Source organism: Polyodon spathula, chromosome 7, assembly GCF_017654505.1.
Source record: "Polyodon spathula isolate WHYD16114869_AA chromosome 7, ASM1765450v1, whole genome shotgun sequence".
Taxonomy (NCBI): domain Eukaryota; kingdom Metazoa; phylum Chordata; class Actinopteri; order Acipenseriformes; family Polyodontidae; genus Polyodon; species Polyodon spathula.
The window spans coordinates 9,305,446-9,530,445 of NC_054540.1; the positions used below are offsets into that span (position 1 = coordinate 9,305,446).

The 225,000-nt window shown below is 37.2% G+C and overlaps 5 protein-coding genes and 1 long non-coding RNA gene across 11 annotated transcripts in view; 4 read left to right on the plus strand and 2 right to left on the minus strand.

The window, feature by feature from the left end:
• The first annotated feature begins 17,766 nt into the window (after window positions 1–17,766).
• On the plus strand, window positions 17,767–18,833 carry LOC121319054 (homeobox protein DBX2-like). Its single transcript, XM_041256277.1, has 2 exons — window positions 17,767–17,921; window positions 18,482–18,833. The coding sequence occupies exons 1-2, from the start codon at window positions 17,802–17,804 to the stop codon at window positions 18,713–18,715; spliced, it is 354 nt and encodes a 117-aa protein (XP_041112211.1). The 5' UTR covers window positions 17,767–17,801; the 3' UTR covers window positions 18,716–18,833.
• Window positions 18,834–36,021: 17,188 nt separating this feature from the next.
• On the plus strand, window positions 36,022–126,130 carry LOC121318121 (protein NEL-like). Of its 3 annotated transcripts, none has more exons than XM_041254437.1 (20): window positions 36,022–36,442; window positions 36,708–36,836; window positions 44,177–44,327; window positions 48,098–48,271; window positions 48,355–48,451; window positions 52,162–52,234; window positions 52,342–52,424; window positions 52,952–53,080; window positions 54,272–54,374; window positions 55,575–55,666; window positions 57,672–57,774; window positions 59,205–59,333; window positions 73,591–73,716; window positions 82,273–82,395; window positions 88,666–88,761; window positions 102,982–103,122; window positions 104,531–104,724; window positions 106,483–106,659; window positions 111,860–112,084; window positions 126,046–126,130. In XM_041254437.1, the coding sequence occupies exons 1-20, from the start codon at window positions 36,391–36,393 to the stop codon at window positions 126,082–126,084; spliced, it is 2,436 nt and encodes an 811-aa protein (XP_041110371.1). In that variant the 5' UTR covers window positions 36,022–36,390; the 3' UTR covers window positions 126,085–126,130. The 3 variants fall into 3 exon arrangements, with proteins under 3 accessions (XP_041110371.1, XP_041110369.1, XP_041110372.1); XM_041254435.1 differs by lacking the exon at window positions 126,046–126,130 and adding an exon at window positions 113,412–114,007 and having other exon boundaries at window positions 36,023–36,442; XM_041254438.1 differs by lacking the exons at window positions 102,982–103,122; window positions 126,046–126,130 and adding an exon at window positions 113,412–114,007 and having other exon boundaries at window positions 36,023–36,442.
• Window positions 124,986–204,024, minus strand: LOC121318122 (transmembrane protein 117-like). Of its 2 annotated transcripts, XM_041254439.1 has the most exons (9): window positions 203,799–204,024; window positions 202,535–202,643; window positions 199,599–199,905; window positions 160,935–161,067; window positions 148,454–148,553; window positions 143,828–143,925; window positions 135,009–135,168; window positions 129,578–129,707; window positions 124,986–126,436 (listed from the first exon to the last, which is right to left on the minus strand). In XM_041254439.1, the coding sequence occupies exons 3-9, from the start codon at window positions 199,876–199,878 to the stop codon at window positions 125,781–125,783; spliced, it is 1,557 nt and encodes a 518-aa protein (XP_041110373.1). In that variant the 5' UTR covers window positions 199,879–199,905; window positions 202,535–202,643; window positions 203,799–204,024; the 3' UTR covers window positions 124,986–125,780. The 2 variants fall into 2 exon arrangements, with proteins under 2 accessions (XP_041110373.1, XP_041110374.1); XM_041254440.1 differs by lacking the exon at window positions 202,535–202,643.
• Window positions 204,025–204,059: 35 nt separating this feature from the next.
• LOC121318123 (twinfilin-1-like) lies at window positions 204,060–212,973 on the plus strand. Of its 2 annotated transcripts, XM_041254441.1 has the most exons (9): window positions 204,061–204,166; window positions 204,885–204,962; window positions 205,585–205,763; window positions 207,021–207,116; window positions 207,590–207,694; window positions 209,054–209,179; window positions 210,132–210,282; window positions 210,573–210,694; window positions 211,861–212,968. In XM_041254441.1, exons 1-9 carry the CDS (start codon window positions 204,142–204,144, stop codon window positions 212,029–212,031), a joined length of 1,053 nt encoding a protein of 350 aa, XP_041110375.1. In that variant the 5' UTR covers window positions 204,061–204,141; the 3' UTR covers window positions 212,032–212,968. The 2 variants fall into 2 exon arrangements, with proteins under 2 accessions (XP_041110376.1, XP_041110375.1); XM_041254442.1 differs by lacking the exon at window positions 209,054–209,179 and having other exon boundaries at window positions 204,060–204,166; window positions 211,861–212,973.
• A 731-nt stretch (window positions 212,974–213,704) lies between these two features.
• On the minus strand, window positions 213,705–222,014 carry LOC121318124. 2 transcript variants are annotated; one of them, XR_005950579.1, is made up of 7 exons: window positions 221,872–222,014; window positions 220,673–220,833; window positions 216,667–216,777; window positions 216,118–216,227; window positions 215,456–215,518; window positions 214,310–214,466; window positions 213,705–213,788 (listed from the first exon to the last, which is right to left on the minus strand). It is a non-coding gene; the product is annotated as an uncharacterized LOC121318124 (long non-coding RNA). The 2 variants fall into 2 exon arrangements; XR_005950580.1 differs by having other exon boundaries at window positions 216,667–216,793.
• Window positions 222,015–223,368: 1,354 nt separating this feature from the next.
• Window positions 223,369–225,000, plus strand: part of LOC121319004 (pseudouridylate synthase 7 homolog-like protein) — a 7,526-nt gene continuing 5,894 nt past the window's right edge. Inside the window, exons 1-2 of the mRNA XM_041256237.1 lie at window positions 223,369–223,395; window positions 223,881–224,005. Of these exons, the coding sequence (XP_041112171.1) occupies window positions 223,369–223,395; window positions 223,881–224,005 (152 nt within the window). The remainder of the gene's footprint in view (window positions 223,396–223,880; window positions 224,006–225,000) is intronic.

A 225,000-nucleotide genomic window follows, 5' to 3' on the forward strand; every position in this document is an offset into this window, starting at 1 on the left:
GGTCGGTGGATGTCTAGCTCATATAACTGGAGCCTCTCCAGCCAGCGGGATACTTGTCCTTCCGGTTCCTTGAAGCGCAGCAACCACTGCAGTGCGGCGTGGTCACCAGCAGGTCATCCAGGTATACAGCACACTCCCGTCGGGGGATGCCGTCCAGTACCCTCTCCATCAGCCACTCAAAAGTAGCTGGGGTGTTGCACAACCCGAACAGCATCCCAGTAAACTGCCAGAGGCCCCGTCCTGTACAGAAAGTAGTCTTTGCCTTGATGTCGGGGGTAAGCTCCTCTTGCCAATAGCCACTTCTTAGGTCCAGAGAGCTAAACCACCAGGATAAGATCCAAGGACTCATCGATGCCGGGAAGCAGGTACGAATCCTTTCTGGTGACCACGTTCAGCGAAGTCTACGCAGAAGTGCAGACCCCTGTCTTTCTTTCCACTAAGACGACAGGTGCAGCCCAGGGGCTGTTGTACGTCTCGATCACTCCCGCCTCCCACATTTGTTGTAGGATCTTCCTGGCCACCTCGCGTCTGAACAGGGGTAGTTGGTATGGTGGTTCTCAACTGGGCGGGGAGTGCCCGGTGTCAATCCAATGTTGGACCAGGCTGGTCCGTCCCCCGTCTTCGGGCTGGACTACAAACAGATGAACGAACTCCTGTAAGCGCGCATGGAGTTGGTTGCACTGTTGCGCATTGAGTCCTTCTTGGCTGTGTTGGTACACCCCCTCCATAGCCTCAATAAGGTAGCTCTCTGCCCTGGGTGCATGCTGTTTGCAGGAGCCCTTAAAAGAGCTGACACTTCCTGGGATCTGGGGGGTGGTGCTGATGCCTGTCGCCGCTCTCTCGCTCCGCTCACATCTTTTGCAGGAGTTCTTGAAAGGGCTGACGCTTGCTGGGATCCGAGGGGTGATGCTGGTGCCTGTCGCTGTTCTCTCGCTCTGCTCATGTCTTTTGCAGGAGTTCTTGAAAAGGCTGACGCTTCCTGGGATTTGGGGGGTGATGCCTGGCGGCTGTCGATGCCCTGGTGCTCTGCTGTGGACCTGCTTTGGGCTTGCGCCGTTTGCAGGAGCCCTTAAAAGGACTGGTGCTTGCTGGGATTCGGGGCGGAGGTACAGGTGGCTGTCACTGCTCTTGTGCTCACTTGATGCTTTGCTTTTAGCGCATGCCGTTGGCAGGAGCACTTAAAAGGACTGCTGGTTGCTGGAACTTTGGAGGGGTAAGGGAGACTGGCTACGATGGCAGCGGCCGCTGCTCTGGCTTTCCGCCGGTGTTTCAACCCTGGCCGACAGCGTTTGCAGGAGCCCTTGAAAGGGCTGGCAGGTATCAGGGAAGACTGTTGCGCTGGTTGGGGTGGCTGGTTCATCTAATAGGAGCGGTGGGCCTGCTCCAAAGATCACCGTCCCTTTAGCCAGATCTAGCCTCCCTCTCTCCTGTTTAAGGAAGTCTAGCCCCTGGATGCACTGGTCCTGAATGTCAGCAACCCAGACCTCCTGGTTGAAGGCAGTCTCCCCCAGGCGCAGCAGCAGTATCCCTCTCCCTTGCATTGGGTAGTTGCACCACCATGGTTGCCACTTTAGCCCTGCTGGACTGGCCAGCCTGCTGAAGAATGTTGGGTCTGACCAGGGTGACGGTGGATCCAGTGTCTATTAGTGCGGTGCAGTGTATGCCCTCCACCTTGCAGTTCAGATGGAGATATGCCCCGATACTGGTTCTGCCCATGATGACTGGTGCACTGGTGTTGGTTTGGGGTTGAAGACCTGCGCTGAGGTTTCGCTCTTGGGTGGCAGCGTCCACGTGTGCCTGCCAGGCTTCCCTCTCCAGGTCTGTGGCTAATCGAGCCAGAGACTCTCCTGCTGTTTGTGCACGCCTGGGGAACATGGCTCGCAGCAGCTCTGGTTCCCCTGTACTGAAGAACTGTCATTGGAGGGTGGCCACCAGGTTGTGGTAGTTGCCCATCTCCTCTTTGGTAGGGTTTAGCAGCACCATCTGAGTCTCCCCTCTCAGCGCTGCCATCAGCTGTTGTGCCTTGTGATTTTCACTCCACTTGCACAGCTTCCCCAGCACAGACAGCTGCACATGGAAGGCCTCCCAGCTCGTGGTGCCATCAAAACTGGGCAGCTTCGCACCTCACTGTCCTGCAGCACTGCCATCACCATCTGGTTGATCAGCCTGTTGTCTTGCTTGGCTCTGGGCCCCCAGCGCGGCGCTCTGTGGAGCCCAGCCGGGCCCCCTGTGCCCTGCCGCCGATGATCACTGTTCTTCTGAGCAAATCCAGACACACCACTCTTTGCTCCGGGTATTCAACACGGCACTCTACGGAACCCAGCCAGGCCCCATGCTCTCTGCTCCCGGTGACCGCCGTCCCTCAGCATGGCTCTTGGCCTGTTCCATCTCCCGTGCAAGCTCTGTGTCTAGTTACCGGAGTTGCTGGGACAGTCATTCCATCTTGCTGCTCGTCTCTCCTTCTGCAAGCCACTCATGCTTGATGCTCAGGTTCCATTCTGTATCCCACTCTGACGCCAGTGTAGCATTTTTCAGGCACTAGAAAGGAAGGAGACAACACACTTGATTCAAGTTCAATTGCTTTAATTACTCAGAGACCACTGCTCTGTCTGCTTCACTGCAATCCTGGACCAGCTTTGAAAACACACACACAATTAGCGCTGCAGCGTCCAGTTATAACGTAGCTGCGCCCTTTTATTTTAATTGAGTACTGGAGCTTTCACACATTCCATTATTCCTGGTCCACCAGGACCAATGGGCACAGACAAACAACAGCCAATAACGGGGACACTGAAAGCACCACATGTGCAGGCTACATTTACACATAGACACAGACAGTCGACCAGCAACTGTAGAGAATACAGAGGGGGAAAGGAACACAATACAATGGGAATTACAATACAGTACACGAGACATAATTACGCTACACTATCAACTAACCCAACAGCAATAAAACAAAACAAAAATAAATAAACAAACAAATAAACTATTAAGCATAAACACACTGGTCAAAATTTGTAAAGATTTGTACTATAGAATGTCATTAGAACAATTGTTATAATAGTTATAAAATAAATAAAGACTAAATAGACCATATTGCACGGCATACATTTAAAGCAAATTGAACAAAACCAGTACACCATTGTCAGTAGATACATTAGCAGCTAAATCACAGTAATACATTCCAAGAAGGAGATTATATTTTAGAAATAGAGCAGTTGTAAAGTATTGGTTACACTACAAAATAATGGCTATTCATTGAAATATTCCTAAGGTGTGCCACTTGAATGTACTGAATATGTGGTTATTATCAGTAGAACTAGAAAACATATATTATTCAGATGCTATTGATATGCATTCTTATAACATTCTGTTGGAATGTATTGGATTGTTACTAATATGATCAATAGTTATTATTCTCTGTAATAATTATTCAATTTTGATATGTGTATATTTTTATTCAAAGTTATATGTACAACTAAAAGTATGGTAAACAGTAATTCAGCATTCGTCAAATTGTATTTGTAACACGGCAGGGAGGGGGTTAATATCCTCCCTGCCAAAAACATGTTTGAATGCACATTTGTGTGTTTGTTTGTTAATTGAATTAGATTAGTGTTAATTGTTTTATTGTTAATTATCCCCTGCACCTGGCTATCACTGTAAATTAGAGCCAGGTGCAGGGTATTAAAGAAAGCAGCCAGTGGGCTCAGGGCTGCTGCTGTGTGGAAGGCCTGGTTGATGGTGCTTTCAGCTGTTAGAAAAAAAAAAAAAAAAAAAAAAGGGGGTACTGTGCGAAAACCTTTTTTGTGTGGTTTATTAGTTTTTAAAACAGGTAAACAGCCTAGCTGTCCTGTTGTATAGTTTAAGTTCCTGTTTGTTCAGTTAGTGCTCTAGTAAGAGCTAGATGTTTTGTGTTATTAAAAGTGCGCTCAAGCGCTAAAACTGCGACTCTTGTGCCTGGGTCTGTTTTTAAATGTGCAATGAATTGCAGAGAGGAAGCCCGGTTTACATTTGGTGGCAGCATGTGTGGGTGTACCCTAAAGACCCAGAGAATGAATGGAGAGCATAAAACAGTTTATCACCAGGAACACTGCTGCTCAGTTAGAGCAGAATGAGAGAGCACGGGGGTTGGCCCTGTTGCAAACAAGGGAGCGGGAGCCAACAGAGCTGGAGCTGCTGCTCCAAAAGTGGGAGCAGGCAAGAGAGGAACCACTGTCTGCAGCCCAGGTGAGAGAAACCCTGCGGTCTCCTGCACCAGAGGACGTGGTGCTGTGTCCTGAGCGGGAGGAGTCCTTCCCGGAGCCAGAAGAAGGGCACAGGAGGGAGCAAGAGGTACCGCTGACTACAGACAAGGGGAAGGAGATGAGAAGCCCACCTCCACCACCCCAGCGATCCAGTCCGCCTTTGCCAGTTACGGTCCCTTGCCCCTTGATCCTGGACATCCTGCCGGTCTGCCTAGATCTGGAGACCCGAAGTCTGCACCACTGGCGACAGCTCTGCTCTCCCCGAGCACCCAGATGTTGCTAAGCTGCTGCCAGACGTTGCTTGTGCTCCCCCTGTTGGTTGTCTTGCTCCCCCTGGGTGATAGGACATCGCTATGCCGGTTAAGAAAAGCTTCCTTTCCTTCATCTATGCAACTCAGTTCCAATCGATGACAAAGTCCTGCATTGAGTGACTCGAAGCCCGTTTGGATGCAAATTTTATTTTCACCCAAGGCTCTGAAAGTATTACTGCTGCAAACACACAACACAAATCTCCAAATATCTTTCCTTAGTCCTATCTTAAGAGCTAATGGTGTTGTAAACGGCAAGATGTATTTGTTTGTCGAGTTTTAGAAGAGGTTAGCAGATTAAATCTTGCCCAAGACTACAAACCAACCCACATTCACTGCAGAGGTTTGCTCACATTGGGAGATTGACATGGTTATATGGAAGCAAGCAGTTAGAATTGCATATCAAATTTGAGTGGTTTTAGTTGATTTTATTCCATTGTAATTATCAGCCAACAACTTACAATATGTTAAATGGGAATTACAGCAGTCGGACGGACGTATAAAGAGATCATCCATAAATCCCCACAAATTGATACTCCTAATACCTAGTGTAAAATAATAAATACCAAGTTTTTAATACTTAAAAACGTCAGATACCCCCACGTATACCCAGAAACCAATGCTCTCAATAACTTACAATAAATAACGTTATACACAATTGGAGAAACAGCATTCCAGATAGATGGAGCTATAGGAGGATCACAGAGATTATTACAGAATTCACAATTCTGCGCAGACATTTGCAGAAATTCACTTCAGGACTGCTCTGTCTCTTATTGCCTTCTGTGACCTCCTCAAGACCCACCTGTTTAGACTGCTTGTAGATCTCTTGATCTACCCCTCCTTAGAGTCCTGCATCGGGTCGGGCACCCGTGGGGAGGGATTACCGCTTTTAATTAGTATACACATGAACCGCCACTCACAACTGACCAATGACATGCTTGCTGTCTGCCAAGGGCGCATTTCAAATTTCTGTTTGTGATTGGGCTATTTACAGTCATTCGTGAGAGGTTCAACCTTGAACATTTCTAATTGGACATTGCACACAGGTTTAACACTTTACAGTACAAACGGAGGCGCAACGTGACATAACTCTGAGTGAGAGATGTGAAGTATGGCCTGATAGCTGTAAGGGAAAGGAAAACATCATTTAAAAATTAGCTGTTTGTTGTGGTCGACCAAATTTGTCTAAACGGCAGAAAACTGTTGATGAACCGTCTGAAGACAACAAGCTAGCAGCTACCACCAGCAGTCAAACGGTAATTAAATTAGTCAGGATTTGTGAGATTAAATAAAATGGTTTGCTTGCTTTTGAACACAAAATGTTAGTTAACAAAAATGAACAAACATAAGTACAAATGAAATTATATAGTCTATAGTTATTTTTATTTATTAGCATAAAGCCACTGCTCCAACACTAAAAGGAGGCGGTTAGGGAAGCGTCAGCTGACTAAGCATTGTTGTTATCACTTGTTTGATACATAGTAAGATCTTTTTGTCAAGTCTGCATGGTGCTATTAAAAATGTCTGTGGACGTGGTGACACAAGATAGCGCAGGGTTTATATCATATGATCGATAATAGTTTGAGAGGTAGATCAGAAGTGTGGAATTATGTTTGGAATGATAGCGAACGAAAATAATGAACATGTGACTGGATTCGTTGCTTGCAAAACCTGTCCACCCCCCCCCTCAAAATGACAAAACTCTGCGAAAGCACAGGTGTAGCTTCCTTTCAATTGGTGGCACTAACGGGATAGATACAATGTTAGAATATGTCCAGACTACTAGAAAAAGCTACCACGCTGCATAATAGACTATTGTACAAACTCAACCCTTGTAGCCTATTGTATAAACTCAATCACAGCTGTACAACTGTGTTAAATTGTATCACTTTCACCATCTGATACTTTGCATTATAGTGTACTACTGTGCATTCCTATTTGTTTTCTTTGGATTGTTCCCTGTCTCTTGCTGATTTATTATTTTTCAGATATTACCATTTTTAGGACTGTCGATGTATTAAAATATTCAATTACTTCTTATTTAAGGAGAATGTTTTTAGTTTATTCATTGTTAACCTCTAGATTACTAACATGTTAACAAACATTGTGCATTTTTGTTAATGATTACTTTAGTTATGGTAACGTATTTATAAAGTAATACAATGGACACTAAAACTGTTCAGTAAATGTCAGATCCCTACCGTGGCTTTATAACTTTGAAACTGTTCAATTTGTTTAACAATCTTACTCTACTAATGTTTAGAACATTTTTTTAATTATATATTTTAAAATTAGTTTATAAAGAGTTTATTATACTTCAGCTAACTTAAAAAAAATCAAAGTGAACAACATTTCTTAACGTGTTAATAAACAGGGATAATAAACCAAAACAAGTGCCCCTTAGAACTATTACTGGTTTTTTTTTTTTTTTTGTGAATGGTTGTTTAGATTTTTTTTTTTAGAATCTATTATTTTCATTATAATTGTTGTTGTTGTTGTTTTTTTTCTACTTTGCTTTTCAGCAGTGTTTACTATCATGTTAATATGGTGTCCCTCCCTTTAAGTGACTCCCATGCTCCATTACACATTGTTGAGAGCTGGCTGTGCATAAAGTTCAGGCACTGGAACATAGTGTGAATAGCCAAAGGTATTCAGTCCCATCATGGGAGCTCATTCACACTCTATAGAAACACAATAACTACCCACAGATCAGCAGATCATGCACTACAGCAGTGTCCTCACATAAACAGCCTGTAGCGGGTAGAGGTGGTCCTGGTTTGTATTCTAAGTTTGGCTAAGTTAGCTCATCTGAGCGTGTAGAGTATCTTAAATCATTTGAGTTTGAATTAATAGCATTGCAGTGTTAAATCTATTATTTAGCATGCTATCCCATATACATAAAATACCTGTTGTCATGACTGCCAATAACTCAATTTTTTTGTTGATTTTAGTAGAAGCCTTTTTGTTATATACCTGTGCTCAAAATAAACATTAAACAAATACATGTGAAAGGATTTGAAAGCCAGTTCTTGCTTGCGCCAGTCTACAGTTGGTCAATTTCAACTAAAATCATAAATTCACAGTCAAAGTACCTTTATTTTGTTACCATATTGAATTATGTACTGGTTTGTAGTTTCCATATAACGAAAAAATTACAAATAATAATAAAAAAAAATCTGGAAATCTAACGTCAAATACTGTACTACTATTATGGTTTCTGGTAGACTTTTGCGATATCATTTTGTAGTTTCTCTGATAACATGGTGTTAAATAATACATCTACATTATGTTCATATATGTTCAAAAAGCTGTCTCAATCCTAAAATTCTAGGTGATGCAAAACTTTTGGCCATAGCTGTATACTGTGTGTGTGTGTGTGTGTGTGTGTGTGTATATATATATATATATATATATATATATATATATATATATATATATATATATATATATATATATATATATTATATTATATATATATATTTGGGTTTGGATACAGGATACATTTCTAGGTCATGTCAGCCACAGTTAGTTAGTCTTTTGTTAATTCAAAACAAAACTGACACTAACAATGACGCGCAGTTACCATCCAGAAGCTAAACTTTTTTAAAAATATAAAAGCTACTGACTGTAAAGGTTAGTTGTTTGACAATTGATTAAATAGTTGAAGCTAAGGTTTTAAAATACTTTTTATTTTATCTTTGAAATAAAAAAAAATAAAAACAAAGTTAAATACAAAACATACTTAAAAAAAAAAATGATAAAAAGCAATATTTTGTGGCATTGCTTGTGTTTCAAACATCTGCAACATTCAAGACAAATGTGCACTTCTCACTTTTGGTTTTGTGCTTTTGAAAATAATCAAAACAAAGCTCTTCAAGTGCCTTCTGAGGGGTAATTTGTTAGAAATAAATGGCATTAAAAATACACTAAGAGAAAACGAGGGAAGAGCAAAGGAACTAATCTTCACACGAGGACAGGGAAACATTTCTTTACTAGCACCAGAAACTCAAATTTGATTACAAGCAACCTTTGCCTTTTTATCACCCAAACAATGGGCAGTGCTGTCTAGGGCAATTTTCATGCACAGCATGTGGGTCCCATTTTTTCATTCCTGGGCAAGGGGGTTTGCTGCTCACAAATGTTGTTGCATTTCAATCAACTTAATTCAGCTGTTCCATTATTAATCACTGAGTTGTTAGTTGTAGCATTTACAGAGCCACAAAGTATTAGCAAGCAGCAGTTTGCATTCTGAGTTATACAGCCTCGCAGGCATTATTTTATTGGGGGCAGACAATAGTATAGTTAAGGAACCACAAACAAGGGGTTGTTAACAGCACTGTCTGTGCTCTCCAAGTCAAAAGGGTTAAGAAAAACCCAGATACCTGCTTTCTGATCACTGCAAGGGCTTATTGTATTAGGTAACCTTTATAAATAATTTACAAATTAATTTAAACCAGAATACATTTGTGACCACAGTGAAATATAGTAATGGATCTCAGATTTATAGTGGGGGAAATTACTTTTCAAAATAAATCCTTTGGTTACAAGCTACTTGAACACAAGTGTAACTAGTTATTGTAACGTATTACTTTAAAAATGTAACTAGTTACAGTTACTTCTCAGGCACAGTTTGTATTTTACAGAGATATTTTATTTCGGTTTTTCCAGGCTGCAGCTCGGAATATTCTGTAAAAATCCAGCTATTGAACCCACTCATTCCCTTCTCTGATGCCTTTTTCTAACAAGATTATATAAAAAGCAAGTTCTTGTGACATGTAAGGTTTGACTTTAACTGTTGAAGCATGATGCTTGAGTTGTGGTCCTTGTTTTAAAATGTATCTACATTTTTTCACATACATTGTACTGCGTTACTACATCTAATGACCTGTCTGAAAAAGGAAACATTACAGTTACAAGTTACTAGAAACTGTAATAAAATGACAGTAATGTGCTTTGTGTAATGCGTTACTCCCTAACACTCCCTGTCAGTTATGTTATGTAACCAGAATATTGGACAAGCATGGCAGCGTGTTGAACTTGTCCAATGTAAATACAGTTATATCATTTGCCAAATTAAGAAATGCTCTTCCTTTTAGCTTGTACACTTCTATTCCACTTTGCCACAATTGAGAGGACATTTTCAAATCTATTATGCAATCTTTGTTGTCCAGTGTTGGGGTTGGAAACAAACTGATTTTTTGATGCATTGTTTTGAGCTGTCCGACCCACTTTTTGCTGAAACATCATGGATGAAATACGTGCCGTCTAGGGCAATTTCCATGCACAGCATGTGGGTCCCATTTTTTCATTCCTGGGCAAGGGGGTTTGCTACTCGCAAATGTTGTTGCATTTCATTCAACTTAATTCAGATGTTCCATTATTAATCACTGCGTTGTTAGCTGTAGCATTTACAGAGCCACAAAGTATTAGCAAGCAGCAGTTTGCATTCTGAGTTATACAGCCTCGCAGGCATTATTTTATTGGGGGCAGACAATAGTATAGTTAAGGAACCACAAACAAGGGGCTGTTAACAGCACTGTCTGTGCTCTCCAAGTCAAAAGGGTTAAGAAAAACCCAGATACCTGCTTTCTGATCACTGCAAGGGCTTATTGTATTAGGTAACCTTTATAAATAATTTACAAATTAATTTAAACCAGAATACATTTGTGACCACAGTGAAATATAGTAATGGATCTCAGATTTATAGTGGGGGAAATTACTTTTCAAAATAAATCCTTTGGTTACAAGCTACTTGAACACAAGTGTAACTAGTTATTGTAACGTATTACTTTAAAAATGTAACTAGTTACAGTTACTTCTCAGGCACAGTTTATATTTTACAGAGATATTTTTTTTCAGTTTTGCCAGGCTGCAGCTCGGAATATTCTGTAAAAATCCAGCTATCGAACCCACTCATTCCCTTCTCTGATGCCCTTTTCTAACAAGATTATATAAAAAGCAAGTTCTTGTGACATGTAAGGTTTGACTTTAACTGTTGAAGCATGATGCTTGAGTTGTGGTCCTTGTTTTAAAATGTATCTAAATTTTTTCACATACATTGTACTGCGTTACCACATCTAATGACCTGTCTGAAAAAGGAAACATTACAGTTACAAGTTACTAGAAACTGTGATAAAATGACAGTAATGTGCTTTGTGTAATGCATTACTCCCTAACACTCCCTGTCAGTTATGTTATGTAACCAGAATATTGGACAAGCATGGCAGCGTGTTGAACTTGTCCAATGTAAATACAGTTATATCATTTGCCAAATTAAGAAATGCTCTTCCTTTTAGCTTGTACACTTCTATTCCACTTTGCCACAATTGAGAGGACATTTTCAAATCTATTATGCAATCTTTGTTGTCCAATGTTGGGGTTGGAAGCAAACTGATTTTTTGATGCATTGTTTTGAGCTGCCCGACCCACTTTTTGCTGAAACATCATGGATGAAATACATGTTTCCTGTCGCTTAGGAAATCTCCCAGTCCTAAAATGAAATCGTTATTGTTGATCATTTGAACAAAGATGAAATAATCTTTACTAGAAAACAAAATGTCACACTATTCTTTTGGGGTAAACCTTAATATGTATAATACCTTCGGAAACGTGCACAAGAGTTCCAGCATACCTAAATGATTTGTTTAATTTTCACTTTGTGTCAGTAATTCAAACAAACTGTCTGGAAGAGAGATAAATGCACTGTCTCAAGTGAAACATGCCTTTGTGCTTAGTGATAGGCAGTAACACAAACTGTTATTTCGTATGTCATCAGTATTCACCAGTGGAACAAATTATGTTATTACTTTAAAAAAAAAACAAAAAAAACAAAAAAAACACATTGCTGTTGTTGGTATACCGAACGAGTGGAGGCATTTAAAATGACGATTATTTTAATATACATGTTTTTTACAAAATGAAGTAACTTCACAATGTCCTTTTGTCCCTTGCTTTACTTTTGCGTGGTGTATAGCAATACAGACCAGTCCCCTATAGAGAGGAACCCCCCCATAATTACAATGGTACTGAGTGACGTTATACAAAATATGTTTTCCACAACCAGTCTGTAATAATCGTCATTTTTTAAAGTGTGCTGTAAGCTGTCACCTTTTAATGTTGCTTTGCAGAAGCCTTTGTGCCATATTCGTAATGTTAATTCTTTGCGACAATTTATCCCACAGTGAAGAATAAGATATCAAGTGCTTTTAAGCTGTCTCATTCATTCCCCTCTGGGGAATAACAGAAACATCCTTATTTGGACCGTCACTCCATCTTGCCACATTTTAAACACCTCAAAAGAGTTCAGGAATAAATAAAACTTCATACAATATAAATCATGTGGTTTGATGGGGTCACAGCAATCTGGCAGTTCACTTTTTTTTTTAACTAGTCCTTGAAAAGCCTTAATATAATATACATAAACAAATACATTATATATTCAAATACATTAAAAACTGCTGTCTACAGTGTGCATTATTCATAGTGAATATTGTTTATATATATATATATATATATATATATATATATATATATATATAGTATATATACTGAAAAAGTATTTGCCCCTGTCTGATTTTCTGCATTTTTGCATATTTTTGACAATGAATGTTAACAGATCTTCAAACAAAATCTAATATTAGATAAAAGGGTAAACGGCTTAGCCATCCTGCAAGATAGTTAGGTTCCTGTTTATGTTTTTAGTTAGTGCTTGAAAAAGAGCTAGGTGTTTGTTTTGTTTATTTTTATTTTGTGTTGTGTTTTTTTTAAAAATAGCGTGTAAGTGCTTCAAAACATCAAGTTTATGCGTCCTGGGTCTATTTTGAAAGGGGCAACGTGAGTGCCAGCTCGGTTACCAAATTTATATTAAATAAGAAATCTATATTGACTTTCAATGTTGCCACCTCGGTTTTATTGTATATATACATTATATTTATTTATATATCTATATATCATATATATATACATCATATATATATATATATTATATATAATCCTATATATATATTTATATCTATCATTATATATACACCTTATAGTTTTAAATCGAGTCTCAGCTATCGAGTAGGCTTCTCTTTATGTGTATTATCATATATCAATGAGATCGCTGTCCCTAATTTCTATCCACGATGTAGAGGTGGTCTTAGTATGGGCACATCACATTTAATGTCTTAATATAGTTTGCACCACACAGTTGGCTAAGTCGTAAATGCGGGATGTTTACTGGGAAGAGTAACTTCTATTTCAGAGAACTACTACATCAGTGTTCAAATCGCGTCGCAGTCGTTTCGATATATTGTACATTTGTGATCAATGGAGCCTGTGTTTGAATCAAAACATTGGAGGTATTTATAGGTGTTTGACGGCATGACAACTACTTGTTATTGTTTATATTCAAATCCATGATTTATTCTTACATGATGTAATGGTGTTCTATATGTGACATCACTTTTACTTATATCTTTAAATCTATATTAATTCTAATTAACATTATTTTATATAAACTTATATTTATATTATCATGCAATGCTGGCTCTGAGGATCAGCCTTGATATGGTCTCCCCAGCGCATCAGCATGCACAACTTTTGAATTAATTTTGTTTATTTAATTATTTTTAACTTTTATATATTTATTGGAATTAATTAGTTCATTCTTTTCTGTTGAGTCCCGCTGGCATAATTGTGTTCAGTCTATTTATCCATTTACTTTCTTTTATTCTTCTATATGTCGCATTGTCTAATTTTAGCTGTTCTAACACTACAAACTTTACACCATTTATGTCATGTCCTTGACTGGTGAAGTGCTGTACTATTGGTTCATTCATTTTTTTTATTTCTAATTAATGAAAGGTGGTTCTGAATTATTTTATATAAAGTTGTTCCAGTTTCTCCAACATATTTTATTTCATCACATTTTTCACAGGCTATTCCATAAACAACATTGCTATTTTTACAGTAGGTATTAGTTTTTAGTGGATATGTGGTGTTCTTATGTTTAATTATATTTCTACTTTTGTCCATGTATTTACAAACTTTAGATGTACTAGTGCAAGTATTTGTAGAACCTATTCTGTCAATTATTCTTTTATGTTTAATTAGAATATATCTATAATAATATTCTTTTTACATTAATGCTAGATATATATCTACACATATCACACATTATATGACCATATCTCCCTATATATACCCTGCCATCTATATTATATATATATATATATATATGATATATATATATAGCTTATATATATATATAATAATCGTAAAAGCGTTTTGAAAATTTTTTTTTTCGGATTACTGATACCATTGTGGAAAGTTACTTATCAGAATATGTGTGTAGTTTAAATGTAAAACTTTCTTTTTTTTTTTAAAGTTCCCTTTTTAAATAAAATAATAATCTTAAACAGTTAAATAAGAATTTATTTACTGCCAAAAAATGTCAGTTTGGTCCAGAAGATAAACTTTGACCAGCAGTTCATTGTCTCTGATGTCTATCATTTTATAGTCAATGAGTTGGACACACCTTCTGTCCATCAGAACAGCACTCTCCTTATCTGAATTGAAAATCACATTAAGACCTCGGAGCCAATCAGAGAACACCCAGAACCTCAGAAACCCTCCAAAAAAAACCCACATCTTTGGATTTTATCAAGACGTTTGCTAATTTCCCTTGGAGGAGAGAACTGCTCTGTGCTGCAGATGCAAGTTCAGTTAACAACAACCACAGCAACAGAAGGGAAACCTTGATTTCTTACCCTCCCTTGAAGCAGGGTGTCTGACACAATGGTCCCCAGTTCTCTTCCAGCCCAGAATATTTACTGGGAGATGGCAGGCTCCTATCCATTTCTACACGCTGCTAAACTTCCAGGATTCAGAAATTCGGGGAAGAGTTTTCTTATTGACAATCTGTTGAAGGCTGGGGATTCGCAGGACTCTTCAACCCCCTGGGTCCATGCGAGTCCCGTGCCAGTTAAACTGTGTTCAACTGCGGAACAAATCGGCCCCTCAGGAGGTCCATATAGTACAAGGTGGGGTTTTCAACTTGCTAACCCCTCAGACAAACAGCGTGCCCTGTCTCCAAACAGGGAACTGCTTCTGCAGCCTCAACCAGGTAAGACAACCGTCTTTCTTTCTTACTATGTATGCATGGTCACGTTGACTTATGTTCCCAATTTTAAAATAAATAAATAAATAAATAAGGCATGCTGTTTTACATGCATTTACATGTTTTTTGTTTTTAACAAATTCAAAGATGTGGTACTAAACTGTAGTACGTCTCATCCAATTAAGTAGTTAATGTAGAAGTTTAGCTGTGAGATTATATATATATATATATATATATATATATATATATATTATATATATATATATATATATACACACACACACACACACACACACACACACACACACATACAGCTCTGGAAAAAATTAAGAGACCACTTCAAAATTCTAAGTTTCTCTGGTTTTACTATTTATAGGTATGTGTTTGGGTAAAATGAACATTTTTGTTTTATTCTATAAACTACTGACAACATTTCTCCCAAATTCCAAATAAAAATATTGTCATTTGGAGCATTTATTTGCAGAAAATGACAACTGGTCAAAATAACAAAAAAGATGCAGTGTTGTCAGACCTTGAATAATGCAAAGAAAATAAGTTCATATTCATTTTTAAACAACACAATACTAATGTTTTAACTTAGGAAGAGTTCAGAAATCAATATTTGGTGGAATAACCCTGGTTTTCAAGCACAGCTTTCATGCGTCTTGGCATGCTCGCCACCACACATCTTTCACATTGATGTTGGGTGACTTTATGACTTTATGTTGGGTGACTTGACTTTATTTTTTTAAGGCATATTTAGTTCTTAAAAAGGTGTTTTACAAAGTGGGGACATCCCCACAACGTTGTTTCTTTAGGAGTTACTATCTTTCTGGGGACATTTTCTCAAATTTTGTCCCCACATTGATGGTAATTGATTGATTATAATACAAATAAATAATCTACAAACTAATATTGGAAACGTCTACCGCACGTCATAATAACAGTAGATTGTTTCATGTTAGATTTCAAAATGTCACATTCTTCAATTTTTGTCAGTTTTTTGTAAGCATATAGAAAACTACAAAGCAGTATGTAATTCAGTGCCAATGTAACATTATTTAGCAGGTTTCATTTGACTTTATGAAGCAAAACGGGTGAATCAAAACTTTTGGCCATTGCTTTATGTACTGAATTAACATTGTAGCATTTATTTGTTAACAAAACACAAGATTGTTCTCAGAGTAGAAAATGTTATTCTGGAAGAATCCATGGCATTATTGAACTGTACACTTTGTAAAATTGCTTGAATATTAAGGAATAGCTAATATTTGCTAAGGTATAAGATCTGGGTTTCTTTTATGCTAGCCATCCCTTCATTACATTATCAATATATCAGACAAAACACTGTTGACACTGAGATCAGTAAAAAGAGAGAGCAGCCTTTGTGTTTATTAACTATTAAAGTCTAGCTTAAAATTTTGAAAGAAAATTGCTCATGGTTATATAATTTATTTTTTATTTTTTTAATAAAGGTACAATAATATAAAACAGATCTTACAGTTACGTCTTTAAAAACACGTTTCAAAGATCTGGTCAACTTTATAACTGGCCCTTTATAAGTTATTAAATTACGTAAATGAAAAGCGTATTCAGAAATTCAATTGAATTGAATCAAAGGGCTTTTAAGCATACAGTTGTGGTTTAGAATTGTATAATATTAACAGGTGTTAACACCTAGCATTAAGCTTTGACAATAACCCCACACATTTTGTATTTTCTTGTCACATTATTCATACTGGAATTAACTTTTTTTCTATAGATAGCACTGGGTCTCAGAAACTGCAATACTGTAGAAATGCTATACATGACAGAATCTATCTTCTTAAATGGTGCATAGTCATTTAAAAATAATTTTGTTTAGAACTGTAATTGGTGTTTCTTCCTTACAGAAAAAAATTAGAATCAAGCAATGTATGTACTGTATTTAAAATTATAGAGTAAATACATTAACTTACAAACACAGCAGAGTATGTACTGGGAAATATGTTTCTGGTCTATAAATAATGAAAAGAGAACATGTATTAAAATCAGTTACAAAACAAAGTTTGTCTACAGCTTATTTCACACAGGTACTTCCAAACGTATATTTTTTACTTTATTTCCTTGTTTGTTAGTCTACGGTGCTTCGAATAGACCACTACAGGTCAAAAAAGTGAGAGCAAAGTTGTGCAAAGAGGTAACTGGCAGATGAGATTCCCTGAATAATTGAAACCCTTTTCACTGTTTTCTTGAAGAATGTCTTTCCAAGGTCTCCCACGTATCTTGTGGCCTGCTGTGGTGGGTCCTGTCCTCTCCCTGCCCCCCCTACTGCTTTTTCAAGTAAGTTGTTATGTTTCATCTGCAATGCTTGACTTCATCTGTAAACCGGAGCAGCAGGATTTAATGTGGTCTGAAAAACTAATTACAGATGCAATGACATCGAGCTGCCTCTCAAATAAACCCTCAGTGGTGCTATTCATAAGATTCACAGTGATGGGTGCTTCTATTACCATGAAAGTTGTTTTCTTCCAAGAAGAATGCAACAATACCACAAAGGATACATGTTTATACCGTTCATTATATCTTTTCTATAATTAGTAAAGACTTTTTAAAGGACACAGTACAAAGTGCAAATGTCCATCACAGTCAGTGAAATACAACTTTGTTTTAGCAACTTTGAAAATATCATTGGGAGGGAGGCAGCTGACAATCATTTAGTTAAATGCCCATCTGGGAATTACATGTTTACTACTATAAACTGTTGATAACCACCTTACGTGCTCCTTCCAGGTGGTCTGCATACCAGCAAAATACAGATTTGTCCTCCAGATTAATTAGGCATACATCATTGTGAATTGGAATTTGTTTATATAATATGCACTTCAAACACTTCAAAATAAATTTGTGTTTTTATTTTAAAACACTAAAAAACATAATTGCATGAACCATCTAAAAGCACAATTTTGAGATTTAAAATATATAAGCATTACAATAGGACTATGACTACTGCTACTAATAATAATAATAATAACAACAACAATAATAATTGATCAAAAATACCAGTTTAAGAAACATATATTTATACATTTCTATTTGTTTTTGGATGGATTCCTAATAGGATAACATCAATAATATGAATTGGGTAACCTCAACGATGCAATGGGGAATAAGCGTGCCGAAGCAAGAAACGATTGCATGCAATTACTTGTGGGTGCTCAATACATCAGCAAAACGGATAGAAACAAGCTTGCAGAACACCTTGGACTGAAGGAGTCACAGGTACCGGACATTGTTTTATGTATTTATATAAATAGATTTATAGAAGTATACACCATGAAAATGGGTTGTCTATGACCTTCCTCCTAAGTGAAATAAACAGAAACAACAATAGGGAGTCACAGAGAGTAAGATATTAAACAGGTAAGCAATTCAATATTAGATAAAAAAATGATATTGTTAAGGTGGTATATAGGGACAACATCCCATGTGTAACAGAAAGACTGGGTGTCTTAACCAGTATGCAAAAGAGCTTGGACAGAGCGCATTCTAGAGCTTTGATCCTCGTCTCACCGACAGGAGTTAGAATCCTATTCTGTAAGATTTTGGCACCAATGTACCCATTCAGAGGCTGGGCTGGAACAGCAACCATGCACACAGCAAGCCAGGGTCTTATCCTCTATGCTAAACAGTAGCCTACAGACTTGGTTACAAAGTTTTTAACCTCATCTCACCAAACAAGGTCAGAAGTCTGCATCACACAACTCTTGCCATTACACTAACTCTGCATTTGAAATGCAGTATGCATTTTGTGCTGGTGTCATCCACGACTCTTTCAACAGGTGAAGATCTGGTTCCAGAACCGAAGGATGAAGAGGAGAAACTCTAAAGAGAAAGAGACCTTCTGCCATAAATCTTGTGAAGAAGAAGATGATAATTCGCTGGAGAGTGAATTACTCAATGAATACACTATTTGTGCAGCAGCAGCCGCGGAAGTTGGATTCACAAATCACAGTCCATTGCACCAAAGGGAACTCGTTTGCATTCCAGCAAAGGAACAGTGCGGTAATTCATAATGACGTTAGCTTCTTTTTTATTCTTTGAAATGTAAAGCTTTGCGTATAGTTCTTTACTGACCTCTGCTGGCACAGACCTGAAAAAAAAAAAAAAAAAAAAAAAACTATTGTAAAGGTTTTTGTTGTGAGCATGGCCCTGAGACCACAGTGTGTGTGTGTGTCTATATATATATATATATATATATATATATATATATATATATATATATATATATATATTATTTATATATATATAAACACAATTGTGCACGAACTTGTAGGTAAGTCATTGTGCAATAAAAAAATAAAGCAATAACAATATAATAAGAGGTGTCAGTTCTGTTCAATTTTACATACATTTCAACAAATCAGTTAATTACATTTGATTTTCATGGGCCCTTTCTTTTTGTTTAACTGTTCTAGCTTACAAGTTACCAGATGTTGGTTGTATATAGTACCATATTTATAAACAGATATAAAAATATATTAATATCAAACCTGTACAGTAACATCTTTTGAAAGTTTTTTTCTGAAACTTGGAGTTAAATTCCCAAGAAGAGGAGATTTGCTGTTTGCTGTTTTAATCGGTTACTTACTATATATTAACATTTATATTAACATTTGTTTATATGTTAGCTGGCGAGTTGTTAACAGTTAATAAAGTCCAATTAGTTCTTCAAAGAAACCCCATGACTGAATTTTTTTTTATTTTCAGGTCAGTCACACAAACAGAAACAGTGTGTTTTTCACTGCATGCTTCTTTAACGTGCATCCCATTTTCTGAGACCCGCCACTGATTAAATCAATAAAATAGACCCTCTGAAGCACTCTGTTTCTCACTTCTATAACATTAACATTACATTTTCTCCTTTCAATTAAAAACTGGAGTATGTCTTTGAAAATATTCCCCAATATTAGTGCCATTATTGTTAGTTCCACCGTGTGTGTGTGTGTGTGTGTGTGTGTGTGTGTGTGTATATGGTATATATATATATATATAGATATATATATCTATATATATAGTATTGCTTTTAATCTATCTGTAAATAACTTGAAAATTGGACGTACATTATTATCTGTATTAAGTAAACAATAAATTTATAAATACAACGATCTTAGTGTCCTTCATTGCACCACAAACAAATGAATAAATAAATAAACATGCATATGTACATTTAGTGCTTTTCCAGATATAAAGTGTGTAAAACTATAGTGTGACACAGGGACGACACAGTGCCTACATATGCCCTGAGATTCTGATAGCCTGATACATTTTTACTAAAGTTTCATCCTATTTGGAAGAGGTTCGCTAGATATATGCCAACGTTTATTTTTGGCATACAGGCAGACAGACAGCCTCCAATAAAACCAGATTATCGTACACATAATAATTAATCTGAAAGTATTAAAGTATGTCCTTAGCAGGTTTCATCCCAACTGGGGTAGTGGTTTTCTAGATATAGGATTTGTGACACACATGTGCGCATCAGCTCCCTCCATGATAACCTTGTCACTGTGGATAGAAAGTGTGTAGGTTGGCTGTCGGTTTGAAGGTGTTAATAAAACTACATGCTCAATACAAATTAAAAGCAATATTGCATTGTGGTTGAAATTAAACTCTGCTAGGACGTTAGCCGCCTGGCTCACCTCTGTTTGAACTACTGTCCTCTGCTCCTAGGCACTAGCCAGGTAGCTTCTGTGATGTGTCTACACAAGGCAGGATGCACAACAGATTTTGATTCATTTCAAATATACACCCTTGGAGAATGGTGTGTGTGTGTGTGTGTGTGTGTGTATATATATATATATATATATATATATATATATATATATATACACATTGTGTCCAAGTTCATCATGGGCTAGTTTTAGAACAGGCATACCAACCAATGTTCAGCACGAAACAACTGTACCACAAAATCCTGCCAAAGCCATTTGCAAACCTAAAATGGTCATTTTCAAACTTTAAAAGTAATGTAGCTATGGCCAGTAGCATCATAGTTTTCATTTGAGCAATCACATTTTAGATTTCTGAATGACAGAAGTGAGTTCAGCAATTGCATCAGCTGTACATAGCCATGGTATTTCCAGAATTAGTGCAGCACTATCCTGTCCTGGTAACTAATCTGATTGTGGCATTTTGTGGAGTGTTATTCAAAATATGCACAAAAAAGCATCAGTCATCTTTATTGCAGCTGTTTGTTGTGCTATTAGGTGCTTTTTAAAATGACCAGTGATAATGCTGTGTAACTTTAATATTGTTGAGTACTTTTAAACAAATGCAAACAGATTTGAATGAAATACATTTCTTTTTTTTAAATTGGAAAATGCTAGCTTGCAATCACATACTACATTTCTTGTTAAACAATATGACATCTTTATTGTGTTATTATCTTGATTTACCAGAGGCATTTATAAACCTTGAAAAAATACCTTAAAACAAATGACCAAATCTACGAAACCTTAAACCACCAGTGGTAAATTAGGTCCTGACTTCAAATGTGGTCTCACTTCACAATCCTAGCACCCATGTTCAGGAACAATTCTGCACTTGATAATTTTCAGGTAGTTTTGAACTTTATTGGAATCACTCTGGAAGCAATGAAGCAATTCATAGTCTCTCACATGCCTTGCTTCATTGCTGGCAGATGAAGATAAACTTGCTTCAGCAGGAAACAGTGCATGTAAGGAATTGCTGATTATTCTCAGCAACTGCATCTGAAAGACAAAGAACACATTGTAAGACTGAAAAAGGAAAAATACGATAAAGCCAAAACAGTTGCATACAGTACTGTTGTGTGAAATTTAATTACTTTAAATTTAAAAGGAAGTTGATGTGGAAGTAAAAAAGACAATTACTTCACAGAGTAATTTTAAAAGGTCCTTTATTATTTCACACACACACACACGCAGTTACATACACAGATGCTATACTGCGAATAACGATATCCCTAACGGGACACAACCCAACAAAGTTACATACAAAGATTATATTAATCACAGATCAATACGATCCATGAGACGCAACTGAACTAATTCTTACCCTTCAAAGCTGGATCGGGTCACGCTGAGCTGGAATAACTACACCAAAACCCGAACCCAAGATAACTTCACCTGCAATGGTAATACAAAGTGTTCATTCGCCAACGTCACTGGGACACTGTGGTGCTGTAAAAATTGCAATGTCGACAATCGCCCGGCGTGTGTGGTGACGGCAGGTACCTGTGTGAATGTATCAAGTCACGTTTCCCTCTGTGTGGCAAATCGTACCTCACTTACATGCTTACAAAACATTACTGATCAAATATGTCCTAATAAGACGATATGGATAATGAACGCTACCAAGATAACTAATCGCACCACATATTTGTATGACATCTGGGTTATGCCTGATCGACCAAAGAATATGAATGCTCATGTAATACCCCTCATACATACATGTACTCGTATGGCACATCCTCTAGTCTCAACTCATGTGCACTTTACGATTAAGTTTCCTTCACTTCCTGAATGTACCTGGCGTACTAAACGTGCCTGGTATGATACCCTACTGGGGGGAACAGGGACTGGACTAGGACTCATGAACACAATTGACGGACAAGTAACGGCACATAAATTGCAAAATGTGGGCTATAATACTCGGATGGCCCTGGATAAAATTGTACAGTGGATGCCCGACGGTGCGCTCATGCATGTGTATCAAGCGTACTGGGACCGAGTAGCATCCGAGCTGGTCATGGACATAACTAACGTAACTCTACAACAGTGGCAGAACATTACCAAGTGGATGAACTGGACAGAATGTACATTACAAATGTTATATGCATCTCATCAACGTACCAAAGTACAATCATTGATTCTACGACAAAGTAATCATGAATATAAAAAATTTTGGAATATTTCAGAGTTATGGGTGAATGTGGTAAAAGAGTCTACTATGTGTAACAAAACTATGTGTATAGGGAGATATGTTACGCATAATGTAACGAGAGTGACGCCTGTATGTAAGTACTATGTGCATCCTATAATTGCTGGGGGAGCTCACTGGTATCTTCAGGTTACAGGCATGTGGTTGGATACACATACTAATCAGACATATGATTTACTAGATTGTGACAAGACAGACCAAGGCATGGTTTGCTTATTAAGGACAGGATATACTAACCCGTGTTTTACAGACGGACAGGGGTTGTGTGAATGGAGACGTGAGCCGTTGAGGGAAATTTTGCACGAAGTTGGCCCTCATAAATTATGTGTAAGTACGGTGCATGCCCATCCACAACTTACTTATGTGCCTTATTCTGGGTGTTTATCAGACATATATCTTTGGCATTGGGGAAATGATACTTATTTGTTAACCAATCATTCTCAGCAAGAGCTTCTCACCAGGATCCAGTGGGAAGTTCTGCATTCAGGAATTCACATTTCCCTGCAAAAACATCAAGTATTGCTGAATCGATCGTCTGAATTAGTTGACTTAGCAAAACAACATCAACACAATGCTACTGTATTAAAAATTAGAACGATAATGGCACAAAATACCATCTTAGGGTTAGGGAAAGTTATTGAACGTAATGCACAAGATGCATGGTGGTCCATATTTGAGGGATGGTCACCAAAGGCTAAAGGAACATTAACTATATTAATCCATCCCATCTTAATATTATTGGGAATTGTATTTCTTCTGTGTGTATGGCAAATATGTTTATGTATCTATCTTCGTAGAATTACACAGCGAACAATGTATTTGGCAGTGCACAGATGAATCTCGACCGAAGGACCGAATGTAATAAAAAAAAAAGTGTGTTCTAGAAAGTTCTAGAAATGCGTTCGAGTTCATCTTTGCCCTTGCCCTATAATAACCCCGTATCTTATATAACTTGTTTTTGTCACGTTTATATAACTTGTTTTTGTTAGAATGTTCTAGGGAAAGGAATGGTTTATTCAGAGGGCCGAGCCTTGAGGGAGTGATCTGGCCAATTACTCTCTCGCATGCAAAAGCCTAACTTGGTAAGTTATAAAGGACGGGGTTCTCCTCTGCTCTGATGAGAGTTAGCCGTGAGGATTAGCGCGCAGTCCTGCTCGGTAATTTCTTGGAGACAGCTGCTTTCTCTTACCAGGGTCGAAGGACTCTCCCGATCCGCTTGGAAGGGTAAGAATTAGTTCAGTTGCGTCTCATGGATTGTATTGATCTGTGATTAAAATAATCTTTGTATGTAACTTTGTTGGGTTGTGTCCCGTTAGGGATAGCGTTATTCGCAGTATAGCATCTGTGTATGTAACTGTGTGTGTGTGTGTGTGTGAAATAATAAAGGACCTTTTAAAATTACTCTGTGAAGTAATTGTCTTATTTACTTCCACATCAACTTCCTTTTAAATTTAAAGTAATTAAATTTCACACAACAAGTACACATTCCAAGCTCCAAAGAGTAATTTGCATGTTTTTTCATTGATACTGAGCTCACTGGTTCTCATTAAGCATCAGTCCCTCTGCCAAGGGGAGTCAAAACTATGTTTACACATTACACACAAAAAAAAACAAAGCTTTTCCAAATAACTTGCAGAGCTTTGTTTTTAGTGGAATTCATTAGTTGGCATTCCATTTATGTTGCTTCTCACTGGATGTGCCTTCGGTTTTGGTACAAACTAATGTTCCAGTTTTACCTCCAGTGACCTGAATACCCAGACCTCGAGGCCCGCAGACGGTAATATGTGGAGCAGAAAGTTATGTCTTTCCTGTTTCCTGTTTCCTGTTAAGACTATTGAAAATGTCACCATTCAACAAATGTATAAGACGCATATGACTAGACCTGTCAGTCAACAGTCAATAATCATTTAAAACTCTTATTCTAAATAAGATTTTCTTGTCTATATTTAATTTAGTTGGTCTATAAATACATTAAATAACATAACACATTTCAAAGTACAGTGTAACCACAGTATCACTGATATACCTGTAATGTTAAGTGTATCTAATAGGAATTATACAAAATAAAGAGATTTTTGATTGACTATCAAGTATAGTAGTATTTCTGTAAGACTGGCATTAATATAAGAACTTGACATTAATAAGGAATGAAATTCATGCAAAGAGCATTTTTTGTAAAGAATATTTTAGGGAACAATTTATAGCAACTGGAAAATCATTTTGAATAATTGAAGATAAAGATGAACATGAAACAACAATAATTTCATAATAATGTGTTCATAGTAAACAATGGTGTTGTTAAAATAATGTCATTGCCTTTACCAAACTATCAGAATAATAAAAGCAGGAATTCTGCACTGTTGTACATGTTGTTTATGTAAATATTAATCGTATAGACTGTATTGCCCTTTCACTCTTGACTACTGTAGAGGCTGTATGAGTAAGTTAAATTATATCTAATAAAATCAATCTTTTCTATTATCAAGAAATTCCTTCTGCTAGTTTATAGAAGCTATAAACCCATGTCTCCTGATAATGATAGAGATGTGTTTGAGTCAAGGTTAGGGAGGTAAATTAGAGATGTGTTTGAGTCAAGGTTAGGGAGGTAGAACAGAGATGTGTTTGAGTCAATGTTAGGGAGGTAGATTAGCGATGTGTTTGAGTCAAAGTTAGGGAGGCAGATTAGAGATGTGTTTGAGTCAATGTTAGGGAGGTAGAACCTTATGGCTATTTTATGATTTTCTTAGAATGGGGGGTATTCTCAGCCAGATCACCTGACATCCCACTTTGTATTGCTTGATATAAATCAGTGGTAGACTGTACTAGTTTGTGCACTTCTCTTTACTTTTTTTTTTTTGTTGCTAATTTGATTGTTTGGGAGTACTTCCAGAAACCAAAAAAAAAAAAAAAGTATCATAGTCCAGATTTTCTAAATATTCTTTATTAGTTTCAGTATGTTTTCATAAATACATGCAGACATTATGGACTATTAAAAAAAAAATTACCCCCAGTACTAAGTTTATACCAGTTGTTTGTTTTTCTAAGTCAAACTATTTATGTTAAAAAGCTTTGTTTAAATAACTTAGGAGGTTACACATTACCACAGACTGCCTTGGAACTGAAGTGCAATCCCGCAACATGTTCAGTATGCAGGATTGCCAATTCTTTGCACACAGAAGTATTGAGACACTTTATAAACACTTTATGCCAGACACTTTATAAATAACACAATATTTGATATATTGATGGAATGTGCAGGTCTCCCCATAACAGAACACAAACACCAAAGGGTTAAAAAAAAAAAAAAAAAAAAAAAAAGAGCGAGGACTTGACCACTTGCTGCCAGCAGATGATGCTGAAGAACAGAGATGAAAACAAAAGCAAATCAAGTCAGTAATTGAAGCATGGAGTCTCTTTGGATGTCTATTTGATGAGGAGCACTTTGACAATGATTGACATTTAAGTCAACCACGCATAAAATATCAGGCAAATAATATATTCCAAGGGAATCAGATTATTGTACTTACGATATGGAAAGAAAATATTGTATATTGTACGAAAGCAAAATGACCAAGCAGTGCCTGTTTCAAGATAGTTAATAGCCAGTATAGTATACTTTAAAAGGTCAGCGAGCTAGTCAGTTTAAAGTTGATACAGATACAGGCTCTATTTTATGACTGTTTTACAACAGTGGAGAAGGTGGCAAAATCCATTGGTGAATGTATCACTCTGTATGATTTGTACATCATAAAAACATGGACACCCTGATGTTTCCATTGGTGTTGTAGGCAATGGTGTTTTGTCTTTATTGATGGCTATTAGCAGAAGTATACAGTGGATACCATTTTGTTCTGCCTTGTTATAGTTCAGCTACATACAGAATACAAGTAGATTTCTACAAGGAACCAATCATTTTACTTCACTGTTTGTAATCAGAGGCCATCTTGTTATAAAGTGTTTTAAATTGAAAGGAATGCTGTTGTTATAGTATCCAGTAAAGCTACACATTCTCACATATCCATTTTACATAAACTTGTTAACCTCACATTACAATGATAGAAGCCACATTGCTGAAAAATATAACAACGGGAAAAGTTAAACTGGAATAAACTGGTCCATGAAATCTAGTTTTTCATAAATTGTTAATATAGCCTTATATTTCCATCCGTACAATTGTCAGAAACATCTCTCACGATATCAATGTTTATTTTGGACAACTTTCTGTTTGTCATTCATTCTCTTTTTGAAATTGATTTCAATAGGCATCTCTCAAGCCAAGAAGTGTTCCTCGCCATTCTTCCCATTAGATTTATATCTTTATATACTACACTTCCACTGTAGTTTATTTTTAGCTAACGCCTCCTCTTACTGTAAGTGCTTGTTTCTCTGTCCGTCTCAGTTATTTCTGTATTGCATATCACCCAGAGTTGGAGCTTGGAAGACCTTGTCAGAGATTGTGTCACCTAACAAGCAACTTAAAAGCTGCATTTAAAAAATGTGATTAACTATTCAACAGCTTAATAAAGCTAGAAAACATAGTTTTTCTTGAATAACCAGCTAAAAGGATTGTGTTGCAAAGATACAAGGGCATAGGTAGGATGCTGATTCACAATTCTCAGACCCATAGTATTTATTATCCTATTATGTGTGTTATTAATCATCATTTATTACTGTTTCAACACATGGTAGAACGTAAAGACATACACATGGGGCTAAAGGAGGCTGGATGGTTGAACATGTGTTTTTTTTCCTTTTAATGCTGGATTCCAAGGGGAATTTATTCCAACCTTGCATTTTGTGCAGCTTCAATATCAGTATGGAATCAATGTAGGGTTTGCGGTAAACTGAAAATGTATTCCTCAGGCAATGGTTTAAATTCCCCATTTGTCTGACCAGGACTCTAAGTCATGACATTGGCAGAGTGAGTGAGTAATATTGTTTAGATTACATTCAGAATCACATTACATGTGTTGCCTGGTGTGCATTCAAGTTATTTTATTTTCCTCATGGCACTTAAAAATAATATAATATAATGACATTTTCTAAGTCCCTATCCAGATGAAGCACTATTAATAATGTATTGACTGTCAGAGAAGCTTCCAGAATGTGACACAATGCATTGCCAGGGAATTATATTTTGTATTTCATTTTTATTTAATCTTGGTATTTTCTTTATTGTAATGTGTGTTTTGAACTATAAACACCACAAATCTAGGTTCTGAACAGTGAGATTTAGAAACAATACTTCAGTGTAACAGTCTATCATGGGCTTTTTTTTTTGGATATGTTCTTTTCATTCTAAACAAACTGCACCCTTGCCTTGAACAGCAAGTGTTGCCTCATTAGATTGACATCTATGAGAAATTTGTTTCGTTTCAGGCTATTTATGAGTATGACCTAGTCACAAAATAGTCTGGAAAACACATTTGAAATGTTTACAGGGCAACAAAGGCTCTAATCAATTTAAGATGACACTAGAATTATGGTGGTGGGTCTTGTTAGGTTAGCCACACAATTGACTCTATTCATCTTATTGTACACCTGTCTTGATGAAATGGCACAAAGACCAAAAGCATTTGAAGTTTAACGTTTTTAATGAGTGTGGCTGCACTGCAGAAAAGCTGTGTTTTTTTTTTTTTTTTGTTTATTTTTCGTTTTGTGTTTGTTTTCTGTAAATAGTATCATGTAAATATTGTTCTAAATAATTATAAGACCACAATCAATTGATTAAGATGGCCCATGCTACCCGGACAACAAATATATAAAAAAAAAAAAAATCTGAATTTGTCAATCACTGTGTGTGTAACTGGGATCGGAACCCCAGAGGAAAGAAACTAAACACTCGGTCCACCGTGTGTGTAACAGGAGTAGTTTAATTTGTGTTGGAACAATGGTTCTTTTCGGATTGAGATCCCACAAGTATAGATGTGTAAATGGGGCCTCCTTTATATCAAAGTAGCGCTAGCCGCATATTGTATGTCTGCCATGAACAACCATTGCTGGTAGTGTCACGTGAGTCTATATTTGTGTAAATAAATCATGCGTGTCAACATCACTTCCTGTGTATCTCCTGTCTCATCCCACAAAGAGCAGAAAGAAGAACTAATGCTCAAAAGAGCTTCACCACTGCTCTCCAAGGAGCGAAACAAAGTGAAAAAGATTCACCCCCCCCCCCCCCCCCCCCCCCCCCCCCCATGTTAACCTTTTCATTCTCTACATTGCTCTTTGGCAATATCATAGCTTAATGATCTTTAAAATAAACGTTATTACAAATTCCATTTATAACTCTCCATCCATTAATTTTGTATGGTCTTTAAAATTATTCAGAATTAATCGTGTTTCTCTTTTACTCAGTCTAAAAAGGTGGCCTGTTGCTAAGGTAACAGCGGCCTGTGTGATTTAGCCATGTTTTATTTTATTTTCCTGAACTATTTATAAAAGCACAAACACTTTGGTTTGAAAATAATATGATAATGTTACCTTTTAATTAATTTCAGTTAACAATGATCACAAAATCAGACTCCTGGCATGCTAGTAACACAATACGATGGTGTCCTCCTCTCCTGTAGTTCCTCCTCAGTGATATGGGAAGAACCTGGTAGAACTAGAATTGTATTCAGCTTGATTAGAGTCAACATCTCAAATACCACTGCGGATAACTTAAAATGTTACTTTAATTCTCGTGAAGACGGTTACCATTTTCAAGAGATCATTGTTTGGTTAAAGAGAATAGAGATTCAGTTTACTGTCTGTGTGCCAAAGACAAATGTCTCTGAGCTACTGTAACTGCTGCCGTACTCTTCCATTTGTTCTACCTATGATTCCAGATGGCCTTCGTGCTCAAGCAGGAGAAAACTGCCAATGTTACAAAAAAAATTGTGACAAGCAATAGTAGGCCATGGATAATAATGGCCATGCAATGGAACAAAGCACCAGCCTGAGTACTCTGCAGTTTATTGGAATTAGCTGCATAAGATTTATGGAAATTACTAGCACAGCAGAGTGTTATTCTGGGACTTTAATATATATTTATTGGACCCATATAAAATGTAATATTCTAAAATAATAATAATAATAATAATAATAATAATAATAATAATAATAATAATAATAATAATAATAAATACATATATAAACTATTGTTCTGGTTACAATAGGAGCTGCTGTTGATTCTATATTTAATTCTGAGAAGATCCTAACAAATCACAAATCATGTATTGAAGAAAACAGCAGTAACTGATGCAAAATCATGACTTTCTGACATGAACCTAGATCTTATCAATTGCGTTTACTTATCCGCAAACTAGAAAAGCACATATACAGGACAACATTGATAAACAGGTACATCGTTTCGAGAAAACAGTTTAATATTGGCCTTTCATATATGTTCGAGTTCAGACTCGTTAAACAACAGATGTGTAAACATATGTCAAGCAAGTGCTGAGAAGCACAGACAGGAAATCCTGCTGGAATGATTGGCATAAGCTTTTGACCATGTGTGGCATTCTGATTTGTTGCCATGCAAGTTGCTGACTTGCTGGTGGTGACAGTGCTTGGGTTGAACATGTTTGCACCTTTCCCCTGCTCAGATATCTTGCTTGTTAAAAATCTTGCTATCCTTTCAGATATGCAAATCATACAAATTTTGTAACCCAAAAAATGTATCCATTTACAAGGAATGATAAACAGCTGGGATAGACATTTTTTTACCTGAATTAATCCTACAATACCTATTACCTATTACTGGGAAACCTTGGTATCCCTGAATAGATAATTACCCACAAAAGTAGCGACACCCCAAATGTTATCCATGTACTACTGTACCTACACAGAATGACAGAGTAGGATATTAGTTCTTCATTTCAACTCAAAAAAATGGTTTCTGCAACAGCAACCGACAAGATATCAAATTGAATGTTGTACCAATAATTTGATTAGGAAAGAAAATACTGCATTGCTTATTGAATTGAAGCATTGTTTGGACATTCATTGACCATTATACCAGGGACGTGGTAACCTCTGCACACTTATGAATGCATTAGCTGCTAAGTTTGCCTACTTGACCTACTTTCTATTAGTTTTACCTTAGAATTCATAATTGAGTGTTCAAAGAGATGGATAAACTTATGATAAAGGTAAAACAAATATATAGCTAGTCCAAAGGTAACCTGACGATTGAGAGAAACAGATGTGCATATTTTTAAATTGAAATCCATTTGCTGCTGAGTTTTATATTACTTTGATTATAATTGTTGTTACACTACAGATATTTAAAAACTATTTCCAGCTCATTTATATTAACCCTTTAAATTAATTTAAATGAACCACTATGATTCCATCTTTCCAGGCTGAGCAGCCATATGAGAGCCACGACATGCAACCCCCCCCCCCCCCCCCCCCCCCCCCCCCCCCCCCCCCCCCCCAGGTGAAACCAGCATAGGCTATATGTTGTATCAGTTCTTGAAGGGTTGAAGGAAATCAAAATGTAATTTATTTTTCACTAGAGTACGCAATGACCCACGGAATAAATAAGTGCCACTGACTACAGGACACTGTTTTACCACTGAAAATAAATAGTGACAAAGGCCGTCATGACCCAGGAGAATATGAAAATGGCAGAGAAAAATTGTGTGGCTGTGATGTTGTCAAAGGTCATTTCAAATCCAATATGTGATGCCCTGACAAGGTTGACCTTGTTGTCATCTACAAAATGTTAACATATCATCTCAGGACTCGAGTCATCTCTTCAGTTTCAGATCTTATCATTCCCAGGGATATGTTGGGTGATTAATACACAGAGTTATATTTTATGCTATTACAAGGTAACACATAATTTCTCTACTATATCTAATCTCTATGCATACTGCAAACCCCTTAATGACCTCAACCTCTTTTTTTAAATAAAATGGTGATGGCAAAATTAGATTAAATTAAGTGTAAGCTACTAAATGTGGAAGTGGACTAGGATTCTTTCAAATTAGTTGTGTGAATAATTCGCTCCCATTTGATTCAGTAACTATTTTTCATTAGGACTAGAAATAGGCGCCATTTGTATAAGCAAGCTACTGTACTTATAGCCAAGGTTGTACCATCCTTACAATGGCCCTCATAGCTGCACCAATTTTAAAAGAAAAATCTAATTAAACACAAGTACATTCAAGTGTCAATAGCTTTAAATGTAATCATAATCCCCTGTGTACATTGCCATTATTATTGTATGTGTTTGCAATCATTGCGAGTGGGTTCTGCTGCTCCAACACTGACTTATTATCATGTTTCACTGTGTTAGTCTTTACCGGGCTGTAAGCTGCTTTGAGCTAGTCTCCTCATTATTTGATAGATGAACTAACAGCAGTGTTGTTAATGTTCCGTCCTCACAATAACATCATTATGTGCTAAGTGCAAGTAGTAAATACTAGCAAATGGTAAGTACAGTGTAACTACATGAAGTTAAATTACCTGTATTTTGGATTGTATCTGAACATAATAATAATAAAAAATAAAAATAAAAAAAAAACATCTGTCAGTTACTGTAAACATTTTGTAATTTAGAACGGTAAATTGACTGTCTATATATATATATATATATATATATATTATATATAATATATATATATATATATATATATATATATATATACAGAATACAATACAATACATTGTAATTTCATGAGAAAGTATCTGTACGTGGGAGTAAAGCACTGAAACAAATGAATAAAAACCCTGTTAAAATAAGGCGGTTTTAATTTGAGATGTACTGTAAACTGGATGCTGAAAAGTGTCTTTAAGAGCATACAAACCCTAATCTCTGCCACCCTAATCTCTTCATTGGCATCCAATGAACGGAAGAATAACAGAAGAATAAGAGTACAACCAGCAGTATAATACGGATTATCAGAATTAAAAGCCTTTCAAAAAAATGATCTGCTTAACTGGCAGTCAATGTAATGAAGTTGAAATGGTTGAAATATCCAGCATTAAAATAACTGCAAACAATCAAATACATCAGCAAATAACAATTCTGAACATGAATACAGTGATAATTTACACTTTTCTCGAAAACCCCATAGTCCCAACGCCCTTTATGCCTATTTCCATACCCCTGCCTCTACCACCCGGCTCTCCTCTGGGAGCAGTGTCTCACAGCTGCCGACAGCGGGCAACAAGTCCAAGTCAACTGTGTTTGCTACAATATATTTTCAATTCAATCCTGGTCAATATATTTGAAAATTATAATTTAAAGACACTTAAATCTCCTTTCAAATATACACAGGCTTAAATTTGATTCTACATCCTATGGACCATTATAGGAAAATATGGTGGATTATATATTTTTGAAGCAATCGATAAAGAAATAATGTATAACGGTGCTCCATATATAAACATGAGATAACAACTGATCTCCCCAATTGTCATAAAATGCAAGATACCAAAAGCAGGTCCATCTCATGTGGTTTTAAACCAAGTTTTCCCACACTGAAGCAGTCAGACAAGCTACATTGCGGGATCTGACATCCTTTGCATCATTCATTTGGATGGCGTGGATAAACAGATTCAATTAATCTCGATCTAGATATGTAGAAAGATGTGTTGTAACTAGATAGGTCTAATGCTTCTGTTGTGCTAATGCACTTATGTCTAGATAACAATGGAATTAATCACATGTCATATGCCAATCATTTTCATTATAGTATACTTTACGTGTGAGTAGCCTGGAAGTGCACAAAATAATAACATGAGAGACAAAAATGGAGATGTAAATAAATAAAAGCCATTAGCTTCACTCTTTTGGAGATGTGCTCACTTGACCCGTCTCAAATTAGACTATATCCAATGGGCAATGGTTCATGTAAACATTTAATTTGTCTAGAAAATACATTGTGATTTTCTAAAACTGGGCTAGTTTTGCAAGGGTTCAATCAAATGATGATAGATATGAAATGAGCTAGACCTCCCCACCCACTGAGCTCTTCGTCACCACGGTAATGTTCGAAACCCCATGAGGTCAGGGTGGGGGAAAGAGTGGGGTGGGGTATATGGCACATACACTGTCAATGACAGTTATAGGGCCAACAGTGAAATACAGATACTTTACTTTAAGATTTATACCATGTTGCCAAAATGAATGCTTTTTTCTTTCTTGAACACTCATCAGCAAGTAACAGCTGTTGCTTTAATATGATAAATAAATTGTGTTGAACTCCACAAAGTGCGATATTATAAATGTACATTTGAATGCTAACAGAGACTTAAAGTGGCACTGGGGTACATACTTGTACCCTTTGGGTTGGCTCTTTCTTTTTCCTCCTTCTTTGACAGCCTCCACCAAACAAAAAAATAATAATATCTGACCATTCTTCCCTTCTTTTTAAAATTTCGAGCTGTTATGTTAGGTATGAGTCCAAGAATAGTTTTCAAGTACTACCTATATAATTAGATTCATATTTGTTTAATATTTTCTGGAACAATTCAGTTTTAATAGAGAGTAAATAGGAAAAAAAAAAAAAAAAACTCCTATTTAATTGTGTTATTACACATATAACCAACAACGTATCAACTATGCAGCCACAGGTCAAATTCTCAAAACTTGACTCCAAGTCGTCATTAGCTCAATTCTCTTATCAAAGGACTTATGACTTAGGAAACTCATTGATAATGATGATTTCAAGTCCAGAGCTTCAATACCCCTAAACTGTAATTATGTAAGAAATAACTCACAACAGGGTGTGTGGTAAGACAATTTTTACCGCACGCCCTGGGTCCGGTGTGAGGCATGAGGCTGCAGGCTGAGTGCCTTCAACTACCCAGGAAGTGCGGTAAGAATTGTCTTACCGCACACCTTGTCGTGGGTTATTTCACTTAGGAAATCTCTACATTTTTTTTTAACAATTACACAAACTAGCTTTTTAAGGAAAACTATTTGCAAGATATTATGTATCCTCCCACTGAAAAAAAAGGCCCTGAACACATATATTTTGTACTTTATTTGCCATAAACATTATATTGAAGATTTCCAATTATTGTAAAAAAAATAACTAAAATGGCATTTGGGAATTGAAAGCAGACTGATTTCCCACATCTGAAGGAGGATTCATGGCACAGCTAAATACTTAACATCAAGGGAGGAGCTTCGAGTGGTTTTCTTTTTTTTTGTGTAGGAAATGATCCCACTTAGGTTTTGCAGTCTTCAAGAGAAGCTGACCAATAATTTCAGAGGCTGTTTTCACATTGATGGCCGGTAACCGGTATAATTTCACTAGATTGTAAACCAGCATTAGATGATATGTGGACTAAACGACATCTGTGTCAGTTTGCATAGTGCCACAGTGCTTCCTGTCCACGCACTATGTTTCTGAAATCTGAAATCTGTTGTGTCTAATTTAAACATAGAATACTCACTAGTCAGTTTTATAAGGCGATAATTAGTTTAATAAGTAGATGCCACTGCTGCATATATATTACATACTGAGTGAGACTTGCGTGCTAATTTCTCAGATGGCTCTTAAAAAAAGTGTTTTTACCTACAGAAACACTGTTTAGATAATTGTTACTATTAAGGCCTAGTAATATTAATAGATCAGGTAAGTAAGTTGGTCTACTCAGAAATGTCTTCATCTAGACAATGTGGGGAAGCTATAAAAAAAAGGCTAACAAGATGCTCGGACACATTGTGAAAAGTGTTGAATTTAAATCAAGGGAAATAATGTTAAAACTGTACAATGCACTAGTAAGACCTCATTTTGAATATTGTGTGCAGTTCTGGTCACCTCGCTATAAAAAAGATATTGCTGCTCTAGAAAGAGTGCAAAGAAGAGCGACCAGAATTATTCTGGGCTTAGAAGGCATGTCATATGCAGACAGGCTAAAAGAATTGAATCTTTTCAGTCTTGAACAAAGAAGACTACCTGGCGACCTAATTCAAGCATTCAAAATTCTAAAAGGTATTGACAGTGTCGACCCAAGGGACATTTTCAGCCTGAAAAAAGAAACAAGGACCAGGGGTCACAAATGGAGTTTAGACAAAGGGGCATTCAGAACAGAAAATAGGAGGCACTTTTTTACACAGAGAATTGTGAGGGTCTGGAATCAACTCCCCAGTAATGTTGTTGAAGCTGACACCCTGGGATCCTTCAAGAAGCTGCTTGATGAGATTTTGGGATTAATAAGCTACTAATAACCAAACGAGCAAGATGGGCCGAATGGCCTCCTCTCGTTTGTAAACTTTCTTATGTTCTTATGTTCTTAGTTAATTTCTTTGTTTATATATGCGGGTTCCTATATAATTTAACACGCTACGTGCAAAACAAGTAAACAGCAACTGTTTATAAATGTACTGACTGAACGAGGCGTCTGCTCCGCAAGAGCCACAAGGGGGCTGCGGCTGGTGTCGATTCACTCTCTCACTCACTTGCTCAGTCATTGTAGTGTATCTCTTGGTCGGGCTGCTGAAAGCGAAGCCTCAATAAATCTCTAGAGGTTCGTTTTCTTTCCCATTATCCCGATGCTATCTTTACCATCTGACAACAGATTCGTTTTCTATTTGTGGCTCGGACAACATATTCTCGCATTTTAATGGAAGAGTCTTTATTTATTTTTTTTCAATTGCTGTTTGAACTTCTGCAGATGGTGATGCCTACCTACATTTGGAGATTAAACTAAACGGTTCCTTATTTTATCACCTCCTCCGCGCCTATGTGAATCTTGCTAGAGTGTATTCTGAATTTACAAAGACTTGGCCAGAAAAACATGGACTAAATTTTCTTTCATAATGGGATTAATAAAATTTAGCATCGCGCTGTGTATTGCATGCATCTGTTCAGGTAAGAGTTTCTGAAGATTTCAAAAATACTTAAAAAGACATACAATCAAATCAGCATACCTTGTTATATTCATGTGGGAATTTGATACTAGAAAAGTTATTTTTTTTAATATAAAGCGCTGTCACGCATTAAACCGAAGGGCATGAATTGCAATGGCTTTAGTCATACTCTGCACCTATGAATATGTATCGAAGTAATAAATTACATACACACCTAATTATGACATAATCCACTAACCTTTTTTTTTCTTCCGCGTGTTTTTCAGTTTTAGGTTTCGGGGTCGATCCAGCTTTGCAGATCAATTTTTTCAGTGAATTTCAGCTCGATGAATCTTTAGATGGAGTTTCGCAGGTCCACGGATTTCACAATGGGAGCAAAGCATTCCTCTTTCGAGGTAGGGGGTGCCAAGGGTGTCAATTCGGTACTAATAAACATGGACAGCGAGAAAGGGGTTTCTTTCTTTTATTTGCATTGTTTTGTAGTGAAACCCAACTGATGTTAAAAAAAATATATACCTACACTAGTGATCGTTTAAATACAACAGAGTAAAATGTATAATGTGTGAAGCAATGTGCGTATTCAATTAGCATGGATACTTCCATAATAAGATACATATTAAAACAATTAAATAATTTTTAAAAAAAAAAAAAAAAAAACAACAACAAAAAAAAAAAAAAACTACTGATCATTGGAAAGTTGAGAGAATCCTTCGTTTTGGGGAACCGGATTTTAATAAAAGCTTGAAATAGTAACAGTGCTTTTCTTTAACAGTGCAAAATACGTTTACAGTACACACTTACACTTTTGACACATGCGATACATTTGGAATGAACTCACTATACTGGATTGTACAGTATAGTTTTAATACTGTATTTGGGTGGCTGGCATTAGTGCATTTGTGCAACGGTAATAAGGAGGGGGAGTTGAACATGTTCCTGTTAGCTGTCATATATCCAGGAATATCTTGTCAAAAGATTTATGCCCAAAGCCCCCTTTACAAGTTCAGAACACACCTGATTAAAATTCTCCTCCTCTGCATCGCTTAATGGCAAAAAGCTATGTGCAAAACTGTATTATGTAATGTGTGAAGGGAAGGAGTAGCCCAAATAAATTATGTTAGGAGGTATGTTTAGGAATATAATGAAGAATGACGAGAACTAAGGTACAGGTGCTTATAAGCAGGTCTGGGTGGACATCAAAGCTAGGGGTTTACTGTGAACATTGCTCAGACATGCCAGATCTACTAGCAGTGCAGTGTTCAGGCAGGCAGTGGTTATATTTATACAGCAGTATGTTTTTTTTTATTTTTATTTTGGTACTATACAGGTGGAAGATTGTGACACATCCACTGACAACTGTATGATTCTGTATATGGGTGGGCATTTCAAATAAAACATCAAAGCACGCATTTTGAGTTTCTAAATGCTAGTCCAGTTTTGTGGTTTATTAATTTTGTAATTATTGTGGCATAGTAACAGGGCTGCAATAAACAATACTACTTAAATCGTGTACCGAAGGCAAGCAATAACAAAAGGCAAAGCCAGTGTGGGTAGCGAGGGGCAGTAATTGGAATGCTCAGATCATTTGTGTGGAACCACGCCCCCTCCCCCAAAGAAGAACACATCCGTAAGTGTTTCTTAGTCGGAGTCAGAACATCTTGGCAGTTTCTTTACTGATTAATTCAAGTGCTAAAGTAATGTATTCAAGATTTTTTTGTTTTGTTTTTGGATAATGCATATTTATCGAAGTACACAAATACTGGTACTCGATTATTCAAGCACTCTAACTCACCCTTAAGTCTGTCTTCTTGTGGAGATTCCACAGACTTCACCAATTTGAGTGTCTTTGTTTGTGACTTGGGTGTCAAGGCTTTAGGGTTTTGACCACTTCTGAGTTACAGTGGTGTATGGAAATGAAAGACGATTGTTAAAGTGTCTGGTTTGGAGTACTATAAGTGAAAATATGTTATTAAAATAGATATTTTGTTTTGAAGTATGTAGTTTAACATATTAAAAAAAAAAAAAAAAAAAAAACACTAAGAAATTGCTTTTAAAAAATCTATTAAATTAGGATATCAAAAGCAATGTACTATATTGTATAAAAAATAAAATAAAATAAAATAAAAACACATAAAGGCGTGACTCACATATTGGAAAAATCTCAGTTGATGTCATCAGATAATCTCTGAAAGCAAAAGGACTCACCCAGGATCTTATCATACATTCTGGATTTAAAGTGCAGTCAAGGTGACAGCAGAGATGAACACAGAGTATGGTTAAATTTGTACCAGAAGAATGGCTCCTGAGAAGAAATGGCCGATGCCCACAGACCCACTTAACACCCAGTTAGTGTAGGAATGGTCTGGAGGGAGAAATACTGGGGAATATTTTTAAATGACTCTGTATATGTATATGACTCTTGCCCTATTTTAATCAGAAAACGAGCATGCAGTACCACCATGTTTTAACTTCTGCCTGTGTTAATTTTAAAAAGCAAAAAAAAAAAGCATATATTTGCTGTCAAAGTTTTACTAAAATCAGTATACAACTTGCTTCATAGTTGAATGAATTGAATAGTGTTACGTTAACATATTGAATTGCGTACCGCTTTGTAGTTTTCCATATACTTAATGAAAAATTGAAACAAAAAAAATGATATTTCAAAATATAACATGAAATACTGCACTACTGTTTTGGCTTCCGGTAGATTTCTGCATTATCATTTTGTAGTTTATTTGAATACATGATGTTATATAAAATATGTAAATTATGTTCATATATAGAGATTTTTTTTTACAATTCTAGGTGATTCAAAACTTTAAGGAGGTGCTGCTGACTCTCAGCAATCAATATTCTTTTTTAGGTTTAAAAAACAATCTTTCTCAGCAGTTTGATTCTTCTCCATAATTTCTAAACACAAGTATGTCGGGTATGACTGCATTTTGTACTAAGGTTTGTTAAACAGTAGAGATTTCCAAATTAATATTTAAGCACTAGACCCCTAATTAGAGGGGATTACCATCTAGTATCTGTGCCACCAGGGTACCACTGTACATACAAGTTAACTACCAAGATAAAAATCATGGTTTTATTGCAATGTGACAGTGCCACAGTAACCAGGAGGTACCCAGGTCAAATCCTGACTCATTGACTCATTGTGTGACCCCGAGCAAGTCGCTTAACCTCCTTGTGCCCCGTCTTTCGGGTGAGACGTTGTTGTAAGTGACTATCTTGTAAAGTGCTTTGTGATGGTGGTCTACTATGAAAGGTGCTATATAAAAATAAAGATTATTACATTGAATTTTAGTTTAACATTTTAATAATTTGCTTTCGTTCCGCTTCGTTTTTGATGTTACGTGATCATCTGTTGTGTGGTAGTGTCCTGCAGTGGAGCTTCCTGATTGGTGGATGAATGTTATGAGGATTCTTCTGTTTGGTAGTATGGGTAGGCACAGTTTGGATGTCTTGCTTCCCAGTGGTTTACGTTACTGGCAGGTGAATATATGATACGTTTTTTTTTTTGTTTGTTTGTTTGTTTTGTTTTTGTTTACATTTGTTCCGCAAGCATGTACAGTTGGTTTTAATCATTTTTATGGATATTATTGTAATCTGTGCTAAATCCACTAGTCTGCTGAAATCCCATTCTCTTTGGAGATGCTGCAGTGCACTGCCGTGTTAACGTGGGACTGTGCAGCAGACTGGTGGTGCAGAGCGCTGTCGAGATAAAAGGATTCCACCAGCTGCAGCTCACAACAGTTTTCTGTTCAAGCCGATTGAGCTGCATGATGGCTTGACAGTCCGTGCTTTGCTGCTCCAGCTCAGTGCTGTGCCTCTCCAGAATAAAGTGATCAGAAATCCCATGCTGCTGCCAGCGTGCCTTCAGCTCAGCTCAGCTCAGCCCAGCAAAGAGAGCCTGTGTGAGCAGAGTAGAAAGAACAGAAGACTAATACAATCTGGCAGATGTAAAATTAATGAACTCACAGAAAAGCTGCTTTCAGTTCATCATGCTGAGGACTTTTATATATATATATATATATATATATATATATATATATATATATATATATATATATATATATATATATATATATATATATATATATATATCAAAGAGCCAGAGCTGCCCAACGTTTCGATATGTTGTACATATCTTTCTCATAGGCATGTGTTTGAATCAAAACATAGGATGATATTATGTATAAAACACAATAATAGGCTTGTAACGATCACAATAATAATCAAATTATCTATCGATTGGGATCCCACGATAACAAATATATAATATTTTAATGAAATCGAATATTCCATGACATTAAAAACATGTCTTGTCTGTATTAACTTAGTCAAGAACGTAATCTGTGTTGTTGCTTCTAAAGGTTAATGAGAATATGCGCCTGAGAACAAATACAGGATGATGATGCAGAGATCAAGAGGAACCAGGTTTATTAATTTATTTTTTACATATTATTTTGTTTTAAATCAGTCCTAACTGTAGCCGTCTGTCTAAAGTGAAACTAATAATATTTAACATTACTACGTTGTCACGTAGTAGAGATTGATGTTTACATTCAAAAATGTTTTTTTATGTATACATTTTGAATGTAACCATAAATCTTTCTTTCCTACATTCACCTGAAGATGAGAGGTCTCGAAAGTTTGTGATTAATTATTATTTAGTTAGTCCAATACAAAATATCACATCTCCTTCTCTTTGTGTAACGTGACAGCGAAGAATTAATTTCACGGTCCGTTTCACGTTTTTCACGGCCATGAAATAGGTAGGGCTTGGTAATGTATGTAAGCGAGCACAGGAAGGCGAAACGTTGCGACGTGGTAAATCAATTAATAATAAATCCACATACTTGAACGAAAGAGATATGTTACATATTCAAGTATGGAAAATAAAATGATAAGCCGGAGAATGAGTCGCTGTGGAAAGTTCATTTGCAGGAAGGGGTAGGCTGCCTCTAATGTACTGTTTAGAAAAATGGCGATATAGTTGTTTTTACTGAAGATAATGCAAATCTAAGTATAAGCGGCTATGCAAAGTCATGTACAGTTTTGATTAAAATATGACCGCAAAAAGTGAAATTCATCTCTACAGCCGCAGCACTGGCAGGGCCTGCTGCATTCGCTAGAAGCTGGGCTACGGAATTCTTGTAACCCCAACAGCAAATTAAAAAAAAAAACAAAAAACAAATAAACAAACAAAAACAAAAACAAAAAAAAAAAACATGTAATTATTTCCATGTGAATAAGACATAGTGTTAACGTAGTTTTCAAACCTTGTTTTTTTTCCTCCTTTGGACAGTGGGGTTGATTTTTATTTTACTTTTTTGTTTTTTAGCGTTATGTTTACAGTAGAAATTGGTCAGATTTTACACTTTTTTTAAAAGCATTTAACTTGGCAGTGATCGATCATCGTTAGAATTTTCACGATAATCGATGTCGACCACACACACGCACACGCACACGCACACGCACACACACACACACACACACACACACACACACACACACACACACACACACACACACACACACACACACACACACACACGATCTCCCTGCCTCTCGACCTATCATCACTGAGAGAGAGCTCTCAATTCCTCTAGGCAGTCTCGTTCTCTGTGCAACTCAAACAAATGACTTTCTTCCTTGCTGGCGCTTCCGGAGTGACTCCAGTGGGGAAGGGGGTTGTAGGAGAGGGATCAGCTGTGACACGTCACCGAGCGACGTCACCCCCTACACACACACACACACACACACACACACACACTCACCCTTGATTACCTAACCTAACCGTGGCATAGACCTGTCCCAAACAGTACATGCACCTGTATCAGACAAACAACATAAAGTGTCCCTTCAGGGCACAGCGCCGTTAGCATTTTTTTTTTTTTTAAATGATATTATTTTAAATGTTTCCTGTTTCCTGTTAGAAAACACTAAATTAAATGCCATAAGCTTGTATGGTTAATTGCTCAAGCAGCCAACATATAGAGTAATTAATTATTTTTTCAATTTGACAGGAATACTACTACTATGACTAGTACACCGCTACTACAACTATAAGTCAATGCATTGCGTGCAGTGTGTCTCCTGTTGTGTAAGAGATTCCACAGTTTGAGCAGCCATCACACTGTGTATTAACTTGTTATAAATCATGAAAACAAAGATTGTACTAGGAACAACTATTAAACATAAAAAGTGGTGTTGTCTTTGATAACTTTAGAATGTTGTATGCATGAGATGACATTGTACACTGGATAAGATTTGAGAACGCTTTAACAGTAATGGGGTGATTTCTCAGGTACAGTACGTGATAACCAGCGTTTGGTTGGGCTGCTCTACATCACCAAGAGTTCATTATTACAGTATATATCAATATTCTTAACCAATGAGCAGAGTCCTTTTTGTATAGAAACTAAAATTATTTCCTGTTTTAATACGTGTATTACATGTTAAAATGCGAGTGAGTATGATTAAATCTTACCCAGTCCTCTCCCGTCTCCGTGTTCATGTGTGGAAATGAAGCCTTGTTGTACCCATTTCTTAAAACTCTTAACCCAAGAACCTCCATACATATTGCATGTTGAGGACTGAGTTTTAACAAAAAAGTGGTCATTATAATAATGTTTCAAATTGAATTCAAGCGAACATGTTTTCCAGTGTTAGAGATGTCAGCAGTTAAGAAGGAAGGGTGTAAAACTGGACTGTCAGCAATGTTTTGACAGGGAAAGAAGAAAACTGTGTCTCTGTTCCAAGAGGAGCAAATCAGATCAGACAGAAATAGGCCCTGATCCTTTTCAGGAAATGTAGCTTCAGAGCTTCTGTAATACTCAGTACTGCATCTTCCTGGCTTTTGTTTCAGGCTTTTATTTATAGATAACAGAAAAGGGCATGTTTTATTGTGTCAATTCTATTTTTCCTGCTGCTGGGATTGAAATGTTAATACCAGTGCAATATGATCTTGCCTACTGCTTAAATATAAAGCTGTGTCATGTCATTGTGCATGCATCACATATCTAAAAATGAACACTTTTGATGTGATTGCTTTTGAGAAGCTTCATCATTTATTGATAGTTCATTTTAAAATACCAGAGATGAATGCATCGAGGCTAAGAACTGGTGGGAAAATAGAAGATAAAACAATGAACATCTCCTATCTAGAGCCCAGTATTTGGATTGTAATAGTGCAATATAAATGAATGCAGTAAAAAGCTACACTGCTTCATCTAATTTAAGTGGTTCAAATTGAGATGAACACATTTACATATTTGGCATTCATAATTGTCCAATTTAAAGTAAAACATTTTAATCTCAGTAGTTTTCAAAGAAACACAGTATGTCTTTATTGGCATCTTCATGTTATAACACATTGTGATATATATATATATATAATATGATATAATATATATATATATATAATTGTGTGTGTGTGTGTGTGTGTGTGTGTGTGTGTGTGTGTATATATATATATATATATATATATATATATATATATATATATATATATATATATTTAAAGGTTATTTTGAATATTTAAGTCACATTTGCAGTTCATGAAAGCTTTTCTCAATAACGTGAGAGAGGGTTTGAAGTTTATTTTGTTCATTTGATGTAAGATATTTTGTATAGACACACTTTTAAATAACAGTCCTTAAAATAACAGTCTTATTAAGGATAAACTATTATTCTGAAAGTAATGATGCCTTTATTTATGTATTTTCAGATACCTCAAGAAGCATTAAAGCATCTCCAGATGTAGCTGAGCGCATTTTACAGAAATTAAGGAACAAACAGGAGTTTACAATTCTAGTAACACTGAAGCAAGAGAGGCTCAATTCAGGGGTTATTTTATCCATCCATCATGCAGATCAAAGGTAAGCAAGTGGCAGTTACAGTGTTATCTTTGTGTTACAAAACCCCCTGCTGTGAAAGGGGTAGATTGGAGCTGATGAATCCCCCCCCTCCCCCCTACTGCTCACAGACAGCCTTTCTAAGTGTTTGTTCTGCATGACTGAGAATGATGCCCATCTCCTGCCCTCCCTTCCCCCAACCCACTCACAAGCACACCTGTTCTGATCCCAGCATTCCATGTTGCACTAAACCGTTCCACCAAGGCCACCAATATAAGACGATTTGTTATATAAAATGCAGTGGGTCAAAGGTTATGTTCCCAGTGCGTAGGTTAAGCAAAGAATGATTCTAGGATTGAGTGTGCTCTTTTCTATCAGTTTTACATGATTTGCCTATGTTCTACATATATCTAGAGAGGATGAAGCATGGTTATGGAAATTGTTGGCACATTTTATTAAGGGTATTGCAGTCTAGGGTCTGGAGGTGCCTGATCCTCTATATGTGCATATGTCACAGATTTTACCACAGATGTAAAGATATGGCTTTCAGTTCAGTAATTGTACTGTATCTAGTTTTTTTGTAGTCATGATGGTTCTAATTTTTGTATTTACAGGCACAGTAATGGTTTACTAAGTAGATTGGGAGAAAGGGGTATTTTCCCTCTATTGCAATCCCCTTTTGTCATTTCTTATTCCTTGCTGAAGTAACAGAAGCATTTGGAAAGTGTCAGGCAATTAAAATGCAAAAAAAGAAAAAGCATAATGAGAGGGTATCATTCAATGCACAGCTCAGGACTGCACAAACGTGGGTAGGCATTAGCATAAGATGTACTCTATATGTTGGTAAGGAGAACAGGAACATGCAGTTTACATTGCCTTTGACGACAGCTGTGTGAATAATTATTATCATTCTGTTTCCTGAGATATTACTCAATTAGAATGTCCTGTTGAAGCATGCAGTTTTAATCATGCACCTGTGTTTTCTTAAAGCAGTCGGGGGACCTGACCTAAACTCATTACTACATTGCAAGTGTTGCTGTCTGGCAGCACCCTTCCCCTCCTTGAAGACTTTATTTTAGGTTTAAAGGGCCAGTGTTTACTAAAATCAACCAAAATGCACGTTGAAAATCAGAAGAAAGGTACATTTTGTAACAAACACATTTGTATTTGGATTCACACCCAACCTAAGTAACGTAAGATTGATTTTTGGTAATGACATATGAATGCTAATTGGTAGAACTGTTTTTCTTTCTATGAGAGACGATCAATCTTGCTGTTTCATGGACTTTAGGTATTTTAGCTCATTTAGTCTGATAGGTGAGATTTGCATATTCAAAGTATGATAAAAAAAACCAAAAAAACAAACAAACAAAAAAAAAACATGACGTCTTCACCAGTTATTTTGTGTCAGAAATTACAGATAGTAATATTAGTATTAGTAAGAATCTATGATCACACACATACCCCAAACCCCTTCACCAATCAAACGAATGCTACAGAATAAATTGCTGAGGTCCATGAGCTAGCTGTAGCGTTTTCAGATACTTTACTTAAGCTTTCCACCTTCAGGTGAAAATGGACAACTTTATTTGACATACCCGCTGAGCCAAGGCAAATTGGTGTTTTTTTTTGTTTTTTTGTTAAATAAATGGTAAACTGGCTTAGTGATAATTACTCGATAATATTGACAGTGGCTCTAGAACATCACCAACAGTCAATTCATGGAATCGTTTAGATCTAGATCTAAGAACCCTACCATGATACAAAGCGTAAATACTATTTAACATGAATGCGTAAGTTTTGTTTCAATTAAGTTTACATAAATCAATTCATCCCAGACCCTGTAGCTTTCAAAATTGCTTCTTACTGAACATAAAAGTGAGGTTGATCTTTAGGAATTGTTGAGAAAACACAGAAGAAAGCAGAAACATTTTCTTTAGCATGCTTCAGTTGATTTAAAGGAGAACTACCAGCATATTGTAAATCCAGAAGGTGTTAAGTGCACCTTGTCAGCTTTTTGTCAGGTTTGTGCAGGTGCAATATGGGACTCATTTTGGCTACATCCCCATCTTTTTCACAACCTCTTGCTAAATTACAACAATTCACTTATTTGCATTTTTTTTGTTTTAGGAAAATACATCAAGTGAGAGAACAGTGGCTTTTACTTCAGCATCCAAAATAATAATCATGTAGAGAGTAAAATCTGAACGGAATTTTACAATATCATTATAGCTTGCTTTGAAAGAAATGCCGTCCTACTCTTTTGCGTAAGAGAAGTGGAAATTACTACAGGGGGTACCATTATCAACAGGGTTCTTTATCTTAATTGCACTGTGAATCAGTCAGTACTCAGTGAGTTCTTGTGATCTTCACAGTAGTCATATCATTTGTGTTAAGATCAACTGCACTACATGTTGTTATGCCTGGCTTGGAGCCAGCTTTGCAGTTAAGTACAGTAGAGAAAGGAGTATTCACAGACTCACTGTTTGTGCATCTGATTACCTTCTTCAACAACAGCATAATTCCATTCCTGATTTTCTTTTGTTCTTCTACTTAAAGTGGAGCCATATGTAGAGATACAATTTATCACTGCACCATTTTTTCACTGATTTCATTACCTCTTATCTTTGGTAGTATGCTGTTTACTGAGTACCGGTAATTTGCATGTATTGGCAAAAATCCAGTGAGTTCAGTGAACATGTCTGTCACACAGTCTTCTGGAATTCCATCTGCATGCTACTGTACACACAGTACTGCAAAAGGGACTTTGAGTATTCTGCATGCTGCTGGCATAAACACTTCAAAATAAAGGGCGCGTTGGCCAAACAAACAGACAAACAAAACAGATTTCGATGAACCGTACAAGTATCATGTGAGTCCTCTCGCACGAGGAGCATTTGTTATATTTGTTTATCTTTTCAAACTCTCCTAACTCCACACGTTCTCCACTCACGAACACACAACCCTGTATGAGTGAAAATATGCCCCTTTTATGCAGCAGTACCGAGACTCGATTGCTAATCAGTCATTCAATTGGAATCTTGTTACATCTGCATGTGAACTAATTTGTGCCGTTCCCTGTGCTCACATACAAACACCCTTTTAATTTGCATGTGAAGTGATTTGTGCCATCCTCGTGTCTAACTACAAATTACCCTTTATATCACCTGTGCTCATAACCCACATTATAATCCGTGCACTTTATACATAAACAGCAACATTTCCACACTACATACAACATAAAACACAAAAATACACACAGGAACGGGGCGCATTGCCACAGTTGGCTATACAGATCCACAATTTGAAAGCTGCTATACAGGATTCTTCTGCATTAATAACAAAATGACTCTGTTGTTCAGTATTCAGTACATAGGAATGCATTGGCATTTGCCTTCACTTTAATGGAGCAATACTAAACCACATGAGCTGCATACTTATTTGCTAAAAAGAGGCATGGTTATATAAAACAGTGCCGGCATTAGATTAAGCTAGTGGACTCGCACATAAAGATAAGCATTCTTTAAAACAAGTGTGCTGAACATGATGGATAGATACTGTTTGCTTGAAGTATTCTTAATACTGGAACTCAATCTGGTAATGTCTTCATGTACTATATATTTTATTTACTTTAAGTTTTTTTCCCACTTTTTGACCATGCACCTCTCCCAGTAAGTCCATGCACAAATTGAGATGTTTGGTTTTGACAGTCGCTTGTGCCATTTGATTCTCTGTTGGCTGTTTCTTCCATACTAACAACTTAAAAAAAAAGTATGTTTTCCTGTGTTTCATAGGTTTCTGGAGTTGGAAAGCAGTGGCCATCGGAATGAAATCAGATTGCATTACCATACGAAGAGCCAGCAGGCTCACACACAGGTGTTTCCCTACATTTTGGCTGATAATCAGTGGCATAAAGTGTCTATAGCTGTCAGTGCATCTCATGCGGTATTACATGTAGACTGCAGCAGGTAAGGAAACCAAGAAACAATTTGGAGACTATTTAATTTTTCTGCCATGTATACATTTCTACAACATTAACGATTTATTTTAGGATATATGAAAGGGTTGTGGAAACCCCCTCAATGAATCTGCCTGGTGACACAACTGTTTGGCTTGGGCAAAGGAATAATGCACATGGCTCTTTCAAGGTAAGAATATGAAAAAACGAATGTTTGTTTTTTTTCTGTTTTAGTGTTGTGAAATGTATGCTTAAAATCGAGTATAATGTGTGTGTGTGTGTGTGTGTGTGTGTGTGTGCGTGTGTGTTTAAAGAGCAAGTAGGTGTAAGTACCATTGCTCAAATATTCTGTTGTATTAATTAATTTATTTATTTTTCAGTATAGCCTGGAAAAGAGCTCCTTTTCAAAGTTGCCGGAACTAGTTTCTCTTGCACTGCCTCATGTATAATGCTGTCGCTATTGCAACCAGTGATGCTGCTCCAAAACACCTAACTAATCAGATTCTTTCAGTTTAATGTATCCAATTCAACAAGCATAATGCAGAGTGGACACCAAACTAGATTTTCTAAACATAGGGGGACGACTACTCATTTTTTAAAAAAAGGAGGGGTGAAACTAAAGGGACATTACTGGTAGCCTATAGAAACAGAAGTTCTAGCAACTTAGAAAGGTGGCAAGGCTTTTTAAAACAGATAACATGTAATTTGAACCGACTTGCTCTTTAAATGTGTTAGTTGCTTCAAAAAAATGAGTGTAGTTGCTAAATTTGCTGAGCATTTTTCAGGGCTTCTGTTATACAGCCTGAAGCGTTATCTTCTAGACTCAGGTACTCCCCTGAATCATATAACCCTGCTATACTGCATGTGTGCTGGCAACAGAACAGCGAATGTGCCGTCTCCCAGCAACCTTAATATTCACAACAAATAATATAAAGCTTGCAAGGTTTTCCGGCAGGAAATCTATAGTATCATTAATGCAATTCCTAGTTCCCAGTACATCACATTTATAAATTGGTCAATCTACAAGCCAATTACCTGTTAGGGTTATAAACTTTGCAAATGTAGTCCTGTTGTGCTTCAAATTACCACCTCCTCCCCAACCACCACCACCTCACTCCCCATCCACCACCACCTCACTCCCCAACCACCACCACCTCACTCCCCATCTACCACCACCTCACTCCGCATCCACCACCACCTCACTCCCCATCCACCACCACCTCACTCCCCAACCACCACCACCTCACTCCCCAACCACCACCACCTCACTCCCCAACCACCACCACCTCACTCCCCAACCACCACCACCTCACTCCCCAACCACCACCACCTCACTCCCCATCCACCACCACCTCACTCCCCATCCACCACCACCTCACTCCCCATCCACCACCACCTCACTCCCCAACCACCACCACCTCACTCCCCAACCACCACCACCTCACTCCCCAACCACCACCACCTCACTCCCCAACCACCACCACCTCACTCCCCAACCACCACCACCTCACTCCCCAACCACCACCACCTCACTCCCCAACCACCACCACCTCACTCCCCATCCACCACCACCTCACTCCCCAACTATTTTAATTATACTTTTTGATTTTTCTTCAACCATTCTTTGGGTTCAGTGTTTTTGGAAATCTGTAAGATTTTGTATTATAATAAAGGTAGTTATTTAACGCAAGATTGTTCTAACTGAATACATGGAACATGAGATGCAGTTTTATTTTGAAAACTCATTGAAGAAATAGACTGCACAAGGAACGTACATACAGTACTGTACTGCATTTATAATACATACAAGTCATTGCACTACCTTTCTGTGGCTACGACTACGACAACTGATAGTAGCAATAATAATAATAATAATAATAATAATAATAATAATAATAATAGCCCTTAAGAATTGCATGTAAAACATGAACTAAATGCCTAGATGCCCTTTCATGTTGCTAATTTCATTTTTAGGATGAGACTTTGAACAGCCTAATTGTGGCACTTATCAAAAGTCACACACTGGATTCTCAGTAGATATGCTGTGATTCGCAGCAGGAAGACTATAATAAGCAACAGTACTGCCAGGGAAGGCAGCTATAAAGCAATCTCCTCTGTTATTAATGGTGACTTCTGACAGCTTTTTCAGTTCAAAACCTCGTCTAGTGTACTGCAGTAAAGACTATGGAGAGGGTTTGCTTCTCGTCTTTGTAATAGTATAGAAGTATATATTTAATCTATTACAGGTTTCATCTATTCTGATGGCCATACCTTAATATGCATTGCTACCATTACTCCTGTATCTTTGTTAGCACCATAAGAAGCCTATTAGCAGTGGCATCATTAACTTTACTGATGTGATTTTTAGTGCAATTCATTAATGGGAAGGTAAAGGAAAAAGAAAATAACATATTAATGGTCTCTGGTTTATAAGTCTAGTTTTTTGAACTAATTAAACTGCAGTTGCTACTGTTTTAGTAGCTGAAATAGGACACTAGTAGAAAACAAACACAGACAAGCACAAAAACAACGGAACTAAACAATTTGAATTATGTAAAGAATAGTGAGAGCTTTCGATTGATGAAGGAGTCCCAATAAAAAAAGTTTGTAACAGTTTTATATCCCCTTCATGCCCTGGGGTTCCACATGAGTTCATGTCACACATGGGTTTTCTCAACATAGGGAAAACAATCTGAACTGAAGGTGCCAAACATAACTGCCAATCAAAACTATTTACCTATAAATTGAGATTAGCTGTTTGTACTGTTGACATAAAGCTTTGAGAATCTGGCACAAAAATCTACATTAAATGACACAAAGGATACTCTTGTCGAAGGGTACCAAGCAGTAAAACTTGTAAAAACTTGTTTAATATTCATATTCAGTGGATGATTGAATTTAATGTTTTTCAGTGTTTTATCTGTGGAACAGATTGCAGTGGATAATGACCACATGAAAGCAGTTAGTCAAACAGCTGGGAGTCTAACATTTGTTTCCAGTGCATTTCAAGACTTTCTAATTCTAAAAATTCCAGGATGCTTTCCAAATGTATTGTTCTGTTGCATACAGTCGTTGTTTTTCAGAAATAGTGCTGGTATATTACTGTTGCTTTTTAAAAATGCACGCTTGCATAGAGTCCAGTAGAGTTGAAAAGCAAGCGCCATATTTTTAAAGCATTTACTCTTTAATTGACTTTTTTAAAAGATGAAAATTCAACAGTAATGTAGAAAACTGAGAAACAACAAAGCAGGGGAGTGCCTAAGATACCTCCAGTTACTTTACTTTGTTTAATATCAGTTTTTTTTACAGTCAACATGTGTTTTTTCTCCTTTAAAAAAAATAGGAGTTAATTGCAATTGTGGCCCAAAGAAGCTTCTAATGACAGTTTGCTTTTTTCCTTTACTTTCTGTAACTTTTATAAGATTTGCTCACCTTCTGAGTGCCTTTGCTCAAATATTCAGTTTTTCATACAGCCTGGGAAAGTGCTTTGAGCGGTTTTGAAAAGCCTATCATCTTATCAAACTTGCAGCAACTTCTAATGTTTCTTACACTTTCCAGTAGTGAATTTTCCATGGCCGCTAGTAACATCTTTTGGCCCCTCAGTGGTCAAATTAAAGCAACACTACTTGTTGCCATAGCCAGAGTGAGGAATTGAAAGACTGAATAGTGTAGAAATTCGGTAAGTTGCTATGGTTTTCAAAACATTTCAAAGCTCCAACCCAGCGCCGATGAAAAGAAATCACTACTCAAGCAAAATTGTTAAAATGTCATTAAAAACTTCTTGTTCTTTAAAGAACACTAGATAAATAAATAAATAAATAAATAAATAATAATAATAATAATAATAATAATAATAATAATAAGATACAAATTCCCATGACTGATTCTCTTTGTTCGCAGGGTATAATGCAAGACGTTCAGTTGCTTGTGATGCCACAAGGATTTATTGCTCAGTGTCCAGATCTTAACCGCAGTAAGTTTTCACATGTATCATTGCACAGAATACTATATTGTACAGCCTGCTATAGTATGTCAGATATTTACAATGGTTTTAATATATGACATTTTGATTGTGTTTAGCTTGCCCCACCTGCAATGATTTTCATGGCCTCGTACAGAAAATAATGGAACTACAAGATATATTGGCTAAAACATCAGCAAAGGTAACGCATCAGCAAAGTATCCATCTCTTCATTGATTTACTATCATCAAAATACATATATATTTTCATTCACAATTATATTCTCAACATGTGTGGATTGCATTCTTTTTAGGTCATGTTTGCAGTCTCATTGATGTTGTCTACAGGTGTAATAAAGTCCAGTAATTAGGATCTGTTGATTGGAAAAGATACATTTGTGGGTAGCTTAAATGTTTTTTTTTTATGTAGAACTAACATAAAAATGCATTTTTTATATAATAAATGAACTTAGTTTGGAATACAAAAATTTTATAGGTTAACACAGATTATTTGGTTGAAATGAGTTGTAAATAAAACATGCAGGGATTAAAACTGTGCCTAACTGGTTTTATCGGTTGATTTGCACAAGCATCATCTATAGAAAACCTCTTCACCTGCAGGGCACTGAAGTCGTGTGCTTTAGATATTGTCCCTAATATGATTATTCATTAAGATAAGGCAAACATTCAGAAGTATAAAAGCCCCCTTCTTTATAAAATGTACACACAGCTGTCCCGAGCGGAGGCGAAGATGAATAGCTTGGATCAGTGCTATTGTGAGAGGACCTGCAATGCAAAGGGCAATGTCTACAGAGCGTTTGAATCATGGACAGATGGCTGTAAGAACTGCACTTGCATGGTATGTGCCTCCTCTGTGTAGATTTGACTTAAATTCCCTCTTTGTGTAAATGTTTAATTGAATGGCACAATGCAGCACCACAGATTCATTAAGTATTTCCTTAGGGGAACAAAATGAATAATGCAGAACCCCTTTCGATCACATTCACACATTATGCCTAGATTAGGGGATACAATTAGCAAGCTCCTGCACCTGTGCTTTTGATGGGCTATGTCTTTATACACATGGCCATATGGAATGAACATCTCAACTCCATCTTACCACAATGTGTGCTGTATTGTAAGTGTTAAGATAAATGGTCCCTGATACCTCAAGAGACCTTCCAAAGTGTTGTAGACTCCATGACTACATATAGCCGGTGCCTGTCTGAACTGTTGTACAGAACTGGAGTTGGCACAATTCACTAACGGTGACGACCACATAAGGGAAGTCATATTTCTGTCATGTTTGGAATTTGAAATCTACTGACAAAAGAAAATGTTAAAAGTTGCAAGTTTTCTCGCCCAGGTTCAAACAAAGATTACTATTATTGCATTCAAATCCTTGTTTTGGGATTTCACATAACTTCCCTGATCAACATATCACGTAAAATAATATTGAAAATACACAAGAACATTCAATAAACCGTATTTCAATTAACCGTATTTCAAAAAAAGTAGTCTTTGGAAAACCTGTGAAACAGTTGAAGGGATAAATAAAATGTGCTGCATTGCAAGGTTATTGGGAACAAAATAATTCTGATAAAGTATTTTCTTTTAACAACATTACAAGCTGGTTTCACAGATTCTGGTCAGCCTGATGAGTGTCAGTATAACCCATACTCAGATATACTGCTTTACTCGTAACATACTGTATATGTCACAAAATCCGGCTATATATTTCTTTCTTTCAAAAAAGGGAGAAAAGGTTGATGAAGAGAGATTTAGATTTTTCTATTGACTTTATGGTTGAATTCCAGATTCCTCAGGTAGGATTTTACAGCAGGTGCTGTAAACTGTGCCAATATTGAGAATAACGCATGGTAGATGCTACTCTAATTGATTGAAAGATCCTCTGCAGTATGTTATACCCTATTAATGTCCAGGATCCTAACCCGAGTCTGTGGAACCAGCCTCTACGGTGTGAAGCGTTAATGAATGGCCTCTCTACATGTGCTACTGTAGGTAACTAAGTTTATGTGTTTTCTCTTAGAATGGTACTGTTCAATGTGAGACTCTAATCTGTCCACCTTTAAAATGTGCTCCTGATTCTGCGCCGGCTTATATAAAGGGAGCATGCTGCAAGCAATGTCAGCGTAAGTACATCAATCCATTAAAAGAAAAAAGAAAAATCTCTTCAACAGATTGGAAGCAGGTGTTTTTTTTTATATAACTGTCCAACATACAGCACCATCTAGTGCATCCGTCAGTCAGGGAAAACAGCTGTTTTGAATAATGATGTTTGTCAGTAATCTGTACTATTTTTATATATGATGCATCCATTCCTGGCTCAGATTATTTGTAGTTGTTTGATTTTGCTGGTAAGGTCAAAGTCTTTACTCAATACAAGCTTACATTGTACTTATGATCTGCTTCTTATGGTTCTATAAAAAGCCGACTTTCTTTTGTTTAATCTGAAGAAATTTGTATATTTAAGCAATGAGCAAATGTGTAGATCTGTGCAGCTTTAAAATGTAAAAAAAAAATGTCATCACAGTCATTGTGTTATAACTGTTATTAATTGTTGTTATACTCTCACATATTTGTACAGTCGTGGGTTATTATACATATCAGTCAAGAGAGACCCATCAAAACTTCTGGTATTGTTAGAAATAGAGGATACTCTGTCAGCCCACTGGGAGCTTGATGGTTATTCGGCTATCCTTGTGAGTGAAATAAACACAGAACTCCATAAACCCGTATTCGAGTTGGGATTCGCCCAGTCATTCTGTCATTGGGTTTGAATGAATGTACAGCTATGATTAATAGTTTTGCATCACTCTGTAGAATGAAACCTGCTGAATAATGTTATATCAACATATTAAATTACATACAGCTTTGTAGTTTTCCATGTAGTTAACATTCAGTTGTAGCCAAGTCAATCACAGGATATAAATCTGATCAGTGATGTTAGATACTAGATGGATGTCAACCTTCGAGAATGCTTGCATGTCCCAGCAATGACCGAGCCCTCAAATGCCTCTGGAGAAGATTGCCTCTCTCTTTCAGGTGTCATCCAGCTGTGTCCATGTTTTACTTAACGTTCGATCTGCAGATATTAACAAGTACGAGAGGTGTAGCCTTCGTTGCTGTTTCAGTAGAATGAACATATCACATGTCTATGTTCTAGGTGTCAATTAACTCCCAGCATGCCTCTGTACTTGGTATTGCCATAACGGGTTGTTTGAACATGTCAAACAGTTCACTTTGTGATCCCTCTGGTACAAGATATATGTCTCATATCTGTTATTTGCAGTGGTGTTTATTTAGCGGTTTCTTTTCTGTTCTGTTACCAGCGATATGCATATTCAGTGGCAGGGTTTATCTAGATGAAGAAAGACAGGCAATGTTCACATCCTCTGGAGTCTGCCTTCTCCATGAATGCAGGGTAAGTATTTCTTATTAAATGCAAGTGATTTTCCTTTCACTGGAATCTTTTCTATATACGCATTCTTTACTTAGGAGAAGAATCTTTCTTGGGGAATGATGTTTTCAAATGTAAAAAATGTTGCCAGGCATAAATCTGGTCACAGTCTTGAAGTTAATATGCATATTTTTATTTAAATGAAAACAGTATTTTTTTTCCTGAGATGAAGAGCCCAAAGTCAGCAAGAAACCACTTACATGCAGAACAATTCTGGAAGGTAGCTGAATTTATAGCATGTCGATTATTTTTCTTATTTTTTTAAAAAAAATTTCTCTAGAAGTTTAAGTCATAGGATATGTTGTTGAATTGATTGAGTATACTTGCACATGCAAAGACTGCCACAAAAAAAATATATATATAAACGGTGCAGGCTATTTGCAAAACCACATTTTCAGCTATTTCCATATTATCTGTGAAAAAAAGAAAGGACATTAATCTGTGTACTGTCCTTGACTTCATTTGACCCTCTGGTGTATATGAAATTAACAATAAATGTGTGACTTTGATATTATTTACACTGCAGTATAGTATGGGTCCACAAGTGGTATTAAATGTGTACTGAGTGGTCATATGAGCTGCTTTGCCTTTGACATATTTTTGAACCATTTAGATATAGCGGGGATACTCCCTAAAGAATAAAAGTAATATACGATCATTAAGAACAAATATTATTGTATAATTCAACAGAGGAATACATCAAAAAGGGTAGAAAGTATTTATTTAACTGTGGAACTGTCATTCACCATGTTATGAAATGACAAGATAGAAACCGACTCAGATTAGCTACAGCTTTTATTAAATCCCAGGCAGAAAAGCGCTGGCTAAACTAAAACTGGAATTAAAGTTAACATTTCAAAGCTGCTTGCAAACATGATTTTCAAAGCGCCAGTCAATTTTAATATATATATATATATATAATATATATATATATATATATATATATATATATATTATATAATATATATATATATATTATGTGAAACAACACTTGTGATTGATTTTAAATGTGTCTCTTTTGGGAGTCTTGCTGTGTCTCCCTGTACCTTGTTCGCTGCCTGGAACTTTCTTGTGAAATCAAATTCAGTTATTTTTAATTTATCAACATTGTTTTCAATAAGGTTTGCACGTTTACTGAAATGCCAGTTTATCATAATGAAACATTAGAAGAAGAAAAATAACACCTAAAACTGCATTGTCTTATAAACAAAATCCTAAATTGTCTTTTTAAATAGCGAAGGTAGTAGTTTGGTCTTGAAAGCATGTACTTCATGTTGGTCCAATAAAATGTATGAATTTCAGCATTGTTTCTTTGTTTTGGACCAATAGGGCGAACATAATAATTGTTTCACTAAATACGTGAGAACATGAGAAAGTATTGTATGTCAGACAGACCTACATATATAAAAGAAATCTTACAAAAAGACAAAAAAAAAACAATTGTGGCTCTCTAGATAAAATCATGTTTAGAAACCATGTTGTGTAATGAGAAATCAGATACTGCTTGAAGCTACAAGATCAGCAATGTTGTACCCTGAACGACCGTGTTGGGATTTGATTATGACAACATTATTTATCTCTGTGGGAATTCATAATTACAAACACCTGTGTGTGCAGTGACTGCAAAAATGAAAACTATGAGACCAACAAAGGATTTTGATTATTGTGATTTGTATAAAATACTGCAACTAATTCATTGTTATACAGTAGCTGCCATTTATGTAACTTTTTCCAATTTCAAAATAATATTTGCAAGGTTGTTATTATTATTATTATTATTATTATTATTATTATTATTATTATTATTATTATTATTATTATTTTTAATTTGTCATTGGCAGAAATAAAAAAGGCTGTTTTGTAATTTTATCCTAAGAAGTGTAAGGAAACTAATTTGTCAATGATCTTTTTTAGTTTTTTTTTTTCATTAATCATATAACAATATAAGAAATTTTATTTCATTTTACAGGATAGGACCATGCGTCGTATAACATATCCAAGTTGTCCAGAACTTAACTGCGCACCATCTCAGCAAATTACACTTGGCAACAGCTGCTGCAAGGTTTGCAAAGGTAGGACATACTGAAGCCTCTGACATAAAATTGAATTGGTAGACCTATAAAATAGTGACTTGGAGAATCATTCAATACTGTTATTTCAGCAAATATATGTCTTGGCAGATAGTATATATTCTACCGAAGCTTTATGTATAGTTGACAACCATATCCTTTAATTCTTTTTTTTTTTTTTTTTTTTTATATCTGTTGAAAACTGCGCTGCAAGTGATTTTGTTTGGATATTAAAGGATAAATGTCTTTAGATCCAAAATGCTAAGCATAACTTTTTCTGGTAACAGTCTATTACATTGACAATTAAACATGATTACTATGTAAAGTGTTTAATAGGTGTGTGCAGAGTTGTCTGATGGTACGAGTATTCATTACAATCAAGATCCTTTTTTAATAGTTGCAATATTACAAAGGTAAAAAGCTTTAATGCATGTTTCTTGTATCACACTATTTTTCTGAAAAAAAAAATCCTAAAAGAGAATATTGGACACATGCACTCACAAAATCACAACAGTATATTCCCTTTTTTATAATCAGCCTCAGCTACATATTTTTTTAAAAGTAGCCTGACACTAAGTTAAACAAGTTTAGTTCTTCACCTGTCAAAATATTGTTTATTACGATGCAGATAGTAACTTCTCCACGGTGCCCAATGGATTGATTTAACCTTCCTCCCGGCATCGCCATGCTAATTTAAGCAATCCACTTGCCATACTACTGTATTTTAGTCTTGGCCTCTACTTGTAAAAGAGTGACAGTCTGAACTGTTGCTAATTAGGATCTATGCACTGTACCCTTTTTTTTGTCTGGTCAAGAGGCTTCATTACTAATTCTGGATGAGGAGTAAAAACATTACTTGATTACCGACTCAGAACTGCTTTTTAGCATTACACATGATTAATCAGGCTATTTGTGGTTCTTGAGAATATACTATAATGGAGAAAATAAAGATGCTTCTTCCAGTTTATTAGCTGTGTATAACCATTTATTGTAAATAATTACAAGCTCCTCCAAGGAGGAAGCATCAATGCTAAGGATTTCTGAAAAATCCCTCTCTTATATTGGTTTCATTATCCTCACCGACACACAGTAGACAAAGCTATTTCTTGAAATCTGCTAGCCCTCATTTGAAAACGAGTTGGATGGTGTTAGTCATCAATGTAAAGGACAGCATTTGCAGTTCTTCTCAAAAAGAGAAGCCAGCAATCGGCTGGGCATGGAGACTGAAGCTTTTCCTTGCCCTCTCGAGGGTGTTCCCAGTGAAATGTAGGAAAGCTCACATTGAAACCCCCATGCTAAGCCAAAACATCCTCCCACACTCGTCTTTATATTATTAGATCACATCCATGTTTCCCACAAACACCTTGATTGTATTTCAGTCTGGTTAATTAGGTTCTTAAAAGCTATGCCTACACCCCTCCCCCCATTCAAAGGGTATGACTATTGCGCCGATGGACACAGCTGTATGGATCACTCTGAGTGCATGAACTTGGAGGCTGGGGCCTGCTGCAGCTGCAAAGATGGATTCCGGGCTCTTCGTGAAGACAATGCCTACTGTGAAGGTAAGCCAATTTGAAATCTTAATGAGAGCCATGGGACACCTTTAGAAATGACATGGCAAGTCATGGGCCAGACATATTGCCACAAATAGATGTTTTTGATAAACTAAGTAATTAGTATGCATTGGCTTGCAACCCATTTGGATGTTATTCAACATATCTGTGTATAACATATTGTACTATTTATTGGTGGGTGCAGGGCCCCTAACAAGGTTTTTGTGACCACAGGGTGCATAATACTGTATAGTGCCAATATGTGAATTTGGATGCTCTCTATAATAAAATAGAGTGGGTTAAATATATATGTCTGTTTCACAGGTTCAGTACATATGTGAGTGAACTAGGGATGAGTGAACATGTTGGGAATGCCATCCTGAGCCCTCCATTGAGTGCTGTTTTCATTATATACTACAACAATGTGCATTTGGAAAACACTTGAATAAATAACCTTGTATTGTCCACATTCAACTGTGTAAACACTACAGTTGACCTCTATGTATGATATGTATATCTTTCACAATAGTTGAAAATTTAGGAACAAAAATTGGAAAAAATTAAAATGTTCAATCTTTAAACTATTACCATCTCTAATGTACACAGTAACAAAAAACGAGAAAACGAATAGTCCTGTGATTTATTGTGACATGTTTAATACAGGCATGTATATAAGGATTAGAACAGTCCACAATCATGTTCTGAATATTATATTATGATTATACAAGCACAAATCTCTCTTTTTCTCATGTGCCCAAAACCCTGAAAGAATGTCAGAAGCCATCGTTTTGCCATTGTAATTCATTTTACAGTCATAACCCGTACAATATTGTAGTGACTTGCATAGGATAAATTGAACACCTGATTGTGAGCATATATTTTTTCCAGCCTCTGCCTGACAGTTATTTCTGATCTTTTCCTGCACAGCTAGACCTCATTCCCCCAGGAAGCTTATTCACATGTACTGTATTTAATATGAATCTTAAAAAGGATGTTATATAAGGAAAAACAATATTTCCTTTCTTCTTTTACTATACTATTCAGTATACTTTTACTTACTATACATGTAAAGTATGCACTTAAATGTCATTGCGTACATTACAAATACAATACATAAGTATACAATTAATTAATATCTATGTTGGCTGTTTAAACATATACACTATTTGACAATGTGTGTAAGTTGAATCATAGTATTTCCTATCAAAACTTTGCCTTGTACTTGCACGACCTTCACTTTCTATAAAATCTCGTCTCACACCTTGCGTGACTATCTTCCACTGGACAATACCTGCCTTTGCCAATCAAAACGTCGATGTCTTGTGGCAATGGGGTTTGCCCATTGAGCCGTCTTTCCCCATAACGGTAGACCTATACTTTCCATGTCAGAATGGGAACCAACCAAGCAACATGATTGAACCTGAAGTGTTAAATGGCTGCTGTTACTAGTTTTGTAGATCATTCAGGACAGTGATATTGAAGACACTTGACATCTGCCTTTCTATCCAAATTGAATATGCCATCCTTGAACCCCAAGGGGTCATACCTGGTGAGTGGCTATGTAAAGCAGTATATACGGAAACAAGACTGCAGTGTATAACATACTGTAACCATGTTTTACTTTGTTAGATAGATTTTAGAATTGGACTGTTATACATCAATGCTCGTGACCCAGTGGTACCATACCATAACCATATAAGCCAGTTCCCGTCTGTTCCATATTCTGCAATATTTTGATCCCCCCGCCCCTACACTGCTTTCTACAATTTGGCCCTTGTTTGTTACATTTTTAAAGTTTGTCACAGTATTAATTTTACACATATATTTACATTTGTATTTAATTATTTCCCCAGTGGCTCACCTAATAAAGGCATTGCTGCTTTGAGTGCTGGGTTAATCATACGAGTATGGGCCTGTGTATGGTTCTGAGTTCTCTTACTCCAATACTAAGTTGCCATGATTATATTTCAGTATCGCAATGTCTTACTCTTAAATATATGGGGTAAAATATGTGTGGCAGCCTTATGTTTATGCTAAAAGTTGGAAGGACTAAAATATCTGAGGGGCGCTACAGGGATGAAAGAACTTTTATACATTAACAATATGCTGAAACATTTTTTTTTTTTTTTTTTTTTTTTTTTAACATCAGTGATCTCATAAAAACTCAATGACAGCTCAAATGATCTCGATTCTTTTGGATTACAGCAAATCCAGCACTGAAGGCCATTCAATTAACCTTCATATCTTTAGTTTCTTACTTTCAGAATAGAGTTCCAAAGGCTGAGAAGCTGCCAGTTTTTTTTTGCTGTCATTAAAGATGCCCCACTAAAAACTCTGCAGTTGTCCTTGAGCAGGGGCACGGGTAACATGAAAGACTGTTTATCTTAAACACAGGGAGTTTTTAACATGCCTTGTGTCAACACTTGCCCCAGGCAATTATAGAGCTATAGAACATCGGTTTAATTAAAGATGCTATCATTCCCTGTGCTTGCATTGATAGGGTACCTTGTCCAGTGCTTTTATTATCAAGACTAAGCAACTATCAAATGGCACAAATCCATTGTACTAGATTTTGACCTTGACCAGCAATGTATGTCACCTTTACATATACTATGTGGTCAGAAATGTATATTTTTTAGTGGCGACAGTGCATTACTTTCGGATACCCGCTACGGTATTATATAATAGAACTATATATATATATATATATTTATATATATATATATATATATATATATATATATATATATATATGCAACCGCTATGGGGTCCACACCCTATAATATCACTCTCTGAACTGTGTATATTACCCATCAAATAGGCACAAACAAGAGTAGACAGGATAAGCTAAATGTGTTCTTAATATAATGCTTCAAAAAGCACATTCATGTAGATTTACACAACATAATCCCTTTCTGCAGAGAATGAGTTAATGCTACATAAAAACTGCATCAACCACTATGAATATAAACTAACCAGTCTGTTGAAACAACAACAGCACCAGCAATAACCAAGAAAGAAAGAAAAAAAAAAAAAAATATATATATATATATATATATATATATATATATATATATATATATATATATATATATATATATATATATATATATATACACACACACACACACACACACACACACACACACACACACAGCTCTGGAAAAAATTTATTCTATAAACTACTGACAACATTTCTTCCAAATTCCAATTAAAAATATTGTCATTTAGCGCATTTATTTGCAGAAAATGACAACTGGTCAAAATAACAAAAAATATGCAGTGTTGTCAGACCTCGAATAATGCAAAGAAAATAAATTCATATTCATCTTTAAACAACACAATACTAATGTTTTAACTTAGGAAGAGTTCAGAAATCAATATTTGGTGGAATAACCCTGATTTTCAATCACAGCTTTCATGCATCTTGGCGTGCTCTCCACCAGTCTTTCACATTGATGTTCGGTGACTTTATGCCACTCCTGGCGCAAAAATTCAAGCAGCTCCGCTTTGTTTGATGGCTTGTGACCATCCATCTTCCTCTTGATCACATTCCAGAGGTTTTCAATGTGGTTCAGGTCTGGAGATTCGGCTGGCCATGACAGGGTCTTGATCTGGTGGTCCTCCATCCACACCTTGATTGACCTGGCTGTGTGGCATGGGGCATTGTCCTGCCGGAAAAAACAATCCTCAGAGTTGGGGAACATTGTCAGAGCAGAAGGAAGCAAGTTTTCTTCCAAGACAACCTTGTACTTGGCTTGATTCATGCGTCCTTCACAAAGACAAATCTGACCGATTCCAGCCTTGCTGAAGCACCCCCAGATCATCACCGATCCTCCACCACATTTCACTGTGAGTGCGAGACACTGTGGCTTGTAGGCCTCTCCAGGTCTCCGTCTCACCATTAGACAACCAGGTGTTGGGCAAAGCTGAAAATTGGACTCATCAGAGAAGATGACCTTACTCCAGTCCTCTACGGTCCAATCCTTATGGTCTTTTGCAAACCTCAGCCTGGCTCTTCTTTGCTTCTCATTGATGAAGGGCTTTTTTCTAGTTTTGCACGACTTCAGCCCTGCCCCTAGGAGCCTGTTTCAAACCGTCCTCGCCGTGCACTTCACCTCAGCTGCCGTTTGCCATTCTTTTTGTAGGTCACTTGATGTCATCCTACGGTTGCTGAGTGACATTCAAATGAGTTGGCGGTCATCCCGGTCAGTGGAGAGTCATTTTCGCCCTCTGCCGGTCTGTAGCTTTGTTGTCCCCAATGTGTGCTGCTTGACCTTGTTCTTATGAACTGCCATCTTTGAAATTTTAAGGATGGAAGCAACCCAACGCTCACTGTATCCCTCTGCCAGTAAAGCCAGAATTGAACCCTTCTTTTCCTCACTCAAAACTTTCCTTTTCAACTCTTTGGGCATGGTCAATAGTTATTTTTTGATTCCAAGTACTTTTGAGGTACTACTAGTACTGTTTTGCCATCCAGCTGGTCCTATTGCAAGAGGATAGTGATGACCATAGGAGTGGTTTTTATACTTTTCCTCGTTAAATAAGATTTGGTTCAGGTGATCCCCTAATCAGTACCTCATTCAGTAGAATGAGGTGTGCCTGTGTTGGAATTCAACAGACACTGGAATGGAATGGCTGTAGAGATGCTGATTTAAGAAAAATTTGCAGTGGTCTCTTAATTTTTTCCAGAAAAAATTATGTATCATATATATATGATACAAGCTTCGCATCTAGCTGCTTATCCCTGTCCATTTGTTTTGGCCTCTTTTGTTTAAAACTGTTAATTCAAGTTAAATACTACCCTGAAATCCTACCCAGAAGAGTAGTAGAAACCTAGTTATACAATTAGATAACAGTTTTGACAGGAAGTCGTTGCCAATGTTGATTGTGCCTGTAAAGAAATACACTGTAAAGAAATACAGACACACTCTTGGCGAGATATTAAATGGGCCAATGTTGTGTGTTAAGAAATAAAACTGCCACAATGTGGGTACACTGCAGAGCAGGATTTGTTCAGGATGCTGCTTCAATGTACTGCTTTAAAACTGCAGCTGCGGTATGTTTTCTTAGTAAATTAACTTCATATCAAAGTGATGCTGAACAAACATATGAGACAACACCTGCCTTCGAAGCTGGTGGTTTAATTGTTTAGTCATTATTTATTTTTTACAGGAAAGAAGTGCACCAAAAATAAACACTGTCAATATTTACCTCGAAGTGGTATTTCAAATGACCTTGTATCTTGGTTTTGAAAGAATTAATAAGAATGTTATTGTATAAATATATACATCAAATCCCTGCAGGAAGTATAAAAACAGAACCAGCTTATAGCCAGGTAGAAATGACATCCCAACATTTCTGATATTAACTGAAAAAAATAATAAACAAACACCTAAGGCATATGCACTGGATAGAGGAATTAAAACCAGGGACATTCTTAAAAGCTTATGATATATACATATATTTTTTAAAAGCACAAGTACTCTCAGACCTAAATATAGAAAATGAAATCATCTTTGTTCAATTTTTTATGAAAGCAATGGAAGACATGAGGCTTTGGGGAACACTGTACTTCTTTTGCAGTAAATCAGAGCCTGCTTGAGAGAATAAAACAAATCTCACTGTTCTTCCAAACTTTTTATTATTAGTATTCCTAACATGATCACAGTGCAACATCCACCTTCCACTAAACCATTTCTTGCATTACTGTTCATTTTCTGCTTGGCCTTGATTGTGTTATTAGTTACTGTTTTGTGATTGATTAAGCAGTAAAAGCACTTGCAATTAAAATAGGAATAAAAATAGACAAACACAATCAGCATCCTTAAATTATCTGACCGTGCATGTTTTCTTTTCTGCTTACTGACCTTTACTTGCTAGTGTATTTATTTGCCATTTCCCAATGTAATATGTTCAGCTTTTCACTTTGTCCCTCCTGTGTTGCTTTGTTGACCTTATTTTAGAGATGTGGACTAGATTTGCCATTTTATCTCTCTAGAATAGCAGTTCTGCCCCTCGATGTGTTGGTTTTCCAACAATAGATTTTCTATAGTAGGAAACGGATAAATCCCAAGTAGACCAGAAATACCTGATGCAAACACTAATCCTTTCAGGGCCCAAGCAATCATAGATGAAGCTGAATGAAACTGACAGAATATGATTGAGCTTTAGTCACCTATCTGATCAAAGTTATTGATTGATCACTTATACTTAGTTAAAGTGTATTTCAGTGTAATACTGTAGGACTATTACTTTAGGTATGGACTTTGGTCCATGTTAGAAGACGACAAACAGCACTCCCTTCATATCAGGATTCTGCTTGCGTGTCTGCCATTTAAATAAATAAATAAATAAATAAATAAATAGGTATGTTTTTTTTAAAAGATGGGAAGTGAATGCTGGTCTTCTTGTAACTTAATATTTCTCTTTGATCAAAGCACCCGAAGTGAATGTTGTGATCTGAGATTCCAAGTGTTCTTGGAGCTGAGCGGGCCATTTGATCATTTAATGGGCTTTGGTCCAACCCCAAGGACCAATGGTTGTCACAGTTCCCAGTGTAGTTATGCACCATTTCAGGAGTGTGGTATTAAGGCGTCCCACTGCTCCACAAAGGGAGTCTGACTTCAAGCATGGGAAATGCATAAGTTTAACCCAATGTTTGACAGGTCAGACCCATTCCTAGCTTAGCGTAGCTGTGAAGTGTAAAACTTCCTGAATACTGGTAAAAAGGCTTTTGCTTTTGTCTTGGTTTAAAAAGCATGTTAGTTGTGAAAATAAAGGCTGCCCATTATCTCACCTACTACTGTTTTTTGTTTACTGTTAAGAACATAAAAACATAAGAAAGTTTACAAATGAGAGGAGGCCATTCAGCCCATCTTGCTCATTTGGTTGTTAGTAGCTTATTGATCCCAGAATGTCATCAAGCAGCTTCTTGAAGGATCCCAGGGTGTCAGTTTCAACAACATTACTGGGGAGTTGGTTCCAGACCCTCAAGATTCTCTGTGTAAAAAAGTGCCTCCTATTTTCTGTTTTGAATTCCCCTTTGTCTCATCTCCATTTGTGACCCTTGTCCTTGTTTCTTTTTTTCAGGTTGAAAAAGTCCCTCGGGTCGACATTGTCAATACCTTTTAGAATTTTGAATGCATGAGTCAGGTCGCCACGTAGTCTTCTTTGTTCAAGACTGAATAGATTCAATTCTTTTAGCCTGTCTGCATATGACATGCCTTTTAAATGCGGAATCATTTTGGTAGCTCTTCTTTGCACTCTTTCTATAGCAGCGATATCCTTTTTGTATCGAGGTGACCAGAACTGAACACAATATTCAAGCTGAGGTCTTACTAATGCATTGTACAGTTTTAACATTACTTCCCTTGATTTAAATTCAACACTTTTCACAATGTATCCAAGCATCGTGTTGGCCTTTTTTATAGCTTCCCCACATTGTCTAGATGAAGACGTTTCTGAGTCAACAAAAACTCCTAGGCCATAGAGTCCTTCTTCAATTTCAGTATCTCCCATATGATATTTATAATGCACGTTTTTATTTCCTGTGTGCAGTACTTTACACTTTTCCCTATTAAATGCCATTTGCCCTGTGTCTGCCCAGTTCTGAATCTTGTCTAGATCATTTTGAATGACATTTGCTGCTGCAACAGTGTTTGCCACTCCTCCTATTTTTGTGTCGTCTGCGAATTTAACAAATTTGCTTACTATACCAGAATCTAAATCATTAATGTAGATTAGGAATAGCAGAGGACCTAATACTGATCCCTGTGGTACTCCACTGGTTACCACACTCCATTCTGAGGTTTTCCCTCTAATTAGTACTTTCTGTTTTCTACATGTTAACCACTCCCTAATCCATGTACATGTGTTTCCTTGAATCCCAACTGCGTTCATTTTGAGAATTAATCTTTTATGCGGAACTTTGTCAAAAGCTTTCTGGAAATCTAAATAAACCATGTCATATGCTTTGCAATTATCCATTATCCTCAAAAGAATCAAGCAGGTTAGTTAGACATGATCTCCCTTTCCTAAAACCATGTTGACTGTCGCCGTGGCAGAGCAAATGATTTGGGATCATAGGATTTGGGATTCGGGATGTGGGATTCTTTTTTTTTTGCAATTCTCCCATTTTGACACTAAAATTTATCGCAGAAACTTCTGCTTTGCAAACTTGATGTGAGCTTGGATGTTGATGATATATGCCAAGTGTCAGATCAATCGCTTCACCGATTCCCAAGAAGATGATTTCAAAAGGTTTCTAAAAAATGCGTCAAATGGCCATTTTTGTTTCCTGTCAACACAATTTTTTAAAAGTTAGTTGTATTGATACAATTTCAGGGAAGATGCTTGTGAAGTTTGGAGTTAGTCAAGTAAATCGTTTGTCAACTGACGGAGGTTTAAATTTCAAATGTAAATGTATAAGTGGCGGCCATCTTGTTTTATAAAACATTACCATTTTCACATATTTGTATCCTATTGTTACTGGGACGATAACTACCAAGTTTGGAGTTTGTTGTACAAACGGTTTTCAAACAGCAACAGTTTGTTTTTAGGGGCGCGTTTCGATAAGATTTGTGGCAGTCATTTTGACATTAAAATTTATCACAGCAACTTCTGCTTCGCAAACTTGATGCAGGTTTAGATGCTGATAATGTTTGCCAAGTTTCAGATCAATCGCTTCACCGGTTCCCAAGAAGAAGATTTCGAAATTTTTTCAAAAAAAATGCGTCACAGAGCCAATTGCAAGGACACAGCAGCAAATTTTTTTCACCGTCTGACAGCCAATGTATCCATCTTGTTACCTGCCAAGTCAGAACCTGATCAGTCACACAGCCTCGAAGCAGCAGCAGAAGTTTAAAGTTTTGGGAATAAAAAAAAAACTTTAACAATAACGATAGGCTTCCCATCCTTTGGCTTGGAAGCCTAATAATAATAATCGTTCTGTTCATTAATTATTAACATATAATAAATGAATAAATTATCTGTATGATATTTCAGTGATTCATATAGAGGCTAAGAATATAAAGTCTGTCTTTTAAAAATGTTGAGAGGGCTGTACATAATTCCAGGTACATACATTGAAAACAGTCTCTGGTGACGACTTATCCTTGTCAAAGTATTACGTTGTTTCTCCTTGAAAAATCTATCCATTATTGTCATAAAGAATACAACATTATATTCCCTGTTTGTTATGTCCTTGTTTTATGAGTCATGTGTTAATAACAATCCTGCAGAGTGCCAGGAAGGCACATGAAAGCAGTGGTATATTATCCGTGTTGCAACAGTGGATATGTGCTCCATACACTTTAGTTAAACTGCGCTTTGAGACCTTTTGGGATGCTTGAACATTTCTTCAGTCAGCGGAGGACTCGGAGGATTAAGCAGACATAACAGAATAACAGTGCATTTTTGAAAGAGCACTTTTTAGTTCTACAAGCACACATTGTCAATTTAGACTCAACATAATTAAAGTAATAAGCAATGCTTCATCCCATTACTTAAGGACCACCATTTTGTGAATTGGTCATTGAACTACAATGAACGGAATGCTTCAGATGGCTGCTGGCATCATTACATTTTATAAATATGTAACTGGCCTTTAAGGAAAAGGAAAGAGGTAATTAGTATTCAAGAAGCTAAAAGCCTGCACTACACATCAATGGCATAATGGTCACAATTGTCCCTCATAACCAGTAGATAATGTGTTAATTACATTGCCAGGCAAGCATTAAACAGCAGAATGCTTTACCACACCTCGCTACTCTTTATAATACTCACCTAGGCTTTACCATGCACTTTGCTTTATTGCACTATGCAATCCTTTTACCATAGTAAATTTATAAGGGCGTATACACAAAGACATTTGTCAGCCATTCTTTCTGTTAATTAGGATTGTGTTTTTTCTTTTTCCCACAGCAACACAAACAGTCAATTTCTAATCACCCATTTTCCCACAGCAGAAACACTGCAGTGCCAGTGATTGTTATGGATTTTTGTGTACCTTCCAGCTGTCTTTCATTGTAAGGTCCGTCATAGGGCTTCTAAGCGAGGATTTTATCCATCAGCTTAGTCCTAATGTAAGGACAGTACCCTGCAGATTTCAGCTGCACATTCATATTCTCCAAACTGTACCCTGCTGATTCATAGAGTCAGACCTGCTGAGATGTATAGTCTTGTGTGCAAGAGACATAGCTGAAAAAGATGTACAGTACCAAACTTAGTTATTACCTTTCACCAGCATTGGTATACCTGCAGTATTTCAATTCTGTTTGTTGAGGAAACAGATTCAGTAGTTAAAAGAAACAGAACCGCTTTTTATATGGCAGATGTAACCAAACTGAATGTTGGATGTTGATCTTTTTCCTGCAGCAAATACAGACAGTTCTACCTCATACAGTAATGCACTTTCATACATGATTAATATAAACTTAAAAGTCAGTTCAACTATATGAAAGAACACTTTCAACGTTCATGATTTGATATTAACATGTTTGTATTATTAGTAGTAGGCATTGGTAATACCCTGCCACTTCTGTAAATAATACACGTATTTTAGCCTTGCCTGGCTTGTCCGTTCAGTCATTTCAGTAAAGTCAGTAAATCAACTGTTTGAATGGGAAATCCTGTCTTGTACAGTGCTGTATCTTCTTCGATCTTTATAATGATACCTTTAAGATGTATTAACAATAGTGGCTCAGGTTGTACTCTGTAAAACAAGGTGTCTTCTTTGAATTGACTATTAAATATGTGAATTTCGAATAAATAAGTACATCAGTAAATTACGATTGTGTTGAGTGGTGTCCATTGGGTAGGTAGGACCCAATATGCTCAAGTCTTTTTAATTTGCTTTATATAAGGCTTGAAAAGTTTTTTTTATTATTTGAAGATTAAAGCAGGCATTATTTTTTTTTTCTTTTGTGGTGCTTTATCATGTGCTGCTATGTGACAGAGCAATCACCCAAATGCAGTCCGTTTAATGGAGATGAAAATCACCTCTCCATCATTACAAGCCATTTAAATTCAGAAGCCTGTAATCCAAATAATGACACGTTATAATGTATAGCCTCAACTAAATGTCATTGGTACTTGGAGTTAATAGATTCTAAATCAACTCACCAGTACCAGTCAGTGTGAATTTCAGATCAGTGTAATATTAATACAATAGCATCCTTCGGAGCTTGCCTTTCAACTTTGTCCTATTTGTGTAAAGAATGTTAAGCATATTATATATATATATCTATATATAATATAATATATATATATATATATATATATATATATATATATATATATAGATATATATGTCATGTAGAACCCGACCTTTATGGAAATAATCAGACTAGACACTTTTATTAAGAATAAAATAAAGGAAATATTAAAGGTGCAACAACTAAACTACGATAATACAGAAAGGAAGAGTGAATTAAACTAAACAGTACAGAAAAGAAAGTTCAAACTCCCGCTGGTTTATTAACGATTCAACACAATCTAAGGGAGATTCCCTTAAAGTTGCAACTGCATTCCTGACAGCTGTTTAAGACGAAGGTTAGTCTTAACAGGGGTATCGTTAGTAATACAAATATTAAAGGTTTCAACTAATATTTGATAATCAAAAGCATCGTTAAATCAGTCATAACAGGGGTATCGTTTGGTAACAGAAGGCAATTCTCATTTACTTTCTTTGCTTAATATTTATCAAGAATTTGGATTCTAGCTTCTAATGCAGAAAGACAATTGCCTTATAAAACCCACATCCATTTGTATAAATCAAATACAAACAAATACCATAGTGTTCATTAACTCAGAGTATGAATTGAAAGCAATAATACTTTTCTTACATTCCACATAAAACAAAACATTAATTTTACTTTAAGGTCTGCTTATTCTCGAGTTCATAAGAGGATTAAAACACTACTCATTGAATACTTAATGGACTTGCGCTGCCTCCTCCAGCTGTTTCATGTCTTCAACGATACAGGCGCTCGAAGGCTCTCCTGCTGGCAGGGACAGGTCCAGGTTCTGGGGTCTGCCTTCCTCGCATTTTGTCTCCGCTTCAGGGTACGAAAGAAATGTCTTTGCAAAGAACTAAAGTCATTAACTATTTAGGGATTTCACTGAATTTGCATTTCCTCCACCAATATATGCACGCTTCGTCTGGTTATGTCTTGGATATCCCATAGCAAACTCCGGCACTGCTAGCTCAATAAATTGAATATACTTGAATTTATGTCGACTTCAGATTTTCATCCAGCTCTTTCTCTGGTGATCAATCGGGGCTAAATTAGTGATTTGATTACAAGTACTTTAGGATTTTAGACGTCTCACGCAGTGGACTCCCACACCAAGCCAAACACTAGAATAGTTATCTCGTATTAGAGTGTTTGAAAACGGTATCTACCCTGCGACTCAGCTGGTCGCAGGGTAGATCTCCAGCTTGTCACAATTCAAAGACTGGTTTGTGTATAGGAACCTTGGATTTTGTGTCGGGAGCCCTGTTTGAGTGTCGCACTCATGCTTTTGTAATGTTCTCTTTACCCCTGTGATTGGATAGTTGGGTTAATTTGGGCAGTGCCTGAGCCCACATGAAGTGTTTTTCATTGGTTGTTCTCGTACCGACGCAGCCCCTTGATTTATGTGATGGACTGGTTCCTGTCTAAGGTGTCAAAGCACCCAGAACTGTCTGGGTTGCGTTGCCGAAACAGTCATTCAGCTATCTTGAAGTTAAGCCATGTGTCCAGTATTTAGTTTGCGACTCTTTTTAAAAGCATTCTTTGTCATTGGGGGATTTGTTGACCAGGAACCATGAAGACATAGAGAATGGTTTAAGATCCCCCCCCCCCCCTATATATTTCAGTTGTGTTGCTTTCACACACAGAATCATATTATGACCCAATATGACGCTATATACACTGTATATATATGTTAGGGCTGTCACTCGCTAAAAAAATTGGATCAGTTCATTTATGGGCATTAGTTGATCAACTAGTAGATTAATCCATGCACATTTTTAATAAAGCTAACGATCTTATAGCAGCTATCCTGCATAGTAATACAGTACTTAAATCAATAGAATAATACAAAAAAATAAGCCCAATGGGAATTTGGTCTTTTTAAAACAATTTTTGTTATTATTTTTATGTTAGTAAATGTAGCAAATGTTACCTTTCTGTCCTATTATCCTAATAAAAAGATTTAGGCACCTGATAACTCAGTCACACAAGCCCCAGGGTACAGAGCAGCACAGTTATAAGCATACTGTTTAACCACTCTGGGGTAACCCATTAAAACAGCAAAATTATTAACAATGCACAAACACAGAAACGAAAAAACACTCAGAGGTTTATAACTAAACCAGCAGTTTATTATGTTGGTCAGGATAAATGCGCCAAGCTGGATTTTACCACAGTGTTCACCACAGCGCTGGTTACAAAAAAATGTATCTGCGATCAAAAAATTTTAAAAGTATACTTCCATTTTACATTATTTACTTGCAATGAAAATTAGGATAATTTGCATCTAGCTGTCGCTTAAACCTATGGATGTCACAATGTCAAGGCTGGCTAAAATGAATCAAACACGACATGGTACATACTTCATATACATAAATATGCTGTTTTCTAAGGTAGCTAATCAGGTAAACCTGGAGCATTAATCTAGTTCTCAGTCTAGTGCACTACACTTCAGTTAGCCACAGGGGAAGACCTACTATAGCTACTTGTGGGATTGAGCTATAAAATAGCTCAACATGAAAAAGAAATACAAAAACAGGCAGGTCCTGTTATTTTTTTTAAACATTCCTCCATTCTGTAAACATGCAGCTGATATTTATAACATTAATTGATGTTCCTATGATGCAACCATCTACTTTCACTGTGAAGCAGTCAGTGTTTGAAAAGTATAGCCTTCCTGGGCATGCTGACCTAGTTTCACAACTGTGAAAGATGACACACAGCAAATGTTGGGTGTGCAGTCAGCTGTTATCTGTTCTACACAGAGAGCTCGCTCCCAGTCCCACCACAAATACGCCAAGTACAGCATCTTCCCTTAATCTGGTTATCACTGATTTGGGAAAAAGAAAATATATAAGAACAACATAAATGGAACAGTCAATAGTAATGTGATTCACACTTTTGTTCCTTAAAAGTATGAAACCGTTTTGACATTAAACATTTCATTATCCTAACTTAACTGTATCATTTTGTGTTGAGAGACAATCAGGATTGTCAAACCATGATGTATGTGTTTCCTTTACTTGCAGACATAGATGAGTGTGCAGAAGGGCATCATTATTGTCGTGAAAACACCATGTGTGTGAATACACCTGGATCTTTTTTATGCATCTGCAACACTGGATACATTCGAATTGATGACTACTCATGCACAGGTAAGCAGTGACAGGTGTAGTATGTCATGATTCTGCCTGTGAACAATAACTCTAAATCCTCCATAAAACTGTAAAATCGTAAAAAATGCATTAGTGCCTCCTTTTTGTTAAACCCTTTGTGTTAAACCCTTACCACTGCCTGCATAATACTGTTTTATCTCACTGGTAAAGATGACCTATCAACTCACAATTAAGTTACAACTGGTCACCATGACAAATTCAGTAAAAGAACATTTTTTGGATGCTTATGAATAAAAGTAGCTAGGATGGAATTTCTTTTTTACCCATGGTGACTATGGTAGAACGTACTTGCAATCTTGATAGGAAAGCAGTTTTCAAGTCTTCGAAGCATTTGTTTGCAGGATATAAGACCTAAACAACTTTTCTTCTATGTTTGGACATTTGAACTCAACAGCAAGTACTGCTTTCAAAATGAGTACAATACAAGGATGTGTCCAATACAAGGGCTGTTGGTTGCTGTGAATAAATGCTCACGTAAGTGACAGTATGACACAATATTGCTGAGTCATACTAGGCTGGAATTATCCGTATGGAAAACATTAGAAACATTTGAAAAAACTTTTTTTTTCTTCTGGGGTTGAACTATTTTGGCACACAGAACCGAGGCAAAGCAGGGAGATAAAAACAAATACGGTCTAGCCAGGGCAACGATGGCCTCTATTTTCTATTGTATTGTAATGAAAAGGCATGACTTCTTTGAGTAAAACCAAAAAGTAACACCAATGATAATTGTAGTTACTCCTGTTTGATTTTTGTCCTTTTTCTCTTAAATTGCATTATTGCCTGGTGTTTTAAACTGAGATATTTACTGAAATCCTTAGTAATTTAAACACAAGGAAATAAAAAAAGTAAAGCCTTTTTATTATATGAGCAGTAATGGTAATATTTAGTAATGGTGCTTTATCTTTTGAAGCCAATTCAGATTGCATTTTATAGGCCATGAGCATTCTTGGTTCCTTTTTTGTTAACTGCTTCAGTCTCAAGGGATATATAAACTGGTCTGATCAAGCAGCTTCTCATCCAGTAACAGACACTGAACTTGTTACACATGTACATATATCCATTTACATCTGGTTATATCTATCAGTAAACCAGTCATTTTTTTTTTTTTTTTTGTAGGCATACTTGACATTTTACTTCATTATTTTGTACTGATTATCCTTGGAATTCATTTATCTTTTATGTTCCACTTCAGCCCTCTTTTATCCTTTAATTATGTAGTAATTTCCTTTCCCAATTAATTTATTCTTCATCTGTAGGCATCACTTGAATTAGTTATTAGATTGATTAGCTGGTATTTTTAAATAGTGGCTGCATCTCTGACTTTGGAACACACTGATGGACTGAGATCTGCTTTTTGAGAAATACTCACTGGTTTCCCATGGAAATAGTTTATGAGTGGTATAAAAAAAAGTAGATTTTGTGTCAGCAATTTGATGTCTTGGGGAAGTTTACTTGCTGTTCTTTTAGAATTGTTTTGGTTCCTTATCTGAACACATGGAAACAAAATACATCTGTGGATGTTTAAACTGGGTTTTGATTCAAGCTCAGTCTTTTTTTCTTAAAGCTGAAACTTGCAAGGATAAGAATCAAGAGGCCTACTCTTCCGGAACTATTGCAAAATATGAGAAATTAGACCATTTTGATGTTGACTGTCCAAAAATAAAACACGAGAATAACAAATGTGAAGGTGTGTGAAGGTTTCTTATGTAATTTGATTGACCATAGAAGTAAAATATATGTACAAGCAGCCCCAATATTGTTTGGAAACTTGATTGATTCATAATTGTATTTACGTGTACTTGATTAAACTGTATATGCCTCAGCATGATCACCAGTCTTGAAACGTAATCCTTAGTCAAAAAAAAAAAAAAAAACTGTGGCAAAAGCTACATGTTTTATTAGCTCTACTGTCTTGTTTGCACACAATCCAGAGCTCTAAATTGGTGTTTTGAAGCTGAGTGAGGCTTGCCCATCCAAGCAATGTGAAAGAAGTTTGAGACAAGTGTGAGTAGTTGATTAGCAGTTAATGCAATGCTAAGACTTCTTTAACAGGAGATGTGTGACAGAATGGATTGACAGAGGAAACCAAATTTTGTGCCTTTTTTCTATTTTTTTTTTTTTTTTTTTTTTTTTTAAAGGACTCTTGTAGAATTTATTATTGCCTTTTAACATTTTTTTTTTTATTTTTTTTTATTTTTTTTTCATAACTGATGGGTAACAGAAGTCAAGAATCATGTTTTTATTTTATATTTAACATATACAAGTTTCTCTGTACACCCCTGACATTTTTCATAAGGGTCCAGCCAGATACTCATTTGTATAATTTATAGTACCCAGTGTGAAGATGTCAAAAGTGGAGAGGATAAAGCTGAAGCAGGTATAAAGCCAAAAGTACATTTTCAGAGAGGAATACAATACTTTTAATGGTATGTGCTTCTGTACAGTATGCAAGGTAAGGCTTGGATAAAAGACTATTTTAGAAAGTTCACATCTTAGCCTCGATTTCATGCATTTCTACTCATCTTCAATCATGGATATGCTTATATGCCGTCCAGGGTTTTTCAACATGGAGGAGTTTCATACTGTGCCATTCATTGAATGACAGATTGTGTTAATATAGTTTAACTGGTGGAAAATGAGACGTAACAAAAGAAGGATTCATACAATCGTTAAATAGATCCACTCCAAACTGCGTTTTGTGAAATTATTTGACATTTTTTATTTTTTTGTAATAGTCACAATGACCAGCAGTAAGTTTAATGGCTCAGAGACCAATTGGATGTCGATTAATTAATGAAGACATGAACTAGGAACAAAAAGTCATGTCAATAATTGAATCTGTTGCAAAATGTGTTCTCCCAGATGTCTGGAGACCACGCCTCCAATTGTGATGAAACTTTGGAAGGGAATTTGTAACAGAGACAGCACACTGTCACTGGCTTCTCGGGCACTCTTGTCTGCAGGAAAGAGATAGATGCTCTGTTTGAGACGCGCTGCCAGCTGTGTTTACAGAGAATGGCAGCCAGGGATTGGTCGGCTGCAGATCCATCAGTGGCAGGTAGGCATGTCCCTATGGAGCGTCTCACTATAAAAGGGAGCTGTTGACACACCTCAGGGCTGATGAGCCAGAGAATGATGGTCTATGTGAAAAAAAAACTACAAACCATTGTGAGTACTGGCCACTGTGTGCATAACCAGAGTCAGTGAATAGTAGTTTTAGTTTAGGGGATTTAGGGTTCTCCTTTTTTAGAGGGAGCAGCGCAACTTATAGGCAACTTTAGTTCTTAACACTTTTAGAAGTCTTGGGCACCTATGCAGCATTGTAACGTCACTTCTTGTGCACCTCTTTTTTGCTTTTCTACTTTGTGAGGATGAAACAGTTTTATTTCCCAGTGAAGATTTGGAACACATATCCTGTTAGTAGAATAGATTAAAGAGCTACACATAACTTAAAGGCAATGTGACACCTGCTTAGTTTATCTCATAATCTTTCGGAATTGCCCATTCCCAAAGGCTTATTAGGGTGATACAGACTTGATCAATTATTATAGTACCACTAGCCATAATATTACTATCTGATATAGTCAGCCTCTGTCTAAGGGCTACCAATGTGTGAAATGACATTTAAAAGCTCCAGGTTTAGTTGACTGAAAGGGAAAATGCTGATTTAACCTTCTACTTGCAATACTAAATAGAAAGCAACCTCTCCTATGCTGAGCCATGGTCAAAATGACAACTTTACATTATTCTGTTAAAATCTTTGTTTAAGCAGTCACAATACTGGGTCTACAGTCACATAATATTCCATTATGTATGTAATCTAAGGGAAAGCACTTTGGTGCGATGATCAGATATAGAGGCTAGGATAAACTGCATATGCAATGGCTGACTGATGCAGTTTCATCAGAGAAAGTAGAGGATGTCATCAGCATGTCTGATTTTTCCCTCTTCCAGAATATCAGGCTTTATTTTCCTGTTTTAAAATGCGCCTTTGGAGCTTGCAGCCTGCTGGGATTACTGTCTCTAAAAAAATCCATTAAAATGGCTTTATTCGAATGGTTTGCTTCAGAATACTGGGTGGTGCAGTGTTGTAATCCTTTGATAAGAACACTTGTCTTTCACTGTTGGAGGCAAGTTTACGTCTTGACTGGGGCTAGATCATTGAGAGTAGGGTTCCTTTTCAGCTCCGGTGGTCTCCATGGCCAGTAGTTTACAGGTCCTAGTCACAAAGCTTAAAGTTATTAAAAGAACAGAACACAAGGACATGTAAGGTCTGATATTCTTTTGTGAAGGTGCAAGGGTTGGCTTTGACTGCACAGCAATTATCGGTACTAACATTTTAGCTCCTTCCGAACTATTAATAGTCCAACATTGTTTCTGGTTTCATATAACAAACATGTGGCGCATAAGCCTTAGCCTAACAAAGCTTGTTGTGTTTTACCTACTCTGTCCTTACTGTATCCCAGTTCTCACTCTCTCACACTGAACTGTAGCAGCCAGCCCAGAGCAATTTAAAGGGACTTACAAAGTGACATTAAATAAAGGAATCAGGATGGAAAGTTCCTGAAACAACATCTTCATACATAATTTTATCAGACAGAAATGAGTGCTTATTGTTTTACATTGTGCCAATGTATATAGTCAAACCATATATCTAGCGAATGTCTTATTGTGAATAATCTTGGTAAGGGCATTCTTTATCGTAATCGCAGCGTATATGAAGACTGCCTGTCTGCCACTGACTTTCTCCTCATTTCTGTAAGGACTGTTCATTAAATTATAATTAACCAAATCCCAAAGAGAAAAAGTATTTGCTGTTTAAAATGTTGCAATGTTTTTTGTTTTTTTTTTATTGAGGAAGGATTTGCTGATGAGTGCCAGAGAAGTTTTCATTCTAAAAGAATGCTAATGGTTTTCACAGCTGTTAAAATTGGGTTATGGAACAAATCACTAGCTGAAATTGCGTTCAAATGTTCACAAACGAAAGAATTTAATTTTTATCTTTGACATGATGTTCAATTATTGTCTGTTTTGTTTTCTAAAAATAGTGTAGCAGAGGTGCGAGTTTTTATAACATTGCTGCCAACAACCAAAGGGAAGAGCCAAGTTACTTCCGTGTTTGATCAATTATTTGAGATAATTAAAACTCTAAGAACTTATTCTAACATTTTGGACCAATCGCGGTATCAGACAGTAGGTCAAGGGCACTCAGAACCAGTGCTGGTTGTTCTACTTTTTAGGTTTCAAATCAGTGCAATGAATAGTCCCAGTGATACATCGATGACCTATATATCAACCATCAGTCATATAGATTGAACAGCTCTTTTCTTAATACAGTTCTTTATTGGTTGTTCCTATTTTTGCTCCCTTGTTTCTGAGAGCCTAATAAGTGGCTATTTATTGAACTGGTCCAGGTAGGTTGCTAATTTTGTAAGGACGTTCAAATGTCATGGAAGGCTGTAGATTGTTAATTTAAAAAAAACTTCTATTTTATCAAGATTGTATTTCTGCTCAATATTGTTGTGCCATCAGAGTGAAAACAAATTAAGTATAATATTGAACAAAATATTGATAAGGAACAGTGAAGAAGCTATTGAAGCTAATTAAGGGTAGCGCGTTGATTTCAAAATCCTAATACCAAAAAACATTAAAGGTCCCTGATGGCCACCAGGAAACTAAGACCTTTTTGATAAACCCCACTGTAAAAGTAGATTCCACATGGCTCAATAACTTCTTTCTGCCAAAAGAAAAGAGCAAAAACTGTTTCTGCAAGCGATACTGTTTCTGCAAGAGATACTGTTTATGCAAGCGATAAGGGTTTTATTACAAGGCAACCTAGCACCGTTTTTATTCAGCATCTGCCAAAGCTATGCAATATCAATTGCTTCCCTGTGTTCTTCTACTTCTTAGATCATCAGAAGAAAAAGAATAAAAACACCTACACATGATAGCAGCTAAACAGAAAAAACAAACCCAAAACAGCGACAAACAGATGACATTGTCTGCCCACACATGAAGTATCTGTGATTTATCCAGTTCTGGTTGGTTGTGTATGAAGATCTTTAGTCAGTTGCTGGTTCAGAGCTATAAGAGCTACAGATCCCATGCATCTTAACATAACACAATGTGAGGCTCATCCTCCTGCCACAGGGTTCTCTTTAGTGTTGGGGTCTATTTCTTATCTGTCAAGAAACAAGCTAATGTAATCAATGAAGGGAGACAACATGGATCCCAAGATGGTGGCACAGCTGACAGAACAAGCATCTGGAAAACCCATGAGCTGTTCACAAGGGACGATATCCTGTCAGAAGCATTAATTACAGCAGGTAATTGGTGTCATTTACCCCGTCACAGCCTGGTGACTGTGATGGACGCAGGACACACTGCCTGTCACATATTGTTAGTTTTGAAGTACCACGGCTCACAGAAACAAAAGAGGTTTCCAGCATGTGACATGATAACAGAAAAGATACAATTAAAAAGTGAATAGAGGTTCTGAAATGTTATAATCTGCATAAACGAGAAGCTGTCTGGTCAGCAGGATGCACGTGAGGGATGGGTTTAATTAAGTATGTTCTTCTGTTGACAGAAGATGAGTTGTATTTTTAATGTCCAAGGCAATTGGATTGTAAAGCATGATTCATGATTCATGGGTGTCTCAATTCTCGAATGGTGATTGCTTGCTGGTTTACAATCAAAAGAGACAAGGTAGAATCAGAAAATTTAAAACATAGACTGTTATTTATTTTGCAATAACATATGCAGACCTTATTCAGAATATACTTTAAAAAAGATATTTAAATAAAACTTGAGTTTGATGTTAAGAACATGGTGATGTGGGAACACTACAATGATTATCTGGAATTCATTTTATTTATATCTGTACACTTTTAGAGAAATACTACAATTTACCACAACCTTAAAAATAACCAATCATGTCACAAACATTGATTACAAAGTGCTGTTCAGAAAATGTACATGTATCATTGTTCTGTCAACCATTTGCTTTTGTCAATAGCTGGGTGCCTCCTTTTCTTTAGGTCCTTGCTAGATAGCCATAATGTCTGTATAACCGTGATTGCGTTGTGTTAAAAGACTCCTCTATGAGATTGTCAACCATTCTGTAATGTTAATGAAGTCATTTGCTGCCTTGAGTTTCATTACATGAAGACAATTAAATCCCTAGCCTCCAGGTAGGACAGCTTTATAAAGTCCAGAGGGAGTTCCTTAATTGGTATTTAGCCAATGGAACTGTGAGCTTGATTTAAAAGACAGCAAAGAGGTTGTTTTTAAGTCAGTGATTGCCACTCGCAACAGCACTCATGACTAGATAGCTTCTGTATAGATGGAACCTGGAGTATAAACGTTTTAGCTTTTATTTTAGCAAGGAAAATGGCATCTACTGAACAGCCGGTATCACTATCGGATTCTTTTTTTTTTTACACGAGTCATTCACAGAGGTTTGACGCAACACTACATACTACAGTTTTTAGGTTGCCCCATATTACTTGTGAAGCCATATATTTAAAAAAAATATATATACAATATACTGTCTTGATAATCTAAAATAAATTGACTGTAGGCTATTCGGCTCAAAATTCAAACAGCAATATTGATGAAAGCATGTGCACAGCTCCAACCAAGCTTGATTGATGTTACCTCCCTTGTGGGATTAGGATCCCGCTTTGAAATCAAGGTTATTTGGAGGCCATTCACAAATTGCAAGTTAAACTTTTCAGATATCAGACTCCAGTAGAAAATGTGTAGGAGGTTAAAGGGAATCCAAAAAAGCGCTGCACTGCCAAAGAAGTTAGCAGCTTCGCTCTTTGACCTGGATCAGGATGCTTAGTACTTGTGTTTGGATAATCTTGCACTACAGCAACGTTACTTGACTGCTGTTCTGTTATACTGGGGTTATTGCAGACGCTGGCTAAGTGCTTCCCTGATCTCTGACAATGGCGCTGGAGCCTTTCAAAAAGTCAGGGGGTGAGGGTGTAACCGGAGTGGGGGAGGTTGCACTTTTATTTTGTACAAACATCTCACAAAGTAGAAGTATATACAGCAACTAAACATTAGGTGCTATACATACCTTTTCCCACTGTGCACATGTTTCTATCTGTGGCTGACCATTAAGTATGGGAAGGAGTTATATGTCAAATCATTATATGGAAGTGAGGTCACAAATTAAATTTAGCATTACATTATTCAGCATTATAAACTCTTGCAGATGGTCTCAGCTTGATAGACTGTTGTACACGTCACAAACCACTCATACAATAGGATAAGGCACTGGGCTGCTTTTCAGGTAGTTTCAGAAAGATATACCAGTGATTGGACATGCTTGGAGAACAAACTGCTCACTGGAAAGGTGGTTCCTCCAGGGCAAGTTTGTGGGGAGACTCAGGGCCATATGTGGTAGTTGTGGTTTTTGTGGTTGTGGTGGTGGGGGGCAAATCTTCTAGAGTCTGGTTAATTCAAAACCATGGTTCATGCATGATTAAAGATGCTATTTTTCTTTTCTTTTCCCTGCAGAGCATGATGAATGTGTGACAGGACAGCACAGCTGTGATGAGAATGCTCTGTGTTTTAATACAGTGGGAGGGCATAACTGTATGTGTAAACCTGGATACACAGGGAATGGCACATTTTGTAAAGGTAAGATTACTGAATTGTAATTCAGGTATCCACTTACATTGTAACAGTTTGCAGTTCATCAAATACAATTAGTTTTGTATCACTTTTTGTGTGTGTGTGTGTGTGTGTGTGTGTGTATATATATATATATATATATATATATATATATATATATATATATATATATATATATATATATATATATATATATATATATACCTGACTGACAAAGCAAGGTACATTTGATCCCTGTTTTATGAAGCCTAGGACCACAAAATACTTCGGAATGACTGGTAATTGGTTTTCTCAGTAATAAATATAGGAACTTTATCATATCTCTGGAAAGTAGTAGAGACCCTATACTATTAAATAATAATATATATTATTACCAATGGTATGACGATTATAATAGGGTTTTATATATATATATAAGTGTAAGCGTCTGTAACAGATTCTACTGACGATTAACATGTGATTGTTGTACGATTTTATTGATATATTGTTATCTAATTAATTTTATTAAGTATAAAAAACATTTGGAATTCCTGTAACACCCGAGTGGGAGAGTGTATTAACTGGAATGACAGTAATTTATGTGTACAGAAATAAAATAATTTATTTTTATTTTCTATACACAACAAAATGATTAAATAACAAAAGAAAACAAAATGGTGTGAGGGAAGGAGTGCAGGGGTGGAATCCAAAACAAACTGTGATGACTCGTCTTTAATTTGTCTTCGTGGTGACCATACATAAACAAAAAAAAGACAAAAGAAATGTTAGTGTTTCAAAAATCCCGCTGCACAAAACCAGACTCTCCCTCCACCCGTTACTCCTCCTACTTTACTTTCGGACCAACCCCGAACACAGTAGTACGTTCCCTTTAGTATGTAATGTCCCGCCTCTGTAGTCAGTGGAACACCAATCCCCAACCGACACGTGTCCTTATCCTTCACTTGACTCCAGTGGCTGGAATTTACATACTCGTACTTCCGCCCCTCACCAAGGTGCCGCCCCTCAAAAAGATGACTTTTGCCATGGTCACGAGATCTTGGTAAGGGAAGTCCCGAGTTGGTTTGATGCCATCTACTGTCGGGAGGCTGAATCACAGACCGAAATCCCTTTGACTCATCACATATCCCACCCCTCAGAGTGGAGCCGAAGGAACACTCGGAAACCTCTAACCCTTCCCTTTTACCTCCCTCCCGGGAAAAAAAATCAGCATTTTGATGTAACTTACCCGCACGATACCTTATTTGAAAGGCGAAGGGTTGGAGCGCCAGGTACCACCGCGTAATCCTAGCGTTTGAATCCTTCATCGTGTCTAACCACTTTAAAGAAGCGTGATCTGTGATGAGTACAAAAGGTCGTCCCAGAAGATAGTATTTTAAAGATTCCACTGCCCATTTCACTGCCAGGCATTCTTTCTCCACTACCGAATACCTCTGTTCTCTGGGCAGTAACTTCCGACTGATGTATAGTATCGGGTGTTCTACACCATCTCTCTCCTGGGACAGAACCGCCCCCAGACCAGTCTGCGATGCATCTGTCTGCAGGACGAACTCTCGGCTGAAATCCGGGCTTATTAATGCTGGGGCCTGACTCAAATTAGTTTTAATAGATTCAAAGGCTGTCTGACACTCTGCACTCCACTTAATTTTATTTGGAGCGTTCTTTTTAGTGAGATCAGTGAGAGGGGCGGCTATAGTGGAAAAGTGTGGAATAAAGCGGCGGTAATAACCAGCCAACCCTAACAGTGATCTCACCTGGGTTTTCGTGGTAGGTACCGGTGAATCCAACAAAGCCTGGACTTTTGAAACCAACGGTTTCACTCTACCCTTACCCATTATGAAACCTAAATATTTAGTTTCTTCTTTTCCAATAGCGCACTTTGCCATGTTCGCTGTGAGCCCCGCCCTCCTCAGAGACTGTAAGACGGCTTCTAATCTAGTCAAATGTTCTCTCCAGGAAGAACTATAAATGACTACATCATCGATATACGCAGCTGCATACTCTCGATGAGGTTGTAAAACCCTGTCCATTAGTCTCTGAAAAGTAGCAGGCGCTCCATGAAGTCCGAACGGCATAGTACAAAATTGAAAAAGACCCTCTGGGGTTGAAAATGCCGTTTTCTCACGAGAGGCTTTCGTTAATGGAATTTGCCAATATCCTTTCGTCAGATCCAGAGTTGAAATAAACCGAGCTTGCCCCAGTTTGTCTAAGAGTTCATCTACTCGAGGCATGGGATATGCATCAAACTTGGAGATAGCATTCACCCTCCTAAAATCGATACATAATCGTAGTGACCCATCTGGCTTGTCTATTGGTACTATTGGGCTACACCACTCACTTCGGGAAGGTTCAATTACCCCAAGTTTCAACATACACTCCACCTCCCTTCGAACAGAATCTCTCCGACTCTCTGGAATGCGATACGGTCTCTGTCTAACTCTTAGACCTGGCGGAGTGATAATAGCATGTTCGATCAAATGCGTTCTTCCAGGCACGTTAGAAAACACATCACTGAACATTTTAATTAGATTGCTTACCTCTTCACGCTGATCAGGAGTTAATTGTTCCCCCATCGGGACCTCAATTGCTGACTCTGACTCAATTGAGGGTCCAAAATCCTCTCCCTCCTGTACAGGAGATATAAAATGGACTTCCCGTTCTTTCCACGGTTTCAGGAGATTAACATGATAAATTTGACTTTCTTTCCGACGCCCAGGCTGTCGGATCTCATAATTGACTTTACCAATTGCTCGAATAACCTGAAAAGGACCCTGCCATTTAGCAAACAACTTAGATTCCGATGAGGGCAACAATAACAACACTTTGTCTCCAGGTCGAAAGTTCCGAATTCTTGCATTTTTATTGTAGCTTTGTTGCTGCTTCTGCTGTGCCGCTTTGAGATTGTCATGTGCCAATCGACCGACTAATTCTAAGCGATCGCGTAACTGCAACACGTATTTTACTACATTTTTAGACTCCTTTGACTGTTCTTCCCAGCCTTCTCTTATGAGATCCAAGATACCCCGCGGCTGCCGACCGTACAAGAGCTCAAACGGGGAAAACCCCGTTGAGGATTGTGGTACCTCGCGAACTGCAAAGAGCAAGTAGGGAAGCAGTTTAGCCCAATTGCGTTTTTCTTGATCTACAAAGCGGCGCAACATATTTTTCAAAGTCTGATTAAATCGTTCAACAAGCCCATCCGTTTGTGGATGAAAAACTGAGGTTCTAATTGAACGAATTTTCAATAATTTATATAATTGCTGAATACAGTCTGACATAAAATTAGTGCCCTGATCAGTGAGAATTTCTTTCGGGATTCCCACCCTAGAGAATATTTTTACCAATTCATTCGCTACAGCTATTGCATTCATAGAGCGTAAGGGAACAGCTTCTGGATATCTCGTTGCGTAGTCCACTACTACTAAAATATACCGATATCCTGACTCTGTTCCCTCCAGAGGGCCTACTAAATCTACACCAATCCTTTCAAACGGTACCCCAATAATTGGAAGTGGAACCAGAGGTGCGGGGCGAACTGACTTAGGGGCAGCTAATTGACATTCAGGACACTCCGATACATACTTCCGCACCAGACCATAAACCCCAGGCCAAAAAAACCGGGCCAGAATTCGTTCCTGAGTCTTTTCAGTTCCCAAATGACCTGAAAATGGAATGTCATGCGCCAATCTCATGACTTCTGACTGAAAAGGCCTAGGAACCAATAACTGTTTTACGAGCTGTCCCGTCCCGGGAGCCCGGGTTATTCTATATAATAAGTGCCCAGATACAGAAAAATGCGGAAATACCACCGGTTGTCCTTCCTGCATATCCTTCCCCTCGATATATCTAACCTGTTTCCAAGCATACTGTAACGTGGGATCATTTTGTTGTTCATATCCCAAGTCAATATCTCGGTCCCAATGGTTAGGTACACAGAGAGGAGTGTCTTTTATTACATGACCTTCCACCTCAGTAACCTCGCAGCCCCGGTTACACTGAATACCTACTCCCTTTCCTTGCCGTTTCAGCGATTGGTTTACTTTTGTGTCAGACCCCTCCCCTTGTCGTCTCAGAGTTCCCTCATATTTTTCCACCCGACGCTCTCTTTTTGTTTTTCTTGGGCGGATTTTAGGGTTAAACAGGTCGGATTGCAACGGAAAAATCTCGCCAATTGTTTTCTCCTGTTGCTTTAATTGTCCCCTGGTAGAAACTAAGACCATTTCCCGACCTAAAATACGATCAAAAAACGGCCAGTCTCTTCCCAGGAGAACAGGGTATGGTAAACATTGCGCTACAGCCACTTTAACGCAAGCTGAATAATCACCTACAATAAGTCTAACTTTAGTGGTGGGATAAACCCGAGTTTCTCCATGAATACAGGAGATAGCCACTTTACCCTGTGGCTCCCAGGCTACCCCATCCAAGAGAGCTTGCCGAATCAATGTTTGTGCACACCCAGAGTCCGCAAATGCGTAAGTACTCTTTCCCCCGACCTGTACTCTTAACTGATAAGGGCCCTCCCGACATTCCCCAGTGTTCCTACCTGTTACTGCTGACCAGGATCTTGTCGCCAGGTCCACCTTTATTACTGGACAATTCCTGGCAATGTGTCCAGGCTCATTACATTGGTAGCACACTTGGTTAGGAGGCATCAACGGAGTTAATCTGTCCTGCGAGTCCGCGACCGGCAGGTTAGGGGGATTCTCTCTCGCCCAGGATGGGGCTAACCTCGACCTCCATGGTCTGAAGGTCCGGTTACCCCCTCTGGGCTTCATTGGTTGGTTGGTCCGAGTTAGTTTAGGGGCAGGAGTGGGGTCTGACCCGGCACCTTCGTTTGCGTCTTCGTAGGCCTCCGCCAGGAGGAGGGCATCCTCGAGAGTGGTAGGTCTATTCCTCTTAATCCACTCTCGATTCCCTGGCGGTAGTATAGACGCAAACTGTTCTATAACTATTTTCTGCACCAGTTCTTGGGGTGTATGTTCTTCTGGCCGCAGCCACCGGGTGCACTGATCTAAAAGATATTGTCCCGCAACCCGGGGCCGCATCCCCTTGGACAGCTGGTATTCCCGAAAACGGCGCCGGTATGTTTCCTCCGTGATCCCGAGGCGTGAGAGAATGGCTTCTTTAACTTTGACATAGTCCCCTGCATTCGTGGCCGTCAGGGCTCGATACGCTGCCTGAGCTTCCCCTGTCAGGCAGGGTGCCAATTTCATGGCCCAGTGTTCCCTAGGCCACTCTGCAGCCTCTGCCACTCTCTCAAACGTAATCAAGAAAGCCTCGGGATCATCTTCCGAGGTCATCTTCTGAAGATTAGGCTGAGCTGCAAACATCCGGGCAACCGCTCTCTCTGATGTTGATATTGATAGTTTTTCTACCAGCTGTCCCAAGAACTGGGCGAGCTGTTCCAGGTGCCGTGTCTCTCTCTCCTCTCGCTTCTCCTCCTGCTCCCTAAACATTGTCAAAACTGTAGCTGGATCCATTTTCACTTCTGACACCACGTGTGAGGCGAGAGTGTATTAAATGGAATGTCCAGACAGTAATTTATGTGTACAGAAATAAAATAATTTATTTTTATTTTCTATACACAACAAAAGGATTAAATAACAAAAGAAAAACAAAATGGTGTGAGGGAAGGAGTGCAGGGGTGGAATCCAAAACAAACTGTGATGACTCGTCTTTAATTTGTCTTCGTGGTGACCATACATAAACAAAAAAAAGACAAAAGAAATGTTAGTGTTTCAAAAATCCCGCTGCACAAAACCAGACTCTCCCTCCACCCGTTACTCCTCCTACTTTACTTTCGGACCAACCCCGAACACAGTAGTACGTTCCCTTTAGTATGTAATGTCCCGCCTCTGTAGTCAGTGGAACACCAATCCCCAACCGACACGTGTCCTTATCCTTCACTTGACTCCAGTGGCTGGAATTTACATACTCGTACTTCCGCCCCTCACCAAGGTGCCGCCCCTCAAAAAGATGACTTTTGCCATGGTCACGAGATCTTGGTAAGGGAAGTCCCGAGTTGGTTTGATGCCATCTACTGTCGGGAGGCTGAATCACAGACCGAAATCCCTTTGACTCATCACACACACATATTTGATGTTCTTGGTGGTTAGTGGGAGTCATTGAAGAAAACAGTTGCATTCAATATTTGTAATATTTAATATTATAGCTCTTAAACTGATTATCAGAATTGTTCTACTCCTGTGTATATTTGGTGTGCTTGTATAGATAATACCATTGTTTTTTATTTTTTGTTGTTTTTTATGAAACCCTCAGCATTTTGTGAAGACGGTTGTCAAAATGGAGGTACTTGTCTCACGCCAAGCATCTGTTTGTGTCCTCAAGGTTTTACTGGCCCTGGATGTGAAACAGGTAAGAATAGTGCTGAGATGAACACAGCAACTGTACAGCATGTTAAACTAGAAAAATATCCCGGGAGTAAAGAGTATGTTGATTTTATTTATTCCTGAAATAAATAGTAGTTTCCACTGCATTTTATTTATTTATTTGTTTTTTTTTCATTTCGTGCCATTGCTGTTTCTCCACAGTATGACCGTAGGCACATTTTCATAAAGTAGTAACATGAAGTTTACTTGTGACTGAAATTTAACTTTAAACACTTCAAATAAAACGTTGTAAAATGAAGGGGGGAAAAACACTGTTTTGGTTCTTGTTTATTACATTCCACGTAACAAAGAAACTATAAAATATGCATTATATAAAAATCACACTGGTAACATAAATAAGTGCAAGGTATTTTTATAAGCGAATACGAACATCTGATTTTTATATCCGAATACATGTAAAAAAATATTTGTTCGAATATTTGTCCCAGCACTAGGTAAGAATATACAATTATTTTTATATAATTCCTTCTTATTCATAAACAAATACATAAACAAGTAAAATAACATAATTTTAAATGATGGCTTCTTATAGTTATTTACTGGCATGCAAATGTAAACAATTGTTATTTAAAAGAAGCAGGATTTTGGGTTTGTAGCGTTTCTAAGGGGAAAGAAAAATTCCAAGCACACTGAAAGAGGTGCTCAGTAGAGCATTAGAATGCCTGAACCTTCTGCCAGCTCAGCGTGGCTGAGCTAAGAGCCTGAAATGCTATTAAATGACCATAAGGATATCTTCCTCCTTTTTATGGTGCGCAAGGAACGTCACTTAATTGAAATGCATTAACCTTGGAGGACAAATGAAGGATTATGCAGGGGCTAAGGCTGTAAGAACAGAGTCGTAGAAGGACAAATACTGCAAGACCCATAGTCTATTTAGCACAATGTGTGTGTGTGTGTGTGTATATATATATATATATATATATATATATATATATATATATATATATATATATATATATATATATATATATATATATATCATATCTGTATTTCTTATAACTGTCTGGTGTAAGTCATTGAAATGCCGTTAGCCTAGCCCATATTTTTTGTGATATCTCTGTGCCTGTATGTTTCAGTGCAGTTTCATTAAAAATGCCTTTGCACCAAGTTGCCAATCTTGACCAGGGACACACAAAGTCCCCTGCTGGGATTAGAGGAAAAACAGATAGGGATGAAAGCAGTTAGAGTGGAAAATCGGCAAAGAGATCGTCTCATCACACTACAGCAAACTGTTGAGACACCTAAATAGTCTTCCAGACTGTGCCCTTACTTTCATGCTCAGTGCAGTAGCTTGGTAACATCTGTTACTAAGGTTTGCCAGATGAAATGAGTCGATTAGTTTGACCGCTGGAGACCAGAAGCCACAGGTCTTCAGTCCTCTTGATTGGCCAGTGGGTTGCAGCAGTGAAACGACATTCAAATTGGATAGAGAATTATGGGGTACAATTGATCAAAAAAATTATCCAAGAAAATAATAAAACAGAACTGTTCTCCATTTTATATCAATGCACATTCCTCTCAATTCCCATTAATCACTAGAGCACATTCCCACACGGTGACAGACTAACGCAGGCAGCTTTACTCCTACATTTTTTCAACTTCAAACCACCTTAATAACAAAACAGTGAGCTCGTCAATAGTTATTGGTGAAATGCTGGGATTTACTTTAAAGCAGACTGAACAGCCCTTCATTTCTTGGATTTAAAAGCATTGTTTTCGCAAGGTGAAACAAAGTTAAAGATGTTGATTTACTGCCAGGAATTGTTTTGTTGCACATTACAGCTACAGTGGGTGCAGTCCAAAAATGGTTCCCAGAGGCTTATGTTTACTGAGTCTCCTTAAAAAAAAAAAATAAATAAAAAAAAAAAAAAAAAAACTAGCAGCTGCAATCACTTCATCAGACTCTTACATTCTGTGTTCAAATTAAACATAATTGAGAGGCTCTGTGCATCCCTAGCAAGAGACTTTCTGAATAAAGTGATGCAGTATAGTCTCCTTATTCAACTGTGCCATTCTGACTTTCAGAGTTATTGATTATGAATGTCCTGTTTAACAGGTTTGTCCGCCATTTATTGCTTCTATCAACAGAATTTTACACGCTTTACTTTTACTTACGCCATATTACTCCCTGATGAAGATGGTATCACTTTATTTTGTCAAAGCCAGGCTACATCTTCCATCTATCTTTTGCTATTAGATTTTAAGAGAGCTGCAATGTTTTAGTAGCCATTAGATCATCCACTCCAACATATGTTTTCTGCTTGCTTAGCTTTCAATCTAAAATTTATCCACAAGCTTACATCTTGTATATCTGTGAAGAGGGAACCCACTTTGATTTTATTTTGCTTTGCTGCTGCCTGTTTTTAAATCCAAGGCTAAACCAGATGGTGGAGTAAATCCTTTCAAGTACAACTGACATATGCGTCCTACAAATAAAAGGATGCTAACTTTCTTATGTTTGCAATGAGGTGCGAGAAACAGGGTTTAAAATATACTGACAGGTTGGATCTGGTCATCTAAATAATCAGTTTCCTTGTGACAACACTGGTAATGGAACAATAGTAAATAATATAAAATCTAAGAATATATCTGTGTACTCAAAGAAAATGTATTTTAAGAAGAAACCGCTTTACCTCAATATGCCAGCCATATTTGGTCAGACATCAAAGTAAATGGTGCCGTTGGATTGAAGAGCTTATCAAGAAGACCTGACCTAGATCCATTCTACACGTATTGTGTATTTAATAAAGGATGAAATACTACCTCTACTGCTAACATGCTAATATGCCGATACATTTAGGGAATCATTTTAAAGTAAGGCCCGGATATAAATAAGGAAGGTTAATGCTGATTGTGATATTCAGATCAATTTTGTTAATTTTTCTTATAAATAAGATAACTCTGGATAATAATTCCCTTGTATGGCTTCCACCATACCCTATTGGTAACTGCCACAAACCCTGGTTCAACACATTGATAAAGCAGACAATTTAAATTATGGTATTAAATCCCACACTCTTTAAGTCAATCAGTAATGCACATCGATCAGAGTCAACAATTTATCAGTATTGTGAGTTGGGTTAATATCCATATAAAAGCTTGATTAACCTTGTCTGTAATAGATGTCTTAATTGGCACCATGGGATCTTTAATACTGTGGAAGGGTGGTGGGTAATTCACTGACACAGGAGACAGACAGGTGAATTTGGCAACACCGCACAGGTGCCCAGTTTTATTTCAGGGTGCTGTTTTTTCTTTAATCCCGCAGATGGCGGTGTGGGTCCGTAGTCTGATTTACCAACGATGGTAAACAGAACCACGGGCATACCAAGCGATGGTACACAATACCGGCGCCCTTGGAGGTGCTTCGAAACAATAATTCAAAACAGAAGGCACAAAGAAACGGGGAAAATAAAACAGTAACAAAAACTACAAAGAAAAGGTGCTGCACTTTGCAGCGCTATCCCGGTCGCCGCTGCCTGTGTGACCCGGATAACTGTCCTACGCTGCCGGCTCACTATCCTGCTCTGATATACTAATCAGGGGTCTGCCCAAGGGTTCCCCAACCTCAATGTCTCTCTCTGAACCTCTGTTTCTTTCTCTCCCACTGGTTCTCGGTCGTTGACCAGCGCTTCCGCACTCTCGGCGCGTTTAACAGGGCAGACCTGAGGAAACAACAGAGCGTTATTTTATAGGGCTAACAATCTCCCAAGCCATTCAGAGAGGGGGAAAGTCCACACACCCACTCTGCCACCTGCCATGACTCACAGGCGGTTGTTGGACGACTGCCGCCCTCTTCCTGCAGCCCTGTGGACGCGCCAGCAGAGTCAACACAGATCTCTCCCTGTTACAAATACCCACAAAGGAAGCTGGACCCCTTGAACTGTGCTGGGTAACAGGATCCCTGAACCTGGTTTACTTGCATCCAAGTAGTGATCTAACCCGTTTTTAGTAGCATTATACAGTATGTGTTGGAAGGCTACCTCTATCCACAAATAAAGTTATGTCTTGCATATTCTCTCCCGAAAGGATTTCTACCAGAGCTATTGTAAGTTGTGCAGTAAAGTATACATGACTAGAGATATCAGATTAATGTAAAGGCATTAATACCAGCTCCTGTTGCCTTACTGATCTAACAGGCTCAGTTCAGTTCATTAATTGAAAGGTTTTCAAAGCCGTGGGGATAGTCTTTTTATGGTGCAAGTAGACTTCTTAGTTTGTAGTATTAAGGCTGAAGGAGGACCTCTTTTTTTATTTAGTTACCATGTTTTTTATTATTATTATTATTATTATTATTATTATTATTATTATTAGGATGTTAAATGACCCAAATCCGTAACACCAATGCATACACTCCTTTAACTTTTAATCTAAAAGAAAATCAAGCATTGGGTCTGGGTCGAGGCTCCAGTGTGCGACTTCTATGCAATGTACTCAGGCTCTTCTGTGGTTATACAGCCTTTAACCTCATCTCACAGACAGGAATCAGAATCCGTAACTGCAGTGCATCACACAACACCGCCTGTCGTATTTGACTATTAATAGTTAAGGTTTACATTGGCCACTATAAACTGGGACTGTTGGATTGAAATGTGTATTGCCTCGGTCTATCTATCTTGACCTCAAAACCTTGTGCCATTCAGTCCTGGGCCTCTCCAAAGCCAATTTGTCCATTGAGGACTATTTTTTTTAAACCATCTGTATCTTGGTTTTTGAACAGGTAGTTTTCCTACACTTACTTTATTTCCTACAGTGTAATATACAGTATGATTCACTAAACACTAAAAGAACAGCAGAGTTATCATCATCGTGTTTTACTTGTGATTTTTAACTGCAGTTTCTAAACAAACTTGAAACTTGGGTCACAATGAAAATATAATCAACCAGTAGAGAAAGCACTACATAGTTTATTTATTCAGATAGAGAGAACTTGTACTTAAAGTGGCAATCCATTAAATAAGCAATCCATTAAACAAGCAATCCATCATTTTGTAAATGTACAAAAGACAGTTTGTAATATTACCCAGGATGTATGGTTGCCTACTCTTGTGTGTCTTGATGCTGTATTTTAATTTCTACTGAACATGCATGGTAGCTTTGAAAAGTCATACCCCTTGGCTCAGCTGGTAAAAGCACAGCCATGCAGTGTGCAGGGTGAGTCATACAACCAGGGGAGCGCAGGTTCGCGTCCTGGCTGTGCAAAGTCAGTGGTCTTCGCTGGGGCCCTGGCGCTCCTGTGGGAATGGGAGGAAAAACTGGCAGGGACTGCAGTGAGAACAACCTTCAGTTCTCCTTAGCTGTGGGGAATTGCTGCAGTGAAGGAATATATAAGTCATCAAGTTTCAGGCTTAGTGTGCCTACAAAACAATCAGCAAAGGGTGATTAAGAGTTACATACCTAATGAGCTAACTAAAGTCAAACGCATTACTGAGCATTATGTCCTTTTGGAAAAAAAAAATTAATAAAATGGTTTGAGACCTTATATCGTATAAAGTGTTGTCCCTGACAGCCTGGTTTTAAAAATGTATCTAAACATTGTGCTGTGACAGTGCCTCAAGCAAACTCAATAAATGAGGCCCTTCAGCAGTGAAAAAAAAAGCATACTTCAGTTAATCATTTGTCCTGTTGCTGAACATGGTTTATATAAGGTACCTAGTTATGTTCAATTGCAAACATAGAAAGGCACAAACAAGTTCTGTATAATTAGGGTGTCTGTTTTTCACATTTTCATGTTTTTTTTCAGAAATTTTCAGGCTTTTTGTAGCTCGTCAGAAATAGGTGTTTGTCAGGCTTTTATTTTGTATACTGCCAGAAAGTTAATTGACCTGCTCTTTCTGGTATCGCCCAAAAGTAATCTGAAGTATACACATTTAAGCAATATTGGCTTAATTTGTAGTGAAAGCAGCAATGGCTTTATGTTGGTGCAGGTCCTATTTTAGTTTCTGAACACAGAAAAGCTTTCACTTATAATGGATCCACTCTTTGATAAAGTGGCAGAGTGACGAATGCCGCAGTGCATGCATGCAAGTTTTTTTTTTATTTGTATTTTGCCACAGCCACTGGGAATTCACTAAAAGATTGGAAGGCAGCTGGTGACAGTTAGAAAACTAAGTGAAGCCTCAGAAAGGCATTGAAAATCTACAGATCTACACCCTATTGCAACTGGAGCAGATGGCACTCAAGGTTCTTGTCCGATGATGTCATCTACTCATTGTGCACATGTGCATATATCCTGTATAGACTGTGCACGATTGTATCATTGATTCAGAAAATCATTTCTCGCTACAAAAGCATTGGGGAAAGCAGTTGCAAAATACCGGATTATATGAACACGAAGTTCATTTGGGGAAAAAGGAAAGAATATTAGTTTGTTGCATTTTCCAATGATTAGTACAGGATTTACATGAAATTAAAGTATGCAATTATGTCATTAAGTCATTTTTTTGTTTGTTTTAATAAGGTAGTACCTCCACTCGTAACTACTGTATAGTAATACATTCCTACAACAAATGTGAAGTAATAAATTGCTTTATACATTTTTGGGCGGTCGTAGTAAGTTTTTATGAGTATCATTTAAATTATTTTCTTTTCCCAGTTTGATATTTTCAAATTACTTTCTTCTAGTTATTGAAGACAGACCAAATTAAAAGAAAAGAAGAAAAAACTCCATGCTGGTGTAGTAAATCCGTTAGCAACAGCACTAGCTATTACACTGGTGTTATCTCTGCTAGCAAGCCTTCCACCCAGGCCACAATGCATGAAGCAAAACGAAGACCAGTTTTTAGGAAACTCTCTTTGGATGGTGGAAAATTGTTGGTTTTTGGGTGCAGTGATCTGTTCAAAGTACAAAAGTGTAGTCATATTAGGCAGTCTACAGTAATGTTAAAAGAAGTAGTGGTTTTATAAAATCCAAAACACATAAAGGTTTGTCCAGAAATTCCTTATATTGTAAACTGTCAAATAGTCTTATTCAGATCAGTTGAGCTGATATCAAATCAACATACAGATCATGTTCCATACAGACTGTTGCCATGTTGAACTTTCTGCACTCAATTTAACTCCCAGTTATATATGTGACATTTTTCAGTTGACTTTAAATCTATGACCAAACCCACATCTAATTTACCAAAAAAGGTCTCAATGTATTTCACTTGCGACCTGCAGCTACATCTAATTTGAGCTCCTTTTTAAAATTAACTCATTAAAGGACCAAAGAATATTCCCAAGTAAATCTTTGGACCTTTCTTTTACCTTATTATTAGCAGCTTCAAGTTTTGCAGCAGTGTACTATTAAAAGTAGGATAGGGTTTTAATAGTATATAATAATATTTGATAATCAAAGAGTTTGATTATGAAAAACGCTGGTACGAGGCAAACAGTTATTGGAATTGTTATATTTATAACATAGAAGCTACCAGAGAGCCAGTATGGAATAGTGTTTTTAAACACAAGCTCAGCCATTGGATTACTATATGACCCCAGGTGAGCTCTTGGTTCAGTTGTTTGTGCTCCATGTCATACTGGTGATAAACACCTTCCCACTGGAGATAGCAGTTGACATGTCACCTGGGTTATCCTGTGTTACTGATGTTATTAGGCTATGGCCGGGAAGCCTATTGTTTTTAAGAAGCCGATTATTCTTCTTACTATTTTTCTTTCTGCCACAGTTGTTCGAATACTCACCAGATTCGGTAGGTTGGTTATGCTTATGGGAAGATGGAAACTGCTAAAGAACTTATGTCATAAGTCACATGGTTTGGCCGCCATATTGGATTGAAAACCTTTTTTTTGCCTAAATGTATAAATTCGTCTTTCGAAAACAAGTGATCTGGTGTTCGTAAGAAGCTAATAGGTTGTGTGGTACGGCGGCCATGCTGCATAACGTCAAAATCCAACAGTACAGATGACATAATCACAAACTACAAAGATCTTCTTCTCCCAAACCAATGATCCGATTGAAACAAACCCAATGGCACACATGATCGTAGTGTGGTTTTCTTTAAAGGGTGCTAAAGGGAAGTTGCTGCAATGATAACCATGGCAGCCATGTTGGAAAAAACTGGCTAATAACTCCTTATAGAGTGCAGACAGGGCATGGTTACTATGGAACACATATAGTAAACCATGTATTCTCTATCAACAAATGTCATTGGCCATGACCTTTGACCTCTCCTAAAGGTCAAATGTAAAATTGCCTTATAACTCATAATAGAGTGCACATAAGGTCATGGTTACTATGTAAAAATGTCATTCTGCACTATTTCCTGTAGTGTTTAGTACTGGTACTGGCATTCTGCACTATTTCCTGTAGTGTTTAGTACTGGTACTGGCACTCTGCACTATTTGTTAAAGTGTTTGATACTAGTACTGATCCTGGAAGCTGTAAAGTTGCTGGGACTCTAGTTATTATTATTATTATTATTATTATTATTATTATTATTATTATTATTATTATTATTATTATTATTATATTATTATTATTATTATTATTATTATTATACTTGATGACTTTTTTCTTTCTTTAAAAATCAGCAATAAGGCTTTTTACCATTTTAGTCTTAGATATTAAATGAAAAACACAAGGCTACCTTATGTAGGTCACCATTGAACATGCCACTAAAACAAATGGCCTTCAAATTTAACAACTTTTAACCAACCATTAACCAGAGAAATGAATGATACATTGTCAGACCCAAGTGTATAAGACGGTAAATCTGGTTCAGGCTTTTTGTGACATTAATGGATTTAAAGCCATTTGGGTGTACCGTCTATGGCTACCATATTGAGGCCATTTTTAACTACGAAATTAACTATTTCACTGCCATATTGTTTTAACCTCTGGCCATATACTAGTGATACAGCTATTTATTCATATCCATTTTATATCAGGATTACATCAGAGATCACAGTATGCTCCTGGGGCTTCTTTGTTTTTGTTCACAACCTTAGTTATAGAACACATCAGAGGAAACTATTATTCATGATTATTAATCTAGCCTTAAGGTTTTTTCATATTTGAATCAGTAGTTTTTTTGTGTTTTTTTTTAATTTTTTTTTTACTGCCAAGTCTTGAATGCAATTCATCATACTTAATTAGCTGTTGCTGAATTATCACCTTTGATTGTTGGAGCAGCCATTGGCTCCAGTGGTAAGGGATGCATAATGAGAAACTGTTTCATAATAAGGAACTAGTGTCTCTGTGATGGCTGAAATCCGTGACAACAATGAATTGTCATTAGGAATGTCAGCAAGGTCAATGAAAATTCACTTCCAAGCTCCCTTTATCTAAGCAGCGGCTCAGTCACGCATGCACTCCCTGCACTGTTGAGGTTCCTTCATCTGCCAGTTAACAGTTCCATCGGGGGTACATGTAAAAACCAACAAGCAACTCGCAGCTTTGGAAAATTGCATCATTGGAGACATCAGCAGCTATAATTCCACATTAACAAATCTTATTAGCTTTTAATTTAGCTCCAGCTCTGTAAAACATCTGTGTATAGTGTTTTATATTATTGCCACCTACTTTTTAATATTGTATAGATCAAAAGCATTACCTCAGTACCAATTTTTAACAGAATAATACAATCATTAATGATACCTTTTATGTTGAAACAAGCTCTGATATGCATTTATTATAAAACCTGACAAGGGTGCTAGCAGCCTTGCTCTAAATGCATATTCTACACTACCCTTCAAGGGGCATATTCAAATGTTTTATATACTGTATATACTGTATATGAAGACAAGTCAATAATTTATCCAGACATACAGAGATATTTTTAGGAAGGGATCATTCATTTGCCACAGTGCTTATTAGTGTAGTGTATATTTTACAGGTCAAAATCAAATATAAATTAATCTGAATCAGTCTCTGAAATGTATCTTAAAACATCCCAGATTTAATGAGGAGAGTCTAGGGGAAAAGAAGGCTAACGCATTTTGATGAAAGGACATCTATGTAAGGCGCCTACATACACTAATTAGTTTAGCAGCTGATTTTTTTAACCTGTATCACAGACTAATAGTGTACAGCACAGGTAATAATTAGGTAAAGTGTTACTTATGAATCTGACTATGGGATATTGTAACATGTTCATTTTAGATCACAGAGGAATGGACGATGTGTCTGATCTTATTATTTTAAATCAACAATCAAGATAATGAGTTCAGCCAGCTCTTTGATACCGCAAAAGGTGGTGTCTTGTTAGGGAGCTCTGTCTATCATCTTCGTCTTCAAAGCACTTTGCTAAAAAATCTATAAGAAGCTGTATTTCAGAACCACAGATGTGCAAAATAGTGGTCTGAATGTGACCCAACATTTTTATTTATTTGTTTTTATGCCTATGACCTTTGAAGACAGGAACATCGGCATGGATGAGTGGAATATTTATGACACAACAAAGACATTTATGACATCAAAAGGATTGCACTGAATTGCAATAGGCCTTGTGGAGTTCACAGGTTCCTGGGTGTACATTCTTCAATTACTGTCGTGTATTGTAGGTGTATTCGATAATTTAGAGGGTTGTGTTTGGCAATATTAGCTAGTACTTCAGTACCTGCAGACAATGTTTTATTTTATTTATTTATGAGGGTTTAACATCCACGCTCTATATGCAATGATCCTTGAAGAGCAGATCACTTTGAATACCATTTTAATACGTTTGAAGTTTTTTCCTTCTAGTCAAGACCTTTGTTTTCAGTTTGAACGAATTTCACCAAAATATTCACATAGTTTTTGGCCTGTTTCATGCCTGTCAACTTTTGAAAATCAGGAGTTGGGGGGGGGGGGTGGAATCCGTGGTGCCTTTTTTCCCCTGTAGAGCGACGGCCTGCCAAAGGGCTCCCCTGGGTCTTAAACCCTGCTAAGTGCACACAGGGATTGCAGTAACCACACAACAGCCATGACTTTTGCAGACATTAAAGGTTTGTTGACATAAGGGGGTTTAACAGTAGAGTTTTTAGCAAAATACAGGGAAAAAAATCTGTCCCAGGAGATGTCCAGGAGTAGGGTTCAAAATACTGGAGTCTCTCGGTGAATACGGGAGAGTTGACAGGTCTGTTATTTTTAAGCTGATGTAAGCTCCCCCTTGTCTGTTAATTACAGTAAAACATTTGTTTTAAGGTCATCTGAACTAAGTGGCTGCCTTCCCTTGCCAGTTGGTTTACCTAAGAAAGTTTGGCTCCCTCTAATGTACACAGTTTTGATGTTCAACAATGAACATTATTTAAATGTTTTATATATATATATATATATATATATATATATATATATATATATATATATATATATATATATATATATATATATATATACACACAGACACACACACACATCTTTCATATATTTTTGGCCTCCCCCTTAAAATGCTTTAACACAGCAAGTGTGCAGCCATTTTGCAGTTATGTTAAAATGTGCATGCTTTTATACACATTAACCATGGCTTGACTTTTTTTTTTTTTTTAATATGCCTTATCAATTCTCTCTGAGCTTTACAATGCTTACCTATGATTTACCATGCTTTCATCGTGCTCTATCACACTTTGCTAAGCTTTTACTATGTAAACTTTTATAACTTATAAATTATCAAGCTCAGGTGTTTGATGGTTGAACTATAATGTTATACTAATAGCTTTTATATAACGTCAATCTACTCTGTCAACAACACTGCAGCCTAACAGCTGCTGAGTAATACCAGATTCAACCTGCTGTAGTCGGAATGCTGTGACCTATACAGCTATCAGCAGCATTCAGTTCCACTGTAGATCTCTTCATCTAAGGTACTGTAATGTTTCAACAGAAGAATTTTCTTGTCTTTGGATCAGTATGGTGTTCAAACATTAAACAAAGGATCGATGGAAAACATTTGACCAGATAGGGCTTCATTTTAAAATGTATTGCTAAGTCCTATTTTTGAACCTGAAATAATGCTTTTATGAAATAAATGAGGAAGGTCAATTGAATGTTATTAAACAAAATGTGGGAAAACTTGGCCTACGGGATGACATAAATGATTAAAAGCTGCCATGTACCACAGTCTTGTTAATTTTTCAAATTGAAATATTCTGTTTACTAGACGCAGTCTGAGTTTAGCCTTCTCTGCATTCTTTTCCATGCCTTGTTGTTTTAAGTTTGCTTACGTCTCCTAGCGTTTTTTTTTTATTTTTTATTATTGCAGGCACAAATTTCCTCATGCCTTGATTTACTACACTATCTTACTATTATGTTTTTACAACAGGAGGCGGTTATAAATGCCACTTGAAAGTGGCTCAGGGAAGGAATACAAAAACTGTGCTTTAGAATGATATTAATAGTGGTCATATTTATAATATACCTCTTGTATAACTGTTGCAGATAATCTGTTTTAAGTTTGCTTGCCTCAGTAAGATCAAAATTGGTATATAAAACAGATGAAAACATACAGAATATTGTTGCCCATCCCTTCTGCACAGCGCACCAGGTGCACAGTCAGAAATCTAAAATGTTTAAATTGCAAAGTATAGCTTGATTCTGGAAATGAATGCCTGAGCATTCAGACAGCTTAGAACTCTGGAGTGAATGCCTGGATCTGGTCTCATTTTTAGTAGTTATTTTTAAATCAAACCCAAATTCACTGACCAGAAGATATAATTGTCTCAGCTCTGTCCCTTGTGACTGGTTTAGCTAGTGTCTGAGAAGTCAAATAAGATTAGACGGCATTGTTTTGTTTTCAGAATAGTACGTTCTTTGACCGATGTAGCACAGAAATGAAGAGTACAACTAATTGCAAAGCCTGTAGCAAGACAGAATGACTTTTCTTCTTTTCTAACTGAAGATTATCCATTGGCATTTTTTGGTACTACACCCAGAGAAAAGAATGTTTTGCATGTTAAGAATCGTTCTTGACTTGACAAGCAGCAGATTTTTACTGTGGCTATGTGACAAAAACATTAACTCTTTCTTAAACCAGCCTCTGGTAGTTTGTGTTCAATGGTCAGGAAACATTAGAGTGTATTTATTTTCTTTTAGCAGCTCTGGAAGAATTAAATTAAATTAATATGCAAATTAAGTCATGGATATGATTTTATTTTTGAGTGTTCAGCTAATTTCCCTTTATTTACTTGACACCCCGTGACACAAAGCAGACTTATCCTTTATAACCTACAATATAATGTGGTTTAAATTATTTGTAAAGTGTATTTATTTGGTGCTTGAAAGGGTTAATCTCTCATTGTTTCCAGAAAAGCCAGAAAAGCTTGATTATTACAGTATTACAGTTAATTTCAAATGTGATGCAGTAAAGGGCTGCAATAAAGGTTGTAGGTCACTTTTCATCATTAAGCTTGCAACTTGAGTTACCAAGAAATCACAAGCTATAATGAGCCGATGGAGCAGGAATCTGCCACAGATAGACAATAGCATGTAATGAATATAAATGTATGATTTTGCGAAAAACATGTTGCAGAATAAGGTGAGCTGCAGGGTTCCTGTTGTGGGTGATTTTTCTGTGATATTATTGCAGTCTGTAATTTATGGTCCTCGGTACTTTCTTTTTTATAGCTAGTGGTTTATTATTTAAAACAACTGCAAGTATGTATAGATCTGAACAATGTGAATTTTACTGAGGGTCAGAATATCACAATGTGAAATCCTGCTCGGGGCACAATTATCACCTTCTAATCCCTTTCTATCCAGCTGCTAGTAGCAGCTTAAATCCCATTAGCAACTAGTGTAAATTCAGTTAAAGAGTGACTGAAATTAGGGAGTAAGATACAGTCCCAGTTGCTGTGGATATACAGCTAATCACATGTGTTGTACCTTAAACAATGGTCCTATAGGGGACAAACTTGTAAAGAACATCCACACTTATGTGGCCTATATAATAATATTGTCTGTAATACAGTAACTGTGGTGCCATGCTTTGCTAATCTATCCTATAGCTGCCAGTGGAGAGTAGATACAAATGTATATGTATAATCACTTAGCAAAGGGCATTATTATTTCAAAATGTTAGCATATTTTTTTCTTTTTTAAAAAGAGAAGTGTTCCTCACAGCTACAAAACTTAAATACAGTCAGTTTTTGAAAATGCCGCCGAGGTAGTAGGGCTGCAGCAGCGTTTCAGCAATCTATTTTCCTTAAGAACATGCAGTCCTTTCCACTGACAGCATTTCATTATGTTTTCCTTTTTTGGCTGATAAAAAAGACATTGACGAATGCTCGGATGGCTTTGTTGAGTGTGACAGCCACGCTAATTGCATCAACTTGCCTGGATGGTACCACTGTGAGTGCAGGGACGGCTACCACGACAATGGGATGCTTTCACCAAATGGGGAGTCATGTGAAGGTCGCTTTTCAGTCTTTTTATGTACTCTCTCTCTCTCTCTCTCTCTCTCTCTCTCTCTCTCTCTCTCTCTCACTTTCTCTGTCTCTGTGCAATCAAAGTAGCCAAAGACATTAAATACAGGAAACGCACTTCTGGGGCCATGATAGTGTCAGTGAATCAGCTCAGCTAGTGTCATTTTTAAATGAAACTTTAAATGTTCAGTTTAACAGATACAGTTTGTGAATGTTTTGCTTAATTGTATTTTCAAATACATTGGCAGGCATTCAAAAAATAATTTTGTGTTCATTCTAGCTTGATTCAGAGATTTTGTGGTTGTAGGTATGATGACAGTTTTTTCAAAACTACGTATATTTTGTATTTTCGGTGATTTGAGTTTTAGAAAATGTGCTGTAAAACTAATAATAATAATAAAAATGCTTTTAAAATAATTTGTTTTACAAAATATATTGTTTTGTATAAAATGTTTAAAAAAAAACAAAAAAACAGAACAGTACATGTTTGTCACAGTACTATAATCTTCAGTATCACAAGCAGTCAAATCTCAACAATGAAATAAACGTTTACTTTCATCGATCTATTATGGAACAAATTGCTACTTTCAATCTTGCTACTGTATCCATTATTACATTAGTCGCTTCATTATGCTATAACAATGGCACCTCATGTTCCCAGTTTGCTAAAACAAATATATATATATATATATATATATATATATATATATATATATATATATATATATATATATATATATATATATATATATTTATATATATATATATCGAGTTTCTCTCTCCTCTAACTTTATTTCAGGTTTTACCATGTTTTGCCAGAGATTAAAAAGTTTATATTTTATATTATTTAGTTTCTTTTCCTTATCTTATCCTTATTAATTTTCACCCTTGTGTCAAAATGTTTAGGTTAATCAACAGGGGTAGACCTAGTAAAGGCAGTGTCGTGTTCCAATCTAGGATCCTGTAGGGGGTTCTGCATTGGCCTTTAAACTCATGCAGAATGGGGAGTGAAAAATCTCCTGGGGTTGGTTAACTTTATCGCGACACAGCGACCCCTGCTGGTCAGGCGCCAGGCGAGGCAAGACGGAGACCAGTCAAGCTCAACTTTCACCTCCTTGCTTTAGAAGCTGAGAAACATCTGCTACTTTAGTTTCTGTGTACAACTGGGGAGAAAAATTGGTTAAATTACATGATTCAGCATTCTGAATGAAGTGGTTCTCTAAAAAAGCCATTTACCTGAAATCCTGTAAAGGGCTAACAAGGTTAACTGGTGAAGACAGATATTTATTTTAGTGCTTTAGGTTTTTATGAAGAGAATAATTTATACCAACTAGGGAGAGTATTTTATTAATTAAATGTGCTGTTAAAGTTTTATTTAGTACTTTTTCTTTCTACAGACATTGATGAATGCACGACTGGGAGGCACAGTTGTGCCAATGACACTGTTTGCTTCAACTTGGATGGCGGATATGACTGCAGGTGCCCTCATGGAAAAAACTGTACTGGGGACTGTATCCATGAAAGCAAAATAAAGCATAATCGACAGATCTGGGTATTGGAGAATGACAGGTGCACTGTCTGTTCATGTCAGGTGAGTGTTAAAACAGTAAATATTGTAAATGTTTTAGACAGCTTTGAAGTCAGACTTTTTGTCGCAGCTCATTGCCAAGACTGTGCCAGGGACTTTTGGTAAGAACTTCCTTAAACACAGTCTTGACTGAATGATTTTTACAAGAACTTTTTTAAAAATAGTTTGTGTGTGAACTTAAAATAGACACAATAGACATTGACAAAGACAAGTGATCTACATAATTGAGTTTGAAAATGTAGTAAGTGAATTATCAAGTCGATTATATCATTAAAACAGGGGGTTGCATTTGTTTAAAGACACTTGAAGTTATTTTAGTAGTTTTTAAATGTTAAACATTATCTAGCAAGGATGGACTCTAGCATATTAACAGGCTAGCATATTAACTAACTATTTATACAAAGTGAAAAAGATATCTTAACATGTTTGTAAACTACTTTGTACACTGACAAAAAAAAAGTGCTCCTTAAAAATAAAGCATGACCATTTAATTTTCGGCATTTCTACATACCTTATGACAGAGGGTTTAATGTTGAGGGAACCAATTTTTGAATGTTCTCTTTCAGAATGGAAAAAGTGGAACTAGGCAAAGCAATTTTAAATTTTCTATGCTGTCATCCTTGTATTGTTTGTAGTATGGAATCTTTTTTTTTCATTATGAAATGGAACCTTTCTCAGAAGCATTAATTTAAGTTTACAAAGAGTATTAGTAATTTGATCACTGTGAACTGTCTGTCCATTTCCACGGATAGTCGACACATATACCAGGCAGAAAGCTAATCCGTTTTTTTTGTTTACCCTCAATGTAGGCAAGTCTAGATGAGAAATCTATAACTCAAGTAGTATATTTGTATAGTAAAGTATTGCTTTTATAGTCAAATTAAATAACACACATGTCTTTGGGTTGTGTTGGAAGGGTGATACAGTTATAAATATTATCTTTCAGTAAAGTACATATTATAAATACAAGTTAGAATCATTAGAAGTTGATAGATGAAATGGTAGCCATAATAGTCTAGATATGATAGAGAAAGAGAAGGAGATGCGACACCTTTTATTGGACTAACTAAATAATAATTATTCACAAGCTTTCAAGACCTCAAAGGTCTCATTTTCAAGTGAAAGTAGGAAAGAACCCATTTTGAATTACTACAATTCTAATATAAGAAATATTCTGTAAATGCTGATTCATTTTGAGGACTTAATTTGTCACACCCTAATAACTGAGCTATTGAAGGTTGTATTTATTTGTAGCCGCATGCATGAATTGGATCAACATGCATAGGAACTTCTTGTATGTAATTTTACATGTAGGTCATGTTGCTGACATTAAGTTGTGTTGAAATATACTTAATTTAAGCTAAATATCCCAGTTTAAAGGGCCTGACAGACCCACATTCTCAATTGCAACACAACGCTGATTCTGAAGAGCTATTGTTCCATTGTGAGAATGTGTTCCGGGATGTAATGTCGGTAGAGGAGTTATTCCTGGGAGGAAGAACAGCCCAAAACCATGTGCAGATTGCAGTACTAATAGATATGCCACGGTGATTTATGGGGCCGGCACTTGCAGTGACACAGTCGTGGTGTATTGTATCAGTGGTCCCCTGAGATAATGACAGTGATTTGTTTACCCCTAGCTTCTTTTGTCAGCAGATGCATGGCTGGAAATTAAAAATTCACTTGGACACCCTTTCATGCTCTGCTGTCGTTGCGCAGGATACTGTACTGAGTTTCAGTCCTGGTCTCTGTTTGTTTCAGAGTGGGTTGGTGATGTGCCGGAGGATGGTGTGTGACTGTGAGAATCCAACCGTTGACCTGTTCTGTTGCCCTGAGTGCGACCCGCGGCTGAGCAGTCAGTGTCTTCATCAAAGTGGACAGATGTCATATAGCAATGGAGACACTTGGGTGCTGAACTGTCAACAGTGTCAATGCTTGGTAAGACACACACAACCACATTAGTCGAGGGGCATTAGAAATGTGGATTTACAGCGATTCATTGATTAATCAATTATTGATTGCCATGGCTATTTTTTTTGCAAGCATCAACTCAATATCCCGTCCTGGAGTCTTCCTTAGCTAGCTGACCATAAAAACATGTTTTGCAAGACTACATATTTGTATTTGTTTTGTGATGAGAAATAGTAGAATCTAATGACAAATAAATTACCATACTTTGTAATAAAGTTTCCTCAATGCATCTATTACTGCACTGGATGAATTTTACACATTTTTAGATGCAGTAATTCCAACTCAGGAAGTAATTATAATGGGAGATATAAATATAGATTGGAATTCTTATATCAGGAACAAATTAAGAGATCTCATTAGGCAATATAATTTAACTCCGTTAATAAATGGATTCACTCGTCATACTAGGAATAATTAGTCAGCTACCACATTTGATCTTTTTTTTAGTCAAAAATCTCTCTTGCTATGTCTTCGAAAGGGTAATTGCAAATTTGCTGAGTGATCATTGTATTGCTTTTATTATTAGGAATGCATCTAGAGTAAAACTGCCTCCAAGGACTATAAGATACAGCTCCTTTAAGAGTGTTCATATTCAGACATTCCTAGCTGGCCTTCTTCAGGTTGATCTGGATCAGATTCCTACAGTTGATGATATGAGGTCCGTTTTTGTACATCATTTTAATGCTGTCTGTGACATCAATGCTCCTCTGAAATCTTTATTGCAATCTTTATTGCATAACTGAAACAGAACGGTATATAGTTGGGTTACTTAAGTATACCAGTTTTATACAGCTTGGTACATAAAGTGTGGATTGTGCCCTAAATCTGCTTGCTCTGCATTTGATCTGTTTGATTTTTAATGAGATTGCTCCATGGGAAATAAAAGAAAATCCTTTAGAAAAAAAATCAGTAAAAGGTTTTAAAAAGGCATTACAGTAGTGGTTATAAATGGGGAGAGGCTAAAACAGTCTGAGATAATATTGTTTGTGGAAAACAACATACGCAATTCATTTCTCAAAGGAATGCAGTCTTATACATTAGACGATTCTAAAACTGCCAGATGCTGCAAATAATGGAATCTACACTTGAGAAAGTACTTGAGAAGGAACTATTATCCTTACTGAAGGTTTTCTAAGAGCAAGCTACATTATTCTGGGGAAAGCTGATGAGAGGGATGACTAGGAGCCTCTCTAGTGCCTCTCATTGCTATTAAACAGATGAGATTGGAGTGTATTCACATTCATTTAGATCACTTGTTTTTTTCCAAGGTGAATGTAAATAAATAAAACAAGCATTGGGAATATCAAATTGGATAGCACAAAGTTGTTTACGTGAGACACAGTTGGGTGGGGGAAGGGGGTGATGCAGGTAGGAAGAGATGTACTGTAGAGAAATTATTATTATTATTATTATTATTATTATTATTATTATTATTATTATTATTATTATTATTATACACAAAGAAATTATGCAGTAGCGTATTGTAATATTCTTTGTTAATGTACTATGAATTATATTTTTGATGAAAACAAAGCACAGTACAGTCATTTTTAGAGTATAATGCACACCTCATTGATAGTGCGCACATGCATTATACACATGGCTGAACCATTTCATGTAACATCTCTTGTGTAAGGTGCACCCCTTAATAATGTGCACAGGGGCAACACAAACAATAATACTTAGCACAATCAATCCTACTTTAAACTGTGTATATGTTACGAGCAAAGCTCGAAATAAAAATTAAAATAACTGCCTGGGTAAACCACAATCAGTCCACTGCTCTCTCCCTCTGTTCTGAGTGACAGGCTGACCTTCGGAACAAGGAACATCAGAACAAAAATGAACATGAGAAATCCCATTGCGTATAAAAAGGACAGTATTATTAATTACGTAATGACAACCAATAATAATGAGTTGTATTGAACTGTCCAATCAGAGAGATGGATGCAGTTACTGCGTGGAACTTGAATGATGATTCACGTGTGACAGTGTTTATTACAAGCGATCGAAAGAGTTGGACAGCGTACTCAGCAGAGTGACTGAGAGCGTATGTAATACATACCTAGATTTTAATAATTTGTTTAAAATAAATTAGTCGTATATAGCTCATTAAATATTTTATAATTTTTAAATACATTTTTAAATATATGCCTGTTTTCTGAAATCGGAGTCCCTGTGTAGTTTTTATGAATGAGGTGAGCTCTGTCTCTGTCTCCTGAAAACATAAAATGAAAGATCTTTGAGAATCATTTCAGACTTAGACCAGGCATCGTGGGCACCACTAGATCTCCCCGGGTAAAACACGTCAGGAAAGATCTTTGTGATTTATTTCGGACATTGCTCGGGCAATCTGCGAATTGCCCAGTTTCGGGGTTTGCCCATAACATATACCCAATATGTTAACAATGTATCATAACTGGGGCTTCTTTTTTTTTTTTTTTTTTTTTTTTTATTCATTTAATTTTTCACTGCTTATTTTTAGCTACATTCAAGTTTTATGTTAATCTTTTTTTCCGGGGCTTTCACTTTTTATATACTGTATGAAATTATTGTTTTTGGTTACTTTCCAAAATCTTGGGTGTTTTTTTCTGTCACAATATAGTAACTTGACAGAACTTGCACACTTAAGTAGTACCGTCTTTCCTTTGTTGTCTTCCACCACAAAGTCCTTATGGAAATGGATACATTCTTCTGGGGGTTTTGTGTGTCTAGGCATTTTTTTTTTACATTTCACCAAAATTTGCAATTCTGTTTCAAATTTTGCCTATCTAACTGAATATAGCTTTAACTCCTGTGAACAAGCCTTCTCATTGTAATCTCATTATAAATCTTGCAAGCGCAGTCTCTAATGGAAATGTAGGAATTTGCTGCCACTCAGTAGTTGGGGCGGGTTTAAAGTATTCAGAATGAATCAATGATAGATACAAGTCAGAAAGGAGGGACATTGCCCAACTGCACTGGGAAAAATAGTTTGTTAATGTTTTTTTGTAGTAGATTTTTGTTTTTTTAAATGGGAAAGGGGTGAAGTCAGCCTTAATTGAGTAAACATTTCCAGTGTTTATTGGCTTTTTGTGTCAGGTGTTTCATGGGTTTTTATCGGTTAAAACTAAAAATCAGAAGCTCTAATCATATTAAACTTAAACTGTACACTTGTTATAAATGTCTTTTTTTTCTGTAATATAAAAAAAGGCTTGACATGTGAACTCAAGTATACCTCACATCTTGTACATAACGTGTATCCTGGATACAGAACAGAGATGCTTCTAAAATGTGTGAAAGGGTGTACTTTTATATTGTGAGCATTACGGTATTATCAATGCATTGATGCATTATCACGTCTTCATTTTGAATACTATATTAGTTTATGATAACCCACTTATTCAACCTCATTTCTAATTACATCATATCAGAACTGGGGGAAGCAACATTTCACTAACAAAACCTATACACGTCTTCCTCAAAAGACAATTGTTCCATTAGGACTGTGAAAATACCAAAGTTATGACAACAAAGTCACAGAGATAAATGTCATCCAAAACAAACTTTATAAAGATTGGGTGAAAACAAAAGAGCAAACCAAACTTTGTTAGATAGGATTATTTTATTTTTTACATTTCTTGTTGGACATTGCACAATGATACTGGTGGCATAAAATAATGATTTCATTCAGAACTATGCTCACTATTTAATGTTATACTACAGAAAATACTGTGAACTGTTCAAAGTAAATTAATTTCACCGTTTCAACATCTAGATATGATAGAATTTAGGGCAACTCTCATGAAATGTTTGTAAGTAACATTCACTTTCTGAAGGTTAATGAGATTTGAAAGCTTTATAATGACGTATGTAAAGTCCAAAAGACAATGAAGTAATTAACTGATACAATGCAACACTCAAATGTGTTCTTCAGTCTGATTGACTGAAGACTTGGCCTAATAGCAGTATTGTTTGAAAAGTAATCAACATGTTTGTCATACTCCAGATGGTTATCCAAATGAGTTTAATGTATTTGACCTGAATAAGTTTGTCAACTCCTGCATAACACAGACATGATTAATTGGTGGTCTATGTAAGACTTTCGAGGGATACAAATGACACTGACTTTTATGATAATTTCTTCTTTCTCAGACACTGTTAATTAAAAGTTCTTATAATCCATCGCATATCCAACTGCGGTGGGACCAGAGTAAGGGCAGATTTGTAAAAAGGCGGATGAATGAATCCTGTTTTAAATACCATTATACACAGCTGTAACAATTACTATATTCAAACAAGAATTGTTTATATTGAGATTCAGATTTTATTAGGGCGCTCCCCTAAATCCCTTGTTCAGAAAGATATAGGGTATTAATGATTGTGACACAGTAGCCATCTGCCTTGTGGGTGCATGCATTCTCTGCTGAGTGACAGGCAGGAGTTTGAGACGTTGGTTGAAGTTGATACACCCCGCAGGCAAACAGGATTTATTTACATATCAACACACTAATCCGCTCACCTGACACTGCCAGCAATGGGAGCGCATACAACACAGTGTACGAAAACTTTGGTAGGGTCTACAATCGCTGAACTAATCTCTGTTCAATAATAAACTAACATTGCTGAAGAGCTTGATCATGGTGGATACTGGGTTAAGGCGGATTACCAATTACTGTACAACCAAATTAGTATTGTAAATATATAACCTGAAGATTATTAACACAAATATATGTTCAAGTTAAATCCTGATTTGGATTTGTAATGGTGCATTTCTTATTTAGAAAAGCTGTTCCCTGTATCTGTAACACGCAGCCTAAACCACACTGAGACAGGCGCATTAACAGCAAGAGATGAAAATGTTAGCAAAAGTAGGTCATGGTCAACTAACTCAAAAGCCTAGTGAAGAGCTATAAAAGTGTTCCAAAATATATGGCCCTTACCTTCAGAAGTGAAATCCAGTAAGGCAATCACATCAGAATGTGTGTGTGTTTGTGTGTGTGTGTGTTGAGATTAACATGGAGCAAAGAAATAATATGAAAATAATTCAGGGGTCTAGAAAACAGCAATGTAAATTAAGCAAGTAATAAAGCTAAAATTGAGATGGGAGTACACCCATTCATACGTCGAGTTTAAAAAGACAGTGCTATTGGCTATTCTCTGATTAAATCTGTTGTTTGCTTTCCAGCAAGGAGAAGTAGATTGCTGGCCCCTATCTTGCCCTAAAATTGAATGTGAGTTCACTGTGATCCCCGAAGGAGAGTGCTGCCCGCGGTGTGTCAGTGACCCCTGTCAGGCAGACACAGTGCGCAATGACATCACCAAGACTTGCACCGATGAGCACAACATGGTTCGCTTCACGGGGTCCTCGTGGATCAAACATGGCACAGAGTGCACCCTCTGTCAGTGCAAGGTAAGGGGAAAGCCTGTATTCAACTTCCTATATATTTTTGGGGCAGCTGTGACAAAACAGAATGTATAGTTCCTTTAAAGATATAGGCCAGTGCAGTCATACCTTTTTGACTAAAATTGATAACCAGGGAAGAAACACAAACAGCAAAAAAAAGACTGACTTTCTTCAACCAAAAACAACAAATTGTCCAGCCTTAAACTCTAAATCAAAAGAGCCATATTGTGGAGTTTAATGAGGCTCAAGTGCCATTTGTTGGACAGCCCTGATACTGTATAGGCCATTTCCCAGATACGTTTTTTATTCAGTTGCTTCCAGATGTTTCCTTATTTCATTTCACATCTGGGCCTTGGCTTTGAGCAGTGAATAGTTTGCTGAGCTACGACTGTGTTCTATTGTGTCTTTCAAGAATGATGAATATTAATGGTATTTACAGGACAAGCAAACCACAGAGTAATTCATGCAAGACTTTCGATGCACACAAATGCACTGTTTTGTTCTGAAATTGTCAGGCAATGCGTTTATGTACCACATGCTAAGCTGCTAAGCACATTACTCCTGACCTCATCCAGCTACATTGGCATTCAATGAAGTTCTGCAATACTTAAGCCTGCTAGTTCCTTATATTCCTAGTCATCGACTGAGGTCATCTGATGCTGAACTTTCATGTAATTACTCACAGATTTGTACAATAAGCAAAGGTAGTTTGTATTCATTATGGGACATCAATCATAGTACAGCTATAAATATAGATGGATCGATATCTCTAAAACGACGCATCCATGTGCTTTCTTTATATACATGTTATTGTTTCCATCAAGACATAAGGAATACACTGTAGTTATATCAGTGATATTTATATCTACCTAGCTATAGATTTGCTGCGTAGTACAGATCTTCACGGGTCCAAATTAATCAACCTGACCCGACCCAACCCTATCAAAAATTCTTGTTATTATACCCGGATCTGACTCGGCCCGAAAAAACAGTGGAACGCTTTTTTTTTCCCCAGCTTAGTATATGCACTGACTAGATACAGGATTAAAGCCGTGTTTATTTCCAGTCAACCTGGAAATCTGGCTGAACTACAGACAGTGTTTATTCCATCGTGAACTTACTCAGAGGACTGTACAATTAAATAATATAATGTGTTTGTGCACCCGAAAACCCGTTCGCTACTGGTCAGGTCTCGGGTCCTCGGATCCGGGTAGACCCTTGAAGACCTCAGCTCTTTAGTACTAATAAAGGTCATCTCTCTCTCTCTCTCTCTCTCTCTCTCTCTCTCTCTCTCTCTCTCTCTCTCTCTCTCTCTCTCTCTCTCTCTTTTTAGAATGGCCATGTCTGCTGCTTAGTGGATCCCATGTGCCTTTAGAAACTGTTAGCTCTGTAAAGGTATTTGTACAGAGAGCTCTGCAAGAACTACATTTTCCTTTCCAGAAACAACTTTATACCAAATACAAATGTGTATTATACCAAACAGAACATGGACTGTCTGAGAAACCCCTAAATATTTGTAAAAGTTCAACAGATTATTGTGTGCATTAAGGACAGCAAATGGGTTTTAAACATTAATGCTGTAAAACGTAAATAGACTGGCATGACTGTAATCAGTGTTATCATTAACTTTACTTTTATTCATTTCAATGCTAAATTATCATGTTATTGTGAAAGGGCAAGAAACTTGTGTTTTACATTTCCAGAAAAAAAAAAGTCTTCTATATTTGGTTGTTTGGTAGCACTAACATAATTTCTGGATTTCTAATATGTTACTTAATGGCTTGTTATTGTGCAACTGTGAAATAAACCTTTTCATTCACATTGCCAGTTGTTTGCGTTCATTCAGACCAGTAATCTTTGAGTGGCCTCAGTCTTCCAGTCTTCACACCTAAGAAAGATACTTACTATTGACAGGCTCTGTTGGCTTTTATTCTGTGGTGTCATTGTATATCTTTATCAGTCAGTGTGTGTGTGTGTGTGTGTGTGTGTGTGTGTGTCTCTCTCTCTCTCTCTCTCTCTCTCTCTCTCTCTCTCTCTCTCTCTCTATATATATATATATATATATATATATATATATATATATATATATATATATATAGTTGCCCTTGCCCATAAGATAAATGAAATGGCAGCACTTTAGCTTACATGGATAGATAAACATGCTCATGTAATTATACAGTACTTACTGTATGAGAGCAGAATTGCGGTTGATAACCCTGTAGTTACAATGTAATTACATGATTATTCAAGCACTGTAATCTACAGTGCTATTGAACAAACCATTCTGTAAAGTAACAACGTTTTGTGATGTGTGGCCAGATCTATATGTACAATTTGCAAATTTTAATACATTGTTAGGAATATTGGTTAAGCTTTACAGGAAGTTCAACAGTATTACATGTAATATAAGTACTAAGGTATTATTTGGATTTCATAGAAAGTAAACAATAATTAATGGTGCATACTACACCATTCAACATAAACCCCAGAGATAACGTTAATGATTCATGAACAGCGACATTAAAAATAGGTTGGGATTAAATTTGAACTCATAATCTGAGGTATGAGGCACACACACACACACACACACACACACACACACACACACACACACACACACACACACACACACACACACATGTGTGTGTGTAGATATCTAATCATGAATGCATATGTGCACATCGAAGCTTTTTTTAATAAAAAATGGTGCTGACCAATATAATGCACTTTGTACACAAAAGAATATCTCCACAAAGTTAAAAAGTAAGTCATTCTATTGTAAAGTAACCATCCATGCATATGTCACTTAATTGTTGATATTTGTAGAGTCGCGACTGGTTCTTCTTCTGTATTCTTCTATATTCTTTGACATGACCACGGATGACCACAGTGATGATCACGTCTTTAAAACTATAGAAGAGTTTATTTAAGTATGTGTGTGTGTTTATATATTAGCTTTTTTTTTTTTTTAAACAAGGCTACTGAGGCAAATTGAACTCAAGTAATTGAATGCACTAGTTCCCTTGTGGTAGACGATGTGTGTGTTCATATTGTATATTTGAAACCCTTTTTTTGATCTACTGCTTTGACATTTTAACTGCTGTGACTATTGCTCATGTAATGTTTTGCTGTGTCTACTCTGATGTTCATTCTAATAAAACCCATTCATTTTCCCATTTGTACCATAAACACTCCTGTTGCCCAATTATATTGACTTTAAATGTGAGTGGTCATGGAAACACAAAGACTGAAGATTCAACAGCATGCAACTCAATTATTCATCTGCAGAAACAAAGATTTTGTCTGCCACTAGCACCAGATTTTCTCATTATGCTGCACCATATGTCCAAAATAAAAAATTACTCCTGAGTAACTCAATGCGAATGGAGCTAAGATCTTTATGAAAAAAAAGCAGATCTTGTCTTTCTGCAACATGAACATGTAACACGTAATCAGCATGTAGGAACATGATTTTCCTACTGCCACCTGTGTCTGTCCATGATTCAATGATTCATATTATTCTTGATCTTGAATACCAGAGGCGGCTTTTCAGTTCAGTCACATTTTGCAAATACACTTAACCCTGATTATCAAATTATATAGGCATTTGTTATTCTGCTCAATATGCAATATTTTCAAATCTGAAACATGCCTAAACGTCAATCAAGAAACTCATCTAGTTCATGCCCACACTGCACACGTAGTCAATATATTGTGCACAGATACAAACGTTTGCCTTTTCTACCAGTTGCACCACTCTAATAACTCTTATAAGTTTACTATTGTAATTTTGCAATGCTTTTTCCATGGCTATACTAAGCATGTAACATAGCTTACCATCTTTTGCCATGTTTTAATATGCTTTACTTTAACTCTGTGGGCTTTACCATGCTTTATTACTTTTTGCTATGCTTTGACTACAGTACATTATTTTATAAGTGAAATTAAACTAATGTTAAATGCATTTCTGTCTTCAAGATTTTAATTTTTTATTAGACAAACCGCCCTTTCTAGTTTGTGTCAATCAGAACATAATAAATGCATATTTAATAATAAGCGCCAAACCTATAGAGAACGTCCTTGATTCTTAACACAAAGGGTTTAAAGTAGCAGAAGCAAAATAGAAGCAGCATTACTACTGCCCCTTGTCCTTCACTCTAGACATGTAATTATGTCTTGCTTTAGAGCTTTATGTCACACACTTCAATAGGTGCCATCAAGCCAGAATGCCTGCTGACCAGCATCTTCCAGTGAATGGATCCAGAGCATTAGGTATGACGTCATTTATTGCAAGTAGCAGAATCCAATGAAAATAAAGTGTTGGCATGAACAGATCTGGCATTACACTTCCTTTCTTCCAGCACACGTAGCACCCTAAACCAGATCCAGCGTTTTTTTGAAAATTAACAGTTGTTTTGATTGGTTGCATTTCTGCATCTCCATTTCATGCATTTGCTAATTTTTTTAGGGTTATTCCTGGGCCTTCGGTGCATTCAGAACTCAATTTGGGAGTTGGGACTAGGTATTAAAACAAAAAGTTAAATTATGTCCCAATCCTAAAATTCTGGGTGATGCAAATCTTTTGGCCAAAGCTGTATTACTTTGTACAAGGCAATACGGAGTGGGTAATCTTCCAACAGATGAGCTGGATATTGAGAAGTGCCTTCTTCATTCTCGCTGCATTTTATTAATATCATTGTTTTGTAAATGGTCTTGCTTGTTTTTAATGATACACAGTATGCTAAGTAACAGAATGTATTTGTGGTGCAGTATGTCACACAAAAACCCTTTTTTTTTCTCATGGAGATGTATTCATGTTGCATGTATCAGGTTTACAGTAAACTCTTGAAGGTTTTTCAGCTGTGTCAACAGGCTGCAACAGAAAACACATATCAACATAATTTGTATTTCATAATGCTCAGAAGACATGTTTGAGAAACAGTGATTCACATCCTTCGGCTCAGCAAAGCGGAGTCATATAATGACAATATGTGGATAAGTTACTTATCCTCCAGGCTTATATACTGAAATTCCACTTCACTACTGTTCTTTCCAGCAGCTGAAGGCTGTGTAGCTTCAGCTGCAAATTAAATCCTGTTGATGGAGTCCAACAGTCCGGTATAGTATTTTCTACATTTAAAAAAATAATGACCTGACATTTAAACAAACATTCCAGTTGTACCTTGTTTTCTTTATCTTACAAGCATATCACAAACTGGTCTCATGGTTTACAAGCTTGGGCTACTTTTTATATTGACGACTTTTATAAGCAGATTTTTTAAATGTATTTTTCTTGACAATCTTCAGAACAAATCTAGGTTGCTGGTCCCTGTAATGTGGGTCTCCGATGTACTGACAACCCACAAGTCCTTATTATATGCACAACATGTTAAGTGGTGCAAATCAGTGCTCAAACAGAGCAACACTTACCGACAGATTAGCAGATCTAGGTTTGGGTTAACACTGAAGAAACTTCCAGCTGTTTGGCTCTATATTTTGATTTCTAAGTACTGCTGCACACATTCTGATTTCATTTACATTTTATAGCCATGAATCAAGTTCCTAAGCAGGTATTTACCATTTCTTTTGGCTGGTCTCCTTCTGACCTGGTGCATGACCTATAGGGATCGATGTGGTGCGATGAGACGAACCAACCCTTGCCAATTTTCCAGGATTTGAGCTTGCAAGCTTGTGATCGCATGACTCATCCTTCATTTTCATTTGCTTTGGTCAGTAAGACAATTAAATCAAATCAATTAAAACCTCTAATTCTTATAAACTCTGCTGTTGTCAGGTAAACAGCCCTCAGGGCAGCAGTTAATAAAATGTCTTCATAAAATGCCCTTGTGCAATACATGAACGATAAAACACATTAACAGCCAAGGAGACTTTACAAAATGGCTTGGAAAAAATGAAATCGAAATGCTGTTTTCACATGACTAGCTACTTTTAACTAAGTGGCTTTCACAAAGTTCTGAACTGATTGTCTACTTTTTTTTTTAAGAGTCACTTTATCATCAATGAATAATGTTGCAACGATGCCAGCATTTCTGAAAACTAGCACTTTTTGAGATACAGTACTTACTGTACATGTTAGGTATCTTCAATGAGATTCAGAGCTTTATTAACCCTTTCATTGTGCAATCTGAAATAATTGGCCTGTCAGATGACAGTTGTGTCTAATTGCTGAATAATCTGCAAATACTATGATAAAAAAACCATAGTCTTTAAAATGTATGTAACATTGTATCACACAGGTACCTCGTGCAGTCCATGTATTTTGATTATACACAGTAGTTTGATAATTTGGTTTTATCTGAAGTTTTTTTGTGTTGTAAATCTCTTCCCAGTGGCTGATGAGTTAATAATACTGATATCAGCATAAGACACATACTTACCTCTCAACTCCAGAGCTTGTGTATTATTTGAATGGTTAGAAGGTTAGTGATTCAAATCTAGCCCTTGCCTTTCCATTCAATTTAGTGTGCTGAGGTGGTGATTCACAGTGGTGCCATATGGGAAAGAATCTTGACCCTGTGATTGAACAAGTAATTGAATTACTTTGTTCTTTGTATAGCTATAGCAAGCCTGTCATTGAAACCCCTAGAGTCTACATGGACAAGCTTTGATTAAGCACAGGGATAATGTAATGGATCTACTTCTAGTAGTTCATGAGTTGATAATACTGACATTAGTATATGACATGTACTTACCTCTCGGCTACAGAGCTTGCTCTTTAGTTGAATGGTTAGACATTTGTCTTTAAACAGTATGGTTTGGGGTTAGCATCCAGCCTTTGTCTTTCTGTTCAATTCATTTTACAAGATAATGAAAATCAAACATCTAACAATACACGTGAGTTACTTCAGTTAATTTCAGTTTGTAAAAATATATAAAATGTTATATTTGGGGATTTAAAGGACAGTAGTATTTAACATTTCTAAGCTAACAGTTAATAAACTAAATAACATACAATACAAAATGCCTGGTTAAAATATAGAGCATTGAGTACAGGAATTAAAACAAAACCTCAAACTCGGTATGACGGCTTTGCTTATTCTGGGGGGAAGTAACAGCTGCCTACTCTTCTAAACACTCTGTTTTTAAATATTTTATATTCCGCTGTCTAGTCCAGAGTTCAGTGATGTATGTGAGCAACTTTCCTGCTGTGCCTGTCTGCTGCTGTGTTGTGTTACTCCTCTAGAAAGACTGTCACTTTCTCCAGTACATTGTATTGATCGCCTGACTGTCGAGACTTCCTTACTGCTTACAATGATGCTGAACCACCTCACGTTGAATTAAACAATTAAGGGCACCAGATTTCTTTGTGTGCTTTTTACAGCTGAGCTACTGTAAATGAAGTACCTCCTCCGAGTGTGTCTGTGTGAAGTCTGCCCCACCTACCCCTGTGCTTTCTGACATGTGTGGTCGACAGCCAATTAGACAATAAATTATTAGCTGCCGCCAAGCATTTTCATGAGATTAGCTGGATGGGGAATTTGAACCCCTTCCATGCTGTAAAACAATAACAAAATATCATTTTTAAAACAAACACAAAACATTACATTTAACTAATAATACCAAAAATAACACAAATAAACACAGGGGCAGGGAGTACCCCATCACACTGGGCCACAGCTGTTTTGTAATTTCCTTAAATAATATTCTAATGCTAATCTGCTGTTGCCTTACATACAGTATTGAATATCTAATTAATTAGTCAAAGAAGATACAATTTGTCTCAGGGAAGATTCTTCCTTGTTTCAAACCTGCATTGGAATCTTTCCACCACAACCAACACCAAGTGTACTATGAACCTAGAAAAGAGAAGAGAAAACTTTTAATAATGCTAAGGCACTTCACTATTCTTCCATTTGCTGCAAGATATAGATCCAGTCAGGCTCTCAATGTACAGTAATGTTTTTTTTTTTTCTTTATGGCTGACATTATTTTCCAGAACAGTTGCTTCAGTAGTTTTCCTTCACAGATTGCATAGTGAAGAAAAATCAATATCTAATTTCTCACATCAATGAGAGTGATAGTTCTGGCTAAGGCTTCGTCAGGGGCCTTACATTGTTTTGACAGGAAAAAGACATGTTTTTCCCATCTCAGGACCACCACTTTACAAGTAACTATGTATTATGTAACTATGTATGCTCCTTCATTTTAAGATTTCAGGCCTAGCCAAATCTGATATTACCCTCTCTCTAAAAAACAATGCTTGCAATGGCCACCACGCAATGGCCAATATCTAGAAAATATAGCACTTAGGAATAATATGGGCTCAATATCCACATGGGGACAGCAATTGGAGTCACCATAAGCGACAAAACTGTATGAAAAAGGTTGCATGTCTAGTCTGAGGTCAAGAGGACCAGCTACAGCTCATCAACTGACCCTACCTTTGACTGAAGAGACTCCTCGCTTACTGCCTCGTGAGTTTGAAATGTGAAATGTAGCTATGCATGAGAAACTAACAACTGTTCAAATTCTATAATGCCTATACATACAGTACATATTATGTTTACTCAGATTAAATATCCAAGGCTTTCATAACAGACAGATTTACTGTATTGTAATATAAACTTTGAATCGCTGAACAGAATGTTAAAGTTACAAAAGCAGGCTATAGGGTCTATTTCCCCATCAATAGCTTCCCTATTTATACCTTCACCTCTTTGAGGGCGATCACACAGAGACAGAGGGGGACCACCCAGGGCCACATCCTGCACAGTCTTAGCTCCAGTCTTGTGAATGATGATTCATTGATTCTCTTTAGTAAACCTACTAAATATGATACATTTAAGGTGGAAAAAGTTTAGATTCAGTTTATTTCTTTATGGTGTAAATGGTGGAAGTGATTTGCTACCTTTAGATCATTAAAATATAACTCCCTTTTCGCTTTATCCATCAATGCTGCATTCACAGTAATGAGTGCAACAGGTCATTTCAACTACAGTGTAATTAGAATGCAATTATATTTTGTACAGAATGATATAATGTGCGCCAGGTGATCTTTATAAATGAGACGATTACAATATAGTCTTCTGATTTATGCAGAGCTGAATAGTTCATATAGCTATTGGAATGTGTGCAGGCAGGGTAACTGTTAACATATTTAAAGGTCATTGTTCAAACATGTTCAGGGTTTTTGATATCAGTAAAACCTGGACAGGAAAATAACTCAATTTCTTAGGACGTCATTTCAGAAATGTAAGTTATCAACAGCTGAAACCTACACATAATTACAAGTCTACAATGAAATGCAATTTTATATTTAATTGACAAAATATAGCTGTGTGCATGTTCGCAATAAAAAAGTCTAATTAGGTCTACTTTAAACTTTACACTTTTTTCCCACCTATTACTTTATTCAAACACAACAAAGCTATTTAATTTAATTCATACAATGCTTATTGGCTAAAAAAAAAAAAAGAAGAAAAAAATCAATCTGTATCAGTTCTGTTCAAATGAACGCTTCAAACTGTTTGGAAAAATCAGATTAAATGAGGTTCTTGGGGCTGAAGAAACCATTTAACCCTCATAAGGACACATCGGACAACCGACTTTCCTGGTAACCCGGACTCCAGCAATAAAACAACATATAGCAACTGGAGTAAATGAATATGTGTATATGAACACTTTATTTTGCATTTTCTTTACTTCTAGCCATCATTTGGTATAATGTGTTGTTTATGCTATGCAAAATGGATAAGTTGCCCAATGTGGCCAGGAAGCCAGCTTTTACAGTGCCTGAGATATTCACATGAGAAAGTCAGGCCCGCTGATAAACCACATGGACCCCAAACCTAAAACAATTTGGGAAATTCAACCAGGCTACCTGGACTAGAATCATCCTTTGCACAGTGTAACAGGATGGTGCCTCACAACTACCAAAAAGGAAGCAAAAAGCAAGTCACACTAGATCCACATAATAACTAATAATGAAGCACTTTGGGGTCCAAATGGTCTCTGGGTTACCTTATGAGGGTTAAACCAGCTAAGATATTTAAGCAATTGTATTGTTGTCAGTGTGCTACAGGCCTCCAGAGCCTATTTTCCTGTCCCTTATGTGCACATTTCCAATGATGCCTCAACTATTACATTTAAATAAAACATGGTGTGCAAAAGAAAATGGGACCCCCGTGTTCACAAAGACAAACCAGTAATAGATGTTGCAATTAGCTGTCAGAATTGATCATGGGCTGTCATAATCGACTTTTCATATGTTGAGCATCTGAAGGTTAACATTTGAGGGAACATTTCAGACTGTAATTTATGCCAAATCTTCACTGTTCTTGGGATTTAATATGCAGAAGCCTTGTACAGCCTTGTGTTAGCCTAAATCCATTGAGCAGATTCATCATTTTGTGTTACACTTCCCTCATTTTCTAAAAAATAAAACAAATAAATCATTTTTGAGAACCTTTTGTGGGTTTTTTTTGTTTTGTTTTGCTTTTCTGTACAGTAATGGGAACTGAAAATGATAGTATGCTAAGAGATTGTATCTGTGTACAACAAATATATATAGACTATAATATCCTACCAAAACATTTTACAAAAATGACTAAGTAATATTAAAAGGGTCAACCAGACAAAAATTATAGTTACAAAGAATAGATAAGTTACATAAACGAATCTGGCAAATAAAGATGTTTCTCACTTTTTGACTTTAATATATATATTTGTTTTTTCAATTAGGAGTAAATGAATTCAATTGTTACTTATTTTTACATCTTTCCCTTACTTTTATGTTTGAGAATGGGCACAAACAAATAACTTCACCCAATCCAAGGAGGGTGAGGCTAGAGCTGCATTACAGTGCTAGGGTATTTTGTAAACATCAGTCTCTCTTTCCTATTTTCACCTGAAGAGATATTTAAGATCCTGAAAGCTTGTGATTATTGTTTAGTTATTCCAATAAAAGGTATCACATTGCCTTCTCTTTGTCTAGCACTTGTTTCTGAAACAGTAGTTGAAATACCAGTCTTTTTACATTCTATCAGGGTTATTCAAATCACAGTTGGCCTCTATTAGTACAGGATTAATCTTAAAGATTTTAGCTACATTGACTGATACTAGTGATTTTATTTAGACTGAAATAACTGGAATTTCACTGTGCTAAGTATAGGAGGTTAAATTGTTTATTGAACGGTTATATAACTAAGCTGTAGTTTTACTGAAACACTAACCCGATCCAAGTTTACAATCATTCTGAGTGGTTCTGAGTTCCGTTTTTCTAATACTGAATTTCAATCATTTTCTTTGACAGAATCCACCCCGTATTATCTGAGAACATGGAATCTTGGCTCCCTTTGATAACTTTCTGATTCCAAAGAAATTAGTTTGATGCTGTGACCTTTTAACTATCCTCACAACAAAAATATGAATAAGGTGCGGGCAGCACAATTTAAAGGTCAAGTACTGAAAAGAAGGAGGAAACTGCGATTCCACAGCAACGCAATGACATTTGAAGCTGCTTATCCATTATACATAAAATAATGCTTTTACATGGTACAGTAGAATGACCAGATATGTGCATTAGAACATTTGGGATAGCTGTAGCAATACCATAAATATAATACATATATATATATTATATATATCTCTATATATATATATATATATATATATATATATATATATATATATATATATATATGAGCCAGCTCACAGAACAACCAGCAGGAGGCACTCATGGCAGGCTGAAATCAAGGCGGTCCACACAGCAGGGGACAGCTGGAATGATCCTTGGCTGCCTTGGAATCAGCCTGCCATGAGTTTGAGGAGTTAACTGAATGATAGGCAACAGGTGCTGCTAGCATAGGACACAGAGTTGGCTTATTAATTAGTAATTGCCTTGTTTGGCCAGCACCTGTGGCCTATCTAGGCCACAATAGAGATCCTTTATAAAAAGTTTATTTTTCTGTGTTCGAGGATGGCTTGGATTGTCTAAACAGAGTAATGAAACGCCATATACGCCTGGAAGTGTTACTGGAGATACTACGAATGAACAGGGGCCTGTGGACATTGTTGCAAGACTGCTAAGAACAGTTTGTTTTGTTTTTTACTTTTGGAAAAAGACCTGCCTCCATATATATTTATTTATTTATTTATTTATCCCTTTTTTTTGTTTGTAATTCTTTTTTTTGGATCCTTTGTTGTGGCAGAGCCGCTCGAAAAGAATACTTTCTTATTAAAAGAAATTTGAATACACATATATATAGATATTATATATATATATATATATATATATATATATATATATATATATATATATATATATAGAGAGAGAGAGAGAGAGAGAGAGAGAGAGAGAGAGAGAGAGAGAGAGAGAGAGAGAGAGAGAGAGAGAGAGTTGAAAGTTTAAACTATTATTATCACCATAACAGTAAGGGAGTGTAGACGACAAGTTAAATGGTACCCAATTTTTATGGGGTGTCAAAAGATGTTGCCACAGTTTCTAAGAACGGTATTGCATTACTTCTGATCTCCAATGAAGACTAGTGTTTTGAATTTTTTTATATATATATATATATATATATATATATTATATATATATATATATATATATATATATATATATTTTTTTTTTTTATTCTTTTATTCACTTTCATTTCATAAATTAATATAGAAAAAAAGTATTTCCATAGCATCTTTTTTCTTTAAATTATCGTTTTATGTATTTAAAAACATTATAGTTTTAAATGTTGTTACAAGAACAGGCTTACATCAAAAATACAGTTTGTAATAATAATTTATTTTTAATTCTAAAATATATGCAGTTAATTATGTTAGCTGATCTACTGTTGCCTTTAAGCTATTACAATATATATATATATATATATATATATATATATATATATATATATATATATATATATATAATAATGTCATTACTGTTGCATAAAGCCCCATTTTCACAAGCAGTGTCCTGTGGAGAAGTTCTTACGCCAATGCCTTCTGCTTCACTATTTTCAATTCACTAGAAGACTGCAGCACTTAAAATAATCACCACACTTGCATCCTAAAGCAGTCCAGCTGTCTATCCCAGCTTCATAGCAGAACTGTTTTTTTCTGCATCATTGACAATATCTATGGAAAAGACCATTGTTCGAGTGCAAAATGAAATGTTTTGTTCTCGCCAGAAGATAATTCTTTATAAGTCAGAGGTGATAACTGTAAAAGAGTTTACAGGACTTAGCTAAGCAAGGCACCTATTTTATACCTGTATGTAGTATAATAATAACAAATATGACCATTATAATTTTTAGGATAAGTTTAGTGTAGGCACAAACATATACTGTAATAAAGATAGAAAATTCAGCCTGCTATACAGAATAGTTTTAAGCACCAACAAGACTGTGAAGTCAGTGTACATAGATATAAGACAATTAACATTGAGAAGTGTTACAATTGTTCTGAAAAAAGTCAATAAATAATTAACTCAAATAAATTACAAAAAAGGTAAAAAAAAACAAAAAACATGTAGATGAAAAAAGTGCTGCTATAGTATAAATCTAGCAGTAGTTACAACATATTTGTTTTACATAATATGTTTGAACCTTGTTCAGTTCTGGTTCTGTTATTGCCAGCCTACCACTCAGATACCATTTAAGATGCACAAATATTGAGCTGTCTTGTAATTCTAAAGGCAAAATAAAATGACAGAAAGGTATTCTTTAGTTAAAATGTGTCTGGATTAGGTTGAAGGGTTAGAGACATCATTGGAGACAACGGTCTCTGTTGGCGTTACACCTTCAGAGGCAACAGTAGGCTGCGACTCCTGTGTTTCCGTTGATGAAGGGTAGATAGACCTACTAGATCCAATAATGTGAGTCTCCACAGAAAGTAACATGGGTGTATTCTTTTTTAATCCATCATTCATTGTAACATGGGCTTCCTCTGGAGTCGCGCCCATGTCTTTGCTATACTCTGATGGAGACTTTCTTTTTATCCTTTCGTAGGTTTTATCCTTGTTCTCCATGCCCTGGTCACTCTTTTGAAATCGCCCCAAGAGCCATATGAAGAATCCAAACAGGACAAAAGCTGCCAGGCTCGGAATGAAGGCCAGACACTTGACATCAAGGCTGGCTCCTGTATACCTGCTGTGCAAAAACATATCGTTTTGACTGTAGATCTTGTTGTTTTTCAGATCAATGTTGGTGGATCTCCATTCCCATGTCAGAGTGGTCTCATTAAACTCTTTCAAGGTGTCAGGGTCTTCAACAGTAAAGATTTTCTCTCCAGGGCCAACATACTGACCATATTCATAAGGCTTGTAAAATATCTGATTTTTCCACATATTTAAATCCAAAATCAAGACAAGGAAAATTATTCCATAATTAAACCATTTCCCTGTTAAGGAACAAACAAAACATTTTTTAAAGTCATCACCTTTTTGTAAAATACTTAACAAGTTTCTTTAAAGTACACATTTATAATCTAGAGGTGACTCTTCGATGCACAGAGAGTGGTGAGGGTATGCAATGGGTTAATACACCTAGCTATGCCTTTAACACTGATACTCATTGGGATTGTTTACCCTTTTTGGTTCTTTACAGATCCCAGTGATTCAGTATTAAAAAAAAAAAAAAAAAAAAAACTGTTTTGAGATCAACTGCTAACTAGAAACTAGACAAGCCCTGATCAAAGGCCAAAATGGCCTCCTCTGATTTGTAAAATGCATTTTGTTCTCACCTGCCATTTCTTACCTGATGAACAATATTATCCCTTTTATAGTTGTTCAAAGTGTTTTTTTAAACGTATTATCCCAGCTGTGATACAGTATTATGGAGATGGCTGTACAGATTGTCACACTTCCCACTATATAATATACTGTAGAGAACTGATTGCTAAGGGCAATCTTTAACACAAAATATTGAATATATCAGAATCTGGGAGAACTGTTGGATTTATTGTTATTTTTCATATGTAATTTACTCCCGAAAGTGATTTTCTGTTATACAGTCAGGAGAGGAACAACTTGAATAGAACAGCTTCAGATAAAAATGGGAGTACATTACAGGTTGGGCTGAATCATTTAGAAAAACGTACAAGCCAAAGTCAGTTAAAACTAAAAAAAACACCACCTGTAGATTAACTATTGATGAAAACATGGTTGCTTTTGTCCTAATTTTTTGTAAAAAGGTAAATTAAAGGGTTCCTGAGATTTACTGTGAACAGAAAACTCAGTATTCAAACATTTAATGAGTACAATTTGCACTGATAAGCCAAATGTAAGTTATTCAATATACTTAAAAGAGGATTGTCACCAATAAGCTTCTTACCAACAGCAGTGTATTACGTTCTCATTAGGCCGTGATACTATATAATAATATTCTATTAACAACCCAATTGAATGTTTTCAAAATACAGTACTGTTTCCATTGTATCGTTCCATCATAATTTTTATTATGTACTGTAATTACACTAAAATACAAGTTCATTATAAAAAGCACAATGAAAGCATGCTAAAGTACAGACAAGTGTGGTCACACAAGTAAATCAATGTAAAATAATGCAAAAAGGGAAAGTCTAGTTGGGGCTTTTTAAGATAAATTATGAAAACTATCTGAAATGCTTGCCTTTATTTGTTATAGCTATCCCATGCTATGACCGCTGTAATGCATTTAGTGTATAGGTAAACTCACACTACAACATCATTTTCTAGTAGTCTGGGGAGTTCATTCCAGACACTCATGATTCTCTGTGTAAAAAAGTGCCTCCTATTTTCTGTTCTGAATGCCCCTTTGTCTAATCTCCATTTGTGACCCCTGGTCCTTGTTTCTTTTTTCAGGTTGAAAAAGTCCCTTGGGTCGACATTGTCGATACCGTTTACAATTTTGAATACTTGAATTAGGTCGCCATGTAGTCTTCTTTGTTCAAGACTGAATAGATTCAATTCTTTTAGCCTGTGTGCATATGACATGTCTTTAAACCTGGAATAATTCTGGTCGCTCTTCTTTGCACTCTTTCTAGAGCAGCAATATCCTTTTTGTAGCGAGGTGACCAGAACTGAACACAATATTCACGATGAGGTTTTACTAATGCATTGTACAGTTTTAACATTACTTCCCTTGATTTAAATTCAACACTTTCATAATGTATCCGAGCATATTGTTGGCCTTTTTTTATAGCTTCCCCACATTGTCTAGATGAAGACATTTCTGAGTCAACAAAAACTCCTAGGTCTTTTTCATAGAGTCCTTCTTTAATTTCAGTATCTCCCATATGATATTTATAATGCACATTTTTATTTCCTGTGTGCAGTACCTTACACTTTTCCCTATTAAATGCCATTTGCCCTGTGTCTGCCCAGTTCTGAATCTTGTCTAGATCATTTTGAATGACCTTTGCTGCTGCAACAGTGTTTGCCACTCCTATTTTTGTGTCGTCTGCGAATTTAACAAATTTGCTTACTATACCAGAATCTAAATCATTAATGTAGATTAGCAATAGCAGATAATACTGATCCCTGTGGTACTCCACTGGTTACCACACTCCATTCTAAGGTTTCTCCTCTAATCAGTACTTTCTGTTTTCTACATGTTAACCACTCCCTAATCCAAGTACATGTATTTCCTTGAATCCCTACTGCGTTCAGTTTGAGAATTAATCTTTTATGCGGGACTTTGTCAAAAGCTTTCTGGAAATCAAAATAAACCATGTCATATGTTTTGCAATTATCCATTATCGATGTTGCATCCTCAAAAAATCAAGCAGGTTAGTTAGACATGATCTCCCTTTCCTAAAACCATGTTGGCTGTCTCCCAGGATACTGTTACCATATAGGTAATTTTCCATTTTGGATCTTATTATAGTTTCCATAAGTTTGCGTATAATAGAAGTCATACTTATTGGTCTGTAGTTACCTGGTTCAGTTTTGTTTCCCTTTTTGTGGATCAGTATTACATTTGCAATTTTCCACTCTGTCGGTACAACCCCTGTGTCAAGAGACTGTTGCATGATTTTGTTTAGCGGTTTGTAAATAACTTCTTTCATTTCTTGGAGTACTATTGGGAGGATCTCATCCGGCCCAGGGGATTTGTTTATTTTAAGAGCTCCTAGTCCCTTTAACACTTCTGCCTCAGTTATGCTAAAGTTATTTAAAACTGGATAGGAACTGGATGACATGTGGGGCATGTTGTCCGTATCCTCCTTTGTAAAAACTTGTGAAAAGTAATCATTTAATATATTTGCTGTTTTTTTTTATTCATCTATGATTTTGCCATTTGTATCTCTTAGACATTTAACCTCTTCTTTGAACGTTCTCTTGCTGTTGTAGTATTTGAAAAACATTTTGGAATTGGTTTTAGCTCCCTTATCAATGTTCATTTCTATTTCTCTCTTGGCCTTTCTAACTTCCTTTTTGACTTGCGTTTGAAGTTCTGTTTACTCTTTCTGTGTACTTTGTTTTTGTTCCCTTTTTATCGTAAAGTGTCCAGTGTTATACAGCAGTTTTGTTTTCTTTAAATATCATACTTCATCAATACATACCTGTAATGTGTATATGATATTCTTCTTTGAAAATACATTTACATACAGGCAGCTTCAGCTTTACTTGGGTGGTAGACATTCCAGGCAGGTTCACATCCAAATCCCCCATGAAGTGAGGAAACTCCCAGTCCTAATTAAAAAAAGAGAACCGCTCTTCAGATCAGTCTTTTATTTATATATCAATTGATTATATTTGACACTATCCACAAGAAAATATGTTTATCTACTTAGATTAATGATATGTGCTGAGTTTGCACCCTTTTTTGTAAAACAGAAATGTTAATGCTAATGTTACAGACTTACAAGGAACAACTAAGGTACACGAAGGAGCTTTTTAACATAAATCTTTTTTTTTTTTTTTAAATGGTGATACATGCTTTACGAATTTGGCCCCTGGGTTGCTAAAGATTATTTTATTTTTTTTGATAAAAAGCTTCCATTTTTCAGTGGTGAACTATGAAAGATGTATTTCAATCATTGCTTTTTTTCAGAAAGAATGACTGGTCAAAAAGTCTGGTTTATACAGAGTTTTAGCATGTAGTTGTTACAACCTTACTACTGAACCACTGAATCACTAACAATTCATGTATTACAGTAGGTATAATACATTAGTTCATACTGTACCTCCTGTTCTGAATTTTACTATAAGTCATTTTTAAAATGAAAGAGTATACAAATCAGTTAAAGGCATCTTTCTGAACTTGAGGTTTGGACTGAGTGTTCTTAAAAAAGTTTTGGCCTTGTTACTCTCATGAGAGCTATAATGTAGATTAACTTGCTTCAAAATTACTGATTTAGGATATATGGTAGTCTTGATATTATTTTTTGGTTCAACACCTTGTAGTAGAAAATAGAACTGAATTTCAAAGGTTGATCATCCATCCATTCAAACAAACACAATTACACATTAGCCTTAGTCACCCATAATTGTACTGCTGTCAACCTCTTTGGGTCATTACAAAATTAACTGTCCTTGACATTTTGATCTATAATTGGTCAACTTTGCTGGCAAAGAACTCTGAGTGTATAATAATTAGGCTTAGATATTGATCTTTTTCAGAGTTATACATACATTTTATATGGCAATAATACCAGTGGAACTCATATCTCCTTATACAATCCTGTACTCAATCCTTTGACTACAGGCTGCTACTGACATCAGTACTAGCCTGTGATCACTATTATGACAACAGATCACGGCTGATATATATATATACTATATCAGTGCTGATTATTAGATCATATATATATATATATATGATATATATATATATATATATATATAATATATATATATATATATATATAGACGGAGAGAGAGAGAGAGAGAGAGAGAGAGAGAGAGTTCAAATTTGATAATAATAGTGGTAGTGTATTGCTACAAGTCTGCTACTCAATTTACCATGGGGTAAAAATACGCAGCACAGTTTCTACAACGGTGTTGTTTTCTCTGACCTCCGTAATGATGACTAGTGTTTTTGAACAGCTACAGCTTCTGCAACAATGTTGTATTTCTTTAGCACATTGTTGCCTTCACTTCTCATGAGGCTTTTCTCATTTGTTTGATTCTCATGAAACTTAACCTTCCTCTTCAAATATACTGTGTCTCATTTCTGCATAGAGTAACCTAATGTATGTATAGTAAGAATAATATAGGCTCTATATATACAATTGGTATAATAAAAACAGCATAAAAAGATGAAGCCAAAACAGTCAATTCATGTTGGGAATGTAAAATCATTTCCATTGTGTGATACGGCACAGGCAATTTTACTTCATATTTCAAATTGACTCCATAAATCTCCATGTTTATGCTGGTTGAATACCATGATTGAATATGAATATATTATGATATACGATGCGTACAATGACCGCCTGCCTATTGCGTGTATATATGGTGTATTTATTTTAGTAAATCACCCAATTACCAGCTACAGTACCTATAAAGATGACATCTTATTGGGCAATTGTTATCAGGTTGGTTGAATTCACAAATATTCAAAATGTTGTCCATTTTCTTTCTGTCATACTGTACGTGTCCATTTTACGTCCAGCACAGCAGCCAAGTTGGAGAATGGTGAGTGGTTGTGAGGCACAAGCTCTGTAAGGCCACCTAATGTTAGTTTACAGGCTTCTTAAACAGCCTTCATAATCTAAATGAGAAGGACCAAGCCATACACAAAGCAGACCGTGGTTAATTAAACAAAATGACAAAAATCTGCTCTGCTGACAACGCCTCAGCTTTCATGAACCTTACATTTAGAACCAACAACATAAGCAAGGAAAGACATTGACTGAATCATGTCGCCTGGGATCTGTTCATCAGCTCCTGTGCTTGTCATATTAATCTTATTTATCAACACTTACGTAAAGTGCACAGACGAACTGAGTGACTGCACTATACTTTAACCAAGAAAAAATCAATTACAGCTTTTATTGCAAAGCAATGGCCAGCCCATGTTTTCTCTTTAACTAAAAGCCTTTTAATGATTTGAATACACAGGAGAAGTCCAGCAAAAATGTGTACCATAGCGAATCAAAATAGAAATAAATAGAGCAATCTTTCACTAAACCCCTTTACCAACAAACATTTACAAAGTCTAGATACAATCTGTGAGGCGAGAGTGTATTAAATGGAATGTCCAGACAGTAATTTATGTGTACAGAAATAAAATAATTTATTTTTATTTTCTATACACAACAAAAAGGATTAAATAACAAACGAAAAACAAAATGGTGTAAGGGAAGGAGTGCAGGGGTGAAATCCAAAACAAACTGATGACTCGTCTTTAATTTGTCTTCGTGGTGACCATAAACAAAAAAAAAGACAAAAGAAATGTTAGTATTTCAAAAAAACCCGCTGCACAAAACCAGTATCTCCCTTCACCCGTGACTCCTCCTACTTTTACTTTCGGACCAACCCCGAACACAGTAGTACGTTCCCTTTAGTATGTAATGTCCCGCCTCTGTAGTCAGTGGAACACCAATCCCCAACCGACACGTATCCTTATCCTTCACTTGACTCCAGTGGCTGGAAGTTACATACTCGTACTTCCGCCCCTCACCAAGGTGCCGCCCCTCAAAAGATGACTTTTGCCATGGTCACGAGATCTTGGTAAGGGAAGTCCCGAGTTGGTTTGATGCCACCTACTGTCGGGAGGCTGAATCACAGACCGAAACCCCTTTGACTCATCACACAATCTGATTCAGGTTTTTCAACTATATGGTTTTAAAAAAAAACCCATCATAAATCAAGCATACTATAGAATGAGATGGGCAGTAAAGAAGGTCACTGTCTCTTAATTAGAGCACATTTCTGCAATTGCTGATGGCACACAAGGACTGATCTCTGTGTATAAATTCAAAACAAACAACACTGGACTAAATTGTTAATGCGTGAATAATAAAAATCAATCAAATGTGATGTTTCTGATGCTGCAAAGAAATTGTCGTTTTTAAATGTTCTTCAGAGTTAAAGGAGATTTAATAGAAGATATGGACCTGTGCTACCAGGCACTGCTGTTTTAAAGGTACAGCAAACAAAGCAGCAGCACCAAGCACCTGCAGAACGTATACAAGTGAAACTTGTCTTCGACAGCTGTGCCACCACACTAGACTAGCTAAATGCACCATCCTAAAACTGTAAAGGAAGGCTGATGGTAAATTAGGAGTCTGTGTGGAAAGATATCCTGGGAGACATGTAAGATAACAAAGTACTCGTACTTTCATATCAATAATTAAACATTGCTTAACAACTCATAGAGGGAAGAAGCACTTCTGGAGAAGGCAGTTATCACAAAGATGTCACACAAACAGTTCAGCTAAGTTAAAATGTTTTAAAAAGCAATATAATGGATTGTAATATAAAGGGGACATATGCTTTGTAGGCTCACTGCTGTACCAAGGACATAAACAGATTTTTATCATTAGTTTACGGCCTTGATACGTGATTCGCATCCAATCGTCTTTTAAAACACTCAACGCAGAAATTAATTTCCATTGATTGGTACTCAATTGTAAAGGTGATGAAAGGACAGCTTTCTTGTTCTGCAACCAACACATTAACAAATGGATTTATTTAATACCTGTTGATAAATACTTTCTAAAGGCAATTACAAATACAAATACAAGTATTAGCACAAACTCTCAGGGGCTTTAATAGATGTAGGTTTGGTTTACTTTTTAAAAGACCAAGGTTGCTCAGCCATGTGTTAGCAGCCTTGACATATTGGTAGTTAGTATTCAGTGCAATCAATTTGCCCAGAGCACTTGTTTTTCACTTTTATCCAATTAACCGTATCAAGGCCACATATGTGGGAAGGAAAAAATCTGACTGCTCTCAGTGAAATAATTTAAAAAAATAATAAAAGAAAATACCTTGGGGAAAGAAAGGACTGAGCCTGCAGATGACTTATATTCTGAAAGACTACACTGGGCCATTAACCTAAACATGAAATTCACCTACGATATCTACAGAAGCTGTGCCTATAAAGAAAACTCTTTTCCATGAAACAGCTACTGTGTATCGATATGCCACGAATGAAACAACGTGGTGGGTTTTAATGCCTTTAAGTAATTCTTTTAGAACAGAATCAACAACAGAACAAAGCAAGTGTATTAATAAAGCACACACAGCACTGTACATCCTGCTCATGGTGAATTGTTGTGTAAATTAGTTTGGAGAATATATATATATATATATATATATATATATTCCAATTTAATTATTGAAGACTTTATACAATTATTATGTTACAGTAGTTCAATTACATGTGATGGCAATTTGCCATGGATACATTTAAATTTTCTCTCTAGGTCCTCGCAATTTAATTTAAAACACAACACAAAACTCTTGGGGATTATCGTACATAAATCTCGTAGCACTAGTTAATAAGCTACTAATTATTAAGAGCATGTATGTCTGTAATAAACATGACAGCGTTATGACAGCGTTATCCTCCTGATAAGTACTGTTCAACTACTAAAAAAAAACAACTTTTTATTAAAATTAGCCAAGTATTTTCTAATTATGACATACAGTAATTATATAATTGAGTACTAAATCTAAGCTCAACATTTTATGAAACACAAGATTGTCAGCCCTAATGTGTGTTGCCAAACAAGTTCAGAATAAATCATGTGTGTGTGTGTGTGTGTGTGTGTGTGTGTGTGTGTGTGTGTGTGTGTGTGTTCTCGTCTACCTATTAAGTGGGGACTTAGATGTGGGTACACATCCAACAAGTGGAGACTCGGTAGCCAAGTGGGGACCAAATCCAAATGTGTGTGTGCATGTGTGTGCATGTGTGTGTGTGTATCTTGCAGACACTTATGCATTATGTGTATCTCAACTCTCTATGTTATTTTTTTTCAGTCTACAGGATATAGAGTTTATGACACTCTGAGAGTGCTGGTGCAAGTATTTTTAATTAACCTGCATGACGATAAGGAGGTCAAACACCAGGATGAAAGAAGCAAGGAATGCCCTGGAGACCTCGTCACTTGGCAGAAATCCTCGGTTTAAATTGTCCCAGCTGATCCAGTCAGTGCTGATGACAAGAACCACTACGGATGTCAGAGAAAACAGTACTGTCCTGAAAAACAGAACATACAGGAGTGCACGTCAGTATTGTTGGTAGAATCCTGAACACAATGCTGTAAGTATTATACAATATGTTGGATATTTGACCATTTGTAATATTAAAAGTGTACTGTTGTATGTTGTAGATGTAATCCATTTTTAATCATGATTACTGTATGTACTAATCTTTCTCTGTTGAATTTTTATATTTCCATTATTTTTTAACATTGATTTACAATTGCATTTATGTGTTTGGTCTTTCGTTGCAGGACAGGTGCTTAATATTAGGGTCTGAGCCCTGTTCGCCTGTTTTTTTTTTTTTTTTTTACTGTTAGATTTGTGGCTAGAGCTCTTTAACTATAAAGGTTACAGGTACATGTCATACATTAAATGAATGTGCACACACTAGGCTTTCATAAAAAAGTGAAATAGTGTGAAATTCACCGTGTTCAATACAGATAACAAAAACACAGAAAAAGAGAGATGCTTTTTAGAAAAAAAAAACATTATTCATTGTTTGTAAAAAATATTTTACATGACCAGCTCAAAACTGACAGTGTAGAACGAAACTTCAACATGTAAAGAACATGAAAAAAATGTCTGAACAAACTGGATAATAAATAAGGGTATGTCACAGAGACGGCCGAAGTGGGCGGCGTCAGAACCAGGAAAGGTAATGAAATACGCAAAACACAGGACGGATGAAATGAAGTGATGAAGACGCCTGTTGGCGCCGGTTTAATACCAAATAAAAGGTTTACACAAACACGAAAAACACAGGACACGGCACTCTACGCCAAAATAAATAGACAAACGAAAACAGACTAAACTTAACAAAACGGTGCACGCACAGACACTGACAAACACGGTGAGCGGATACTTTCTCCTCTTATTATTATTACTACTATTACCACTACTGCTTATTTCCTCCGTCTCCAATCCCGTTCTCCGCTCACCGAACACCCCAACCCCAGTATGTGCCAACGTGCATCTATATATACTATTGTGCTGGGATTCAATTACCAATTAATTATTCACTTGAATCCCAGCACGTGAATTAATAAAGTGCAATTCCCCGTGCTCACATATTACTACATTTTACTTGCACGTGAAGTGCTGTGCAATCCTCGTGCCTAAATACAAATATACATTTTAAAACACTCGTGTTACACAGACCCGTTTATATCCCGTGTACCAATGTCTATACACCAACATTTAAACACACCACACGCAACACATAACAGATAATACACAGGGGCGGGCACTTTGTTACATATACCCCCTCCTGTGCAAAGCACACATGGCCTCAATGGCCACCTCCCCCCTTAAAAGCCCAAAAGTCCCGCCCAAAGTCCTTGGCCAGGACCAGAGGCTTCCAGGGGCCCACAGGTCGTAATGCTGTCAGCAGGGTAGCATTCTCCTGCCAGGGTAGTCCTAGCAGCGGAAAGGCTGCTTGGGGTGTGGTCTCCTGACCTTCCCCCTCCTTCGGCGCCGGCAGCTCCCCTTGGTGGGGCTTCAACCACCGTTCTTCCTGCAGGGAAGAAACTGCAGAGGGAGCAGGTCTCCAGACCTCCTCCCCCTTCTCCGGCAGCGAAACTGCTGCTGGGGTTGGCGGTCTCCAGACCTCCTCCCCCTCCTCCGGCAGCGAAACTGCTGCTGGGGTTGGCGGTCTCCAGACCTCCTCCCCCTTCTTCGTGGCCGGCAGCTCCCCTTCGTGGGGTTCCGGCCACAGTACTTCCGGCTGTGATGCGGAGCGGCGGGCAACCCCAGGCGATGCAGAGCGGCGGGCAACCCCAGGCGATGCAGAGCGGCGGGCAACCCCAGGCGATGCAGAGCGGCGGGCAACCCCAGGCGATGCAGAGCGGCGGGCAACCCCAGGCGATGCAGAGCGGCGGGCAACCCCAGGCGATGCAGAGCGGCGGGCAACCCCAGGCGATGCAGAGCGGCGGGCAACCCCAGGCGATGCAGAGCGGCGGGCAACCCCAGGCGATGCAGAGCGGCGGGCAACCCCAGGCGATGCAGAGCGGCGGGCAACCCCAGGCGATGCAGAGCGGCGGGCAACCCCAGGCGATGCAGAGGCATCCTTGGGCGAAGCGAGGCTGGCATCCTTGGGCGAAGCGAGGCTGGCATCCTTGGGCGAAGCGAGGCTGGCATCCTTGGGCGAAGCGAGGCTGGCATCCTTGGGCGAAGCGAGGCTGGCATCCTTGGGCGAAGCGAGGCTGGCATCCTTGGGCGAAGCGAGGCTGGCAGTCAGGACAAGCTGGGGTGCGGGTGTTGGCCCTCTTTTCGGCCACTGCAGCCGGGAGGTTCTTCCCCGTGCTTCCCTCAGCAGCCTATGCAAGGGCTGCTGAGGACCGCCAGCATCTAGTCCTGGCCCTTGTGGTGCAGGGAGAGGCAGCTCCTGCTCCTCTCCCCCTGATGGAGGTGGAGGCAGAGGAAGCTCCAGCTCCTCTCCTCGTGATGGTGGGGGAAGTGATACCAGCAGGCATTCACCCTCTGCTGGTGGGGGAAGTGATACCAGCAGGCATTCACCCTCTGCTGGTGGGGGAAGTGATACCAGCAGGCATTCACCCTCTGCTGGTGGGGGAAGTGATACCAGCAGGCATTCACCCTCTGCTGGTGGACAGGGACCCAGCAGGCATTCACCCTCTGCTGGTGGACAGGGACCCAGCAGGCATTCACCCTCTGCTGGTGGGGGAAGTGATACCAGCAGGCATTCACCCTCTGCTGGTGGACAGGGACCCAGCAGGCATTCACCCTCTGCTGGTGGACAGGGACCCAGCAGGCATTCACCCTCTGCTGGTGGGGGAAGTGATACCAGCAGGCATTCACCCTCTGCTGGTGGGGGAAGTGATACCAGCAGGCATTCACCCTCTGCTGGTGGACAGGGACCCAGCAGGCATTCACCCTCTGCTGGTGGACAGGGACCCAGCAGGCATTCACCCTCTGCTGGTGGACGGAGGCAGAGGCAGCTCCTGCTGCTCTCCCCCTGCCGGTGGAGGTGGCGGAGGCAGAGGCAGCTCCTGCTGCTCTCCCCCTGCCGGTGGAGGTGGCGGAGGCAGAGGCAGCTCCTGCTGCTCTCCCCCTGCCGGTGGAGGTGGCGGAGGCAGAGGCAGCTCCTGCTGCTCTCCCCCTGCCGGTGGAGGTGGCGGAGGCAGAGGCAGCTCCTGCTGCTCTCCCCCTGCCGGTGGCAGGTGGCGGAGGCAGAGGCAGCTCCTGCTGCTCTCCCCCTGCCGGTGGAGGTGGCGGAGGCAGAGGCAGCTCCTGCTGCTCTCCCCCTGCCGGTGGAGGTGGCGGAGGCAGAGGCAGCTCCTGCTGCTCTGCTCCTGCCGGTGGAGGTGGCGGAGGCAGAGGCAGCTCCTGCTGCTCTGCTCCTGCCCATGGAGGTAGGAGCGGCGTGTAGTCTCCTGGTGGTGGAGGTGGGAGCGGTGTGTAGTCTCCCCTTGATACAGGGGACTGGTGCGGCTCTCCCTCACTTGCAGGGGACTGGTGCGGCTGTGGAGACAGCGGTGGGACCTCTGCCTTCCTCTTCCCCTTTCCCCTTCTCTGCCACCTCCTCACCTTCCTCTCCTGCGGCAGTTCCTCCTCTCCCTCCTGGTAGGGGCAGCGGAAGGGACAATTGGCAAAGAGATGGTCCTGGTTGCAGAGGAGGCACCCCGGCAAGGACTGGTTACATCGCCGGGGATGTCTGGCCCTTAGGCGGCACTCCTCCTCCCTGTCCCTCACCTCTTTATCGTCTTTCCTGCTTCTCCCCATTTCTTTCTTTTTTTTTTTTGTAATCCAAAGACGCCCCTTTTTTTTTTTTTTTTTTTTTCTCCCACACAAAAAAAAAAAAACCTCTCCTGGTCTGACGCTTGGAGGCGCTGTTAAATCCCACGCAGGACACCACGTGTCACAGAGACGGCCGAAGTGGGCGGCGTCAGAACCAGGAAAAGTAATGAAATACACAAAACACAGGACGGATGAAATGAAGTGATGAAGACGCCTGTTGGCGCCGGTTTAATACCAAATAAAAGGTTTACACAAACACGAAAAACACAGGACACGGCACTCTACGCCAAAATAAATAGACAAACGAAAACAGACTAAACTTAACAAAACGGTGCACGCACAGACACTGACAAACACGGTGAGCGGATACTTTCTCCTCTTATTATTATTACTACTATTACCACTACTGCTTATTTCCTCCGTCTCCAATCCCGTTCTCCGCTCACCGAACACCCCAACCCCAGTATGTGCCAACGTGCATCTATATATACTATTGTGCTGGGATTCAATTACCAATTAATTATTCACTTGAATCCCAGCACGTGAATTAATAAAGTGCAATTCCCCGTGCTCACATATTACTACATTTTACTTGCACGTGAAGTGCTGTGCAATCCTCGTGCCTAAATACACATATACATTTTTAAACACTCGTGTTACACAGACCCGTTTATATCCCGTGTACCAATGTCTATACACCAACATTTAAACACACCACACGCAACACATAACAGATAATACACAGGGGCGGGCACTTTGTTACAGGGTATTATGACCATATATACAAAAGCAACCAAAAAAATGATTAATTGAAAATGTGCAAAAGAAATCAAAAAGATAAAAAGAAACAAAAACCCATTCAAATTATTCATCCCAGTCACCCTTATGACATGGCAGAAGATGGGGCTGTTTACTGTGGCTTGATTGGTCAGCAAGGAGGCAACCAGGGAAACATAACCCTAAACAGCTCTGGTCTCATGTATCTGATCCACAAAAACAAAAAACAAACAAACAAATATATATATATAGCAGAAAATAGGTCATTGTGCCTTCAATGTCACCATTTCTCTTGTTTTGTAAATGTTATGTGTGAAAATGTTTGTTTACTGTAGCAAGGTAGGCCTGTTATACAGTGCAGCAGCAACTTTCCAAAACACTCACATTCAAGGCTATCTCCTAATATGGTCATCTACTGGAAATACACAAATATTGTAGGCCTCTCACAGTGCCTAAGTGAAAAGTGTTTAAAGAGCCAGGTCGCCGGGGGGATATTTAACATTGGGCAGACCCTGTAGAGTTAATAAGAAAGATACTGAATTGAAGTTAAAGATTGTGGGCTTTAAAGATATTAAAATGTTTTACAACTTTTATGTAAATGTGCTTGCATTGCTAATATCTTGCATATATTAAGTATAATATTAAAGCGAGTTGCAGGGAAATTGCTAACGAGGTGAGACAATGGCTCAGTTTATAAGACATCAAAACATGGCTGCGGGCCATTTCTATTCAATTTAATAGAAACTTAAAAGAGGGTCATTTTAGATATATATTTAAAAAAAGAAATTCACTAAACACCTTCAAGCATGAGGTTTTGCTGTTGGCTTCATTAAAACTCATCAGAAACATCACACACATCATGGATAATGTAGCTGAGTTTAAATACTAAATTATTCAGAAATGCTTAATTTATTCTAATGCTGTACTGGTACGGTAAGTGAAACATGATTAATACTCTTAGTCAGCACTTGAGGTAAAGGCTTCAACGTTACTGACATAATACAAACTAAAGCTTCACAAAAATTAAAAAAAATCACTTTCCATGTGAAAGATCTGAGGGTAAGGGGCTTACATGCTGTGCTTTGTTTTCCAGCAGCAAAGTGGTTTACAGTGTGCAGGTGCAGGTGATCAATAGTCAGACAAACGACGATAATCCAGGCGTAATGAAGGTTTAATTGTATAATCCAATGCCTGATGGCTAACAGCAGTAAACAATAACAATGTTAATGAAGCAATATAGTGGCGGGTATTGCTTATTTATAATCTGTGGATTTGCCCTGAAATAATAACAGTCCCATTTAGTTCACCCACACGTAACACATACACAAACACAAACACCAGTCCACAGTGCATGCTTCTCCAATCCACAAATGCGCAGCCGTTTCCCGTCCTGGTCATTGGTTTTGTGTACCCTAGCTCTGCCGCCTTCCACCTAACTCTGGGAATAAACTGTCTGCCATTGAGTCCAGGGTATTGTGTTCCCTTTGTGCAGCTGCCTCGCAGGTTGGGAGGAAGACCTAACACGAATCATTTGATCTCTGTCACAGTGTCCTATAGCTTCCCTCCCTCTGTAGAGACTGTTTAGAGTGGAATACCAACTACAATTTACCATGGGGGGTTTCTTAACAGGTCTGACTCTACCACATGTAACCCTAATGTTGTGCTGGTTGCTGCAGCTCATGCCTTATCTCCCAAAGATGAGAATAGTAACAGTCATTGTACAACTGTCAATTAATGTTCGAGACAAAAGCCCTGGTATACTCTGAAATGTTTTAAGCCATCAGGCATCAACACACCAAATAGCAAAGAATAAATTAAAGAGAAAACATAAGCCACAGGTTGATGCGTTTGAACTTCAACAAAAAATAAAATAAATCAAAAATCTGCCTACATATTTAATTGCTCTTTGAGAATTTGAACCATTTTTGGAGACGCTCCAGGCGTTATTTCCATTCTATTACTAGGCTTACAGTATGTGTCTGCCAAACCTAAAATGATTGAATCCATACAGTAAATGTCTTTCTACTTATTGACCTGAACACTAATTGACGTTGTGCAGAGATTAAAAAAAATTGTGTATTCTCTCTTCCAAAAAATAAAAACTAAAGCACTTGCCTAATGCAAATGATAAGACATACCAAGGAATGCAGGAGGTCATTGTGAATGCATTTTTCAACACACACAAAAGTATATACAATATATTATTGAGTAATTGAAAACTAATATGTTGCAGCTATAGGATGTCTTGAAATATCCAATAGATCCTGTTATAAACTTGTGGGTGGACCATTTGACTCTTCTTTGTTCTTGCAATTTAATTTGTTTTGGGAGATTGTATGCATTTTTAAAACTGTGCTAAGATGATGCTCTAATAGCCTACACAGAGATGAAAAAACACCAGTTTTACTGCATATTAAGGGAACAGCTTGACCAATTGGGATGTAATTGCTAAGCACATTCTTTGGCCAAAGTAATTTTGTGCATCATATCTGCAGGTGTACCTACAGGTACTGGGAAAGGGCAGCTACGTCACAGATTAGTTGTTGATTAATGTTTTCTGTGTGGGGATTTCTACCACATGCTAAAGCTACAGTCTTCAGGTGAAAGCTGTCTAATTTGCTGCTCCTTTGTGAATTAATGAATCCTACCTCTGTGGTATTATGTATGTGGTGACCCAAGTCTGCATAATGTGATGTTTTGCCTGCAACAAAGTTTTTAACTAGATTCTCAGTCATATATGGGAGCTATGCAAAAAGCCAACCAGTTATACCACTTTTATTGAGATTACCTAGTGTGGGGTATGGGGTATTGGCATGAATGTCCAGAAAGACTTTAAATGTATTTAAATTAATTGATCACATTTTCGGTTTTCAATACACTTCCATATACCATACTGCTCAGATTCTTCTTTTGGGCCAGATACTCCCGGATGCTATTAATATCTACATTGCCCAACCATGATCGGGGCGGTTCTGTATCGCTGTTAGAAATTCTACTTCTATAGCGTGTAATACATCATTTGAGCAAGCATGTAATTAAGTTAGTTCCTTGGTATACTGTAATTTAAAGACACTGAATACTGTAGTTATATGCTGGTCTTTACAAAACACAGTGATATATTATTATTTTTAGGTATTGATTTTGCCATAACGGGCTCTTACAGGAAATGTTTTGTACTCATGCATGTGGTATGTGGAACATGATTAATAATCCAACTGTATAAAACTGTTTATTGTATAAAACTTATGCTTTCTGGTAGTGGTCTTCTGTGCAGCTGTATTACATAATACTGCAGACTGTAATTCAAAATGCAAATGGTACTTCAATAAAAGTGTATCTCCAGTATATTCCTGTGAGAGATTAATATTTATAGGTCAGAATAAACCGGTTTGCTCCAGTGCTCATAACTCCCATTGCCATTTACTTGTGACATGTCTGGATTCAAATGGAGGTATGAATCACCCAAGGAGATGTGTTCCATCTGCTTTGACTTGGCAGTTTAGGCATGCAATATATATGAAATCAAAACAGGTCTTATCTTGCCTCTAACATTCCATCAGACCTGCACGACAGGCCCTCAAGCAAACTGCAGGCAACCATGGCAAGTCACAGGGTCAGTTCAGCCACTTGTCTCCCTGTAGCCATGTAGTTAGGCTCTGTATATTGATTCAGTGAGGCCTAATAATAATATCTTGGAGAGCTGTCAACACTAAACCTTGAGGTCAGTAGGGGACATTCCCCAATAGACGCCATGACCTGATGTAGACTGACAAAATTGGCTTACTTAGGTAACATGAGTGTATGTCTACTGAACCATGAGTAGATTAGGATTATTAATGAGTAAGTATCTTAAAATAACATTATATATATATATATATATATATATATATATATATATATATATATATATATATATATATATATATATATATAATTTACAGTCATTGTGAGTGCTTATTATTGGAATTACTCAAATAATGGTGTTTTGCTTTTTTTTACAAGCTGTTTCTGCTGAAGTAGATGTTCTGCTGACCTGTCCAAAAAAAAAAAAAAAAAAAACCTAAAAAGAACAACATTCAATGTGACTACTCAGTTATGGGAAAATGACCAAATTAGAATCTTACCAGAAGAGCACAATTCTGTTGTTCCCTCTTTTCCAAAAGGTTCTGGCAGCTTTTCCCCAGTCTGGATAATGTTTATCCTGGAGCATCATATCCGTCACCTACATTAAAGGATACAAATGATTTAAATAACCATTCAAGCAAAAACTACATTTGTGTACATGGTAAAAAAAAAAAAAAAAAACATCATTAAAGTCAGGTATTTTGACAGGTATCTTGCCTGCCACAGCTATACAATTTTGTATAAGAATTTCAGTAGAGAGGGGGGAACAGTCTAGAAAATAAGACATCCTCTGCTACAGATGTTTACAACTGTAATATAACAAAGACACCATGTTGATTATACCAATCGCTCACTGAATGTGTTCATAAACACTAATTAATGTCTTATCCTACCAAGACTGTTAGAGGCTCAGTATCTGCCCTGGTGTATCTGCTTTCTTTTGGGTGAATTGACAATGGGGTGCAAGGTTGTCTTCTCTAGCCAATTATTACACTTCTCCCTCAACTAATGTTCAAGGCTACACATTTTAATTAAACTACATTGGAACAGGGTGACACGTCCGAGCCACAGGTCCCTCTCGCACGTCAGGATCACAGAGACACTCGGAGCTTTCCTTCTTTTGCTTTTACAGTACAAGCATTTATTTTCTTTTAAGTAATATTAAGCATTGATTCACATACTAGTCAGTCCTCTCCTATTTTCCCTGACAGACAGCCTTTTAAAGAGCTAGCCATGCCCACATTAACAGCCTTATTTAAACAATTTAGTACAGTTTCTTTTTATAACAAAAATATATCTTTAAATAGTTAAATACATAAAACATCACATATAAAACCTTAAAGTCATTTGTTTCCTTTTTATACTGTGCACTTGCACACACAGTATTTTTAACAACGCATAATAGTAACACGCAAACATTTCATTTTTTTTCTCGATGTTAGTATTTAGGGTTTTAGTTACTGTTATTATGCAATATACCATTATGATATAAAACACCGTGGCTCAGCTGCACACGAAATTAAATCAACACGGCTTCATACCGCAACAATAAAAACACCAGCCCAGAGTCAGTTACATATAACATAGTGCAACATGACACATTGTAAACATCATGCCCCAGTGAGGGTGCTCCCTCACATACATTATACAACTATAAAGTATTTTAGTTGATAAAATTCTCTCCTTTGGAGCATGTTAACATGGCAATGGAAATGTACAATCTATTCAGCTCAAAATCCCTTCAAAATGAAGGAGACAGTGCAATCCAGTGCAAATGTAAAGCACTTTACTCTAACGTTTGCGTTTTACCCTTGTGTCTTTTCTCACATAATAACACCATTTAGATACAAAATGTTATTCATGTTGAATGTTTTATGAGTGTAATGAATTACTTTTGCAGTTTGTAAATACAAACAACCCCTTGTTTGTTTGTAAAAAAGCTATACTGTGTCAATATGCTCAATCTATCGAACAAACACATTAAGAGTCAGATGGATCTAAAGGCACTTTTAAGTTAAATTTGGTGCAAGCACAGTATTTGAAATCTCCTGAGGGAAATACTAAAGTAATGGAGAAAAAACATGTTCTACCAAGATCTTTCTTACACAAAGCATTTGTCTAGCACTAACTCGGTTTCAACAGATCAATACAAGAATAAAGTGAACCACAATATCACCTAATTGAGAGATAAATGTGTGCCCAACTGAAAGTCAGAGAGCAAGTAATAATAAATAAAGGACTGCCATAAAGTGAAGTAAGACTGCATCTCTTTAATTTCTCCCTATGAAGAAATACCTAAAGCTGTAGAAGTCAGCTTCTTTTAGGCATTATGGTAACTTGAGACACAGTATAACAGTTATAATATCCAACACCATTTCCACAGTTGGGTTGCTTTAATAGCAAATATATCATGAAAATAACGAACATTGGAAAACACGATAGTTGATTATCAGGTTAAGTTAGGCAATTAATTGTTAAAACTGCATTCAATTAAATTGATCAGATCATATTATTGATCTTTTACTGTAGTTTATATTCATAGATAATACAATGAACAACGACCAAATGGCTGAAATAGTGGCTAGATAATGCAGGGACATAAAGGATACAGATTAGCAAAACCAGTGCCGATTTTAGAACTACTAAAATAAACTTAAATTCAAAGACAAATGTTTTGACTAGAATTATTTTTCAATATCTTCCTTTTTTGGAAGCCATGGAAAAGGACTTCTGGTTGAAACAATTGTCATTGAATTTAAGTTTGTTTTATTTCTAATATTTAAAATATATTAAAACCTAATCAAATAAGCCTAGGAAATATTATGAACATTCACATTGAGGAATTCACGTCTAGATAACTATTTCAGTGGCCTTCACAGTGTAGCATATTGGCACCAGTATTTGATTATTTGATTATACGATTGATACTGTATGTCAAAATATTAGTACAGAGTAGGTCATAACATCATTCCGTGTATGAAATTAACAGAAATTGAATATATAGAGGGGGGTCGTAAACCATTCTCTGTGTCTACTTGGTTTCTGCTCACAAACTCCCCCACTGACAAAGAATGCTTTTAAAAAGAATCATAAACTAAATGTCTTATCTTCTCCACTGCTGAATGATTGGTGCCAGCAGCATCTTGCACAAAGCAAGCCAGACAGTTTTGGGTGCTTTGACATATCGGACAGAGAACAGTACCCCTCATAATCACAGACCAATTGAGAACAATGGGCTGTCTCTAAACGAGAACAACCAATGAGAAACACCCAACGTGGACTCGGTCACTGCACAAAATAACCAAACTAACCAATCACAGGGTGGAAGTGAGAATCATAAAACCAGCCTTGTGACTTTCAAACGGAGCCCACTCTCCACAAACAAGTTTTTTTCCACACTAAGCGAGTTTCCTGCAGAAGGAACAGTGCTCCAGGCAAGACAGCGCTCTCTCCACACAAGGAACAAATCTTTGAACTTTGACAATCAGATGGAGTGCTGAGGGAGAAATGGAAGCTGAACTGTTCTGAAGAAAGTCATAATTGCTCAAATTCACGGAAGGCAAGGAAGAACCAATTTGCTGAATAATGGCTAAAATCGTCTTCTGAGGAAGGGCCCCGCCGTCTGTCCTACGAGACACTGAATCAGTAAATGGGATACTGCATGAATCAGAAAGAGGGTCTTTGTTTCCACATAGCTGCAAGAAACAAACTGAAGCAAAGCCATCACTTATGCTTTTGGAAGATCCACAAAGAATTGCAACAAGAACACTTCTACATTATCTGAACTGAGTTACGTCTGATCAACAGAACTATTCCCAGTTGGAAAACCGTCTACAACAAAGATAATGTTTCAAGACTTGAAGATCAACAGGGTGATCTTCATTTGAAAATAATTATTTGTTTATTGCAAGCCTACGCGATACAATGTGTACAGCAAGGTACCGTTTTCACTGGAACTTCTGATCCACAGAGCTGCAGTGTTCATCAACACAGACTGACTTATGTATATGGAAATCGATAAAAACTTTCTGACTCTAGAAAGTAACTGTAGCAAATGCTATCAAGTTAGTGGATAAACTGTTCTAGGAATAGAATATAACTTCCTGTTTTAGATTGTGTAAGAAATGTATTTTATTTGTTGAAATGTGCAACTCAAAGGAGTTGCCTCGTAAATGCAGAGAATTTGACCATTGCCATTTCTGAGTTAATGTGAATATATAATCAACTGAGGTTGATAACATATTATTAGTTTGGTACATCACGTTAAACTAAATTAATATGGTAAAACTAATTTGCTGAATTAAGTACTAGAATGTTTGATTGTCTGTGTGATTTGTACCTGCACTGCACTGCTCCACTCACCACTTGCCTCCACAGCCATATCCCTCCACATATTGTACTATAGATGGATCAAGCACCTTAGAATTGTCCATCAATTGAGACACCATTTTCTACAAAATGGAAACTGTTACAATTAGTAGTAATAACAGTAACCATGCTAGTGTCTTACTACATGCTGCGCTATCAAAACACATCGCCATCTCACCATGCAATCCATTTAAACCAGTGGTGCACAACTCAGGTCATGGAGGGCCAGTGTCCCTTCTGGTTTTTGTTCTAACCATACCCTAAATTAGTTAATTGGACCAATTAAGCATCTAATAAAGTCCAATATAGTACTTTAGGGTGCAGTTGGAATAAAAACCTGCAGGGGCGCCGGCCCTCCAGGACCAAGTTGTGCACCACTGCTCTAAACCATTTGACTTGTTCTCTGTACTCACAAAAAGAATATGATGAATTATTTTAGAGTCAGTAAAATCCCCCCCCCCCCCCCCCCCCCCCCCCCCCCCCATGTACCATGTGAATCTGAACTTGTAAAATCACTTTGACACCTCATTTGAGATTTGAAACTCAATAAGAACAGAGTTGAATACAGTTTGGTGTTTTTCTGCAGCCCAGCTGCTTTCTTCCTCTATTCTGTTCAGTGGTGGTTCTCAGAGGAGCTTGACTCCACAAAATCATGTCAATCAGATTACAAGGGATTTAAGGTTTCAGCAGAAACAGTGTTGCATACACACGAAATGGAAATATACAAGCAGATTGAATTTCATGTTTCCAGTTCTCACCATCCACGCAGTGACAAAATCCCCCATCCAGGTTCCTACGGCTGCAACTTTCATGAAGCTTTCATTCCTCATTCCCATGTACTCTGTCACAATGAACGGACTGTTGGGTGGAAATAGAGAAAAGATAGTTTAACACTGTTAGTATTATGTTTCCAGTTGTTGGAAAGAAAGTCTACCTCTGCTGCTGCTGCATACAGCGACTGACAACTCAAACACAACAAATATTTCTCACACCAGTAATAACCTACAGTATGAGCCCTATTTATTCACATTAACAACAGGATAAGGCTCTATCCTTGCCTATTTGTTTTTAGTTACTAAGCTGTTGTTTATGTGACTGCTGGCAGCACAAGGATATTGTAGTCAAAGCCAGGGGGTACCAAACTTGGGCATGGGAAACCATGGGAGGCTGAGAGATGGTTTCTGGGTGCTTGGGGCTATTTCAAATGTGTACTTGACGTCAGTTCTGCCATTCATTGATAATCTTCATTTACAACGTCTGTGCTACACAGTACAAGGGTGATTGGAAGGAAACGATATTTCACATTTCTGTGGGTTCACTGGATGGTCTTCAGTGAGGATGCTTGATGTCATGGGGGCCCAGGAGCCAAGAAAGTTTATTTTAGTCAAGCCACTTTTGCATTGTCTGTAAGCAGCCTGGCAGGATGTAACATGATATTGCAAGAGGAAGGAATTAAACTTCCTAGAAGAAATTGGATTTAGTCAGAATGAAAAAAAAAAACAGCTACAAATGTAACAGAAAAAAGTCACAAGGTTATTGCAGAAATTAAAATATGAATCCTGCTGTAAAGCTTTATTTGCTACAAGTGCAGCTGCGGACAGCAGCATTGTTAATATGCTGGGGGAAGATGCTGCTGGAAGGATTACACAGTGTACAGTACAATAGCTCCAGAGGGGCTGAGTTTGTAATAACAGTGCAATACATTGCAATGGCATTTCACTTTGGGGGGATTATTTATGATTGGATTTATTAATCTTCTTTGATGTGTATAAATGCAAAACCCTCAAAGCGGGGGACTATGAAATAGATTTTGTATAAATTATTTCAAAATCCTATCTTTTTGCTCCTGCATCCAGATGTCAACTTCTTTGGCAGCTGGTGACTGTAAAATACAGATACTGTAGGTATTAAAAGCAACTAAGGCTGGGAACAAGCACTCTCAGGTTTAGTTTGTATTATACTTAGTCCTGCTACAGTCAAGATGTTTTCTGCTAAAGAGTTTTCAATGTATTGTATCAATTCTCTGACAGGTACATACATTTAAAATTCATTGTTTAATTTAATTATTATTCATAACTTCATTGATCAAAAGCAGGTTGTAGATTTGTCCATTACTAAATGCTCCAGGAGCAGCCCCACTTTTAGTAGCATCTGTTGTATAATGAATACTACTTCAGTCGTCCCGCATGGGTACTGAATAGCAATTTTACAATCAGCTACCGACTTTAAGTTTAGGTTAAAGGGTTGGGTTAAACCCATTGTGATTTAAGTTTATGTTTAGAAGCATGGATATTCTTGAGAACGTGGCTCAAGAATCTTATTATACACACATACACACATACATACACACACATATGAAGGCATATTTAATTCTTAAAAAGGTGTTTAACAAAGTGGGGATTTCCCCACAATGTCGCTTTTTCAGGACTTTGTGGGGACATTTTCTCAAATTTTGTCTGCACATTGATAGTAATACTGCTACTGAAAATGGGCAAAAAACATAAAAAGTTATTTAGTTAATTATATATATATATATATATATATATATATATATATATATATATATATATATATATATATATATATATATATATTATAAATCATACACCACCCATATTAAATGAATTTGATTATTCAGCAGGGTTTATTTAATGGCATAGTGAGGTGTCGAGTGACTGATCACTCCACCTCCCCCTAAAAAAAACCTTGATTAGAATAAGGATTTATATCAGCACTAACTCAGTCAGACACCTTGTGACTTGGACTCTGTCCAGCTATCAAAGAGGTCCCACTGGGAGTAATTTGCTTTCAGTGTAATTATAAATTATAATCAATAATTCTGGGAGTTCAATCAAACTGTTGAACAGTAAATCCAATAATTCAAATCTGAAGAAAAAATCCTTGCATAAAACGTGCTGGGTAATTAATTAAACACATTTGTGTTATAAAGGGACTTCATTTCTGTACTCTGCAAAAACAAGACAGTTCGGATGTCAGTAGTGGGCAGCTGTTTTAACTTTTTCACGCCTACTGTAAATTAAATTCCCTATGTGGAGAGACCTAATACAGAATTTGAATGATTGACATGGAAGAGGATCATGTTTGATTTAAAGTGGAAATAAAATAAATATAACTAAATAATTATATGTCTTAAAGCTGTTTGAAAGGTGAACCTTTTTCAGTCCAATAGGCTGTATTCAATAAATTACCTTTTGTTTCTTTAAACCAAATGGCTTTGGTTGATTTCAAAATATCAGACATGGTACATGGGATCATAATAACAGCTCAACAGCAGTGTAAATTGCATTAATGACAAGCACTCTTCACTCTGGTAGTCAGTAACAGTCCCCGCTTCCCCATGATTGTATTTAATATTAAGCTACCTACCTATTATTTTGGCAATCCCTAGCTATCTATACACACACTTCTCAGATTCATTGAGATTAAGCGATGCTGTGCATCAGTGTGGCTCAAAGTAATTTGCATAAGCACCATGAATTCACTGATGACACTTAATATTAGAAAATAATACAGATGTGATTCATTTGAGTTGCTGTTTTAATGAACTTTTTGGAATGCCTTCAGCAGGTCTGGAATATTAACTCTTGCTTCCTGCTGAGAGGCTGATGATATTCTGCATGCATCATATCCCTGGGAGCCTGTGGGAGTAGATCCTAAAGGACATTGTATGGTGCTCTATCCAACAAACACCTGGGCAGGATCCCTAACAAATACATGTATCTACTTCCTCTGTATGACAGCTACAATTACAATACATGGACTGCTTTACTAAACAGCCACAAACATAATAAAGTGCTTTAGCTAAAGAGTCCAGGGGTCTCTCACCAGAGCCATTGACTCGGACGTCTCTTTGGAGTCCTACCATTTTCTACTCACATTTTCTGCAGCGCACACTGCACCATTAATCAAGTTATTTTCATTAGTATCCAGGGGGCTGCATTCGTTGCAGCCTAAATACTTGTGTTGATGGAGATTTGCATTAATGTTCTGCTTAAATAAAATAATATCCCCAATATTTTACAATATATTTATTAGTTTCAAAAGGAGCAGGTAGTCCCCATATTTCATGTTTAATGTCATGAAATGCATGTTCAGATTTTAAATGCAAGCTCTGTCTTTTCCTTTGGTATTTTGTCCACTTGCGCTCATGTTCCATGAGGATAAACATTAATGGTATTAATTCATGAACACACATTAGTGATAAATCTCTTTCATGCCCTCAAAATGTGTACTCAGTCATTTCTCTTGTGTACAAGACTGTTCTGCACTGCAGACAAAACAAAGGTCTGAAATGCTTATTGGATTGGATTTAGAACTTATAAATAAAGCAGTAGAATGGATAAATCATATCACAAATCTAACAGGAATGCTCAGCAGGAGTCACCCAAACAGTAATCTCCAAATCTTACATAGTAATGACAAAAAGACTGAGCTACTCAGTATTCAATCTCTTTCAGTTTCAAATGCATTCAATTTATACAGCAAATCATGCTGAGCTTTACTGTCACACAGCTGTACAATAGTCTACAGCCATACCATGGTCAGCACATGGATTGACAATCTCCAAAGAATACACTAGAGTTCATTTGGGACTCATGCAATCAAATTACAGTGAGATGTTAAACAAAAATAATAATAAAACATAATGAAGTCCAATGAAGGCTGTGCAGATACACATATTTTAGAGAAATTTAAAATGTTGTTAAGTATTCAAAATGGAATAAAACTTTAATTACAAAACACAAAAACAAGCTTTCCCTTGTGTGCCCTTGTCTTGCAATTTAAAATATAAACCAAGGCTTGGTAGTCCTGTGGTTAAAGAAAGGGGCTTGTTACCAGGGGGTTCCTGGTTCAATCCCAGCTCAGTCATTGACTCACTGTGTGACCTTGAGCAAGTCACTTAACATCCTTGTGCTCCGTCCTTCAGCTGAGGTGTAAAACCAAGGTCCTACTGTAACTGACTCTACAGCAGCAGTTGTAATGCATAGTTCACCCCCTACTCTCTACAAGTCACTGGATAAAAGTGTCTGCTTAATAATAATAATAACTAAACCACTTGTATTTAAGCAACTATGCAATTCACACATCAGCCACCTTACTGTGAATGGTGGGCCCCTGAAATTGTACCCACCTTGTAGTAAGAGACAGATCATGTACAAGTAGCATGATGAACAATAGATAGCAGATCCATGCACCAATGCAAGCAAATTGCTGCTGGACCATTCAAATAACTACAAAGGTGATTGGTAGCACCAAGCTGTGCTTCCATATTACATATCAAGGCAAACAAAATTGTGAGTTAAACATCCTGTGCTTCCATGAGTCCTCACATGCTTTTCTATAAGGTGACTTTTTTCAGGTACTGTATTTACAGTTGAACACTTTATCTTCAACAGTAGTCTTTGATCTAATTCTGTAATATAGCTTGGGGCCTTTTTAGTTCTCAATTCATGTTTAGCCATTACCACTCTACCAACATTTTTTTCCTTCTCCTTTTGCATCCTTTGGCATACAGAGCGGAAAGGTTCTTCTTGAAAGCCATAAAGCTGTCAGCGTGGTCCTGCTGCCCCATTTGGAATGCATCTGCCTGGGCAAATGAAGGGGACATACCTATACATCATGTGTTAATACATGGAGGATCACATGTTATCCAACTGTGTTCAGAGTCATGGAACTTTTCAAAACAAATGAAATGTTCTATTTAAGATGAGATTTACAATACAAGTCAGACTGTCAGATGATATATTATAACCCTTTATCTATGTATCACAGTATTAACACATGTTAGTAAAAAAAAAAATATTACCAAAAATCCTATTGGGTATAAAAAGTAGTAAAGAGGATATAGGTTTTTAGCAGTTTTTACATTTAAATGGCATTTTATCTACATAAACTATAAAGGGAATAGTGTTGGTATTGTTTTCTTTCAAAGCACCTCCAGTACCAACCTTCCCTTTAATTAGTTTGTACTAACCATCAGATTTGACATACTGTGGCCCAGCTTGATGTATCTGTTATTTATTCAGGACAGCAGTAGAGAACTGAAATGATAATGGAACTAGAAACTGAGCTTGACATTTACAGTATTGTGCTTACTAAATTCACTTCCTGATAACCCACTACTATTTGAAGTTTCCTTCCAATTCGAAGACAACCACCAACAACATTAGGTATGGGATATGCCTGCCTATCGGTAGGTATTTTCTGAGCTCTCTATACCACAGCCCGATGCACACAGTCACACAGGTCTCCTGCACTCAGGCTATTGTGACAAGACCTCAGTCGTTCCCCCTCCCCCCACAACAGAAGGGTGAAGCGCTCAAAACAGGCGAGGGACATCATATACCTAAAGGAGCAGATGGTTCAGGCCCTTAAGCTGCTGTCTAGGCAATAAGCTCCTGCGGCACCGACAGAGGCCTCGGCCCCGCTACTGACGCACCAGACTCGGCCCCTGGGTCTCCCATGGGAGCCCAGGCCGAGCCAGAAGCACAGACCTTGATGGCGGAGGAGGACATGCTGTCTTTAGTAGCCTTCTGGGATGAGGACTTCCCCACAGAGATGGAGGAAGAAGAGGACCCAACGTCATCGACTGTGGCAAAACTTAGCTACAAGATTGCCTCAGAGACTAGTTTGCCATCATTGCCCAGCTCCATGCTGGCATTAATGGGGTGCGCTGCAAATTTTTTGCAGATCCCCTGGATGACATCGGCAGAGCCCCGCTGGTCTCTGTTTCAGACGCAGGCAGTAGCTCCCACAGCGCAGCCATTCCCACCGTTGCCTGATTTTATGGAGGAGGTACACTCCTATTGGGATTGACCAGCGTCAGCGTATTTTGAGGACTGTTCTCCCAAAGTGGAGCCTTTATGTTGTACTGGAGACTCTCAGGAAGGCCCCATTTGAGCCTATACACTTGAAGCAACTGTCTATGCAGACAGCCTTCCTCTTGGCTATCATCTCTGCTAAGCGGGTCAGTGAGTTGTAGGCGCTGTCGGTGCACAGCTCATCTATTCGTATTTGGGACGATGGCAGCAGGGTGTCACTGTGCACAAACCCTGCTTTCCTACACGAGGTGATTACAGCCTTCCACATGAATCAGTCTGTGGAATCTGAGTCTTTTCATCCACCTCTGTTTGCTTTGGAGGAGGATAGGAGATTGAATTTCCTCTGTCCAGTGCAGGCATTGAGGTGTTATGTAGATAGGACAAGAGCTCTGCGTCATACTGGCCAGCTCGTTGTCTGTCACAGACTTTAGGACAGCCCCTCTCAATGCAGCAACTGTCACATTGGATTGCGGACACAGTCACTGCGGTGTGTGACTGTACTGGCTTACCCCCACCTGGGAGAGTAGCTGCGCACGCTACTAGAGGGTTCGCTGCATCTTAGGCCCTTTTCAGAGAGGCCTCACTGTCTGATATACTTACGGAGGTTAGCTGGGCTACGGCGCATACATTCTCCAGATTCTACCGCTTGAATGTGGTAGTTCCTTCCTTGCCTTCAATAGACATGAGGGTCCTTGAGGTTGCATGCTCGCACCTCTAACCTTCGGTTATACGGTTCTGATGCGCCCCTTGTATGCTGCCAATCCTTCTCCCTCGCAATGGCTCTGGTATACATTTCCCATACCTAATGTTGTTGATGGTAATCTTCGAATTGAACGGGAATGTTAGGTTACTTACCGTAACCCTGGTTCCCTGAAAGAGAAGATGACCACCAGCTGTGAGGTCACATTGGTTGCCCTCACGGGTTCGATGCAAAAAGAGAAATGGCTTCCTCACTATGATGGTTTTAATCCCTCGGTAGGTGGGACCGGGGGCATCATCTCAGGAAGGGGCCTATCAGCAGCTCTGGTATAGAGAGCTCAGAAAATACCTACCAATAGGCAGAAATATCCCATACCTAATGTTCACGGTCGTCTTCTCTTTCAGGGAACCAGGTTTACGGTAGTAACCTAATGTTATACTTATTAGCAACTAAGCTGCTTATGTGAGAATGAGTTTCAGATCAGTTGAAATATTATTGTTTACTATGAAACAAACGTTCTTAAAATACTAGTAACACATCTTAAAAAAACTCCTAACAGTAAACAACCTTGTCTTGCAGACTGGCAGGATACATGTATTAATTAAGTCCTGCAGTGGAATAGACTGGGAGCCACATTTCCTTTCCCCTGTTCTTCTGTATCATGTGTTCTATTAGGTCTACCTGTTTTGTGCACTTTATTATTATTATTGTTATTATAGTCTCCTCTATATTTCTAATTCCCCTCGTTAAAAATAATTTATCTGTAACCTGGTTAACCCTATTTACTGTTGATCATTGCTAAATAGATGTTTTTACATAGACAGAAAAAAAATATAATTTTGGGTCTCAGAAAGTCCAGATACTTTTCCGCATTCACAAACCTGTGCCATTTGAAATCAGTTTATTTTTTTTTACCTGAATGCTTTGGGGCAGGCTAGGCTTTGTCCAGTGCCCTGGCTCTAAATCGTTTTGTTCTGGTTTGCTGTTCTGCTTCAGGGCATGTGTTCATTTGTAATACATTTGCTTAATCTTCCACTTTTCATTGTGTCAGCACTAACACATCAAACGCTTGGTGCTTTTACTAGTTATCTCCTGGAGTAGTTCCCTGTTGCACAGCGTTTTAATTGGTCTTTCCAGGTTTTTTTTTTTTTTTTTTTTTTTTGTTAATTTTATTTTGCCATTGTGTTGCCTATATAGACTCACATGTATTTTCTTTTATGATATCCCACTTCAAAAAAGCAGTATGTAAGGAAGTTTTTGATGGTCATTTTGAAAAATAAATAACAAAGCATTGATAAAACATGTGGCTGCTGTGGTAGAAGTGGTACATGTAGTATACTGCTGGGGACTGTAAAATCATTATTATTATTATTATTATTATTATTTATTATTATTATTATTATTAAATACATTAAACAGATTTGACTGGAGAATGGAGGTTAGAATGCTGGAAACCTGACATTCACAATAAAATGTCAGTGAGTGAAGACAGAATAATCAATAGGTGTGCACTGGGGATTCTTGAATGGTATACATGTGGCTACTATTTTTAGCTGCGACCAAAGCCATGTAGTTTATGGTTGTTAACCAAAGGAACATTTCATTTAAGCTACATAGGGAATGTATTTCAAGAAGCATCAAAATAAATATGACATATCTAATATAAAGCACATGGTAATCCATTCTGTTTGGCATGTGTGGATTCAAATCCTAGCCTTGGTAAGTGTTACTTTTACATTTAGTTTCACTGACATAATCACATCACTGGTTTCAAGACTACAGTTTATATTAGATAGATTGTTACTGCCCTCTGTGGTTTACATCCACCTTGAAACTGAGAATGCACCTACTGTACTGTAAACCTATACATGTTGTACATAGTAGCTTATATTGAATTGCATTAGTATTGCTATCATTGATTTATAAAGATTGTGTTCATTTGTCTGTTCAATGACAATGTAGTGACACTACAAGCATAATGCAATTTGTCTGCAATGAGGGACACTGATAGCACACTACAGTGGTAAAATGTTTATATTTTAAAAGAAGAATGTATGAATTAAAACACACTCACAATCTACTGCCATTCTCTACTGTATCAAGATCTCCATCAGCACCATGAAATTGGTCCTTAAAATGAAATATACAGGTTTGAGGTTTGGCATTTTCCTCTTGTGTCATTTTTGCATTGGTGGTCCTCCTTAGTTCCCCAACTCCATCAAAGCAATTAATACAGATCCTAACAAGGCTTTATCGAGCCTGAAAATAGTTCTAATATAACCCGGTTTAACTGTGGTTAGCTGCTGATGGAAACAAACTGATTTCAAATTGCTTTTAACTCAGTGGCAGATGAAAAGTTTAAGGGTTGAGCTGCAAGTTTGTAAGATGAACCTTTCAAGTTTTTATCCTGAAGTTTGATGCCTGTGACAAATATGTACACACAAGTGAGTACAGTTTGTACATGGAGGCTTGCAATTAAAATGGCAGCATCTATCAAGTTTAGCCACTGAACCAGAAAGCACAAACAAGCACTGCTCACTGTCATATTTTGATTAATACAAACATAATATTGATACAGACCATTCTTTATGTAAAACAGCTATACCAGACTCTTTTCAGTCTAGTGCAAAATAACCAAAGGAGTTTACATAAATGATAGTGAATAAAATGTCCCATGTATAATCAGGACTAAAGTATTATTTAATCCAGCTCAAAGAGTAACATTAATGGTCCTAGTCATCTGTTAGCTGAATTGTTATCCTCCTGGATGGAACAGTGACAAAGAAGTGCATAAAGCTATAGCAGCTGCGACGCTCAGCATGAAACTAATCCCAGCAGAGCAAAACAATCTCATAGAACAGAAGGCTTCCTCTAAATTGGGCATGATTAATGAGTGGGCCATAAAATGGATGGTCTTAATTAAATAACAGTGGTTCATTAGTATGTGATGTATTCTGATAACGGCACTTAGAGATGTCAGAAAAACGCTCCACAGTTAAATATGAATACACAGGGTGGTCAGACTTTCCTGGTTTTATACAAGCAGCTTTCATCTGGCGGTTAAAATACAATGTAAATATGCACAATATGAAAACTAACTTAGCCTGAAAAAATATGTAGATTATATAGTTTAAATTCTGTTTTCCAATGTTATTCTTAACACTTCTTCAGCTGTTAAAAATAAACACTGCTTGTTCCACAATTTCTGTCTTATCTCAGGTTTATGGTGACATTGATAGATCACACAAGTTTGCACTATCGAGATTTATAAGTCAACATAAACCCTCCATAAAATTACAGCCTTATTATGCACAGTTGGACATTGCACCTTATATTATTATTATTATTATTATTATTATTATTATTATTATTATTATTATTATTAGTCCAAATGCATCTCTTGAAATGTTCTCTCTTGAAATGTTCTCCAAATTTAGTTTATAATCTGTGACTTTTAAAGCATTGATACACTGAAACACAATACTATATATATATATATATATACAGTGACTTGCGAAAGTATTGACCCCCCTTGGCATTTTTCCTATTTTGTTGCCTTACAACCTGGAATTAAAATTGATTTTTGGGGTATTTGTATCATTTGATTTATACAATGTGCCTACCACTTTGAAGATGCAAAATATTTTTCATTGTTAAACAAACAAGAAATAAGACAAAAAAACAGACAACTTGAGCGTGCATAAGTATTCACCCCCCCAAAGTCAATACTTTGTAGAGCCACCTTTTGCAGCAATTACAGCTGCAAGTCTCTTGGGGTATGTATCTATAAGCTTGGCACATCTAGCCACTGGGATTTTTGCCCATTCTTCAAGGCAAAACTGTACCAGCTCCTTCAAGTTGGATGGGTTCTGCTGGTATACAGCAATCTTTAAGTCATACCACAGATTCTCAATTGGATTGAGGTCTGGGCTTTGACTAGGCCATTCCAAGACATTTAAATGTTTCCCCTGAAACCACTCGAGTGTTGCTTTAGCAGTATGCTTAGGGTCATTGTCCTGCTGGAAGGTGAACCTCAATCCCAGTCTCAAATCTCTGGAAGACTGAAACAGGTTTCCCTCAAGAATTTCCCTGTATTTAGCGCCATCCATCATTCCTTCAATTCTGACCAGTTTCCCAGTCCCTGCCAATGAAAAACATCCCCACAGCATGATGCTGTCACCACCATGCTTCACTGTGGGGATAGTGTTCTTGGGGTGATGAGAGGTGTTGGGTTTGCGCCAGACGTAGCGTTTTCCTTGATGACCAAAAAGCTCAATTTTAGTCTCATCTGACCAGAGTACCTTCTTCCATATGTTTGGGAAGTCTCCCACATGCCTTTTGGCGAACACCAAACGTGTTTGCTTATTTTTTTCTTTAAGCAATAGCTTTTTTCTGGTCACTCTTCCTTAAAGCCCAGCTCTGTGGAGTGTATGGCTTAAAGTGGTCCTATGGACAGATACTCCAATCTCCGCTGTGGAGCTTTGCAACTCCTTCAGGGTTATCTTTGGTCTCTTTGTTGCCTCTCTGATTAATGCCCCCCTTGCCTGGTCTGTGAGTTTTGGTGGGCGGCCCTCTCTTGCCAGGTTTGTTGTGGTGCCATATTCTTTCCATTTTGTAATAATGGCTTTAATGGTGCTCCGTGGGATGTTCAAAGTTTCGGATATTTTTTTATAACCCAACCCTGATCTGTACTTCTCCACAACTTTGTCCCTGACCTGTTTGGAGAGCTCCTTGGTCTTCATGGTGCCGCTTGCTTGGTGGTGCCCCTTGCTTAGTGGTGTTGCAGACTCTGGGGCCTTTCAGAACAGGTGTATATATACTGAGATCATGTGACAGATCATGTGACACTTAGATTGCACACAGGTGGGCTTTATTTAACTAATTATGTGACTTCTGAAGGTAATTGATTGCACCAGATCTTATTTAGATTCTTAATAGCAAAGCGGGTGAATACATATGCACGTGCCACTTTTCCATTATTTATTTTTTTAGAATTTTTTGAAACAAGTTATTTTTTTCATTTCACTTCACCAATTTGGACTATTTTGTGTATGTCCATTACATGAAATCCAAATAAAAATCCATTTTAATTCCAGGTTGTAAGGCAACAAAATAGGAAAAATGCCAAGGGGGGTCAATACTTTCGCAAGCCACTGTATGTATATATATATATATATATATATATATATATATATATATATATATATATATATATATATATATATATATTGCTCGCAAGTGGATCTGGAGTTGCTGCAGAAAATGATAAGTAAAAAGTCCTAGGCTTGGCCTCTGAAGCATCTATACAAAATGTTTTACCACAGTGCCCTCTACAGTAGCATTGCACAACTTAGTACTGTACAATATGTGCATTTTTTACTGCATGTAGTTCAAATATTGTAGTTATGAGTTATGCACCAAGTGATGCCCACAGAAATGTCCGGGCTCCCCTAACTCTTGCTGTGTGAATGGATGTGGGTACATAGCAAATCTTATTAGTTGAAGTAATTAGGATTTAGTATGTCCAATAGTGTTAATTAGGACCCTGATGCTGTATGTGGTTGTTTATTGATTCTGCCATTTCACTGGATACATTGCTCTGTTAAACAAAACAATCCATAACAGTTCATACGTAGCCTCTATCTAGGATTATAGCCTTTGGTTTGTTAAAATAAAAAAAGAAACGTAATTCCCTACCCCGTGTTTCCTGCCATCAGGAGGCAGAGGTTGTAAATGTGAGAGAAAATGAACAAGAAGAGAATGGTGCTGAAAAACATGGTCATCCAGGAACCGTGATCCTCTCGGAACACCTTCAACCTCAGAAACCGACCTGAGGCACAAGAAAAACACACAAACTGGTGAGATTAGATATTTGAATTTCAAAAATGTAACTTTTAAAAGAATGTTTTGTTGAATCAGGGTCATATATGTTTTTTTAAGTTAAACTATGCTCTGAACAAACCCTCTAAAACAGATACACATTTTGTGAACTGTAAGCATGACTGAATGACCCAAAATGGGCTTTAAAAAAACAGCTCTTAACAAAATATCCCTTAAAACAGTCCTTAAAGTGAATAGGGCCCAAAACACTAAACCTTTCTGCACAGCTTTTAGTGTGACATATTTTGCATGGGTAGCTGAGTCTCACATTTCAGTCTACTGTGCTTAAGGCTAGCTTACATCAGGCCAATTTTCTGTGTTGAGAGTGCCAGGAGAGATTAGTGGCGTCAATTCCCTATGGCAATGAGATAAGCAATGTATACATAACACACCACACACATAGAAGTATATTGAACAGTTAAAAAAGAGATATTCCAAAAATCTAAATGATATAAAGTATGTATTTAAAGTAACACAGTACATTCAATAGTTAGTGCATACATGTGATTGTACTTTGTCCTTAAATCAAATATGGTAAAGTCTCAATACAGTTTAGAGCTGAGAAAAGACTGTTTTCCCAGCTAAAACAATACTCATAACAAGAATCTGAAGTAAACCATGCAGATCTCATTATTTTTATCCATCTTTAAAACAGCTTCTACCCTGTAAAGGTGTGTATCTGAACTGTGCCGGTCAAATTAATCCATGGCTTGTCAATATTTGTGAGCTTCGTTTTCCACACAGAAACTTGAACATAATATTGCTTTAAATTTGTATTATGCATTTAATGATTTCTTCCAGGAAGTCGTGGGCAGGTAAATAATAGTGTGCCAAAGAGATCTACAATAGATTCTCAAGGCAATAACATCATAACTACGTCGTCGTTTTCGTTAGTGTGAACAACACAGATTCATTTTTACCCCCCAAGGATAATACAGCAGAAATTATGTCAAATCATGTTTTGTAATTGTTGTTTTTTGGTTTTTTTTTTTCAAAATCTCATTCTGTACTGTTAACATTATGCAAAAAACTACAATGCATTCATACAAAGTGTTAATTTCTATCCATCTAGGCACAAATGCACCAGATTGCTACAGATCATATACAATAACACAAAGAGACAGACATCTATCTGAGTAGATTCTATTTGATATAATAAAGAAAAAAAATCCTTCACTTTCCAAATGGAACGATGCAGGGTTGAAACTCATTTAACAACGGCCCTTTGCCATCCCCCATTTACAATTTGCAATTGCTTTCCTTCAGCTTTCATAGGAAATTAATCCCAGTGACACTGCCGTATAGAGGCAGAGATACTCCCTCTCTATATATATTGCTAGATGACTTTTCATTGTTTGATTTAAACACAATTGTTTAATTAAATGTTCTTAAATATAGTGTAAAGAAGAGTGATGCTGCGAATCAAGCAAAGAAAATTACAAAAATAACAAAAACGCTGAAATAAGTGCACGTAAAAAATGTTGCAAGCAATATTCAACCGGGTAGTTTTTATTTGTAAGACGAGGAACACAGTCCTGCAGTTCTTCACATCCTTCTATGAAGCCAGATTATAGCTAATTCTACTCCTATAATACATTAAACCACAATATTTGACGTAAGAGTGAAAGGCAGCAATATATTAATATTACACACACACACACACACACACACACACACACACACACACACACACACACACACACACACACACACACACACACACACACACACACACACACACACACACACACACACACACACACACACACATATATATATATATATATATATATATATATATAGTATGTATTTCAACATTAACAGTGGCATTATTTCAGAGTTGATGTTTTAATGTAGAAAATGTCTTGGAATTTAAAATCTTGCCTTTTATGACTGCTGCCAAATGTTAAACAGCTTGAACATGGCTGACAGCTATTCTATCATTTATTGAAGTTGTATTGTTAGATATGCATCAGGTCAATAATAAGTTCATTTATGACAAGTCACCATGAAAATAATAAAATTTGAGATAAGCCTCTAACTAAATCACCTTTAAAAAGTGGCAGCCATTTTTGAGACCAAGAATTAATCACTATATAATATATTGCACATATAATTTACAAATGCTTCATGAAATTACAAAATGTAATAATGTGTTCTTGCTTTAAAGGTCATGTAGTTTTAGCAGTATTGTGGAGTATCCCATCTGTCATTTTGGAAATTAGCTAAATAGCCACCGTAGCTGCTGTTTCTAATAATCTCTCCAATAATGCAGAAAACAGAAGAGATTACCCAAATTTACAGCTTCATTTTAATGATGGAGAGCAACTGTACAGATACCCTTTTCCAAGTCAGCCTCATTGCTGAAATTATAGGCCTTTAATTCTATATAAATCTTAACACAACTAGACGAAGCACATTCTGTGCATAGTATTTGCCTTTGGCTGTCTATCACAGTAAACAAATAAAAGTGTGTGATTATTACCTTGCAAATGGAAAGTAGTTTATTCTAAAGTACAGAATGTGATTTTAATTCCGCCTTGTACCTTTGTGATATGTAATATTTTGCCACAGGGCATTAAGGTAGTAGTATTTAAAATGCAGAAATACCACATAGGAAATAAGGCAACACTGCCACCTTCGGGACTTGGGGGAATATCTTAAATAGCTTAAAAAAAGGACATTGCACTGCACATTTTGAGTTGTGAACCTATAGCCAATAAAGAAGATAGTTCATTCTCTGTCATAACTTTGATAAATGCCCAGACACATTCAGAGTGCAAATCTGAGCTGGAAATACACATGTACAAGTCTTCCGGTGTACTGGTTTACTTACCTATAGAGTCTTCAACATCACTGCTATACATTACTGTCATACTCATGAAGTCATTGGGATATTTTTCAACTTGTACAAAGCAAGTTACAGCATCAAGACTTCATATTTAGACATATTTATTATTTTATTTTGGAAACATATGAAAGGGGCTGGAGTTATATCACAGGAAACGTATGCCTGCCCTCAGGTGTAGACTATCCAATACAGTGCTTACTGAGATGAGGACTCATCTGATGAGGATGAGGCCATCTGAACTCACACAGGCCCTAATTGAAGACAGATTTAAATAGGCGCCCACAAAGGCCAACACATCAGAATGGTATTCAATCATTAACGACATGTCTGGAATTGAACTAGCAATCACAAGGGAAAATGTTTCAGATTTAATTGGCAAATCCACCGAACCACCTAGCACTCACAAACACATCTAAGGAGCTAGAAACATCTGATCTGCAAAGCTTTGAATAGCTTCCCAGCAGCTATTTGACTGATAGATGCTGCCTTTCAAGCCACACAGTGGTTATGACCTGATATCAATTGGGGATGCACATCACATGTGTATCTGTCTATTACTGTATTCAATCAAATATCACACATACAGAAGCAGTTATGATCTTTCATATAATTTAAAACCTACACATTGGCAATATCTTGAAATTATTCCTCAAATAAAATACAGCCATTTTGATACTGATGATGTATAACTAGCCCAATGGGAAACCGGTAAGCATTTCTGAAAAATATAGCAGTACCGACAATTGTCATATATGCTCTGCATTTTATTTTATTTTTTGCCCTGGGACATCATCCAGGAAATACAATGCAATCATTGCACGTAATGGACCTTCATTAATCTCCCTTCAATGCAAGTCATTATTTTGGTTCACTATGGTTTGCTGTTAGTCTTGGTGGGTCTTTGACATCTTTTGGAAATTACCTGAACCAAAACTAATTTGAGCACCACTCAGCTCTGTGACAGGCTGGATCTGATAAATTACTGTAAAACAATTTGTGTAATTGCTAGAGTACCGCGCTGCATATGACCACCTGAGAAAAGCACCATGCACAGACGGCATACAAAACAGTACAAATGAAAATAGCACTTACATTCTACAAATGATTGTTTGATATTTTTTTTATTTTTAGAATATGTCCAGAAGGCATTCATTTTTAATGGTCAATGTACATTTTGAGGTTCAAATAATATTAGAAGTCAGAAAAACATATAATTTCAATTCAGAACAGGCTTTATTTCCCTGTGGAAGCAGAAAGATTAAATGAACTGTGGTAACAAAACCAATAGTCCAATACAGAGCAGTACGTACCAGGCTTAGCTTGGAATGAGTTTAGGTTGAAAGCAAGCCTGTCTGGGCAGCAAGTGTGACACAGTTGCTTGGCACTGTGCTAGGCAGATTGATTAAACAGTAAATTTTCAGCCCAATAAGGGACTTCAATGTGTTTCTGTGGGCAGTTCTGTGAGGTGTTAAACAATGGAGCAGGGGCTCCTGACTGGCGCATCTGGTAAAGGCACTCTGTATGAATTGCAGGATGCACCCTATAGCCTGGAGGTTGCCAGTTCAAGACCAGGTTATTCCATTGCCAGCCATGGATGGGAGTTCCCATGGGGTAGCACACAATTGGCCAAGCACCATCCAGAGTGAGGAAGGCTTAGGTCAGCCAGGGTGTCCTCAGCTCACCACACACCAGCAACCCCTGCAGACTGGCCAGGCACCTGCAGGCCTGCCTACAAGCTGCCCAGAGCTGCATGGTCCTCCAAAGCTGTAGCTCTGAGGTAGCTGCATAGCAGGGCAGCAAAGAGAAAAGAAGCAGACAGCACAGTTTGTCTTCATCTCTCTCCCAAGTCAGCACAGGGGTTGCAGAGGCAAGAAAATGGGGTAAAAAAACAAAAAAAAGTGGCTTAGTTTAGAACATAATGGACAAACATGTCCCAAAAAATATATATTTTAAATATTAGTGATTTTCAATAGCAAACCAACTATGAATGAGATCCTGGATAACTGCTGAAAGACACTTTCTTTCTGAAGGTTTAACCTTTGAGGACAACAATCACACAGGAAAATTGATTGCTTAACCTTTTTCACTTGGTATGGCACTGTGACAAGATGTCAAGAAACTACAGAAAAAGCTCCTTCCTTGCAACGGGAGATGTGAAAGCAGTACCAGCTTAAAATCAATACCAATCAAACTGCAGTGAGGGGGCCGACAGCTGTGATCTTCTCTTTGTTTACCCTGCTGTAAAAAAAAAAGAAAGCACTTAAAACTACTTGGTGCAGCATAAAAACAAAAAACTGTTTCTACTCTCTAAATAAATGCACCGTGGGTTACTTGTTAGACAATAGTTGTTTCAAAAGAGCAGTGCTATAAAGCTTAAATGATAGCTCAGACGCTTTAAAGTTATTCAGTGAAGAGCAATGCATGCCTCCCTCTTTGGAGAGGTAAATACTTTTTTTGCTATATTAGAAACTCTCGATATAATAAAACTCTTTAGAACTATTATATATATAGTTTAATATTATATATATAATTATATATATATATATTATATATATATATTATAATTAAGGACCTGGACTGTCTGTGTGTGTGATTTTATAAATAAAAAAAATACATAACAATTACAAACAAACTGACTGTTTGGCATTCAATGGCATTTTCAACATTTGAACATTAATAAACTTCAAATGTTTCATAAGGTGAAAAATCATAATATTGTTCACTTGTTCTAGACATAGCATTATAGTGAATGTCTATGTCTTGGTTCTTCTAAATCACATTTATCTGAAGAAATGTACTTTGGTTTGAAAGTGCATAGCATATTAAAAGTAACTAGAATAAAACATTAGATGAAATCTCTCAAGGTATTAGAATCCTACAGTGACTTCAACAAACCATATATAATGTTAATACTGAATCATTGTACAGTGTGTAGTTTGGGGCTTATAAAAAATTATGAGAAAGTGGAGTCCAAAAGAACAAAAACGTTGGAGATTGAGCCAGATCGGCTCTCTGATTAAGATATCTTGGGTGATCAATACAACTTGCTTCATATTGCCTAGTCAAACATAAACCATCCACATGCTTATTAATTAATGACAGAAACAATTGAGAGTGGAAAAAAAAAAAAACATAACTACAAGTACTGCATTTTTTAAATACAAAATAACCAAATACTTATTTCTACAATGTAACTAAAATATTCCAGTTAATTCTCATTCACACACGCACACACGTTTGCATTCCTATATTTGCGGGGACGGCTGGCAGGGGAGAGGGTAGCGTGCACTGGACAAGGCAACAGCAGTTCTGGTAGGTGGCGTAATCTCATACAATGACGTAAGACGTGGGTGGGAGTTGGAGTTGAAACGCAGGGACAGGCGCGCAGGATTTACTGAACACAAAACAAAGTAAACAAACGGTTCATGTGACTCTCCCAACGACTGTAACGCATAGCAGGCAGGCAGACAGCAAGTCTCAATTGAGCGCCCGTCTGTAAACAATCATTTGATTCAAACATAACAACTCCATAAAGCACACAAAACAAACCCGTTTCCACATATTACACCAACACTAATATCCCCGTGTGAAGGACAATCGTCATGCTACAAGTATGCTTAAAAGAAAACAGTAATGAAATGAAAAAGGAAAGCATGTACACTTACTTGCTAAATACAGTAATTACATGTCCTCTCTTGAAAAAACTATCCAGCCTAGATTGCTCCTCACGCCCGTTGCCTGGTTGCAGTTTGTGTGACAACGACAGACAGACAAGCTATTCGTTATGCATGATTCGTACTACAATATATCATTTTTGAATTAGTCAACCGTGAACATGAATAACACACACTTGGCACTGGAGAAAGTTCAGTGTCAGTCAGTACCGAGATCGTTGTATCCGGGTCGATCCTGTACGTGATCGTTCTAATAGGGCCAATTTGTATTGAAAAAAAATCGGTTCTTGAAGTTGGGATCGTTTAAAACGGATGTTCATTATAAGATGGGTTCGTTATAGTGACGTTAGCCTGTATATACAGCTGAAACGTCCTGAAATATATATATATATATATATATATATATATATATATATATATATATATATATATATATATATATATATATATAATATTTAAACCTTATGTTTACATCCAAAACAAATCATTAAACAATACATTCATTTCTGAACGCTGCAGTTATACCTCCTTTCAAACTTATATATAAAGTTGTATTACAATTAAACAGCATTTGACACAATAATATAACATTTGTCAGGCTACACTATTTTCAAAGTTACCACTTGGAAAAGGTCTTAAGAAATCGGTTTCAAACTGGACATCTTTTTACAAAAAAAAAAAAAAAAAAAAAAAAGCTGATGAACTAAAAGTTTTATTAAGCAAAGACATCAGCCAACGTTCCAAAAACTGGGCATTTCAACCAATCAGTATTAAGCTAAACTATTAACTTATAGAATTGTTGCAAGGCAGCAGCAGGGCTGGTAAGTGACGTAATCACATACACACATATAAGCTCCTTGCAAAGGAGCCGGCTCTGCGATATCGGCGCTATGGTTTAGTGCGAGAAGTCCCGATTCGCGCCCCTCCTCCGCCTCTGTGTGATGCACTTGCCTCCGAGATCGCTACAGTATATATGTTGACAGTATACAGTTTTATAAACGATATTTAAAAATAACATTCTATCAGTATTTATATCATTATTTTGGCAATGTATGGCTCTATTCATGTAATTTGTTGTATCCATAGTGGGAGCTGAAAGTACCGCAGTGGCGCCATTAGAATTTGCAGCACAATTGAGTCAAAGTGTATGCTCGAACATACAGTAAAGCAGCATTAACAATGAGGATATTATCCGATCCACACATGTCAATTAGTTTTGCTACGTTACCTGGATTCAAGGAAACTTTGGCTTTAAAAAAAACAAAACAAACAAAAAAAAACCTTTAAAAAAAAAAGAGACTTCCTGTCTATATTCTGTAGCAACCCCCATGTTTAGCATTTGCTGAAAAGCCACAGCACCCCCTGCTGTTATTTTAATGTAATTTTGTTCTACCACCTTGTGGCAAGAATAACAAATCTGTGGTATGAGGATAGGAACATACTGCTTCGACTGCATGACATCTTGTATCATTTAAGGTGATCTCCCTGTTGCCTGGTTTCTACTCAAAACTTGTTGATAGTAGTTCTCTTATCTTGATTCCTGGTTGTTTGGGAGAATCCCCTAATCACATGACTCGTGACACACAGCCTGAGGGTTCTGGAAGGCACAGTTAGGGTTAGGGTTACATCAGGAAGAACACCAAGAACTACACACAAAACATTACTTTCCACTTGCCAATGGTCCCTCTTATTTTCTGCAGACAGCCTACATAAAATACACCTAAGCATTGTTTTCTTTGTTGAATTTAATGAATTTCATACCTGCTTCCTCAATCCAAACATGTAAACATTTAGCAATGTGGGTGTAATCCAAGTGGTGAACTAGTCTATTTCCTTTCTAAAAATGACTCAGTAAAATTAGCTTGAATCAAGATGGCAATGGTTGACAGCTTGGAAGAGGTCACATGTTGAAAAGAAGGTGTATTTAATATGACCAGCAGGAAAACATTGACTCATATTTAAACACTTTGTGTTCAAGGCTTAATCATAACTAATTTGAATATTCACACTGGCATTTAATAGCTATCCTTATATCAATCTTTTATCAATCACGCAATCTTTATTTTATATAGCATCTTTCATAGTGGACCACTAGCACAAAGCGCTTTACAAGATAATGAGTAACAATGCATAGTACATTAAATCAAGTGAAATACAGGGCATAGTACATTATATACAAACAGTAAATAAAACCATGCAAATACTTCAAATACAAGGCTAGGATGTGAATTCTAGACATTATGGATGCGTGTGTCATACAGAATCATACGAATAAGATGGAGTGAAAAACCTAAAATAGCAATTTAGACAACAGCTAATAACGGATATCAGGCTTATAGAGCATTGAAAGCAAGCTAGAACAAGTGGGTCTTGAGAGTTGATTTGAAGCGAGCGAATGAGGGAGCTGCATGCACTAAAGCTGGGAGAGAGTTCCAGAGAGTCTAAAAGCTAAAAGCAGTCTAAAAGCTACACTTTTGCTTGGGTATAACCAGCAGGCCTGAGTCAGAGGACCTCAGCTTGCATGCAGGGACATAGCGGGTCAGCAGGTTGAGGAGGTACTCAGGACCTGTGTGATGAAGGGCCTTGTAGGCAAGCAGGAGAATTCTGAAAGTAATCCTGAACTTTACAGGTAGCCAGTGCAGCTGGGCAAGACTGGGGGGGGGGGGTAATGTGAGCATATTTTTTACAATCAGTCTATGGTGCATGACGGAAGACCACCATAGGGAGAGTTGCAGTAGTCGAGAGGAGATGAATGCATGACAGAGTATCTGCATCCAGGAGGGGAAGGCAGGGACAGACCTTTGAGCTGTTTCGGAGGTGGTAGAAGGAGGATTTGACTACAGAGGAGATTCGGGCATCAAAGGAGTGGTTACTATCCAGAAGTACACCAAGGCTTCGTACAGTGGGGGAAGGCAACAGCAGACAGTTTCGGTGCCATGATGCGGCTGGTAGCCAGACTGCAGAGATTCAAGCAGATTGTTATCTGTGAGATGTTTCATCAGCTGGCTGGCTACAGCCCTTCCAAGAGTTTTGGAGAGAAAAGGAAGATTGGATATGGGACGGAAGTTAGAAAAAACAGCCAGGTCAAGGGAGGGTTTTTAAGGGCGTTACTCGGGCAGTATGTACAGCCGGGCACAGAAAATTATAGCTGGGAGCACTTTTAACTGAAAAATAAACTTGCCTTACCTTAAATATATAATACGACAAAGAATTTTAATAATGTGTTGTCTTTTGTTGACTATATTTAATCGTGCTTTTTTATGTTCTACATGTTCTTATTCATTTCTGTTTTTTATTATATTAAATTACCATGCTTATTTAGGCACGTTACGATGTGACTGGGGAAAGACAACATAGGGTTATTGGAGTTAAAAAAAAGGTAACCTTTTCACTTCCTTTTTAGCTTAATTATTGAGCTTATTGCTTCATTTAAATTGTTTTCTTTATGTTTTGAGGGAATTTGTTAATGCACGTCTATTTTTGTTTTTAGCTGTTCTACATTTTTTGAATGCAACTGTTCATTTTAACCATTTTTTAACACAACAGTACTCACACACGTTTGGTCACCGTCATAACTGTTGCATGAAACCGGAGTGTAATAATCCAGCACCTCTGCACTTAAGCATTTGTATGTCAGCTGACAACAGCTGATATTCCATCACACCTTTGCTCTTAAAGACGTACAGCCTCTATGTATGAACCCACAATTTCTCTCACAAGCACCTGGATACATATTGTTACGATATCACAACAAAAGGAATACGCTTTTTTTTTTGGTGCATATGAATAGCTATTACGTACTATATATCACCTTACAGTATAATAATACAACCAAAAAAGGACTAAATGAGAATACCAGAAAATAATCTTAATATATTTTTTTTTTTAATAAAGTAGCCAGCACAAATCTAGTAATAGGCGGTGGATCGCCGGCTTATTTTGGCCCCCTCCATTCATTGTCACTATTTTTGCTTTGAAAATAATTGAGTTATTTTTATAGCAGTCATTTTTAACGTTTTGGCCTCAAGAAGTGCTTAACACAGAAAACCCTCCCCTTCAACTCACCGATTGGTGAAATGTTGTGTCAAGACGTAACACAGCTGTCATGTGGTTCCAAGATTTTTTTTTCACCCAGCAACGTGCAACTGATCTAGTCTGCTAGAAGCAAAATCAATCCTTATTGTTAAAAGCACAGTGGCATCTGCAAGACAGACGGATCGAGTTTTTTCAGCTGATCGGCGAGAGCCACTTTGCTGGGCGCTCTGCCCGGCTGAAAAGGTCTGGGAAGAACCCTGCAGTCAGACAGGAAGAAGAGACACATTCCGAGAGTATTATAGGATTTAGCAGATTTTTGGGATGGAAGGAAATAACAGTATCAGTAGTAGCTGAAGGTGCGTGTAGATTAATATTGGCAGTGATTAAGAAATAGTCAGGAGAGAGATGTCTGTGACAGAGATTGGAGATATCAAGACCCCTGGTGATGAGCACATCCAGGGTGTGTCCACGGGTGTGAGTGGGAACGTTGACAGACTTCAAGGCAGTCCTGGAGCGTGACAAAGCCAGTCACTAGGAGAAGGCGGCAAATCAACATGGATGTTGAAATCACCTAGGAGTAGAATTTTGTCAGATTGAAGTGCAGATTAGGGAGAGGAACTACGAGAACTAAGCAATAAAAGCAGAGTTATTTTTTGGTGGATGATATCTACTTCTACTCCTAGGTGATTTCAACATCCATGTTGACAGCAAGGGTGAGGGACATGGGAGAGGGAAGATTGATAGCGGGATGCTCAAAAACAAATAGAAGTCTGGGAAAGAGAGAGTTGAGGCGGCAAGCACAGAGTTAGCAATAACATAAGAAAGTTTACAAACAAGAGGAGGCCATTTGGCCCATATTGCTCGTTTGGTTGTTAGTAGCTTATTGATCCCAGCTTCTGGAAGAATCCCAGGGTATCAGCTTCAACAATATTACTGGGGAGTTGGTTTCAGACCTCTACAATTCTCTGTGTAAAAAAAGTACCTCCTAATTTCTGTTCTGAATGCCTCTGAATGCCACCGCAGTGCCCCCACCTCTACCAGTGCGGGGTGGCTTGTCAAAGAACGAGTAGCCATTTGGGGTGGAGTGCCTGGTTTCTGCCAGACAGAGCAGATCAGATTAGAATCATATAAGTTTGATGAGAAGCAGAGATTTGTTAGTCAGATAATGGCAATTTAGGAAGGAGAATTTACAGTTTGTAGCAGGCAGTACAGGGGAAGAAGAAGTTAGTGCCAGTATCTGAAGCAAGTACTTACCAGTGTTCATTCTAGGAGAGAAGAGTGAGCACACTTTGTCCAGGGAATGCAGACGTTAGGTGTCAGAGCGGGAATAACGCCGCTAGTAGCCATTTGGAGAGATTTGGAAAAGGTCCTCACTCTTGTCTGCGCTCTGACTACCACAGCTCAGACTGCCCTTGGACATGTGGCCCTTCGACTGGCTGACGCATAGAACGGTTAGCCAATTTATACTGTCCTGCAGGTTTCCTAGAGCTGGTTCAGTTTACACGCTATCTAAATTCACTTCAATCTACCACAGCTCTGAACACTATAGAAAATGAATTACTTCAACCAGCCGATGTAGTTACATCAGCAAACAAGCAATTTATCTAAACCTTTTACAGCATGTCATTTTATGACTACTGCGCAACAAGACTATTCCAACCTGCATGTGAATCACACCATATCAATTTAAATTAGTGAAAATGGCATATGTTTTATAATACCCATTTTATTGTACTTATTAGGCTTGATACCATTAGATTCACTGCTGTTCATCTACAACTGCATACTACAATATGTATTGCCTTTTAGCGTCTTTTAGAATGTGTATCATGTTTTACCACATCTTACTGCACTTTTCTGTTTGTTACCATGCTTTTTTTAACAACACCATACCAAACTGTGCTATTCTTTAACAATGGTATACTGTTGTGAACGATAAAGATGAAGGTGTTTGCTACCCTAGCCAATTTCCATAATCTATTTCTGCATGGTCATTAGGAGGAGCTTGTAGCTATTAGTGAATGAAATGATAAGTGAGCAGATGTTAATTTCGAGTTTAAGCTTTCTGTAAATCACAGTGAACATCAAACACAGGATAGGTTGACAAGCGGCAACATCATAACCAGAGCTGCTCACAGACCCATGAGAAAAGCCAGCTGTCTTCATGCAAAGGGAACTGTCCTCTTTTTGCAGTGTTTACTAGCATTATGGTCCACCAACTTTACAATGGTTCTTTTTTACTCACACAAGGTAAGAGTATTCTGATTCCATTACATTGTACTCAAAATCTTTAAACTGATATAATACTTCTATGCAACATTGTTTAGAGGTTGTTTATATAATGTATGGTGAGGTTTTAAATGAAAATGGAAACAGATGAACAAATTGAAGATTTCTTTTATATTAGCTTGTTACTGAATCTTATATTAATCAAGCTTTTCTTATATTTATTATGTTGTTTATCAATATTACTGTATTATTGCAGGCACCCAAAACAGATCACTAAAATATGTATCAAGATCAAATGCAGCAATGTTTTCACTACAAACCTTAAATTTTTATCTGTAACAAACTGTTTATAGACTCAATAAATTAACTTAATGATAAATTTGGTTAATTAAATTAATGTGTTAAAAGCCATAAATATGCGACACAACTCCTGATAATCAGCCAAAGAAGAGCTCTCAGAATAAAGCCTGCCAACTACTGTACTCCTTTCATCAAAGCAGACCTTACTCTGATCTGCAGCAATGTGGTCATGAGTTATACTGCATAAATGAAAATATGGACTGAAATCTGATACTTACGGTATACAGTACAGTATGTCATAGAAAATCTGTAATAATGCTTGAACAAAAAAAATAGAGACAGCTGTAAAAGGTTTACAAACTGCTCTTAGAATTATGGTATTGAAGGTTGTTTTCTTCAGCTGTTCTCAACATGCATTTCATTAAGATACAGTGGTATTTTTAAAAATAATTTTGCACTACTTGTGTTTGGGTTAGTCTCCTATACTGTACACTGTGTGATTCTAGGTCAATATAGATGTGTACCAGAGTCGAGTCATGAACTGGAGACCATGCTCAACAGAAGCGAGCATTTTAACCATTATACAGAAAAAAAGTGAGCTGTGAACTTCATCACACAAATAGGGGTCAAAATGTGTAACAATGCCTGCTACAGGCATAACAACTGAACTTTCCACGAGTGAAACTTCACTACTAAATACATGTATGTCAAGTTTAATACAATTTCAAGTAAATTTCATGTTTTTGTTATATTGTTTGTCAAAACAACAAACTTAATGCAATTTCAGAAATAATCAAATCCATAATCAAATCCATAATATATATCATTCACAACGATAGAGTATACCATGGTGAATTAAAGGGCATAATCACAAACTTTAAGGACTTTTTTTTTTTTTTTTTTTATAGATTTTTTTTAACGTTTCATAAACAGCTCCTAAACCTGCATAAACAGCTGCCTAAACTAGTTGTTGTATACTAGTTGTATATATATATATATATATATATATATATATATATATATATATATATATAGTGATAGATTGCCCTCTGGTCACATGTTTTTCTTCTCCAAATAACCACTTTAGACACAGGATGTCAGGAAACGCCGTATCGTGTGTTTATTATTTACAACAACAAAAAAATAAACAAAACAAAACCTTACCAGATCTCGGGCCCTATCTAAAGCGTTGTTGTTCTTAACTAATAACAAGGCAGGCTAAGCCTATAACCTCATCACCAAAACCAAATCTCAATTCAAAGACCTTTTCCAATAGTTTGTTTTCCAGTTTCTCAATACTCCATTTATTCTCCCACTCTCTCAACCAAACTCCTACTATCACCCACACAAAACTCATACCCCCACACACCCACACACACACACACACACCCACTTTTAAACATAATTAATGAGTTAATTGAATTATCCTGGAGTTGGTCTTGACTCCAGTAACCACTACTGGGTCCTAATGCCTCCCAAGTATGGTCTCACACAAACAAGACTTGTTTATTCCAAACCAGACTTAATTACTTTGTTTAACAACCAGTTAGTTTATGTTCTCCTTTCACATTTTGTTCTTCTCCTAACCAATCCTTCACAATATATATATATATATATATATATATATATATATATATATATATATATATATATATATATATATATATATATATATATACAGTACCAGTCAAAAGTTTGAGTACACCTGCTTGAAACCAGGTTTTTCATGATTATCTATGCTTTTAACTGTATAAACTTGTCTATAAACACTTAATATTTCATTATATGATAAGTGTACTTATATAAGCTGATAATCATAAGTGAATTGAATTCAAAAATTTAATTTTTAAATGAAAATGTAAACCTTGTCAATTTCAATGAAATGGTCCCCAAAGCAAAGGGATTTCAGTCTGTAATGTGTATAACACGGTGTTAGATCACTGACCTAAGTATAAAAGTGTCTTTGTTAGATGTTCTCTGAGTTAACTAGCATGTTACCTAATTAACCTTTTGCCACCAATTATTGTTAACAGGTGAGGGTCCATGATTACTATAAATATAGGTAGCACAGGCACAAGTTTGTCATTCCTGAATGTAAGGGAGCAGATGTACAGATGTTTCAATATCAACTGTTCAGAGGAGATTGCATGAAGCTGCCCTAACTGGAAGAATTGCTGCAAAGAAGCCATTGTTAAGAGTGCAGAATAAGAGGACGAGACTTGCCTTGGCCAAAAATTTATTTCAAAATTTGAAATATTTGGGTCCAACTGCCAAGTATTTGTAAGATGCGGAGAAGGTGAGCGCATGAGTTCTGCATATGTGGTTCCCACTGTCAAGCATGGAGGAGGCAGTGTCATGGTCTGGGGTTGCTTTGCTGGTGACAGAGTTGGTGATCTTTACCAAGTCCATGGCAAGTTCAACCAGCATGGCTATCATAGCATACTTCAGAGGCATGCCATTCCATCAGGATTACGGCTAGTTGGGCAGTCTTTCATTCTTCAGCAAGATAATGACCCGAAACACACCTCAAAGTTGTGCAAGAACTATCTGGCGAAGAAGGAAAGTGAAGGACAACTCAATCTAATGACCTGGCCTGTCCAGTCTCCAGACCTCAATCACATAGAACTTGCATGGGATGAACTATACAGAAGAGTCAAAGCCAAGCTACCCACAAGTGCCCTACATCTCTGAGAATGGCTGCAGAAGAGCTGGGAAGACATGTCGGGTGATTTCCTGCTGAAACTTGTTAACCAAATGCCTCGTGTTTGTGAGGCTGTTATTAAGGCAAAGGGTGGCTATTTTGAGGGATACAAAATTTTTTTGAACGTTGCTTTGATACTCCTTATGTTTTGTTTTGTATATTGTAACATGTGTTTTCATTTTAAAGTATTTACAGAAACGTATACAAAGTAAAACATTGTCAATTATGAAAATTTCCTAGTTTCCAGCAAGTGTACTCAAACTTTTGACTGGTACTTATATATATATATATATATATATATATATATATATATATATATATATATATATATATATATATATATATATATATTCATTACATTAATCATTATACAACGACTGGAGACTGACAGGAGACTGCTCTCCCGATCCTTTCTAAGGAGGCCAGCTGTTCTGTTATTCCTCAATAACTGCAAAGATGACCCTATTTAACGACAGCTGTTCTAAAACCACGGTTTACTGATTAAATGCTTCACAGGGACAATCGAGCCCTGCTCTCAAAGTTAACTCTTTCAGTGGACCTAAGTGATTATTTCAGACAAACGGCATAAAATAAATAAATAGCTTGAAAACAAAAAACTGTACTCTAACAGTGATAATGGCATTGCAGTGGTTTGTTCCTAGGTAATAATAAAACTTGACCTCTAGTCTAAGGTTTTACTGAATCATGAGGTCCACCTTGTAGCATGCTACAGTAATGCCATTATACCTTAAATAATACAAATATATATGTGTGTGTATGTATGTGTGTGTATATATATGTGTATGTGTATATATATTTATATGTATGTATGTATGTATGTATGTGTGTGTGTGTGTGTGTGTGTATATATATATATATATATATATATATATATATATATATATATATATATATATATATATAAATATTGATTATCCAAACATTTCGTACTTATAAAGAACTTCAATACTGATTCATTTAAAAATGTTTTATGAAAGTGTATCACTTATCTGTATTTAGATTTGCACAGTAAATTCTGTTTTATTGGTCATCTGAAACATAGAGGGGAAGACAACTGTCTTAATTCAACCCTGTAACAATGAAAGTAACCTCATCACACCTTCCTGGAAGCATTGTTTAAAGGGGGCTGATAATGCTGGCATCAAAGAATATTACCATAATGATAGGACTGCCAGTATTATTAAAATACAGATCTTTTAGCCTCTGTTGCTGAGTAAATAAAAGCCCAAAACATTATTATTGCTGCCACTGCTATATTAAATATTTGTTCACAAAATAATACATAACAGGAACAAATATAAAAAATTGATCTATCCGCATTATAAGTAAAAATTCAAACAGGGAGCGACTTTTGAAGTTGCAAGTTTTTTCAACCTCAAAAAGACTCCGCAAGCCTGTATATGGAAACTCGTGTCAATTTCAATTGGTATTTCAGAGTTTCAAATGTTGTTTTATATATGTATCTTGTTTACTATATCCTCATAACTGTATGAAAGTGGAAGTTCATGTATAGATTCTGAAGGAAGCAAAAAAAAAAACCCAAACAAACAAAAAAAGAAACTCATTATTCCAAAAATATATATGACCGTTTTTCAGTTTGAGAAGAAAGCGCACCATTGCAGTTGGGCAGTACTATACACTTAACGAAGAAAAGGTTATTATAAATAGTTTTTTTTTTTTTGTCTGGAAATCAAGGATGTCCTTGGCATGGGAGTTTGTGTGTTCTACCTCAAAGCGGGATTGTACAATGAAAGCTGATTCCAGGCTATGTATGTAAAAAACACACCTATATAGTAGTTAATGATATAGTAATGTGTAGGGGTATGCCAGTGTATAGTACTTCACACTATCTGCATTAACCTCTCCAACTGTAAAACTGTAAATACATTCATTGGAAATTCAGCTAGCCATCTGTTTAGTAGTTGTAACACTGTAAGTCAAGTAAAAGTAGTTCAAAGGGGTGTAGGTGATTGTACCAAGTTTCTTTTTGGTTAAGATTATTTTTATTCTATCATTTTTTTTAGGTCATCTGCCAAAAAACATTGAAAATCTGACTCATGCACCCCTGTTCTGCAGTAGATTTGGAAGCCAGAGATGGTACTGTTATGTTTTTTTTTGTCTGTACACCTTTGCCTTGCCTGTAGGGGTTTTGGGGAACATTGCTGTACTTCTACATTACCTATGCTGCAAGAAGTCATGGACAAGCAGCAACATCTTTCTTTTCAATTTAGCCCTGTGTGACTTTACCTGGCTCCTAACAATTCCGTTCTCAATGTATTTCAACCTCCAGCAGCCCTCTGTGTACGACGACCAGACGTTTTGCCAATTTCAGAAAATATTCTTTAATATTAACATTTACGGCAGCATAAGTTTCCTGACTCTTATCAGCTTTGACCGCTATGCAGGAACAGTCCATCCCATCAGCTCGTTAAAATGGTGGAACACAAGAAAAGCTAAGATATGTTCACTAACAGTATGGATGATTTTGTTCCTCGAATCCATCCCTGATTTCTTCTTTACATTTGCAGTTAAAAGACGGGACAACTCAACTGTTTGCATGGACCCCATCTATGGTCCTTTCACCTATGTTAAGACCCTTTCTATTTTACGGACCCTTCTTGGATTCCTCATTCCATTCATCATCATGTTCACATGCTATATAATGACATTAAGAGTTCTTAGAAAACGAAGCCTTAGACGCAGGTCTGACAAGCCTCTGAGGCTGATATCAGCTGCCATGGTTGTTTTTGCTGTGTCTTTCATCCCATATCACATTATGATCGTGACACTTATCATTCTACGAATCAAAAACAGCATCAACCATAGCAATTCTACTGTACTGTTTACTACCTATGAATTTTTTAAAGCTATCTGTTGCATAAGCAGCTGCTTGGACCCAATACTTTACATCCTTGCAAGTGATAGTTTTCAAAAAAACTGTAAAGAACTAAAAAAACATCCTGAAAGAATATGTTGCCATCGCAGAACTCGAAGAGTTGGAGATCTTACTGCAGCCTGCAATTAGGTATGAATCCGTTTAATGAAAGTATGTTCTAATGACCCTTTTCACTTACTGCAATGTTATGGATTACATTTTTGAAAAAGCAAATCATTGTTTTTTTAGTGAATAAGTAGCATCAGTGTAATTCTTATTGTGCAAGAAAGCACAGAAAAAACAGAAAGCTGCACTTGACACAATGGTACATACTTTTTAATTTTCCCTGTTTTTCAGAACATGTATATTATCAATGTTTATTGATGATTGTAAAAAATCTAATTTTAACAAACTTTAGTATGGGCTTAGCATGTCTTTTTGTTGTTTAACATTCAGCTCACGAAGATGGGTAATTTCTGGAAAAATGTGGGAGGCATGGTAAACACAGAGACTAATAAGGGATGCTGAACCTACTGAAACTACTGTTTTTTTGTACAGTTAAACCTATTCAAAATATGATTACACTGAGATTGTTTTTTTTCTTTTTTTAACTTGTTCTATTGTAACTGTACTGGGCAATCAGAAAACCTCTGATTAGAATTTCATCTACTACAGATTGTGTTCTAGGTGGGGTCTAACTAGGACATTGTATAAGCTTAGCACAACCTGCCTATAATTATAGTTCACATTTAGCAATATAGACTAACATTCTATTTGCCTTTTTAACTGCCTCACCACATTGGCAGGATATGTTTAATGATGACTCCACTAGAACCCGGAAATCCTTTTCAAAGTCTTTTTTCGAGTTCCATTCAAATTCAATTTATACTTATAACCTGGATTTTAATGCCCAATATGCACTACTTTACATTTGTTAACATTAAGGCTCGGTAACCTATTCATACCCTGACCAATCTCAATAAGAACGTATACATTTAGAGGGCATATTAGAGTCAGACTCCAAAAAAATCAGTTGCAAGTAAGCTTATGTTCATAAGATAACTGGAGAAGAACCTTAAAAATTAGGTAGCATTAAATTGACAAATTTGTGTAACTTTATTTTATTTAGTGTAAGCCTACCTTCTGCGAGTTTAAAAATATTAAGGTGAAATGTGCAAGTAATATGTACTGTATATACTGAAATAGATACAAGGCTAAAAGTCATTATTTAGCATTGCAATCCTGAATGAATGTTTTAGCCCATTCAGTAAAAAAGAAAATCTGTTCTAGAGTCCTACTGCACTGCATTACAATTTTTTATTTATTTATTTTTAAAAATGTGGAATCTCCAATTGTTTTGTTTTTTTTTTTTACCTGATTTTCTCCCCAATTTGAAATGCCCAATTTTAAGCCTGGCTCACTGTTGCAACCCCTGCGCTGACTCGGGATGGATGAAGACGAGCACACGTGTCCTCCGAAACGTGTACCGTCAGCCGCCCACTTCTTTTCACTCCGCAGGCCCAACATACAGTTACCTTCAAAGCTACAGAGTCGGAGGACCAGGCAGCTCTGAGCCGCTTACCCCAGCCTACAGGGGTCGCTGGTACACGGTAAGCCGAAGACACCCTGGCTGACGTAAGCTCTCCCCACCCCGGGCGGCGCTCAGCCAATTGTGCGCCACCCCTGGGGAACTCCCATCCCCGGCTGGCAGTGGAATAGCCTGGACTGGAAGAGGCGATCTCCAGGCTATAGGACACATTCTGCACCACACGGAGTGCCTTTACTGGATGCAGAACACGGAAGCCCCTGCATTCCTATTTAAAGATTAATTTGCGAGCTCCAGGTGTGACATTCAATCATGTTTTGACCTTGCTGAGATAGAGCAGCACAAAGCAAATGGTACAACATATGGTGGTATTACTTACAGAGGTATTATGTTCTCTGTCATCATGAGGAATGCATCGTTGCTGTTTGTGCAACTGTCAGGGAATTATCGCTTTTGTAGTTAGCACAATTAACAAAGTCTGCCTTTTTAAAAAATTTCGATACGAACACCAAGATCTTATCTTGTTGCCATGGAGACAGTGTAAGCAGTTTCATCTGTAAAACTCTTTAGGAGACTGAGTGACTATAATTCTGAAGGTTTCCTAAAAGGCTTTAATGGAAAAAGGTGCTTCCTTTGTTACTCCCAGACACGATGTCACATAAAACCACTAAGTGACAATGCAGTCATACAGGCCTTTGTGCTCTGTAGCCTTGACATGTGTGACCCACACCACATGGGATCCAGAAGAGCTCAGTAGGACCTGGCTATACAGTATATGACCTACAAAACTCACAACACCTCAACTGATTTAGCAGCTATCAGCCTACAACTTTAAACAATGAACATTTCGACACTGTGACCTTTCCAAATAGCACCAGTTTATGTGGGGCTTGCAGTTTTTTATGAAACATCTGAGATGAGGTTGTATAAGACTGAAGATGTTTACAATTCTACTGAAGTATATACATCAACTGTAATTAATCAGTGCAATCAGGTAAAACTAATAGTTAGAATTTACGTCCCAATTTACTTGAATCATCTATGGTGTTGTTTGTGAATAAACATATATATCAGAAAACGTATTTCAAAAGACTTCATAGATTCTCTTGACCTGAAATGATAAGCCTTTTGAAATAATAGTTTGACATATTTATTTAAGAATAAAACGTATGACACTTGACACTTGCTAATACCCATTCAATTCAGTCTCAAATCTCACTATCTCAGCCAATACGGTTCAAAGCAGTACAACCATTATGCCATCTAATACTAACTGGGCTGGCTCTAACGTGAGAAAGATCCAATTACTGCTATTTCTATTTTTTTTTTACAGTCTGTGAACATCTACAGTGAAGCTGAAAGAAATAAAACATCTCACAGCTCCCTCTTGTGGCTTCTGAATAGCTGAAACTTAAATGATGCTTCCAGAAACAGAGAAAACATTTCAAAATGCAGACACATTAACTACACTGAACTTGGAATCAGAAACAATCTTGCCGAGTTAGAAGATCACTCACTGATTCACTATGTTGTTACACTTGAATTGAACAAGTTATTAGCCTGACAATGTAGTTATTGGGGATATATTTTTTCATTATACTGTATTAAATACTACTGCCCCACAGGCATTTCTCTCAAAGCAGACATTAAACAAAATGGGCTGTCTGCACTGATGTAATTATTAAGCAGCCCATTAGACTTGCAAAAACTGACAATATTAGGTGAAGGGTAGTGATGGAGGTCCATTAGTTTCAGCGTGGGGTCAATACACTGAAGACCACATTAACATAAAAAGGATTACAGAGAAAAGGTTACAGTATTATTATACCCATGTTTCCTGTGTTTCTTATGCTTTACAGCAACTTAAATTTCAAAAGAGATAACTGAAGTAAAGCTTGTTTACATGATGTATTGCAAACAATATTCAAACCTAAAACCTTTTTTTTCTTATCAAAGAAACTGCATAAACAAAGGATATTCCCAAAATAAACAAGAACAATCTATTCTGACAGTACTAATGCAAATGTATCTAAGGCAAATGCAGGCAATACAAGACTGTTCTGTTGCAATTGAAGTGCAACAAACACTCTTTGTTGGATGGAGGCTTTACTCCAGATATGTACTGTACAGTACCGTGAATGTCCATGCGTTTGAAAGGCGTGACTGTTGCAACTGGACAGGGAAGGAGGTGATCTAATGATCACATTGAGGCTTATTCCTGGAGTAATTAAACAATCAAATAAAGAAATCATAAATAAATAAATAAATAAACCGATTCACCAACTATTTAACAAATTAGCATGAGTGAATAACAGTTTGATTTACAGTGTAAATAAAAAGTGAATCCAGATTTCAAAGGCAATGATAATGTTTTTAAAACCAGGTTGCTTTCACTAATTACTGATTTGGCACACTTACACAGGCACTGTATAACTTCGTATATAATAATTACATTAGATACTTAGATACATATAAGAGACTGTACATTAAACTGTTTATTCATTTAACTATTTATATATTGATTTATTTGGGGTTTTTTTTTCAGTACAGTTTACATTTTTACTAAATTCAGAAAAGTTGTAAAATTTCAAAGTGCTTTCTTTTTTTTTGGAAAGGTTAGATTCGTTATGAGCCTGAGGATATCAGTGCCAACCCTACTAATCAGATAACAGTCATACAGTATTGCATAAAAGCAACCCGACCAGATTTGTTCAGGGAAGTTTCAATACAATTGACAAGAAACACACACCAGGGAAGGTTCCCCCTTGAATGTAATAATGGGAAACCATGTTGAATTATATTTGAGTTTGAATCGATTTCAGTCCATTCATTCTCTATGTATGCATTAGGATTTCACAAGGTTTTATTATTTGTTTTGACCCATGTACAGTGAGTTACAGAAAATGAAATTCACGGAATGTCGTATTTGAAAAAAAAATAACCTGTTGGGTTCTCACACAACTTGTGATAGCAGAAAGCGACAGATAAAACTGGACCACTGTATTTGATGTTAATGTGTATCTATCTGTATTACTATCAAATAGAGTTTTATCTGTGGCAAGTGTTGATTTACTAAAACTAGGTAGATTTTTTTCTTACACAATAAAAGTACTTAAAACACAAAAAGTTTGTTTTTCATTAATAAGAAACTGAGATTTTTAATAATAAAATAAAAATGCATGTTGTGATTATATTTATAGTGTGTGTATGCAGTAACCTAACCCTAATCACACAGCTTAACTAAATATCAGCATCTTCACATTTTCTCCATGCAAATACACAATAAACTAGGTTTTCATTAAAATAGTTTGTGCTTTCTTGTGGTTTTGTCCTTACTACACCCTTATCTCTCTCATATATATATCTATCTATCTATCTATCTATCTATCTATCTATCTATCTATCTATCTATATATATATATATATATATATATATATATATATATATATATATATATATATATATATATATATATATATATATATATATATATATATATATCCTACCTAATTGTTATGGGGCGACTTGTGATCAACCCTAAAAATCTTTGGCTTTATGTTAACTTTGGCCATGCACAAGGGCGGAATGACTGCTTCAGTTTGTTGGTGCTGAAACCCAAATTAATAATGCTTCAATAAATTTAACTCAGATGTGGACCAACCAAGGGCACCTAATGCTAAAAACAGAACTGATCAATCTAATCAGTCTCGCACTGTTCGATATAAAGTTATTGACATTCCATTTCCGTTAGTGGTCTTAACAGCATAAGAATGATTACATCCATCACACAGCTGCCCCTTCCAGCAGACATTTCAGAGTCTGGAACGTGTACCGAATGCTTTATGAGAAGGTCTCAAATAGAAAACAGGCACTTTAAAACCTGTCATGTTGATAAACTCATGAAAGTGACTATACCCTATTATCTCAATGTTAGCCCAAAATGGCAAATTCTATCATCTTAAAGGGAAAGTATCATTGTGGGCTTATTCAGCCCAATTTGTATAAAACAGATCTAGCTGCAACTGCACATATAAAACACGTGAGATGTGAAATGTCAGTTGCCTGCACTTGTTAGAGTATGTTCTGACTGCAAGACAATGTATGCAAAATGGCACTGCAGAACAACAGAAATAAGGAAGGAGATTATATAGTGGCTCCTAAAAGCTATGCGGACACTTGAACAAGAAACACATTTAGTTGGTGCTACCCAGTGTCACTGTATTGTACCTGCCTGGCAGATACCATTCAAACCTAAGAGATACTTGAATGGTGTAACCATATGTACATTGTCTGATAAAATTATTTGACAAAGCGCAAAGGTTTGTATTAGATTTAAACATTTAATAAAATGACATCAACTGTGGCTATCCATGAGCAAATATCTTTGTTAAGTTTATCCAAGCAAAGTGAATTGAGGAGCACAAAAGCCAGACAGATCAATAACGCAGGGAGCTGCTATGGTTTAATAGACTCATTGCGATGTAAGCTTTGTTTTTTTTGTTTTTTTCAATTTATCTCAAACGTAATTGAAAGACAGAAAATGGCTGATAACTCACATGGTCCAGTTAAACAAGCCTCCATTCCACTTACACAGCACCAATTTTTAAAGGAAGATTTATGGTTTTAGCAAGTGGACTGACACTGGCATCTATTTTTATAGTATTTCTCTCAGTCATATCAAGGTCAGTTGAAGTAGAACACAGCTAACTATAATGCCAACCATTTTAGGCTTAATGGGGCATAAAATAGATGTTTTAGATCTTGTTAGCGGGATGGAAATTGTGCACGTGGCAGGGCTGAAAGTCACAAAGCAATTCACTGGTTTCATTAAAATAATTATAAAACTACTTTGCATTAAATAAATGTGCCATGATTTTACTATGAACCATGATGCTTTACACTAGTGACAGATGGGATGAGGGTGGCTTTCATTTTCCATGATACTGTTCTGTTAATCTTACATATTCCCTCGAAAAGGTCTAAGTCAATTGCTTACTAGGTTTAGTTTGTTCAATTTCTATTAGTATTTAAATAATTATTATTTTAAAAGCTGCTTGAATCTCAGTGCCTTAAGAAGTGAACACCCCTCAAATCCTTGCCAGCTATAATTGTTGTGAATTAATGAGTTCACTGATGTGGCATTTTCCATTGAAATCAACAGAAGAACAAGTGTTCCATGTTTAGTTATCATTACGCAACAACTCTCTTTTTAACAGAAGAAACATGTGCACACCAGAAAATGTTTATCTGCGGTTAAACCCTGCGTACACTCACCCCCGTATTTCTTTGAATTCATCAATTCAAAACATGAATCACAATTTTTAAATAGTTTGTGTTCTCAGATTATTTCTGAGTTGTTTTTTTATGACATACAACATAGCTCACTTTGACCAGATGAAGTAGAAGTAGGATTAAGAGCTTGTTAGGTACAAATGTAGGCCTACTGCATTATTCAGAGCCACATTCCCTTCCCTCGCACCTCTTTGCCAATGCACATACAGGCTCACACTCACACGCTTACTTTATACTGCTTAAAAAAACTTTTAAATTCAACACAAGAGATGACCACTTTCCCAAAGCCATCAGGCCTACATTTCTAAGAACTGTATTACAGTGCCACGACAGCTTGGCAACAGCTAGTTAATTTAAGCTACAGGTTTAAATCATTTCTTTGGCTGATCAGAACAACGTAATGAGACTTGACAGCAGATTCAACATGACATTTATATTAATCTTTTGTTTCTTACTACAAATTGGGCAAACAATTAGAAGAATACAATTATAAGAAAAAATACAATAGTGAGTTATTGAGTAAAATGATGACTATGTTCATGCTATACAATCGTATTTAAATCAGCTAAAAGTATGAAGAAAAATCATAATATTATCAAACAGCATGATGATACCAAGCGCAAGAAGATTACATTTAACTCAGGGATGAACAGGCATACATGTGCTTTAGCTTGTGCTGTAATACAAATGATTAGTGCTCCACTTGCTTCTAATCCTGACCCTGTCAGTGCACTACAGAAAATGAAAGACAGTTTGAATCTAATTTTTTAAAATATAACTAAGACGGGGGGCTTCAGACATAGCAGTTGGCGATGTGATAAAGAAATATAAATACATATTTATACCAGGTCCAATACAGAAAAATGTAAAATAACATCTATACCGGACACCAATTCAAATACCTTTTTAGTAGGGAAAAAAGCATTTGGTGGTCAACATGACTTATTTGAAGTAGTGTTACAATTTGAATTGAAAATGGTTATTTTACTGTTTGCCACGTGGTCTTCTTGGAATGAGGTGGGTACTGCATCCTGTTTACATTTCCCCTATTATTTATGGTGTTTGCAATCATTCTGAATGGTTCTAGGTTGTTTCTCCACTATCATTTGTTTATTTAAATCCACCTTTACCTGGCTTTAAGCTGCTTTGAGCTGATCTGGAGAACAGCTGGGACTAAACCGCCTTCCTCATTCTATTAAATGTCAGCTTTAAATCAGTCCCATCTACTCTCTCTGTGTATATGCATGTAGAATAGGTGGGACTGGCTACACAATCATTGACATTTGAAGCAACTTACTCTTTAAACAATTTGTACACTGCAGAGTTACCTCTTACTTTTGTACTTGCTATGAGGCTATTGGGTGTATTGATGTGCCACCTGCCCAGGGTTGTATGTGTGTCTTCCAGGGGTAAGAAAACACGTGACATCAGGCACTCAACACCATTTCCCCTTTTCATTTTGCATTGGCATAGAAAATCATTGCTTCGGTATAGTTATTATTGTTTTAACAAATCTTCATATCCATGCCATACAAGCTGAGGTTATACAAGGAAATGCAGAAGGATATGAAATACTGCTGGTCTAATAACATCTGTTAAAATTGCTGCAAGCTTTTATCATTTCCATAGCAATGGTTTCTTTTCATTTTCAGTCCCACCATTTGCATTTTCATGTGTTGCTACAAGCATAAGTAGTTACCAATTTCATGACCAAAATCATTACCAAAATCATGACTATTATGTGTTTTTTATGAAACTGCATTCATCTGCATTCTCAATGTTTCACACGGTTGACTGTACAAGAGATGGGTCATTTCAGTGAAAGTACCAAAGATGCTCTTTGCAGCCACACTTAGAAAACAAACATACTCTTTTTGCTTTATCAATTTTTTGAGGAGAATACACTGATCATTTCAAAAAGCATCAATTCATCTTTGCAGGGTTGATCCAGATGAAAAAAATACAAGGTGCCCAGGAAAATAAAACTGATTTAACTAGACATCTATTTAACTGCACTCTAACTGTACAATTGCTATCGTTGTGTTTTTCTACTTTAGTAACAGTGAAAATACAGTGATCATGACATGCATTAATGGTGCGGTTAAATTACTTGTCCAAATTCAACGCCTCTTCACAGTAGTTTAATAGCATTTTTTTGTCACCCCATTATAAAAGTTTATTACAGTAAATTTGAACGGTACATTTGAAGTTTTCCCATGCTGTACTAAGCATTACTTTACTGCGGTATGTTATTTAATATGCTTTACCGAACCTGAAGTATCTGGGCTTTACAATCCTTTCACTATGCTTTGCTATACTTACTTATGCCCTTACTAAGTTGGCAATATAAAGGACAATTATGACTGAAAGTGCAGAGAATACCTCCTCTAGTTTAGTAAAATAAAAACTGCCAAGACACACGATTACCTGTAGGGAGAAAAGTCATCAAAACAATAGCATAACAGCAAATACACCAAATGAAGAAAACAGGCTGCTGTCGATGTTTTTAAAGTGTTAAGGCTGCATACTTCTGGAAAAGTGATGTTCTGTATCCCTCTAAAGAGGATAGCAACCACTTAAAGTCATCAATATTAATATTCAAAGGAATAATATGCAGTTAAATGGGGAACCAGGCTTTGTGTTTACTTTATAAATAAGTCATACTTCAGGAAAATGACTACAATGCAATACAGAAGATCTGACCAGAAGCAGAATAAGGTCAGCATGTGATTCCATGTTGAGACATTAATTTAATTTTCCAAGCACAAATATAGCCTTAAATGTGCACTCCAACCACTGCTAAGTTTGTTTTGACTTCAGTTCAGCATGATTCAGCAGGAGCCTTTACCAGAGGACGTTTCCTTCTAGAATCAAGCAAGACACGCAAGACCCATGCAAGGATGTTACAAGGATAAGGCAGGATTTCATGCATGCCTTGCTGACTACAACTTGACGGTAAGGATTATGCAAGTGGGTATGAAATCAATGTATCATACTTTCCTGCTTTAAACGCACATGCTATGGTCTTGTTCGATCCTACCATAACACTTTTTTTCTTAGCATGGGAGGAAACAAGTTATCCAGACTCTTTACTTCAACCTAAACAGAACTACTGTACATGATACTCGCTGTTGAAAACATACAGCAGTAAATGTACATTATAAAATGGGTATTTTAAATACTCTATCCTGATTGGTCAAAATAGGTCACATGGGGTGTTGATATTACAGCATATCACCATGGGTCGGCACTTTTTTTCAAAAACAGGCAAATCACTGGCAGATATCCAAACACTAGAATTCAAAAACAAAACCAGCAGACATATTGGAATTTATTGCTACAAACATGACCGACGAGATTTAGGTAAATGTTTAACTTTTGGGAAACCGAAGTGTCCATAAGATATTGAATGAATCTGAATCGGATACCAATGATTAATTAAAGTAGTGAAAAAAAGTAAAAGTATTCATATAAATTCAAAACTCGCCATTCTGATTGCTCTGTTCCTTCTCCCTGAACTATGGCGTTTCCCTATCCCAGTTTGAAAATAAATAGTTTCTTAAAAATATTTCAAACTTTTAGCTTTTCACAAAAGATTTGGGTCCCTCGTAAAAGAGACTTTGGGGTTAAAAGATGTTTTGTTGCCGTTGCTCCTGCAGTCCGTTCTTCAGTCTGCCTGCCTGCCTGCTGCCACTGAACCCACCCTCTGTGCAGCTGTGTGATCTGATGCTGAACATTTATAAATTCATCTCGACAGTTCCTGCCATACCTTTTAAATATATCCAGGTACGATGGTATCATGTTTTCTGCTGTGCCCTGCATTGTTTTAAATTGTTTCTCAACACTGGCCCAGTAGTTCTCCACGTTACCAAGCTGTAAATTGCAGAATCAGTTTGATAAGTTAACTGGTATTCCATGCAAAACAAGTCTTTCTCGCCACTGTGAAGCTGTAGCACAAATCTGGTATGGATAGCTCCTGTTACTACTCCGGATAACAAAGGATGATTACAAAAAAAAAAACGCACTCTCACCTGATACTATTGTACTATTGCAGGTCTTGTGAGGAAGGGTCTGCGTGATTTAAAGGTAGTCTTATTTGTGCAGCGTGATTTACAGACAGACTCATTTGTGCTGTGTCATGATGAAAATGGGTAGTAACATTTTACTTTAAAATGTAATGAATAAACCAAGAATTACAAGAAGTGTAATGAATTAAAACTGCACTTTCAATGGCAGTGTTCAATTCAGCATCTGAAATAATTTAATTAATACTTTTTTTTTTTTTTTTATGTTTTAAGGGATTATTTTTTCTAAGGTCAGGCAGGGGTGGAAGGATATTTAATAAAAAAAAAATACTTTTTTGTTAATTAAAACATGTTTTCACGTATTTAAAAAAAAAAAAAAATTGTAATGTTGGTTGATCCATTTTATAAGTGCAATAAGGCATGACAGGATGTGGGATATACTCTAATATCCACAAGCCCCGGGTGCGTTATAAGTCACGAGGCGACTGTCGTGCCTTATTGCTTACTTACATTACGTTATAAGTAATTGACCAATCAGTTTTGACCAATCAGGACAGAGTATTTAAAATACCCATTTTATAACCAACATTAACATATGTCAGTATGTAGAGGGAGGGATCCTTAAAAATTGGTAAAAATGGAAAAATAAAACTTAATTTTTTCAAACGTGGCAAATATTGTAGGTAGACCAAACACAATTTCACACATTACTGTTGTACAGTACTGTGATGGAAAGATGAGTTCTGGTGATGAATCTTCCTCCCGACCTGTGAGGGCGCTAAAGAACGGGAGGAGAAGTATCTGGAAGGGCTGGCCTGACAGTTCGTTTCCGGGTCAGGGAAGTGGGTCAGCCTGGAAAGAAGCGAGACTCTGTTGTAAGACCGTATTGATTTGAAAGGTAAACGAGAGGCAGCTGCAAGTAATAAGGCAGCTGCAAACGTTTACCTAGATATCATGCGGGATTACATATAGGGGCCAGGGTAACGCTGATCTTTTCCCTCGTTTGGGTTAAACAGTGGGAGAGAGAAGGATTGAGAGAGGAGCTCTCAGTGTAAAGGATTTACGTGTTGTTTATTTTTGTCTTTGAGTCATTGTCTGTCTTTTTCTCACACTATTAGACAGTTAACGCACACCTCTGGAGCTGTTGAAAGAAAAGCACTATCCGGAGCACCACTGCACAGAGCACAAACCTGTGTCTACACCGAGCACCTGCACGTCTGCACGCACCCAGGACTGGTGACCGCGTCTTGTGTTTTGTTCGGGACTGTGCCCAGTTTTTGTTATCTCCGCGCTATACACATTGGAGTGGAAGCGACAGCGAGTGGGAGAAGTACAGGCGTGGAAAAGTACAGAGCAGTTTAGAAGCAGTAAGGAGAAATTTCATCTTGAATTGCTTTAATCAGAAAACAGAGGACATTGGGGAAACACAGCAGCAGCTCAAAGTCAAACAGCCGCATGTGTTTATCTGATAACAAACAAGCTGAAACTCGGAGCAGCTGATTCAAATTCAGTGCCGTTCTGAGACACGGGCGAGGGGAGGAGCCAACAGCACAGCAGAACAATGCAGTTAAACGAGGCAGTCTTCCCAGCGACAGCGAGTGGAAGCGACAGCGAGTGGGAGAAGTACAGGCGTGGAAAAGTACAGAGCAGTTTAGAAGCAGTTTGAAAACAGGTTGACGGCTGCAGAAGAAACTAAACTTCAAAAAAAAAACCTCAACATGGTCTTCAAGCCAGTAATCTGTAACACCTGCTTGATGTGGGAAATCCGAGAAAACCCAGCGGAGCTAAACCAAGTGTGCGTAAAGTGCCACGCGATCCAGGATTTGCATAAACTAGTAAGTATGCTAGAAATGGAGCTGGAAGAAGTGAGACAGCAACAGGATCTTGAGGAACTGGCACACCCACAATTCATGGAAGTCTGCATCACCCCTAACAGACTGAAAGCCACCAGGGAGATAGAAGGTCAGAACAGCTGGGTTCAGGTAGGCAGAAGCAGGGAAAAAAAGAAACTTCGTCAAACACAACCACCAGAAATCAAAACAACCAACAAATTTGAGTCACTTCAGAATTTTGATGAGCAGAACCAACAACAAGAGAATGAAAGGAACAACATCCAGGACCCCATTGACAGTGGTGACCAGACAGCAAAAAGAAGGGAGGTCATGATTGTTGGGGACTCCATATTGAGAAACACAGCAAGTTCAATTTGCAGTTTGGACCCCCTTACTACAACAGTGTGCTGCCTTCCGGGAGCCTCGGTCAAGCACATCACTGAGAACGTGGACAGGCTCCTAGAACGAACAGGAGACGACCCGGTAGTAGTCGTCCACATCGGTACAAACAACATTGGAAGAGACAGACCAAAATCCCTGCAAAACAAATTCAGAGAGCTAGGAAGGAAATTAAAAGAGAAAACCAAAACTGTGGTATTTTCTGGTATACTACCGGCACCTTGCAAAGGACCATATGGACAGCTGGAAATAATTAATCAAAACGCATGGCTGAAGATGTGGTGCACACGGGAAGGCTTCACCTATCTTGATCATTGGACCACATTCTACAACAAGGACTATCTGTATAGACGGGATGGACTGCACTTAAATAACAAGGGAACCAGTCTACTTGGAGAAAAGATCCTCGAGCAGGTTCAGAAGCATTTAAACTAGAAAGGAAGGGGGGAGAAATCAACAAAAAAACAGAAAGGAGACCGCATCAAAACAAGAACAACAACTCAGGTAAGACAACCATTAAATGTATTTATCTAAATGCTAGAAGTATCAGAAACAAAATTCTAGAACTTGAAGCTACTGCACTAACAGGTAACTATGATGTGATAGGTGTTACAGAAACTTGGTTGTCTGAGAGTGATGGGGACGAATATAATATTTGTGGGTATACACTGTATAGGAAAGACAGGCAGGACAGAAGAGGAGGGGTAGCGCTATACATAAGAAACAGTCTTGAAGCTCAGGTGTTAAACCTGGACAAAGAAAATAAAACAGAATCAATATGGGTCAGAATAACAGACAAACATTCAAAGGGCATAATAATAGAAGCATGCTATAGACCGCCAGATTCAGACGGTGAGCAAAATAATCTGTTATACAATGACATTAGAAATGCGTGTAGCAAAGGAGAAGCCATACTAATGGGGGATTTCAACTTCCCCCAAATAAAATGGGAAAACCCGGTGGGTAGCACAAAGGATGAAATAGAAATGGTGGAAATGACAAATGACTGCTTCCTAACACAATTTGTCAAGGCACCGACTAGAGGGGAGGCATGCCTTGATTTAGTCTTTTCAAATAACAAAAACAGAATAACTAAAACAGAGGTCAAAGAACCACTGGCAAACTCAGACCACAACATGGTCTCATTTGAAGTGTTTTTTAAAACCCCAAAAGTAATGACTAAAGCTAAGGTTTACAATTTTAGAAAAGCAAACTATGAAGGTATGAAACAGAGACTAACAGAAGTAGATTGGAGTAAAATAGAGAAAACACCCACAGAAGAAGGATGGTTGTTCTTCAAAAATGTAGTACTAGAGGCGCAAAACAATTACATCCCTAAAGTAGACAAATCTAAATGTAAAACTAAATTGCCAAAATGGTTTAATAGATCAATTAAAAAAAATATTCAGCGAAAAAAGGCACTTTACAGAGCGTTAAAAAGGGACCAAAAAGAAAGTACGCAGAAAGAGTACACAGAACTGCAAACGCAAGTCAAAAAGGAAGTTAGAAAGGCCAAGAGAGAAATAGAAATGAACATTGCTAAGGGAGCTAAAACCAATTCCAAAATGTTTTTCCAATATTACAACAGCAAGAGAACATTCAAAGAGGAGATTAAATGTTTAAGAGATACAAATGGCAAAATCGTAGATGAAGAAAAAAAAATAGCAAATATATTAAATGATTATTTTTCACAAGTTTTTACAAAGGAAGATACTGACAACATGCCCCACATGTCATCCAGTTCCTATCCAGTTTTAAATAACTTTAGCATAACTGAGGCAGAAGTGTTAAAGGGACTAGCAGCTCTTAAAATAAACAAATCCCCTGGGCCGGATGAGATCCTCCCAGTAGTACTCAAAGAAATGAAAGAAGTAATTTACAAACTGCTAACCAAGATCATGCAGCAGTCTCTTGACACAGGGGTGGTACCGACAGACTGGAAAATTGCAAACGTAATACCGATCCACAAAAAGGGAAACAAAACTGAACCAGGTAACTACAGACCAGTAAGCCTGACTTCTATTATATGCAAACTTATGGAAACTATAATAAGATCCAAAATGGAAAATTACCTATATGGTAACAGGGTCCTGGGAGACTGTCGACATGGTTTTAGGAAAGGGAGATCATGTCTAACTAACTTGCTTGATTTTTTTGAGGATGCAACATCAATAATGGATAATTGCAAAGCATATGCCATGGTTTATTTAGATTTCTAGAAAGCTTTTGACAAAGTCCCGCACAAAAGATTAATTCTCAAACTGAACGCAGTTGGGATTCAAGGAAACACATGTACATGGATTAGGGAGTGGTTAACATGCAGAAAACAGAAAGTACTGATTAGAGGAAAAACCTCAGAATGGAGTGTGGTAACCAGTGGTGTACCACAGGGATCAATATTAGGTCCTCTGCTATTCCTAATCTACATTAATGATTTAGATTCTGGTATAGTAAGCAAACTTGTTAAATTTGCAGACGACACAAAAGTAGGAGGAGTGGCAAACACTGTTGCAGCAGCAAAGGTCATTCAAAATGATCTAGACAAGATTCAGAACTGGGCAGACACATGGCAAATGACATTTAATAGAGAAAAGTGTAAGGTACTGCACGCAGGAAATAAAAATGTACATTATAAATATCATATGGGAGATACTGAAATTGGAGAAGGAATCTATGAAAAAGACCTAGGAGTTTTTGTTGACTCAGAAATGTCTTCATCTAGACAATGTGGGGAAGCTATAAAAAAGGCTAACAAGATGCTCGGATACATTGTGAAAAGTGTTGAATTTAAATCAAGGGAAGTAATGTTAAAACTGTACAATGCACTAGTAAGGCCTCATCTTGAATATTGTGTGCAGTTCTGGTCACCTCGCTATAAAAAAGATATTGCTGCTCTAGAAAGAGTGCAAAGAAGAGCGACCAGAATTATTCCGGGCTTAAAAGGCATGTCATATGCAGACAGGCTAAAAGAATTGAATCTGTTCAGTCTTGAACAAAGAAGACCACGTGGCGACCTAACTCAAGCATTCAAAATTCTAAAAAGTATTGACAGTGTCGACCCAAGGGACTTTTTCAGCCTGAAAAAAGAAACAAGGACCAGGGGTCACAAATGGAGATTAGACAAAGGGGCATTCAGAACAGAAAATAGGAGGCACTTTTTTACACAGAGAATTGTGAGGGTCTGGAATCAACTCCCCAGTAATGTTGTTGAAGCTGACACCATGGGCTCCTTCAAGAAGCTGCTTGATGAGATTTTGGGATCAATAAGCTACTAACAACCAAACGAGCAAGATGGGCCGAATGGCCTCCTCTCGTTTGTAAACTTTCTTATGTTCTTATGTTCTTATGGTGTGTATAGCCAGGGAGTTATTATCTATCGGTCACCAGACCTGGATTACGAATTAAAACACCTTGTTCACTGAATCACTGTTGTCTGTTCATCACTCCTGCACCGCATCACCGCTACACCTGTTCCCCTTACCAACCACTTTGCCACACGTGGTGTCAGAGTGGGATGGACCGAGACGCACTGGCGGAGTTGCTGCAGGCACTGGAGATCAGACGGGATGCAGAGGAGAGACGGAGGGAGGAGCACTATACAGCGCTCATTGAACGGGTAGGGCTGGCCGTTGCCGCAGGAGCGACCCCTACCGGAACATCGATGTCGGCCCCGAAGGCACGGGCCATGAAAATGACGCGGAGGATGATCCGGAGGCATTTTTGGTGGCGTTTGAGCGGCTGGCAACCGCGACGGGATGGCCGCGGGAGTTCTGGGCAAGCCAGCTGGGACCTTGCCTGGTCGGGGAAGCGCAGGCAGCCTACCAAGCTCTGAGCGACCAGTAAGCCACTGACTATGATCTAGTCAAGCAGGCTATCCTCCGTCATCTGAACATCACCATGGAGACCCACCGGACGTGGTTCCGTGAGTACCGGAGAGCCCCGGAGACACGCCCCAGGGTGGTGGCACAGCGGTTGTGCGACCACATGGTCCATTGGCTGACCCCAGAGAAGAAGACCACTCAACAAATGGGGGAAGCCATTGTGGTGGAACAATTCTGCCATGTGGTCGGCGCCGAAACCCAGGCATGGGTACGGCGCCACAACCCTGACACCCTGGAGGAGGCGGTCAAATTGGCCGAAGATTTTGAGAACTCGTTGACGTCGGCCCGGGTCGGGATCCTGTCAGTCCCTGCCCTGCTCCCTCCCTCTCCTCCAACACCATCACCATCACCCTTGTTCCCGACGCCCAGACCTCCCAGACCGCCGACCCAGTTGGGCACCCTTGTCTCCCCCCCATGGAGACCGAGGATGGCCCCCAGCTGGTGTAGAAGTGTTGCCCCTGCCCCGTTGCCCCCTCTGTCCCCCAACTCTGTTTTAGGTGTAACCAGCCAGGACATAGGGCCAGGTCATGCCCCACTGCCATGGAGTGTGACATGGCTGCGTGCAACTGGACACCTGGAACGGGTAAGCAGGGGGAAAACGGTTGGGAGGGGCCCTGTCTGATTGACGTGGTTTTAGGGAATGTGAAAACCCACGCATTAGTGGACACAGGGTGTGAGCAAACCTTGATTAGGACAGCTCTCTTGGGTGGTGTGTCGTGGCGGCCACAAGGTCAGGTGGCCATCTCCTGTATCCATGGAGACACGGCGGCATACCCCACCCTAAAAGTATATTTATCGGTAGGACCGATAAAACGTCACCTTGTAGTCGGGGTGGCGGAAAGGTTGCCGCACCCAGTTATTCTGGGCCGAGACTGGCTAAAATTCAAAGAATTAACGCAAATAATGGCAGTCTCAGCCACACACGTAAACGTGGCAGAAAAAGGGAAAAAGGAACGGATTGGTGATATAACACAATTATTGGTTCCCCCGTCTTGTCAGACCGAGGTAATGAGGCTGGTGCATGATATCCCTTTTGTGGGGCACCTCGGAGCCGAGAAGACGAGAGAACAAATATTGACACGATTCTATTGGCTCGGTCTTCATACTGATGTGTCGAAATATGTAGCCACATATTAGCCGCATTGCAGCCCTTCATGTACCACATGGTACACCGTGCGGGGAAAGACCACCAAAATGCGGATTATTTTTCCCGGGAGAGGGGAGTAATGGGGAAGGTAGATTTAGCCGAGTGTTCCTTCGGCTCCACTCTGAGCGGTGGGATATGTGGTAAAAATGGAAAAATAAAACTTAATTTTTTCAAACGTGACAAATATTGTAGGTAGACCAAACACAATTTCACACATTACTGTTGTACAGTACTGTTATGGAAAGATGAGTTCTGGTGATGAATCTTCCCCCTGACCTGTGAGGGTGCTAAAGAACAGGAGGAGAAGTATCTGGAAGGGCTGGCCTGACAGTTTGTTTCCGGGTCAGGTAAGTGGGTCAGCCTGGAAAGAAGCGAGACTCTGTTGTAAGACCGTATTGATTTGAAAGGTAAACGAGAGGCAGCTGCAAGTAATAAGGCAGCTGCAAACGTTTACCTAGATATCATGTGGGATTACATATAGGGGCCAGGGTAACGCTGATCTTTTCCTTCGTTTGGGTTAAACAGTGGGAGACAGAAGGATTGAGAGAGGAGCTCTCAGTGTAAAGGATTTACGTGTTGTGTGTTTATTTTTGTCTGTGAGTCATTGTCTGTCTTTTTGTCACACTATTAGACAGTTAACGCACACCTCCGGAGCTGTCGAAAGAAAAGCCCTATCCGGAGCAGCACTGCACAGAGAACAAACCTGAGTCTACACCGAGCACCTGCACGTCTGCACGCACCCAGGACTGGTGACCACGTCTTGTGTTTTGTTCGGGACTGTGCCCAGTTTTTGTTATCTCCGCGCTACACACATTGGTGTGTATAGCCGGGGAGTTATTATTTATCGGTCACCAGACCTGGATTACGAATTAAAACACCTTGTTCACTGAATCACTGTTGTCTGTTCATCACTCCTGCACCGCATCACCGCTACACCTGTTCCCCTTACCAACCACTTTGCCACAAGTACACACACAGTGAAATGTAAATGGGGTTTTGTTGAGATCTTAACTTTACAAGAATGCCCCGTTGGATAATATCAGATATACAACTCCTCAGTCCTGCAATCCTTTAGATCAGTGGTGCACAACTCAGGTCATGGAGGGCCAGTGTCCCTCCTGTTTTTTGTACTAACGATACCCTAAATTGGTTAATTGGACCAATTAAGCTTCTAATAAGGTCAAATAAAGTACTTCAGAGTGCAGCTGGAATAAAAACCTGCAGGGACACCAGCTCTCCAGGACTGAGTTGTGCACCACTGCTTTAGATGCACAGGTTCGAATGGTTCGAAACTGGTGAAGTATATAAATATCTGCTTTACGTTTCCTCTAACAGTAAGTGAAAAACTCAAAGACTCCAAAAAGGCTGAAAGGGTACAGCAAGTCTTTGCACAGACAGTCTTTGTACCAGGAGTGATGGATTAAAAACACCACCTGTTTTAACACAAATCATTTGTTTGAGAATCTACCTACAGTAGATACAACAAAGAAAATAGTACTTCATGTTAAAGAAGCAGATCAAAATGTGTGCAATCCAATGCAGTTTAGACTCAATAACACAGTATACTGTATGTCCATGCTCTATTTCTTAGTACAGTCATCTAATAAAAAAACCTTAAGGTATAAACTAAGTATGTAACTGGTATTTGTTGTGATTTTGATTTTAAGCTTACCAAACAGTTGTTGGTGGAAGATAAATTTCCCAGCAAACAGGCCTGTGATGATGGCAAGTAGCCATAGCAACACTTTCAAGAAACTCCATCCTCCTCCGGGGTACTTGTTTGCAATAAAAGAGAAGCAGTTGCCTACAACAATCATATGGGCCTCAGTCTGGCTGTGTGAAATAGGATCCTCAGCAAATAACAGGAAGTTAAAGAAAGTTACAAGATAGGCCACAACTAGACGAGACCATGGGTGCTGGAAATAGTAGCGAAATGTTGAAGCAATCTCCATCCTGGTGGATCTCAACCCGCAGTCGATCTATAAAAAAATAAAATAATTAAAACATTATTGTTCCTCAATGTAATGTTTTAAGAAAATATGTTTTATGGTACCATATCGTGTCCAAAGAAATGTTGTGATCCATGCTGATGTATGTTAATTTCTTTTGTTTATGTATTTCCATACAAGTGACTTGTATTTGGTCCCATTTTGGTTAGTACATGTAAATGCTTAATTACAACTGAAATTATTTACACAAAAGTTTCCAAGCAATATATTAGATCACAAGCCATCCACACTATTATATCTAGAAAGAACTATCCAGACAGGATTACTCATCTCCCATCGATTAACATTTTACACATCTACTCAAAGACTACTGAACAGGCCCTGTCTTGAAGGCATAAATGACAAGGTTTTTTTGTACATTTTCATTCAACCCTTTAATACAGCTAACCATTTTACCTTTTACCTTTAGAATTCATTACCCCATAAACTTCCAGTTTTTATTTCTGCCAAAATTTATATTTGGATCACCCTCTTGTAATATGTTTTCTATGCTCTGAAAAGTACAGAGTATAAAATTGCAACAACCACTATTTTGAAATTCTGGTCGCCATCTGTCATGAGGCCACACCTCCAAGTTTGCTCATACACATTCCTGAAGCTAGAGTGCACTACAGTATCCATATAGAACCACCAAATCCAAGCACCTGCTTACTAGCCATGAGTACACAGTTGAGTGATTTTAAACATTTGTGCTCCATGATCTCAGAATCTAAACAGGGTAAAGAATTTTTTTTTTTCTGGGATCAGAATGAGAAGGAGTGTCAGTAATACATAAGAACATAAGAACATAAGAAAGTTTACAAAAGAGAGGAGGCCATTCGGCCCATCTTGCTCGTTTGGTTGTTAGTACCTTATTGATCCCAGAATCTCATCAAGCAGCTTCTTGAAGGATCCCAGGGTGTCAGTTTCAGCAACATTACTGAGGAGTTGATTCCAGACCCTCACAATTCTCTGTGTAAAAAAGTGCCTCCTATTTTCTGTTCTGAATGCCCCTTTGTCTAATCACCTAATACAAGCATAACAATGTTATATGGTGTTGTTGAAGGTGCATACAAACAGGGTTGTAAATTCCAGTCTAGATTTATCTGTATAAATATTCCAAGATCAATGCACAGAATGTTTGGGGCTTCCGAGTGGCACATCCAGTAAAAGCGCTCCGCTTGGAGTGCAGGATGAGCCCAATAGCCTGGAGATCGCAGATTTGATCCCAGGCTATGTCACAGCCGACCGTGATTGGGGGTTCCTAGGGGGTGGTGCACAATTGGCTGAGCACCACCCGGGTAGGGAGGGCTTAGGTCGGCAGGGCAATCCAAGGTTCACCGCACACCAGTGACCCCTGTGGCTGATAGGGCGCCTGCGGGTCTGCAGTGGAGTTATTCAGATCTGTCCTCTGGCACTATAGGTCTGGTGGCTTTGGGATGCGTGTTTCAGCTTCCATTTCCCGAGTTGCCGGAGGGTTACAGCAGTGAACCGGGATAAAAAATAACAATTGGACATTCCAAATTGGGGCGAAAACCAGGGAGCCACCCTCAATTGAGATGCGATGTGGTGTCCGTCAAGAGGGTTAACCCCCGGTAAGGGGGATACAGCTACAAAGGAGTGAGGAGGCAATAAAGACTTCCAGAACAGTGTGGAAATGAGGCATTAGTGTAGTACCAATCATGTTTTAAAATGATAAATCAAAAATAACATTTGTTATAACACGTTTCTTTCAAAACTGCAAAAACAGTCCTTAAAGTTTTGTAAATAATGCCCATTATTACAGTAGCATTAGTCATAAATAATGCTTAGTGAATTTGTGTGTACAGTATATGCATCAGTTTATTTTGATTGTATTTAGTTTCAAATTTGTATATAAGTTATAAAGATAAGTCTATTGGTTATGGACTTTAAATAACTTTGTTTTATAACAAAAAAAAAGGATGCTAATCAAATAATAAAATTCTTATCTTTAATATGTTTTGTTTTTATGCAGTAAATCTGTGAAACAACTAGCTCTAGATTGAAATGTTACCTTAAGTAATTCTAAAGTATGGTTAAAGAAACAAAAGATCATTCATTTGTATTCATGTCCCAAGATAGACAAAATAGTAAAACAGCTAATAAGATTTTATAAATACATACACTGTTGAGTAAAGTACAGCAGTAATCTGAATACATACATTATTTTTCTATACATCAGTAATTCTGCCTGGACCACCTTAAGCATACTGATGGGTTCAGAAGACCAATAAGATCAGCATAGTACAAGAACAGCATCTCTTATTCCAGCCTAGCCAGGGCTTGAATGGAATTCTAGCATTTTCTGGGATTTAAAGAAGATCGTGGGTGTGTTTAATCACGTAAGTATTTACATACATATTGATTACTAATAATACATGTATGCGTTTTGTAAAGTTGCACAGTCATTGTCTGTCAGTATGCTAAATTACTAATGTCACCAATTTGTTTCTACTGATTACACTTCATTTTCCATTTACCAAGGTAACACATTCTGTAACGATCTGATTACAAAGCTGACATCTGGTTGCATTTACTGCTTGGCAGCAGACCTACGCATGTACAATAAACAGAATATTTACATTCTAAATACACAAACCTGAAACCCACTGTTTCTTCTTCCTTTAGGCTTTGCTCCTGGGACAGACAATCAGCTTCCATCTGCTATTGGCAGCATCATTACACAAACTAGCAATATTTGAATAATTCTGTTAACAGAAGGAAATCATTTCATGTACTGAGTCAATAGATTAGCCACGTGACCTGTTGTTCTTATGACAGTTGCACATCCAAATCCTTTTGGCATTGTAATTGTTTTTCATGTGGCAAGGAGAGGCAGAGAGACACTGCCTCGTCAGTTTGGCTAGGGTGGTATGCTGTTCTGTGTCAGAGAAAATAATGCATAGCTGATGAAAGCACTCTCAACGGCACATACCACCAATATAGTGAACAAATACACGGAGGTTGCAAGCTCAATGTTTCATTCTCAATGAACAATTTTAGGTAAGAATGCAATTCTAATGAGAAACTTATTCTCACCATAACAGTTATTTATTTGCCAGTTTGTATTATCATGGTTGTGAAGTCACTGAATAAATATAAGCTCATGAATCCCCATTAGTGCAGCATGTGCCTTTCTTTTTCTCTTTCTATGAGGCTATTCTAACTTGAAACGGTTTCTGTTACGATCTAACACAGAACACTGTTAAACATAAGATACAGAGAGCCAGTGTTGTATTACAAATGCTCTGAAACGGAGGTTCTATTGAGCTCTCTATTGCAAATCTTTAAGAAAGTCACTGTTTTAATGGGGGAGAATAAATTACCAATGCAATCTCCCTAGTGGTTATTTTGTAAAGGCTCTTTACAGAAATGACACCCACTTACGCCTTCTCTTTTCTGGTGCCTTTATGAAAAAAATTAAGTCAATAATCCACGCGTACAGAACATGTAATTAAAGAAAAACAGATAGAAATGTAAAAAGTGAAATGCTTCTGTCCATGTTTCTGCATGTACCAGTTAGGAATATCAAGGGAGGACGATCCCTTCCATGTTTTATACGGAGGTTTGTTTTTCTTTTTCTTTTTTCTTTTTATTTTTAACAAATCTGAAGTTACACAAACTATAGAGAGGAACTAGCTAAGCTCAAAGGAAAACCTTGAATTGTCTCAATCTGCTTTTCAAGTGTTTCTATCTGTATATTACATTAATTGCACACACACACACACATATATATAGTGTAAATTTAGTTAAGGCTACATGTTTCATATGAAAGCTCTGATATAAATGTTGTTGTAAAGCATTTCAATATGGTTTCTTTCATTTTGTGAATCATTTATTTATGCTCTATTAATTTTGCCTACCTTTTCAGTTCAATATACGTTGCTTAAATCTTCTATCGCTGTGTGGTAAGGCATATTTGTATTTTATTTGCTAAAAACTACATTTCGAATTGAGTTTCAAGGCTATATTAAATGTATGAAGCTGACACAGAATAGGCTAATACGACTGTAAATATCTTGCTTAGTACTACATCTTCACCCATTAGTGACAGATGGTTGTTAATATCTAGTCTACATTCGTTTGGTACAGTCTCACTGCCCTATTCCACGTGACTCAAGAGGAGCTGCAGGGTGCAGTTGCTGTAGTTTTCTTCCTTCTTCCGTGTTCTGCAACCACTATTGTGATTCTACAAAATCAATCGTTATGTCTCATCAGACTGGCATCCAAGGTAAATTATTTAGTATTTATAGCGTTTTGCCTTGTGCGAAACAGTAAAAAAGATCGAAAACGAATTGTTTGGGATCAAAATTTGACAGTGTACGTTTGATCTAGATTGTTGTAGTCAAGTCGAGGCAACGTTAAATAAAACGATTCAAACATTTTCCCTGCAATGTGTTATGGTGTAAAAGTGAACGTTCTTATTTAGTCAATAAAACAACAGCCGCATGTACATACTGTAGTGCTCTGCTTTCCTCGCCCTGGCACAAATGTCTTGTTATGAGGTGTACTGTGCTGTGCACAAAGATATTCTATATACCTTTGTCGTGCAGTTCCGTATCAGACAACGCCTTATTTGTATTGCAGTTAAAATGTTGTGGTTGTATCCTAGAAGCCTTATAAAGTAAACTACTGTACTTAACAAATTCCACTGGCGCATGTTCTGAATGCAGCTTGGTTTTATAGAAGACATTAAGTACTCGTAATTTAAAATTACCTTTCTGGCCAAAAGCTTATAAAGAAGACGGCTTGTTTGTTGAATAATTGCTTCCTATTGGAAAAAGAATAAACAATGTTATTCCATACTTTTTTGGTAGTGGTGATGATACAAAGTAACAGAATAAATCATAATGGGATTCTTAACATATTTATGAATGAATATTAATATAGCCCTTACAGCATGTGTGCATAGTTAAGGGATTGTAAATGTTCTTTATATGCAATTTCAGCTTCTGAGGAAGTAATGGATATATTCTCAAGAGCCAGAAATGGTGAATATCGGCTTTTGAAGATAGTGATTGAAAACGGTCAGTATACTATGTACAGTATATATGTATTTTCTGCGTTAATCGGCTCTGTTGTCAAAAGTGTCTCGTACTGATTTGATAGGTTTTTTTTTTTTTTTAATAGAAATAATAAAGTTACTTTATTAATTAAAACGTTGACACATAAAAATATACCTCAGCTCCAGGTCAATTTACATGTGGTGTTTGAAGTTGCATTTATTGGGGGTTCGCCCAACAGCAATTGTCACCAAAGGTGTTTTTTTTTTTTTTTTCAGCAGGATAAGTGTTATATAGCAAAGACAAACCTACTCCACACTGTAACGGTCAATTTGTAACACAGACAGTTTGCTTACTGGCATAAGTTTGAAGGTGCTGGTTCCTGGTATTGCTTCCTGTGCTTACTTTTATGGTCTGAACTCTCGCTTTCACTAAACCTTGAAAGTTAAGCTCACTTTTCTCAACAGAAGTGTTGCCTGCAGGAACATAATTCCAACCCACTTGGCTACACCCTGAACTCATTTTCCAGATTTAGCACTATGAGGCACACAGAACACTATCACAATCTTTAGCTCTCCACAAGCCATTCGCAGCAGATCTGCTCAAACCCATCAAAAGACACTCTTTTATTATTATATATTTTCAGAACAGCTTGCTGTGGGTTCATTCAAAAAGGCTGCAAAGTCTTGGGACCAGGAGTATGATTCTTATGTTCTTTCTATGTTGGAAGACAAAGAACCTGCATACATTTTATACAGACTAGACTCACAAAATGCTCAGGGTTATGAATGGATCTTTGTGGCCTGGTCACCAGACTTCTCCCCGGTGAGTATCAATTTGAATGTAACAAGGAAGCCTGTCTGAAGACGTGTTTGTTGTTTCTAGTACACTATATTATAAATGTCATTATGCAATAAGGTTAGCCTTTGAAAGTGTCCATATTTTTGTACAGTGGCCAAAATTCACCAATTCAGAAATGAAAAATTCTAGATTCCTAGAGCCTTCTTTTTGTTTTGAGGTGCAGTAATTGGAATTGGGACTTAGAAAAGCAGACGTGTTGAAAGTGTTAATCTTAACCGAAAGGGAGGGCTGTGATACACTCACTTAAGTTAAATGTTTTTCCATTTATTCAGAAAATACTGCAACTTCATATTGGTGTCTATCTGCTGTTACTGCACACGCGTACCATATGTACAGAAGTGGTGTGCTTCTGGCATGCAATATTATGCTTGGAGTTTTTCTGCTAATTTATAAGCTTTCATCTTAGATATGCTCTGTGACCAACAGAAGCTGGGCCACCAAATTTGAACCTAAATTCATCACCTTGATGAATATTTAATCTAGGTACGGTACAAAGATATTACATTGCCTTAAACTGAACAGGCATCAGATAAGATGTCTGAACCACCTTGAATAGAACAGTATATCTTTCTTTTAGACAAATAGCCATGCTGTTGCTACTAACTGCAGCAGACAGATGTTTAAAATTATGTATGTCGTCTCTGTTACTTTTAACATGGTTTATATATAAATTGTCTGCATTTTTAAAATTTTTGTAACAAGTTTCTACAATAAATACCATTGGATGGTTGCCAGTACTTGCAATAATATAATCTAGGTAGGATTCTAGCAGACACTTAAAACTGCAATTAAGTGTGTTGGTTAAAAGCCCTCTTTGAGTAAATACATACATACCGGTACAAACTTTTCTTATTTGAAATGTTGTTTTTTTTTGTTTTTTTTTTCAAAATTTCTAGTTTTGTTGCTACAAACAAAATAAATGTTTGTAACTTGGAAGTGTTCAAGTTTTTGCATCTAGAATAAATACTTTTTTGTAATACCGGTAAGTGTCCAATATTGTATCAATCAAAGTGTTTTAAGCTGCAAATAATAAATCTATGCAGAGAACCCCTGGGTATTGCAGAGTGGCTTATTTGGAACAGGAGTGACCACAGGGTGAGCCATACTATCAGAGCTCTGCAAAGCTGCCAGTCTTTACTGGAGAGTCCATATGAAGCATCATATTGACTCCTGGAAGTTATTTATATTTTAGCTCCACTGTAACTTTTTAATATTTGTTAGGTTCGACAGAAAATGTTATATGCAGCAACGCGGGCAACTGTGAAGAAGGAGTTTGGGGGCGGACATATCAAAGATGAAATATTTGGCACTTCAAAGGTATGTTATTATTTTATCCTTATACCTATGGGCCTGTTCCTAAAAAGCATATGTATTATATACACTTTATAAAAAAAAAAATATATATATATATACTAGTATGTACATATTCAAAAAAGAAAAAAAGTATCAATTTACCACTTTATAACCCCTGCAGGGGGTCCATGTCTCTGACCGCTGGTAGTAACAGCATTCACATGTATTCAACACTTCCAGTGTTCCCCCATTAGAACACTATAGTTGGGAGCCATAGTTAAGAGACGGTGCTATTTACTTCTAATAAAGAGAGTGCTAGTGAAACGGCATTATGGTAGATCTAATTTTGTATTTACAATAGTGGCTGCAGGTGTATGTGCCCAACATTTATACTTTTTTGTTTCAATCTTAGAGCTGTTAAAATAATGGATCAATATAAAAGAAGAAAAAAAAAGCCACCTGCCACCTGTTTGTTTTGCTCTTTCTTACTGCTTCAGGATGATGTGTCTCTTAGTGGATATAAAAAGTACCTGACATCAGTGGCAGCTCCATGCCCTCTGACTGCAGCTGAAGAGGAGTTAAGACAGATCAAACTGAATGAGGTATGGTTAAAACGTTTATAGAAAAAAAATCAATATGATGAAATAAACTTACTTGAACTGCTGATTACCCCATTTATTGATGTTATATGAGCAAGGATGCGTTCTGTGTAGTTCTGCAAGTACTACAGTAATGCTTGCTAATGTAGCTGTCTTGAATCTGTTGATCAATAATGTGAGTGTTGATGCTGGAGTGTGTTTTTTTGGCAGGGTACAGTCAAAGGCAGACCATATAATGTCAAACAATGACAACTGATTAGAAAACGAAGTGCAAAATCAGCAGATTGATCATTGATCACTTTTGTCTCAAATGAAAGATGTAGCACCTATTAATATAGAAGCCATTTAGAATTTGTTTAAAATTATTTGAATCTACTATTCTTCTTAAGTTGCATTGAAAGAGCTCTGTATTTCTGCCGTACTCTTTCTTGTGTGGACTGATCCACATTTATTTTTAAAAAGCGATAACTTGGTGGGTGGTTGAGTATACAAGGAGATACAGTACTTGTCTTTTGAGTGAATAAAAGCAGAGAATCTAGATCTGCGTGTTTATATTATCTCCAGGTTTGCTAGTGTTAGTTACAATCAGTTATGAGTTAGTAGAATAGAAATCCTGCATATTGTGTTTACATGATATGGGACACGAATACCCAGCTTTGTGGGAATGTTGCTAGCCTCCTCTGACCAAAAGTAAACACTTCTTGTAGACTCCATTTATCCAAACATCTAATAAATTAAATGTGCATGTCTGTTTTTTGGAAAATTTCACCAGTATGCCACTTAGCGCAAAAGGGACTTTGCAGTATTCTGCATACTATAGCCTATACTACCTTGCAAATATGGTACAATGTACCTTTAAAAGTTGTTTATGGCTCAGCTCATCATAGACACAGGATGGTAAGATTCTAATGGCCTCTGGGTGAAAAGTCTATGCATCTTTGAAAAAGTAGATAATTTACACAAACTACAACTTTGTATACATTTCATGTTTATGTGAACATCTTTGCCTGTGTAACCATGTGTTATGCTTTTAGTGCTACTGTAAAGTAACTAACAGCATGGGCATTTCTTATATAATGTTGCACACACATTTTATTAAAACATAAAATATTAATAGGGGAAAAAAATGTGGCCCTTGTTAAAGTGAAGTTTGTTGTTCTGTAGATCTGTAAACTAAAATTTCTAGTTATTGTGAGTCATTAATTAGTGCAGATTACTGATGCAATTAAAACTTGATGTAGCAACCAAAGCTTTAATGTCCTGTAGTAATTTAATATGATCTCTGGGTTACATTATTACCATCCAAGATGACAAACTGTTCTGTTAGTCATGTACCATACAGTAAGCCTTCTTTATTTGCAGGTAAAGACAGATATTAGTGTGGACAGCAAACACCAGACTCTGCAAGGAGTTGCCTTTCCCATAAACAGGGAGTCTGTTCAAGCTTTGGAACAATTGAGGGATAACAAACTCAATTATGTCCAACTTGTAAGTAAAATGTGTAGTAAATAAATTATATATATATATATATATATATATATATATATATATATATATATATATATATATATATATATATATTTGTTCACACTGCTATGCAAAGTCTTAGACATGTTGCATTTTTCTACTCTGATGCATTATGAGCATCAACAATTTACTAAAAGCCTCCACTAGTGTTTTCTACTATTATAACACAACCTTGTCTTGCATAAAGAAGGAAATATATTGAGTGAAATAGGTTACATCACTTGATTTTCACGGTGTGGTATCCGAAGCATAATCAACAAGTACAGAGAAACATCATCTGTAATTGACAGAGCCAGGACAGGAAGGCCCAAAAAGCTGTCTAACAAGGATGAGCAATACTTGAAGATAATATCCGTAAGGAATAGAATGCAGACAAGCGTTGAATTGACAACAGAACTGGCAGAAGGCACAGGTGTCGTTATCCGTCAAATCAACAGTACGAAGGTTACTCTTGAAATCACGACAAAGTAAGAATACCACTGTTAAGAAAGGGGAACGTAAAATATGCACAAGAACACAGAAATTGGGCTATGGAACAATGGTCAAAGGTGCTTTGGACTGTTGATGTATGGACAACGACACCTGTGTCAATTTGTAGTTTTGTATTCTGTACGCCACAACCCATCACAAACCAACTCCATACATGACATGAACTGTACCACATAGTGTGGACTGTTCTTTATTCTCACTACTGGTATGGTTGACGTTTCCTGCTTGAACAACATCACAATAGTTTAAACATAAACACAAGAACATAGTAAAACTTGCAACGTTTTGTAAAGATTAGTAGTTGGATTTTGCAACTTGTGCATTGACACTAAAGCAACCTACAAAAATGTTCAAAGAGGCAATTCAGACTCTTTCTTTGACTCTGCTTGTCGTCTTTATTATTTTTGCTGTTTTTAATTATCAGGAGATTGATTTCCAAAATGAAACCATAGTTTTGGCAAGCACCACCCCCACAGAGATTAAGGATTTGCCAAAAAGAATTCCAAAAGACTCTGCCCGGTATCACTTCTTCCTCTACAAGCACACCCACGAAGGAGACTACCTGGAATCCATAGGTACAGTAAAACGTGTTTAGACCAGCAGGGCACAATGTATGGTAACTTAATTAAGCGCTATTGCATACATTTTAGTTGCTTCTTGTAAATTACATGAAATCTACAATAGAAATTTGATTTCCCATTAATTAATCGACAAACATTAAAGTACAGTAAACGCTTCAGCAGCTGCTTCAAAAAATAATGTAATTTAGCAAACATTCCGTGCCATTTTGTGTTTGTTTTTCAGAATACCGGTTATTTATAACTACACGGTAATTTTAAACACGATTTGTTTGATTTCTCTGCAGTCTTCATTTATTCAATGCCTGGCTATACGTGTAGTATCCGGGAACGAATGCTGTACTCCAGTTGCAAAAATCCTTTGATTGACATGGTGGAAAATCAATTGGAAATGGAAGTAGAGAAAAAGGTAAGGGGGTTAAATAGAATTAGCAGCCTGTTGTGATGGGGTTTATTTCTGAAGTTTTGCTGAATTACACTGTTTATAATGGTTGTTTTACATTTGTTTTAATTGCATTTAAATCCCACACACGGATGGAATCACAGTATTTGTAATAGGACCTAACAGGTCGAATAATTAACCAGTGGTTTAAAATCAGTTGTACTGATTGCAGCTAAATTGATTAGGTAGTGATTAGGTACCAAGAAGCAGCAGCAACATGTAATCTATAGCATTGTCTAGAGATAGCTGCATATTTTAAATTGAAGTATAAAATACAAGGCCAAGAACTAAAACAGATCCAAGAGAATGAATAGGGTACCAGTAATACTTTTGCATATGCTAATTTGAAAAACTTTGGTTGGCACTCCTAGAAACTGCACCTTCAGACCCATATGGTAAGTATTTATGGTGTAAAGTCATTCCTAGTGAATAAATACATCTCAAATATAGGATCAACAGACTACATTTGGAATGGTCAATAGACAAATATATACAGTACGCTCACAGGGTAAAATTCAACACTGTATAATGTAAAGCAATATGCTGTAGATGATAACAATGTTAAGCATCTACAACATATTGCTGGTCTGTTGTTTTGCTGACGTTGTTTGTATTCAGTAACACTAATAGCTGAAGGAAAATTAATGCTGCTTAATGACAACTATGTGTGCCAGTGCTGCAAAATACTTATTCAAGTTGTAAATATGAAAGATTAAAAGTGAAGTGGTAGAAGTGTGGTTGTCATCTGAAAATCAAATAAATGTCAACTCACTTACATGCATTTTTAAATGCCTGCTACTTTATGTCCCCTTTGCAGTAGCATACTTGTGGAATTCTTCATTTGTATTGGGGGATATCTGCCACTGCATTCTTATTACTGGTTCTCAGTAGTCAACATACTGCCAAAGTTGCACATTCCAAATGGCATATTCCATAGCATGTAAACACGATTTTGTGGGAATACACATGCAGTTTACTGGAATATGCAGAATATTAAGTGCTTATAAATGTATTGAATGCAATTTTTGTGCCGTATCTGTTACAAAACCTAATTTACAAAGTATGAAATGGATTAAACCTCTGGGGAATGTTCTAAAGGAAAGAGTGAAGAGGTTTTGTTTTTTTGTTTCCAGCTCGAGATTGGTGACGGAGATGAGCTGACGGCAGACTTTCTTTACGAGGAGGTTCACCCGAAACAGTATGCACACAAACAAACTTTTGCTAAACCAAAGGGTCCCACGGGCAAAAGAGGGATACGGCGGCTCATTCGAGCACCTGCAGATGGTGAATCTCCAACGGATTAATCTCTCTTTCCTTCACTTTGAATGAACACATTCCATAGGAGCTATGCAAATTCAGATAGATTTCAGCCCTGTAAGAACAGCCACAGCCTTAAAAAAAAAATATATATATATATCAATGGTTTTCTAGCATAGTAGACAAACACTATTTCTGTAACATTACTTTATAGAATAATTGTGTATTGGGACTTTTCAAAGAAGCAAAAATATTTTTGTAATTGTATTAATTGAAAACTGTCAGTTGGGGTGGGCTGGTGTCTTACAGATATGAAAATTAGGTTTTTGAAAAATGAAAATGACAAAAAATGTGATTTCCATATGCACAATCATGAAATGCTGCTAAATGGCACACAAAGATTCATTTTACTATAATGCTATTTTTATATGATGATCCACTACAAAATTCAATCTTATTGTATTACACAAAAGTATGTGGTTTATAAAACACACTTGATGATTGATTCTTTTTAAAGCATGTATGCAAATTTACTACCAGTTGTCCATTTTAAATTCCTAGTTGTCTGACCTGAATGGCTAACTATACAATACAAACAACTTCCATTCTATCAAAGGAGCAAATTGTAAACTGGAGTGAATAGGATTAATAAATAGGAGCCAATGGGTCATTCACGAAACTTAAAGTTATGAGTATAAGGAATAATGCACAAAAAGTCTGTTTTTATGGTTTAGATCAGGGATGGTCAATCACAGTCCTGGAGGGCCACTCCACTCCAGGTTTAACAGGCAAAATTATGTAATGATTGGATGAGGTTTAATTGGTTCAATTAAACAATTTATAACAGGGTTGGAACAAAGACCAGGAGTGGAAGAGACAACTTTGACCACCCCTGGTTTAGATACAGATTTGCATGTATGGAACTGTTCTAGTCTTCTGTTAAAGAGGAGGAAAATATGTCCAGGATATCAAGCTTCTTAGATTACCTAAATAAATCTTTAAATAACCTACATTAAAGCTATTTTTTTTTACTGTTTCTTTGTAATTACATTTTTGCACATTTTGTGGACTTGAAAAGATACAAATTAACCTATATGTGATCCTTTCTATTTTAGAGTTGTTTACTTATGTGCTGTTAGATACCTTGTCATAATGTCACGCTACACAGAGATACACATGATACGCACTTCAGAAGGCATTCAATGCAAAGCTGTGCTACTTGGCAGGTAGCAATTGTCTACAATAAGGAAAGGGATGCTATGGTTGAAACCTTGGGCCTTATCAACAGAACTTTAAGGGCTGTTTTAAGGGGTGTTTTATTCAAGGACCCTAGTCATCAGAAGGGCTCTTTACATTTTTGCATTTACAAAAAATAAATGTTTTATTAAATACATTTAAAATAATAATCACAGTTGTAACAGGCAAGTAGGCTCCCATGTTCAGCAGGCACATTCATACAGATTTACACTTCACATAATTTACAGTATAGAAAACAAATACAGACTGTCACAGTTATGCACTGTATTATGCACTTCTCTGTACTTAAAGTATTATGGATTTTCTTGTTGTTACTGAGCTTTGTGATGGTGGTCCACTATGAAAGGTGCTATATAAAATATTGATTGATTGCTATTTCCCTGCAAAAAACTCGATGTGATGGAATAACACAAGATATGATCAAATATGAGCTTTTTAAAAAATAAATAAAAATAAAGCATGAATTTGCTTTACTTAATGTTTAGTTGTCTTATTCAAAATGCATTCAGGAATTAGCAGCCCTAACGTCTTCAAGCAATCCATTTACCTGCAAAAAGATAGACAAACAAATAGATTTTAGTAAAAATCGTATTTTTTAATCAGCTGGATAGTATCAGCTTGGTGCCCTGTTGCCTCTTGTACGTGGACTGATTTTCACTGTGTTCAGTAATTTTAATTAAGTCAATGAATGATCCATTAAAAGGACAGAAGTCCAGGTGTCAGTGATAATATTATTGAAGAGCATGCAGCTTCAAATGGCATTTTATTTATTTGGGAGTGGTTCTGGGTTCTGATGCTCCAATACTGAGTCTTCGTTATTTTTTTTACATGTCTTTGATCCAGATTTTTTAAGTCTGTTCGGTCTTAGACAATTGGAATGTTCCAGACAAGCTGAAAACCAAGTAAAAACAAATTATAACTCAATATTGGCCAAACATATACCATAGCCATACAAAGTAATTAAACAAAATGACATTTTAGGCTACATACTCATTAAAATATATATTTGGCACCACAACCACTGGGTGAAAATTGAGAAGTAGCAGGGCTGAAAGCAAGACCACAAACCTGCTTCATATCTGGCCTTCTGGTCTTTCTCTCATTAAGACACTGAGTAGCGATTGCATACATTTTCTCTACTGATGGCATCAAACTCTTCCATTTTCTTGTCTACATAATCCTCTACTGTCATCTCCTCGTCTTCAATTTCATTTTTAATATCCAACTGAAAAAACAAAGCACTAGTGAAATCTGAATTCCGACTAAATTATCAATTTTAACTACCACAATCATGAAAACATAAATGCAACACATACCATTAAACAAAATAACTTATTTAAAACATTGGATATATCAGAATTATAATCCATGTGCTGGGGGTGAGGGTAATCATATGCTAAATGTATTCTATAGGTAAATTACACTGCCAAATCACATTGCATCTTGTCTGTTTCATGGATGACTGTTACTACATAGTGTATTATTTGCATTTTCTTCAGCCAGTCAGCACTTTCGGTAACTAATTTCCATTTATTTTATTCATCTTGGCATAAATTACCATTACATGGCCTCAGTACCGACACAAGATGGATGATAAAAAAAATAAAATAAAAAGCTTAATCTCACAGAACCCTTAAATAGCTGGCTTTATGGGTCATGTATGTTTACTAAACTTCAATCACGTGGGAGGAAATATTTCATCTAAAGACACTGTAAATGTTTACAGTCTTTAAAAGATAATGCAACAAGATGGTCTTCTGTACATGTAAAATCAATGGCCTTCAAATACATGGGACAGTGGAGCTTTTTATTTTTTTCTCTACCCATGATCAAATCTGAGAATCTTGAAGAAAGTTGTGCCAAAAAGGTGCTTCATGCAGTGCTTATAACCACTTTAAAATGACTGACAGACGGTATAACAATTTTACCTATCAGCAGCAAGTAAATGGGAAGACACTGCGCAAGAAATTACACTGCAGTGCGTTTAAGAAAATAAGGAATAAGGAAGGGGTTGGGGGTCACAAACCCCTTTACTTATGTTTCATAGCAAAATGGTGTCAATGATCAATGTAAGTTATGTACCCTGAACTGCAGTTTTGTTAATTGCAGTAATCTGTAATCTTTGTTAATCTATCTGCATGACCTCAGAACCCAAAACCAAGGGATTACCAAAGGAATAGGGCTCAGAAAAAAGAAATGTAACCCATGCATTACCAGTAGCTGTGGTTCACGGTTCTCATCAAATGGAGGAAAACCTGATATTATTTCCAGCAAAACCTGTAATCAATAAGCACACTGCCTTAGCATTATATCTTCACAGTAAATCTGTAATTATTTTCAGAATTTTCCGCATTTCACGAAAGAGAATTGAGGTCTGTTTGGTTTGAATTCATGTCTCTTGATACATCTAACTGTGTCATACAGGATCTTCATGGGCCATTGGAATGTATAAATATGAGAGATATCTTAACTAATGTAACCTGGTCACTTTGTATCATTATTTTCAGTTTTATCCCTTACATCACAACTTTTTAAAATTCAGAAGTTTACTACTACACCAAAACTAGAAACATCTGATAGGGGCGTGACCTCCCCTCGCAATGCCTCAGGTGCCATGTAAGCAGTCATACCCACAACCTTTTCTGTCATTACTGTCGAGGTCAGTTTTTTCTGAAGCTGGAGTGAGCCCAAAGTCTGCAATCTTTGGCACAAGCATTTTATCCAGCAAGACATTAGCGCTATGAACCAAAAAAATTAATAAATAAAACAAAACAGCTTTATAATGACAAAGAAATTAGAAACATCTTTCCATTCAAATGATTTGCTTTCTACACAATGCGTTCAAGCATATTCGTTGCATTCAACTAAGTAAGTACCTTTTAATGTCCCTGTGAATGTGATTCTTGCTGTGTAAATATTCAATACCTCTTGCTGTACTTACAGCAATGGAACACCGGGTACTCCAAGGCAGTGGGCTTGTACCATCCTAAATAAACAGAAAACCTACAATTAACATTTAATATTGCAGAAACAATAAATGGGGATATTTATACAGCATTGTGAATATTAATAATGATTACATACAAATCCATAAATTTTTAAACAACAAAAAATATGTTGAGTCATAACATATACCCATGAGGGATTTGAAATAATCCAAGTAAAAAGTTTAAAATAATGAGTTGCTATTCCATCAAGCCTTGTTTCTGTTATGTATTTTTATGGTCAGAGTTGCTGGCCCAGTTATAAAATAACCTTCCAGTCCTTGGTTACCAAGCCAGTACCAATATAAACACTTTCCCAGTTCAAAGGGAATAGCTCAGCTCACTCTATACTGTATGTTTATGGGTGCTGGAACTGCAGTATACTGCTGTTTAGTAGTTAGATACAATTGTTCTTAAAGGAAAATATTTGTCTACACTCACCCGGCTGGCCAGTCTGTCTAGCAAAGAGCCATTGGACATGTAAGCATACACTAAGGATGATCCCCATCAGAAGAGAAACCAATCATTTCTACGACGTTTTCATGTTGGCACCTAGATAAAAGAAAAGCTGCTTTGTGTTACTTTTCAGAAAAAAAAAACAGTCATGTACTATGTTCTGCCTTTTCAGTATTCAGACTCAACGCCTTAAATATTTAGTTTATGCAACAAGTGTGGAAAGTTTTACCACTGAAAAACTTTTCGTGTGTATAATATATATATACATATATTATACACACACATTGTAAAGCCATAAATATTTGCAACCAAAATATTTGGCGAATCACCCACAAAACCAATTTTGCTCCAGAAATGTTGGTGACCTGTTGCAATATACAAAGCATGCATTGTTAGTGGAATTTAATATTTGTGCCAAAAATGTCTGCGTTTTTTTTCATACACAAAAAGTACACAGTAAAAGTCTTTCAAATATTTATGGCTTTACAGTATGTATCTAAATCTACCTTGCTCTTGTTCAAATCCAATGACAAAATGACACTGAATTGCAATTGCACTATTGCAAATCAAATGTTGCCCTGTTGCTGAGCAGATGCAGACCTAATTTAAGTTAAACCTCATGAGCGTTCTCGGAGTGTCCTCCATATACTGCACATCAGCAACTGACTGCTTTAAAGGCTGAAAAAGTGCAACTATATCTAAGCTGTTGCATTGTTGTTTACTTAAATGTACTTAAAGGCTTACTGCTGGTGCACAGCAAAATCTCTATGCAGTTTGAAGCCTGATGTTCTTTCAAACAAATCCAAAATAACTCATCTGCAAATACTATTAATCATATTGAATAAACACATGCAATACCTTAAAGGCCATCAGTCATGGGATATTAAGAACATAAACCTTAATAGTGCCCACTGAAAGCTTGTGTTCAGAATTGTACCTTACAGACTGTGATGTTACAAATATACTAAACAGATATGGTGTATATAGCTCTCTATTGAAGCAAGTGCAAAGTCACATTTTCAGAAGATACAAAGAAACAATATTATAATGGAAAATAGCTAACTAGAAACAACTTTGTTGCAGGAAGTTTTATACTGTTAAAAATGAGAAATGGTAATACCACAACATACATCATCATAGTTTTGATTTCTTGATTAAACTGATTTTTGAAGAGAAAACTCAGGCACCTGAAAAAAGAGATATTTATTTCCAGCTAAAGCCTGACATATTCCTATTTAGCTTCATAATTACAAACACAAATATTAAGAAAATATATAGCGCTTATGTTACGGCCAAAGACTGAAAATCGGACGATTGCTCTTGGGCTCTGACAACAGTGCCCAGTCATTGTCGTCAATAGCCGCTCACTTTGGGCTATGTTGTTTTCTTAACATGAATGTACTTCAGACATTGACCAACAATGCCCAGTGAATCTCGGGCAATGGTGTGTGAACTATGTTACTGCCAATTGACATCGCTAGTTTATAAAATGGCCACCTCTGAGAGTACATGTGAGTTCAGGCAGTGTTTTGATAATAAAGTTTGTGAGTTGGTAAACAAAAAGCGAGATAACAACAGCTTCTTTTTAACACAAGAATAGTACAGCAGTGTTTTGCAATGTGTGAAGGAGACGAAAGTGAAGCAGAAGAAAAAGGCTCAAGACTCTCAAAGGCTGGCAAGGTATGAGGTGCTTGTTGTTGGCGATCGGGAGAAGCTGATAAAGCCGGTTAGCGAGTCCAACTCAAACATACAGTATTATGTTACCATCGACGAGCTGTTCGTTATCCTGCACAGTATTCATGTCTCAATTAGGCATGGTGGAAGAAACCAAATGGTAGAGGAACTTAAAAACAAATATTGCAACTTTAGTAAAGAAGTTATAATGACGTATCTATGCTTTTGCAAGCAATGCCAGCAAAAAAAAAGCTCTCAAAGAAAAGGTCTAGTTTGTAAGCCACTTTCACTCACACACTCAAGTGGACTTGATTGACATGCAGTTACAGCCTTGTAAAGAATATCGCTTCATTATGGTTTACCAGGACCATTTGACTAAATTTGTAATGTTGAGAGCTCTTAAAACAAAACAGTGTTTCACGTGTTAGATATCTTTACAACAAATCGGTGCTCCAATGATTCTACAATCTGACAATGGCCAGTAATTTGCTAACCAGGTGATCAAGGTTCTCTGTGATATGTGGAAAGAAATTAAAATAGTTAATGGAAAACCAAGACACAGCCAATCACAAGGGTCAGTGGAGCGGGCGAATCATTGAAGATATGTTGTCAACTTGGATGGGCGATAATCAAACCACTGACTGGGAAGCTGACTTAAAATTCATTTAATTCATGAAAAAACTCAAGCTTATTATGAGGGTAGTAAAAGATCCCCGTACGAAGCAATGTTTGGGTGTAAAGCTTGGCCTGGCCTCATCGTCTTTATCGGTGGATGTTATACAAGAGCTCAAGAGTAAAGAAGATTCCATCCAGATACTGGACAACGATGAACCCAAAATCACACACAGTATCCACGTTGGAATCTTCAGTAAGTGAAGATTCAGCCGATATTAGATCCCAGCCCATGGGTAAAGCAGTGTCAGCTGAAACTGAAAGGATGGATACAGACACAGATAGCACTTGTATTATTTGTTCAAAGCCATCCTTGATTGCAAACTCTTGCACTGTGTGCAAAGGAACTGTCCACAGCATCTGTGGTAAAACTGACAACGAAATGGAAGGTTATGGTGGAAAAGTAACTTTCTATCTTTGCCTTCGAATGAAAGATATTTGGATGGTAGGAAATCAGCCACACAAGCATTAGAAGTTCAAGCCAAGAAAGTGAAGGAGACATCTGATGATAAACACCCACCGGCTGAAGTCAATGACACTGTGCTCATACCAGTACCAGACATAGATCGTGGCCACAGTGATCCTCGGAACATACTTTCTGTGGTAATGGAAGTCATAGACAAGGAATTTTACAAGCTAGGAACTACAGAATGTATCCTCAAGCAGCTATTCACTCAAAGCCAATTTACTGTGTGCAAGGAAAAGTTAACAAAATTAGCACCATTAAAAGGTACAGAGAAAGGCCTTCGAGAAGTGGCTTCAAAGTTGTCACTGACAGGTGGCCAAGGTTACAAAAAGTGTTCTTGCAAAACAGTGTGTTCTACCAATACATGTACGTATAAAGCTCATGGCAAATTATGTAATTCTAAGTGTCACGGTAGCCTGTCATGCTGCAAGAAGTAGTAGTTTAACAATAATATGTATTCCAATAGTTCAGTTTCTTATGACTTTGCATGTAACATTTTCACACCTTACCTATAAACTTGTTTTGGGAGTTTTGTTTCTTCATGCTGTCAATTGTTGTTAATTGCAATCTGTATAGTTGGTTCACTTAAATATTGAATACATGTTGTTGAATAAAGCAATGAAGTATTCGGAAATCTATTATTTTCTTTACCTCCAGTATATTTTAGTAGTTGTAGTTACCACCTACAATTGACCACCTACTACTGGGCAATGTCATTATTGCCCGGCCAGTCTTGTTATTTACATATTTTGACAACATTGACCGCCAAAATTGGGCAATGCTGTCATTGGCCATTGCTTTTGGGCTCTGACAACAGTCCCTGGTCATTGACATCATTGGTCGACTTTGGCCGTAACATATACATAGCCACATTTGCTCTGTCGTAATAATATCAATTTGAATTAGAGTATATTGAACTGAAAAAAAGGAGGGTGACAACACGTTTAGGCACTATTGTAGATTTGTGTTCTCATTAACTTTTTTTGGCAGATTCCCAATTGCAGGTAAGCCTAAAAGTTTAAGAACACTACTCCTCATTTATACTTGTAGCTTTAACCCTGGATCTTCTGAGAAACTTGTAATAGCCCTGGTATACACATATCTGTTCTGAGAAGAAATAGTGTTGGAAATGTAGTGATCTGAAATTAAACCTGTTTTATCGATATGCCAGACACTTACTGTTGTAAGTTTCTTCACTGCCACTACTTTGTTGTCGAAGCAGCCTCTGTACACTACTCCAAAGCCTCCCTCACCAAGCTTATTGCCACCTGAGGACATTGGACGTTCATCAAAGTTACTTGTGAGCTTCATCAGTTCATGGAATGTAAAGTTGTGGAAGCCTGCAGAGTAGACACACACACAAACAAAACAGCTTTAGCAATAATGCTACAAGACATGAACAAAATAGGCTATAACATGCCTGATCAAACTGTTCATCTGTAGAAAGCTTATAAATCTGTCCAAATCATAAAGCTCCTGTCACTTCCCTACAATAAGAGTATATTTTTTGTAGCCATTTCTTCAGGTCTTCAGATTCACACTGGTTACTGTTGCTAATGCTTACAATGTCATACTTCTCTAACCTTGTCATTCTAAAACCTTCTAATACAACAATGCATTTGGAAGTTGTAATGCTGCAGCGTGCCCATGAGTTGCCCATCATTTGTGAACTAATACACCTTTCACATATGTTGAAAATTATAACCATTTCCCAACTCTTCCAATTACCGTAAATGCAACAAGAAAATGTTAATGTTTTTAAGGTCCAATAAATGTGCTACCATATTGTTATTTGGTGACCTGTGATGATACACTTTAAACTAAACTGAGTCACTGAGCTCCTCTGGAGTTGTGCTGTCCATAGTTGGAGATTGAGGCTCAGTTAGATTTTGCATCATGGTTTCAACATAAGGAATAGTGTCCTAGGAACTCAGAGGAGCATTTGGTTGTGAGGCCGGTGCTTCTTTTACAACATCTGCCAAAATAAATGAACCATAAATATGTAATCTCATTTAAAAAAAAAAAATACTTTAGAGTGCCCTATTATTTTATCTCTGTTTTTCTCCCTAGTTTTGGAATGTCCAATTATGTCCCCTCCCAAGCATTCCCCCACAGCAACTCAGGACAGCTGAAGCTCAATGGGCATCCTCTGATCAAACTGATTGCTTCTTACACCAGGGAGCTCCCTGTGGAATCCCACGTAAGGGTCATCAGCTTGGCACAGCCAGGATGTGAACTTACCCACCCCTGTCGGCATGACCCATCCTCCAAACCACACAGTCTTAGCATTACCAGGTGAGCCACTGGGAGACTGAATAATTAACATTAATCAGATTTTTAATATCACTTGAAGATGTGGATTAACTGGATTTGTTTACCTGGAAGTAGTATGTCAGCAGGTGCAAGAAGCTGGTTTCATAATAAAATGTCCACAAGGTCCCCGACCGTGCAGTTTGTGGTTCCCCAGTCATACAATAATTCAGTGGTAGGACTTTTCCCCATGGCTACTACTCCTTCATATCTCCTTTTATAAAAACAATTTAAAAATAAAACTAGTGAAATACAAAAGAGAAAAAGCACAATATTTAGAGTAGCTTCACGTTTCAATGTATTAGTTTTCTCCTCAGATTTTTGTAAATCATTCTTCATGCTTACTACAAGTACTCAAATACTGTGGGTTTTTTATTTTTTTTTTAAATCAGTGTGTGTTAAGCTTGTGGCAGGCTGATGCAACAGCCCCTCAACACATAGTCAAATGACCCTAACAGGGGCCTTAAATCATAACATAAATCACAATATTTTATTAACTGCAAAAGAACCACTTATAACCATTGCAAATCTGGCTATTAGCCAGGTTGGCCTTAAACCAGCCAAGGGATATTTATTACAATACACATAGAAGATACTAACCTACCATACCAAAAAAACCTGAACACTTTTCAAAGACTGTAGCGTCCCCTCAATATATATATATAATATATATATATAGATAATATATAATATGATATATATATATATATATATTATAATTATATTATATATGCTGTAACGTGGCAGTGCACCTCTAAACAATCATACCTAGGTGAAGTTGGTTATATCTTGGTTCCCCTGTTGGTTTAATGATATCCGCTGCAACTTTCTTCCAGTCATTTTGAGGGTCCAGATAATCTGCATGTTTTCTAAACATTCCATGATTTAGGCACCGAACATAAGTAGACGAAGTTATCGGTTTGTTCATTCTAGTAGAAAACAGGAGAGATATATAAAAATACAAGGCAAAACAAAAACTGAAAAAAAGTGAAAAAAAAAGAGAAAAAGGAGAAACCACAGCATTCAGAACAGGTGAAATGATTACCCTAAAAATGCATGAACGGACATGACAATACGGTGGTCTTAATAAATACAAATTTAAAAATACTGAATAACAAACAATGCATTTTAATTATTTTACACATAGCACATTATTAAGCTTTTTTTATGTATTTATTTATTTATTTAATTTCTGATGGACGCCTCATAGTAACGTCCTATATTAAATACGCCTTCATATCTTTTTTAGTTTTTGTAATACAAACAATATTCATCAGATAGCTTACTACTGTTAAACAAAAGAATACACAACTTAGGAAACTTACATACTGTACTTCCGTGTCCCTGCACCTTTAAACTAAATATGTCGGCCTAAAACAGTGGCCTGGTAACTGAGAAATTTCCTTTAATTGTAACGTCACGTGACAAGGAAACACTCTTTATCCACGTTGTGAAATCCTGGGAAATACGACTCGCAGGAAGACTGACGCTAATGTACTGTAGTAAATGTAAGTTTTATTTTGAGTAGATTAACGCAGCGAACTGTACTTTAAACAGTCGGTTTGATGCTCGGATCAGAATTGCGTTTGAATGTACCTGGTTTCACATTTTGCAGTTATTCTCATTTGCACGAATTTAACTTCCTCGCTGTTGTTTACGTTACAGTACAACATGCTGTAATGGCTCTTGAGAAGCGGACACTTGCACAGGGCTTTTTACGATATTCAATTACATGAGTGGATGCTTGAACTATACTGAGCAAGAATCACACAAAGCAATATTGTTTTCATTTATTTAGCTGAAAAATGAATGACATGAATAACTATTAGTATTATTATTATTATTGATGTGTAGTTACCGTTATACATTGTATTTTATTCCACACTTATACATTAACAGCATGCATACTTTTACAAACAAAACGACAACAAATAATTCAACTAGCTTTTTATTATTTATGTATGTATGTATTTATTTATTGTAATTAGGGGAGAGTACAGACTGCTTTATATTGTTAAATCAAATAACTTCCATTGATAATGTCATTTGACTCCCTAATCACATCCGTTTCAATTAGAGCCCCTTTCACACTGGCACTCCTACCCAGGCCCTAGATAACCGGGTCACAGTCCTGCCTGGTGTGGAAACCAAGTACGTGGGTCGGACCTGGGTTAACCCGGTCCCGGCAACCCACCTCAAGATGTGGGTTGACACGCTTTGACCCGGGTTGAGCGAAACAAAATGCTTGACTGCCTGAGCCAACCATTAACAAACAACCACGCTTGCATGAAGGTTTCACTTCTGCAAGGAGCATGCTTGTTTAGCCATATTTGTGTTGATTGAGACACAGCATGAGCCAGATTGCAGCAGGGATGTAGAAACATTTGCTCTAATCAACATTTGGGCCGATGATTCAATCCAGAGAAGCTTGTGTAGTATGTGTTTGGGTAAAATGAACATTTTTGTTTTATTCTATAAACTACTGACAACATCTCTCCCAAATTCAAAATAAAAATATTGTCATTTAGAGCATTTATTTGCAGAAAATGACAACTGGTCAAAATAACAAAAAAGATGCAGTGTTGTCAGACCTTGAATAATGCAAAGAAAATAAGTTCATATTCATTTTTAAACAACACAATACTAATGTTTTAACTTATGAAGCGTTCAGAAATCAATATTTGGTGGAACAACCCTGATTTTCAAGCACAGCTTTCATGCGTCTTGGCATGCTCTCCACCAGTCTTTCACATTGATGTTGGGTGACTTTATGCCACTCCTGGCACAAAAATTCAAGCAGCTTGGCTTTGTTTGATGGCTAGTGACCATCTATCTTCCTCTTGATCACATTCCAGAGGTTTTCAATGGGGTTCATGTCTGGAGATTGGGCTGGCCATTCCCGGGTCTTGATCTGGTGGTCCTCCATCCACACCTTGATTGACCTGGCTGTGTGGCATGGAGCATTGTCCTGCTGGAAAAACCAATCCTCAGAGTTGGGGAACATTGTCAGAGTAGAAGGAAGCAAGTTTTCTTCCAGGACAACCTTGTACTTTAGGGTTATTCCACCAAATATTGATTTCTGAACTCTTCCTAAGTTAAAACATTAGTATTGTGTTGTTTAAAAATGAATATGAATATGACAACACTGCATCTTTTTTCTTATTTTGACCAGTTGTCATTTTCTGCAAATAAATGCT

Coding starts and splice junctions, on each gene's coding strand:
- LOC121319054 (XM_041256277.1), top strand. CDS start 17,802: ATGGGGAATAAGCGTGCCGAAGCAAGAAACGATTGCATGCAATTACTT. Junction 17,922..18,481: donor TTGGACTGAAGGAGTCACAG/GTACCGGACATT, acceptor CTCTTTCAACAG/GTGAAGATCTGGTTCCAGAA.
- LOC121318121 (XM_041254435.1), top strand. CDS start 36,391: ATGGGATTAATAAAATTTAGCATCGCGCTGTGTATTGCATGCATCTGT. Junction 36,443..36,707: donor TATTGCATGCATCTGTTCAG/GTAAGAGTTTCT, acceptor CGTGTTTTTCAG/TTTTAGGTTTCGGGGTCGAT. Junction 52,235..52,341: donor GTGTCCAGATCTTAACCGCA/GTAAGTTTTCAC, acceptor GATTGTGTTTAG/CTTGCCCCACCTGCAATGAT.
- LOC121318122 (XM_041254440.1), bottom strand. CDS start 199,878: ATGGAGATTGCTTCAACATTTCGCTACTATTTCCAGCACCCATGGTCT. Junction 135,169..143,827: donor AACAGAATTGTGCTCTTCTG/GTAAGATTCTAA, acceptor TCTGTTTTTCAG/GACAGTACTGTTTTCTCTGA. Junction 126,437..129,577: donor ATATCATATACACATTACAG/GTATGTATTGAT, acceptor GTTCCTTAACAG/GGAAATGGTTTAATTATGGA.
- LOC121318123 (XM_041254441.1), top strand. CDS start 204,142: ATGTCTCATCAGACTGGCATCCAAG. Junction 207,117..207,589: donor AAATATTTGGCACTTCAAAG/GTATGTTATTAT, acceptor TTACTGCTTCAG/GATGATGTGTCTCTTAGTGG. Junction 209,180..210,131: donor AACTCAATTATGTCCAACTT/GTAAGTAAAATG, acceptor TTTAATTATCAG/GAGATTGATTTCCAAAATGA.